The sequence below is a fragment of the Cynocephalus volans genome, chromosome 13 (assembly GCF_027409185.1).
Source record: "Cynocephalus volans isolate mCynVol1 chromosome 13, mCynVol1.pri, whole genome shotgun sequence".
In the NCBI taxonomy this organism is placed as follows: domain Eukaryota; kingdom Metazoa; phylum Chordata; class Mammalia; order Dermoptera; family Cynocephalidae; genus Cynocephalus; species Cynocephalus volans.
Window position 1 is genome coordinate 28,616,160 of NC_084472.1, and position 288,358 is coordinate 28,904,517.

Below are 288,358 nucleotides of genomic sequence, written 5' to 3' on the forward strand. Positions count from 1 at the left end.
CACAAAGAGAATGTCATTGTCTAAGTCTGGTGTGCTGAATCTTGCTGATGCCCATATCTTTCCATGTTTATATATTTTACAAAAATGAGAGCATTCAGGACATGCTGTTCTGCATCCTGCTATATTTTATTTAATAAATTATTGCAACTATCTTTTTATTCAAGTAAATATACTTTTATAAAATTAAAAAAAATTGCCTGGTATTCTATTATATGGAAGAGGCTAAAACTTATAAAAAGACCTCACTAAAAGAGCAAGCAGGAGGAAAAAAAAAAAAAAATATATATATATATAAAAGTGGGAAAAAAATGTAATAGCCATCTGGTTGTAAGCCAAAGTTTCTGGTGCTATTTAGCTTGATTGCTCTGAAGGCTTGTTTTAGGCCTTTCTCCATTTCATTTCACTCAGAATTACCAGAGAGAGGTATCCCTTGCATGGGAGCTTCTTCTGTGGGCCTATCAGTCTAAACATATTTTAAGACAATATAATTATCATAAGATTTGATAACAAAATGGCATACTGCAGTAGCAGGGTTATTGTCTCTTTACAGTTTTGCATTGTAGAGTAGGATTTTGCGAGGGAGATGAAAAGATCAGATTGGGATACTTTGGTGCTAGTATTGGAGCTGGAAGAGAGATAGTTGTTAGATGAGGACTGATAAACTTTACTCTCCCATGCAGTGTTAAGCTGGAGCTGGCTCATGGCAGCTCATGAAAGTCTATTGTGTGTGTCTATTCCCAACTGTATGTTCAATGACATCATATTGGTAGCTTGAAATTGGCCATGGTGAGAGCATTTACATCATGGAAATTTCAAATACTACAAATCAGGACTTTTTTCTTTTTCTCCCAGAGAACCAATTGTTAAATATTCACCAGCACACGCCTATTCCCTTGCCACTTATTCTGACATGTACTGCTCAGGACCAGCAATGGCACAAATAAGAAATTGAGTCTGGTCTGGCTTGGATTGACAGCAGGCAGAGTCTCAGGAAGCTGCAAATAATATACTTGTACTGTATTTCTTGCTGGTTAATTTTAGATATTATCAATAGACTTCTTATTATGTTAGATAAGGACTTAGTTATCTTATGTCCCCATTCCCTCTCCCATATTCTCCCAATGTTCTCAAATCAATTTTTAAAGTTTACATTATTTTGACTATTTACATAGTGTTGTTCCCAGCTAACTGGAGTATAAAAGTTACATTTCCTTACATACACAATTTTTTGTTTTTTCATCAATTAATTATTGACTAAATTTTTTTGCTTAGTTTTCTATGTACATATAATTAATTCTTCCCAAATTTAGCATATTCATAAAATAGCTCCCAACATAATTTTGCATATTTTCAAAGGCAGCAGATGATCTATCAGTTCTATTTATTTTTCCAGGAGCCATTAAGAGAACTTAATTCTCCAGCTCCAATCTAGACTGGTTCCTCTCTAACTCTGCTATTTAACTATTGTTCTGGGACTTTGCCTTATTGCTTTCCAGTGTTGGATTTTTCTGTATTCCACATCCCGTGTCTTATTTCTTGGTATAGTTTCCCCTCCCCCATCTTTAAAGTACATCTTCTGTTGATCCTTTCTCAAGGAAGAATCCATGTGAAATATTCTTGAAACGTCAAAAGTAATAAATATGACATCATTCGGTTTTATCTGATATCTTTAGAAATATGTGTGTTATATACCAGATAATTAATTCAGCAAACATTTACTTTTTATTTCTTCTGTATTTCAGCATATTTGTTGACACTACAAAGCTGAACAAGAAGTGGTACCTGTGTTATGCACATCGTTCTGGCTTAAGCAGGGGTTTTATAGTTACCTATTATAGTACTCCATCGTGAAGTACTTCAACCAAGGATAAAATATTGATTAAAAAAAAGAAATAGAAAAACTAACAGCACATTTACTGAAGATGAACAAAATGCATTTAAACTTGAGGTTAGTGATTTGAGTTAATTCCATTGGCTTTGGTGCTTTTAACAAGTTCAGCTCATTTCGATTTAACAGCCTGTAATATCCCAAGCACTGTGGAAATTGAAGAATGTTCATGGACTCCACTCCCCAGGAGCTCATAGTCTGCTGAACCTGTCTTCCAGAGGCTATCAGGATCCATCATGCTGGATTGATCAGACTGGCCTTGCTGGACTAAGCACAGAACCACCAATTAAAACCCTACACAAAATTACATGTAAACATTTCATAGTGTAATACAGAAATACCAAAAACTGTTTTTTGTTTGAATTGTACTTATGTTAGCTCTGCATAGTACACTATCTCATTCAAAGTGTAATCTTAGATCTGCAATTAAATGTGCATTTTAAACATCTGATAAATTAAAATTAAAAAGCAAATTGGCTAAGACTTAAATGTAGATTTTACTGTACAAATTTTATCTTCTTAATCTATTTAAAAGAAAACTGGTGAAAAATTTTAAGCAAATAACCTAAATGTTTGATATTTAATGATGGGTTATTTTGCTGATTATTGGTTCAACTAGAACCTTTCAATTTGGTAATATGTATTAAGAATGTTCATATACTTCAACTCACCTCTTGAAACCTACCCTGAACAAGTAATCTAAAGTACCTGACAATATTTATGTACATTTTTATAATAATATGTGAAAATAAACTAGACAAATTTTAAACAAGAAAAGAAAAAGAGAAAAAGAAACCAAATTTAGAGTAGTAGTATGCAAATATAAATTATAATTTATCTATCTGAGTATGTATTCATTAAAATAATTTTTACCTAAAGATTGTAACATTATCAAGCATTTTCTATCTCCCCAGACTTCCCATTCTCAGCTTTTGACCAGGAAGGCCTTTCCTTCCCCTCAGCTCGAGTAGACTTTAGACTCCCTCGGTCCTCTGGGCCCCTGACTTCCCTCTTTCCCCTGCTCCTGAGAAATCCTGATGGCCTAAGCACAAAGGCCCCTTCTCTCCCTCTTCTTAGATCATTTACTTTAGAAAACTTATGATTATAAATTCTTTCTCTGTCCCTTTAAGTTATAAATCTTTCTAAAAGCCTCTTGCCGGTTTTACCACCTGAGGCTGCCTTTCTCAAGGACCCAGGAGCCATCCCTTTGAAATGTCATCCTCAAGGGAGATAGACTCCTTGTCTCCCAGTCCCTGTGGGAGGGTAGGAGACTCACTCTGGTGGACACCTTGCTCCAAGTTGTAAAACCACCTCCTGTCATGAAGATATGAACAGGTTTACTTTTCTTTTCAGGAACACCACTTAGCAAACACACATGGCCCTGTGTGACCCCACCCCTCAACCCCAGCTCTTAAAGACTCTCCAGACCTTAGTTTCAGAAGAGTCGAGTTCACGCTGAGTCTGGTCTCACTCCCCTATGGCTATATCCTTAAATAAATTCTTGTCGTATCTGTCTGTTTAACTTTGGCCAGTGTGATTTTTGCTTTGTTAATGTATAAAATTTCTTAATTATTCCCATAATATCTTATCGCTTATCTATATATTTTTTTCAGTTTTGTAAAATTCAAAATAATGAACCTATCTTTGAATTGTTTGTTCTAATTTAGTCACATTCATTCCCTTTTAAGTGGATACCAATATTAGGAAGTTTTTATGCAATGGATTCAAACACATTCACAGATTTTTTTTTTTTTTTTTTTTTTTTTGTCGTTTTTCGTGACCAGCACTCAGCCAGTGAGTGCACCGGTCATTCCTATATAGGATCCGAACCCGCGGCGGGAGCGTTGCCACGCTCCCAGCGCCGCACTCTCCCGAGCACGCCACAGGCTCGGTCCCACATTCACAGATTTTAATACAATTTTAATAAAAATTTCTTCAATTACCTTTTAATTTAATTCTCTAATCATTCTATCCATCAAGTAATACATATGGACTTTTTAAACTTACACAGGAATACCAGCAGATTGTTTTATAGTCATAGTCTTTTATTTAGGTATTTCTATCCATATCATTACCTAAAAACAAAAAAACAAAAAACAGAAACAACAAACAAAAAAATACCCCTTACAGTAGGAATAAATATAACTACAAATTAACAACTAGAAAAAAATAACATTAATGTACAAAATTCCTGATATTAAGGGGTGACTAAACTAGAGATAAAAGATAAAAACCATTCAAGTCATGGGATTTTAATTTTGAAAGAACATGAGATAAAGCTGAAATTTCAGCACATGGCAAAAGCTGAAATTAAGATCATTACTATGACTGTTCCAATGTTGACCTATTAATGATACTCACGGAAAGAAAACCCTGAAGATTATGATCTTTGTACCATATTATTTTTACAGATATTTTACTCCCAAAACACACCTAATGAAGCCACTTTAATAAAAGTAATAAAAATGTACATGCTTCCTAAAACCTTCTCATGAGGAAAATCAGGACCTCATTTAAGACATCAAAACACAATGTGGTTATTATCACTGCTCATTCTCTGTAAGGACCACTGTCATTCTTAGGGCAATTTCAATAAACATAATAAAATATTCATCCATACGTTACCTCCACTGCATTTTTTAGACTGAGACATCTGTAAATCCTCCGCACCCCCCATCTTATCTCTTTAATCCCCTCTCTTTCATCCATTCTTGACATTACATTGAAATGGCTGGTTGTTTCTCCTCTTTTCTCCCGTGTGGATTCCAAATTATTGGTAGTTTGGAAAGAGTAAATTAGATGCAGAGACAGCCCTCATGAACCTGACCATCTCAAAGGACAATCAGTATTTATGCAGATAATTATATAGGTGATTATTTAGTTATAATTATAATAAGGTGTATAAAATAAGAGTGTGGACACAGGTTCGTGTAACTGAAGTGCAGACTATAACTCAGCAGGTGGTGGGAGAAATCCTCTGGGGGAGTGAGAATTTGGAAGTCTTGAAAGCTGACAATAGGATAAAGGAAGCATGTGGGGCAAGTCCACAAAGGACCAGGGGTTCAAGTTCATTGAGAAGGGAAGATGGTCCTTGAAGCACCGGAGAAAGAAGGTCAGCAAAACCAGAATTAAACAGACAGGGAGGCAGGGAGATGCAGTGAGTGAAAGCAGTCAGAAGAGAACAGATGAAACAGCTATTTCATTATGTAAAAGACTTTGGATTTGGTATAAGAGCAGTTGAAAGTTATAATCCAGAATGATGTGGAAAGTGTTGGGCTGAAGGATGCATGCCCGTTCTTTCTTTCTTTCTTTCTTTCTTTCTTTCTTTCTTTCTTTCTTTCTTTCTTTCTTTCTTTCTTTCTTTCTTTCTTTCTTTCTTTCTTTCTTTCTTTCTTTCTTTCTTTCTTTCTCTCTCTCTCTCTCTCTCTCTCTCTCTCTCTTTAAGTATTTCCTTTGTATATTAGAACTGAGCACAAACAAATGGGAGGGAGTGTTGGTGAGGGGAAAACTGTACTCCAGGTAAACTATAATTGTGGCTTTTAAATCACAACGTGTTACATTATAGAAAACAGAAAAAAAAAAAAAAATCACCACTCTAAGAACTCACATTGCTTTGGTGCTTTTTGTCCTAATTTTTATTTGCCACATATCTTTATCATTTTCACATTCTCATAATTTTATCATATTTATTATACTTGTTTAATCAACTGGACTCGATTATGTTTTAAGTATCTTATAACGTGACTCAATAAACACATAATTATTATTTTGATTACTCTATAATCTTGGACTCATACATTCACTACTTACTGAACTTTTGTATTTGGATATCTAAAAAGCCTTTTACAGCCATTATATTCAAAACCAAATTCTTGATTCTCTTTCTAACTTTAGGGCTAATTTTCTCAAATTTTTTCCCATCTCAGGAAATCCCAATTTCATCCTACCCTTTGCTCAAGCTAATTCCCGTGTGATCGTCACCTACAATGAGATCATTTGTCACCATTATTACTACTGCTACCTATACAACTTGTCTTGACTAGTTTATTGCAACATTCTTCTTCATAGTCCTCTCTTGAATGCAGATGGACAAACAGGAAAATTACTGACTGACTGAAAGCAACTATGTAACATTTTTCTCTTTGCTCTCTGAGACACATAACTTATGGTCAGAGGTCAACCAACTTGCTCATCATACATATGAAGTTAATTTCAGAGATACGACTGAAAAGAGACTCGTATTTCTGGTCTTTACTTTTGTGGTCTTTGAGCTTCATAATTTTTCCACTTTTTAAAAAAAGTCTGGCTGCATTAATAGTGATACCTAGACAATGCAGTATTAGATGAGGCCATTGCCCAACATTTATTTTTCAATCTAACAAAATTCAAGACAGGAGAGAGTTATTATCTCCCTCTGTAACTTTTTTTTCTCATCTGGCTGTGCTATTCATTTGCATGAGGTGACCTATTGGGGTTTTACCATCTATGACAGATTTCTATGATTTACAATATTTTTCACCTATGTGTGATCCATTCTGCTTTAAAATTATCAATTAATATAGGCCAAATTAATGTGGCATGCAAATTAATGGAGTAGGACTCAAATTTTATGAAACGTTCCTAGACTTTAAAAAGGTTATTTTTGCTACCAAAAACCTAGATTTATTTAGGATCTAAGGGAATGTAATTATGGAGAAATTAGCAAGGGAGAGTTACAGGTCATATCTTCTATCTACTAACTTACTTCTACCTGATTTTGGATCAAGGTTTTATTTGTTTCTTTGTTTTTAAAGAAGGTTATTATATTTTCCTGTTTCTCTCCAACAAAAAAAGAAAATTACAGGTCAATATCCTTGATGGACACAGATGCAAAAATCCTCAAAATATTAGCAATCAGAATACAGCAACACATGAAATAAATTACACACCATGATGAAGTGGGATTCATCCCAGGGATACAAGGATGGTTCAACATATGGAAGTCAATAAGTGTGATACAATAAATGTAACGGGCATGTGGTCAGTATGAATCTGGCAATCACAGCTTGGGCATGAATCGTGACAATCAGCTTTGTATCCCATGAATATTCATAACCAACAAAATTTAAAAAAAGAATAAATGGGTACAGGAGATCTTACTGGTATGGTGAAAATGTTCTAAAACTGATTTGTAGTGATGGCTGCACAACTTGATAAACTTACTAGAACTCATTGAATTGCATACCTGAAATGGGTGGATTACATGATATATAAAATATTTCTCAAAGTTCTTTTTTAAACAAAAGCATTTCACTGACATTCAGCAGAACTCGAAATACAACACTCTTCTTGCCACTAAATAGCTAAACAACCCTGGACAAGTAGTGTACTTACTGTAGACCTTTGTTTCATTACCTATAAAGAAAGCGTTGGGCCAGGTCAAGCCCAGAGTGTCTCATGCCTCTTCCCATTGCCACATTCTATGGCTATTTTGGCAAAGTTAGTCTCCAAGAAAACACTTTTGTTCCTTGACAGATAACTAAGTAAGGATGCTCTTCTGAAAGAAATTAAAATCACAAAATTTCCTTTAAAAAATTGCCAAAAGAAAAGTTGATCTCCTAGAAGTAGAGAGCAGAATAGTAGTTACTAGAGGCTGGGAAGGGTAGGGGGAGGAGGGGAAAGGCAGAGGTTACAGATACAAAGTTACAGCTGGACAGGAGGAAGTATTTCTAGTGATCTATAGCTTTGTAAGGTGACTAGAGTTAGCACCAATTTATTATATACTTTCAAATAGCTAAAAGAGAGGATTTTGAGTTTTCCCAACACAAAGAAATGACAATATTTGGGTGATGAGTTTGCTACTTACCCACACTTGATCATCACACTAGTTATAAACATGGATTCAAATCCGGCGGTGGCCTGGCCAAAACCGAGCCGAGGTGGGGGGTGGCAAGGACAGGGTGTGTCACAGGCCTGTGGGGGAGGGGGTCTCAGAACCGCGTGGCAGAAGTGATGTCACAAAGGGGCCTGGTTACCATGGTGTGCGTGGGGGACGCCTGAGGCCGGTGGGCGCCACTGCTCCCCGGCTCCCCACATGGCCGGCTGCGCCGTGTCTGCTGCTGTCGCCGGGGTCGGTTAGCATTCCCAACAGAACGCAGAGCTGTCTCAGCTGCTGGTTGTGGCCTGGTCAGGCCGTGGCTACCGCGGCCACAGCCGGAGCAGCCTCGACGCCATGGAGGTGCCCGGGGCTGCCCCTCAGGGACACTTGGGGCTGGTCCTGGGAAAACTGTGCAGGAATGTGGCAGCATTGCCTGAAGACCTGAGACCGGGCCCTGGTTTTCCGTGGGAACCGGTGACATGTGCGGCTCTTACTGGATTTTTGATTCTCTTGTTTTTGTGGAGAAGTGTTCGATCGGTGAGAAGCCGGCTTTATGTCAGAAGAGAGAAAAAGCTTGCTGAAGAGCTTTCTGGACTAATTGAAGAAAAATGTAAACTACTTGACAAACTTAGCGTTGTTCAAGAGGAGTATGAAGGCTTAGAGTCAGCTGTGAAGGATGCCAGCTTTGAGAAGGTCTCAACAGAAGCACAAAGCTTGGAGGCAACCTATGAAAAGCTGAGCAGGTCCAAGTCTAAACTTGAGGATGAAATAGTCTTTCTAGTAAAAGAATTAAAAGAACAGAAATCTAAACATTGTGAGCAAGATGAATTGATGGCAGATATTTCAAAAAGGATACAGTCCCTAGAAGATGAATCAAAACCCATCAAGTCACAAGTAGCTGAAGCCAAAATAATCTCCAAAATACTTCAAATGAATGAAGAACGTCTGAAGGTGGCAATAAAAGATGCTTTGAATGAAAATTCCCAACTTCAGGAAAGCCAGAAACAGCTTTTACAAGAAGCGGAAGTATTGAAAGAACAAGTGAGTGAACTTCATAAACAGAAAATAACATTTGAAGACTCCAAAGTCCAGGCAGAACAAGTTCTGAGTGAGAAAGAAAATCACATCAAGTCTCTGACTGAACGCTTGCTCAAGATGAAAGACTGGGCTGCTGTGCTTGGAGAAGACATGTTGGCTGATGACTTGGAATTGGAGATGAAGAGTGAATCACAAAATGCTGCTCGCTTAGATGATCTGCCAGAAGGAGCTTTGAAGAAACTGATTCACGCTGCTAAGTTACATGCTTCTTTAAAAACCCTAGAAGGAGAAAGAAACCAAATTCACACTTGGTTATCTGAAGTAGATAAAACAAAGGAAGAGCTTACAGAGCATATCAACAATCTCCTGACGGAACAGTCAGAAAATACGCAGTTGGAAAGTGAAAATCAGAATCTTCGGCAGAAACTTCAAGTAATGACTGAACTGTATCAAGAAAATGGAATGAAACTCCACAGGCAATTAATAGTAGAGGAAAATTACCAGTTAGAGAAGGAGGAGAAACTTTCCAAAGTAGAAGAGAAGATGAGTCATGCAGCTGAGGAACTGGAGACCTACAGAAGGCGAGCCGGAGATGTGGAAGGAGAATTGGAGAGAAGCGTTCGTTCTTATCAAGGGCAGTTGACGGCCTATGAGAAAGAAGCGCATGGCAGTTGGGTGGCAGCTGAGACTGCTGAAAGACACCTCAGTTATTTAAGGAAAGGAAATGTTTACAAGAGACAAAAATTAGCTGAAAAAGAGTTTAAGTTTGAACTTCTCAAAAAAGATCCTTTTGCACTCGATGTTCCAAATACAGCATTTGGCGGAGAGCATTCCCCATATGGTGACTCACCAGTGGGTCGACCTTCATCCAAAATGAGAGCTTTTCTCTCTCCACTCAGACTCTCACCTTTGACTCCAGGGCAAGGAGGAGGAAGAGGCTCAAGAGGCCCAGAAAATACTCTGGACCATCAGATGACCAATGAAAGAGGAGAATCGGGCTGTGATAGGTTAACCGATTCTCATGGAGCACCTTCTGGGTTCCTGTCACCTCCGTGGGAACAGCACCAGAGGATGGTGATCCTTCCACCAGGCCAACCATGTTCTGATCCAGCTCTTCTTCCACGAAGGCAAGACAGATTTGATTCTAATCCTGCTGGACCGTCTGGACCAGCAGAATTCAGAAGTTTTAATATGCCTTCTTTGGATAAAGAGGATGGGCCAAAGTCTTCACAAATGGAATCTAGTAGAAATGATACCAAAGACGATCTTGGTAATGTAAATGTGCCTAATTCATCTGGACCTGCTGAAAGTGAAGCAACTGGCCCTGGCTTTGCTCCTCCACCTTTTCCTGCAATCAGAGGTCCATTGTTTCCAGTGGATATGAGGGGTCCATTCATGAGAAGAGAACCTCCCTTTCCTCCACCTCCTCCAGGAAGCATGTATGGAGCTCCTCGAAATTATTTTCTACCGAGGGTTTTCCCTGTCCAGCCACCACCTCCATTTGGGTTCCTGTCACCTCCATGGGAACAGCACCGGAGGATGACGATCCCTCCACCAGGCCAACCATGTTCTGATCCAGCTCTTCTTCCACAAAGGCAAGACAGATTTGATTCTAATCCTGGTGGACCGTCTGGACCAGCAGAACTCAGAAGTTTTAATATGCCTTCTTTGGATAAAGTGGATGGGCCAAAGTCTTCACAAATGGAATCCAGTAGAAATGATACCAAAGACAACCTTGGTAATGAAAATGTGTCTAATTCATCTGGACCTGCTGAAAGTGAAGCAACTGGCCCTGGCTTTGCTCCTCCACCTTTTCCTGCAATCAGAGGTCCATTGTTTCCAGTGGATATGAGGGGTCCATTCATGAGAAGAGAACCTCCTTTTCTCCACCTCCTCGAGGAAGCATGTATGGAGCTCCTCAAAATTATTTTCTACCAAGGGTTTTCCCTGTCCAGCCACCACCTCCATTTGCAATGAGAAATGTCTATTCACCGAGGGGTTTTCCTCCTTATGTTCCTCTAAGAGCTGGATTTTCACCTCCACCCCCACATCCTGAAAGTAGGGGTGAGTTCCCTTCAGGGTCACTTCCGCGCTCAAATGAGCCTGCTCCTGACATCCAGAAGCACAGCAAGAAACCTGATGATATTTTTGGTCTCTCTTCATAAACAGTTTTGACTTATCCCTCATATTCAGTTTAAGTAACTACTTTTTTTGCTCAAATTGAAGCTTAATGGAATTATAATTCTCAGGGTAGTATTTTGTAAATAAAGATGATTTAAATATGAATTTTGTGAGTAAGTGCTAGCAAGTGCTCCATGCATGCTGCAAGGCAGGGGGTGTCTCAGGTCTCTGTTTCCATGGGAACCAATGGCACAGGCTGGCTCCTATGGGCACCAAAAAAGGGAAACTTGGCAGTGGTTTCAGGCCCCTTGCTCCTCCGTGGTTTCCTGGGAGGCTGAGCAAATGCCCATGAGCACCTCTCCCAAAGACACCCAGGGGTCCTCACCCCCTTCCTTCACCACCATCTCCCCCCAGTATATCTGGCGAGGTCCTTTATCTACCCTGTAGTTCCAACCTCCGTCCCAGGCAGGACGATGGCACTTGGAGAGGACTCCCATACTGCAAGGACCTCTGTGGGGTGAAAGGGAGTAGTTAAGGGTGAGGGGACAGATATAAGAAGTGGAAGAAACCCTGCTGATGTGGCCCCAGTGGCTGTCCCTCTCCCTGAAGGCGAGTCCTCATCTGCAAGGCCATTGCAGACTAGCACCTGGGGCAAGGTCCCAAGGGGAGGATGCTCCAGATGCCAGGGACAGGCCCCAGGCCCCTCAGGGAGATCACAACACCTGGTATCATCTGTGAGGAGGGGCGGCCAGAGGGGGCCAGGGCTGCAGGGAGGGGAAGGGTTGGCTGGCTCTGGAAAATGCCTGCAGGAGGCTCTCTGGGCTGACTGCGGCCCCTGCCCCTCCTTGGGGCTGAAACTTCCCCCCCAGGCCTGGCTCCCTGCACCCCCACTATCCCCACCCTTCCGTGGTGACCAAGAAGTGGGGGGAGAAGACAGTTGTGTGTTAGAGAAAGAGAAAGACATCAGGGGAGGCACAGAGAGAGACACCCAGTGACAGGAGCAGGGGAGTCCAGGAGAGCCAGGCAGAGGGACGGGGACAGGCTGAGAGGCCAGGATTGGGAACCATATACACAGAGAGCCTGGGAGGGGACCAAATATATGTAAGACAGATGTGTGTGTGTATGTGTGTGTCAGAGAGAGAGAGAGAGAGAGAGAGAGAGAGAGAGAGAGAGAGGAAGCAGAGAGGGAGGCTGGAGCAGGAGAAGCCGGCAGGGAGAGAAGAGTGGGCAGGGGGCAGGAGAGAATCCACCAGTGACAATCACATCTGGGTCCAGCAAACATGAGGCAGCTGCCAACCGGGCCGAGCAGTCCCATTTGCCTCTGCTGGGCACTGGAGAAGCCAGCAACAGTTTCCTTCTGCACCTAGGATGCAGCGGACCAAGGTAGGTACTGGTGGGGCTGGCAGGGGACAGAGGCTTCTGAGGTTGCCCCAGACCAGGGATCCTTGTCATGACACCATCTTTGACCCCATCCCCTGCTGTCTCCTATAAGGTCTCTTTTGGGAAAGTGAGTGTTGGGGTGTCCTGGCTGGGAGGCTGGACTCCTGGGGCCCCTTTGGATGGGAGAGGTTTTAGGTGTCTGGGAGAGAAGCAGGGTAGAGGAGGAGCTGGGGGTCAGCCCCAGGGTGGGTCCTGCTCAGTTAGGTCCCTGAGGCAGGTGCCAGGGCGGCTGACCCTGAGCCTGGACCCTTAGTTTCGGGGGAGGGGTGAGAACCAGGAGGGGGTGTCTTATGCTTGGAGGCTGGCCAATGAATATATCTCTTAATTAGTCATTTAAGTAATGAATGAATGCTCACTTCTGCTAAAAGAGAAAAAGAAAGAGCTCCGGAATGGGGATTGAAAAGGAAGTTTCTATGTATTTATTTACTTATTTATTTTACTTTCTATTTTTTCCCCTTCTTGCCTTGGTTTTGGCAAATGAAAGGCTCTAGTGGGTGTGGAATTTGAGAGAACTGGAGAGGAGAGGGGGAACAAGATGTGTTAACTGATGTTGTGCTGAGTGCTTAGAAACGGATCGCCTTTCCTGTCTTTACAGAGGTTGAACTAAGAATTGGAATTCCTTTTCAACCCTTTTGCGTGTTTGGACTGTGCAGCTCTGACAGCGGTACTACTCAGGGGCTAAATCTCAGGGTCACAGCTCAGCAGGGTTGGCCTTGATGTCTTCTTCAATTGATGATCTAAAATCATTGTATTAAACAGAAAATATGAAGACACAAATGCCTCTGAGGCGCATTTGTTTCTTACCACACCTTATATCCTTAGGAGAGCTCTTTGTAGTTAAAGCTCTGAAATACCTTCCCCTCTGCTATTTTTTTTTTTTTTTTTTTTGTCTCAAATCCAAAATTTCGTGAATCACATTATAGAAAATTTGGGGAAAAAAAAGAAAAAGAAAAAACACCACTTACAATAGGACCACCCTAGTACAAACTGCTCAAATGAATACAATCTTATTTTGGTTATTTTCTCTCCACTTTTTCTTTTAAAAAGCCTGGTCATAGTTATATCAAATACTTTGGGGCAGGTAAAGCACTCAGGTTCTCCTTCCAAGTGCTCTCAGGGTATTTGGGATCTGAGGGGTACGGTCCTTGGTAGTCATTTTGTGTACTTCAGAGGTTTATATGTCAGGATCAGACTGCCAAATAGCCTAATGTCTGTAGATATCTGTTAATAGGATATCCATTAATGTGATATCTGTTCATATCTGTTAAATTCTGTAAGTTTAGGAACAAACTCTAAATTTTCCTTAGAAAAAAATAAGTGTGACAGTGCTAATAAAATTTCTTAATGAGATGACCTTATAATCATCATATTTAACATTATGACGCTGTGTATTTGCTCCTTACTTTCTTGTCTGTAGAGCAAGATGATGGGCCGAGTCACCTTGTCAAGAGGTTTCTACCTCATGATGTAGGCAAAGACATTGGAGTATGTGGAGAGACCCTCTTATTACCCTTTCTGGGCCAAATGTCCTCATTTGTAATAATGGAACTTAATCAGATGATCTCTAAGGTTCTGTTGTATATTCTGAACAATATGTTCTGTAGAGTTGAAAACTTGTAGTGTTTCCTTCACTTAGCACAGTTATTTTTAGATGGAAATTCTTTCTGTGTTCTTAAGACATATTGTGTATGACAATAGTCTTTTACCATTTTTTTCTTATACACCTGCTTGAGGAATTTTGAAAAACCGTATATGCTCTTGAACATTTAAATGGACATTTAAAATTTCTTATTATAATTATAAACAATTATAAATATAAGGACATTTCATATTTCTCATTATAATTATAAACAATTATCAGTGTAATATAAACATTGACCTTTTAAAATAAAGCTTTTTAAAAGCATTCAGTATGACCTGAAAAATCATAGCAATATGTTAGTAACTATAATCCATTCAAAAATAGGTGACCAAGCTTTTCACATCAGAAATTTCTCTTGTAGTTTTCTTCATACTTTTTATTTCCATTCCAACTTCCTCCACAGAATTGTATCCTAATTTAATATACTTTTATGCTTAAAAATTTTTTATTAATCATTATATTACTCTGCAATAAAAATATGAGCACCCATTTGGGAACGAATTTTTTTTTTAAATTGTGTTTATAGGATTGTGGAGGTTAATTCTAGGTGTCAACTTGGTTAGATGAAGGAATGCTGAGAAACCTGGCAAAGCTATCTTTTTAGGTGTGTCCATGAGGGTGTTTCCAGCAGAAATTAGTATGAGAGTCTGAGTGGCCTGAGTGGGAAAGATCCACCCTCAGTGTGGGTGGGAACCATCCAATCTGCTGGGTTCCGGAGAGAACAAAAGACAGAGGAAAGAGGTGAGGCTCTCTCTCTTGATCCGCTGGAGCTGGGACACACTCTTCTCTCCTGTCTGTGGACATCAGAGCTTGAGACTCTTCAGCTTTTGGTTCCAGGACTTACTCCAAGGACACCATCAGCTTCCCTGGTTTTGAGGCCTTCACACTTGGACTGAGCCACGCTACCGGCATCCAGTTTATAGACGGCCTATCATGGGACTTTTCTTCATAGCCACGTGAGCTAATTCCCCTAATAAATCCCTCTCATATAATTATAATGTATCCTATTGATTCTGTCTCTCTGGAGAACACTGACTAACACAAGTGTCTAGCATTTCTTTTGGATTGAGTTTTACGGCAGTTATTAGTATAAAATTAAACTAAAGGGAATAAACGTATTATAAATTTTGATACATAATTATTAAGCAAATGCATTTTTAGGAGGATAAATGGAAACTTCCTGCCAATTAGCTTATGTAGACATGGATGAAAATTACCTATTGCTAGACAGGTTTGAACATCAATTCTGCTCTATTTTTCATCTTTACAGATGGAACAATTTTGTTCACTTAAGTAAGCAGGTGGAAATGGAAGTTTCGTTATCGCAATGTCACTCTGTTCTTCAGACTCAAGTCACATGCAAAAATTATATATGATCTCTGTGATGATTGTGCATCGACTTGGCTAGGCTATGCTGCCCAATATTTGGTCAAATATGAGTCTAGATCTTGCTGTGATGGTATCTGTGGAGGTGATTAACATTTACAACCAGTAGACCTTGAGTGAAGGAGATTAACCACAATAATGTGGGTGGGCCTCATCCAGTCAGTTGAAGGCCTTAAAAGCAAAGACAGGTTTCCCAAAAAAGAAGCAATTCTGCCTCAAAACTGCAACATAGATATCCTGCCTGAGTTTTCAGCCTGCTGGCCCACTCTACAGATTTTGGACTCAAGACTACAACTCAACTTGTACCTGAATTTCCAGCCTACTAGCCAGCCTTACAAATTTCAGACTTGTCAGCCCTATTGTGTGAGCCAATTCCTTGCAATAGATCTCTCTCTCTCATCTCTATTTCTAATCTCCTATTGGTTCCATTTCTCTGGAGAACCCTGACTAATACACTCTCTTATCAATAGTACAGACGGTTCCCGACTTATAATGGTTTGGCTTATGATTTTTTGACTTCAGGATGGTGCAAAAGTGACATGCATTCAGTAGAAATCGTCTTTGAGTACCTATATAACCAATCTGTTTTTCACTTTCAGTACAGTATTCAGTAAATTACAAAAGATATTCAACACTGTATTATAAAACAGGCTTTGTGTTAGATGTTTTTGCCTACCTGTGGGCTAATGTAAGTGTTCTCAGCAAGTTTAAGGTAGTCTAGGCTAAGCTATGATGTTTGGTAGGTTACTAATATTAAATGCATTTTTGCTTTATAGTATTTTCAATTTACGATGGATTTATCAGGTTGTAACTCCATCGTAAGTCAAAGAGCATCTGTGTTTTTAATAATCTATCATTTGACAATTAGATTAGCTCTTTTTAAATTTTTTTAAGACAAGCAATTGCAAGAAATGATTTGTTACCCAGCCTTTCTCAACACCTACACCAACTTTCAAATCATGTCTTTGGTGCCTGAGAGGTTTTTACATCACTAAGGCAATTTCCTTTCTTTCCAGAAGCAGAAGGAGGGTAATTGTGTGAGGGAACCATTTTAAATGGTCTTCATGTCTGAAAATGTCTATTAGACCCTTCGATTGATTCTGAAGACATTGTTCCAATGTCTTCTAGCTTTCAGTGTTGTGGTTGAGATGTCCAATGCTATTCTGATTTCAGAAACTTTGATTTTTACATTATGAATGGGTCTATTCATTATTACTAATGTTTCAAAATTTTCTAGTAAAGTGCCTTGGTAATGATTTTTCCCTTACAATCATCACACTGAAAAAGGGGTTGGGGGTTTCTTTCAGTCTAGAGATTCGAGATTTCAGTTCTGGGAAATTGTCTCACATTATTTCTTTGATAGTTTTCTCCAGTAGTATATTTTTTCTTCAGGAACTATCAGCAGCATATTGTACTCTCTGGATTCCTTTTTTACTTTTATTATTTTTTGTCATGCCTATTTGTTTGTCTTTTTGTTCTACTTTTTGGGATATTTCCATGATATTACATTAAAACTCCTCCACTGAGTATTAAATTTTGACTCTAAAATTTTAACTCTTTTTAAAATTGTTGCTTTTGATAGCTGTTTAATTTTTCATGGGTATAATTTTTACTCATAATCCTCTGAGCATACTGATAATACTTAGAAGTCTTTTTCCATTCCCCATTTTGTCTATAAATCCTCTATATTCTTTTTTATTCTGTATGATCGTTTGATCCATCATCCACATTATAAGTATCATTACTATACTTTTATGTTTAAGATCAGGGCACCAAAAACTGATTTGATATTCTCTCTACATGGACAAGGCTCTTCTCTGTATGATTTGCAGTAGGGTAATTGGGCAATAAGCTGACTTTTTCAGTGAGAGATTTCCAGTGTCATTATCTGTAGATTTTTCTCAGGAGGCATTTAGTTTTATAGAGAAGAATATTATCATAGGCTGAGGTAAGGGTTAGGGTCTTATCATTCAGTCTGTAGACTTCTATTTGATCTCTGTGCTAGGCATCTTCCATTTATTTGTCTTTCTGAATGCACTTTTCCCCTTTCTTTATCCTGCTGTCTCCCTTTGGAGGCTGTATTTATTACTAGGGGTATGTATTTATTACACTCTTTTTTTTTTTTTTTGTCATTTTTTCGTGACCGGCACTCAGCCAGTGAGTGCACCGGTCAGTCCTATATAGGATCCGAACCCGCGGCAGGAGCGTCGCCGCGCTCCCAGCGCAGCACTCTACCAAGTGCGCCACAGGCTCGGCCCTATTACACTCTTTTACCTGCTGGCTGTGGTTGGGTTGAACCAATGGGAAGCCCAGTGGGAGATCAAAGGGAGAGAAAAGAGCATTTATCTTCTCTGCTTCCTTGCGGCAGGGTCCTCTTGGGCTGGCTGTGTATGTTAGTTGAAGGTCACTACTCCTCTCGAGGCAGCCTCTCTACGTGACTCTTTCTGGGTCCCAGGAACTACTCCCTCTTCTCTTCTCTTTGGGCTCAGAGGTTTGTATCAGTTCTGTGGTTACTATCTCCTGTCGTTTTCCTTAATTTTATCTACACTTTTGTGAAGAGTTCCTTTATTAAATTCTCCTAGAATTCTCCTGATTTTTGTGTGCCATTTGTTTCCTGGTTGGACTTTGACTGATCTGTAACTGACTTCATAACTGATCCAAGAAAACAAACCCTTGAAATAGGATTCTGGGACTGGTTTCTCATATTTGAGGAATGGAGGAATAAACACTTTTCTAGGGAGAAATGGGATGTGGGTAATCAATAGCATGTGGTGCCATTATGATATTCGAATCATCACAGGTGGTAGCAGAGGATGGAGAGCACTGGGGACAAAGGCTGTAGGAAAGCAAATGACTGTGGCATGTAGTTGCTATAGCAACAATAGTAAGTACAAAGATCGTGGAGTCACTTGGCTTCTTATGACCCTAGAGAGCATTCGTAAGAAAAAGGAGAAGTTAAAAGCTTTGAAAATTCAATTAAGAGTATGTATGGAGAACCAGAAATCTACCATGGCATCTTTAAAGCAATCTGTCTTTTTATAGCTGCTTGGCAGATATGATAGAGAACCAAGCCTAGGGTACAATTGTAATAAGGTCACTGTTGGATAAGAAACCCTAAAACAAGGATCATGGACACATTAGCATTGTGGCTGAATCTGAGAACTTTGATCCTCAAGATCTCCCTGAAACTCACAAATGGATGCTGATTCTTCTCAGCATTCTCTCATTCCTTCTAAGCCCATAATGAGAGTTAGCACATGGAGGGAGAAGTAAAATGTCTGTTCAAGGAGGAAACACTGAAAGAGTCACAAGTACTTTCTAAGTAGCAGAAGGTTGGGGGACATATACAGAAGTGCTAGACCAGGAGAGATGAATTCATTTACCCAAGATTTTGGACTTAGCATGTCCTGAGCACCTGGTCTCCTGATTCTGTTTTGTTTTTTGGGGTCTGGCTGGTATGGGGATCCGAAACTGTGACCTCGGTGTTCTGAGGCTGTGCTGTCCTGAGAACCTGGAAGTAGCATTAATTGTTGCCTTAGTGTACACACACACACACACACACACACACACACACACACACACACACACACACACACACACACACACACACACACACACACACACACACACCGGTACTTCAAAGAGTTCGTGGAAAGGTGTATCTTTTCTTTTAATTCTATTTTCTTCACAAACCTTTTGAATATACCCATACACTTATATGTGTCTCCCCACCCCCCTTCTTTCAGAGAATGCTAACTAACACATATGGTGATACCTAGCATAGCTGAGATTCCAGGTGTGGTCTCTTTATTGGAGCAAACCAATAGAGCCCCTGGCACCTTGTATAAAAATGCCTGCTTTTCTATTTCCATCAGTAGGTGAAATCAGAAACAGCTTGCCTTTACATAACAGGGACAGTAGTATGCCATGAGAATTTTGCTCCAGGGACACACAAGTTGTGTTGTTCAAGAAGCACACTCTAAGAAGGAGTTTAGTTTTCAGAAAGTTTATTAGGGATCAATACCTGTGGAAGGTGTATGGTATGGGCTTGCCAGAGGGTGAGAGAGAAACTCTGTGAAAGTTCAAGCACCTACAATGTCACTGGGGTTTATATGGAACCAGTGGTCTGAGACATATCGAGACATCTCTTCTGCAGTGGGAGAGAAGTTGCTGTACCTTGTACCGCTCATAGTGCTTTATGGTTTTCTTTGGGTTGCTGAGGCAGCATATTCCATAATTAGGCATGTAGTACCAACCCATTTACTGGGTAACTCCATAAGTTGACAGTTTTTAGTGGGACCTGAGTAAGAAAGAACTCTGAGACAGTTCAGGCTGCAGATCAGGCAGTCTTGTCACATAAACCCTGTGACCAGGCAAAACCAATGGTCTGCTCTGTCAGTGGTAGACAGAAAAGCTTTACAGAACATCTGGCAAACCCCAATAGAAGAACCACAACACAGACACCCTAGAGTTTTGGAATACAGCTATGTTCTATTCTGCCAACAGCTATTCATTAGAAAAGAGGACCCTGACTGGTTGCTGGTCTTGAAACAGATTGAATTTTTGACCATAGGATATCCAAATTGCCAAACTTGAGTTTTCTGATTCACTGAACCATAAAATTGGATGTGCACAGTGCATCCCATTATAAAATGGAAGTAGTATATGTGAGGGGCCAGCAAATTATCTGTCAAGGGCCAGATAGTAAGTATTTTAGGCTTTGTGGGCCATACGCTTTCTGTTGCAACTATTGAACTCTGCTGCTGTAGTGCAAAAGTGACTAGAATAATATGTAAATGAATGTATGTGGTTGTTTTCTAATATAACTTTGTTTATTGACACTAAAATTTGAATTTCAGATCATTTTTTGTGTCATAAAATATTATTCTAATTTTGATTTTTCCCGACTATTAAACAATGTAAAAACATTCTTCTCTTGCAACAAATGAAAGCTACAGAACAGGTGGCAAGGCTGGATTTGGCCCATGGGTTGTGGTCTGCCATTCCCTGATATATATGTAGCCAGACCGAAGCAGGTCCAGAAGGTACAGCAAACTGCCTGAGCAGAGCTATTGGCTCAGACTCCCATGGTGCCTGCTCCTGCTGCTTTGCCTTCTCTCCTTCAATCCTCTCAATGATGAGTCGACAGAAGAGAAAAAGATGTGGGCTCAGTTTATGTATGGAATAAGTGGAACATGGAATGAATAGTGGAAGGAAGTGGTTGCGATGACCAGCTTAAGCCACACACACACACACACACACACACACACACACACACACACACACACACCAGTAGCAGTTGTGCTTATGTTATGTAATTGCTTTTCTCCCATTTCTCCTTGCTACCTTATTTGAAAAACACTGGTGCTGGCTAACATTTTAGGTTCAGAAGGCAGTAGGACAGAATTGACCACAACCCACTATGATTTAGTAGCTGATGGGACCTCATGTGTCTGGTGGCTTGGGGACACCCATTTTTCAAATGGATGAAGGAGAAGAGGGGATGCGAGGGGCAGAAAAGATGCCTCGTGCTGGCCATCTTCCTTGTGTTCCTGTACTTTCTGCTGTCCTCCACCCTTCTCTGCTCCAGGAGGCAGTCCTGCATGGACCACATTAGAAGTCTCTCTTGCCTTCTTGCCTTCTGGTTTCTGATTGGCCTTGGCCGATGAGCCCAGGGAGAAGGTGGGGAAGGGGGGAGGGAGAAGAGCAGGGAGAAGAGCGAGGCGAAGGTATGAGGGTACTCCAGAGAGTTCATGGGAAAGTAAAATTACAGGATAGTACAAATTTTTCTATGAACTTTGTGTTTTTCCAGCTTTCTTCCTACAGGTTTGCCTTAGGTTGGCTGTGAGCCTTGCCCAAGGTCCCAGCTCCTCTCAAGGTGGTCTGTTTCCCACAGTACTCCCCTTTGGGTTTCCAGCAACTGCTCTGTCCCCTCATCCTTCAGGCCTAGGGGTGGTGACAGATGCACTGTTACTAGGCCCTGTGTGCCAAGTGGTCCTTATATCTTCCTACACCCTGCCTGCAACATTGTAAGTATGAGGGTACTTCAAAGAGCTCATGGAAAGATTCATATTATCTTTTAATTCTATTTTCCCATGAACTTTTTGAAGTACCCATTTAGTACTTTTACTAAACCTGCCTTGAATTATCCTAATTAGTGTGTGCCTTCTGTTTCCCGTTGCAATTCTAATTTATAAAATCCCCCCGTTTTATATTATTCTGAGTCTGGTGTCCTCAAGTCTAAAAACTTACGAGTTATTCCTTAACAGTGACAGTTTAATGGTGAATGTCCCAAGTTGATATCTACAACTATTGTGTATCATTTACTAAGGTGATTCCTGGCTCATCCTCTTCAATGGAGTCTCCATACTACTTCAAGTGACACTTCAGAAAGATGATTGTAGGAAACCCCTCCTCTTACTAAAATTCCTAATGCCTCTCTGTCACCACAGAATGACATTTAAATTCCCAGCATGGTACCTCTATAAGGACCATTCTTCAGACCACGGGACACCGCTTTCTTCTGTACACTCTACCTCCCAGCAGCACTGAACCACGCAAAGTGCCCTGGATGGCAGAGCCTCTCCTCGCCTCCCGGCCTTTGCACAGATACCCCCCTCCACCACAAACAGCTGTCTCTTCTCCCTCTGCTTTGCAAACTACTTCTTGTCTTTAAAAAGTCAGCTCCAGTGTCACCTCTCTGCAAACCTCCTGTCAGCTCTCCCAGCACACTTCTCTTTGTTCCCAAGGTATTATGTACAAATTTCATTTAAAAAATTAACACATACTTTTAAGATTGTTTAATTACTCCTCTCAATAGACTTGATAGTCTTTAAGGAATAGAAATATCCCTTTTGTCTAAAACATAATTAGTATTTTGTAACTGTTAGATAAAGATATTTTAATTTTTAAAAAATGAGCCAGGAGATTTTGAATGTCTAGAATCCGCTTCTTCCTTGGGCTTCAGAGCAGCTGGTTTTTTCCTAAATCATCCTCCTTTTGAAGCAAAATCTTCTTTTCTCCCCTCTGATACAGTCATTTCTCTGAGTTTCAATTCTTACTATTTTTCTCTACGGGAAATCTCCCTCATCTGAAGGAGCAAATCTTCCTTTGAGTTTCTAAATTGTCATTATACACTAGAGACTTCTAGTAATTTAATTATTCCTCTGGTTCCAGCCAAACCCTCAAGAAATCTCTAAGTAAATAAATTATTAGGTTGGTGTTTTAAGGCACACACTTATTTTAATATACAGAAAATAAATTAAAAATCAATTTTATCCAAATCCATAATATAAACAAGCTAAACAAATAGAATTTTGCATATTATCACATATTTCCTATCCTGCTGCTTTTACAACCTTAAAACTGGGTAGAAAATAATAACCGACTTAGGCCAAAATAAAGTTAGTAGCCAGTTTAATTTAGTAATCTTTTAATTTATCAAGCATAATATACCTACAGAAAAATCTATAAATTGGTTTAATTTGTAGTTCAGGTTCTAGTAGCCAAAAGAGCTAGAATTAAGGGTTTAATTCCTATAATTGGTTATTTCGAGCCGTGCTGCTCTGTGGTCCCAAACTGTGCCTGCACTTCAAAAACATCTGCTGCAATTATGAGATGTGTGTTTGGTTGCAAAGAAAATTAGTGTGTTTTCTCTGTTTTCTCACAAAAGACATAAACAGGACCAAGAGGAACAATGGGTACAGTGTATGAGTTCTTTCTAAATTTTTCTTCAAACAAGCTTCTGAGTATGTCTCTGGGATTTCCATGGACAAGGTAGGAAAGAAGCAAAACAAACTAATTATACAAGGGTACTTCAAAAAGTTCATGGAAAAATAGAATTAAAAGATAATACACATCTTTCCATGAACTTTTTGAAGCATCTTCTTATGTGACTTGGAATTTGTAGGCTTCACTGTTTTGGCTTTTAGTGTAAATACCTAATGCATGAACAAATCTGAATAAGGAAATATACTTGCATTAGCATCTTTTCTCTTGTTTCCATGTGATTTGGAATTAAGTGAAGAAGACTGAATTATTTGCTAAAATTCAGGGAAAAAAATATTTCAGTTTAGCTCAGTGCTAAATGTCAGCATGATTTCTGTATGGAGAGAACAACATATCCTACTCTACCTTTCTATTCCAAGTAATATTTAATTGCTTTCTGAACCTCTTCCAACAGCAATTAATGCTAATTTAGTGTGTAACTAAATACATTACCCTAAAATAATTAGGAATGATACAGGGTCCTCCATAACATATGTGATTTGAATTAGCAGTTTTGGTTCAGAAGTCTTAAGCAGGGAAAGAGACTCAGAAGCTACTGTCTCAGTGTGATATTCTCTCAACCATACACACACACCACACACACACACATGCAGAGGAACTTAATTAGCAATAGGTTATTTTGGTCATTGGGAGGCACGGGCTGTTACTGGTTACATAGGATGTGGCATCATATAATAGGCCCTCTATGATCTGACTGCTGCTTCATCTCTGGCCTTGCATCCTACACTAATTCCACTAACGTGTTGTGTTTTTGCCCCACACCTCTGTGTTTCTGTTGTGCTGTCTCCCTACAGTGCCCTCCACCCATCTAATTGAATTACTTACCCTCCACTTCCCCACGCTTTCATCCCTGCTGTTCTGGGGTTTGGTGGTGACTTTGCTCCTCCAACCAACACCATAGTTCCCAAGGCCACAGCTCTCACTTGATACCGGAAACAAACCTTCCCATCCCTTTTGGCCTGGAGGTGTTAACTGATTTCCATTCTTGTTGGTCCTTGGGGGTTTCTCCATCACTATAAGTTTCCTTAACCCTGTCCATGTCTCTGTAAATAGTTTTTCCAGTAAACTCTTGTCATTATGTCTTTGAGTATGCCATCTCTTGCTGGGACACTAACACAGGTTCTTTATGACACCACCTCCTCAGGTAGAATTGAAGTTCTGTCACCGAACCCATTGCAGATTTACATCATACCTCCAGGTATACTTGATTGCACCAGTTATTTAAATGTTTATTTCCCCCTAGAGTCAAAGGGATCCCTCTCAGTACATATTTTTTGAATAAAGTGATAAATATCACGGTCAGTATTATTATTAACAATAACATTGTTTTTTTTTTGGATTTTTTAAATTCTCATTTAATCCTCAGTAGTTCTACAAGGTGGGATTAATATTCCCATTTTATAGATAAATAGACTGAAACCTAGAGAGTATGAATAGTTGATCCAAGTCAAAATAAATGAAAGAGTAAACCTAGGGCTTTTTTATTCCAAAGTCTGTTCTTTTAACCATTATACTGTAATGTCTAAATTGTGCAAATTACACTCACTATACAGGATTTAGCTCAAAAAATTGAGATGTTTTTGAGTAGTTTCCTGATGTTTTCTAAAAAACCCCATTCCCCTTCTTGACCCTTACTCAGGGACAGATATCTGAGTGTTGACATTAACATGGTCATTCACACAACCATGAAATGTTAATTTTGTGGTATTATATGGGAATTCTGAAAAATTCAATTGGAGAAACTTCATATGGTTTATGCATTTGAACTTTGATATGTCAAAATCCTTATTTAACTTTTATTTAGAAATAAATAATTCCTTTGCCACTGGGGTGGGGTGAGGGTGAGATCCAATAAAGAATGGATAGGGTTGGAGGAACAGTAATAATCCAGTTGTAACAGATTTCAATCATGGATTCACAGCAGAAAACCACACATGATAGACCCAGGCCAATATCTATCAAGCCATCAACACACTTAAAAGGGTTGCTCCTTGACCATTTGATAGTCCGCACATAGTTTGTAGGGTTCAGATTATATTCTAATCTCTTTTGTTACCATTTAAATAAAAATCCTTGAGCCTTCTTACTGTGAGCCAGTTCTGCACCTGTTTTGTGTCTCATAATGTTTTCACTCTCTACCAAAAGACTCATCCTAATGTTTAAAATGCCAAGAATAGAAAGTATCACAGTGTCTGCCTTATTAAGGGATCACTTCCAGTTGTAAATTTTTAAAGAAGCAAAGCAAAGAGAAATTAGTCATGTTTCCTGACTTCTAGGACATTTTTTTGAATATACTGGTGATGAAAAACAAGTCTTCATTTTGAATTGAATAGAATAATCATGATATAATCTTTCTAAATACGTTTATTTTTTCTTCAAAATGTGAGGCAATTGGACATTTTTGTTTATTTGTTTAATAGATATTTATTGAGCACCTATGACAGGTTAGCTCATCCTAATGCTTGGGAATTGTTGGTGAACAAATCACAAACCTTTGGGGATCTGTGCATTTTCATGAAAAAGTATTCTGTCCATGTGGACAACTGAAGGGAGGAGTTTTCAGAGTCTTCACCTACCCTAAATTTTATTCTCTATTTCCAAAGAATTTGGTAAAGCACTGAAGAAATCCATAAAAAATCGCTTAACATTTATAGCTAACACACAGTGCATACAAGTTGCCAGGCATACTTTACACCCATTACTTTAATCCTCAGAAAAACCCTATGATGCTTCTTTCAATCTCTTTTTATGGATGAGGAAACGGAAGCAAAGAGAGGTTCAAAAACACACTCAGTGTCAAACTGCTTAGCCTTGAGCAGAGGTGGGACTTGAACCTGGGTCCTTCACCCTTGTTATCTTTGTTCCAACCCACCACATGATACTGATTTGCTGTAATTGGCCTTCAGCCAAAGGCTCAAGGAGCATTTGATATGAATACAGATTTATAAAGTCATTGGATGAAATATCTTGTTCATTTTAGGAATCTTGCAAGTAGGAGACTTCCAGGAGGTCATAACTCACTGCCTCTCAAACAGCTTGAGTAGAAACATGTTTCTGTACAATTTATTTTATCTGGTCCTAGTTTTATCTAGAAAATTATACACAAAAATATTTCCTCCTTCACGTGGCAAACCCCTTTAACTATGGAGAGAGCCATCATAGCCCTACCCCTTCCTCCTACCACAACATTTTTAACAATTTCTTCTTTATTTAAACAACTTCTCATTCCACAATTATCTAGAAGTAAAAAATAAAATAAATTGAATGATGAAAACTTCAGGTCATTCCTTTCAAAGTTATCTCCAGTTCTACATAAAAAAAAAAAAAAAGCAATCCACAACCACAACAAAAAATGAGGTATGTGATTTTATTCTGGATATTACAGGGAGACTTAATGAGACAGAGAAGTGAAGTTCCAAAGAAGGACAGATTAAGTCTTGAAAGGAAGTATGCTTGTCTGGGGATTAAAAAACAAACAACTTTAAAAGGTCAAGGAACATAGAAACCAGGCTCATAAAGGTAATATTTGGACTCCTAAAGTAACTTAAGTTGAAAAAATTTAGCTGAGAAATGGAATTATTTAAGTAAAATATTGCCATAAAAAATCATTTACCGTGAAAAAAAGTTTTCATACTGAGGATCTGAGGACTAATTATTAGAGAAATTGTAGGAGAACCGGAATCTGGTTTGTATTTCAGACTCTCCAGAGAGTAGTTACATCTAATAAAATAATAGGTGTGAAAGCACATTAAAAAGTTAAAAATAACTATATAACACATATTTTTGTTTCAGGTAAAATTTTAATTCAGGTGGAATAAAAACATAACGGGACTAATGAAACGTCCTGTTTGCAACACGTAACAGGACTGATGAAATGTTGAAGCCTTTTGTTTCAAACCCATTCTAATTAGGGGTTGAAAGTTACTTGGATAAGTGTAAAATTATAGGTTAAAATGTTGTATGTATGTGTGACTAAATATGCTTTAAATATAAAAAACACTCAAAACTTAATACAGAAGAAACCCCAAAGAGAAGATAAGAAAATCTAATGGTTATCTTGTTTTCTCAGACCAAATTGTAAATGTATGTTGTGGCTGCAGTGAACTAAGGCGCCATACAATAAGACTTTAATCTTTGATTAGATATTTTAAAAATGATTGAAATTTAATAAGTAGTTACTGTATTGGATGTTTATTCACTAGTCTAGAGATGGGAGGTGGGCAAAGATAACCATTTCAAGTTCAGTTTGTTTGGCAACAGTGTGTGTTTCTGAAATGGGAATTAGCAAAATTAACTCATACGGGAGGATAAATAGAGAAATGGTGTCAGTAAAATGCTGAGTTCTCTATGGTTTATTAATTTTCTGAATATATTAATGCTTTGCACTCCTGAATAACAGAGGCTAAACATAAAGTAAATAATAGAGTTAGAAGCAGCAAGCCCAGAGGAGCCCAGTTTTGTACTTTCACTCCAAGATTTCCTCTTGCTCATTTGGCTACATGCTCTGTCTTGGGAGTGTGCATTGGGAATGATTCTCTCAGATTTTTGTGCAATTTCCTCTTGTCTCTATAATTTAGCACCTCAATCTTTCTTTATAACCCCTTCCATCAAGCTACCATCACTTTTTCTTAAGGTAATGCCCTGTATATTCTACAGTATTGTTTTGCTTATTTTAAAATTTAGCATATCTTTTTAACAGTACAATGTTTTCTTTTTTTCTTTTTTTTTTTCCGTGACCGGCGCTCAGCCAGGGAGTGCACCGGTCATTCTTATATAGGATCCGAACCCGCGGCGGGAGCGTCGCCGCGCTGCTAGCGCAGCACGCTACCGAGTGCGCCACGGGCTCAGCCCATGTACAATGTTTTCTTAAACACTGCTACTTATCCCATTAGTTCTCTCACTACAAAGTTTTGAGTTTTCTGCTCCTAATTCCATTTTTTCATATACCTTGTTATATTTAGTGCACAGTTTTGGAGGATGTAAGATTTTTCAGGAAATGCCTGTAACTTCTAATATTATGATATATCCATGAACATAGAACCTTATTCAGATAGAGTTTGCCATCTATACAGAAAATCTTCCTGAGAAGTTTCAAGTGGCAATTATTCTAACTGGCAATTAAAAATCCCATTGTTTAGAACAGAGGTGCATTAACCAATCCCAACATTTTAATGTTTGCATCATATACTATATATTTTTTTGTGATGACAGAGTGCGACTCCTTTGAATTTTCTCTCTGAAAATGATAACTATTTTATAAAGCCAAAATCAGCAATGCATTGAGTACCCTTTCCAGCGAGGCAATAAGCTAAGTATAATAGTGGGTACAAATAAATGTAAAACATAATCCCTACAATCAAAAGTTTATGATGCAATTTGACAAAGACATAGAAAGTAACAGTTTAGTTTTCCTGCATGCAATAGTTTCTTATTTGCATGTACTTATATGGTATTTAAATTCACTGAGCAGTTTTTACCCTTTTGCCAAGTAAAATTAACCTTCTTTTATAAAAATGTTCTTTATCAAATTTGGCTTAAGTAGGTATGATTGCACATAAGTATTTTACCTACTGCAGAGGCCCCTAAATCTTAATGATTAGCAAGTCCTGGATGAGAAGATAGAAGAAAGTTTAGAAGATAAGGTCTGTCATTACAACATATTAAATACCAAAAACAAAAAGACATAAAGGGCCTCAAACAAATAAGATTTCATAGATGTTCTGGTATCTTTCACCTGCATCACTGCAAAATTCTGTGAGTTAGTCTTACTAATTCTAATTTCTTCTGACTCCAATTCATCTTACAAACAGTTGCTTAGAATTTGTAGTTTTCTATAGCGCATTCTTCCCTGGGGCCCAATAGTCCCGGCATCTTCACATTTCTTAGGCCCCATAGACATCCCACCACACCTACCCAGGGGGCTGCAGTGGTGCAACACTAGCTCAGTCCAGCAATGCACCCAAATCCACACAGTGTCTTGCACCCTAGGGAACAGGTGGTACAGTATAGTAGGAGGCTACCCCCAAGATAAAGCTGATGCGTGGGCTCTCCAGAGCCTGACAGATGACCACTCGAGATACTATGCTGCACTACAACAGAATGCATGAACACCTCTCCCAGGAACCCAAGTTCCTACCGGGGGCCCTGGTAGCCCCACTAAAGATTGCCCACTACAGCTGAGGAGCTGCAGAGCTATCCATCCAGTGCCACTCCTGGGGGCCTGAGTTCCCACCTGCAGTTCCACCATCCCCACCTGTGGTTCCAGTGTCCCCACCCAAAGTTAACCTTCCTAGCTGAGGAGCTGCAAATCAGCCAACTGCCACTCGTGGGGGCCCAAGTTCCCTCCTGTGGCCCTAGCAGCCCTGCCCAAGGTCACTAATTTAAGCTGAGGAAATTCAGTATATCCCCACACCTCTTCTGGTGATTCAAATTCCTGCCTGTGGTCCTGGAAGCTCTACCAAGGATTTCCCACTATAGCTGAGGAACTGCAGAGTGCCCCAGCATCTCTCTCATTGTTTGAGATCCCACCTACAGCCCCAGAGACCCCACCTAGGGTATCCCACTCCAGCAAGAAGCCACTGAGCACTTTAGTGCTTCACCTGGGGGCCCAAGGTCCTACCTACTCTCCTAGTGACCCTGCCCACATCAGAAGAGGAGCAGCCAATTACCCCAGCAATTCTTCTAAGGGCCCAAGTTCCTATTCATAACCCCACCTAGGGTTGCCCACTTCAGTTGGAAAGCTGCTGAGTACTCCAGAACCTTGCCTGGGGGCCTAAGATCCTGTGTGCCCTCACGTGACCCTGCCTACTCCAGTGGAAGAGCCTCTCAGTGCCTGAGCATCCCTCCTGGGGGTCTGAGGTCTGGCCCAGCTGAGGTCTGCCCCTTCCAGTAACCTTACACTGCTAGCCAGACAAGCTGCTACATGCCTGCACACACCCCTCCAGAACCAAAGAAAAGACTTGTCTGGCAGCCATTGACCCCAGCAAAGCTGCACTACAGCCTCCATAAACACCCACAGCCTAGAATACAGAGGCAATTGTAGACATCTCTGACACTGAATAAATCAAAGAAATAAAAAAGTGACTATACTACTGTGCTACCCAAAACCAAAGACAAAACATCCTATCCAACTGACTGACACTATAGGTGAAAGTCTTTCCTAACAAAATTAGAAGAAGTGACTGTTCTACTAGATGTGCATACATCAATGTAGGGATATAAAAAATGCAAAAAAGCAAGAAAACATGACACCTCCAAAGGAATACAATAATTCCCCAGTAACAGATCCCAAAGAAAAAAAATCTATGAAATGACTTGAAAATAATTAAAAATAGTGACTTTAAGAAAACTCAGCAAGATGCAAGAGAATATGGATAGACAATTCAAGGAAACCAGGAAAACAATTCACAATCTGAATGAGAAATTCAACAAAGAGATAGATATGAAAAAGAACCAAGTGGAAATCTTGGAACTGAAGAATTCATTAAACAAAATAAAAAATACAATCAAGAGCTTATGCCACAGCTAGATTAAGCAGAAGAAAGAATTTCTGAACTTGAAGACAATTCTTTTGAAAAACCCAGTTGGACAAAACAAACAAACAAAAGAATAAAAAAGAATGAAGAAAGCCTATGAGACTTATGAGACAACATTAAGTGTACAAATATTCATAATATAGGGGTTCCAGAAGGAGAACAGAATGGAAAAGGCATTAAAAAAAACTTTTAAATGAAATAATAGTTGAAAACTTTCCAAGTTTTTGGAGAGAAATGGACTCCCAAATCCAAGATGCTCAAAGATTCACAAACAGACTTTATCTAAAAATGTCCTCTCCAAGGCATATTATAGAAAAATTTAAAAGACAAAGAGAGAATTCTAAAAATAGCAAGAGAAAAACATCACATCACATATAAGGGGAATCTTCATTAGACTAACAGCAGATTTCTTAGCAGAAACCTTACAGCCCAGGAGAGAATGGAATGAAATATTCAAAGTGCTGAAAGAAAGAAAACCTGCCAGCCATGAATATTATACCCAGCAAAGCTGTCCTAAAGAAATGAAGGAGAAATAGTGTCTTTCCCAGACAAACAAAAACTGAGGGAATTCATCACCACTAGACCAGTCCAACAAGAAATCCTTAGGGAGTCCTACATCTGGAAGCAAAAGAATGAGAACAACCATCATGATAATGCATGAAATAGTAAAACTCACTGGTAGAGCAGATACACAAATGAGAAAGAGAAAGAAATTATATCTTATCACTACGGAAAACCAACAAGCTACAAAGATAAGCAATAAAAGAGGAAGAAGGGAAAAAAGGATATATAAAACAACCATAAACAATTAATAAAATGTTGGAAATAAGACCACAATTTTTAATCACAATCTTGACTGTAAACAAAATATTCCCCATATAAGAGATATAGACTGGCTGAATGGATTAAAAAAGAAGACCCAATTATATGCTGCCTGCAAGAAACTCACTTCACATGTAAATACACATAGATTAAAAGCAAAGGGATAGAAAAAGATATTCCACAAAAATGGAAACCAAAAATGAGTAGGACTAGCTATACTTATATTGGCTAAACAGACTTTAAATAAAAAACTATTAAAGAAACAAAGAAGGTTACTTTACAATGACAAAGGGGTTCATTCAGCAGGAAGATATAATAATTATAAATATATATGTACTCACACCACAGCACCCAGATATATAAAGCAATATTAGTAGAGCTAAAGGGAAAGATAGACCCCCAATACAATAATAGTTGGGGACATCAACTCCCCACTCTCAACAGTGGACAGATCATCTATACAGAAAATCAACAAAGAAACATTGGATTGAAACTGCACTATATACCAAATTGACCAACCAGACATTTACAGAACATTTCATCCAACAGCTGCAGAATATGCATTCTCCTTATCAGTATAATGATCATTCTTCAAGATAGACTGCACATTAGGCCACATATGAAGTCTAAATAAGTTTAACAAAATTGAAATCATACCAATTATCTTTTCATACCAGAACATTATAAAACTAGAAATTAATTACAAGAGAAATTTTGGAAATTGTACAAATACATGAAAATTAAACACGCTCCTGAACAACCACTGGGTCAAAAAAAGAAATTAAAAAGGAAATAGAAAATTCTTTGAAATCCCTTGAAACAAATGAAAATAGACACGTAACATACCAAACCTAGAGATACTGCAAAAGCAGTACTAAGAGGGTAGTTTATTGCAGTAAGTGCTTAAATCAAAAAAGTAGAAAGATTTCAAATAAACAACCTAATGTTGAACCTCAAGGAACTAGAAATGCAAGAACAATCCAATTCCAAAATTAGTAGACCAAAAGAGACAATAAAAATCAGATTAGTACTAAATGAAATGGAGACCAAAAAAGATACAAAAGATCAACAAAACAAAATTTTGGGTTTTTTTTAAATGATAAACAAAATTGACAAGCTATAAGCTAGACTAACTAAGAAAAAGGAGAGAAGACCCAAATAACGTAAATCAGAAATGAAAAAGGAGAGATTGCAACTCATACTACAGAAATACAAAGAATCATGAGAGACTATTATGAAAAACTATACATGACCTAGAGGAAATAGATAAATTTCTGGATACATATAAAGCAACACTGAACCAAGAAGAAATAGCAAACCTGAACAGACCAATAATGAGTAATGAGGTTGAATCAGTAATTAGAATTTTTCCAGCAAAGAAAAGCTCAGGAGCAGATGTGTTTAGTTCCGAATTGTACCAGACTCTTAAAGAAGAACTAACACCAATTCTTCTCAAATTATTCCAAATACCAAAGAGGAGGAATTCTTCCAAACTCATTCTATGAAGCCAGCATCACTATGATACCAAACCAGGCAAGGACACAACAACGACAACAACAACAAAAAACCTCCTGCAGTTTAATATCCCTGAGAAACATAGATCCAAATATTTTTAACAAAAATACAACCAAACCAAATTCAACAGCACATCAAAAAGGTTGTACACCATGATCAAGTGAGACTTATACCAGGGATGAAAGGATAATTCAATATACACAAATCAATAAATGTGATACATTATATCAACAAAGTGAAGAACAAAAACCATATGATCGTCTCAATAGATGCAGGAAAAAACATTTCAAAAATTCAACATTCCTTTATGATAAAAACTGTCAACAAATTAGGTATGGAAGAAATGTATCTTGGCACAATAAAGACTGTATATGACAAACCCAGAGCTAACATTATCCTGAATGGGGAAAAGTTGAAAGCTTTTCTTCTTAGAACAGGAACAATACAAGCATGCCCACTTTCACCACTCTTATTCAGTATAGTATATGAAGTCCTCACCAGAGAAATTAGGCAATAAACAGAAATAAAGAGAATCCAAATTTGAAAAGAGGAAATCAAATTGTCCCTGCTTGCAGACAACATGATCTCATATATAGAAAAATTTAAAGACTCCACCAAAAAATTTTAGAACTGATAAATGAATTCAGTGAAGTTGCAGGATACAAAATCAACATGCAAAAATTAGTAACATTTCTATACAACAACAATGAACCAGCTAAAAAAGAACTCAAGAATGCAGCCCAATTTATAATAGCTTCAAAGATAAAATAAAATACCCAGGAATAAATTGAACAAAGGAAGTGAAAGATCTCTGCAATGAAAACTATGAAACACTGATGAAAGAAATTAAAGAGGACACACACAAAAATGGAAAGATATTTCATGTTCATGAATTAGAAGAGTTAATATTGTCAAAGTGACCATAATACCCAAAGCAATCTAAGGATTCAATGCAATCCCTATCAAAATACCAATGACATTCTTCACAGAAATAGAAAAACATTCTAAAATTCACATGGAACCACAAAAGAGTCCAAATAGCAAAAGCAATCTTGAGCAAAAAGCACAAAGCTGGAGGCATCACATTACCTTACTTCAAAATACACTACAAAGCTATGGTAACAGAAACAGCGTGTATTGCCATAAAAACTGACACATGGACCAAGGGAACAAAATAGAGAACCCAGAAATAAATCCACATATCTACAGCCAACTGATTTTTTTATAAAGGTGTCAAGAACATATATTGGGGAAAAGACAGCCTTTCTTTTTTTTTTCTTTTTCTTTTTTTTTTTATAATGACCTCCCTGGGGAGTATTTTTTATTTTTATTTTAAAATAATTTTAAATTTTAATTTATCAGTATACAATATAGTTGATTTTTGTGTCCCTTTATCAATTCCTCCTTTTCCACCGTCCCTCTCCTCTCATTAACATCATATCTGTTTACATGTCTTAACAAAATCAAGGAGTTGTTGTGATTACTGTCTTCTTTTCTCACCCTGTTCATTTATTCACTTATTTATTTTTATTATATTTCTCTTTCTGTGGCCTGGCTTATTTCACTTAATATAATTTTCTCTAAATCCACCCATGTTGGGGCAAACAGTAGTATTTCATTTTTTTTTTTTTTATAGCAGAGTAGTATTCCATTGTGTAGATATACAACATTTTCCTTATCCACTCATCTGATGATGGGCATTTAGCCTGGTTCCAACTCTTGGCTATTGTAAATAGCACTGCAGTAAACATGGGAGTATAGGTATCCCTTTGACATGATGATTTCCATTCCTCTGGGTATATACTCAGTAGTGGAATAGCTGGGTCATATTGTAGGTCTATCTGTAGTTGTTTGAGGAACCCCCATACCATTTTCCATAAAGGCTGCACCATTTTCCAGTCCAACAAACAGTGTAGGAGGGTTCCTTTTTCTCCACAACGTTGCCAGCATTTATCAGTCTCAGTCTTTTGGATATTAGCCATCCTTACTGGAGTGAGATGATATCTCAAAGTGGTTTTGATTTGCATTTCCTGTATGCTGAGCGATGTTGAGCATTAAAAAATAAACTTTTAATTTTAAAACTATCAAATTTTCAGAAAAATTTTAACAATTGTGCAGAGTTCCCATGTACTCACGCAGTTTCCCCGTCAGAATCTTACATTAGTGTGCTACATTCATTACAGTTAATGAACTGATATTGATACTTTATCAATATCATACTTTATTCACATTTCCTCAGTTTTTACCTAAAGTCTTTTTTCTGTTCCAGGATCTCATCCAGGACACCACATTACATTTAGTTGTCATCTCTCCTTAAACTGCTTTTGGCTGTGATAGTTTCTCAGACTTTTCTTGTTTTTAATTACCGTGACAGTGTTGAGAAGTACTGAGCAGGTATTTAGGAGACTGTCCCTCAGGTGGAGTTTATATGATGTTTTATCGTAATTGGATTTGGGTTATGTATTTTGGGGAGGAGGAGCACAAACATAAAGTGTCCTTTTCATCACATCATATAAAGGGTACATGCTATCAACATGACATCACTGTTAAAGGTGATCTTGATCACCTGGCAGAGGGAGTGTTTGTCAGGTTTCTTGTCTGTACAGTTACTCTTTTTAACCACACTTCCACATTGTACTCTTTGGGAGGAAGTCACTATGCATAGCCAACACTTACGAAGTGGGGAGTTAAGCTCTACCTCTTTGGGGGTGGAATATCTACACAAATTAGTTGGAATTCTTCTGAACAGGAGATTTGTCTCCTCTCCCATTTTTTTTTTTATTCAGTAATTTATTTATATCAGGATGTACTCATGGATTTTTGTTTTATAGTTTGGGGATAATCCTATACTATTTAATTTTTTTGCTCAAATTATTCCAGCTTTGGCCATTGGGAGCTCTTTCCCAAAAGAGAAGAGGAAAGCAGGAGTTGGCTCCTGTCCCCCTTTCGTATATCCCCATCATCGTGTGTGTGTGTGTGTGTGTGTGTGTGTGTGTGTGTGTGTGTGTGTGTGTGTGTGTGTGTATGTTTTAGCACTTCCTTACTTTTTGGCACTACAAGTTGTTGCAGAGCCATCTCGGATATTTCCTGCCCAAGTCTTGGAATCAGCCCTTACTCCAAGTAGCCTTGGTCTTTTTATTGCAAGATGCTATTAGAAACCAAAATTGGTGCAGGGTGTGCTTGTTACTACTGGAGTGTCATTGCATCTAGGTCCGCTCAGCTGACAGGGCAAGGAATATATGTGTGAGTACATAAATGTGCATGTATGCTAATTATGTATATATATATTAGTTTGCTAGGGCTGCCATGACAAAGTACCACAGACTGGGCAACTTAAACAACAGTAATTTATTTTCTCACAATTCTGGAAGCTAGAGGTCTGAAATCAAAGTGTTAGCAAAATTGGTTTCTTCTGAGGACCCTCTGCTTGGCTTGTAGATATCCATCTTTGTGTCTGTGCATGGTCTTTCCTCTCTGTGTGTCTATATTCTAAACCCCTCTTCTCAAAAGGACACTAGCCATATTGCTTTAGTTCCAAAGACCTTATTTTAATTTAATTATCCCTTTAAAAGCCCTATCTCCGTATACAATCACATTATGAGATGCTGGGGATTAGGACTTCAATATATGAATGTATGAATGCGGGGTGGGGGAGGGGGGGATCCAGCCCCAAATAGTATACATATCAATAAATATTTGTATATGTAACCGTCTATCTATATTAAAGTAAACATGAGTTCATGCTGATGTCTCCAACTCAAGGAAATTTTAAAGAAAACTTCTTACATCAAAATAGTTACAGATTCACAGGAAGTTGCAGAAATAGTAGAGGGAGGTCCAGGGTATCCTTTACCTAGTTTCTCCTGAAGGCTACATTTTAGGTAACCATAGTACAATATCAAAATAAAGAAACAGACATTGGTAAAACATGTGTATAGCTCTATGCCATTTTATCAAGAGCTGATTCACATCACCACCACATGATCAATACACAGAACTATTGCACCACTGCGATGCTCTCTCTCCTGCCCCCACTTACAGTCATGTTCACCCCTCTCCACTCCCTTCCTTTCCATGATCCCTAAACACTGGCGACCACTCATCTCCTTTCCATGTTCATAATCTTGCTGTTTTGAGAATATTACATGAATGGAATCATACAATAGGTGACCTTTTGTGACTGGATTTTTCACTCAGAGATCCATCCAAGTTGTTGTGTGTATCAATAATTTGTCTTTCTACATTAAAAAGAAAAGAGCAGCCTAAGGAAATTTTGAAGGGGAAAAAGAGGTTTCATCTTCTATATATTTGTTGTTATTCTACCCTTGGAAACCACAGCACAAACCTTTAATTTACTATTTCTATGAAAAATGGCTTCCTTTTGGTATATGAGTATGTGGCAGGAAGTAGCTAGGTAGGAAACCATTCAAAGTTATACTTTTATTATTATTCCATTAGGGGATGATATTTGGGCAAATGATAAAACACATCAGTTCTCTCTGACCACCCCTACCCAAATACATCTACTTCTGATCCTTTTCAGAGTTGAGCCTAGGCCCTGCTTCAAATAAAATGATGAGGCCTATATTTAAAAACTGTGGATGAAAGTTGTCTTATGTAGTTAATTCCTCTGAATTCTTTCCATATTATTTTTTCTATTAGCCTATTCATTATTACAAATCATACTTTATTCTTTATGCCTTTTATCTAATCTCTCTCCATCCCCCTACCCCTTCTGCCTCTAACAACCATAGATTTGTTCTCTCCTTCAGATAGATTAACTGTTTCTCTGTTGATTTGTTGCCTAGATGATCTGTCCAGTGCTGAGAGAGGTGTGTTCAGGTTCCCCACTATTATCGTAGAGCTGATGCTTCTTCTATTAATCTGGAATTTGCTTTGTGGAGAGAGATGTCCTCTTTTTTTTTTTTTTGGTCTCCACTGGTGACTCTCCTTGTGTCAATGCAGTTGAGTGCCTTGTGGGCCACCTGCACGGTGGCTGTGACTACTGACTGCTACGGTGACTAGCTACTTCTGCAGCAGCTGTGGCAATTGTGGTGGCTATGGTGTTGTTGGTGTGCTCTTTACCTGCTGGTGGCCATATGCTTGGTTGTGGGCGGGTTTGGCTTCCCCCGGCTCCATGACCAGCAGTCACTTCTTTCTTAAACAACATCTCATAAATGTGTCCCAGAAAAGGTTATTATCTGATTATACATCTCCATTTTTTTTTTTAAGGAAGACTGATAAGGGGATCTTAACCCTTGACTTGGTGTTATCAGCACCACATTCTCCCAAGTGAGCCACAGGCCAGCCCTCACATCTCCATTTAAAAATTCATTTATTGTGTTCACATATCACTATTGGAGGTATTATTGATAATTATAAAGAAATGCAAAAATATAGTTCCTACTATTAAAAAACTTATGGTCTAAGGAGATACATGCAATGACCAGAAATAACAGAAATAATGAAAACTAATGATCTCAAACTGTTTATTCTCAGAACTCCTTTACACTCTTAAAATTATTAAGGACCCCCCAAAGCTTTTTTTTATGTGGTGTCTTAGACCGTTCAGTGTTGCTATACCAGAATACTTAAGGCTGGGTAATTTATAAAGAAAAGAAGTTTATTTGGCTCATGATTCTGGTGGCTGCAAAGTCCAAAATCATGGTGCTGGCATCTGCTTTGCTTCTAATGAGGGTCATGTGCTGTGTCACAACATGGCAGAGAAGCAGAAAGGTGAGTAGGTGTGGGCAAAGAGATACACGTGAGAGACTAGGCTTGCTTTATAACAATCTGCTCTCATGGGAAGTAATCCACTCCCAAAAGAATGAGAACTCACTAATTAATTCCTGAGGGTAGTGTCTCCAGATCCAAACACCTCCCACTAGGCTCCACCTCCCAACACTGCCATATTGGAAATCAAATATTCAACATGAATTTTGGAGGGAACACACTCAAACCATAGCACGTGGGTTATATCTAGTGATACATATAGTATGAGAATTAAAACAGAAAATTTTTAATACACAAGCACACATTCCATTAGTGGTGATGTCATCATACATCATGTACCCTCTGGAAAGGATGAGAGTGAAAAGGCCAATAATATCCTTGAATTATTATGAAAATTGTTTTGACTTCACAGACTCCCCAAAAGAGTCTCTGAGACTCTCATGGGTCCCCAGACGCACACTCTGAAAATCTCTAGTGTAAGAATACAAGTGTATTCATCATCAAACATGACTTTGAAAGAGCTGTGAAAGAGAATGACATGAATCTTGTATAAAGTAACTATAACGGAATACCTGAAACTGGGTAATTTATAAAAAACAGAGGTTTATTTAGCTTATGATTCTGGGACAGCTGTATCTGGTGTGAACCTCAGGCTGCTTCTACTCATGGCAGAAAGTGGCAGGCAGCAGAGGGTACAAGCAGATCACATGGGGAGAGGAAGCAAGACAGAGAGAAAGGAGGTGCCTGGGTCTTTTAAACAACCACCTCTCGGGGTGAACTAATAGAGCGAGAACTCACTCACTACCCCCACCCCCAGGGAGAGCATTAATCCATTCATGAGGGATCCGCTCCCATGACTCAAACAGCTCCCAACACTGCCACATTGGGGATCAGATATCCACATGAGTTCTGGGAGGACAATACATCCAAACTCCATCAAGAAATGTACAAAGCCAATGCCATTTGGTGTAAAGCTAGGAGGCTTACGAATATGCCAATCACTTTACTGGTTGCACTGTCATGTGATATAGATTTTCTCCATGGCTTGTTTTGAAATAATAGTACACTGCTTGTAATTTATCCCAGAGAAATGAAAATTTATGTCCAAACAAAAACCTGTACATAAATGTTCACAGGATTTTTATTTGTAAATCTCAAAAGTGGAAACAACCAAAATGTCACTTAATAGGTGAATGGTTAATCAAACTGTGGTAAGTCCATACCATGGAATGTTACCTAGGAATAACAAAGGAATGGACTAGTGAGTTAAGTGGTAATAGAGAGAGAATGATTTATCCATTAAAAAAAATGAAACATTAATTTATCTCTTATCTTGCACTGGGTACTATAGTAGGATTTTGAAGTATAAAGAAAGATAAAAGCTGTGATTTTTACCATAAATAGATTCACAGTTTAATATTAGTTTAATTTTAAAATTCTGGATGAAGCCTTAAGCTCTTACAGATCCTGTGGCTTTACCCTTAAAGGAAGGTTTCTCCTGGGACAATCTTTTTCTAATCTGACTATAAAGTAGGCTCTAGTCCTCTTTTTCTCCAGAACAACCTAATTTGTAAACAACAAAATGCCAGAACAATTCAGAATAAGAGCATTTGGACAAGACTATTCTAGTTATGGAGATCATATTTATACCAACCTAGGATACGTGTACTGATAAGACACTTGGTAGTCTTGGCTTATGTAAAAGTTACAATTTGACAAAGAACTCTGTTTTCCATTATTTATAAGGATATATTTTTCTTCATAAAATAAAGAGAAAAAGACAGTTGTATGAGGTTTTAAAAACACTGCATTTCCAATCTTGTAACTAGGGGCCCAAGTGGAAAAACTAGTTTGACAATGTTCCTTTGACCTTTATGATATAGAATGTCTCCTTTTTATCGTACGACTTATTTCTTTGTATTTCTTTACAATCCTTATATGGCCCATCTCCTTTCTCCTGTTACAGTTCTTGCTTTTTAATTAGGGCTTGTGCATGCTAATACATAGCTGATTGTAGGGGAATATTTTAAGTCTTATTTAACTGCAATAAAATAGTCTTGTGCTAAATATTTGCAAAGGTCAGAATTTTTAAATGAGCAAAACACTTCCACAAAGAATAAAAGGATATAATTGAATAGCTTTTCATATACCTTGCAGTTGGTAGATAATCAATAAATGTGTGTTGAGTGATTGAAACAATGAGCATATGCTAAAGTTCTCTCATAAGGTCTTCACTTAATTCAGCTAAACTTTTATTGCATATATTCTTTATGCCAGGCAGAGTGCAGGGGATTAAAAAAAAAAAAAAAAAAAAGGATGGGTTTTCCCTCAAATATCTGAGTCCAAAGGAAAAGACTACTTCTTCTACACAGATATTTTCAATATGACATGAGGGTAAGAGTGATAGAGGTGTATATAAATATCCTAAGAACAAAAATCTGGGGTTACCTACTCAAACTCAGGGTATCAGGGGTGGTTCAAATAATGAATTAATTCCTACCTGCGTAACAAAGGACTTCATGTTGGTTGATGAAGAGAACAGGCAGGGAAAAGGCAGCATGGGCATAGAAAATGTAAGAGTAAGGGCCCAGAGAGTAAGCAGCAGCAGAAGCAATGAGAAGGGAGAACCAGGAAGGGAAAACCTGGAGGTGGAAAGGCCAGTGAGAAACTCGAAAGTCCATTTCAATTGGTCTAGGATCCCTGAAGGACTGAAAGTCCATTTCATTGGCCTGGGATAGAAATACAGGGTTAATGGCAAGAAAGGGGCAGCAGGGCTTACCTTCTTCTCTGCTATTATTCTACCTTGAGAGATACTTCAACACTGCGGGTGACCTTAGGGCTGGCTGTTAAGTTCATTGGGGTCATGCAGGAAGGAACACTAAAGGAAGTGTTAGTGATACATTTGAATTCCTGGAGGCATAGGCCCTTTCCCTCATCTATTTCATCTACCCTTATGTGAAGCCACACTTACATCAGGATCAAAGATTTAACTGGAACCCTCCTCTTGCACAGGGGAACTCTCTCTCTGGATTGCTTTTGTTTTGAATTGTCTTCCTCTGGTGGCTGCTTTCTGCTGTTTCCCGCTATCAGTCTGATAATTCTCTCATGCTTCTGGTACAGTAAGAAGCACGTGGCAGAAACGTCTCCTCCCAATATAGCAATCTGATGTAGTCTAGGGGAAAAAGGGTGGGATAATCCATTTAAACTTCTTTGAATCTAGACCTACATGTAGATGGACAAACTGATTCTTCAATATGGTTCAGCCAAGATCACCACAAAAGAGAGTCAATGTATGTTTGGGACCTAGCTAGTGATAACATATGCGTAACAGGGCTGTATTCTCCCCGCCTCACTCCAGCAACCATGTTCCAGACAGTCTTAAACAACCAAAGCAACTTTTCCCTCCTTTCCCCATAGGAGGGTACCTTGGATTGAATTGTGTTCCCCAAGGTCCATGTATTAGAAACTTAATCCCCACAGTGACAGTGTTAAGAGGGTGGGAAATCTTATTATGGTAATTGAAAGTTGGGGCCTTGAAGAGGTGATTACATTGCAAGGACCATGCCCAAGTAAATGGATTAATCCATTGATGATTTAATGGTGGTCATAGGTGTGGTTTTGAGGGCATTAAAAGGAGAAGTTTGGAGTCTTCTCTCTGCTTCCACTACCTGTGACACCCTGCTTTGCTGTGAAGAGTCACTACTCACCAACAAGGCTCTTACCACATGTGCTCCCTGGACTTTGGACTTCCCAGCCTCTGAAACTATAAGCAATAAATTTCATTTTCTTACAAATTACCCCATTCCAGGTATTTTATAAGCAGAGACAGACTAACACAGAGGGTCATTATTCAGGTCTTTATTTATCCCCTTCATTAGGAGAACCAGAAAGATGGTAGGAAAGGTCATGCAGTTTGCATGCTGAGAAAGTCTAAGGAATAGTTATGTGATCACGTGGCTGAAGTGAAGAGGTCATTGGGTCTGAGGAGGTCAAGAAACTATATCCAGTAGGATGTTGAATGGGTTTCCCATATATAGCTAATGGAGTGGAGATGAAATCTAAGTTCTAATCACCAAAGTCCTCATTAGATTTGTTAGAATAATCTGGGGAGAATGCCAAGAAGGCTTAGAGGATAGTGAAACAAAGTGGGAACATTAGAAGATGAGGTTTCTTTTGTTGTTGTTTTAATGTGGAAAAAATATTTGGAAGTAGCTTGTATACATTTGTTTACTTACTATTTATGTCTAATGAGATTCTACTCATATTATGTCCTAGGTGTATTAGTTTGCTAGGGCTACTATAACAAAGTATCACAAACTGAGTGGCTTTATTGTCTCATATTTCTGGAGGTTAGAAGGCTAAGATTAAGGTGCTCTGCAGATTGGTTCCTTCTGAGGGTCACGAGGAAAATCCATTCCATGCCTCTTCCTTAGCTTCTGGAGTTTTGCTAGTAATCTTTGGCGTTCCTTCGTTTGGAGAATCATCACCTTGATCTTTACCTTGATTTTCATCTTTTGCTCTCCCTGTATGTGTGTCTGTGTACAAATTTACCCTTTTTATAAGGACACCAGTTCTACTGGATTAGGGCCCACCCTGATGATCTCAACTAATTACATCTGCAATGACCCTATTTCCAAATAAGGTCTCAGTCTGAAGGACTGGGGGTTAGGATTTCAACATGACTTTTTGAAGGACACAATTCAACCATAATACTAAGTAAGTTTTGAAAATCTTGTCTTTATTTTATGTATTTAAAAACTTGAACTATGAGAGCAAAAATACTGTCATTGGAAAATAGTACAGAACTAATGACGTTTTAAAGAAGAAAAATGATCAGTAAATTCAGATTATTTAAAAAAATCTATTTTCAGACTAAACTAGCATCATTCATCCACATTCTAGCCATCCACACACCTATCTCTTCATCATTTATATTTGCCCACCACCATGTAAGCTTGTGATAACTAAGATATGGTTTAGGTTCCTAAGAAAGTCACATTTTCAAGGAGGACACAGATATTAAATAGTCACAGAATACCTTGTGATAAGTGCTGTGGTAGGTTTTATTTCCTCATTAATATGCTTTCATCTTTTAAGTAACTAGTTAAATCTGCAGTGTGAAACTTATGAGTGGGAGTTGCTGCACAATTAAAGCAGCGACCATGGAGGCAATTCTATAAAATTGTTCAAATTTGGTATGACTAATTTTTCCCGTATGTTATTTTAAAACAGGAGAATCTGTTAAAAAAGAGTATTTACTGTGCCTAAATGAGTGGCTGTTTGACTCAGACTTAGACATAATGATTATAAGCTTTCATGTATCTATACCCTGGGTTTCTCAACCTTGGCACTATTTCTATTTTGGGCTGAATACTTTTTTTTTTTTTAGTGTAGGTGGTTGTTTTGTGCATTTGTAGGATATTTTATCAGCATTCCTGGCCTCTACCCATAGATGACAGTAGTACCAGCCCCCCCATTTGTGAAAACTGCCCCCACTTACGACAACTGGACAGCATCGCCCCAGTTGAAAACCACTAATGTATATGCCTGAATGTCAAGCTCCCAATACATCTTATCCTATTTAATGTGTGTAATACTGATCTGGTTTACTGGTCAATCCCACCTTTCATTTAAATTGAAGCAAATAAATCTGCTTGAGTTGTTTGTTAGTTTTTGGGGGAGGGAGGTGTGGGCAGTTAACATTTGTACTCTAAGAGCTTAAGGCATTGTACTAATAACTGGAAACTTGGGCTAGTAACTTTAAGCTCTCTAAATATCAGTATGATGAACTAACATTTATTACAGGGAATGAAAGCAATGGAGGAAACAGAAAAGAAGGAGACAAATTAGACCAGAATGGTTTGAGTGCTCATCATCTTAACTTTAGGGACACATGTTGGGGCTTGTCAGGGATGAATGAAGAGGGAAAGAAGAGCTCAATCCTTTGGCCAGTCCCTCCTGAGGGGCCATCTTTCCTCTCCTTGCACCACTGCCAATATTCCATCAGCTTAGTTCTGAGTTCTTAAAGGAGTGTTCTGATACTGCTGCAGCCTCAGGTTATTCCTGCTTTTTACCATATATTACCATGGTCAGGATATGAATATTAGACTAAAGACCCTCCCCAGGCCTACTTGTGCATTACCTATAAAGACACTAGGCGTTCTGGCTTTCAGGATTGAGAAGACCTAACTTGACTATCAGAACTTGAGTGATTTGCTGACAACAGCCCTGGCGCAAATAGTTTTCACCAGCAGTTATTTTACTGAGCTGAACTTTCTTAACATATCAGATCATTACTCTTAAGTACAAATATGTAGTCTTAGTGAAGTAACGGGGCATAGCCTGTATTGGATTTGGATAGTTCTGGCATTTGGTTCAGCAGAAGCTTGACCTCAAGTTAATTAGTCTGACAATTCCTGCTGGCTGTTTAATCAAAATACTGCAACTTTCAACTTCATCAGTAATTTCGTTCATTTGTCTTTATTATGATTCCATGATTACTTCTGGTTGAAAGACTAGTATTTTTGATAATTTTAATGTTAGTGATGAATGGCAATAATATCTGTGTAAAGAATATGTATTAGTATATCTACAATAATATCATGTGCTTTAAAAATAAATTTCTTTAAAGGAAAGAAGATAGCTTTCTGTTTCTCTAACACTCAAACTATCTTTCCTATGTTTTCATAATTTAACTGACCATCAATGATAAGAAAGCATTCCAACCAAGAGGAGAAAATACAATTTCTTCTGTAAAATAGTTTTAATATTTTTGAAAATGGTACAAATGACATTATAAAATGTATAGGATTTTTTAAAAGGAACTCCTCTAATCTACTTCCTTAACAAATCAGTCACTTATTTTTCATGTTTTTTTTTCCCAATCTTGTTTGCATGCATAACCAATTTTATACAGTTGCAATTACAGTGTAGATTCAATTTTGTATTCTGCTTTTTTCACTTAGCATTATTCTGCCATAATAATTTAAGGAGAATTTTATTTATGATTATTTCAAATGTAGAGAATATAATTTTCTCAACTGTACTTAAGTGCTCAATTTAAATATTTTAATGGCCAACCCAAATCATCAAATGTACTCTAGATAAGGGTGCGTTATAGTTAATGCTTAACATTGCAGGAAGCAACTTGCATATACATTAAAGTCAAATGTTATATGCAAGTGGAAATGAGGACATTAAAGGCTGGTTGTCTATGTATTTTGAAATTTTTCTTCAATCAGATGTATTTCTAGAACTGGTTAGTCTGGCTGCTAAATTTTCACGCCCTGAACTAATTCAGCCAGGTGTAAAATTGTACCTTTCTGCAGATGACTTAACATGTGCACCTCATTTATACTTGAACTTACTATGATTCAGAAAGCATTATCCTAAATGATGTTAAGAAATTGTTCATTTTCCGTGTCAGTGAAAAATGAGCAAAGGCCAACTACATTTTGCCTGAAGAGAGTCATGTCAAAACTGACATCTTGGCAGATACAAAAATGCTAGTAAGACATTTTAACAGGGCATACTAAAACTAATGAACTGAGGACCAATGTATACTTCTACATTATATTAAAGTGGCATCTACTGAATTTACAGATGTTAAAAGACATGCTTTCTTAGTTGCTGTAGGAGTCCTCTTTCATTTAATTTATTAGTTAAAAAATAAATTTGTTTTCTTTTTGTGTAATTTTTAACCCTTATATTAAAATGTGGTTTGGGAAGATGGATTTTACAAATTAATTGTTATAAATAAAATAAGAAAAGTTTACTCTTTACCTATCTCTATATAAATGTTAAAGAAACGGGAAATATGAACAATTAATTTTTCCCTTGACAAACTAGTCTGGTGAGGCCTCTCCTAAGCAATGTTGTGCTTTGATCTAAACAGCTAACATGCTACTTGGCTATTTTAAAATTACTGGGTTATTTGCAAGAGTTGGGGAAGGCTACTTACACTTAATTTACTGACTACTAAGCCCTTATTAACATATGGTGTCCAATTTTAATTTCTTTATCTTCAGAGTTATTTTTTACCCAGGTAATTTAGGGAAGAGCAGTAGAATTGATTAAAAATATAACAGTTGGAAGATTAAATCTGAGTTATTTTTCCTGAGGAGAAACTAAGATGGTTATTACTCTCTTCAGGTGTACTGGTTATTATAATGACCAACAAGAGCAATTTCAATGAAGCACCTCGATTTTATTTTGAACAGTCTCTAAGTATGGGTGCCAAACCAGCAGCATCAGCATCACCTAGGAATTTGTGAGAAATGCAAATACTCACGCTCGCTCCCCAGCCTACTGTATCAGAAACTCTGTGGATGGGCCCAGCAATTGGTTTTAACAAGCCATACAGGTGATTCTGATGAAAACTAACATTTGAGAACTAATGTTTTTGTAAGTAGCTTAGGGAAAAGAATAGATAATAAAACTAGGGATACATTTTTTTAAAAAGGAAAGGATGAATGAGTTTGCTTTGACCTCAGGAAGAACCTTTCAAAGTATTGTGGTTACACTGTACCAGTATATTAAAGGAAGTTTTGGTATTTCTAGGCTTGTACATAGAAGACAAACTAAGAATTGCTTTATTGAGTCAGACTCATGTAGTCAAAAAAGACCGTTTTGTGCTGTATATTTACAGTTATGTGCAGAGAAAGGCAAGCTAGTTCTTGAGGCTGCCTTAATGGAAGGGGACGCATGTCCTGAACAGCTTAATTAGCTCAATCTTTATTGAAACATTAAAAAATTTGCTTATTATTTTGTAGAGTCTACTTAACTCCCTTCCTTAAGATGCCTGAAGATATGTATCATTTGTATCCACTTATTTTAGAAGAATAAGTAGTATTCAGTCTGGAGTTGTAAAGTTGAACCAGCTCTTTAAATTCCTCTTCTCTTTAGATCCTATATGATGACATTGAAGAGAGCTTTAAAAATGAAAAAGATGCTAATATTCAAATGTAAAGTAAAAATGTAAGAAACATTAACCCATTTCTAGCTCAACTTTTTTTTTTTAAGCTTGGTTTATTAGTCCGTTTCTATTGCTTATAACGAAATACTTGAAACTGGGTAGTTTACAAAGAAAACAAAATTTATTGCTTACAGTTTCCAAGGCTGGGAAGTCCAAATTCCATCTGGTGGTGGTGACAGTCACATTGCAAGATAGTCACATTGCAAGATGGTGGAAGCAGAGAGAGCAGAGGGAGAGAGAGACAGACAGAACCTCCTCTTCTTTTAAAGCCCTCAGAACCACACCCCTGACCACCATTTAAAATCCATTCACTGGCATGGTCCCCCAAAGTTTCTTGTATTAGAAACTTAATGCCCACTGTGACAGTGTGAAGAGGGTGGGAAATGCTATTACAGTAATTGAAAAGTGGGGCTTTTAAGAGGTGATTAGATTGTGAAGACCATGCCCTAGAGAATGAATTAATCCATTGATGTTTAATGGTGATCATGGGTGCGGTTATGATGGTTTTATAAGGAGAGGGAGTGAGAAGCTTAGCTCTCTCTTGCTCAAGCCATCCACCATGTGACACCCTGCATTGCTATGAAGAGTCACTACTCACCAACAAGGCCCTCACCAAAGGTGTCCTCTGGACTTTGGACTTACCAGTCTCTGAAACTGTAAGAAATAAATTTTGTTTTCTTAGGATACCTGCAACTTAGTAATTTATAAACAACAGAAATGGACTAATACACCATGCTACTCTCATCTAGAGAGTTCACTTTTATCTCGCACTAAATACAATTTTGCAAATCCATCTTGATTACCATATCTTCTAAAGCCTTTCTTACACTTCCCTCTAGAGAAGTATTTTTTCTCTCTCTCTATCCAATTTCCCTTTTTTTATAAAAAGAGAAAAAAAGAGGGCATATATGTTTTTCTATATTTTTCATATACTATCTTATGTTTGCTTCCATTTAAATCTTGCTTCAAGTGCCACCCCCACAACCCCCATCCCCCAATCCTCCAGATTGTACTTCTACATGCCTTAGGCGAAAGGGAGTCTAAATCTTATTCTCTAATTACTATGTACATAAGTATTCATGAAACAAATGAATCAATGAACATCAGTGAATGAGTCAAGGCAAACTTTGTAAAAAGGGATAAGACCTCAGCTTCCCTTCTTGAATTCTCATACTTGGGGTGGCTTGGGGAACTTATAACTATCATACATATCTTCTAGAATATAGACAGGCCTGTGAGTATCTGGGAAATTTATACAGAGATGAGAGAGTGACAAGTTTTATCAATGATGTAGAGGATTTTGTTTTTGATATTTAAGGTGCAAAGATGGAGCAAGAAATGTCATAGTGTCCTATCCATGTCCTCCTGTTGTTCCCTTTCCTACTCAGGAGACATAATCACCCTGAATCATCTTGACACCTGTTTTTGTGAAAATACTACATGTAAATATAAAAACCAGTGTTCCAGAGGATGATTAAGTCTTTTAATCTGCAGTTATCTAAACAAAGGTCAGAGAACTTGGGTGTCTCCTGAACAAAGTGACTTTGTTCCTTGAGATATAGTGTCCCAGGTTCCAGAAATAAGGTAATAACAAGCTAAATTTAATCTCATAATAAAGCAACATTTTGTATACAAATTGAGATTATGCTTTTAACTTAGTGAAGAATTCTATCCACTCTGATTTTTTTTTCTTTATACATGAGATTGGTCCAAATTTTAAAAGAAATAGTCTACTACTGGCTTATTTTATGACTGTGTTCCTGAAACGCCTAAAATTGTTCTGTTTGAAACTTAGACATGTATAGTACTTGGCATCTGACAAAGGTGAGGTATTGTTTGCTTAAGGAGGCTATGATGATTCATTCTAGGTGTCAACTTGATGAGATTAAGAAATTCTGAGAAACCTGGTGAAGTTATCTTTTTAGGTGTGTCTGTGAGGGTGTTTCCAGGAGAGTCTGAGTGGACTGGGTGGGGAAGACCCGCCCTCAATGTGGGCGAGAACCATCCAATCTGCTGGGGTCCCAGAGAGAACAAAACAACGGGCAAAAAAGAGAAAGCTCTCTCTATCCGCTGGAGCTGGGATACACTCTTCTCTCCTGGCTGTGGACATCAGAGCTGAGACTCTTCAGCTTTTGGGTACCAGGACTTAGACCAAGGACACCATCGGCTTCCCTGGTTTTGAGGCCTTCGAACTTGGACTGAGCCACGCTACAGCATCCAGTTTGCAGACGGCCTATTGTGGGACTTTTCTTCACAACTGCATGATCTAATTCCCCTAATAAATCCCCTCTCATATTTGTAACACTTCCTACTGATTCTGTCTCTCTGGAGAACCCTGACTAATACATAGGCTGAACAGTGTTTTCTTAAACTCTATTTACATGATTAATTTGCCTGCCATTTAAAAAAATAAATGAAAGTTAAATTTTCTTGAGGTTAGATTTTTACCATTTCTTAGTGGGTTCTAACTTAATGGGTTTTCCACCTTCATCTACCATCTTTCTTTTCCAGTTTGGTTTTCCATACTCATATAGCTAACCAGATGAACTGGATAAGATCAGATCTGTATGCAAATAATATATTTGTAAACACCTAATATGATTCCTTTGTCTTTGTCACCAGAGATAGTATTCAAAGAAAAACTGAGAGTGGGTACATAATCAGACCATTTTGCTTTTCTTTGGAATAGGAAAAATTATTTACTTCATCCTCTCCATTAGGACAAAAAAAAAAAAAATAGTTGAGTCATAAGCAATCAAGACTTGCCAGTGTTTTGAAAAATACATCTATCAAAACATTAAATGGAGCAGGTTTCAAAGCATTGAGAAATACTCAAGAGGCCGGCAGGAGGCTGGCTGGATGGCAAGGGATGGGGATTGATATTGTTTTGAACAAACAGGGCATTTTGGACAGAGTTTCTTCTGAGAGAGTCATTTTAGGATTCCAGGTAAGTCAATCTTTGCTGCTTCTCTCTCCCTGGCTCACCACATCACTCTCCTCATTGGACCTTTTTTAGTAAATTATTGTGATAAAGATCTGGGCTGGCTCTTGGCACATGTGTGGTTGTGGGTTTGTTTGCTCCCTGCATTCTCTCCCTACCACTCCCGTCTGCCTCTCCACCCACCACTTCCTGCCCTCACCTCTCTCCTCCCTGGCAATCACAGTCCTTCCAGCTCTTTCCACCTACTCCTCATCTCCCACAGCCTGCCTCTGCTCTAGGGCCTCATGAGCTGGGGAACCTTTAGAGATCATGAAAGTGACAGGTGCTGCTGTGTACATGACCTGGGACCTCATGTGCTGCTCCCTCTTCCCACCCCACCATCTCACCTAAAGGAATTTTTGTTCTTTCAAAAGGATTAGGCATTTTTGAACATATCAACAAAGTGCTTCTATTACCTAAAAGGGAGAATTTCCATCTTAATTCTGATACCATTTTAGGAGTATATTTATCACAGAGAAAAACACGCCTTTTCCCCCCCATCTATTAGTTGACCTCTTTCTTACTCTTCTCACCCCTGACATCTCTTCAAATGTTTTTGTAAGTCTTTAATCCACTTCCTCCAAACTTTGTGATTTGACTTTCAAAGTCTAGTTTTCAATGAGGCAAATAAATAAAGAGCTTGTTTATTATTCTGTCATTATTGCTTTATCATCATGGCATGAAATACTGAATAATGAGGATGCAAACACCCATTTTATGAGCCTATTGCTATCTTCCCTGTATAATTAATATCTATCATTAGATGAAAGTCATATCATTTGCAATTTGATGCCGCTTTCTTTAGAATTTCTTGACGACTCCAAGGTAGTTTATGTGCTAGAGCACCTGTTGCTTGTAATCAGGTTTTATTAGATAAATAAGCACCTACTCCTTCACTACTCATCTTCTCAAAGGGCCACTTGCAGTGGGGAAAAGCAGCCACCTTATAGCTCCTTTACATAATAAGACTGGCTTTCCTTCCTTCTGCCTCCTTGCCTCCCACCAGAAGGAAATATTGCATCTGTCTCACTATAAGGGCATTCATGCTGGATGGCCTTGTTATAAAGCACAGAAATTGGAGGCGTGTAAGTCTAACACATACCCATAAAAAGACTAGGCTTAAGGCACTCTGCTTGAGCTCTCAGTTGTATCCTACTCTTGGTAACAAGAGCCATTGCTGACTTTAAAAACAGAGCTTCTTGTAATAGTTTCTTATCTCTCCCCTAATTGCACAGACAAGCTAGGGAAAAATTGGGTCACTCATTCACAGGGTTTAAGTTTGCATCGGATCTTGCTCTTTGTTTTAGGCTCCAAAGTAGCTAAGGTTGTTGCTAATCTCGTATATCATGACTACACAGCCCCTTGAATCCAGTGCCCTTGGAGGTACTTGCCATTGCTCCAAATCAGCCAGAGGAACTGTGAGCACACAAGGAGACATGCGCACATCCATCATCCCTACTGAACTGGCAGTTCCAATGCCATGCCCTCCTGATGGCGGGTCAATGGCCCTGGTCTCGCCTATGAAGGACGGCCCATTCTTTCATCTGGCAGAGCTCTCCCTGACCTGGAACAGCAAGGGTGAGTAAGCTCATGCTGGAATGCAGAAGGCCCGAGTACTGACTGCCTTTCTACCACCCACACCATTCGTTGCACAAGCTCCTATTGCACAGCTCCAGAGCCCATCTCCTTTTCCTCTGAAGTTGCAAGGTTTCATCAGTGCAATAGTTAAGAGGAATGAGAATGTGCTAATGGGCACTTCTGTGAACATCAATTAATAATTTGTATGATGTATTTGCAGAGGAGCATTCTGTAAGCTAGATTCTGGTGACCAATTCTGCATTAGCAGATAGTTTTTTTTCTTTTTTTCTTTTTTTAAAAGTTACATTTTGTACCTTGTATACTTAAGGAAATTTCTCCCTTGTTTTTGTTAAAACAGAGATTCTTAAAAAGTGATTCTGGAAAGATAGTCCATTAAATGGTTAAGAATATAAAAATCAGACTGCCTGAGTCTTAATCTCCTTTTTAAAAACACACTAAATCAACTTGGGGGCAAGTTACTTCTCTAAACCTGATTTTTTTCATCTATGAAATGGGAATAATAATGGTACCCACCTCATAAAGGAGGCCTCTTGAGTAAATCCATGTAAAACACTACATATCATGCTATAGAAGACAGCAGATCTGGAGACAAACAGACATGGCTTGAATCCTGGATCTGCCTCCTGAAAACTATGTGATATTAGGCACATATTTAACCTGTCCGAGCCCCAGTTCTTTTCATAAAAATGGAAATAACCATTCCTACTAGAATAGGCTTTGGTTAAGGATTAAATGAATTATTATCTTTAAAATATCTGGCATATCACAGGTGACCAATAAATATTAATTTTCTTGTAGTAAATTGTTAGAAAAAACAGGTAAAATTGAAAAGCATGAACTTTGCCTAGAAATAGGCATGAAACTTGACTTTACAATTTAACAGCAGTATGGCCTCTCCTTATACAGTTCACACATATTTTTGAGCTTCAGTGTTCTTATCTGTAAAATTACTGGATTATTGTGAAAATTTTAAAAAAAAGCAAAACATCTTTGACGCTCATGGCTCATCGTCAGCATAAGCTCTCCCCTCCTTCCTGTGGGCTACCAGAAGTCAAATATTTCAAAGAATAATAAAAAAAGAAGCAAAACAAATAATAATACTTAATCTGAGGTAAAGGAATATCAATCAGACCATGTGCCCATAGCTCTTCAGATCTACTATGCAGGTAGAGAGGATTATTTATAAAATGCAGTGGGTGAGTATGAAGGGGTATGATTAGGGACTGAAAGTTGCTTTCTGATAAGTTTTTACTAAAAAGAATCTAGGGACACCTATTTTATTCATACAGATTTCAAAGGTAGAAAACAACCAGCATCTCTTCTCTTGGTTCTGTGATAGTTTTAGAAAAATCTGGCTTACAGGGATAAACAGTATCTTTCTAGGCTTGTAATTAGTCCAAGGGAGTAAGGCAGCCCCATCCTTCCTTGGCGTGTCTTGGTACCAAAAATTGTCCACTTTATGTGGAACTCCAGACCTTATCGTGAAACCCTGCACTGGAGGCCCTATTCTTTTAAAAAACGTTATAAGAAATTACAGGGGGAGCTTGCATAGCTGGTGACGGATAGCAAACAAACCAAACCAAGAAAAGCAGGACAACATAAATTCTCAACAGAAAACAGAGGGTGTGAGTGTCCTTTGGCCAAAAGAAATCCAGAGCAAGGGGGTGTGAAGGGTTGAGATTGGTTTTGTTAAACTCGTATGGTTTCTCACTTCAATTTTATGAATAAAATTTAAACAATAAAGACCATCTACATTAGGTCCTGGATTCTTACCCAAAGGTTCTGAATACTTTTAATGAATATGGTACTCTATTTTCCAGAGTCACAGACCAAAAACACTCTGAAATTAATTTTGCTAGGCTGAATTCCTCATGAAAATAATAGAATCTTCAAGTTGTTCTCATGCAGAGACAAAGGGCAGCTAAAAACATAAGGAACTGCTGAGAATCAAGACACTCAGGCTTTGAAAATGAGGTTAGAACTAGACACAGCTATGCTCTGTGGTATGAGCTGTACTTGTGGTATTTGGGGAGGATAAAATGTTGGTTGGTGATAGGTATGTTTTAAGTAAAAGTGTGATTGTTTACATGATAAAAGTAACCAGCTCATTTTCAAAAATTTAGAATGTGAGGAATGAAAAATTTCCTAAAGTCTCACCAGCCAGATTCAATGATGAACATTTTGATTTACTTTTCTCCAGTATTCTTTTTGGAGGCTGGGGGAGGCCATTTCTTTCTTTCTTCTAATATGATCATACCAATTATACACCTTTGAATTCTGTATTTTATATCTACATTTTACTATGTTATACATTTCTCCATAAACATAATTTTGATGGATTTTTATTTGGATAAGTTCTTAGTCTCCTCTTCCTGTGCCTTCTTCTCTACCTTTCCATCTTTACGATCTCCAGATGGGTTTTATCCAGAATGCCAAGTATTGGGGGAAAAGCAGGCTCTGAAAAGAAAGGTCATGTTTCAGATCAAACTATAAACTGTCATAAAATAAGCACCAACGTTACATTAAATAGACCCATAAGGTGAGTCTACTATTACTATACTATTCTATAGTAGCTAAAATAAAAAATAAAAAATTTAGTTAATTTTTCTCCTTAATAAGTGTATTAGTTCATTTTTGTTGCTTATAACAAAATACCTGGAACTGGGTAATTTACAAAGAAAATGAAATGTATTGCTTACAGTTTCTGAGACTGGGAAGTCCAATATCCATCTGGTGAGGGTGACAGTGACCCAGGGGTCTCACATTGCAAGATGATGGAAGCAGAGAAAACAGAGGGAGAGAGAGATAGAGAGACAGACTCTCCTCTTCTTTTAAAGCCTTCAGAACCACACCCCTGACCACCATTTTTAATCCATTCACTACTGCACGGTCCTACAATCCAATCACCTCTTCAAGGCCCCACCTTTCAATTACCATAATAGGATTTCCCACCCTCTTAACAGTCACAGTGGATGCTAAGTTTCTAATACATAAAACTTGAGGGACACAATTCAAGCTTCAATGAGTTTTGGGGGGATATAATTCAGTCCACTACAATAAGTAATATATGCTCACTATAAGCAGTAGTCAAACTAGAAGTATTTCATATAGAGAATGAAAGCTTCTGTCTATTCCACTACCTAGTGGCAACCTCCTTTAAGTCATTTGCATAGCCTTCTAGGGTCTTTAAAATGCCTATACAAACACATATGTGAACATTTTGTTTTTGAATAATGAGATCATTCTATATACACTGTTCTGCAGCTTAACGTCTTTATTTTCTGTAATATAGACTTCTTTCCGTTCAGTTGATATGTTCTACTTCATTGTCTTTTGACAAGTGCATAATATTCCATTGTACGGATGAGCCAGGATTTATTTAACTGTTCTCTAATTGATGGATATTTGTGTAACGTATTTCTTTATGTTATATTAAACAATGGTGCAACTGACATCCTTATGGATATATCTTTGCCCTCTTTGTATTTCTAAAAGAATGTTCCAGAAGTAAAAGGTCTTGGTCAAAAGTTACGGATACTTTTGTTTTGCTGGAAGGTGGCAGATCATTCTCTTAAAAGGTTCTGTCATCCCACTAAGAATGGATGAGAGTGTTCATTTCCCCACACACTTTCTTCTTAAAAGATGGGGATTACTGTGTCTGAGGCAAATGTGCTCAAGATAAAATTTCCTATTATGTGATATATCTCTATTACTGGAGGACAGGGTCTAGGGTAGTTCAGGTCACTGACCTTTTGACCCTGTCCCCTACCAGGTTCTTGACTCCACCACAGGAAAGAATTCAAGAGCAGAGTCAGAGTAGAAATTGAAAGAAAGTTTAATAGAAAGGGTAAAGAATACACGCTTCACAGGTGAAATGTGGGCAGGCTTGAGAGTGAGCTGCTGCCTCGTTTTGCTCTGGCTTCCAACTTTTATAGCCGGCTAAGTAATGTTTGCATGCTGGCTATGAATATTTAACTAGCAGAGTGGTTGCTGGTTATGTAACTCTTATGTAATTCCTGGCTTGTGCATGCTCGACTGTTGACATTTTCCTCCTGCAGTCTCAATCTCCCCATGGTGGTGCTGAAAATAGGTGCAACATGCAACAGTAACTCAGGACCCCAGGAGGGGCCTGAGACTTGGGAGAGTGGTTTGAGACTCAAGGGAGTGGCTTGAGACCCAGCCTCAGGGAAACTGAGTACCTCCTATCTCATCTCTACACCTTTTCTCTTTTACACACCAAGTAAAAAGACAATTTAGAGACAGGCAGGAGGGAATGAGAGGCAGAGAACAAATAGAGGAGACAGAGTGTCTGATAGCGTTCTGCCTGGTTTGCTATCACTGGCTTGCAGTAAGTAGATTGGATACTTTCTGAACTGCAGCATTGCTGCTTTGGAGAGGCCCAAGTGAGGTCAGCTCAGAGATGCTCACAGTAGTAACACTTCAGCTATCTGGGTTGTAAAGGCTTTAACATGATTGGAGGTGGGTGGGGAATTGGTGAGAGACTGATACTTACTGCACTAACTCAGCTACTCAACTGCACTAACTACTCGATGTGTCGCTGTAGAAGACGGAAAGTGACTGAATGCTAAGGGAAGAGGAATAGTCCTTAAAGTTGCTCCCTGCGAACCACCCTCAGAGCACCTTCTCTGCATTCATCACAGGGAAATTAAATACTTAGTTCGGTGACTTAGTTTAATTTTTTTCCTTCCATTTCCCGAAGGCAGGGGCCTGGTCTGTCTGATAGTTACTATTCCCACAGCACAGTCACAGGCACAAAGTATGTGTTTAATTACGATCCAATAAACATAACCATGAGGGCACACCTCCTGTTTCCTTCTCCACAGATGCTTTAAAGACCTACATCACAGTGTAGAAACTGTCAGACTTTATTTTTTAGAGCAGTTTTGGGTTCTACAGAAAAACTGAGTGGAAAGTAGAGAGAGTTCCCATAGGCCCCCAGACCCCACACATGCACAGCCCTCCCCCTTGTCAACACCCTGTTCCAGAGCGGTGTGTTTGTTACAGTCAGTGAACCTGCACTGACAGCTCGTTATCACCGAGAGTCCACAGTTTACATTAGGGCTCACTCTTGGGGTTGTACATTCTATTGGTTTAGGCAAATGTATATAATGACACATATCCACCATTATAGGATGATGCAGAACAGTTTCACTACCCTAAAAACAATAACCCCTTTTAAAAATTTTTTAAAAACATTCTTTGTTTTAACATTCAAAATTGTTTAAAAATTTAAGAAGAAAAGAACATGCTTGATATCTACAAGCACAGGGCTTAAATGACACAGGATGCCAAGAACTGCAGAACACAAAGCAACCCAAACCTGGCCCTATGTCAGTGTTCAAGAGGAAGCAGAGCTGCCTTGTAGAGTGACTCCTGTCCAAGCACAGAGAATCAGGGCACTCCTGCAGGAGTCAGGGTTACTCTGGGACCCGGGTTTGATCAGAAGTCATTGGTTGCTAGGCTTGGGGAGCTCAGTAAGTGTTTTCTATTTCAGTGTGGATAAAGACAGAAGCATAAAGAAGGCCGAGCTCTGAAATGGCATGTAGAGGCCAAGGTTTCCTTGTAAGTACTGGCTAAAATGGCTTAAGTCTGTTAATTAGGGGATTTAATCCCCCAGCAGGTGAAAAGGACAAAGGGCTTTTTCCATGGAGTGCTTTGCCAAATTCTAAGGTTAAGCACCACCCAGAGACTATTAGCCTTCTGCCAACATAAAAGTGAATTGCAATTAACATGAGGGGATTAAAATCAAGGTTGGATTAAGTTAAGAAACAATTAAAGCCAGTTTAAGGAAATCAGGAAGTTATGTGATGTATAAGTAGTTCTTTTTCATTCAGTCTTATTTCAAATTATATATATATATATTATTAATATGCATGTGGGGGTGGTTTGCATTTAATGTGTAGAGATGGTTGTTTTAGTGAGGTTACAGTATTGTGGAAAGAAGCATACTGGAAATAGAACTTAGTGCTTAGCCCTGAGAAGCTGATTGTATACCCTGATGTGAAGAACCCTCGACCTAAGGTCCCCTAACAGGCACCACCACCACCTGGTGGCTCTTGATGATGTTGCAGGTCCAAAAGCATCAGAGGAAGCCGTTAACTTCTGGGGAGCACTTCTTGCAAATTCAAATTCTTTCAGTGAAACGATTCAGTTGTAATATTGCCAAAGAGGAGAAGGGATCTAAGATTTACTGAGCATCTCCTTTATGCCAGCAATGACTCCAGGGGCTTGTGTATATTATCCTCCCAGCAGCCCTGTCTTGTACGTAATATAATCAATCACCATTTTGCAGTGGAGGAAACTGAGGCCTAGCAAGATGGAATGACTTGCCCAGGGTCAGAGAACTAGGCCTGCTGGACCCGTGGGTTGAAATCAGGTTTGCCCGGCTCCAGAGCCCATGCTCGTTGCAATATTTACTGCTTGAATTTTGTATAACAAAGGGTGGTGAGAGGCTTTATGAATTTTTTAAGAAGGTGATCTAGAGTTTAGACCCATAATTAATATGTTCATTTGGGGAGCAATTAAGAATAAGTATTTTGACATACCAAGCTGAGATACTGTTGATCTTCCATTTTGGAAAACTGGATAAGATCTTTTGCCAGTGTGGTCTGTGCACCCAAGAGAAGCGAGAAAGTTGTCTGTTAGAACATCAGAGTCTATGAAGTAAGAAGATTTATTTGTTTATTTACTGAGGGTCTGTTTTATTCTAGGCATGGTGATAAACAGATATATTGGACACAGTTTTTGCATGCAAAGAACTTATCAGGCTAGTTACAGACATTCAGTGTCACACTTTATACCCCTGTTCTAACACAAAACTCTAAGTGATCTCTTGGAAACAAAGGAAAATATTAAATAATGAAAAAGCGATACCATTCTTACCCGGCCTTCTTTCTCCCTTAGATAGTCATCTCCATTTTTTTCTTCCTCTTCTTCTGATTTTAGATCTCTTCTCTTTTCTACCCATTCTCTCTTGATGACCCCACTTACTGATTCAACTATCCATTTAAATAATTCCCAAATTGTTATTTAGACTTTCCTCTTGAGTTCCAGACCTTACATTTCCAATGACCAATTACATTTTTAACTCAGCATGCCCAAAATTCTTCTATTCTTAATTTCAGTTAAATCACTATCATTCACTCAGTTCCCTAAGCCAAAAACCTGGGCATCATTTTAGATTTCTCTTGCTTTTTTACTTTCACATTCAGTTGGTCAGTAGGCTAGAAAGAATATTTGCTAAATGTCATTCCCTTTTCAAAAGTCCCACTGCTTTGTTTGAGCACATGTCTTTTATCTGAAATCCTCTTTCCAATGTCACCCCCTCCAATTCAGCCTTTTTACCGCTGCAGGAGGACTTATATAAAATGCAAATTAGATGGGTCGGCCTGTGGCTCACTCTGGAGAGTGCGGTGCTGATAACACCAAGGCCACGGGTTCGAATCCCATATAGGGATGGCCGGTTCGCTCACTGAGTGAGCGTGGTGCTGACAACACCAAGTCAAGGGTTAAGATCCTCTTACCGGTCATCTTTTAAAAAAAAAAAAAAAAATGCAAATTAGATGCTATTACTCCAGGTTGAAAATCTAATTGGCTCACCCCTCCTACAGCTTAAGTCCTGATTAAGAGCAGGAGCTTGGGAGTCAGACAGCCTCAGATGGAACCCCAGCTTTATCACTTGGTAGTTTTGGGATTACAGTCGTCCTCCGTATCTGTGAGTTCCACGTGCAAAGATTTAACCAACTATGACAGAAAATATTAGGAAAAAAAAAACCCCAATAAAAAATAACACAATAAAAAAAATACAAATTTAAATAATACAGTATAACAACTATTTATATAGCATTTTCATTGCATTAGGGATAATAAGTAATCTAGAGATGATTTAAAGTATATGGGAAGATGTGCATAGGTTGGAAGCAAATACTATGCCATTTTATATCAGGGACTTGAGCATCCATGGATTTTGGTACCTGCGGGAGGTCCTGGAACCAATCTCCTGTGGATAATGAGGGACAACTCTATACATGGGCTAGTTACTTAACTTTTGTGTCCGTTTCCTCACTGTAAAATGGGGGATGATGGTAATATTTATTGCATAGGGTTTTTGCAAGGATTTAATGAGTTAATATCCATAATGCACTTAAAAAAAACAATCTGGCACATATACAAGCCTCTATGGAAATGTTTGTTAACTGAATAAGGTTTAAAGACATGCTATAATATCTAAGACCTGAAATGACCTCTCTGATCCATGCCCACCTTTCCAGTTGCATCTGTCTCCCTTCCTGCATAGCCATATTGAACTGAAAACTCAGTACTCTCATAAGCCTCCAGGCCTATGCACAGTCTATATCTTTTTCATAAGAGTCCATGAAAGGACTCAAGCTCTTAAAGACTCCTTATGATGTAAAGTTCATTCAGCGGTCACCTTCTTCTCCATGAAGACTCGAGAGCATTAGGTTCTTCTCTGTGCCTCCATAGCAGCGTGTACATCATGGCAGCACTTGCCTTATTGCTGTGACTCTTAGTTTACAAACACGTCTAACCTGCTAGAGTGTTAGGCTTGCAAGGGCAGGAACCGACTTTGTTCTATTCCTTTTTTGCATCTCTAGCCCCTGACATAGTGTTAGGCCCAGATGTGTGCTGTATACGTGTTCGTGATTGTTCTTTTCTCTTATCATAATATTATAGTTGGAAGGGTTTAAAACACCTAATCTGACCTTTTTATATTAAATATGTAGCAGCCAAGGACAGGAAGATCAAGAGATTTGCCTAAGGTTTTCTTTCTAGACAGTAGCAAAGGGAAGACTAGAACCTCGTCTCCTTTTTTTCCTCTATCAATGCTCCCTTCTCTACATTATACCATGGAACTCCCGTTCCTCCATTTTCTATGGGTCTGCAAAGAATTATGAACCAAATGGACTATATGTATGCTAATCTATGTTTGCTGCTTAATTCCTTGCAAGAATTTCAGCAAGTCTGAGAAGAGACTCTTAGTCAGAGACCACACTCCACCTGGTGGCAACTTACCTAAACTGCAAGCCCTTTTCCCCTTGGTGTTGGTGACCCCTCTCCCCTCGGTATTCCTCTGTTTTTTACCAGTTTCTCTTCCTCGGTTTCTTTTGGGAGTTTTTCTTCTTTTGCCTGTTCAGTAAATATCATAGTTTCTTTGGGTTCTTGGCCCTGTTATCATTCTACACTCTCTTTTTCGGGGTGTGGGGGAATTCATTTCTTTGTGTGTGTGTGGCTGGCTGGTATGGGGATCCTCTATTCTTGAGCTTCAAATACTATCTACCTGTTAATGACCCTCAAGTCTTCATCTCCGGTGAGGGTCTCTGTCGTGAGCTCTAGCCAGGGCCACTGTCTAGATCTGAACATTTTGGTCACTGCCCTTCCATGGGAGGTCATTCTCATTGTAGTTCATGCGACTGGCACCTCCTGCGGTTGGGAACTTCGGGCAGGGGTAGGCAGCAGTATGCAGTAGGCTTTCTTTAGGAATCTCAAACATAGTGTGACCCAAACTGAATTCATTACTGTGCCTCTGAAGACTATTTATTTTCCAGGGTTTTCATATCAGCATGTGACACACCCTTCATTCCTGGGTCATTATTGGGTCTTCTCTTCCTGACCACCACCTCAGCACCACCACCTCATCCACTCAGTGACTGAGTCCTGTGGATCCTGCTACCTGATGACGCTCATGACCGTCGGCTCATCTTCACCCCAGCCTTTCTTCTCTTAGCTCAGGTTCTACTGTTGCCGGCCTGTGTTACTGCTGCAGCCTTCTAATGGGCCTCCCTGACTCCAGTTTTGCCCGTCTTTCATCTAATATCCATACTGCTGCCGGGATGAACATTCTAGAATATAAATTCGGTTATGTCATTGTTTTGTTGAAAACCCTACAATGTCTTTCTGTTGCTTCAGGGTTAAGTTTAAGATTTTTAAAGTGGCTTACAAAGTCCTCCAGGACCTGGGCCTCGATTTTCCTCCGAACTCCCTTCTGCCCCTTTTCCTCTTCCATTCACTTTTTATGTTTTGGAGGTGGTTCTCCAAGTGAAACATGATCACTTTCGCCTCAGAGCCTTTGCTTACCTATACTTCTCAGTATATTCTTCTTCCTTTCTTTTTTTTTGCCTGGCTAACCTTGATTGGTCCTTTGGAGCTCAGAGCCATCACCTCCACCAGGAAGTCCTCCTTGACCACCCAACTGGATTAAGTGCTCTTCTTCTGTGTTTCCAGAGGTTACTACTGTCCCCTCTACAAAGCCTTGGCCTTAATATATTGTAATTTAGCTCTTACCTTCCCACCTCTCACATTAGGTTTATTCTCTTTAAGGCCAAGGATTATTTCTCCAGTGAATGAACAAACAAAAAGAAGAAAAGAAAGCCCCATGAATAGTTCCTTTGCAATTCCAAATCTTTAATGTGATGGCAAATGCCATCAGTTTTGTCAGATGGTGCAAAGTATGCAGGCTAGGTCTTCTTCCAGAGAAGTGGAAGGATTCTACATAGGGGGCACTAGCCTGCACCACTGGCTAATGGCCTAAAAAATATAGACTGACTTGAGAGCCTACAGATCCCTACAGTTGGAAATTTTCACACTGAAACATCTTTTTCCATTTGTCTTCTGAAATTCTTATGCAGAAGATTCAATCTTTTAGCTTAAAGCCTTATTTTCAAATGAACTAGAACATGTCTCCACACCCCCATCTCAAAAATAATAATTACACTCCAATGTGAATTTGTCTGAAACATTCTCCCAAAAGGCACTTATAACAAAGAGTTAGCATGAAGTTAGTGGGCACATGGCAGAGAAAAGAAGGAGCATTTTAAAGTTAGGAGAAATGTTTCAAAACTAGGAGGCCAAAGCATAAAGTTTGAATATTTCAAGATAAAGTTTGAATATTCCATAATTTTATGTGATTTCCCTTTGCACATGCACCCTTGAAAATTTATCAGCTCTACTGAATGTCCTTGGATCCTGGACAAACCGATTCTCCTGATCCCCAAAGAGAAACAAATAGATTGAGTTAGCAAGAGTGTTTAAAATCATATAATTCTTAGTATAAAAAATAGACATGGAAATAGAGAAAAAATTTAATGCTCTTAAAAACTGTCACTGTTAAAGTGACATGTTACAACAGTATGTTAAAAAGCAAATTTAAAATTCCATAACTAAAATTATTTTTAATGATATTAAAAATGTAATGTAAATTATAAGACCCCCAATTTTTTTCTTTGTCAAAAGCTAAATTCAGATTACCGTTTTCAATAATCTCCATAAAAGTTACTTTTGAAGTCAAGGTTTTTAAAAACAATATTTAAATCAGCTATATATACATGTATAAATAACGGGATTTCAGGTATTGCAGCTTGACTGCTTCCACATTCTTAAAATAATGCTGAAAATTCCAGAAACCATTTTATAGTATTGGCAAAGGCATGCAAAGCTTTATTCTTTATATATAGGACTTCAGCCTAACTCTAGACTTCATAAAAGATTGACCCACTTAGGATAAAAGTAATCATTTTAAATAATACCTTTCTATTAGTTCTAGTCTAATGCACAGGAAGGTATAACTCAATGGGTAACAATAAGAAAGGGAAAAATATGTGTATGGATGGATGTCACCAGTAAATGCCTTTGGCTGAATAAAGCACAATTGATTTGAAGGATATGCAGCTGAGTGGGCCTGTGGGCGGCCTAAGGAATGCAGGACTGTCAATGTTCATTGTAGATGGCCTTTCTCTCTCTCTCTCTCTCTCCTCCTATCGTTTTTCTTCCTCCCTTCCTCTCCCTCCCTCTTTCAACCTCCTTAAGGGAGATAAGTGATAGAGAAAAATAAATGTGGTGATGGGAGAGGAAAGAAGTTACACTAGATGTTAGAAGATATATAGGTGGAGGTACAGTGAACCAAATTAATGAATTGGAATGAGGAAGCCAAAGCAAAGCATGATCACAGGAAATGGGATGGAAAAGCAGAAAAAGAAAACATTTGAGGCAATGATAGCAAAGGATGAAAAAATTAAATTCTTTTGGAGGAATTTGAAACAAAAAAGAAGCAAAATGATCTTTCTAGTTGCCATGTGCTTAAAGAATTGTAATATTTGGAGTCTGGGAGAGGCAGAGGTTAGCATAGTTTCATTGAGCAATGTTAAATGATTTATACAACAAAGCCAGTAAACACATTATGGCTAGAACCTTAACCTACCGTCGAGTACACAGATTTATGAAGTAGAACTTGCAATGTGGAAAAGTAGGCTATTAAAAGCAGATGAAAATATGTTCCATGATACGTAGTTTTCCTAAAACAGCAACAACAACAACAACAACAGATAACAACATGAAACTATAGGAGCTAAAGTGGCAAAGTTGTACTGGCCAATCTTATTTAATTTTGACATAACTTGCCAAGAAAAATTAAAATGCTATCGTGCCCCTTAAGAGTTTAACAACAAAAAAAGATTTAGAAATTGGTTATAAGCAGATGTCACTGGGGAGAAGAAAAAATGCATCTGAAACGTGGAATATAATTACGCAGAGAAAAGTGCATGTCTATAAAAAATACATTTTGAAGAGCACTAAATTTTTAAAAAGCATCAAGCTCTCAGGTCTGGAGTTGAAGAATGAGTCACTTCTGAAAGCAGGGAAGTGCTTGTGACTTAGCATTTTAACTCTCAGGGAAGGCTTTTATCCAGAATAGCTCGGCAGATTTAGCAAAATTGGCACCTTCTCTTTAGAATGGTGAAGCTGCTGGATTCTGGAGAAAAATGGGTATGGTTAATGCTTAAGCTTTTAGTCAATAAGTGTTGTGAAAGGCAAAAATAAAATCATAATGACTTTTCAACTTAAAATGACGTCAAAGGCCATTAATCATCTAAATACAGAGATGACCATTATGTAGAGATGGAGCCTGGCTTTGAGGCTTGCCTAGCTTGGCCAAAGATTGCTTATGTGTGTGGAGAAAGAATGCAAAGATACCAGATGATTTGAAGCTCGCTCATGCCCTGACTTGACTTCCTGCCTGCCAGCCTCCTCCTGTCCTGCCTTCTTCATTCTTAAGACTGTGTGGAACACTAGTCTTGACCTTCTCTCACAAGCAATTGCTTTTAGCCTCCTAAAAGCAATGACCTAATCATAATCAGGTCACTAAAATCACTATTCTCCCAGTACCCAGACTCAAAATCTCTGAGTCTTCTTTGGTACTTTCCTTGATTTTGTCTCCCATGTCATGTAAGTCATTGTGTGTAGAAATGTCTGACTTTTGTCTCTTTTTTGCTATATCTAAAGCCACACCAGTCTGAGACCTAATCATCTCATGCCTGGATTGCTAAAATTGCTTCCAAGAGGCAGCCGGCTATGACAATAAAAGTATGCCTGTAAAGTTAAATTAAAGTGTTTTTATTACCCTTGATGATAAGTCTGTGCATGCTAACATTTTAATATGTTGAATTGTCTATCAAATTATTTGTACAAAATCAAAGGCATGTAAATGTATTATAAAATTTGATAATTATTAAATATAAAACACAAAGTTTATTGATGGAAAATGATTTTTTATAATTAGATATTTGATAAAACTAGAAAAGATTTGAATCTGCAAAAGAGAAGCCAATTGTTAAAGCTGGTTTTCTAGAATTTAAGGTATTTTCTAGGATACAGTTTGGAAACACTTTGTCTTATACTTGGGTATAAGAGAATGTTCTAAGACTACAGGTACATATTTTTCTAAAAATTGGCATAAAAATCTATATGGCTGTTATTAATTGTAGGGCTTATAAAAGATGTATTCATTTAAAAATGTACTAAATTAGAAGATGAATTGAATATTACTGCTCAGTGCATGATTTATGGTAGAAATCTATAACATAATCCCTTTATTTTAATATTAAACTCAAAAGTACATGGGATATATGAGCTTAGAAGTAATTGGCAAATGCAGGCAAGAAGGAGCTTCATGCCCAAACAACAAAAGAGTGTGTATTTACAGCACCAAAAAATATTTTGGCAAAAGTTAATCAAAATGTTTCTTTTACCTGTGTGAATAATATAAGAAAATATAAGACATGAACTTACCTATTACCATATATTCCTTTTACTCAAAGATATACCTCATTCTATGGAAGTAAACATGGAAATTTTGACCTCTTCTGAGATCATGCAAAATATACAATTGAGACACTCTTTCCTGGGTTCCCCCCAACAGCAGAGCCGAGACAAGGGCTTGCATACAGGTGGCTTATTTTGAGAAGTGCCTCTAAAGGAATGAGTGGGAGACAGAAAGCGTTAAGAGAATGAAGGAGAAAAAGCCCATCCAGGGATGTATTCTTGAGCTGGGTCACCACTGTGGGCAAACACACCTAAATCCTACTAAGCATGCTCTGAGGAACCAGGCATTATGTGCCTCAAAATTGTCCACACAAAAGATATATTAGAGGAGTATTTATTCTCTGGCTCATGTTCCTATTGGTCAAGAGTCACCTCATGGGGTATTAACACCATCTCACTTCCAGGTTTGTGCAGGTGTCAAATGTGGGTGTCCCATGTGGCAGCAACAGAGAAGCCTTGGGTGCAGAGAGCGATATGAGGTGCTGCTCAGGTTACACCAGTGTGCAGCTGGCTGGCCAGAGTGCACAGGTGGGCTTCGAGGGTGGAGATAGGGCGTGAGAAGTGTCTGATTGACAGATCGTGACATCAAATGCTGTGATTACTGAGAATGGTAAAAAGGCAGAGTCTGGCTGTGCAGCAAATTGGTGTTTCCCAGCATACTTTCTGTTTTGTTTTACCTATCCCCCCTATTCTAAGATATATAAGGCCTGGGAATCTTGCCATGTGTTGTCACCTAGGTGGGATAAGGTGACACTCTTTCAATTCTTACCCACATTCTTTGCTTTGCTTTCCCAGGACCCTCCCTCAGAAGTGCTGCATTCTTTGACAGTAATTAGGGGGTGGAAGAGGTGAGGTTAAAAGAAAATAGTCTTCACTTTGGTCTCCCCATTCTACAGTGTAATGAACATGATGATCAAAAGAGGTCTCACCTACACCAGTGGTTGGAATTTTCCCGTTCTTTGGCATCCTGGAAGTTTTTACACCGTGGTTCAATTCATGGTGGGTGAAAGGTGAGCCTTTCATTCCTGAAGTGTGAACTCTGCAGTACAGGGCAGCTGTGGAAGGGGAGGGAGGAAAAGAGGACCAGGGTAATCCTTTTTCAGGTTCTCCTCTCAGCAGATCTCTTTCAGGAAAAAGTACAAATGGAAGTTGAAGATATGAAAATTGAGGTTTTTTTTTTTTTTTTTTTTTTTTTTTTTTTTTTTACAATTATCCATATCTGTGTACACCTCAGGAAGTCTTTCTGTGTTTTCCAGGGATCCTCTCACCTTTGCTGGATATCTGAGGTATGTGATGTTATTACTTGCTTTGATGTTGCTTTCTGCAACCTGGATCAAACCCTGTGGCCAATTCCTAGAGGCACTTTCTCCTTGACAACAGTGAACTTTCAAGGGAAGTGGGGCTGGGGAGAAGAATTCTAAACTGTGAAGGTTATTTTCTTTACAAATCTTAGTGTTCTGGAATTGGTGAGTGAATACAAGCAGGTGTCCTTGTCCTCATGCTCAACAGCATGGCATTTGAATGCTTGTTCAGATTCTTTCCTGGAACTTGTTCCTCAAACAGTCACAGGAGGTTATTCACCAAAGTCAATGAAACTGAAAAGTTCGAAGTCAGCAGGAGAATATGACTAGATGTGCTGTCATTATAACCATTGGAAGCATTTCCCCTGAACCTCAAAATATATTATTACATTTCAAATGGCATTAAGAGATAAGTCTTCAGTCATGGAATTCTAGTAGGAGGGGAAAAAAAAAGTAGTTTTGGTGATTTTCTTTATTATTGTTGTTAAAATGTGACTCATGCCCTTCAGTTGATGAATTCTCATTGAAGCTTCAATGGAAGGGGAAGATGAGATTACATAAATGATAGCTATAATTAATTTTATACTAAGCTTCCTTGATGAAATTAATATTGTCTGATGGAAATGTAATTTAAACAAAATATGCTTATATGCTCATGTAAGCTGAGTTACACATTTGGATTTTAAGAAAAAAATCACCCTTGCATTTCATAGAACCGCTTACAAAATGATTTAGCTTAATTGTTTGTACAGCTTTCTAGACATTATAGCTCTTTAAAGGAAATAAGGGCACTTGTGATGAAAGAGAGAAAGACAAAGGGTCATTTTAAATTTGCCTCTATTATTTTGAGAAGAACCATAATCATGCAGGATAGTTCTAATTCTCAAAGAAACTAGTTTTTAACATATGTGTTAATATACTCTGGCAGTAGTTTTGTTTTGTGAAAAAGAAGATCTGGCCATTTAAAACAGTCTAAATCTAAACTAAATTGTATTGACTTGTTAAGTAAATTTCAAAATGTATTGACCTAACAGGTCAGCAAATGTTAGTGAAAAGTATACCCGTCAATGTCCATTGCATGCCTGAATTCTTTGTCTTTATATGACATTTCAAGCAATTTCAGTAACTGGTTAGGAAAAAGTAAAAAATTAGAAACACCAAGACAGCTCACTGATTTCACATAAAATTTTTCATGTTCTTAAAAAATACCCATCAACATCATAAACTGACATTGATTATTATTTTGAAAAAACATCTGCAACTTGTTTCTTAATATGAAACCACACATTATGTAACATAATGAGAATTTGAAAGATCAATCTTTATATTTCTTCCCTTAAGAATTTACTTCCTGTAGATAGTCAGTAAAGTACTTATTAAATTCACCAATTACAAGAGTTAAAGGCTTACTCACAGGAATACAGAAAGTCCAACTGATATGCTAGAAGAGAGAGGGTGGTTTACTGGTAAAGCCAGCACTCCTCTCCAAACCCACACATGGAAAAACGTGATAATGATCTATCGTTTATTCCTCCAGAATAAATTGAATTTATGTAGTTGTGTTAACGGTACGCATATTTGTGAGGCTGTAAAGACCTCATAGATGAGGTTGTTCTAGTCTTTGTGATTAAACATCTGGGCTCTACATAGGTCTTGTTCTTAGCTACTACACTGTACTTTGCCTCCAAATATAGCAGAGTAGGTATGTCCAAGCAATGCTTGGTCATTATCTCACTCCTATGGCCACATATGTTGGCTGTAAAATCTCAGAGCCAGTAGGAGGAAGGAAAAGTCCTAGCATTTACTGAGGATTTACCTGATGCATTAAGAACTGTAGTTACTTTCCACGTGTAGTCTCATGTTGTTCATTCAACCACTCTGAGAAGTGATATTATTTCCATTTTGCGCATGAGGAAAATAAAGCACAGACAGATTACACAGTTAACGTGGTGAAATTAAGATTTTTAACCCAGGTTTTTATGTTTTTCTCAGCAATTATTTCTTGCATCAGTGATTCTTCTTTATTGTTACTGATCTTTGTTTTCTAGCCTTACTGTATCTCTAACACCTCCAATTCTTTATGGTCCCAAACCATTCATTACTTTTCTTTTCAAACCCATTCTTCTCTTGCAACCACCCTCTCAAGATAGAAATCTTAACTCCCCCTGTCCCTGGCCTTCTGGTCTGTTAGTACAATCACTCTTCAAGTCTACCAGTGTCCTGCTAAATAGATCTCAAGTCAAGTTCTTCGTATCTTGGATGAAGTATCTATTATTACTCATGTGGAAAACTACCATAGACATAGATTCCAAAATACAGCAGCCACATGCTCCTAGTGGTCCTATATTGTGATCTGCCATCCATAGTACATCCAGAATTATCTTTCTAAAGTGCAAATCCAATCATAACATGATTCTTTAAAAATCCTTCAAAGGTGCACCACAGCGTCTCCAGGATGGGAATCTAATTTCCTTAGCTGGTCAGAGCAAAAAAATGTGCACCCTGACTGCCATCTGCCTTTCCAGCTTCTCTCCTGTTTTCATTCTAGGGTCCTATGCACTTCAGCTGCACAGAACTAGTTGTCATTCTCCACCTGAAAATCTTCTACTTGAAGTGCCATGGCTTCATGTCCTTCTGTACTTGGGAAAACCCTACTCTTTCTCTCTGGGGCCCAGGTAAATGTCACCTTCTTTGTGAAGACCTTGCCTAATCCCCAGGCTGATTTAGTTTTTCTCATCCTTGTGCTTCAAGAGCTCTTTTGACTTGTTATAACTGGTCATTGTATTGCACTACAAAACAAACAGAACCTTATCTGCCTCTTCTATAAGAAGATAAGTAAGAGTCATAGGCATCACGCCTTTTTGAATTCTAAATACCAATTATGGAGACATAGTAGGTAGTCAAAAAGGATTTTTTAAAAACAAATAAATAAAACATCTTATAATTTTCAAGGGGGATAGTTATCAGGATTTTTGGTTGTAAGGGAAAGAAACCAAACTCAAACTAGCCTGGTAAAGCCAAGTTGTGTTAAAGGCATAATGTTTTATACTCAGTTAACTTATATGCAAACTGAGGAAATTTGACTATAAATCTTTTATCTATTTATCTATTTATCTATTTATTTATTATGAATATTCATGAGATACAAAGCTGATTGTCCCCCCTCCTGTCCATGATGTGGGGACCAGATTCATACTGAGGGCATACCCATTACCAGAAATTACTTTTGTATCCTTTGTCCCCTCCCAATTATCCCCCAACCTCCCTCCCCTTCCCCCTCTCCCCTCCACTCTAATTTGTAGCCCTAGGATTGTTCCCTCCCTGTGTTGGATCATGGCACTGCTGTGGTCTGTCTTTTCTGCCTTCCTTTCTCTCTTAGCTCCCACATATGAGTGAGCACATGTGGTATTTATCCCTCTGTACTTTGCTTGTTTCACTCAACATAAGTTTCTCCAGGTTCATCCATGTTGTTGCAAATGAGAGTATTTCATTCTTTTTTATGGCAGAGTAGTATTCCATAGTGTATATACCACAGTTTCCCTATCCAGTCATCTCCTGATGGACATTTAGGTTGGTTCCATGTCTTGGCTATTGTAAACAGAGCTGCAATAAACATGGGAGTGCAGGTATCTCTTTGACATGATGATTTCCATTCCTCTGGATACATACCCAGAAGACGGATTGCTGGATCGTATGGAAGATCTATCTGCAGTTGTTTGAGAAACCTCCAAATTGTTTTCCGAAGTGGTTGTACTAATGTACATTCCCACCAACAGTGCAGTAGTGTTCCCTTCTCTCCACACTCTCGCCAGCATTTGTTATTTACCGTCTTTTTGATCACAGCCAGTCTAACTGGAGTGAGGTGGTATCTCAATGTGGTTTTAATTTGCATTTCCCTGATGACTAGTGATGTTGAGCATTTTTTCATGTATCTGTTGGCTATTTGTATGTCTTCCTTTGAAAAATGTCTGTTCAGCTCCTTTGCCCATTTTTTAATTGGGTCATTAATTTTTTTACTGTATAATTGCTTGAGTTCTATGTATATTCTGGATATCAGTCCCTTGTGTGATGCATAGTTGGCAAAAATTTTCTCCCACTCTGTAGGTTGTCTTTTCACTCTGTTGATTGTTTCTTTTGCTGTGCAGAAACTTTTTAGTTTGATATAGTCCCATTTGTTTATTTTTTCTTTTGCTGCTTGTGCTTTCAGGCTCATGTTCATAAAGCCTATGCCCAGACCTAACTGCTGAAGTGTTTCACCTGTATTTTCCCTTAGTAATTTTACAGTTTTGGCTCTTACTCCTAGGTCTTTAGTCCATTTTGAGTTGATTTTAGTGTATGGTGAGAGGTGCATATCTAGTTTCATTCTTCTGCATATGGATATTGTTTTCCCGGCACCACTTGTTGAAGAGGCAATCTTTTATTCTGTCATTGTCAATAAAACCAGGAAATCCTAGGTTATTTTAAAACTGGAAAAGTTATTCTTTAGATGGCAGTTTATTGTAATCTTGTCAACAAAGTAGCTCAAGTAATTCTATGTTGACATCATTCCTTCCAAACCTACAAATTCAACAAGCTCTAATGTAGCTAACTCCAGGCCCTATTATCCAGTCAGGGCATCTTTGTTGATGAGCCTTTGGGCAGCATCCCAAGTCTTGAGGTATTTAGGAAAGGACAACCAAACTATATTACAGATATACTTGGGTGACCTGAGAGTGTCCCTTGCTGTACAGAATCTTTTCAGTTTGATGTAGTCCCACTTGTGTATTTTTGCTTTAGTTGCCTGTGCTTTTGTCATTTCCTTCAAAAAGTACTGCCTGATTCCCATTTTGTGTAGCATTTCCTCTATGTTTTCTTTAGCGGTTTCATAGTTTTGGGTCTTAAATTTAGGTCTTTAATCCATTTTGAGTCGATTTTTGTGTATGGTGAGTGCTGTGGTTGATTGAATTGTGTCCCCCAAATTTCATGTATTAGAAGCTTAAATCCCCTCTGTAACTGTTGAGGGTGGGAAATCCTATTATGGTAATTGAAAGGTGGTGCCTTGAAGAGGCAATGAGATTGTAGGACCATGTTGTAGTGAGTGGATTAAAAATGCTGGTCATGGGCATGTTTTGCTCTCTCTGCTCCACCATTTTCGCAATGTGATACCATGCCATTGCTGTCCTCTCCACCAAGGCCTTCACTAGCTGTGTTCCCTGGACTTTGGACTTCCCAGCCTCAGAAACTGTAGGAAATAAATTTTGTTTTCTTTATAATCACCAAGTTCTGTGTATTTTGTTATAAGCAACAGAAACAGACTAACCCAGTGAGAGACAGGGGTCTCGTTTCAATCTTCTGCATGTGGATATCAGTTTTCCTAGCACCATTTATTGAAGAGGCTGTCCTTTCCCCACCTTATATACTTGGCACCTTTATTAAAAATCAGTCAGCTGTAAATGCACAGGTTTGTTTCTGGTCTCTCTATTCTGTTCCATTGATCTATTTGTCTATTTTTATGCTAGTACCATGCTGTTTTGGTTACTATCTTTATAGTATATTTTGAAGTCAGAAAGTGGGATGCCTCCAACTTTGTTCTTTTTAATCAAGATTGCCTTACATATATGGGGTCTTTTGTGTTCACATTTTAAGATTTGTTTTTTCTATTTCTATGAAGAATGTCATTGATATTTTGCTAGGGATTGCATTGAATGTGTAGATTGCCTTGGGTAATATGGACATTTTGATGAGGTTAATTCTTCCAAACCATGAACACAGATATCTTTCCATTTATTTGTGTCCTTTTCAGTTTTTTCACCAATATTTTATAGTTTTCATTGTAGTGGTCTTTCACCTCCTTGGTAAAATTTACTCCTATGTATTGCATTTTTTTTGGTAGCTATTGTGAATGGGATTACTTTCTCAATTTTTTCTTTAGCTATTTTGTTATTGGCATATAGAAATGCTATTGATTTTTGTGTAGTTGATTTTGCATCCTGCTACTATACTGAATTCATTCATTAGTTCTAGTAACTTTTTGGTTGAGTCTTTAGGGTTTCCGGTGTATATGATCATGTCATCTACAAATAGGGATAATTTGACTTCTTCCTTTCCTATTTGGATGCCCTTTATTACTTTCTCTTGCCTTATTGTGCTGTCTAGAACTTTCAGTAATATTTTGAATAAGAGTGGGGTAAGTGGGCATCTTTGCCTTGTTCCCTATCTTAGAGGAAAAGCCTCAAATTTTTGTCCAGTATGATATCAGCTGTGGGTTTAACATATATGGACTTTATTTTGTTGAGGTACATTCCTTCTATACCAGGTTTGTTAAGTATTTTTATCATGAAGGGGTGTTGGACACTATCAACAAAATGAAGAGACAACCTACAGAATGGGAGAAAGTGTTTGCAAACTACATATCAGACAAAAGGCTAATATCTAGAATATATAAGGAACTCAAACAACTCAATAGCAAAAAAATAAATAAACCAATTAAAAAATGGGCAAAGGACCTGAATAGACATTTCTCAAAAGAAGACATACAAATGGCCAACAAGCACATGGAAAATGCTCACCATCACTAATCCTCAGAGATATGAAAATTAAAATCACATTGAGATATCATCTCACCCCAGTTAGAATGACTATTATCAAAATAACAAAAATAACAAATGCTGGTGAGGATGTAGAGAAAAAGAAACTCCCTTACATTGCTGGTGGGAGTGTAAATTTGTACAGCCACTGTGGAAAACAGTATGGAGTTTCCTCAGGAAACTAAAAATAGATCTATTTTACAACCCAGCTATCTTACTACTGGGTATATACCCAAGGGAAATGAAATCAATATATCAAAAAGACACCTGCACTCCCATGTTCTTGGCAGCACTATTCACAATAGCCAAGAGATGGAATCAACCTTAATTTCTATCAACAGATGAATGGATAAAAAAACTGTGGTATGTATACACAGTAGAATACTATTCAGGTATAAAAAGAAATGATACCCTATCATTTACAGCAACATGGATGGAACTGCAAACCATCACATTAAATGGAGTAAGTCAGGCACAGAAAGACAAATACCACATGGTCTCACTCATATATGGAATCTTAAAAAAAAAAAAAAAAGGAGGGGGTGTTCTTATAGAAGTAGAGAGTAGAATAATGGTTACCAGAGGATGGGAGAGGAGGAGGGAGAGAAGAATAGGGGTGGACTAATGGGCACAAAACTATGCTATCTACCCTAAGTGATTCATTGTACAGTATATGCATGTACTGAAACAGCATACTGTACTCCACAAAAAAATATAAATAAAATTGAAAAAATAAAAACCAGATATATTTGGGTGACTTGAGGCAAGCACTCACTTCCTAAAGCATGGCTTCTCAAAATGGAATTTGGCTGAAATGCTTATCTGAGAATCTCCTAGTGTGTAGATGCCTGGGCCCGTGCACCAATCCCACTAATTCTCACCTAGTAAAGATTCAGTGCAGGAAATAAAAAACTCCCTAGGCATTAAACATAAAGAGGTTTAGTAAAAGGACTATCCTGGTCTGTTTTGTGCTGCTATAACAGAATACTTGAGACTGGGTAATTTATAATAAACAAATTTATTGGCTCACACTTCTAGAGGCTGGGAAGTCCTATATCAAGGTGCCAGCATCTCGTGAGGGTCTTCTTGCTGCGTCAGAACATGCTGGAAGACAACACAAGGTGAAACAGCAAAGAGAGAGCAGGAGAGAGCATGGGGGTTGAAACTGCTTCCACCATAACAAACCCACTTCCATGATAAAGGCATTAATCCAGTTATGAGGGCTGAGGCCACATGACTTAAACACCTCTTCAAAGGCCCTGGCACCCAAAACCATCACAATGAAAATTTAATTTCTTTCTTTCTTTTTTATTGAAACATAATTGATTATACATATTTGTGGGGTAGAGAGTTGACTATCACTAATTGTGTACAATATGTGATGATAAAATCAGGATAATTAGTATATTCATCATTGCAAAATGTAATCATTCTTTGTGTCCAAGTTTTGGAAGGGACCAACATTTAAACCATAGGAGAGACTAATGTGCTTACAAAATCATTGAAAGATGGATAGGAATAGGCTATAGATTGGGACTGCAGAATGATCTAGAACTGACCCACTAGGGAGCTACTGCTTCTGAGGCTGCCACTGGAAATATGAGCTCAACTGCTCATTGCTGTAGATGCGACGCAAGTTCAAGAAGTTGCTGTTGCTGCCATGCGCACTGCTGAAACATCCTCCTGACAACCAGGAAGCTGGAAAGTGAACACCGGAATTCACTACTGTGCCAGCTGCTGCCACAACTGCATGTCAACACCAGGAAGCTGGAATGTTTCTGCAGAGAAACTGTTTCTGTGACCTTGCTTGCCAAAACAAATAGCCAAGACGGGCCAGCAAATTGACTCTGCTTCATTTCTACTTACCAAATGTTATATTAAATCCCTCTCATGAGCTGAGCCTCAATCATAACCAGAATCCTAGTGGTTTTTAGCTTTTCAACCAAAGTGGAAGGAGGCTTGAAGGACAGATGAGAACACCAGTCGGCAGTACGCTCCACACTGTGGTTCAGTTTCAGAGACATCTTTACACAGCTCTTGCTATGTTATGTTATATGTGTAGTATGTAATTTATACATGAAAGTATGTTTAAACATACTGTATTGTGACTTTTTTCCCCCTCAAAGTATGTCTTAGAGAGCTTTCTTCATGAGTGTATTTGGATGGAAGCCATTATTTTTTAATAGTGCCTGGCATGTGAATTGCATATAGGTTGTTTCCAGTCTTTTCTGGAACTAATATTGCTGCAGTAATACACTTGCTCATACACCCTTGTACATATGTGATTTCATAGTACAAATTCCTAGAATTCAAAAGCTATCCACATTTAAAATTTTGTTACATATTGCCAAATTGCAAGAGCAAAAGTATTGTACCAAAGTATCTTCCCCTAACCAGTTCAGGAGGTTCTTGCCTTGCTCACATCCTTGCTGACACTAGATATTTATTTTTTGCCACTCTGAAGAGTAAAAACAATATTTCGTTGCTTAACTTGTAATTTTGGTTTATGAGTGAGAATGTCTCTTTTGGGGTGTGTGTGTGTGTTTTATATTTGTTGTTCATATGCTTCACTTATTTAAAAAAAATAGTTGTTATTTTTCTATTAATTTAAGGAAACTCCTTTCATATTATAAATAATATTTCCTTATAATTGGTTTCAAATATTTCTCATTTTCTGTCACTTATCTTGTAACTTTGTTTTATGATGTCCTTTTTTTTGTATAGTAAGTTTACATATTAAATGATCAAATCTGTCCATATTTTTCTTTATGGTTTCTGTACTTGGAATTGTATTAGGAAGACCCTTGCATATTCCAAGATTATTAAAATATTCTTCTCTGTTTCCTTTCAGATGTTGCAATGAGTTTGTAAAACTCAAATTAAAGGCACAATCCTCCACAAGTCTGCCCTCACTTCAGATGCCAGCTGCAAGTTTGGGAGTCTCTAGGTCACCCTTACTTCTGACCAGCTGGCTACAAATTTGGGGGTTCCTGAATTTAGAACAAACTGTTCTAATTACTATAACTTTATAGTATGCTTTGATAATTAATAGGTCAAATTCCACTTAATTGTACTTTTCCCAAAATGTCTTGGCTCTTCTGGTACATTTTCTTTTCCAGATAAACTATAATTTTTTCAGATCTCACAAATATGTCTCAATGGGATTTTTACTGGGATTATATTGGTTTTTTGAACTGCTTTAAAGAAATTGGTATCATTAGAGTACTGAATTTTTGCATTCAGGATGTTTATATGTTACTCTGTTTACTCAGTTCTTTCAAAAAATATCCTTCAGTAAAATATTATTTCCTGTCTATATTTCTTGCACACTTTTAAAGATTATTTCTAGGCATGTTGCTTCTCGCTATGCAGCTGTGAATAGATTTTTTTTGTTACTGTTTCTATCTTGTTATTGTCTTCAGATAGAAAGGCTATAAATTTATGTATTAAATTTAGTGCATTATTAAATTATATTTGTTAATTCTAATAGTTTTTCAGTTAATTATTTTGGATATTTTTAGATAGATAATTGTATCATCTGCATAATGATACTATTGTCTCCTTATGAATAAATATGAATGTGGGGGTACAGGAAATAATGTGGAATAGAAGTACTATGAGCAGACTCCATTGTTCAGTTGATAATTTTAATGTGAATGCTTTTAATATTTCACATTTAAGTAAGACATTTGTGATGTATTTTTATATTGTATCCATTGTCAATTTTAAAAAGCTGCTTCTATTTCTATCACACTATAAGTTTTAATCAAGAATGAGTGCTTAATTTACAAAGTGCTTTTGGAATTTAGCAAGCTCATTTTATATTATTTCATTTGTAATATTTTATTGTAGTGACTTACATGAATACATTCCTAATTTTGAATCATCTTTCCATTCTTTGATTAATCATTGTCAAATCATATAGAGTACTCTTTAATACACCGAAGAATTTAATTTGCTGAAGTTTTATTTAAGGTTTTTATAAGTCGTTTTGATCAGTAGGATTTTTTTGTAATCTCTTCCTCTGGAACTGGCATCAGACTTATGCTGTCCTCAGGGAGTGAGGTTGGAAAGCTTCCTATAATTTTCTATGCTTTAGAACAACATAAATAATATAGAGATTACAGTTTTTTAAAGTTGATGGAAATTACCAGTAAAGCCACCCAAGATTTAATGCATTTTGCAGAAATAGAAATTTGACCAACTTTTAAATTTCTTCTCTGAATGTTGATCTGTTGACCTTTCTGGTTCTTTTTCAGTTGTTAGTAGTTTGTATTTTCTTTAAAAATGATCTCTTCTACATAAATTTTCAACTTTTTTTGTATATAACTGTGTGTTTCCCTTTGTTATTTTAAGCATTTCTCTGTATCTGTACCTATTTATGCTTTCTCATTCTTTTTTATCATTGCTGTTCTAATTTGTATTTTCCTTCTTTTTAAGTTAATAATGTGATTATATTTGTAAAAGACCTATATATTTGAACTTCTCAAAGAACCATCTTTTGGATTTTCTGATCAAATTTACTCTGAAAAGTTTTCTATATCATTAATTTATCTCTTCACTATAAATTCCTTCATTTTACTTTGTTTAGGGTTATTTTGTGACTCTCTAACTTCTTGGGCTGAATATTTATTTTTTAATTTTTGATTTCTTTTATTTTCTAACAAATTTATTTAAATCTATACATTTTCCTCTTTATCCACATCCTACGTGTTTGGATCTATAGTGCTTCTATTTCATTAATTTCTAAATAAATTGCAGTTCAATCTTGATTTACTCTTTTTCATAAGAATATTTATATCTGGTTTGAAAGCTTACAAGTGATCAAATTTGTTAATTTTTAATTTTATTTCATTGTGATCGGGAAAATGTGGCTCATATGACTTGTAATTTCTATTTGGGGGCATTTATATTTTCTTCATGAACTAACACATTTTAAAGTTTTGTGTTTGTGGGTCTTTTGGAAAACAAATGAATAAATAAAGAACTAGGATGCAGACTGGGGGGAGATGAGGAGTTCAGTTTTTGGATATTTGAGTCTAAGATATCTCTTAAACATTCAGATGGAGCTGTCAAAGAAGCAGTTGGATATACAAGTCTGGAGCATAGTTTTAATATCTGGCCTGAAGACACAAATTTGGGAGCCATCAGCTTATTGATGGCATTTAAATATACAAGATTGAATGAGCTCACTAAGGATGTGGGTGTAGATAGACTGAGAGGGGATGAGGATCAAAGACCACGACTTCAGGGAGTTTCATGTCTCAGGCAATTTCCAAGTCTAATCAAATCTCCAGAATATATTATATCTATATAAACAAATAGACTGTTACAGTGTTAGAGAGGTTACAGTGTTACGCCTCTCATGGATGGGCAATGGAGAAGGGAAGTCTCCCAGGTGACACTGTCTTTCTCTTACCTCAAACTTAAAGCAGTTCATTAGCCTGCTCAGGAAGTATCAATAGGCTGAGGTAGTTGGGGTTTGTCGAACGTGTCCTATAAATGACCATAACGTGATCATCTCACCTCAAGTGCTAGTAACTGGTCCCAATGCTACAAGGTAGGTGTCTGTGTCTGGGTTGGGGTGGCATGGAGGGGAAGAGTTTCTACTACTGCCTGCTGTATATGCTTTAAACTGGTGCCATCTTGTAGTCCTTTCCTTTTTCCCTCTTTATTTATTTTTTTTTGAGTGTCCTATTTTTCCTCAGTTAATGTATACCTTGTATTTGGAGGTAGTGATTAAATCTACTATTTAATCCATAGGCTGAAAAATTGTGAGATGGAACTAGAGGAGGAAGAGACTTCACCTGGAGAAAAATATCTCCATGGTATCACTTCAGGACAGAATACCTGGATGTGACTTTGAATTGTCCCCTGTCGAGTAGAGGAAAAACTGATTATGGCTTTAATGTGGACACTCAGACTATGTTAGGTACATACATACGCCATTAGAACTGCAAATGCTAGACCAGGGAGGTATCCCAGGTAAATTTGATTGACTATGTTACTTTGGCTCTTTCTGGAGAACCTGCTGTGCTCACACCTACTGGTTGGATCAGCCCTACAGAACACATCACTACCCTCAACCACTTGCCACTGTGGCTACCTCAACCAGGCATAAACTCCCAGCCAAGACCAATGGATCCTGTGGCTGATGAGTGACCAACCAGAGTCCCTCCTGAGAACTGGAATTAAGAAAAAGAGAGACTGTTGTTGATGGTTGGTTCTGAACCCTGGAGCTTTAAGTTTGTGCAGACTTGGGGACTGAGGGAGCAAATATTGGGCCATCCACAGGAAAGAAAACCTACCAGGAGAAAGAAGAATGAAGAAGCTAAGAAATGATGGAGATAATAATGGTGCTAAGAGATGGTGAGGCAGGTGCAGAGATCCCACGGACAAAGAGAGAGAATTGAAAAAGGCTAAGGAGAAGGAGAGACTTTCCAGAGAGATCGAAAGTCTCTTTGTGCCTCTCATTCAAATTCCCAATTCTTATCCCCATAAGACACATATTTGACTCTGAAGCCTGTGTAAAATAACAAATATCATCTCTGCTCTCTAGAAGATTGTAATATTAAAGAAACAGCACTCAGATGAACTATCGTGTATAGAAGATCGAGACATTAAATGCAGAAATGTAAGTACAGGTAAAGCATAAAATAGTGGAAATAATATTCTGTTTTCATTGCTGCCCTTAGAAAGTGTGAGATTCCCTCACATCTCTGAACAAGCCCCTCTTACCTTTCTTGATCCAGCACGAGAGAATTTATGTTCCATGTAACAAAAAGAGCCTTGACTACAATGTGTCAACTAATGAGAGATATTTTCCAAAGCTTCGCAGAATAGATCCTTGGGGAGTAAGATCAGAATCTACAGTGACTCTATTAATTTGGAGGAGAGATTGGAAACCCAAACAGTGAAGGGTAGTATTTATTACAAAGGGGCAATTAAAAACAACCTTTCAAAAAACACCAGGAAGATGATGGGTTACATGAAATACGACAGAAAGGGCAGTAATGATGGAGTAGAGATTGGATCTGCGCCAGCCGTGTAGCTAGGTTGTCCAAAAAATAAAATTAGTTCAGTGATAAACACAAGCAGAGCATATTGACACTGGGGGAACTATTTTTTTAAATACTTAACATTGTCAAATTCAGACCAATAAAATCTAGTATTCATTAGCGCATATTTGCCTATGGCACCCTTCTAAAAAATACTTCTGTTCTCCAGCATCTTATAGGCTAAAAGAGACAACATTCAGATTAGCTTCTGCATAAAGGAGACGATTTAATGCAGAAACTTAAGTACAAATAAAGCATTGTAATACTTTCGAAGAAATGTTCTGTTAACTTTTAAAAGCTCTTTCAATTTCTTTCTTTTTTTTTTTTTTTTTTGTCTTTTTCGTGACCGGCACTCAGCCAGTGAGTGCACAGGCCATCATTCCTATATAGGATCCGAACCCGCGGCGGAGCGTCGCCACACTCCCAGTGCTGCACTCTCCCGAGTGCGCCACGGGCTCGGCCCTGAACATGATTTCTAATATCACTTCCAGATGTAAAATTTGATGATTCTCTAAGACCAGGAGCAAATTTAATTTTTCGTTGACACTGAGGGCTCTTACACAAAAGACAACGGCCAGCTTTAATACATCTTCCCTGAGGATAGAATGGAAGATATAGACTGAACAAAGCCTCCCTAGATTTAGGTTAGAGATAAGGAAGACTTTCCAGACTGTGAGAATTATTTATTAGTGTGAATTAACAAGAGAGACTGGGACATTTGAGCAGGATAGGTTGCTATCTCTCTCTGGACCAAGTGGGATCCTGAATTGAAGACTAGGTTTGTAGTGAGTGAGGCGGAGGGGTGTTTGCGGGCTGGGGAGAGGGATAAAGAGATTATCGGCTTTTCTCTCTGAGTCTCATGGTCTTAGGTACAATTTGCCAATTTGTAGGTTTCGTGCGGTTTGTGCTCTTCAAGTGCACAGCCAGCTTGGTGACTCTCAGTGAGTCGCCAGCAGCTCTCAGTGCGCTTTGCATTTTGACCCAACAGGACATTTAAGGAAGGTATGAATCAGCACGCAGAACACAACAGTTCTCAGTATTACAATTTCCAGTTAGTTTTTACCATTGTGGTTGAAAAAATAGTAAAATTCTAGAGAATGGTAATGTTCTAAAAGTGGTAAATATTGGAGTTAACAAAACAAAACAGCCACTCTCCTTCCCCTACCCCCTCCCACTCCCAGGTTTTGAGCAAGCAGCATATCTGGTGGGGTGACACCCCAGGAAGAGAATCGTCCTGCTGACAGTGAGGACCTGGCAAGGCTGGAGCTGGGATCCTCAGCGTGACAGGCTGTGCTGCTGGCCCTTTGTGAAGGGCCCTTGTTCCCTCATTGTGATGGCAGTTTCGTCAGCTGTTTTTAGACTACTGGGCCACTTTGCCAGCTCATGTTGCTCTTTGAATTTTTATTTTGAACCAGTATTCCTGCTGTCTCCACGTTCAGTCTCTCTTAGATTCAGCCTCGTTGTCTGAGCTTCAGTTTTTGTTGCTGTTGTAGTTTGTTTCTATTTTTCTCCCCCGCGATGAGATTTTTATAGAAAAAATTTCATTATATCTCGAAATGTTCTAATATTCATCTACTATGGTTTATTCTTTTATTTGCAATTGTTCTCAGCAATCTTATTTAAACTTGGAACTATTGTAGTCCCACTAGGGGGCTGCATGTGCTGCAGTCAGTGCCTGCTGTTGGCAGCTCTCCCAGCAGAATTCTAGAAAGTTAATACTGACGCAGACTTAGAAAGGACACAGCACAGCCATGACCATATTAAACTACAGATCCCTTTGGTTTGATGGTGGAGTTGATTGTATCTTCAGAAAAAGAGAAGGCATTAAAAAAAAATCCCCACCCAAATCAGGTTTGCTATTCCTACTGATACTGGATACTTGGGAGCATGTCATGGTTTTACTCAGAAGCAAAGAGGAAATGTCAGGAAAAGACAATAGGTATAGGTGACATGAGATGCTTGGGAAAAGTTGTTCAGGGCTTTAGGATTGAATTGTATGATTCTTTCCTGCCTCTGTTTTCTCCCCATTTAAATTCATCTGATCCACTGCTGACAGATGAATCTTCCAAAAACTGCAGCCATCATGTGATTACCTATCTCAGGAATCATCAATGATTCCACATTATCTTGGCCCAGACTTTCAATCTTTCCAGGTAAGAAGGACCCCTCTTAAAGTTAAAAGAAAAGGAACACCGACCTGTCCACATGAAAATTAATTCACTACATTTTTAAGTGAATTTTTATTTAAGTGTTCACTATAGCATCTATGTACTTTAACAATGGTCCAAGTGGGAGAACGTATTCACTTTGTCGTCTTATGATGCTTGGCTCACTTCTGGATTCTTAGACGCCTTGTAATAATTCTTTGGTCTCTCCAGGGTTCTGTGAACTTGGGTCAGAAGTAGTAACCTGGACGACTAAAACTGAAGCATTTCCAGGATTTTTCATCAGGAAATATTGTCTGATTCCATCAATTTTCCTAAGGTAGAGGGGTTTCTAGGTGTGTCCTCTCTCCTGTCCTTTTGTAGCCTTCTGGACTATTCTGTAGCCTTTCTTACCTCTCTCTTCTGTATTTCCAATCATTTTCTCTTTATTGACACTTTTCTTGCAAGCCACGAATATGCTCAAGTATCAGCTAATTAAAACGTCCTGCAATCCTAATTAGCCTCCCTAACTCCTGGTGGGCCAGGGCTCTATTTTCTTTCCTTCATAGCCACGTTCCTCTATGAGCCAGTCAGCTCTTATGTGTTGAATTCTTATCCACGCCAAAGGCTCCCTTGCCTGACTTTAGTCACTGATCATTTTACAACTATTCTCTTCAGTTATGTAAGATTTAAATTGGAGCTTAAGTGATCTAAAAAATAGATGTAAAAGATAAGAACTGTGTTAATGACAAGTTAAAGACAAGCTGGTCTTGAGTCTTAAGCAGTATTAGTCCATTTGTGTTGCTTATAACAAAATACTTGGAACTGGGTGATGTATAATGAAGTGAAATTTACTGCTTACAGTTTCTGAGGCTGGGAAGTCCAAAGTCCATGTGGTGGTGGCAGTAGTGACTCAGGGGTCTCACACTGCAAGATGGTGGAAGCAGAAGAAGCAGAGAGAGAGAGAGACAGAGAGAGACAGAGAGACAGAGAGAGAGAGAGAGACTCTCCTCCTTTTTTAAAGCCCTCAGAACCATCACCTCTTTAAGGCCCCACCTTGCAATTACCATAATAGGATTTCCCACCCTCTTAATAGTCACAGTGGGGGCTAAGTTTCTAATACATAAACCTTTGGGGACACAATTCAAGCCTCAGTGAGTTTTGGGGGGACATAATTGAGTCCACTACAAACAGACACACAGAAAACTTTAATGTTAATATAATTTATAGGGCTAAGAAAAAGAAGAGCTCACTTGGTTTGTGGCTCTTCTCTTCCAGTGTTTCTGGGTAGACTCTCCTGCACGGGGTTGCTACATCTTATTTTGATCTACGGTCTTTCCAAACCCTTTGTCTTCAGCATTCCAAAGATGACCATCTTGGGAAGACTGAAACTGCTTACTATCCACTAACTAGTAAAAAACAGCTTTTTGAATTCTGAAAGCATATTCCTTATAATGTCATCTCATTTTGGTAAAAGAAAAAAGTGATCATCTTCGTCATCCTTTCAATAGTAAATTCAACATTGTCATTGTTCCTGGCACATAGTGGGTGCTCAACATGTATTTATAAATTATTGAATGTCAATTGCGCAGCAACTAGTCTTTCAGTTCCTACCTGTTTATTCATTTGTTTATTTGGTTATTCAACCAATGAGAACGGAGTGCTCACTATGTGACAGATGTTGTACCAAGCATTTAGGGAATAATAATAAACATGCTAAACACAGTTGTGGCCCTCGGGGGCCAGCATTCTGGTGGCTGAGACAGACGAGTGGCAGGCAATCCCCATACGGTGAAGGGAGCCCTATGACAGAGGAAAGGCAGAGGTTATGGGAGCATTTGGGGAAGTTTATTAACTGAGACAGAGGCTAGTGGGAACTCAAGAAAGGCTTCCTGGAAGAAGTGATATCTAAGCTCAAACATGAAAAAGGAGTAGAAAATAGCCATTTGGATTTAATTTGCAACAGTGGTCTCCAAAGAGTTATTATGGTTTTGAATCATAAGGATACCCGTTCAAAGCTTTAGCGATGTTGCTAGCTACAGGAAAGAGAAGATTGTGTTAGAAATTATTCAGGATTGCATGTGATGAGAAATATTGGTTGATGTTAGTACTCTGGAAACAAAGTAAAGTTATGAGCTGCAATTTAAAAGTTTAATTGCCAAGAATACCAAGAAAAAAAATTCACCTTCTTATAAATATCCCTGAAAAAGCTGACCTTCTCTCTTCCTTATTCATTTAATTTGTGAATTAAAAGCATCTTCATCAACTAATTTAAACAGTTCAATAAATGTTTGTTGAATGAGCAAGTCCTGCCTTGTCTATCCCCTTAATATTACTTGAATCTGTAAGTCTTCTCTCTCTCTCCATTTTGTCCTTTGAAATTTTTCTTTAGAACCCTTCGGTGTCTATCAAATGACACTCTCCTCTGGTCACACATGAAAGGAACATAAACAGTCATCGTGAGATGACCCCACTGGTTTTTTGTCTCACTACCCCACACTCCCCTCCAACATATTGTAGCTCACCGAGGAATCCACATTCTTTCTTGTCTCAAGACATTGCATCTGTTTCCTCTGCCTGTAATGCCCATTCTCCACCCTACACCCCACCAAGTCCTCAGACACTGTCCACCTCTTCAAGGCTGGGTTAGTTGTTATGTATACAGCAACCCCAATGGATTCCTGTGCATTTCTTCACAACAGTACTTAATCCACTGCATTGCAACAAGCCACTTGTTTCTTTCCTTTGTTAGACTGTAAGCTCCTTAAAGAGGGGCTGTGTCCTTTTATTATGAGAGTCCCTGTGCATTAGCATAGTGCCTGGCAGATAATAGACAATCAATACATTATTTGTGTAATGGGAATAATAGTTGGGCAACAAGTCACACATTTGTGGGATTTTGTTCACATATATTATCACCTTGGCTTCTTTCTACATCTCTAGTATCTAAATATTATTATCTTTATTTTACTATGGCAATTTGGGCACAGGTATGTTAAGTTTAAGTAAAGGGACTTGGCCAGATTTCCATAGCTACTTTGTAAAGCTTCACTCTAAAATAAGAGGTATTCATAGGTCATTCAGGAAGTAAGTTATTTTCAGATATCTGGAAGTCTTGACCATGGCATCTTATAGAATTCCAGTGTCATTTCTTTTCCTGATTATTCTAAAAATCTCAAGCATATTATAATTTTGATTCTCTTGGGAATGCTTTTAAGCTATGCATACTGTCAAAGTGGGAAGACTAGGAAAATCTTTTAGAGTGAAATTATCCTCTACAGGTCTGTTTAAACCAAGTAGTCCCAGGGCAAGTAAAATAAAACGTCAAGATTTTTCCAGAAGTTGAATATTACTTTATCTCTGAGCCACAGGCCTGTCAGCCATGTTGAAACATAAAGCAACTACCTACCTACCAAAAATAAATAAATGTCTACATGGTAGTAAAACTGAAAAAAATCTGGAAAAAGTCTGGTGCCAAGGGCCTCGACCATGCCTCCTCTCCTTTCTCCTCCCACCCTATTTCCCTCCCCCTGTTCCTTCTCTCCCTACTCTCCAACTGCTCTGCAACAATATCTTAGAATGTGAAAAATAAATAAGTAAATAAGTAAATTTTAAGAGAACTTGGAAAATATCAGGAAAAATATATATAGTTAGCCAATCCTATATTAGGCCCTTGATGTATCTAACAAAAGCAGAAAAATTTGACCATGCTCTAACTAAACATATTTTGTGTCAGAGACAGACCTGTAGATGATGGTTATTTACATAAAGAAAACTGACTTAAAATTTTCCTTCAGAATCTGCCACTTCCCTTCTCATTCCCTTTGCACTCTTTACCACCCCCCACACTCTTCTTTCAAGTAAAATGGACACTTGATATTCCCAGATAGCTCTGGGACACCTCCTATTTCCAAAGATGAGGCTCTGATTATAATATGGTTTAAGCTGCCACAGCCAATCCCCTATGGACATTTCACTTCTTTACCAGAATGTTTCTGGCATTTTTTTTTTTTCACATGCTTGGTTTTCTAAACAAACCTTAGATTCAACTTGAATGGTTTTAAAAACATTATGTTGCTATTTTTATTATAATCGAAATTATAAAAAATAAAATTGATTTTCTCAACAAAGAACAACAACAACAAAACAAAGATGAGGCTGTGATTTGTTGGTTTGTTGCAGATGTAAATGAACCAATCTATCTCATCTTTTGAGGTATTTTAAAGATGATTGCATGGAAAGGCCAATGCTTACCCCAAAGGGATAAATTCCACAAAAGTAGAAAGTGAATTTTCAAGCACTTTGCATTGATGTGTTGGGGTTAGGAGACTCTTTCTGTTGCTCTTTAACTTATATCATGTAAATGATAGTTTCTCCTGAGTATACATAAAATAATACCTTTCTAGGGATAGGAGCAACCGCTACCAAAATTTGGGCTAATCTAAGGTAAATCACAATCTGGAGAGCATCCTGAAAGCTGGAATATTTGAAGAGTACACAGAGTTGCCTGTATTCAGATTAATTTCAGTGTGGCTCAGGTGATCTTGGATTAAATTGGTCAAGATACAATCATTTAAATGGCCATTATATGTGGTAAGCTTTCTAGCTCCTCAAATAAGCTTTGAAGGGGGGGGGGGACCACACTGACCTTTTATTCCAGTACCATTGAGCCCTATAAGCTAAGATTTACTTGTGGGCAAGTAAATGGTTAAGCAGCAAGTCTGCAATCCATTCTCTCAAGTTACAGGGGAAATGAACCTGGGAAAGAAAGAAGGTGACTTGGTCTAACAGCAGACCTCTTGCAAACAAGATAATGGTATATGTTAGCAAGAAAGTCCTTAACTATAATATGTTTCTAGCCAGATGAACCTGGTTTTCTAGGATTCCTTATGGTAAACCAATCTAGAATCTATGAATTTGGGGGCAGGACTTTTGGAAAATGTAATGTAAGCTGTCTTAGTACATTTTGTGCTGCTATGACGGAATACCGCACACTGGGAATTTTACAAATAATACAAGTTTATTTGGATCACTGTTCTGGTGGGTGGGAAATCCAAGATCGAGGGGCCACATCTGGTGAGGGTCTTCTTGCTGCATTGTAGCATGGCAGAAAGCATTGTATGGTAAGACGGCATGCTCAAAAGAGCAAGAGATTGAACTTGCAACCTCAGCCCTTTCATAATTGACTTTAGTTTGTTCACAAGGGTGGATCTCTCATGACCTAAACACCTCTCATGAGGCCCCACCTCCCAACACTGTTGCATTGGTGATTAAGTTTCCAACACATGTTTTTTGGAGAACACATTCAAACTATAGCATAAGGAATGTAACCAACTGAGTATAATATAAAAATGCATCATGATCAAAGTACTCCTTCTGTTTAGACGATGTGATCATACACTTTGCTTAGAGATATCACCTGGTAGATCTGGGCCCAGCATGTATCCAATGTGGCAAAAATGTAATCTGGAGAACTGAGTCAATGCTACCAAACCTCTTTCTGCTTCACTTTGCTTTTACTGTACCTTTGAGATTATTAGTAAAGCTTGATACTGTGGGTTAGATATCTCTTTTGTGTAAGTCTGATTTGGTAATCTGATTTTTGTTTTATCTCATTTTGTCACTTTTGCTGAAGATGTTGTCAGTTGGTGATTTTGGGATTAACTTTAGATTCATTAACTATTTAAACTTACTATATCACTTTAGTATACAATTCAAATTCTGTGTCTCAGTTTATTTCTTTGTGAAATGGGATTGATAAGTACCTGTACCAGATTCATTCAATTTTTTTCCTGGGAAAATCTGTGAAAACTGATCAAATAATTCTTATGATAGGGTTATTTTGGCTGGATCCTTCAGAGGAAGGAATAATATAAAATGAATTGAGTCATATTTGACTAGCATCTCAGTTATCCTCACGAGGAAGTAGTTCCCCGAGACCTACATCTGATTCCATTTCATATTTATTCTTCCATGCCCGAGCTTCATTTTGGGAAATTTATGAAAACTTCCTCTTCTAATTTATTTCTAAGAATCAAATGTCTTTCAACATGTCATAAACTGGTCATTTTTTTCTAGAAAAGTGGGCAATAGAATTAAAGAACTCTGAAGAGAGAATGGCAATAGAGGTAATAGAGGCAATGTTCATCCTTTCCAAATATTGGAACTAAAATTCAGGAAACTTTGGTGCTTTCCCAAGTTTACACAGCTATCAAAGTTATAGCTGGGTCATGACCCCTTCTTCTGATTATAGAACTCACCATTGTCTTTCCTTGTGGGAACTGCCCACCCCTCATTATCATTTTATGTGGTTCCAATAGGAATGACCCCATCCCCAGCTCCAAAGGTGGGTATATGGCCAAATCTAGTCAAAGTACTTCATCCTCCTCTTGGTTCAGGATTGGACTTGTAACCCTCGTTGGGTCAATAAGAGTCACAAGGGACTTTCATTAAAGCCCACAAGGAAGAGGAGTTCTGTTTATGCTGAGGCTACTCAACGGGGAGAACATGAGCCTGGAGGTTCCTGGTACCAGCCCATGGGGAGAACATGCTTGAGAATGGAGCACACATAGAATAAAGAGGGAGGGAGAATGGGAGAGAGAGATAATGACCTTGTTAAGCCAGCTGAACTCTTTGATTTCTCAGTTACATGAGGCAATACATTCTCGTTTTGCTTAAGTGAATTGGATTTGAATTTCTTTTCCATGTAATAAGAAGAGTTCTAACTTACACATCATGTCTTCTGATTCTAAGTCCTATTATAAAAATTTCTAACATTTTTATTGGTGTGAAAAATGTTCATTTTTGCAAGAAGAAGATACAATGCAACAGCACATGTTTAACCCTGTGGATTCAAATATAACTTTGGAGGAACAAAGTATATTCGTTTTCCAATTTCTGCAAGTGAGGAATTCACCTACTAAGTCATGCTTGCATAGCTTTCTATTGTAGGAATTATGTCATTGGTTTTGTCCATTTGTGTATCTGCCTCACACTAGATTGGAAGCTTCCTGAGGTGAGGACAGGAGTTGTATCTTTCCATCTTTATATTTCTGCAACCAGTAAAAACAATATTGATAGTGCCTGACATTTGTTGAGTGTTTTCGATGTGTGGCAGGCACAGATTCAAATGTTTTACTCACTTAGTCCTCACAATAAACCTAGGAGGTGGGTACCTTTTTATAGATGGAGAAATGTGCCCTTGTTCTTAACTACTCAGTGGTAAAGAAAGGATTTAAATCTACACGATCTGTCTCAACGAGTACCCTGTGCTGCTTTTCCTGGTTTAGAGTTGTGGTCAATAAATACCTGTTAAATAAAAGAATAAATATCTCTGACATTGGGATGAGAAACTTTTATAATACCCACTTTACATTTGGGTAAACTGAGTCAAGATTGATAAGAACTAGAGCCTGCATCTTTTGACTCCTACTAGGGCACTCTTTCCATTACAGAATTCTGACCTATAAATCTAAAATATAGGCAAATATTTTAAATTTGAAGTTCCAGGTAAGATTTGGGGTTCATCAGCATAACATATTTTCACTAAAGACTATCTTCTTCATTAAAACATTTAAAAGAACTGTCTTCTTATTTAATACCTTGAAAAATAAAAATAATAATGATAAAACCACCTAAAATTTAAAAGATTTCTAAGCATGATCTCAAAGAAGAGAAGAATTAATGTGGATGAGGGGTGATCAGTTCTACATAAATATAGCAGGTGGCATTGCTTATGTTGCTATATATCATGTTAATAACTTGCAAACAAGCTAAAGAGAATATAAACCATTCCTTTTATTTGTAATTTAGAAAGCCTAGAAAAGGGGCTCTAAGACAAAGATAGGCCATGTTCTCCATGAAAGATTCCTGGAAACTGAAAAATAAGGTCTTTTAACATTTTGTGATATAACTGTTTTTCTTGGCTTAAGCGTAGGTTTTAAAAAATGGTGCTCATTGTTTTGCTTGTAGTTCTTTTATGCATGGACAACCGTGCTGATGATGCATTCAGTTTAGGAGAATTTTCCAATTGAAAAAGTGCTCTAGAGAAGTTTAAGCGCCATGAATCACCCAAACCTCATCTAAGTCTCGTGAAGGCAGAGGCTGTGAAAGGCAGTCACAGAGAGAAGACGTATTGTAGTTGTGCTGCCTGATTCAACTAAATAGAAAAATATTTTGTAAAGACATGAGAATTTCAGGCATCTGGCAGAGTGGTAAGGATAAATGTCACATTCTGTCAGAAAGGCAAAAATGAGTGACCTGCTGCTCACCCTCCCGCCTCCTCCTTTTTCCTTCAGGGGAGGCAGACCCTTGGTTTTCTAAATTCATATGTAAAATACAAACCTAAAATCTCTTGGTTACAGTTAGGAAAGCACTAGAAATGCAATTGGGCATTTTTCCCCCTAATTATTTCCTAATGGCTTTTGGACATCCAAAACAGCGTGGATCAGGTGAATAAGTCAATACATTTTTCCAGTGTGAAGGAAGCAGATTGCTCATAATAATAATAGTTACAGCAGCAGAAGCAGCAGCAGTGGCAAATGTCTGCTATTTAAAAGGATTGCCTGTTTCCAGCCTCGTCTGCCCAGGTGAGACCAGGAGCATAAATGAGCAAAGCTTTCCTGCTTGCCTGTCCTTTAAAGTAGCATTTACTTCTGAATAGAATACATATTTATTGTTTTTCAATGATTAAAACATAGCAAGTGTGTCTGATATCTGGGCCCTCTTCTTTTCAACCTTACTAGCCCCTAATATTTCCTTAAAAAAAAAGATTTTCTTTGGGGTCTTTGAAGTCTTTCCCTTCTCACGTATCCAAGTCCTTGCTCCATTGGGTGGGAATTTTCAGCTCAGGAAAATAAATGACATGGGTGCTCTGATGGCCTCTGGAGTCTGAAATCCCCTCGTCAGCAGTGGGGAATGTATAGGGAGGGGCTTTACTTGTCCTTCCAATATTTTCTGTGTCCACTTTGTTCCTGGTTTAAAGAAGGAAAATGTGGACAACATGGTCTGTTATGCAGGTGACCTGAGGATAGATTTGCAGTAATTCTTTAAAAAATGTTTTCCTTTGGCCTCAACCACCCCCCGCACCCCTTAACTCCCCACCCCCACCCCAGGTAAACAACTCCAGGGGATGCTTTTCCATAGTTCCCCATGCATTCTCCAGAATCTGAAAGGTACCACTCTGCAGAGGTGAGTATGTATGTATGTGTGTGTGTGCAGGACTATTCTGAGCACCAGATCACTGGGCAGGCTGAACTCCGGGTTTTTGAAATCTCCGTGTCCAGTAGATCCTTATTTCCTTAGGGCCACCTTATTTGGGGGCTGAGCAGCAGGTGGAGCTAATGAGTGGAGGCTGTGATACTTTGCCTTTTCCAGTTTCACAAGCACTAGCTCACTTATTTTGTTTATTCCATAAGAGTGCTCCTTTTTGCCATTAATAGCTTATTTTCTTATAGTCTCTTAATTCATAGCCAATAATTTGATTGTTTCCCAAAAGACAAATAAAAATGATGTTGCTTTGTAGGTTCAAGTGCAGATTGCAAGTTTGACTGGTTAGGTAAACATGGCCTCCAGTCTACTTAGACAATCATTGGTTAGGTAAATGTGGCCTCCAGTCTACTTAGGTCCACAAAAGAGCAATTGTAAAGACTACAGAGATATGTAAACATCAGCCAGTAAACCTTTGAGTAGTGATGGTAGGCTGTGGTCACAGACGATAGAACTGATGTTGTGACTGCTTCTCCATTAGGCCTCTGCTGATTCTCTTACCCCCTGTATTTTCTGGAATGTATCTACAGCACTAAATGGGGGTGTGGCTGTACCTATTATATGTGCAGATGTATTCCGAACTGAAAGCTTATTTTTTCTTTGCCAACAAATCATACTTTCTCCAGACTGCATACTACCAGTATGCTCCAAATGTGAGATGATTTAAGAGGTGTTGGTTTGACTACACAGTGCTATTTTCTCTGTTTTGTATATGTCTATTTGTTTCCCCAAACAAAAAAAACTTCCTACTTCCCTGTTCCCGTTGTCTTGAGTTGGGTATATAGCGTGCCCTTCATAGATGATTATTGAACAATGGTATGCTTCTAAGTTGCTGTATGTGCAACCAGGACACACACATTTTCCTTCAAGGGCTTGATTCTCAATAATAATCTAGCTTAATGGATTATAAAATTGAGATTCAAGAGTGATGCACTAATAAAGGGGAGGAGCAAAAAGAGGCAGGAGAACCACAGCTTGCCAGGAAAACCATGGTACAATAGCAAGAGCAACTTGCATTAAAGGGTCTGAATTCAATGCCCAGTTATGACATTGACAAGCTGTGATGCCTGATCAATTTTCTTCCTCTTTTCTCAGTTCCTCATTTGGAAGTAGGGATAACATTGCTCCTTCTCACAGTGTGGGTATAAGCACAAAGCAAATGAAATGATGCTTTTGAAAATACTTCATATAATGTAAATTAGTACACCACAAGTAAAGTGGTTCTTATGATGATTATTATTGGAATACTTTTAGTCTAATTATTCACAGACTCTCAACATGTACTGAGAGAGATTCTTTGTACTTCTTTTTTCTTCCACTTTTTTTTATTATTCAAAACATTTTAACATTTACTTGTACATATTTATGGAGTACAGTGTATTGTTTCAAAACACGTGCATACTGTACAATGATTCACTTAAGGTTGATACTATAGTTTCGTACCCGTTAGTCCACCACTTTTCTTCCTCCACCCCCTCACCCCCCAACACCTGATTCTGCATATTTATAATAAAATTTGGAAAAATTTAAAGGTGATTTCCATCCATAGCTTTCTCCATTCCTCCTCAATAATATACTCCTTTCTCCTTTTATCTCATCTCTAAAAAAGTGAAACCCACATTAACCTGTTTGTTTTCTCGGATAACAGGTGAACAATGTACCAGCATGAACAAATACAGTCGATTCCCACTATTTGAGGTAGTTATATTGTATAAATTTGCTGCCAGCACTGAATCAGCAGATACTGAACCATTGCTCCTAAGGGAAATACAGGGTTAGGTTCCCGAGAGCCTCTGGTCCCAATATTTCTTCAACAAATCAATATGTAACCTTGTTTTATGTGTGTTTTTGTTAGACACCTTGTTTAACATGTTATATTCATTCATTAACATTGAACTCATGGCCAACAGCACTATGACTCATTCTCGAATGAAGCTTACCTAACACACTGTAGAGCTAGGGCTGGGTCTGGAGCTCACAGACCCCTTGAGCCGGTTCACAAACCCTTCACATGCAGGTCTATGAGTTAGGTAATAGGAAAAAGGTCCTTGGAGCCTTAGTTAAAGGAATAATAGTCTTTATTCAGCACACACACCTCTAAGAGCTAGGCAGTCTAAAGAGAAACTCAGAAACTCAACTGCTACCTGCTGAGCAGCTGCCAGCAAAGTAAACATGCTCTATTTTTAGATGTAAGCTCTGCCAACCAGCCCTGCTTCACAAACTGAGGAACACAGAATAGCAACAAACTAAAAAGATACATGGGTGCACATGTGCTCTAACTCCACCCACACACAACTTGTTTACAAGAAATGTGCTGCACCACTCCCAACCAGACCTGAGTCCAGGGGGCCTGACTAGATTATTCTATTTTCCTCACACACAGGTATTTTCTCTGTTAGAAACATCATAGCCTTTTTGTGTTTAGGAACACCAGACAGCACTTCAGCACTATGCTTGGGGGCCATCTTAAACAGTAGAATCACCAACAAAAAGCACAAAAATGCAAAAAAAAGTGGCACTGAATAGACTGTGAAAAGGAAACACATGAGAGCTGAAACAAGGAGGCAGCATTTCCCTTTGTTGGACCTCAGCTGTGAATGTGTGTGGTGCGTGATTCAATTTTTTTGCCACTCTGCACATGGGTACAAATGACCAGGAAGTACTGTGAGTACTAATTTTGAGGTTACAAATAAATCTTAGTGAGTAGGTGAATTTTCAAATGTGGAATCTGCAAATCACAAGGATTGACTGCATAGAACTCTGGAGGGCAGAATTATGACTGATGGGTGGAAATTATAAAAGGCAGTTTTCAGGTCAGTTCAAAAAAAGTATTTCTCTGTAATTATAATCGTCCAGCAAGAAAACAGGCTTGCCAGTGAGCCCCTATCATTGCATGTGGTCTGGTAGAAGGGGAATGATTTAGATTGACTTGGGAAAAGAATATAGGTCCTGAGAGGAGCCACAAGTTACGAGATGAGCGATGACTGAAGAAAGAATAGGAAAACGTCAGAGACATTTACCATCGTTACTGATCATGCTAGAAGATAAATCTTCCTTCTCTTATATCCAAAATGGAATTTCAATCAGACCATCTCTAACACTTTTTTAAAAATAAAAAGCAATGCTTTTAAAAATAGTAATATGTGCATAAGTGTCCTTTATTCTTGCAAGCTGTCAGATGTTAGAAGGCACAAGCAGCACTTAGAATATAGAACAGTGATGAGGAAAACGCTGAGAGATAAGGGAAGGTCACTGAACTGGAAGAATAATTTCTTCATTAAATCATCAGAACATGAGAGACAGAAGTTCTCGGGGAAGAAGTCACTTTCGGAAATGCATACCCAAAGCAGGAAGAGAGGCTGCATCTCTGTGAAGGTTTGAAATATCCATCGTGCTACATTAACGGGCAATCACCTGTGCCCCTTTGCTTCTAAATAGAAAACAAAACAACATCCCCTCCCCCACATAAAACTAGTTGTTTAATAATCAGGTGCTTAATTAAGGCCACACAGAAAAATATGACGCTTAGATTTTAAAATGTATTTTTAGAGACTGGGTTAGGGAGGAGAGGCCATGGCCATTTAAAAAAATCTTTTTCCCTCTAGATCCTGCAAAGAGGAAGGGAAATCCCAGAAACATTCAATTTAGAGCTTTTTTTTTTTTTTTTTTTTTTTTCTTCCTTTCTTCCTCTTAAAGCAGAGCCAAATAAAGTAGCAACAAATTCCTTTTTTTCTGCCCCAGTCTGGCTTATCTTCTTGCACTGGAATGTGGAGGGGCTCCTGTGGGGCTTGTTCCCATTCACTGTCACTGGGATTTTACAGATTCTGGACCAGTGGGAAGTTGACCCACACCCTTTCACAGGGCCAGGCTGGGTTTCGGATTTCCCCCCATCTTTTTCCACTCACGTCTCTGGGCAGACAGCCCACAGCCAAGCAGACTCTGTGAAGCTGAGGTTTTTTTTCTTTTTTGTTTTAATTCCACATACGGGAGAGTTCTTCCTGGGTCTCAGGTGGATAGTACAGATCCTCACTTAGCAGGGGCCTGGGCCTCATCCTCTGCAGCCCCCAGCACCTATTCCTGGTTTGGATGCTCCTGGCCTGTGTGGCTCAGCTTCTGTTCAACACTTTGCCTTTAAATTCTGTCCATTTCTAGAAGGTGAGCTTTCCTTTTCTTTTTCTCGAGCCTAGCCATGTATTAAGGGAAAACATATTTTATCTGGAATTTTTATATACTTACATTAGGGACTGGAATGGTTTTCTGATTCTGCCTGTGGGGAAAATTGGATAATTTAGTCACACTCCCTTGGCTCAGGTCTGGTTGGGGGTCAAGCAGCACATTTCTTGTAAACAAGTTGTGTGTGCATGGAGTTGGTGCGCATGTGCACCCTTGTATCTTTTTAGTTTGTTGCTTTTGTGTGTTCTTCAGTTTGTGAAGCAGAGCTGGCCTGCAGAGCTCGAGTCTAAAAATAGAGCATGTTTACTTTGCTGGCAGCTGCTCAGTTTTTCTTTGGACTTTGCTGGTACCAGTTGAGTTTCTGGGTTTCTCTTTGTACTGCCTAGCTCCTAGATGTATGTGTGCTGAATAAAGACTATCCCTACTTCAGCCAAGGCTCCAAAGACCTTTTTGCTGGTTATCTAGCTCATAGACCTGCATGTGAAGGGTTTTGTGAATGGGCTGGAGGGTTCTGTGAGCACCAGACCCAGCCTTAGCTCTACACTGCCCATTCTGCCTAATGAACAGAAGTCAGCAAACAGTACTCCTCAACCCAAATTGTGAATTTTGGAGAATCTCAAACTTTCAAAAATTGAAGAGATGGTTCAATGACTACCCATATGCCCTTCACCTAGATTCGCTAATTTTTAACATGTTGCCATATTTGTTCTTTCCCTCTTCCTGCTGATATTTTGCTGAACTATTTGAAAGCAAGTTGTAGATATCATGGCAAAACTCAGAAATACTTCAGCATATATCTACTGAGAATAAGGACATTCTCCTTCATAATCACAATACTGTTATCTCAAGAATTGACAATAATCCTATGTAATCTGATATACATCCCATCTTTTAATGCCCCCAAATATCTTTTAATTTTTTTTTTTAAAACCCAGGATTCAATTAAAATTCACATATTTCATTTAGTTTTGTCACTAATCTAAGTCCCTAGAACAATGCCGCCTTCATCTTTTCATATTTTTGTGGTGCTGTTCTTCTGAACAGTCCAGGCTGGTTGTCGTCTAGAATGTTCTACATTCCAACATTTTCTGATTGTTTCTTCATGATGAGATTTTTCTTATTGTCATAAAATGTACATAACATAATATTTACCATTTTAACCATTTTAGAATTTACAGTTCAGTGGCATTAAGTATATTTACACTGTCATGCAACCATCACCAATATCCACTTCCAGAACTTCTTTCCTATTTCAAAGTCTGCACGCATTAAACTATAACTTCCCATTCTGTGTTCCCCCAATCCCTGGTAAAACACCTTTCTACTTTCTGTCTCTATGAATTTGACTATTTTAGGTACCCAGTGGAATCACACAATGTTTGTCCTTTTGTGTCTGACTCATTTCACTTAGCACATCTTTAGGGTTCCTCCAGATGGAAGCATGTATCAGAATTTCATTCTTACTTAGGGCTAAATAATATTCCATTGTATGCATATACCACATTTTGTTTATCCATTCATTCATCAATGGACATTTGTGTTCATTCCAACTTTTGGCTATTGTGAATAATATTGCATGAACATTGGTCTGTAAGTGTCCCTTTGAGTCCCTGAACTTTAATTTTCATGATTAAATGTTTTTTGTCAAAGTAGTACATAGGTGATGTTGTATATTTATTGCATCATGGTCACATTAGGTGGCACATATGTCAGTTTTCCTCTACTAATGATGCTAAATTTGACCACTTGACGAAGGTGGTGACTGCCAAATCTCTCCATTATTAAAGTTTCTTTGCTTTTGTAATTAGTAGTTTATGGGGTGATATTTTGAGGCGTGTACACACTGTTTCTCAAAAATCATTCACTCATTGGTTTTAGCATTTACTAATGATCCTCACCAGAATTAATTCCTATACTGGTGGTTGCAAAATCGTGATTTTTATAATTCAATAATTCCTTTTACATTTATTAGTTGGCTGTTTTCTAGAAATAAGAGCTTTGTTCTCTCTTTAGTATTAGTAAAGGATTTTTTTGGTACTCAATCAGTTATAATCCATTATTCCCAGTTACTTTTTATTTTTCAAATTGTCCCAAGTGTGGCCAGTGAGAACCCCTTGCAATTGGCAAACAGAAACAATGAAAGTCACCTCACAGTGTTCATAAAAGTAATAAATGAGACAATGTACAGTGTCTGGATCATAGTTTATACCTAATAATGGTTATTACTGTTTTAGTAGAGCTTTCATAGCTCAAAGGAGCCCTGCAACTGCCTATACCCAGTGGCATGTTCTTTGAAATACCCCATAGCTCCTTGTGTTGCTTAGACAGCACAGACTTCTGGGGCTGGGAGTCATCCTGGGGACTATTCCAGTTCTAGGGTTTTCTACCATGGCCTCCTAGAGTCCTTTTGCCAATATTCCATGTTTCTGAGTACGTTCTTATTGTGTTTCTTTGTTTTATCTCAGAATATATTAACATTTACTTGTAAATATTTTGGGGGTACGGTATGTTGTTTCAATACATGCATATACTATACAATGATTCACTTAGTGTAGATAGCATAGTTTTGTACTCCATAGTCTATGCCTTCCCTCGATCTTTCTACCCTTCTCCCCTCCCAGCCTCTGGTAACCATTATTCTACTCTCTACTTCTATGAGAACCACTTTTTAAAAATATTCCACATATGAGTAGTCGTATGTGGTATTTGTCTTTTCGTGCCTGACTTACTTCACTTAACATGGTGGGTTCCAGTTCCATCCATGTTGCTGCAAATGATAGGATATCCTTTTTTTTTTTTTTTTTAAACAGCTGAGTAGTATTCCACTGTGTAAATATACCACAGTTTTTTATCCATTCATCCATTGATGGACATTCAGGTTGATCCCATCTCTTGGCTATTGGGAATAGTGCTGTGATGAACATGGGACTAAAGCTGTCTTTTAGATATATTGATTTCATTTCCTTTGGGTATATACCCAGTAGCAGGATATCTGGGTCATAGGATAAATCTATTTTTAGGTCTCTGAGGAAACTCCATATTGTTTTCCACAGTGTCTGTACCAATTTATACTCCCACCATCAATGTAGGAGAGTCCCTTTTCTCTGCATCCTCACCAGCATTTGTTATTTTTTGTCTTGTTGATAATAGCCATTCTAACTGAGGTGAGGTGATATCTCATTGTGGCTTTAAGTTTCATTTCCCTGATGATTAGTAATGTTAAGCATTTTTTTTTATGTGTTTGCTGGCCATTTGTATATCTTCTTTTGAGAAATGTCTGTTCAGGTGCTTTGCCACTTTTTCAATTGGTTTATTCATTTATTTATTTTTCCTGTTGAGTTGTTTAAGTTCCTTATATATTTTGGATATTAGTCCCTTGTCTGATGTGTAGTTTGCAAACACCTTCTCCCTTTCTGTAGGTTGTCTCTTCACTTTGTTGATAGTGTCCCTTGCTGTGCTTCACAGAAATAAAAAACAATCTTAAAATTTGTATAGAATCACAAAAGACCCCATATAGCTAAAGCAACCTTGAATGAAAAGAACAAAGTCAGAGGCATCACACTGCTGACTTCAAAATATACTGTAAAGCTATAGCAACCCAAACATCATAGTACTGGCATAAAAACAGACAAATCGACCAATGGAACAGAATAGAGAGCCCTGAAATAAACCCATGCACTTACAGCCAATGATTTTCAACAAAGGTGCCAAAAATGTATAATGGGGAAAGGACAGTCTATTCAACAAATGGTGCTGAGAAAACTGGATATCACATTCAGAAGATCGAAAATAGACGCCTATCTCTTACCATACACAAAAATCAGCTCAAAATAAATCAAAGACCTAAATTTAAGACCTGAAACTATGAATCTTCCAGAAGGAAAGATGGGAGAAATGCTACATGAAATGAGAGTAGGCAGCATGAGTGAAACTACAAAGGCACAGGCAATAAAGCAAAAATCCATAAATTGAACTACATTAAACACTTTCTTACTTTCTAAGACAAGAAGAATTGTGTTCACCATTTCTTTCTCTGCTCCAGACTTAGAATCAGTCATTTCTCCAAAGAGCCCTTGTTCTTTTAGTGGGAAATAGTATTTTAAGGCTACAAGCTGCCCTTTGCTACCAGGGAGACATTGCCTCTATGCTAGTGGTTCTCAAACTTTAGAGACATTAAACATGGTGTGGGGGGCTTCTAAAAATTTATATTGCAGAGAATTTCACTCTTAAGAATATGGAATAGGTGTACTTTTCCCTAATTCTCCTGCTAAGTACAACTAAAAGCTCTGGAAATTATATACAAAACAAACATAAGATAATTTTGAAAGGTGGAGAGAAGTCAGATTGGGTAGGGATCTCAGGGCACAGGAATGACATGGTAGTGAGTTCCCTGGATTTTATCTTTTCCTCATATATCCAACACTTGCAGCTGAAGAAGCTGGCAATCAGGAAACACCAATGGACTCAAAAATCCCAAAAGACAAAAAAGGCCTTCTTTCTCTAGCCAAGGACCAGGAAAAGGGCAGCCTAATGAGACAGAAATCTTTTAGACGGTAACCTCACTACTCTAGCCAAACATCAAAGAAAAAAATGGTGGCCCTACTTACAGCAAAGCCAGAAAAGGCTGGGTGGGGAATCTAGACTTCCAACTTCACAAGGCTGTAATGAGAAGTCCCAATAACTCTACCAGAATGATGTCGAAGCAAGTTCAGTAGGGAGCCAGGAATTTCATCCTTGCTGGGCAGTAATGAGCCTCTCTTCCTACCACAGTGTTGGTGGAGGCCATGTGGGCAATTAGGACTTTTACTACCGCCCAGCAGTAACAAGTCCACCTCCTCATTCCTGCCATGATGTCAGCAGAGCTTACATGGGAAACAGAAATGGGTCACTCCTACTCCTCCCAGTTAAGAGGGAGGTATCACTGGAGGCCTATAGGAGAGTCTGAATTCCCACTTTCACATAGCAGTGACAGAGAACCGCCACTCTTCAGGAATTAACAAAGAGGGAGTGGGTAACCTGGACTTCTTCTGGTTGAAACAAAGTGGTGCTGCCTCCCTTCCCCTGCCAGAGTAGTGTCAGAAGAAGTCATACAAAACGGAAGGTTAAGTAAGACCCAGAGTCTCATAACATAATACCCAAAATGTCAAGGTTTCAATTAAAATCACTCATCATACCAAGAACGAAGATCTCAAACTAACTAAATATGTAAGTAAATAGAGACAATCAGTAGATGCCAATATTGGCATTATAGAGATGTTAGAATTATATGACAGAGTTCGAACAGCTGTTTTAAAGATGATTCAATAAGCAATTGCAAATACATGTAAAACAAATTTAAAAAACAAAGTCGGTAAAGAAATAGAAACTCTCAGTAAAGAGATAGAAGATATAAAAAGAGCCGAATGGAAATTTTAGGACTGAAAAATACAATAACTGAAATAAAAAACTCAATGAATGGGCTCAATGTCAGAATGAATGGGACAGAGGAAAGAATCAGCAAACTAGAAGAAAGAATAATAGAAATTACTTAGTCTGAACAACAGAGAAAAGCAGACTGAAAAAAATAAACAAGCCTCTGGAACCTAAGGGTGTAAAACAAAAGATCTAACATTCATGACACTGGAATCTCAGAAAGAGGAAGGGGCTGAAAAAGTACCCAAAGAAAATAATGGCTAAAATTCTTCCCAAATCCAGAAAAGGACATAAATGTACATATTCAAAAAGCTGAGCAAAACCCAAATAGGATAAACCTAAGGAAATGCATACCAAGATACATCATAGTCACACTTTTGAAAACTAAAAACAATGAAAAAAAACTTGAAAGCAGCAAGAGAGAAATGATACCTTACCTAGAAGGGAAAAACAATTTGAATAATAGCAACTCTGAAACTATGGAGCTAGACATTTTCAAGCGCTGCTGAAAGAAAAAAACTTAACTCAAAATTCTAAATCCAGTAAACATATCTTTTAGGAACGAAGAGGGGCGCTATCTGGTTAGCTCAGTTGTTTAGATCACAGTGTTGTAACACGAAGGTCAAGGTTTTGGATCCCCATGCTGGCCACATGCCAAAAAAAGGGGGAGGGGAATAAAACTTTCTGATTCTGAGATAAAGGAAAACTTAGAGAATTTGTCACCAACAGATCTACCAAAAAGAATTGCTTAAAGGAAATTCTTCAAGCAGAAGGAAATAATAAAAGAAGGAATCTTGGAACATCAAGAAGCAAAAAAGAACAACTGTAAGAGAAAATATATGGGTTGTAAAATAAACCTTGACGGTTGAAAATAACCAAAAAGAGAAGAACAAAGTGGGAGGAATCCTACACAATTTCAAGACAACAGTAATAAAGACTCTATTGGCTGAGTGACAGACGCTTAGACTGATAGAAGAGAACACAGAACCTAGAAATAGACCCACAAATGTGCCCATCTGATTTTTGACAAAGGTGCAAAAGTAATTCAATGGTGCTAATGCAATTGCACATTCACAGGCAAAAAAATGAACCTTGACTTAAATCTCACACCTGATACAAAAATTAACTTATGGTGCATCATGGACTTAAATATAGAACATAAAACTGCAAAACTTTTAGAAACATCATTTGAGAAAACCTTCAGCAACTAGGGTTAGGAAGAGAGTTTTTAGACTTCAAACTAAAAGCAAAATCCAAAAAAGGAAAAATTGATAAATTAGACTTTATCAAAACTAAAAAGTTTTGCTCTGTGAATGACTCTGTCAAGAGAATGAAAAGACATGATACAAGCTGGTAGAAAATGTTTGCAAACCACACTTCAACAAAGAACTAGTATCTGAAATCCATAGAGAACTCTCAAAGCTCAACAGTTAAATAAATGAAGATGTAAAAAAAGCCAATTCAATAAAATGGGGTAAGACATGAAGAGACATATCACTGAGGAGGATATACAGATGGCAAGTAAGCACAAGAAAGAATATTCAACATCATTAGCCATTAATGGCATGCAAATTAAACCCACAATGAGATATCACTACTCACCTATCAGAATGGCTGAAATAAAACATAATGACAACACCAAATGCTTTCAAGGGTGTGGAGAAACTGGATCATATACATTATATTATATTGGTGACAATATAAAATGATACAGGCTCTTTGGAAAACAGTTAAGCAGTTTCTTAAAAAACTAAACATGCAGCTACCACATGACCTAGTTATTGCAATCCTGGGCATTTATCCCAAGACATAAAAACTTATGTCCATACAAAAACCTGTTCATGGATGTTTATAGTAGCTTTATTCATAATATTCACTCAAACTGGAAACAACCCAGATACCATTCAACAGGGGAATGTTTAAACTCTTTGGTACATCCATGTTGTGGAATGTGACTCAAATAAAAGGGGATGAACTATTGGTATAAATCTCCACTATGCTGAGTGGAAAAAGCCCATCCCAAAAGGTTACATACTGTGTGAATCTGTTTATAAAACATTCTTGAAACAACAAAATTATAGAAATTGAGAACAGATCAGGGGTTGCCAGGGGTTAAGGAAAGCATGAAGGTGGGGGTGGGAGGAATGGGACAGGAGGGATGTTGATGTGACTGCGAGGAGCCACGCAGCGATGGAAATATTCTGCATCTTGACTTCTTTATCAATGTCAAAGTCCTGTGCTATTGTACCACAGTTTTGCAAGAAGTTACCATTGGGGGAAACTGAGTAAAGGGTACAAGGGATTTCTATTTCTATTTTCTATTTCTTACAATTGCATGTGAATATACAATTATCTCAATATAAAAGGTTTAGTTTATTTATATTCTCAGATCCTACTTCCAGAGATTCTGATTAAGTCAGTCTGTCAAAAGACCTAGGAATCTGCATTTCTAATAACATCATGTATGGTTCTGATGTGTGAGACCATTGAGCACACCCTGCAAAACACTATTCTGTGCCATTTCAATGAAAATAGGTAAGAAATATCCTTCTGATAGTTCTGATTCAAACTTAACATCATAGAATTATTTTTCTTACCATCTTTTACTTTGTATTTGTATCTTTTTTTCCTTTGCAGTAGAAATCTGTATCCCTAATAACATTAATGGATTTTCTTATGTGTTTTATCCCACAATACACATACAACAATTTGAAATTATTATACCAATATTGCTCTAACAATAAGTCCACTAAGTAAAGCATACGGCTACTTAGCAATTATTCGTCCTTGAATATATCCCCCCAAACTAAAGGTCAGAATACTATGTTCAGAAGTTACTTGAATTGATTTTTTTCTCCTTAAGGTTACCTTATTTTATTACTTAAAATCAATTTGATGTACAATTAGCTTATTTTGTTTTTGTTTGTATTACAGATTAGCATGTGCTTTTTCCATCCTTTTTGATGTAATTTTAGCTTTTGAATATATAAAATATTTACATAGTTAAAAATTCAATAAATATTAAAATGGATACTCAGAGAAATCTCACTTTAATTCCTCTTCCTGACACCTCTTGCTCCCACCCCCATTACAAGCCACCCCATTGCAAATATTGTAAGATTTATTTACAATAGGTAAAAAAATTATTAGTTTCTGATTTGTAATTCTTATATTTCTTTTTGGCAAAACAACCCAATAATTTTATATATCCTTATTTTCTCTATTTTGTTACATAAAAGGTAGCATACATACATGCATACTCTTTTGCATCTTGCTTTTTGAACTTAAAAATAGATCCTGAAAAATCACTCCATATCAGCTCATAGAAAAGGTGCACTCTTAATAAACATTTGATGATTAAAGTCTGACTGCATATTATCACTCAGGGACCAAAAGAAAAAAATTACAGAAGGAACAAATCCAAACATCTTGCATTTGAAGTCTGAGGCGTATTTGTTTATTCTCTGCTTTTATTCTGTAAAAATTTTAAGGAAGCTAACATGGGCTAAATTTTAAGGGAATGGAAATGCCCTCTTAAATATGCAGTATCCTTTGCTGATAAAAGCTTTCATTTGAAAGCAAATGAGTTTTATATTGTTTGGGTTTCATTATTTTTTTAAAGATCCTAGATTTTTTTTCTTTTATTTCTCCAAAATGTTCAGGCTTTTTCTTTGAAATACTTTTTAGCCTACCGTGGATAGGTTTTGGTTTGGTTTAGCTTGCACCTTTGAGATTATCTATTCCTGAGTAGTGAAATCTTTCCTCTTGTCATGAACTCTAGGCTTATCTCAACACTCTTTTCATGGCTGGCTTGCCTGCTCTGGAGACTGCGGGCAGAATTGCTTCACAGGAGCCTCTACAAGTAGCAGACCTCCTGGGAAAACATGACACTGCTCACAGTTGGGGTAGTTAGAAAAGGAGTGGTAAAACTTGTAAAGAATTAGCTTTGGAAGTGCTTGTTTTGCTTCAGCTTTCAAAGCAAAAGAGCCAGAACTTACCAGTTAGATGCAAAATACGTATCAATTTACAGGAATATACTAATTTATCCCAGTTGCTTAAAAAACCCTATGCAGAGAAAGGAAATGTATCGGAAGTTGTACAATTGCATCTCTAATTAAATTTAGAGAGAGATAATCAAAGAACTTGAAAAGACTGTAAAAATCAGGGATATTACTATATATTAAACATCACTTGGTCAATCAGAGGACCTTGCCATTTATGTAACATGAAGTTTCCCCTATGCCTGCATAGTCCACTTGCAATGCTGTCAAAGTTCTTTGAGTAGATGTCCATAAATATATACAGTAGTTTAACAATTATAATTGGGCACAATTTTGGTAGTAGCTATTTTATATTGATGATCAATACAAACTTCTATTTATTCCATATTTTGATGCTTTGGAGCTAAAATCCACAGCACCACATTTAAGTTCTGCCAGTTTGTCCAACTGCAGTCAGAATAAAGGTATTTATTTGATAGGCACTCAAGTTACCTATAAAGCAGTGGCGTGTGAGAGAGAGAGCATGTGTGTGTGTGTGCACACGTTTAGCCAAGAGCAGAAGGGTTAACAGTAATAACAACATCTATACAACTTTGCATTAAGTGTGTTATATTCAAAATCTTATTTAATCTCAAGTTTACTCTTAGCTGATCAAACAGGTTTAAAGAGGTTAAATAACTTGTGCAAGGAGTTGGACTTGTATGAACATAGCTAATCAGAGGCGGTGCTGAGATTCCAAATGTCTGAAGACAGCACCCTGCGAGCCCCAGACAGATCAGGTTGACATACTCTTCAGAATGGACATTCTCTAGTCTTTACTATGTTCATTACTGTTATACAGTTCAAAGGATAACTGTTACTCAGAAATGCTTGTATGTAGATATGGCTTATTCCAAGGAGCAAGCTGTGGGAGACCAATCTCAATCAACACATCAGTGAAATGAAATAACATGCTTTACAGGAAAGCCAATGGACAAAGAGCAGTGGTGATGCTCCTTCACCTATTTTTTTTTTTTTTACTAGAAAACTTTACTAAAGTTGAATAGATATATGTTCCAGGCAGAATATAGTTATTTCCCTATTACAATGCACTTGTTCCTATTACAATTATAGTTACATCACAATAACTTGTCATTATAATGTAATGGTCAAGTCATCTTCCTTTTCTCTTATGTTGTGACATTATTTGCTAAAGATAAAAAATGGATAAGAACTAAAAACTAGTGCCTTGTATAATATCTGAAACACACATATAAAAACATATCTCCATTGGACTGGAGCATGTGCTTGGGGAATGGAATGATGAACTCAATAATTGATATCAGGAAATCCAGCCAGGCAGATAAAGTTATTCGAGGAGAATGATGACAGGCAGCAGGTAGGGCAGCAGGTAACAGTTCTAGAAGTTGGTCTCCATCAGGTTGGTTTAGAAAGGGATGATAAGCAAGCGGGACAGAGCATGATGGCCACAAGTTCTGAAGCAGGAGGCATCAGGCCTAGAATCGTTTATTTACTCACTCATTAAGCACTAATTACGTGTCTTCTATGGGACACCACTATACTAGGTGTTGTAGATATAGATGAATAGAACATAGCCTCTTCCTTACAACTCAGTGATGGAAGCAATATCTAAACAATTACAATAAAATGGGTTGTGTAGAATAGAGGTAAATACAAAGTTTTATGAGTCCAGGGAAAAGAAATGACCGAATCATACTGGGAATGCTTCACAGATAAGGCGAATTAGGTAAAAGTTACCTGTTCCTTGAAAGGTTCATAGGATTTGGCCAGGGTGAGATGAGGAAAAACCATTACAGATACAGTAACAAGTTGTAAACTAGGATGAAGGAATGAAAAGCATCTTGTATTTGGGGAATGGTAACTAATTCTAAGGGTTTGGAGTGCAGAATGCATAGGAAGAAGGGTGTTTATAAAACACTTTGAATATCATCCCCCTAGCTGTTGGGAAGCCACTGAAAGTTTTCATCATGGGATCAGCATTTGCTGGATATGTATTTGCTGTGAAACTAATAACACTGAAGACCATCACTTTCATGGGCCCTTCCAAGACTCTGAGAAGATTCCAAACAATGTATTCCCATGGTCATATGTCTCTGCAAAATTTGAAAAAGATGTAAAAAATTCTTTATTTTAAAGAAGGTGCTCCAAACTGCATAATATTCAATCTCCACAAGCCTGGATTTTCTCCTGGTGAGATTTGTGTCTATCCTTGACCATGTGATGAAGGATGGGTTGGAGGGGAAAGAGTCTGGTAGGAGGCTCTTGCAAAGGTCTAAGAGATGATGAGAACTGAAGTAAAGCAGTGGCAGAGACGATCATGAGAAAAAGCAGGGTCTTCAGAGGCAGGATCAATATGATTTGTGACAGATGAATATGGGGATGGAGTGGATGAAAGGAATTCTTGGAAGACTCATTTATAATGCATGTTTAGGAAGATGACATTGCCATAACTGTGATATGAAATATATACTTGAGGGCTGGAAAGATGCTGAATTGTTTTTGGTAGGGGAGAGGATCATGAGTGAGAGGTATTCAGCAATGTTAAATACTGACAAAAGATGGACTAAAGTGACAACTAAGGATTGTCTATTGAATTTGTTGGTTAGGAAGTCACTGGTTGTTGCTTTGCCTCCTACGGATTTGTCACCCCACGTCCCCTGGGTGACAGAGCCGCAAAGGATTACTCATAGCCTATCTCTTCTGAGCAGTGAGAAGCCCCGAAGTGGTTAACTTCCCTGGAACCCTCAAACAAGAGGCATTGCTTCCTTAGGAAATTAATCCCAAATTGAGGTTCTCTTCCTGCATTTATTTTCCAGACCAGGAAGTTACAGGAAGAGAACATAGGTGGGGCTATGGTTTAACAACATAGGCTGGTAACTTTCACTGAAACAAGTCAGATGACATTCCATTAGACAATTAAGTGATCTTACAGCAATTTCTCAGTATCTTTACATAACAATCACTAACTAGTCTGTCCTTGTGCCAGCAACCTTGTTGAGCCACAAATCTTTATCTCACACCAGAGACTTTATAGCCTGAGGAAAATTTCTAGCCCTCTGCAAGGTCAATATTTGAAACTGCAAGGCTTTGGAAAACCAGGCCCTGTGAAGTACATTTGCTTTAAAAATCCTCTACAACTGGTTACTGTAAGAAAAAACAAAGTACGACTTATTGGGTGATGTGGGTAGAACTTAGATCATATCAGAAGGCAGGTTATAGAATCCTCCTTGCACCCCTCACCACCTTCATGAGTTCAAGGGTAGTACTTGGTGTGTGGGTGAGGGATGAGCACTCAAAGGAAAGACAGGATCCAGTTTAAGAGGAACCGAGAAGATGGACACACACTCTGAGGAAAGGGATTCAGGTAAAGGGGAACCCACCAGTGACTCTATAGTGGAGCTCAGAGACAAAGGAATTTTGGAATCAAAGCCCCATTACTTGGACACAGGTGCTGGAAAGACAAAGTTAGGCTGTGTTGATGCTAAAGCATTTCAGCATTGCATAAAATGCCCTCAATTCCCCAGATAAAGATAGGGGTGTCTGTAGAGTCCAGGGCATATCCAAGTCTCCAATTTTAGAGTAGGAGAGCTCAGTGATTCAGCAGGCAAGGTGAGGGGATCAGAAAATCAGGAAGAGCAGGATCAGAAGGAAGAATTTATGGTTGTGGAAGGGATGCAAGGCAGCTCCTCACCCCTCCTTGATCTGGAATCTAAAGTCAGCACTTCCTGAACTCAGAGGGGAGATTCAGGCCATTTCCCTTTTTATTTCTAACAATAGTACCGTAGTACTATTTTGAATTTATCATGTGATCATTTTGTAGTATCAGAGAGGAAAAACTGGAGATTTAGCTATAAAGATTCCTAAGGGGAATCAAGGAAGACATAGTATAGGTTTGGGGACTATTAACTTAAAGTACTCCTAGCAGCAAAAACCAAAAGAAACACGGCTGGAATCATTTTACAAATTGCAGGCAAATTGCAAGATTGAATTCAGTCAAGAAAATTGGTTTTTAAGTATGTCCTTTTCTCTTTCTCCTAGTTGATATTACTAACATGAAGTCTTTTTAAATGTCAATAATTTAATGTAATTTAATTTCTCTAATGAAATTGTTTAATAGTTTGCTAATATAGGATAGTTTTTGCACAGCAAAAGCAGCAGGGGAGGTGGTGGAAGCAGAGGAGGAGTTCAGCCTTGGAGGTGATGGAAGGTGCCTTCCAGCTCTCCAGGGTGGCTCTGGTGGGTGCCTGTGGAGTCCCTTCGAAAGGCCTTCTGTTTCAAGTTCCCCCAGCTGAATGCAAGGGGACTGCCTGCCAAATGCATTCGGGAAATATAAACTGTATTAAAATAGGCAGACATCCAACAGAATTGGATACGGTTCCTTTGCCCACAAAACTCTAGGATTTAAGTAAAGTTAGAATCTGGAAAACAGGTTGGATTGTTGTAGACCCATAGCCTGGTATTTAAAGACCTCCACAGTTTGCTTTTTGCAAAACACTGAATCATACTCAATTCTGGTTAAACTTTATTTTATTTTATTTTTTAACACAAGTCTGAGTTTCTCTATCATGTAATTTATGGAGTTAAACTTTTGGAACCTGGAACCAAGTAGAAGACTTTGTATTTATCTCTATTAAAATCTCTGAACTTTGAACTAGGCCAAATTTCCAGGCTGTTCAGAACTTCTGGAATACTAATTCAGCCATTCAATATATTGCCTATTTCCCTCAACTTTCTGCCTTTTGCGAAAATAATAATTATGCCATTGATACTTTCATCTAAATAATTGATTGAAAATGCGGAGAGAACAGGAACAAAACTCTTCAAGCCCTAGAGAATTTCTTCTGAGTTGGCATGGGTTAATTAATGGGGGGAATGGAAGGAAAATAACTTCTATGGAACATCTACCATATACCTGTTATAAATAACTCTTTGCATACATGATCACATTTAATCTTTAATGAGAGTAACACAGCTACCAAGTGCTGGGCTTAAATTTTGATTCTACGTCTCTCTAACTCCACACTCTTACCAGTAAACCGTATCGCCTCTAGTTAATTGAAGTTCTTTAATTGGTTGTTCAACCTCCTGTAAATCTACTGAACTGTGTTTTCTTCCAGCCCACATTTATGCATCTTGTCCATAAGGACACCAAGAGAGGCCCTACTAAATATCTGGCTGAAATTCAAATACACTTTTTGAATTTCTCTCCAAGTCATACTGAGACAAAGATAGTATTGAATTTGGTGGTAAAGGAGATGAAAGAGGACAATCTAAAGTGATAGGGTTTGGTTTTTCCACAATATGGCACTTAATTTTTGTTGGTTTTTAAGTATTAAATATATGTGACACTTAAATATTAGAATAAATAGAAATATGGTTTTTCATAATTCACATAATAAATTTTAGATGCTATCATGTATCATGCTCTACTATTTTTTTCTACAGTTGCATACTTTTTCTTTTAGAGTTTGGGAATTTGAGTGACGTATTATAATGAGGAATCTGTGACATCTGAGGATTTTCCTCTCAATACTCCCTGATGTGGTGATAACAGAAATATAATAATATTTAAATTTATTCTGTGTCAGACATTGCATAAAATGTTTTACATGTTTTATGTGTTATCTCAATTATTTTGCACAACAACCTTCTGAAATACTTTCTATTATTATCCCCATTATATAGAGTAAGAAATAGACTGAGAATTTAAGTAATGTGCCTGAGAGCTGTGATTTGAACACAGGAAGATGGTCTTCTTCAGTGCCTGCGGCTCTAGTCATTGTTGGGATCTCTTACATTTCTGTTTTGTCTTGTGAGCAGAGCAATTGACTGCCTTGTTATGAATGATCTTCTCAAGAAGTTTATATAATGAACAGTTTTAGAAGATATGGTGTCTTCCTTCAAAACAAGGGGCAAGTTTGTTTACTGTTCAGTATAATAAAGAATGTGCCTCTTTCTGGGGCAAAGTTTAGGCAGGCTTACTGTCTATTATAAAAGATTCAGCTTCCCTAAGCTCAAGATTCTTTTCCTGTGATGCAAGGCAGTGTCTGTGCAGGCATCACCTAGCCCTCATTGCATCACCTTGTGGGAATTGGAACTAGAGCAGCTGGTAAAAATGCTGATCTCCTGGCTACTGCTATTACTGTGAGTAATAAAATCTTTTGTCTCTAACCCAAGAGTCTCATGTCTTTTTCTATAAAACTGTGGCAGGCTAACTTTGTTAGCTGCAAGGAGGTTAACATTTCATAGTTCTGTATAGAGAGTATATGATTCTCTCAAATACTGGTCCAGCAATGCTATCCAAAAAGATAGCGTGACATTCTAAGAGAGACCTAGTTGCCTTCCTATGATTCAAATACATTTGAAAAAGTGCTACCAGATATCCCTGTAGTAGTCTCTGTTCTTCTCCCCTCTCTTAGATAATGAATAAAGTATATATAAAAGAGAATATTACTCTCTGGATGTAGCCTAGCAGGTTAGTTCTGGTTAAGAATACCTTGAAGCAGAGCTTCCAACTTAAGCTTGCAAAATAGAAGAGCACCTTGCTGGGTTGCCTTGGTTGGTGCCCTGTAAAGGATGTGGACTCATTTTGATAGATAAGATAAACATAGAAAAAAAAATCACTCAGTTAGGGTTTTCTGTTATTTTAGAGTTGGACATGACATGCATCTATCAGCAGCAGAACCTATCTAGTGTAAAGAGGAAGAGGAATCCAGGGAAGGGGCTGTTCCTGAGTAAATGACACTTTGAGAAAATCTTAGTTTACTGGAGGAAATACATTTTTAGTTAGTTCAGGAAAAAGTGATCGTTAGAGTGTACAAAGGACAATAACTTTATCTTAATAAAATGATTCTGAATACTGTGCATTTTCAGAGTTTGGGGTAGAAGATTTTGGGTTTTCAACAGTTTTTAATGGATTTTAAGAATGGTTCTCTAAGTTGTATGCAAGAGACATATATTAAAAAGTTCAAACTAAAAGGTTTTATTTACACTATTTAAAATTTCAGGCACATATCTAATCTTCCCCTAAATTTTCTGCTTAGTAGCTCAGGTGCAGGGCTTACTCAGGACATTGTGTGAAAAGACAGCCAAAATAGGCAGGATCCGCAGCAGGGTTTGGCCAGTGGCACATTGGAAGTGCAGATTTCAAATATGAGTGCTTGGATTTTCCTTCTTTTTAATTTTGCAATTGGATTAATGGTAATGGATGCAGAGAACTAGTTGGTGGCTGGTTTCAAATGATTACAATATCAGCTGTAGCTAGGTCCATCCTGGCTTCTTCACTGGAGGCTTTCCAAAGTCCAGTAGTTCTCAAACTTCAGAGGGCATGAGAACCCTTGGAGGACTTGCTGCTTCTGTCTCACCCCCACCGCCAGAGTGCCCCATGCATTTGGTTGGGGTGGGCCTGAGAATCTGCATTTCTGGGAACATACTTTGAGAACCACTGCCCTGGACCTTTTCTGTGTGACTAGACAGTGCTTCTGGTTTAAGTCAGGAGCTCGTGGGAAAGATAAATGTTTAGGTTTTTATTCCATACTTCACTAGGGAAGATACAAACTTTTGTTTTCCAGGGGACTCTCCTTCCACTTCATGCTGATTCTTGTTTTTCATTATATGCCTATTTTACATAAGTCATAGTGAAATCCCACCACAACATATACTGAATTGGAGAGCAGTTGGAGCCCTTCATTTCTTCTTTCTGTTTTTCTTCCATCATTCTTTCTTCCTTCACAGGTGAAACAACACGTACTAAATTTTGGGTGATTTTTCTGGCAAAATAAATGCACACTATGCAGGCTTCTTCTAAACTTCAAACATGTGACCAATTAAATTGCTTTTGGAGTGTAAAGGAGCCAGTTTCCTTTTGCTCTTAGTCTGTGTCTATTGAATTTCTGAGTCTTGGACATCAGTGAATTGCATCTCCCTTAAGGCAAAGACCCCACGTGAATTTGTATTTTTGGTAAATGCTTGCTTTTTATGTAACAGTGATCTTTACTTGGCTGTTTTACGTTTTTCTCATTGTATATACCTTTTTCAGGTTATTCATCCCAATGTAACCGTATTTGTCACACTTGAAATTTTTCATATTCAATTTAGTATATTATTAACATAAACATATTAGTGACCATTGTTGGATAGCCTGGAATGATAAATGGAGTCCATTCTTTCAGTAGGCTGATAGGTACATAATGGCTGCCCAGAGCCCTAAGTTGAGAAGAATTTTGATTACATCGGAGCTGGTGGGGGAGAATGCCATCATCAATTAGTTATGTCTATTTTGGGTCTTGTAGGGAACATGGCTTCATGTGAGTTCCACACTGGTGGATTCTGGCCCGTTGTTTCAATACCATATGCAAATAGGAAAGATCAAGTAATTTGGTACTGAAAAGTCAAACAGTACTGAAACGTCAAACAGTACTGAAACATTGATACAGGAATTAGAGGACCTTCTATTTTTCTGAGCCTCAGTTTCTTTAATTGTAAAATAGGGATAATAATAGTAATTTGGTAGATGACATTGTTAAGCTAGAAAAGAGCTTCAAAAAGGGGGGTATTGCAATGAAAAAGAATATTTGGAGAAACTGTGGCTGGAAGGTAGCACGGTGAGGAGGCAAGACAGCCAGCCAGGAGTTCAAACCCCACATTTCCACTTGCCGACCTTGTTTGCTTAATCTTGCTGAGTCTCAATCTCCTAATCTGTAAAATGGTAATATATCTACCTCTCAAGGTTTTGATGATTGAGTTCTATGTAAAGAGCATGGCTCATAACAGGCATTCAATAAAGGAGGCCATTATAAATGAATTGCTGGTATTTTGGATAGAAGAGCTGTTAAAAATATGTGGAGATGGATGAGAGAATAAATATTTCCTGGGTGATAAGTGAATTTGGGCCAAAGGATAAAAATTATACAAGGGAGAATTTCACTGAATATACAGAAGAACCTTCTAAGAAGCAAGAAGCAAACAATGGAATGGGTTTCTATGTGAGGCGGTAAGTTACCCAACCCAGAAAGTATTCAGAGAGAGGCTGCATGGTTTTGGTCAGGCAGAGTAAAAGGATGGGAAGTTGGAATCCATAATATTGAAAAGTCCTCAGATTCAATTATACTGTAAATTTACACCAGAGACTTTTGGAAAATCATCCTCTCTTCTTCTATTTTACATTTTTATCCGCAGTGATAATTCTGGTATTCAAAAGGATTTAGATTTTTATAAAGACTCATGGGACTTAAGAGATTCCCATAAGGAAAACTCAAGCCCAGTATTCAAAACAAACAAACAGAGCAACAGATATCCATTTCTTTTCTTTGTTTTAAGCATAGTAATATGTACTTTGCTTACCCAAGGGCTCAAGCACTGAGTATACCTGTTTAGCCAGTCCAAGGCTGACACTGCTAACAAGAGGACATTCTGAAAAAGCACATCGGGACATGGCAATTGAGTCCAGCAGCCCCAGGAAGAAGCACATTACTGTGGCTGGATGTTTCTGGTACAGTGATCAGCGGTGAAATGATTAAGAGTGTTGGCATTTAAGTGATCATAATTAGGTTTCAAAGTTAACAGCCCATTGAGATAAATAGAGTAAGTTCACACCTCTCTCAGTGCTATTGTTTATCAGACTGTCAAGTTGCAGATTCAGGAAGACAACATTAATGTGGCTTTGGACACTAATTGCCCAAAGCCAAGTTACATCCACCTGGGAGGCTCCTTTGGGTATTTGCTCAGCTAAAATGTCAGGGAATATGCAGTGCTGGGGTTCTGCATTGCCTAATAGTACCAATATTTTGATGCATAGAAGGCAACTGACATAGGAATATGTTGTAATGTTCAGTAGGAATCTCCTGGTTTAATGGTATATTTGCCTCAGTTTCTCCTCTCAAATGACAATGAAACTGCTCACTTGGATGAAATGGTTCCTGAGAGAAATGAAAAATTAAATGATTTAAACAACAGTAACAACAAAAAGCCCTTTGCTCATATGAATTAGATTTCATAACCCATTACTGTCCTAACGGAGTTATATGCATATGCTGTCAGTAAGAAAACACTGAGAATATAATTAAATTAATTTTCATAGAATTCTGATTTATTTCTTCACAATTAAGTTTACATGCATGATTGCATGCTGCCTGATGCTCAATAAGGATGGAGATTGTAGTTTCAATTTGCAAAATATTGATTTTCTTTTTCAAAAGATGTTTAATAATTAAAAGCAGCAAAAACAGGGAGAAAAAACCCCTAAGCCTTAAGAAAGAATATGCAGCTACTTTATTGTAGTGGTTGTCTTTTGATGAAATAAAATTTCCTAAAAGTATAAGATCATTGATAGCTTATTATTATCAACATGCAATAATTATTGAACATCCTTTAAAAAAAAAAATGACTCCATTAAACAAAGAAAACTAAACTTAGAACTTCCCGTTTCTTAGTATTTCGCCTTGAGCAGGGTTTTGCTTTGCTTTGCTTTTTGTTTGCATCCCTCTACACGGCAGGTTAGAAAATGGATCATGACCTTCTCTTTAACTCTGAGTGCTACCATGGGGCTAAATGACCACAGAGACAACAAAGGGGCCGGGCATGAAAAGGTGGGAGAAAAGGAAAAGAGAGTAAGAGAGAGGTACACAAGAAGAGTGGGAAGACCAGCAGGAGCAAGAATGTAGGGGAGGGGATGAAATGCAGCTGAACTGGAGAACAAGGAGCCACTATCAGGTACCTGGACCACTGTTTTCTTACACCTCAGTTAGAAACAGATGTCTCATCCTGCTTCTTTGAAAGTTTGATGTTTTGCATTGGGAAGCTTTTACATGAAAAGAATTATACCAGAAAAAAATGGCCCTAATGTTTCTGAAAGAATGGAAAGTGTTTTAATTTCTTACTGTCGAGTTTTCCAACTGGTGTACCTGGTAGCCTGAGGTTCGGAAACCAGTCAGAAAAGACTGGTTTACACAGACATTTGATCCAGGGCGGATGGAAGGGCAGACCTAGGTGACCAGTGGACTCCATCATCTAGTGATTGGGGGAGGATCATATTTCTTTGCTGTGTAAATAGAAGTCTGTGAACTCCCTGAGGCCAGGTTTTGTGACTTATTAATTTTAATATCCTCAATCTCAGCTCAATACCTGGTACATAGATGTTATTTTTTTTAAGGATAAATACAGAATTTGTGCTAAATATTTTAAAATACATTAGTCATCATCCTTTGTCAGGAGATATTAAAAACCACTGAGTGTTGTTATTACACTCATATTTTTCATATCACACATTGAATAACTTGCATTTTTCAAAATGCCTCCATAGTAATTTTGGACACTACAAGGGTACCTCAAAACGTTCATGAAAAGATTTGTATTATCTTTCAATTCTATTTTTCTACAAACTTTTGGAAGTACACTAATATTGAACTTCTTGCAATTTGAATGAATGTCAGTGTGAAGGACAGGAAAATGTACCCATAACATAAACCATGACGTGGTCATAAGTTTTGTGTGTCAGCTTGACTGGGCTACTGCCAGTTATTCAGTCAAACACTAGTCCAGGTGTTGCTGTGAAGGTATTTTGTAGTATGACTAAAATCCGTAATCAGTTTATTTCAAGTAAGGCAGATCATCCTGTATAATGTGGGTAGGCCTGATCCAATCAGTCGAAAAGCCTTACGAGCAGAACAGACTTCCCTGAGGAGGAAAAAATTTCTCCAATGGACTGTGACTTCGGTCTGTGTCTGAGAGTTCCACCCTGCCCTTCCTGATAGCCTGTGCCAAGGTTTCCAAGTTGTCTAGCTAGCCCCCACAATTGCATAAGCCAATTCCTTGCAGTAAGTCTCTCCTTTTCAATGAACAGCTTTATGCGGGTATAATTCACATACAATAAAATTTACCAATTTAAAGTGTACAAATCAATGGTTCTTGATATATTACATTATTAATTTTTTTTAAATGTGGTAAAATACATATAACAAAGTTTGACCATTTTTAGGCGTATAATTCAGTGGCATTAATTACATCCACAATGTTGTGCAACTATTACCACTATTTCCAAAACTTTTCATCACTCAAAACAGAAACTCTGTAACCATTAATCAACAACTCCTCATTTCCCCTTCCTCCCAGCCCTGGTAGCCTCTAATCTTCTTTCTGTCTCTATGACTTTGACTCTTCTAGATATTTCACATGAGTAGAATCATATAGTATTTGTCCTTTTGCGTCTGGCTTATTTCACTTTGTGTAAGTCTTCAGAGTTGATCCATGTTATAGCATGTATCAGTACTTCATTCCTTTTTATGGTTGAATAGTATGCTATTGTGTGTGTGTATATATATATATGTACCACATTTTATTTATCTTCATCAGTTGATGAACCTTGGGTTGTTTCTGCTTTTTGGCTATTGTGAATAATGCTGCAATGAACATTGACATCAAAATATCTGCTTTTAATTCCTTTGGGTATATACCTAGGAATAATGTTGCTGGGTCATATAATTCTATTCAATAATTCTTTTAATATATATATGTCTTGTACTGATTCTCCTTCTCTGGTTGAACCCTGGCTCACACAAAGGCATGGGACTAGGGAAGGGAGAGAAAGAGAAGACAACGCATCTGTAGAACTGAAAGTAATCCATAGTGCGTGTTTGCTATATTTGCTCCAGTTAAAAATTTTTTTTAAATTTAATATTACTGATATACCTGAAACTCTTACAATCCCAGTCTTCACTTCCCAGTTCCCTACCCCTCCTTTCCTACGACAAGGCATGTTCTACAGCTGGTGTGTACTCTCCTAATCTATGTTTATACACTTTTAATATATGTAAATATATATAAACTACTGAGTGTTAAATTCTGAGTACTGGAAATTTATATAAATGGCATTATATTTTATCTATTTCTTACCTTACTTTTTTCACTACTCTATCATACATTCATACTAATTTATACATGCAAATCTAGTTCATTTATTTTAACTTCTGAATAGCATTACATCATTATTCTGAATGATAATGAATTTATACTTCTGAATAGCATATAATACACCATTATCTTTTATAAACTCCCTTATTGATTCTAATTTTTGAACAGTTCAAACAATGCTACAATGGATCCTTTTGCATGATATCTTATGCAAATGTGCAAAAACTAAGGGTATAATTAAAGTCGGAATCTCTTTTATCTGTGTCTAATCTGATGTTTATGATATCCATTGTTTTTAATTTCAAAGACTACTTATTTATTTATATTATGAATATTCATGAGATACAAAGCTGATTGTCACCCCTCGTGCCCATGATGAGACTGCCAGATTCATACTGGCAGCATACCCATGACCACAAATTGCATTTGTGTCCTGTGTCCCCTACCTAATTATCCCAACATCCCTCCTCCTCCCCCTTTTCCCCCCACTCCATTTTGTAGCCCAAGCAATGTTCTCTCCCGCTGCAAGGACAATGCACTACTGTGGTCTTTCTCTTCTTCCTTCTTTCTCTCTTAGTTCCACATATGAGTGAGTACATTTGGTATTTATCCCTCTGTGCTTTGCTTATTTCACTCAACATAAGTTTCTCCAGGCTCATCCATGTTGTTGCAAATGGGACTATTTAATTCTTTTTTATGGCAGAGTGGTATTCCATGGTGTATATATGCCACAGTTTCCTTATCCAATTATCCATCTATGGACATCTAGGTTGATTCCATACCTTAGCTATTGTAAAGAGAGCTGCGATGAACATGGGAGTGCAGGTATCCCTTTGACATGATGATTTCCATTCCTCTGGGTATATACCCAGAAGTGGTATTGCTGGATCATATGGAAGATCTATCTGTAGTTTTTTGAGAAACCTCCATGCTGTTTTCCATCATGGTTGTACTAATGTACAGTCCCACCAACAGTGCAGGACTGTTCCCTTCTCTCCACACCCTTGCCAGCATTTGTTATTCACTACGGAGACTACTTTTTTTGAGAAGTTTTATTTCACTGTTTTTTTTTTAAATTCACTCATTCTTTTGATATATTTTCAAATTGTTTCATTATATTTGCTCCACCCTATATAAAGGCAGAGGCATAAAAAAAGAGAGAAAAGAGTTAAGAAAAGAAAGAAGGTGGTATTGGCAGGATTTGGTAACTGACTGAATGTAGGAAGTAAAGAATACAAGATGAAAATATTAACAATAACTAACATTTATTGGGCACTTAATACATGTCAGGCACTGTGTTAAACATATTACATGCATGAACTCATTAATCCTCTCTGCTGTAAAGGATTCGGCCCTTGACCAGCTTCTGGGAGGTAACTTCTAGGCCTGATAAGACTGTCTATATTGGGTGGTCGGTTAGATCAGTTGCTTAGAGTGCCATCTTGTAACACCAAGTTCCAAGGGTTTGGACCCCTGTATGGGCCAGCCACCAAAAACAAAACCAAAAAGAATATCTATGTTAATCTGGGGCCTTGGGCCATGCATATAGTCTATGCTAACAATGTGACTCGGTGGGCGCTTTGGGCTATGTAGCTTCAGCTTGACCTCTGGTCTGTGTGACCAACCCCCCTTACAAACTCTGGACACTGAGGCTCAGGTGAGCTTCCCTGGCTGGCAGTACTCCATGCATGTTGTCATGCATTGTTGCTGGGAGAAGCAAGTGCTGTTCATATTACTCTCCTCAGAGAGGACACCTGGAAGCTCTGTGCCTGGTCTCTCCTAGACTCTGCCCTGCGTGCCTCTTCTCTTTGTTGATTTTAGTCTGTATTTTTTTTCTGTAATAAACTGTAATTGTGAGCATAATGGCTTTCTTGAGTTTTGTGAATTCGTCTAGTCAGGTACTGACCCTGAGGGTGGTCTTGGGAGGCTCCTGAATTGCATCCTCACAAAAGCCTCTTCAGGTGGATATTATTTTCATTTTTATGGATGAGGACACTGAAGTTCAAAGAAATTAAGAAGTGATGAAACTTGAATGCAGAAAAGACCTTCATGATTCTCATACCTACAATCACAAACTTCCTAAACCAACATATCCTATGCTTCTGGTTTGGGTGATTGGATGCCTTAGCAAGGATTTCTTAGGCTCTCTTCAAGAGAATGTAACTTCCCAATTATTTGTTTGCTTATTTTACAGGTCTCTTTTTCTTCTCTCAGTTGTTGCAGCAGTTATCCGAATAAAAGGCCTTTAGACAGAATTCCTTCCAGAGGCCTCGATGGACAGCCCAGAAGTGTTGTCTGTCCTCCACAATCGTGACTGTTGTAGTTTCTCCTGTTCTCAGCACAAGAAGATTTTGTTAAGTTTGCTTGTGCAGGATTACTGATGCCTGCTGACTTGCCTGGTGCAAGTTCTCATTTAATAAAAGTTAGGTATGCTGACAAGGGGATCACGGAAGTGGTGGGTGGCTATACAAAGAAGCTCATTCCTGGTGGGGCTCAGAGCATGACTGAGTTGGTAGGGGCTCCTGGGGTGCAGTTGTGTTTGGGAGTTAAGAGCAACTCTGGATTAGAGACCCCGTCTCAGATCTTGATTCTGGTACTTTCTGTGTCACTTTGAGCAACTATTCTAAATCTGTATTTCCTTATCTGTAAAAAGGGTGTATTAGTTTGCTAGGGCTGCCATAACAAAATGCCATAGACTAGGTGGCTTAAACAACAGAAATTTTCTCACAATTCTGGATGCTGTAAGTCAAGATCATGGTGTTGGCAGGGTTGATTTCTTCAGAGGCCTCTGTCCTTGGCTTGCAGATGGCCACCTTCTCCCTGTGTCCTCACATAGTTGTCCTTCTGTGTTGCCTGTGTTCCAATCACCTCTTCTTATAAGGACACCAATCATGTTGGATTATGGCCCATTCTAATGACCCCATTTTAACTTAATTCCTTCCTTAAAGGCCCTATCTCCAAATATCATCACACTCTGAGGTTCTGGGGTGTGGGGCTTTGAAGGGGGACACAATTCAGCCTATTACATATGAAATAGTAAAACCTATTTCATATGATTTGGGGATAAACAATTGAGAAAATATGTATAATGCATTTAGTATAGTACCTGGGACCTAGTACCTACTAAATAAATAACCTAGATGAGAAGACAACCTGCAGACCTAGAAAGGAAGTGTTTGCCTAGACTGAAAAGGAAGTAGAGAGGCAAACCCAAGGTTCATTTCCAGAGTCGTTATGTTATAGGGGCCATTTAGCTCCTGGCTGAGGCTCCCTCAAATTTGATATCAAACTCACAGGTGCAGTTGCCTGCCCCAGGCAAAAGCAAACCACTCAAAAGCCGAATGTTGGGGAAAATGGAAGTCAGCTTTTTTTCAGGAACACCAGTGACTTGAGGAGAGATGTTGGGCTAACCCAACTCTCTGGTAAACCTGAAGGAGAATGACCAGGCTGAAGCCATCTCAAAGACTCAGATTTACTGAGGGGTTTTTAAAGAGGAGGATGAGGGAACGGAATGTGGGAAATGAAAAGCAGGAGAGAAGGGCACGTGAACTAAGAGGGGTCCGTACCTATGAATCAGGTACAAGGTCTCTCCAAGGCCTCGTCTAGTTCCTGCTCCCATCTTCATTGTCACCTTAGGACCCTGCAAGATTTTGATTTGCTCTGGAGTAGAATCATCCTTTCTGCAAAGTCTTCTGCATAGTTTCACTTTGCAGAGCTCTGGTTGACTTGACTGGTGCCCAAGGTCACTTCCAGTACCTGGCCTTGATCACTTCTCAAAACTCTACAAGTTTCAAAGAAAGAATTGTTAGCTTTGCAAAGTACTTATTAGCTTCTCAGCCTTGTTTTCCTATTAGCAAGCAAGATAAAAAGTCAGGGGATGGGAAGAAAGAGTGGAGAGAATAAAAAAACTGTCCTTTAAAAAATTCACTCCCCCCACCATAGCCCAGGTGATTTTAGGTCCCAACATGGCTTCAGTTCTGCTCACTCCAACAATATCTTCTGGAACACATTCCCTGACCAACCCTCTTGCCTGCAGGTGGGTGTCCTCTTGGCTCTGGTCATGTCTGTCTACTTCTGTTATGTAACTCCTCTTCCGATTGTCTTCCCCCTTAATGGTGAATTTTTAATGTCACAAATAAAGTCATTTTTCTTTAGATCATCAGCATACAAGCAGGACAAACTGCACAAATGTACTTGTTCAATGAATAAATGGCTCTCAATGTTTTTCTGAGATAATGCAGTACCTCATTTTTTTCTCACATTTTTACAGCAAAGGTGTACATAAAATAAATTAGATATTCAGAATACTAAAAACATTGCTTTGATTCATGGCTAACTTGAATCTTTTTTTTTTCAATGAAGTTACTGTTTACATTTTCTACTTTGAGTAAAGGAAACCTGATAAAAGTTTACATGGCATGCAATCCACATACTGCTATGCTTTTTAATATTTAGCTAGCTTTCTCTTTCTCCCCACTGTCCTAGAGCAAATGCTGAATTTTAATTTTGTAATTGTATATCTAAATTTTAGCTACATCTCTTTCACCGTTATGACTATATAGTAGATTCTGCTCCCATACTCCAAAAGAAACATCCAAACTTAAAACAAGGTTTATGTAAATTTGCCTTCTCAACTTTATCTACCTGAGTTAAATGAGGCTCCTAAGAATGCTTGCAATTCAATGAATGTTTTCCTCCTGACACAGAATTTTAATTTGGAACTGTATTTTTGGAAAGATGGTACAGTTTAGGAATTTGACAGTTTAGGAGGTCATTTAAAATAATGACTTCTCTATTAAGAGAAGAGGGCTGCTGGGGTATTAAACAGGCCTAAAGTTCACCAAGGGCAGGAAACAACAAATGTCCTTGACACTGGAAAGGTCTGTTTGGAAATCCTAGAAGTATTTAGAGCTCCAGTTGTTGTTTTTAATGCTGTTAATGGGCAACAGAATGCTAATTACTCAGATTAACTAAGTGGCTGAGTCATGCTGTAACCCTTCTCAGAAAAGGAGTGCCCATTTTGAGGTGCTAAATGAGGACATAAAGGTAGTCAACCACAGCATTCTTGAAAGATAGGAGAGTACCAATGAGGCTGTTAATATAGCAAGTGAATTGTTTCATATATGTGCATGTGTGCATATGCATATATACATACAATATATTTATATATACATATACACACATATGCATATATACACATATATGCACATATACATATATATGCATGCACATATACGTATATCATACATATGCATTGTGTATGTATGTACATATGTGTGCATATATGCCAGGTTTCATATCTATTTTTTTTCTTTATCAGTTCATTCAGTTTTATGTAAGTAACTTTTGTTCTGTTTGATCTTGGTTAGCAGTTTCATAGCTGCTGGCAAGGCCAGGAATCTTCCATTTCAAGAAATGCAACAATGGCCTTTATGAACATTGATGCACAATTTCTAAACAAATCATAAACAAAATATAGCATGGCAAAGATAAAAGGATTTGTGATGCTAAATAAATCCATACTTTTTTTCAGATCCAGTGACAATCCATACCATTTGCTGTTTATAAATGACTAAAAATGAGTGAAGATAGTATGATATTTTCTTCCAAAGGGTACATTAACAATGAAGGTTAAAAATTTTTATTTGGTGTCATATTAATAAATGGCTGATAGTTCTTTTTAGTTTTTCTTTCCTCTCACCTTAGTCCCATGTGGTCATGCTAGGCATATTTTAGTGCCCTATATCTTATTGGCTTATTGGAAGACCATCTTTATGCTATAAGGAACAATCAGGCCAAAATTGTGTTGAGCTGTGTGGTATAAAGAACACAGGACTAAGAATCAAGGGACTGTGTACTAGGGCTACTTCTGCCAAAAACTAGACATATGACCTTGGGCAAGTCACCTAGCTGGGACAGGGAAGGTTTTGCCCTCCTGCCAGAGCCACGAGCTCACTCGATCTCTCCTGTCCCGTGCCTGAGTGACAAGGGCTGCATCTGTGAGTGGGGGTGAAGGGTGGGGTAAAGGACCAGTACTGCTTGGATCTGGAGGAGGGACTTCCAGGCCCAACTGTGCACATGCTGTTTAGCTTTGCTAAGCTCTTTGACATGACCCTGTCCTTTCTCCCCCCGAGGGCAGCTGTGAGGACCATGGGGTACAGGACATGGAAGCACTTTGTAAATGACAAAGTGCTGCCTGTTATGCACCTTGCTGTCACTACTGGGGATCATGTGGCCTTGGCTACTGATGCTAAGGGGTCTAATACCATCACATGTTCTCCCCTAAAGGTACATTCCACGTAGCCTCCAGTGAGATCCCCAGGCCCCTCCCTCCACCATAACCCAGTCTCCTGATTTCAGCCTGTAGAGATGGCCTGGGGGAACCGAAGGAGGCTCGGGGCCTGACCTCACTTCTGCAAAGGTGAAGAACTTTCCCCTTCTCTCCTGTATCCTCTTTCCTACCAGGGCCCATGATGTGACCCCAGGGCCGGGGGCTTACCTGAGTGGAGGAGACTGCAGGGCTGGGGGATGTGACTAAAGCCCTGGGGCAGGGGTGGCAGGAGCTTTGTGAAGTTAACTGGCTGAGGCTGTCTGCTCCTGGCTGCAGCATGTGCCTCCTGTCCCTTGCAGCCACCTGGGGGAGCTCCCGACAAGGGCAGCTTTCAACAGCTCTTGTGTCAGGACACCCCAGGTGAGGTGTGCAAACTAGCACCTGCCAGAGCCCACCAGCCGCATGGAGAGCATGTGGATGCTGTTGCTCCTGCCACCTCATCCCCACTGGCTGTCCTAGCTCCTCTGGCTGAGCACCCTCTGCCTCTAGCATCCATCCTGTCAGCAGAAGCTCAAGACCAGTCTGACTGGAAGAGAATCCCACCAGGCATCTCAGGCCTTGACTGCACCAGGTCATTCTTTTCCTGGGGGTGGGTGACTGCCAAGCCTTGTTCTTCCCCACCTCGTCACACAGCCAATCCCAGAAAGAGCATCTTTCCCACCACCCACCAGAGGCCTTGTTCTGGGGAGATCCCACACACAGCAGGTAGAGGCTGAGGGTCCCTCTTTTATCAACCCGATGTTCAGAAGCTGCTGGAGATACTAATCACCAAGAGAGCAGAACTGAGGATGTGGAAGGAAAGAGAATAATAAGATGGGTCATTTCTGAAACGAATGATCCCAGACTACCACCTGATTTCTCTGTGAATATGTTAAAGTCGTGGGATGACAAGCGGGACACCATAACTCCACACTCCTTTTGGAGCACAAAAGACAAGTCAGAACAGATGCCCGGTCCTCAGCAGCTCTCTTATCCCAAGGAATTAGAGGACCATTGACAGCAGAAATGCAGCCTGCTCTTCTGGGGCCTCCCTCCTCTGCACAGCTAGTCCTTGGTAGCTACTGTATGGGTCTCTCAAAAGCTTCCTCACGATGATCTCCCTCTGCTTTATTCAATGGAGTTTGTAATTCCCATCCAGCTCAAACTCAGGCTATGGTACCTTCTCAGCTTTCCCAGGCCCAGCCCTGGCCCCACTGTGTGGCCCAACTCCAACTTTTGTCTCAAAACTGGTCCTCACCTCTGATTTAGGTCCAGATGCAGGCCCACCCCCCACCCTCTCTCCCACATCCTTTATGTTGTTCTCCACCCTGACTAGGGCCTGTAGAATATCTTGTCCCACATCCAAGAAGGAGTCACCATCTTTCATCGCAACTCAAAATCAACATCTGGAATGGCCCTTATTGAAGCAACTGGAACAGAGTAGTTCAAAAAAATCTATGTTCAAAAAATCTCAGGAAGTCTTTAGCTGACCCACTCCCAACCTCCCCCAGACCCACAAGTCAGCCTCCATCCTTCCTGGGGATTCTACCAGCCCTGATCTCCAGGAGCCACTGCAGCGACAAGGCACGTTCATCAAAGATGAACACTCCTTCATCCCTGGGCAACTGAGGAGGGCTCAAGGTGAATTCGCATTGATGACATGCCAGTGTCAGGCAAAAATCAAGTATGGGTCCTCCAAGCCTTCTGAATTTGCAGGTGAAAGCAGCAAGAATGCACAGAAAATAGAGTTCAGGAGCTCTAGAAGATTCTGTAGAAGAGGCTCAGTAAAGTTCAAACTAGAGAAAGACCCACGCAAGGATCTAGGGCAAGATCAGAAAAGTGTCCTAGAAAACCTTTCTGAGGATTCAGGAAGCATCTTAGTGAAAGTTCTGGAGGATGACAAGGAGTCTTCAGAAAGTGACTTGATGAGGCACCAAGAGTGTGACCAGGGAAATCACTTACCCAGGGGCCCAGACAAGAAGCATCTAGAAAAAACCCTGGAAGTCCATTTGGACAAGAAATTGGATGAGATCAATGAGGGCATGATCCCTGAGAGTGTGCATCAACCCAGGCTTGCTGCCAGCCATGCTTTCCCCAAGTCTCACCCTGCACACAACCCAGAAACCTAGCTTCCTCACAGGGTGAGGTATCCTGTGTGAGCTCTTCCAGGAGCTTTTCTTCCTCAACCCAGGCACTCAGCAGGTGTTACAAACACATATTACAAGGTTTCCGGTGAGGAACAGCTGGGGTCCAGATCTCCAGGCCCCTGAGCTCAAATGTGGCTCAGCTCTTGTCCCTTCCACAGTCTACCACTTCCTTCTTGGCCACCAGTGAATCTCGGGCCAGGTCAGACGTGGAGGTTGCCAATTTCCTGGGAGAACCTCCTCAGAAAGTTCCAGGAGAGAAGGTGATAGCAAAGATGTCAGTTTCCACCCTGAATAGTCCTCTCCCTGCTTCCCACCTATGTGTAAGGAAGGCCAGAGGTCTTCATACAAGACAGAGACCCCATCTAGTGACAAGTGTGGGCCCCCAGAGGCCCCTCTGACTGGATGGGAGGCCAGGTGGCCTTCCCTGCCCCTCACATGCAAAGTCATGGGCACAACCTGGCACAGTGCAAATATGCTGGGGGCTGGGAGAGGCAGCCTAGAGCCGAGTCCAAGTCCAGCAATGTCCAGGAATGAGCTAGAGGAGAGTGTGAGTGGGGCATCAGGAGACATCAGCCATAGTGTAGCAACGCTGGAGAGCAACGTAGGATTCCAGTGTTCAAGGGCTGAAGAGACCAGAAAGACAGTGGAGGCCAAGCCCCATGCTTGGGAAATCACCTTGGGAGACGGTGTGATGGCAAACCCCCAAACTGATAATGTGAATCTGAGGAGTTCAGAGTCTCTGGGGACCAGTAAAAGTCCCCCACCCTCTAGAATGTGTTGCTTGGGATCACATTAGAATGTGATGCCTTAATACTGATAACAGGTTGCTAGTGAGTTTTGAGCTCAAAGTGGAGGCAAAGTCAGAAAAGCAGACTCAAGACCATGCCACTGGGGTGCTCCTCTCTACAGACATCTTGTCTTCTCAGGCCTCTCTGTTTGGCTTCCAGAGCATGTCCAGCAGTGTCCTCTTATTTGGGGGATGGAGCAGCAGGGGGTAACAGGAGCCCAGGAGCCCCAAATTCCAGAACAAAACTTGGGGCTCCATGGGTAAGACAGAGGACCTCAAAAGGGGTCAGCAGCACATCTCTTGCATTCTTCAAGGAGTTTTGAGAGTTGTTAGCAAGGTCATTCGGGTCCCTTCATCACTGCCAGCACTTGAGTGAGGCTAGTGGATGTTCTGGACCAAATAAGCTCTAATGAAAGGAAGCCAGATCTTCGTCAGGGAGAATGTGATTTCTTAACAGAGCAGCAAAAATAGGAAGACGGTTTGGATTCAGGTCCAATTGCTTGGCAACTTCATGCATCAGAACCTGGCTTGTCCTGAGAGTTGTCCCCTTCTGGCTTAGTTTTAGGGTACCGGCACTGAAATAGTAGGGGCTGTTGCACAGTGCGTAATCAGAGTCATACTCAACCAAGCCATGGAAACCGTGCCCTCTGCAGAAAACAGTCACTTCTTGATGGTTATCCTCAATGCTCTGTGCAACCTTGATGTGGAAGTGGATGAGTGCCAGGCGGAGGCAGCGGGCCAGGCAGATAGGTCAGTAACCAGACCTTGGGCAGCAGGGTGCCCTTGTGCTGGACATGGCTGATGATGTGCTGCACCGTCCGGTACTCATTGTCCTGCCGCTTGACCCACTCGTGCAGCTGGGCCTTCTGGAGCCTGCTGCCCACAAAGAGCTCGATGATGCCCCCGAAGCAGGCCCTGGACAGCACCGCCAGGCAGCCGAGCATGCGGTTCCACTGGCCGCCACTGACCCAGTCGGTGGAGAAGCCGCAGCAGAGGTGGCGCAGACAGCTGTCCGCGTGTCGGCGTCCACCAGCAAGCCCAGCGGGGTCTGCGGGACCTCTGCCACCCACCTCCCACCAGGCTCCTCCAGGCCCACGTCTGTCTGCAGCTCCACCCACACCAGGAGCCCGGGCAGTGCTGCTCCATGTAGTCCTGGAAGCCTTGCACACCCACGGCGGCCTCTAGGGGGCGCTGGGGCGGGGCTCCTTGTGCTGCCCCCTTCCAAGGCCACGTCTGGGAGGGACCTACAGTTGTCGCTGCTAGGTTTCATATCCTACAATTAACCTACATTTCCAAGGTAATTTGATCAGATCAGTTTGTTCTTTAAAAAAAAAATCAATTCACAATTTTTGTTTGGAATAAAAATTCTAAAGTTTAAGAATTAAATGAGTTCCTGAACCTAGTGGGTTTTGGATTCTAAGTAGAGGGGCCAAATGGTGGAGCAGGTTCTGAGGAAGGGCTGGATCCAGGATATGGAAACCGAGATTCAGCCACATTTTCTTGGGAAGAGGGTCTTAGCAAGGATTTGTTAGGCTTTCTTCAAGAGAATCTAATTTCCGAATTATTTATTTGCTTATTCTACAGGTTTTTTCTCCTTCTCTCAGTTGTTACAGCAGTTACCCAAATAAAAAGCCTTTAGACATAGACATAATTCCTTCCAAAGGCCTTGGTGGATGCCCCGAAGTGTGGTTTGTCCTCCATAATTGTGACTGTGTTTCAGTTTCTCTTATTCTGAGTACAGCAGGACTGTTAACAGGATAACCAGTGCAGGATTACTGATGCCTACTGACTTGGGGCGGGGAGGGGGGGAGAGCTTGTACAGACATATAGCTATTATTTGAAGACCAAGTCATCAAATGCTCTCAGTTCTCAGAGCACACTGCCAAGCGGTGTTGAGAAACAAATGGCCTTTGCTCAGGAGGACCTGGACTAAGACTATGATTGAGAAACACTTTTATTTCTCTCTTCCTCTATATCTTTAATACCCCCTTGGAAAAAGAAATACTTTCATTTTATCAAAAGCACATAAGAGAAGATAAAACCATGGAGCTGGGACCTCCTAGTTTTGGTGAGATAAGGTGGCAGCATGTGCTCCGGGCAGGTTTCTTAATGAAGGTGAACCCAGGAGAAAGCGTGTGGTTGGTGTCACCTCACTCACCTCTTGGTATGACATGGCATGGTCATGAGCATTTTCAGGTGTCCTCTGACAGCAGGAAAAAGAATGTGTGGAGAGGCCGTGTATATCCCTCGCTAGCAAGTTGGGGACAGTACACAAAACAAAGCAAAACAAAACAAATTTGGCCTATGGTACTATATACTTGATGGTGCCGTGTTAAGCCATTTGGATTCTATTGCAAAATCAACTGGGGACCACAGTCAACATTATTCTGAGCAAGATAATGATAAACTCAGATTTTAGAAAGATCATTCTAGTAGCCAGCAAGTTAGAGAGGAGGAAGCAGGGAATTGTGAAGGAGAGAGATCACTGAAGAGGCTGCTGATGGAACACTGGTCTGGGGTCTCTGACCAGGGTGCTTGATGTAAAGCTGTGTCACTTAAAGGGTGATCGCCACTCCAGCAGCACAGACACCGTCTGTGAGCCTGCTAGAAATGCATGTTCATGGGCCCTGCCCTGACCCGTGAATCCAAATCTCCAGAGATAGAGTCCAGGAAACTATTCTCACATTCTCTCCAGGACATTCTTACGCACATTCAAGTTTGAGGATGCTGCTATAAGGGACATCCCAGGGAACTGTCTCATTCTTCTTTGGTCACCTGCATGTATTCATCCCTGAGCTCCTGCTCTGGAGATGTGTCCTCTTTAGGGTTAACTGCCATCTTAATACAATGAGGGAATGCTTTTCAGTGATCAGAGTTCCACTTGGAAAACCACAACTTCCAGGGAATAAATCAGGCCACCTTGGAATAGTACAGTCTCTTTACTTGAGAGGAGTGTGTCATCAGCTTCGATTTGTCAGAGGACCTGGCCTGCATCATCATAATAATCATCTGATGACAATCAGCATTTGTTTAAGGGGGGATGGGTGACAGCAGGGTATGAAGGTCTTAAGTGTTGAGCAGTAATAAATCCTCTCTCTTTGTCTTTGCAGACTAGGATAATACTAATCATTCTCCTCCTTCCTTCCTCTCAGGCCTATGCCTCGGCAGAGAGAGAGCAGACAGTCGCCTAGTGGGGGTGGTTTCAGGGATACCACAAAGACCTCCAGGAAGGCCCCAAATCTCTCCTGTCTGCCAGTGTTCCCTTATGTACTGAACACTCTGAAATTCTATTACCTTTTTTTTTTTAACTACTTAAGCCTTAGTCACTTAAAATATTAATTTCTTCTAAATGGGTAATAATTTGATAGTACCCTTTAGTGAATTTGAGGATGACCCCAAATATGTATATCTTAACCTTAAAATGCATATGTATTACAACACCAATACTATAGACATTATACAAATGCAAGAATAACAATGAAGATATAAATGTAGATAAATTATACATACCTTCCGATTCCCAGTGCATTGGGTAGCAAATTCTGCTTCATAGATTTCTGCTTCAAACTGAAGATCTTGATCTGGGAAAATCCATGATGAGCTCCCCCTGAAATGGTGTGCAAAACTGATGAACAGTTTTCTGGAAAGAAGGTACACCTATAGCTTTCTTGAAGGGCTTTTTAAAAGGTTAAGAATCACAGGTAAGTGAAGGAAGGATCTTCAAATAGGACATTGCAGGGGGTGGTGCTATCTCTATTTTATAAATAGGCAAACTGTGACTCTGAAATAAGATGATTTCCTTAGGTTTACTGAGCAAGAATGGGATGAATCTGGGATTCAAGGAGGGAGGGCAATGGGCTGCTGGAGCCTGGAAATTAAAGGACTTAGATCAGAGGGATTAGGAACATCAAAGAGACACAACCCTTCTTTTGGTCTCTGAGAAAGATGAAGCGCTCCCCTTTATCCAGGGCTAACCCCTCCAGTTATGCCATTGCTTCCTGCCCCCCCCTGCCTCTTCTGGGACCATCACTGTTAATTACTCAGTCTTTTGTACCTTCTCAATGGGGGTGGGGGTGGGGTAAGTGGAGGCCAGGTAGTGTATAATGAAAACAAACCCCAGACTTCTCTAGGTAATTCTACTGTCTCTGCTTCCTTCTCCCCACCCCAACTGAGAACTATTCTTCTGTGCTTATTGTCTACCTTCTTGCCTGTGGACACATTCAGCATTTCCTATTATAAAAAACATTTCCTTGAAATTGACATGCTTTTTGTTCTCAATTTCCCCTAATTCTTCTGAAGCACAGCGCTGTTCCTATAAATCGGGTGTGCAAACACCTTCTATTAAAGTACAGGTAGCACAATAAGATAATCTGTTGTCTGCCTATCTCTCTTCTCCTTCGGTTGACACTGAAGGCTGGAGTAGTACGTCATCTTTGTCTCCCCCGGTCTCACTCGGTGCTGGAACAAAGCACCGTAACCCATGTATGTTGACGTGGCTTGATTCCATTGTCTAAGATCACAAATCAAACTGTGTACTTTATAGGATGGACAACCATCCTGGTTGACCCAGTGCTGAGAGGTTTCCCAGGATGTGGAAGTTTTAGTGCTAAAACCAGGAAAGTTGGTGGCTCTACTCCTTAATGTGATATTCCAGACCCTCTGGGGTCTGGCCCCAAGAAGCATATCCAGGCTCAACTTGTATTACATCCTCTCAGGCATCTTATGCTCCAAGAAAGAGAAAGAAACAAAATATGTCCTTGAAGTTCCCTGAAGATGGGTCATTTGCTAAACCAACGATGAGAATACAGGGCCTGGAGCTGAGTGACCTCAGAGGATGGAATGCTATTTGAGGCATATTTGTTCCAGTTTGCAGCTGGAGGTCATGGAAGTGGAGCTGACCCAGATTATACAGGAGTGGGTGTGTCTGGATGGAGGGGCAGGATGGTGAAGAAGCAGGAAAGGAGATGGCTCAGTGCAGGTGTTCTCAAAGTGTGCTCCTTGGACCAGCCGCATTCACTTCGCCTGGAGAGTTGTTAAAAATGTAACATCTCATGCCCTTCTACCCCCACCTACTGAATCAGATGCTCCAGAGTTGGGCCCAGCAATCTGTGTTTTAATAAGCCATCCAGAGCATTGTGGTACATGCACAAGTTTGAGAGACACTGTATGGTAAGATGGAAACCTGGATTGTCATGCCAGTCAGCACAGAGTCTTGGCGAGACTGTGATCAAGCAGCTAAAGATCTCTGGGCATCACCTTCTCTGTCTGTTAGCTGAGGGGGTTGGAATGGACATTCTCTAAAGTGTCCTCTCTATGCAAACTCTTTCACTCTTTTTAAAATGTGAAGGCCAGAATGTAATTTCATAGTGTTGTACCATGTCAGGCTGGGATTCATTCTGATTATGGTACCAGAGACTTCTCAGAGAAGAAACTGGCTGTTCTCTCTGATATTTACTTAGAAAGTACCTTCCCCCAAATATCTCTAATTTCCTTTTATTAGCCTATATGCACTTATAATCCCATAATCTCAGCCCGTGTCAAACCCTTAATTGACAATTTAATTGTCTACGTACTGCATGACCATTGCTGTGCTAGAGGGATGTTGAGAACTGACCTAAGCCAATTTGATTATCCACATTAGGTTTTTTTTTGGAAAAATATTGGTAGCCTCCAATAACCAAAAGTTGGTGAAGGTGATAGATCTCTTTTGGGACAACCTTAGCACCAGGTTTTAATGACAGCAAGGCTCAGATCGAATTCTGCCACACATACAAACATTTTTTAGTCAAGAGGCACAAAAAGAGTCATATAGCCTATTCTATAAGCTTGATAAAGTCCTAGCCCTAGGTCCCTTTGAGTGCTCCAACAGCTCCTTGCATGAATGGTTCACTAGAGACAGAGGCAATAATTTAGCAGCAGGATTCAGCTAACATCCCAGCCAGATTCAGACACGGAGAATCTTCTGAGTCAGCAGCTGGACCCAGGACAATTTCTGAATCAAGCCTCAGGCACTGCTCCTAATTGCGTAGGCCATCGGGCTTGCTGGATTCCCGTTCATGCACGAGTGGGGGATGCCTGCATGATATTTTGGTCAATACACACATTTTGATCACCACTCATTTCACCAGTGAAAAATCATCTCTCACATCCCTGATGCTAACAAAGAGAGTCTCTGGGGTTGATCAGCTGTAAAGATAGCTGAAGTGTTGGTAGAGCTTCATGTGGAGGGTGAGGTTTCCATTAGAATCTTTCAAGATCTGTTTAGCCACCCTGGGAGTGGGTATCCTCAATTATGGCAGCGCACCTCTCTCCCTCCAGCTAGATGAAAACTGCCTAACAAACTCTATGGGGAAGTATTTGAAAGGAAATCATAGGTAGCATGATTGAGAAATAACATATTATTGCCACTTTCATTGTGTATATAAATGCTGTATTTTGGATCAGAAATTTCTAGTTGAAGGTTGGTAGTTTCATGTGAGTCGACCTAAACACTCAGCCCTGTGAGTCTCTGAACACATTGAGCTGGCTCTTTGGTTTTCTGGCCCTGTGTCGCTGCTCTCCTGAGTCCCCGCTCTCAGCTCCCCACAGACTTTGACCTTTGTTCTCTGCCTGAGATTGTTTCATCCCAATCCTTCTCCTGCTCACTCATCCTTTTGATCCAACCTCAGACATCCCCTTACACAGAGAACTTTGGACTCCCCAAATATAGGAGTCTTCCTAGGACACAAACCTCCTGTGCTAACTCCCTTATGAGCACTGTATTATAAATTCTTTTAACTTGTCTTGGCCAATGGGTTTTGAGCTACCTGAGAGTTGGGGCTGGACCTTCCTAATTGTCTAGACAGAGCAGAAGGCAGCAAACAGTGCCTCGTGCCCCAAACATGCATCCTTGAAAAGCTTCCTTGAGAGGGTGAATGAGCTTAACCTATGTGACAATAATGTCCCCAGTGGACAATACAGGGCACATCACAGTTAGGTGTTAAATTTTGAGATATGGTCTGTAAATTCCATAAGTGGTTAGGATAAAACACCTAAGGTAAGACTGATAGAAAGCCAATTAAAGACATTTTAGAGATGGGCTATGAGCCCTCGTTCTAACTCTCCTAGTCGTAAGCGACCATGGAGAACAAAGGCCACTCTGATTCACCCACCATGGAGCAGTGAGACTCTGATTAACCTCAGAGAGAGCTCTGGGCACCACCAGGTCTGTGCAAGGGCGACAAACAGAGGGACGGAGGAGGAATAACAATGGCAGTTACACCAATTAAAATAGAAATGATATCATCTGGGATCATTCAGCCAATTAGCATACAAGTTAGGGTAATAAGAAATCAGAGAGAGGGAGAAAGAGAGAGGATGAGAACCAAAACACACGTGCATTCCACGAATGGGAGAGGAGGCAAAAGACCGAGAGTTCTGGATTTCAGCGTTGGGTAGATGTTTTTCATTTGCTGGGAAGAATTGCACCCAAGAAGGAAGATAACTGTGTCCCTGCCATTTTGGAGTCCAGAATATTATCTGTTGTAGATTTTGATGTCTTACTTAGCCCCGTGACAGTCCGATTTTAGGAAGAGTGTACATTATTTACATGAAAACAAATATGAGCATTAGGAAGCATTTTTCCCCTGCGTGCAATTCCTACTAAAGAATTTACATTCTTCTAATTTGCTGCTTTACTGCATCACTTAGTATCCTTCTGAGAGTGCACAATGTCCTCACAGGAAGGCGCTGCGGAGATTCATCCTTTTTGCACTGAATCACTTGCTCTCCTCTTTGAAGCCACCAAACTCTTATTCATTTGAAATTGTCTTTTCTAAGCATCTGTTTGGCTTGGCAGGTATTAGCTGATCCCAAATCACGATAGAGGCTTGGGAGGACATTTGATTTTAACATTTATTTCTGTGTATACTGTTGCAGTATTTCTACTGAGATTGAAAATTTTTTCAATAACAAAAGCAGAGGCATGTGTTTTATTTACATTGCAATTGATGAATTCTTTAGAATCGAGATTCTCAATGTATTTCAGCAACACACAAACATGAATACCATATGGTGGACTGCTTCCTGCGGAGAGTTAGGATAAGCATCATGAATAGCATTAATGTAAAGCACATATATTAGTGGTACTCACCCTACTAGCTCAATAGGCTTGCAGACTGAAACTGAACGAGGGTGTCTTAGGAAACCAAACAGTGAACTTTTGTGATGTCAGGAAGCCTTTAGTGTTTTTTCCTCTAAGAAAGGGAAGGCGAATTTAGAATCTTTTCTTAAACACATAGGAATGATTTTGCTTATTGCATTAAAATTTTTAGCACTAACAGTGTCCCAAGAGGCCAACTTTGAAGACAGCTTTTGATGTGATTGTGGACTTCTGTTACTCACAGATTTCTTTTAAAACTGAAAGAAATAAAGAACACCACTGAAGGCCTTTGAGGAATAATAGGATCATACATTTGCAACTATTCCCATGTAACCTGAAAGAGTGTCAGTGGTTCATGGAGAATTTTCGTGCTTATTGAGGGCAAATCACACAGGTGAGACTGATCTTCGGGACAAAGCAAAGGGCGATGGAGGGCTAGCAGGAGTCCCATTAATAAAGATGCATCTTTGTAGCATGTTTTATTTTCAAATATCAGCAGGGAGCAAACGTTTCTGCTGCATTGTTTCTGCTCAACATTTTATTGATATAATGTGACTTGGCTGGATTACTATTATTATAATCTATTGAGGCTGTATCCATTACTGCAGCCTAGATTTAAAAAATTTTCCAAAGCTTTCTTCCTTCACTGTGTCTTTCTCAAGCTGCTTAAATCCCCCACAGATGTAGGGAGATGGGAACAGGACATTCTTCGCTCTCCATCTTTCCCTCTCTGCCTTCTTTTTTCTCGAGTCTACCACATGCCCGATGTTCTGGTGGCTTTCCATTGTCCCTGCATTAGCATTGCTCCTCTTTCGAATCCTACCTCTTTTCTTTATGTGCCACTGTTGCCTGTGGGACAAGGATCTCTTTTTCTGTATTTGCCACCTGCTCCCACTTACCTTTCTCTACACCAAGACTTTCCAATGTCTTTAATGGTGACATTAAAATCTATGTTGGTAAATTACAAATTGTTGATGCTAGGTGATGGGTATACCAGGGTTCATCATACTATTTTTCTACTTTTATATAATATTGAAGTTTTTCATAATAAGAAGTTAAAACCATCTACGTGATGACTCTTCCAAACTCCTGGTCTTCCAGTTCTTGAATGCAATCTTCACTTCCATTTCAGCTACCATGGCCAGTTGGATTTCGACATCACTCTCACTATTTCTCCCCTAGGATCTCAGATCACGAAATTTCCTTATCTGGACTCACTGTCCACTTTATCCACTCCTATCCCCTGCTCCTCCACATTCATTCCTGACCAGTACCCTGGTTTCTCAGTCCTCTACCACTCTCAGTTTTCAGAATCCATTTGTTTTAATTTTGGCTTCAATTAACTAAATCCCTTGCATCAGGCAATGAAATGATTCTCATGCCAGCACCCCAATTTCCTGCTTGCTTGTCCTTTTAAAAAATTTTTTATTTGATCAAAATTGATTATACATATTTTTGGGGTTCAACATTGAGATATGTTGATCAAATCAATATTATTAGCATATGTATTGTTACAAATCGTCATTATTCTTTATGCCCCTTGTCCAATCTCTACCCATCCCCTTCTTCCTTCTCCTTCCCCCTCCAATTACCCTAGATTTCTTCTCTCCTTCTGAAAGAATAATGGTTACTCTCTTTATTTGTTGCCTAGATGCTCTGTCCAATGCTGAGAGATGTGATCAGGTCCCCCAATATTATCATAGAGCAGATGCTTCTTCTGTCACTCTGAAATAGGCTTTGTGGAGAGAGACATCCTCTTCTTTTCTTTATCTCTGTTGGTGACTCTCCTTGTGTCAATGCACTCTATGGCTGGTGGACCATCTGCATGGTGGTTGTGGTATCTAGCCACTTTCGTGGCAGCCATGATGGTTGTGGTGGCTGTGGTGGGCCACCCGCATGGAGGTGATGTTTTTGGCATGTTTCTTGGTGCTGGTGGTATGCCTGGTTGTGGGGAGTGTCTGGTCCCTGGCTCCATGCTGCCTCAGGTCCTTGGATGGGCCCCAAGGCACTGGCACAGTGTGCCTGGTTGTGGGAGGGGGGTCTGGTCTCTGGCTCCATACCTTGGGTCACTGGGAGGGCCCTGAGGTGCTGGTGCAGTGTGCCTGGTTGTGGGAGGGGGGTCCAGTCCCTGGCTCCATGACTCAGTTCACCAGGCTGGCTCTGAGGCCCTGGTGTGGTTTGCCTGTTTGTGGGAAGGGGGTCCAGTCCACTTCTCCATGACTCAGTTCCCCCGGTGGGCCCCGAGGCACTGGCACAGTTTGCCTGGTTGTGGGAGGGGAGTCTGGTCCCCAGATCCATACTTTGGGTCTCCAGGTGGGCCCTGAGGTGCTGGCATGGTGTGCCTGTTGTGGGAGGGAGGTACGGTGCCCTTCTCCATGCCTTAGGGCCTTGGGTGAGCCTGAGGTGCTGGCACTGTGTGCCTGGTTGAGGGAGGGGGTCCAGTCTCTGGCTGCATGCCCTGGGCCCCCAGATGGGCCCCGAGGTGCTGGTGGTGTGAGTGTTGTGAGCAGGGGTCCTGTCCCCGGTTCCAAGTCTCATGTCCCCTGGCAGGCCCCAAGGCACTGGTGGTATGCCTGGGCCAGAACTAATTTTTTGTCCTTTGTTTACTTCTACAATGAGGGAACTTCCTGTGGGAGCCAGTACTTGAGCTGTGTGGTTGAGCTAAATTGCTTCTTTGATGCTGTTTCCCTAGGGAAGACTTTTTGTGCAGCTCAGGGTTTAATGGTTGACCTTATAGGTACTTTTGGCTCTCGAGACTGGGTGCACCTGGATTGTGTAGAATCTCCGATCTCGGCCTGAGTTTTTTCATCAAACTGCACCCCATGCAATTCTACATTCTCAACCAGTCTCCTCTGAGTGGTCCTGTGTTGATTGGGGGGCAGATCAGCTGTCCTTGTTGTGTTCCAGCGTTCTCCCAGTGGGCCTATTTCCCCCACCACCCATGCTCCAAACACTTCCCATGGAATGGGCCCTGCTTCGGTCCCTTGCGATGATTCACTGGCCTCTGAATGGCTCCCCTTTTTCAGCTGTTCTGGCTCCTTGCTCCTGCGTGGGTCTTCGGGAACCCTATTAGTGGTCTTGCTGTCCTGGGGGTCACCAAGGCTCTCTTTCCCCCTGCCACCTCCAAGTAATTCCATCTGAAGGGCACAGCTGTGGCTCCTGCTCCATGCACTCAGCAGCTCGAGCCTTAAAGCAGCTGCAGCCCAAAACGCTCAGAGAAGTTTTTTCTTTTTCTCATCGTGGTTTCTCCCACCTTCATGTACTCCATAAGTCTCTCCTCCTCTTCCCTTGAGCTCCAGCAGTCCTAGCTTGGCTGATATTACATTTTTCTTTTTCTTTTCTTTTCTTTCCTTTTCAAGCCCTCAGAATCATGTCCCGGACCACCATTTTGAATCCATTCACTACTTATTATTATTATTATTATTATTATTTTTGTATAAGACAGGGATTCAAACTTTATTTTTTTAATTTTATTTTTAATTTTAATTTTAATTTTAATTTTTTTAAATTTTAATTTTGTCGATATACAATGTGGTTGATTATTGTGGCCAATCACCGAAACCTCCCTCCCACCTCCCTCTCCTCCCTCCCCCCCAACAATGTCCTTTCTGTTTGCTTGTCGTATCAACTTCAAGTAATTGTGGTTGTTATATCTTCTTCCCCCCCCCCCCCGGTTTTGTGTGTGTGTGTGTGTGTGTGTGTGTGTGTGTGTGTGTGTGTGTGAATTTATATATTAATTTTTAGCTCCCACCAGTAAGTGAGAACATGTGCTATTTCTCTTTCTGTGCCTGACTTGTTTCACTTAATATAATTCTCTCGAGGTCCATCCATGTTGTTGCAAATGGCAGTATTTCATTCGTTTTTATAGCTGAGTAGTATTCCATTGTGTAGATGTACCACATTTTCCGTATCCACTCATCTGATGATGGACATTTGGGCTGGTTCCAACTCTTGGCTATTGTAAAGAGTGCTGCGATGAACATTGGGGAACAGGTATACCTTCGACTTGATGATTTCCATTCCTCTGGGTATATTCCCAGCAGTGGGATAGCTGGGTCATATGGCGGATCTATCTGCAATTGTTTGAGGAACCTCCATACCATTTTCCATAGAGGCTGCACCATTTTGCAGTCCCACCAACAATGTATGAGAGCTCCTTTTTCTCCGCAGCCTCGCCAGCATTTATCGTTCATAGTCTTTTGGATTTTAGCCATCCTAACTGGGGTTAGATGGTATCTCAATGTGGTTTGATTTGCATTTCCCGGATGCTGAGTGATGTTGAGCATTTTTTCATATGTCTGTTGGCCATTTGTATATCTTCCTTAGAGAAATGCCTGCTTAGCTCTTTTGCCCATTTTTTAATTGGGTTGCTTGTTTTTTTCTTGTAAAGTTGTTTGAGTTCCTTGTATATTCTGGATATTAATCCTTTGTCAGATGTATATTTTGCAAATATTTTCTCCCACTCTGTGGGTTGTCTTTTAACTCTGTTAATTGTTTCTTTTGCTGTGCAGAAGCTTTTTAGTTTGATAAAATCACATTTGTTTATTTTTCCTTTGGTTGCCCATGCTTTTGGGGTCGTATTCATGAAGTCTGTGTCCAGTCCTATTTCCTGAAGTGTTTCTCCTATGTTTTCTTTAAGAAGTTTTATTGTTTCAGGGTGTATATTTAAATCCTTAATCCATTTTGAGTTGATTTTCGTATACGGTGAGAGGTATGGGTCTAGTTTCATTCTCCTGCATATGGATATCCAGTTATCCCAGCACCATTTGCTGAAGAGGCAGTCCCTTCCCCAGTGAATAGGCTTGGTGCCTTTGTCAAAGATCAGATGGCAGTAAGTGTGTGGGTTGATTTCTGGATTCTCTATTCTATTCCATTGATCAGTGTGTCTGTTTTTATGCCAGTACCATACTGTTTTGGTTATTATAGCTTTGTAGTACAGCTTAAAGTCAGGTAGTGTTATGCCTCCAGCTTTATTTTTTTTGCTGAGCATTGCTTTGGCTATGCGTGGTCTTTTATTATTCCATATAAATGTCTGGATAGTTCTTTCCATTTCTGAGAAAAATGTCATTGGAATTTTGATGGGGATTGCATTGAATTTGTATATCACTTTGGGTAGTATGGACATTTTCACTATGTTGATTCTTCCAATCCAAGAGCATGGGATATCTTTCCATCTTCTTGTATCCTCTCTAATTTCTCTCAGCAGTGGTTTGTAGTTCTCATTATAGAGATTTTTCACCTCCTTGGTTAACTCAATTCCTAAGAATTTTATTTTTTTGGTGGCTATTGTAAATGGGCAGGCTTTCTTGATTTCTCTTTCTGCATGTTCACTATTGGAGAAAAGAAATGCTACTGACTTTTGTGTGTTGATTTTGTATCCTGCTACTGTGCTGAAATCATTTATCAACTCCAAGAGTTTTTTTGTAGAGGCTTTAGGCTGTTTGATAAATAGGATCATGTCATCTGCAAACAGGGACAGTTTGACTTCTTCTTTTCCAATCTGGATGCCCTTTATTTCCTTCTCTTCTCTGATTGCTCTGGCTAGTACTTCCAACACTATGTTGAATAGGAGTGGTGAGAGTGGGCATCCTTGTTTAGTTCCTGTTCTTAAAGGAAAAGCTTTCAGCTTTTCCCCATTCAGGATGATATTGGCAGTGGGTTTGTCATGTATGGCTTTAATTATGTTGAGATACTTTCCGTCTATGCCTAACTTATAGAGGGTCTTTGTCATGAATGAATGCTGAATTTTATCAAATGCTTTTTCAGCATCTATAGAGATGATCATATGGTCCTTGTGTTTGAGTTTATTAATATGGTGTATCACATGTATTGATTTGCGTATGTTGAACCAAGCTTGTATCCCTGGGATCAATCCCACTTAATCGTGGTGAATAATTTTACGTATGTGTTGCTGTATTCTGTTTGCTAGTATTTTAGTGAGGATTTTTGCATCTATATTCATCAAGGATATCGGCCTGTAGTTTTCCTTTTTGGTTATATCCTTGCCTGGTTTTGGTATCAGGATGATGTTTGCTTCATAGAATGAGTTTGGGAGATTTGCATCTGTTTCAATCTTTTGGAATAGTTTGTAAAGAATCGGTGTCAATTCCTCTTTGAATGTTTGGTAAAATTCTGCTGTGAATCCATCTGGTCCTGGGCTTTTCTTTGTTGGGAGCCTTCTGATAACAGCTTCAATCTCCTTTATTGTTATTGGTCTGTTCAAATTTTCTACGTCTTCATGGTTCAGTTTTGGGAGCTTGTGTGTGTCCAGAAATTTATCCATTTCCTCCAGATTTTCAAATTTGTTGGTGTATAGTTATTTATAGTAGTCTCGAATGATTCCTTGTATTTCAGATGAATCAGTTGTAATATCGCCTTTTTCATTTCTAATTTTTGTTATTTGAATCTTCTCTCTTCTTTTTTTTGTTAGCCATGCTAATGGTTTGTCAATTTTATTTATCTTTTCAAAAAAACAACTTTTTGATTCATTGATCTTCTGTATTGTTTTTTTGGTTTCAATTTCATTCAGTTCTGCTCTGATCTTAATGATTTCTTTCCGTCTGCTAACTTTAGGTTTGGATTGTTCTTGTTTTTCTAGTTCTTTAAGGTGAAGTGTTAGGTTGTTCACTTGCTATCTTTCCATTCTTCTGAGGTGAGCATTTAATGCAATCAATTTCCCCCTTAATACTGCTTTTGCAGTATCCCACAGGTTTTGGTATGATGTATCATTATTTTCATTAGCTTCAATAAATTTTTTGATTTCCTGCTTGATTTCTTCTTGGACCCATATGTCATTAAGTAGAATGCTGTTTAATTTCCATGTGTTTGTATGGTTTCCAGAGTTTCGTTTGTTATTGATTTCTAGTTTTAATCCATCGTGGTCTGAGAAAATACATGGGACAATTCCAATTTTTTTGAATTTGTTGAGACTTGATTTGTGACCTAATATGTGATCTATCCTGGAGAATGATCCATGTGCTGATGAGAAGAATGAATATTCTGAGGTTGTTGGATGGAATGTTGTATAGATATCTGCCAAGTCCAATTGGTCTAGAGTATTCTTTAGATCTTGTGTTTCTCTGCTGATTCTTTGCCTAGATGATCTGTCCAATATTGACAGTGGGGTGTTCAGGTCCCCTGCTATTATGGTATTAGTGTCTATTTCCTTCTTTAGGTCTAATAGAGTTTGTTTTATACATCTGGCTGCTCCAACATTGGGTGCGTACATATTTATGATTGTTATGTCTTCTTGATGCATCAGTCCTATTATCATTACGTAGTGTCCCTCATTGTCTCTTTTTATGGTTTTTAGTTTAAAGTCTATTTTGTCAGATATAAGAATAGCTACTCCAGCTCGTTTTTCTTTTCTGTTTGCATGGTAAATCTTTTTCCATCCTTTCACTCTTAGTCTATGTGAGTCTTTATGGGTGAGGTGGGTCTCTTGTAGGCAGCATATTGTTGGGTCCTCCTTTTTGATCCAGTCAGCCAGTCTGTGTCTTTTGATTGGGGAATTTAAGCCTTTTACATTAAGAGTTGTTATTGAAAGGTGCTGATTTATTCCTAGCATTTTATTGGTTGTTTGGTTGTCTTAGGTGTCTTTTGTTCCTTGCTTTCTGATTTACTGTTTGGTTTCTGTGTTTGTTGGTTCCTTAGGTTGTAGATAGCCTTTTTGTTTGTTTGTTTTCTCTTCATGAATGCCATTTTTATTATACTAGTGGGTTTAGATTTTTCTTGGGTTTTTATGGCAGTGGTAGTTATTTTTCAGGAACCAAACCCAGTACTCCCTTGAGAATTTCTTGTAAGGGTGGTCATGTGGTGGTGAACTCCCACAGTTTTTGTTTGTCTGAGAAATATACTATTTGCCCTTCATTTCAGAAGGATAGCCTTGCAGGGTAGAATATTCTTGGCTGGCAATCTTTGTCTTTTAGTATTTTGAATATATCATCCCATTTCTTTCTAACTTTTAGGGTTTGTGATGAAAAGTCTGGTGTTAGCTGGATTGGGGCTCCCTTATAGGTGATTTTATGCTTCTCTCTTGCAGCTTTTAAGATTCTGTCTTTGTCTTTGAGTTTTGCCAATTTGACTATAACATGTCTTGGAGAAGACCTTTTTGGGTTGAATACATTTGGAGATCATTGAGCTTCCTGGATCTGAAGATCTGTGATTTTTCCTATACCTGGGAAGTTTTCTGCCACTATTTTGTTGAATATGTTTTCAATGCAATCTCCTTTTTCTTCCCCTTCTGGAATACCTATGACTCGGATATTTGAGCGCTTAAGGTTGTCTGATATCTCTCTCAGATTTTCTTCAATGTCTTTGATTCTTTTTTCTTTCTTTTTGTCTGCTTGTGTTATTTCAAACAGCCCATCTTCAAGTTCAGAGGTTCTCACTTCAACTTCGACAAGCCTGTTGGTTAAACTCTCCATTGTGTTTTTTATTTCGCTGAATAACTTCTTCAGTTCGGCAAGTTCTACTACATTTTTTTTTCAGGACATTGATTTCCTTGTACATTTCCTCTTTCAGTTCCTGTATACTTTTCCTCATTTCATCATGATGTCTAGCTGAGTTTTCTTGTATCTCATTGTTTCCTTAGAATTATCACTCGAAATTCCTTGTCAGTCATTTCAAGGGCTTCTTGTTCTATAGGATCTAGAGTTTGAGACTTATTAACTTTTGGTGGTGTACTTTCTTGATTTTTTGTATTTCTGGTATCTTTTTTTTGATGTTTATTCATTGTGGCAGGGGGTTTCACAGTCCACCGGTTTGAGACTATTGACTAACTAAGACGTTGCTGTGGTTGCCAATTTGGTATGGCTACCTCCGTGACTGCTCAGTTGGCCTCTAGTGCCTTGTGTGTGTGGTTGCCTCAGGTCTTGGGCCTCTCCGGGGAGCCACCTCTCTGGTCAGCTTGGACTCTGCTGGGCTGCTGGATCACGGGGCGGTACCGCAGGGTGTTTGGTCTCTGCTGAGCTTCCACTTCCTGTGCCGGACTTCTCCCTGTTCTGTGCACTCTGGCCCAGGCTGCTGGGATGCACCGAGGCACTGCAGAGCGTGTGGTCTCTGCAGAGCTCCCCCTTCCCCTACAGGATGTCTCCCTGCTCTGTGTGCGCTAGGCCAGGCTTGGGATGGAACCGGGTGGCGGCAGTGAAGCCTACCTGCAGCTAGATCTCATGGCGGCGGCCCCCCCACAGGGTGTGTGGACTCTACGGAGCTTCTAACTCCCTTGCTGGATGTCTCTGTGCTCCTTACACATTGGGCCGGGCTGCTGGTTCACATGGCAGCAGTGTAGTCCCCATGGAGTTCCTGCCTCCCCTGCCGGAAGTCTCCCTTCTCCCCTGATATTACATTTTTATAGTTGTAAATTGGTTGATTTGTGGGAGAGAGTGATGCTGGGGACCGTCCATTCTGCCATCTTGACTGGATCTCTCACTTGTCTTTTTATGCTGCTGTTCTTCCCATCTTCATCCCATGGAAGCCCCAGCACACGTTTTGCTCCTGCTAACTTGCATAGCATCCCCTAAGCCACATTAGCTTCAGGTACAATTCATGTGCTGGAAAGTATTCCATTAGGGATTATCTCATGAACTGCCATTTTCCCTTCTTTTAACTCGTATCTTAGCCATCTAGAGCAGCACTTTCCAATAGCACTTTCTGCAACGATTGAAATGTTTTATGAAACTGTACTGTTCAATATGGTAGCCAAAAGCCACATGTGCTATTGAGCCCTTGAAATGTGACTAGTGAGACTGAGAAACTAAAATTTAATTTTAATTTAAAAATTTAATTTTATTAAATTTTCATTGATTTAAATTTAAATAACCAGATGTGGCTGTAGTGGCTATCACTCTGCACAGTGCAGCTCTGGAGCTTTGGGGCATTGTCTTAGTTTTAGCATCGTTGCTGCTACCTGAAGAGTCTTCCTGCCAAGGTTATATATTTCCTCCTCCCCATAAAGGCAGCCGTTCTTTATTGAGGATATTTTCTCTCTTTGTTGTACCTTTGGTATTGTGTCTGGGGCAGACTGGCTTGATGCTAGTACAGAGATAGAAAATTCTGGGTTGTTTGCCCCTGCCTGAACCTCTTCTGCTAGGCCATCTTTCATTCTTTATTTTAGCACCAAACACCTGAAATTTCATCACCCCTTTAACTCTCACAATGGCTTCTGGCTAGTGTCCTTACTGCCATCTTTGCTCCCTTATAACCAATTCGACAGGTAGAATAAATGCACTGAAATGAAATTCAGACTTCCTTTTCTCCTCTTTTGCCATTTCAGGGACATTAACATGCTTCAGCCTAGAATGTTCTTCTGCTTTTCATGTAGCTAGCTTCTTGTCTTTCAAATCTCAGCTTAAATGACCTTCTCAGAGAGGCCTTCTTTAGCCCGTCTAAAGAATGTCCTCATCTCACTGTAGGTCTCAGGCCCCGTTTTCCCCCCTCTGTAGCACTTGTTGTAATTTGTAACTATTTTATTTTATGGTTTAATTGTCTTCCCTTATAGAATGTACATTCCATGAAAGTAGGGACCGTAGTAGTTTCTGCCCCCTCCACACTGGGTTTCTAGTACTTAGTATGCGATAGAGACGCAATAGAGAATTGTCGAATGAATTATTCAGTCATTTCCATCTTCCTCCGAATATCTGAAACCCATTTGAGAAGGGTCAACTTCTCAGCTCCAGAAGCAGAGAAAACCATTCGCAGCTGGTATCTTGCTACATCTGGTAGTGAACTCAGTCCTCTTCCTTTTTATCTTTCAGTGCTGTGCAGTGATGGGGACACTTGGCTTGTAAGTTTCTTCTTTTATCCCCTCTGTCCCCCCAAAATTTTGATTTATTTTCCTTTCCAGCTAGCTCCCTCCTCCACCCCTTGGTCAGACTCCTCCCAGCGGAAGTGAGTTCACTCATGCGTTTTCTTTTGAAGCTTTTGTTACCGTGGAGAAAGCCACATTTGAGCTTTGAAATACAGCTGTGGTCTTTAACTGCTCCTCACAGTGGTGGGCAGCCCTTCCGGTTCTCTGGCATTGACTCCTTGGTAAATTTCCCACGTTGTCCTTCCATGGATTCAGGAGTCATTTTCATTCAGTAAAGGACTATTTGTAGCCATCTCTGTATTTCCATCTCTGCCCTCTGTCTTGCTAGACAGGGAGTGTGAGAGGATAGCCCTGTTTTTTCTCAGTTTGGTCTGGGGACAAGCAGCCTGACCCCACCTGGAATTTTGTTAGAAATGCAGAATTTTAGGCCCCACCCCAGACCCACTGTATCAAAGTGCGGGTTGGAGTGGCATTGCTCTGGAGGACTGACTGAGAGAAGGAGAACGGGGATCTTCTTGCGACTCCCTCAGTGTTCCCCTACAGGCCGTAGACCCATCCCTCTGTGGCTGCAGGGAATAAAAATTTCTCTCCAACAACGGAAATGTTCAAAGTCTACTTGCCATTCCCTGGAAGTGGGGCTTGCATTTTCACATCTTAATGAATTTGCCAGCTGCATGGACCCATCTGAGGCTGCTCTGCTGTGGCAGGTTAAAGTCCTGACTGATTGCTTACTGGCTGTATGAGCTGGGGTGTTGTATTAGGGTTCTCCAGAGAAACAGAGCCAACCGGATGGATATAGATATGCAAGAGGAGATTTATTAGGAAATTAGTTCATGTGATTATGGAGGCTAAGAAGTCCTACAATCTGCCATCTACAAGCTGGAGAACCATGAAAGCCCCTGGTGTAATTTGGTCCGAGGCTGATGACATAAGAGTCAGGATGCTGGTGTAAGATCCAGAGTCTGAAGGCCTGAGAACCAGGAGCTCTGATGTCTGAAGGCAGGATGAGATGGATGTCCCAATTCAAAAAGAAAATAAGCTCTTCTGCCTTTTGTTCTATCTGGGCCTCCAATGGATTGGGTGATGCCTGCCCACATTGGTTGAGGGTGGATCTTCTTTACTCAGTCTGCTGACTCAAATGCTAATCTCTTCCAGAAATGCCCTCACAGAAGCACCCAGAAATAATGTTTTACCAGCTATCTGGTCATCCCTTAGCCCAGTCAAGTTGACATGTAAAATTAACCATCACAAGAATATCACATAATCTTCCTGTGTCTAACAAGTACATTGAAAAACATAGCCAGCATTTATGGAGTGCTTACAATGAGCCAGACACTACACTAAGTGTCTTATTTAATTTCATACTTATTATTCAGAACTCCCTATTAGGTCCCTTTCTGTGATCCTTATATTGCAGATAAACATTTGAGGCTTAGAGACATGGAGCACTTTGCACAAAGCCATACAGCTGGTGAATAGCTAAGATGGAATTTAAAGCCAGGTCTGCCTATCTCCAGACTGATTCCCCCATGCTACACAGCACTGCTCTTGGAATTCTTGTGACAATTCAGTGAAATAATACAGTGTTGATAAATCGCTAAGCCCTGTGTAAATGCTAGTTAATGTAATTTGGAGCAGAGATAAATGGTCAGGTCCTTCCACACATGACTACCTTGTACATATGGTCCCAGAGTGGCTCAGCTGGCTACACTGTATTTGCTAATATTCACAGACCTTGGCCTCTCCTATGGAAGGTGCAGCATGACAAAGCTGTGGAGATGTTAGTCCTCTCCCTGGGCTACTGAGATGATCTAGCTTAGAAGCAAAGGGGGAATTGCTTTCTTCTATGTGCTGCATGCAAGTTGGAAACTTGAGCCCTTACAGGATTATGGCTACTCTGTTGATCTGCTCCTTTTAAGTGGGAGAAGGACTAGTTTCAATGATCACAAAGTGCTCAGGCCCCTTCAACCAAGAATCTCAAAATGCTCTCTGTGTATCTTATTCTATGTACTTTTCACCATCTCTGGAAGAAGAACAGAACAGAAATTTATCTCCTTTTTACATTTGGGGATACAGAAGTACAAAGAGGTGAAGTCATTTGCCTAAGTTCACAGATTTCATCATTGTTAAAGCAAGGACCAGCAACTTAAACATTTGTTTACTCCACATTCAGAGTTTTATCTAGTAGACGTTTCTGCCTAAAAAGCTGGTGTTCCATTTTTTTTATACTAAGCTCTATTTCAGCATTTCTTCTGATATATGGCCACAATTCTGCTTCAGTGGGTCTTGCTCAAACCTCATTTCTTTGGTGAACCATCCTCTAATCTCATATGACCACAGGCTCTCCTTAGACAGAAGCTCCCAGACATGGTCTTTGAAAAATGACATCATAATTCTAAAAAGAAATGAAGGAAATTGAAACCAATCTTTGCAACATGCTATTTTTATTTGGTTGCTTGTGCTATTTAGATGGAAAGGGCACTGAATAGAGACTATATATTTTCCATGTTTAATACCATGCTTAATAAGTTCTCAGGGTATAATAAATGTTTCACAGGCCAGTGAAAAATTTCAAAGCATATAACCTACTGGGGAGGTTGTAAAATTATTCATAGCTGACACTGATGAGAGGATCAGAGTTTTGTTCCACAGGGAGAAGACGTTGTGACACCCAGAAAAGCTCAGAGTTATTCTTGGGAAAACCATTTATATGAAGTATTTCAATAAAACCTGTTTCCAGAGTGCATATTAATAGTGTTTACAAATGCACTTAATAACAATGTGCTAATTTATACTACTCTATGATAAAATTAATAATTGGTACTGGTTATTTATCCCACGATACACTAATTTTAATATGGATCTTAAGAGAGGACCTTTAAAATGACATATTGCTGATCAAGTAAAATACTACATGTATAAGAAATCATATGTATATTAAGTATTATATATACATAAATTATTATTTTTAAATGTCTGAACAAGTGAATGGGCTTTATGGAATTCTTGGAAAATAAAAGTGAAAATATGTTGAACAAATAAATTCAAAACCAAACTATCCTATTGTAACTGTATAACATTTACATGGGCTGTCAGAGAAAAGATGACCTGGAACAAGAAGTAGGAGAAAAGATTATCTGGGAAAAGAGGGAAGAGAAGGTACAGTCAAGTGCAGCATGTTGACGTTTTGGTCAATGGATTACATATATGACAGTGGTCCCATAAGATTATAATGAAGCTGGAGATGTGTAGTAGGCTATACCATATAGGTTTGTGTGAGTACGCTATGTTTGCACAATGACAAAATTGCCTAATGATACATTTCTCAGAACCTATCCCAGTTGTTAAGCAATGCATGACTATGCATTAGTAATGTGCATAGGAGCTGATAGCAACCATTTTTGGACATTTGCTTCTTTAATTTATCTGTTGTAATGTCCTGATATCAATTTTCATTGCAAATGAAATCACTCACTAATGTGTGTACGTGTTATTGAAGGCTTAGCTCTTATATTTGTATATTCTAATGAACAGTCCAAGCACACCTACAGAACAAGGCTAATACAAAGAAATTTTGGGTTCAGTGAGAGTGGTTACACGAAACCACTGGGAAGCAGACGCTATGAGGTGCTGAAGTCTAGTCAATGGTCACGGCTGGTATGTGACAGGGAATAGGGTGTGTCCTCAAGTAGAGTCACTGGGAATAAGGTGTGTCTTCAAGCAAGAAAAAGGCAGCAGGGTTGGGAGTGTATCTGAGTGAAACTCAATCATCTTGGCTGGTAACTACTGTCCCTAGCAGCTGAGAGGCCTGAATAAAGAGCACCAGCAAGGGACCTATCTACACGGGTCCCTTTGGGATTTCCTCATTGCCAGAGATTGGATTTGAGCATGGCTTCCATGACACGACCACAATGTAAAAGTTTAAGAGTTTTAGTACTTACAGACTCTGGGGGGGGGGGGGGGGGGCGTACAGGGCAGGCCCAGAGCAGGCAACACGGAGGTCAGGGAGGTCAGGCAGGGAGAGAGAGAGTGGACCTATGGGCCAATGCCTTTACTGGGTTCAGGGCGTTATCCAGACAGGCTTCCCATAGGAGCTTTAACTGGTGGGTTTAGAGCAAGCGCGTATTAGTTCCAGGAGGTCATGCTGAGACTGAGTGGTGCTCCCTTTAAGTTCAAAGGCAAATGTCTGAACGGTCCATTTAAAGGATGCAGCAGGAAAGCAGGGAACCCAGTCTGTTAGCTGGAAGAGACATAGGTCTTTATCTCCAGCCACCAGCTAGAGATATTTGAGTGGGGTATAGTACTGAAAACTGTGTCTAGGGTGACTAAGCCCTGCTTCTGGTATGAGAAAGTTAAACATATTTTAAAATGAATGCCAAGGCAACATAAAATTATAAGCACTTACTACAGGGTGATGTTTCTAAGATGGCTTGTGAATGAAATATAAATTCCTCAGTAGTCAGAGGGAGCCTAGTTCATTATTTTAAAAGGCTAGGAAAATGGAAGGGTTCTATGATTTATTCATTCATTCAATTCAAATATCCGTTGTGTTCCTAACATGTGACAGCCTTTATGCTAGACATTGACTATGCAGTAGTCCTCTCTTATTCTTGGGGGATATGTTTCTTGGGAAACTGCAGATAGTACTGGACCCTGTATATATTGTACCATGTTTTTTTGATCTGATAACTGAGAAGGCTAGTAAGTGACTGATGGGCAGGTAGCATGGATGTGCTGGGCAAAGGGATGATTCATGTCCTGGGCTGGATGGAGCAGGACAGTGCAAGATTTTGTAATGCTACTCAGAACAGTGTACAATTTGAAACTTAAGAAGTATGTATTTCTGAAATTTTCCATTTTATATTTTGTACTTCAGTTGACAGCTGGTAACTGAAACATGCATTAAGTGGGGAACATTGTACAGTGGTGAATTAGTCACAGATCCTGAGAACTCACAATCTTGTGAGAAAGACTGTTAAATTAACAGCTGCAAGTGCGAGGTGCTATGACAATGATGATGATGAGATGAAGATGATGACATTTTTTGAACATTTACTAGGTGTCAAGTACATATTTTACTTGCATTTATCGGTATCAAAACATTTTGTCTTTATTTGAACACTCTGGTAGATAAGAGTAACCACAGGTTGCTATAAAATCACAGAAAAGGAGTATCTAATCCAGTCTACGAGGATTCTTTTAGGTTTCCAGAAGGTGAATATCTTAAATAAAATTGGAGGCGGGTTGGAAGTGTGAGAGGGGAGCAGGGTGGAGAAAGAGCATTCAGGTGGCACACGAGGATGGCCAAGAGGGCAGGTGCTTCCCTCTCCATCATGCTGTAGTCCTGCTCAGCAGGGTGATGTAGGGGTGATGTAATCCCGGGCAGGAGAGTCATCCTAGACACAATAGGGTTCCCCCCTACAACGTGTTTTTACTGTTTGTGGGAGATATTGCTCTTGTTCACTGATATATCTGGGCCCCTCTCCACTCACAGAGAAGATTAAATTTTCCTTATCCCCAAAGACATAGCCATGGAATTTACTATGACTGGTGACGTGCACGGAAGTGACTTGGGTGGGGCACAAGGATACTGGTCTGCATTCTCCATACTTCTCTTTGTTCTACTAAACCAGGAGACCATGTGTTCCAGATGGTATGTCTGTAGGAGGGTGGAGTCTCTGTCAGGCTGGATCAGTGAATTGCTTCACTGAATGTCCTTACTCAGTGTTTTAGTGAGACTCTGGAGGGTCACCCTGACCTACGGCAAATTTTGAGTGAGAAGCAAATCTCCATTCTGTGAAGCCACTAAAATTTGAAGGGTGGTGTTTGCAACTGCAACGTAACATCGCCTACTTTTAGATTTCCATCTTGATTTTGTATCCTTTAACTCATATCTACCATAAATATTGTCCATGGGCCCTTAATGACATCTACATATGTGCTGGAATGAAATGACTTTTGAAAATAACATACTATCATTTACAAATCTTGTGGTGAATTTCAGATGAGAGTTTGAGTTAAAAACATAAAAAATGATTCTATTAAAATGCTATATGGGTAATACTCTGCAAGACATACTCAATACTATATTTCTTTCGGTGGCTTGATATTGTTCTTTTCTTTTTACTGGCATGATATGCTCTACAGTTTTTTTATTATCACTGATTAAAGTGACCTTAATTTTCAGGTAACATGACATTTCTATATTCATATAAAAATATGAATAAGCTCCTTAAAAATTATAGGTGTGAGTTAAATTCATATATCCTTCTGGAACTATTTCTCTTTTTAAAGAGAATGTTTCCACTACATTGCTAGACCTCACAGTTTGCATTAATTGAAATATGCATTAATACACTTCACTGAACCCGGAATTTCAATATTAGACACTTTTGGATGGTATGAAAAGGTTGGACCAAAACTTGCAGATTTGTATCAGTTTGTTGCTTAAAATCTGCTGTTGGTTTTGTTTCCCAAAGTAATTCACAACTAAGGTAAATGCAGATTAATATAAATTCAGGTGCAAATACATCATCAGTAGACAGAATGACTAAAATGAGAGGCTGACCTGAAAGAAGGGCAAAAGTTCCAGTGAGATTCTGTTTATTACATAATTTACAAAGGATAAGCATAACGGAGTTTTTTGGGAGGTTTTTTAATTTGCAGACTCAGAGAAAGAGGGTAGGAGGTTATAAGATTTTTCCTGCAGAAGAACTCCCCTCCCGCCAAACAGTGAAAATGTTGGTCATAGATTGGCATTTCAACAAGTCTTTGTTTTGTGTTAGCACCTGTCATGTGATTAAGCACGATGCTAGGCTCTGCAGGAAACAGTGAAAGTAAATGTTGAGATTACCAGAAAGGCAAAGAAATTGGTTACATCTCATAGTCATGATGAGTGAAAGAATGGCCTTTGTCCTGATCTGTACGCAATTTCTTCTTTCAGCTTCTGTCACTTTTCTGCACTTGGAATTCCTGCTTATGTCTCCCTCCTGTTACCCTGTCTCCTCCTGCCCCCCTTTCCTCCCCCTCTTGGTGAAAGTCTGCCTGACTTCCACTATCACACTCTCGCTACCTCTTAGGTTTTGGGGGGGGAAATGGGATGAGATGTTTTAAACTTCTCTTGGCAGAAAGAAGCATACATTTGGATCATCCTTCCCCAACCCTTTGACTAAGCAACCTATTAGGGGCTTGTTTTCATATTTTCACAACCATTATTATGCAGGCTTCATCATCCCACTGCTCAGAGGTATAAACAAGTGGGAATGATTAGACCTACCCTGGCAAAACATATTAGTAGCACCAGACTATTTTGTGTAATGCATATCTTACTGCTATTATATACAAAGGTCTAAATCATGTGGTAAGATAATTATAGATTAAGCATTGTGCCTTAGAGATAATAAGTGCAAAATAAAGTGGAGTAAAGATTGAATCACTTGAGAGCAGAATTATGCCATTACCAGAAAAAATTAAATTCTAAACCTCAGATTTAGGTTTCCCTTGTGGGGTTCATCCTGAGTGCACCTGTTTCTCTTTCAGTCAATTTCTCTTCCTATTCAGTGTCCTCTGAGAAATCAGCATCTGCAGGTAGTTTGCTAGCAGAAGCATTGGTGCTCTAAGGCAGGAAGTCAAAGTCAAGCACAGAAATTGGATTGTCAAAGATGGACCTGGTGGGTGGTCTCCCAGATTCCCCTCCAGTGTTCTTTCCAGTATATCACATGGTCTATAATATCCAGTTGGCTTTGAACTATAATAAAAAACATTTGGCTTCTCCAAAGATGTGAGAGTGCACACACACACACACGGATAGCAATCTAAGTACAAATGCGCATATTTCATTACTTTGGGTAATTATACATTTACCGTTCTGATTCTTTCATATATATGTATACTACACTCTGCTACCAGACTTCTGTGTACAGGGACATGGTTGAATTAGGCAGAACGGAAGGTCCTACATGATCATAAACACTACTTCTAAAACGTGGGCAACCTATTTACTATTCAACAGGTGATGACAGAAATTACGCAAGCATTGGGTGAACTCCCAAATGAGAATACCTTCTGTGTTCTCCTTTTGTTTTTGCCTTGCAGATTTGTTTCATTAATGAACTGTTCTATCCATTTAATATGCACCAGGATAAACAGAGCCAAGAATTCTCTCAAACAACTTATACTTGGGTAAAGAATGTACTATAAAATGGTACTTATTTTTTAAAACCTGCATAGTGTATTTCCTATTCTAGTTATACTTCATTTTAGCTGATGGTGGTAATTAATTTATATTTCCTGAGCACAAATACTAGATGAATTTGGAGGAAGGTGGTCCAGGGTGCAATGGGAGAAAGGGACAGATAAAAAATTTGGCTCGGGTAGAATCTTCTCTCTTTTTGTGGTTGTGGAAAGGAGTCCAAGGAGGACTATGGGAACATTGATAACTTTCTGTTTTTAATTACAAAAAACAAGAACTTATTTACCTGATTTTTATTATAGGAATATTGACAATGTCTTTTTCACATTTAAACCACAGAAGTAACACACACTTTATAGGAAAAAAATATATAAATAAGCACATCTGAAAATTCACCCCAGTTTAATAATATACTGAGATTAGATCTGCACTAAAGGATCTGCACCATATTAAGTGTAGTTATCCTTGGGGGAGGGATTACTAGTACAGTCATTTTATTTTTATGTTTCCTTTGAAGAGAACCAGAGAGTTGCTTTAAAAAATGCTGCGGAACTATACCTGTGTGACAGATAACTGTAAAATACTAGAGAAAGAAAAAAAAAAAAAAGAAAACAAAACCAGAAATCTAGAAACTCTGATTGTATCCCAAGTTCTTTTTAAAGTTTTTTTTTTTCCCCTTTAAGAATCAAACTGGAAAAGTTAGGCAGGACAATATGGTTGTGTGCAACCACACACAGGTCTATCAACCTTTGATTATCAAAGACAGCCTGTGGCTCTAGAACAGCAAATAATCAAATAAATGTACATTTGTATATTTTAAATTACAATAAAATGCTCACGGTACTTTGTATCTTTTCTTTCTTTCTTTTTTAAAAAAATTTACTTGACTGTTTTTGACAGCACATCCTTATCTTTCTTTCCAACTCTCATTCTGTAAAATGGTAGATAACATAATCTAGTTAATTCCAAGTAAACTTCATCACCTCTGGGCTTTTCTTAGACTTTCAATCTTTTTTTTTTTTAAATTAAGTATTTTATTGTGAGGACATTGTAGATTCACTCCCAGTTGTAAGAAATAGCGGGGAGAGATCTTATGTACCCTTTACCTAGTCTCCCACAATATTAATATCTTGCAAAATGGTAGTAAAATATCACAACCTGGATATTGACAATGATCCAGTCAAGGGATGTGGAACATTTTCATCATGGCAATATTCCTTATGTTGCTCTTTTATAATTATATTCACTTTCCCCCTGCTCCCACATCCTCCTTAACATTTGATAATCACTAATCTATCCACCATTCTTTAATTTTGTTATTTTAAGAAAGTCCTATAAATAGAATCATATGATATTTTGAGATTGGCTTTTTTCACTCAGCATAATTCATTGGAGATTCATCCAGGTTACTGTGTGCATCAACAGTTCATTCCTTTTTATTGCTGAGCAGTATTTCATAGTATAGATGTACCCTGTGTGTTTAACATTCACCCATTGAGGGAAATTTTCACTGTTTTCAGTACTGGGCTATTATGAATAAAGCTGCCATAAACATTTGTATACAGGTTTTTGTGTGAATGTAAGTTTTCATTTCTCTGAGATAAATGACCAGGAGAGTAATTGTTCAATCTTATGGTAGTTGTATATGTAGATTTTTAGAGGCTGCTAAACTTTCTTAGAGTGGCTGTACCATTTTACATTCCCACCAGCAATGTATGAGTAACCTACGCCTTGCCAGCAGTTAACGATGTCTTTATATTTTTATCTTAGCTATTCTAATAGTTGTGTTGCACTATCTCAATGTGATTTTAATTTTCATCTCTCTAACAGCTAATGATGTTGTGGATCTTTTCATCAGCTTTTTTTCCATGTGTATATCCTCTTTGGTGAAATATCTATTCAAGTCTTTTGCCCATTTTCTAATTAGATTTTCTGTGTTTTTGCTGTTGAGTTTTGAAAAAAGCTCTTTATTTATTCCAGATACCAGTTCTTTGGCAGTTGTGAGGTTTGTAAATATTTATCCCAGTCTGTAGCTGTCTTGTCATCTCCTTGACAGGGTCTTTTGCAAAAACGAAGTTTTAAAATTTTACAAAGTCCATAAAATTAAATTTCCTATTCAGATGTCATGCTTTTGGTGTCAAATCTATGAACACTTTAACTAATCCTAGAACCCAAAATTTATCTTCTATTTTTTTCTTGTAAGGCCACCACAATCCATTTTGAGTTAATTTTTAATAGAAGCTGTAAGAATTTGGTCAAAGTTTTTTATTTGCACCTATGAATGTTCAATTACTCCAGCACCACTTGTTGAAAAATCTGTCTTTCCTCTATTGAATTTCTTTGCACCATTGTCAAAAATCAATTATGCATATTTGGGTCTATTTCTGGGCTCACCATTCTGTGCCACTGATCTAGGGGTCTTTTCTCTGCCAACACTTCACAGTCTTTATGACTGTAACTAAATAATGTCTTGAAATTGGGCAGATTGATTCCTTTCACTTTATTATTTTTTCAAAATAGTTTTAGCTATTCTAGTTCCTTTGCCTTTCAATATAAACTTTAGAATGATCTTGTCTATATCTGGGATTTTGATAGGAATTGTGATAAATAGGTACTTTAATTTGGGGGAGTTGACATCTTTTCTATCCTGACTCTACTGACACATGAACACAGTCGGTCTCCCCAAGTATTTAGATCTTTAATTTCTTTCATCTATGTTTTTTATTTTTCAGGAAATAGATTTCAGGTCTGTACATGTTTTATTAGATTTACACCTAAGTATTATATTTTTCGAGTGATTGCGAATGGTATTGTAATTTTAGCTTTAGTGTTTACATGTTCCTTGGTGGTATAGAGAAAAACAATTGATTTTTTTGTATATAGCTTGTGTCTTGCAACCTTGCTGAGCATACTTATTCTGGAATTTTTTTGTAGGTTTTTGGAATTTTCTACATAAATATCATGTCATGTGGAAATAAAGACAGATTTCTTCCTTTCTGATTTGTATGCTTTTTTTTTCTTGCCTTATTGCCCTGGCTAGAACTTACAGCAGTGTATTGAATAACAGCACTGAGAACAGACATCTTTGCATTTTTTCCCAATACTGGTAGGAAAGTATTAAGTTTTTCACTATCAACTATAATGTTGACTGTAGTTTTATTTAGCTTTTTCCTAGGTGCTCTTCTTAAAGTGAAGAAGTTCTAGTATTTCTCTTTTTCTGAGAATTTTCATCATTAATGGATGTTAAATTGTGTCAGATGATTTTCAGTCTCAGTTGATATAATCCTGTGATTTATCTTTGTTAACCTGATAATATGGTGGATTACACTGATTAATTTCCAGTCTTGAACCAGCCTTACATCCCTAGAACAAGCCACACTTATTCTGTGATACATAATTATTGTCATGATAAATGATTATTTTTATATATTGCTGAATTCCATTTGCTAATATTTTGTTAAGGATTTTTGTGTCCATATTCGTGAGAAATATTGGTGTGAACTTTTCTTTTTTTGTATTTTCTTGTCTGGTTCTGGTATCAGGGTAATACTAGTTTTATAAAATGAATTGATAAATGTTCCCTATTCTTAATTTTTCTAGAATAGATTGTGTAGAATTGAAGAATCTCTTATTCAAATATTTGGTAAAATTCTCCAGTGAAACTCTGGGCTTGGAGATTTCTTTATTGGGATTTTTAAACTTACGAATTCAATTTCCTTAATAGTTATCGGGTTATTCAATTTATCTATTTCATATTGGCTTAGTTGTATCAGTTCATATGTTTCCAGGAATTAGTTCATTTTATCTGTTCAAATTTACCTTTGTAGCGTTCATAGTATTCCATTATCTATTTAGATGTCCACAGGTGCGTAGTGACATCCCTTGTTTAATTCCTGACATTGGTACATTGTGTTTTCTCTCTTCTTTTCTTTATCAATAGTGTTAGAAGATGGTCAAAATTTTATTGATCTTTTTGAAGATGCAACTTTTTTGTTTATTGATTTTCTCTATTGTTTTTTGTTTTTAATTTTAATGATTTTTGCTCTTTATTATTTCCTTTCTTATAATTTCTGTGGGTTTATTTTGCTCTTATTTCTCTAGTCTTGAGATGGGAACTTAAATTATTGGTTTGAGACATCTACTATTTTTCGATGTATATAGTGCTATAAATTTCCCTCTTTGCATTGCTTTAGCTGTATTCCACAAGTGTTATGTTGTATTTTCATTTTCATTCAGTTAGATATATTTTTTTATTTCCCTTGAGACTTCTTTTTTATTTTATTTTATTTTGTCGATAAAAATTGTGGTTGATTATTGAGACTTCCTCTTTTATTTAATTGTATATCTCAATCAATGACTGATGAATTGTGGGATATACATACAATGAAATATTATTCAGCCTTAAAAAGGAAGGAGGTCCTGTCATTTGTGACAATGTGAATGAAACTGAAGGATACTATGTCAAGTAAAATAAGCCAGACACAGAAAAAAATAATACTGCACGATTTCACTTATGTGTGGAATCTAAAAAAATAAATTGAAACTTCCTCTTTTATCATGGATTATTTGGAAGAGTGTCATTTAGTTGTCAAGTGTTTGGAGTTTTTCCTGTTATCTCTCTGATATTGATTTCCAGTTTGATTACAGGCATTGGAGAATATACCTTGTATGATTTCAGTTCTTTAATTTTGTTGAGGTTTGTGTTATGGCCCAGGATATGTTATATCTTAGTATAGTTCTGTGAGCACTTTAAAAGAGCATGTAAATGAATGTACAGTATTCTGATGTCATTTGGTGGAGTATTCTATAAATGTTAATTAGATCCTATTAGTTGATTGTACTATTAATTTTTCCTATTTTCTTGCTGATTTTCTTTCTGGTTATTCTCTCAGTTATTGAGAGAAGGGTGTTAAAATCTCAGCTATCATTGTGCATTTATCTTTTTGTTTTCAGCTATATCAGTTTTTGCTTCATATATTTTGCAGATCTGTTCCTAGTTACATACACATTTATGTTTGCTATGTCTTCTTGGTGGATTTACTTTTTGTAATTATAAAATGTGCCTCTCTGCATCTCTGGTAATTATTTTTGCTGTAACCATAACACAAAAACTTAGAAGAGACATACTAAAAATAAGTAGCAAGAAAGCAAAATGTAAAGCTAGAGAAAACTACTCAACCACAAACGAAGACAGTAAGACCAGAAAGAAGGTAAAAAGGATCCACAAAATAACCAGAAAAAAAATAGCAAAATGGCAGTAATGAGTCCCTATATACCAATAATAACCCTAAATGTAAACAGATTAAATGCCCCAATTAAAAGACACAAAGTGGCGAATGGGTTATAAAAGAAGAACTGACAATATGCTGCCTATAAGAAATTTGTTTAAACTTTGTTTAAACAGTAAAGACACACACTGACTGAAAGTGAAGGGATGGAAAAAGATATTTCATTCAAACAGAAACCAAAAAAGAGCAGGAGTAGCTGTACTTATATCAGACGAAATACACTTCATGCCAAAAAATAAAAATAAAAAAAGATAAGGAATGTCTTTATGTAATGACAAAGGGTCAACTCAACAAGAGGATATAGTAATTCTAAATACATATGCACTCAATTCTGGAGCACCAAGTTATATAACGCAATTACTATTGGAACTAATGGGAGAGATAGACTCCAACACAATAATAGCTGAGGACTTTAATACCCCACTTTCAGCAAAGGACAGATCATCCAGACAGAAAATTAGCTAGAAAACATCAAAATTAATCTCTACTATAGGCTGACTTGACCTATATGGACATTTACGTAATATTTCATCTAACAACTGCAGAATACAGTCTTCACAACAGCACATGGAACAGTCTCTAGAATAGACCATATCTTAGGACACAAAACAAGCCTCAACAAATTAAGAAAAAAATCGTTACAACTACCTTTTCTAATTACAATGGAATAAACCAGAAGTTGACAGCAAAAGGTACACTGGAAACTGTATGAATGCATGGAAATGAAACAATAAGCTTCTAAATGACAAATGAGTCAAAGAAGAAATCAAGAAGGAAATTAAAAACTTTCTGGAGACAAATGAAAATGAAAATACAACATACCAAAACCTATGGAATACAGTGAAAGTGGTTCTAAGGGGGAAGTTTATAGCAATAAATGCCTACTTCAAAAAACAAGGAGGACTCCAAATAACCTAACATTACACATCAAGAGCTGGAAAAACAAGAGCAAACCAAATCCCAAATCAGTAGAAGGAGAGAAATAACAAAGATTAGAGCAGAAATGAATGAATTAGAGATTAAAAAAACAATACAAAAGATTGATGAAATGAAGAGTTGGGTTTTGAGGAAGATACACAAAATCAACAAAACTTTAGCTAAACTAATGAAGAAAAAAAGAAAGAAGACTCAAATAAAATCAGAAATGAAAAAGGGGACATTACAACAGATAACACAACAATATAAAGATCATCAGCAATTACTATGGACAACTATATGTGAACAAACTGGAGAACCTAGAAGATATTGATAAATTCCTGGATATATGCAACTTACCAAAGCTGGATCATAAAGAAGTAGAAAACCTAAATGGACCAGTAAGGAGTAATGAGACTGAAGCAGTAATAAAATGCCTGCCAACAAGGAAATTCCAGGACTGGATGGCTTCACAATAAAATTCTACCAAACATTCAAAGATGAACTAACACTAATTCTTCTGAAACTCTTTCAAAAAATTGAAGAGGAGAGAATACTTCCAAACTCATTCTGTGAGGCCAGTATTATTCTCATACCAAAACTGGAAAAATACACGACAAAAAAAGAAAATTTCAGACCAGTGTCTCTAATGAACACAGACATGAAGATCCTCAACAAAATACCAGTAAACAGGGTCCAGCAACACCTTTAAAAGATCATACACCATGATCAATCAGGATTCATCCTGGGGATTTGAGGATAGTTCTACACAGATCTGTAAATGTGATACATCATGTCAAAAGAATGAAGGAAAAAAATATGATCATTTCATAGACACAGAAAAAGCATTTGATAAAACCCAACAACACCCTGTCATGATAAAAACACTCAACAAATTAGATAAAGAAGGATTGTACCTCAATACAATAAAGGCCATATACAACAAACCCACAGCTAATATCGCACTGAATGGACAAAATTTGGAGGTTTTTCCTCTAAGATCTAGAAAAAGACAAGGATGCCCATTTTCCCCACTCTTGTTCAACATAGTACTAGAAGTTCTAGCCTGTGCAATAAGGCAAGAGAAAGCAATACAGGGTATTCAAGACAGAAAGAAGCAAGTTATATGTAGAGCTAGGGCTAGGTCTCATAGACCCCCCATGAGTCTGTTGTCCAGACTGGGCCACAAACCCTTCACACACAGGACTATGAGCTAGGTAACAGGGAAATGTCCTTGGAGCCATGGGTGAAGAAACAGTAAGCTTTATTTTTAGATGTGAGCTCTACTGATCAGCAGTTCAGAGCCACTGCCTCACACATGGAAGAGCACACAAAAAATAGTAACAAGCTAAAAATACACAGGTGCTCATGTGCACTAACTCTACTCCCACACAACTTGTTTACAAAGGATGTACTGCACCACACCCAACCAGACCTGAGGTGAGGGGGCCCGGCCAAACTACTTCATTTTCCTCACATTATACTATCCCTATTTGCAGATGACATGCTCATACAGATAATATTATTTACAGAACCATACCCCTGACGTTGGGGCTATAAGGTTGTGCTCTAACCAACTGAGCTAACTGACCAGCCCTGATCCTACAGATAGAAAACCCTAAAGAATCCACCAAAAAATTCAGTAAAGTGGCAGGATACAAAATCAACACACAAAAATCAAAGGCTTTCCTATGTCAATAATGAAATAGCTAAATAAGAAATCAAGAAAGTAATCCCATTCACAATAGCTACCAAAAAAAAAAAGAAAGAAAGAAAGAAAGAAAAGAAATACCTATGAGTAAATTTAATGGAGGAGGTGAAAGAACTCTACGAAGAAAACTATAAAACATTGGTGACAAAATTGAATAGGACACAAATAAATGGAAAGATATCCCATGTTCATGGGTTGGAAGAATGACATAATCAAAATGTCCTATTACCAAAATCAATCTACACATTCAACACAAACCCTATGAAAATACCAAAGACATTCTTCACAGAAATATAAAAAACAATCTTAAAATTTGTATAGAACCACAAAAGACCCCTGCATAGGTAAAGCAGTCTTGAACAAAAAGAACAAAGTTGGAGGCATCACACTCTGTGACTTCAAAATATACTATAACCCTATAGTAAACAAAACAGCTTGGTACTGGCATAAAAACAGAAAAATTGACCAACAGAATAGAATATTGATTTCCCCCCCCAAACACATACACTTACAGTCAACTGATTTTCCACAAAGATGCCAAAAATATACAATGGGGAAAAGACTGCCTCTTCAACAAATGGTGCTGGGAAAACTGGATATCCACATGCAGAAAATTGAAAATAGATTTCTGACTCTCACCACACACAAAAATCAGCTCAAAATGGATTAAAGACCTAAATTTAAGATCCCAAACCATGAAACTACTAGAAGAAAACATAAGGGAAATGCTGCATGAAATGGGAGTGGGTAGCACTTTTCTTTGAGTGAAACTACACAGGCACAGGTAACAAAAGTGAAAATACATAAACGGGGGCTGGTTGGTTAGCTCAGTTGGTTAGACCTTCATGTTCATAACACCAAGGTCCAGGAGTTGAGACCTGTACCAGCCAGCTGCAACAAGAACAACAAGAGCAGCAACAACAAAACATAAATGGGACTACATCAGACTAAAAAGCTTAAGCACAGCAAGGGACACTATTAACAAAATGAAAACACAACCTGCAGAATGGGAGAAAGTGTTTGCAAGCTACACATGAGATGAGCAGATGTTATCAATGTATCAGAAAGACACCTGCACTCCCATGTTCTTCGTAGCTCTATTCCCAATAGCCAAGAGATGGAATCAATGTAAATGTCCATCAGCAGATGAATAAAAAAAACCCTGTAGTCTATATATAAAATGGAATAATATTCAGCTATTAAAAAAATGATATCCTATTATTTGCAACAACATGGATGAAACTGGAAACCAGCATGTTAAGTGAAGTAAGTCAGTCACAAAAAGACAAGTAATACATGATCTCACTCATATGTGGAATCATAGAAAAAAAAAAGGTGGTTTTCACAGAAGTAGAGAATAGGATAATGGTTACCAGAGGTGAGGGGTCGGGGTAGGAGGAAAAGTGGTAGAACTAATGGGTACAAGCATATGCTATTTACCTTTAAGTGAATCATTGTGCAGTATATGAATGTATTGAAATAACGTACTGTACCCCACAAATATGTACAATAAATGTTGATAAAATATATTAAGCATATTTTTAAAAAGTCAGTATTATCAAATATTAGTATAGCAACTCGTACTTTCCTTTGGTTGATATTCACATGGTATATATCCTTTCACTTTTAAACTGCTTATATCATTGTATTTGAAGTGGCTTCTTATAGACAGCATATAGGTGGGCCATGTGTTTTGATCCAGTCTATAAATCTCTCTTTAATGGTTTATTTAGACCACTTATATTTACTGTAATTATTGATATGTTAGGATTTAAATTTGACATTTTATTTTACTTTTTCTGTTCTCTGATTTTTAAAAATTCTTTGCCTTTTTTTGTTTACTTGAGCATTTTTTTGTTTGGTTTTAATTTCATTTTGATTTATCTATACTGTTTTTGAGTCCAACTGCACGTAGCCTTTTTAGTTGTCGTTCTAGGTATTACATGATATATACATGACTGATTACAGTTTATTTATGCTTACGTTTTACTAGTTTGAGGAATGTAGAAACCTTACCACCCTTTTATCCCTTTATGCTCTTTGTTTATAATATAGTTGACTTAAATAGTTCTGCTACAAACATTTAAAGCCACATCAGACAGTATTATATAATTTTAGCTTCAACAATAAAACATAATTTAAAAAATTCTAATGTATTTACCCATTTACCTGTACTTTTGCTTACTGTGTTCTTGTTTTTTTCCTGATATTTGGATGTACCATCTTTTATCATTTCCTTTCTGTTTAGAGAACTTCCTTTTGCCACATTCTTTTAGAATAGGTCTGCTGGTGATAAATTTTCTTAATTTTTTCTTGTTTCATAATATCTTGCTTTCCCTTTCATTCCTGAAAAATATTTTCACTGGTTATGGAATAATTTATATATGTTTATATATAAAACTTTATGGATTTCAATGAAGATTGCTATGGGTCAAATGTGTTCCCCAAATGTTCATGTGTTGGAAACTTATTATGCACTGTAACAGTGCTAAGAAGGTGGAAAATACAAGTATAATATTTGAAAGGTAGGGCCCTTGAAAAGTAATTGGATCATGAGGACTGTGCTGTCATGAGTGGGTTAATCCATTCATGGAGTAATGAGTTATCTTGGGTGTGGACTGGTGACTTTATAAGGAGCATGTGAGAAAGCTCTTGTGGCTCTCGCCATGTGATACCCTGGGTTGCTGTAGAGAGTCACCACCGAGAAGAAGGTCCTCACCAGATGTATTTCCTGGACCTTGGACTTCCCAGTCTGCAAAACTTTAAGAAATAAGTTTTATTTCTTTATAAATTACCCAGTTTTGGGTATCCTGTTATAAGCAACAGAAACAGACCAGTACAAAGATCTTCTTTTAAAAAATTGCAGGTTTCCCGTATTGATTTGCCATTGGTTTCAATTAAGCAAATTCATTCCACTTGTAAAGTTCAATGGCAATGCATTGAATGTTCTAGGAGCTTCTCATGTAGTTGACCCCATTTCCTGATTTGCTTGGGACTGAAGAGCTTTCTGGGGTGCAAGACTTTTAGTGGTAAAACTGGAAAGATTCCAGGCAAACTGGACCATTGGTTACCCTATCACATATCAAATGCATTGACTTCAGGCAATCTGTAGGCTAATTAGAGCCATTAAATAATCACACATTGGGACTTATTAAAATATTGTCCTCAAATAATAAGAGTACTGAAAACATTCATTAACTGTCCTCAGTACCACTGAGTCCCAGTTCTTTAATAAATTCCTTACAGGCAGAAAATTCCTTAAAGATGATATTTAAATTACAAAGTCTGTGTTTCTTCAAAATGTACCATAGGACAGGATTATATAGCACTATATTTACTTCTTTACTTGGGAATACAGCTACTATTTGTTGAAGTTTCTTGGGTCTCTACACATATTATGTCATGTAATTCTGACAACAACCTTTGGGGTAGAAATTATAATTCTCATTTATATTTGAAGAAGTAATTTACTTCAATTCATAGATGAGTGTGGCAAGGGAATGAACAGTGCAATTGCAACACCTTTGCCCCTTCTGAGGCTGTACAAACCTGCATCCCAAATAACAGGGATCTGATGTGAAGAGGTTATGTCTACTATGCACATACCAGTGGTTCTGCAGAGAGAATCACACCTCCAGGCTTCTCCAGGTGAAGAGAAGACACTGTTCTCTGTGGTTTCTAACTCAGTGGAGGTGGGTACATATGAGGTTCTCCCAAGGATGCTCATGCTCTCTGCTCTAGAAACAGGACTGGGTGGGGACAATGTCCTGCAGCTTAGAATAGGAGCTTGGAATAGGAGGTGGAGATGCCAGCTTCCACTCAATCAGATGGCTCCAATTTCTATGAGTGTCTGGGGGGAGGTGAAATGCCCCAGGCCTTTCTACTCCTACAAATTCCCTTGGAGATCTTCCTCTGATTAATTTACTATCTTTTTATTTCAGAAGTGCTTGAAGGTTGCAGTCACTGGATCTGTTTGCCTACTTCTTAGCAATTCCTCTGGGGATATGACTCTCATATATAGAAAATGTGGTGTGGTAGCCATGAAAATGTGCCGCTCAGATCTCCGGCAGGGAGCATGCTTGACTGACAGCACAAGCTACTTGCTCTGAATCCATCGTTGTGTTTTTGTTAACGTCCCGCTTCCCATGGACTGTTCCCAGCCAATGATTGAGTGTGTCAGGGATGACAGGCCTGTTCCTACCAGCTGGATAACTTCTTTGAAGCATAATTTGGCTCAAGAAGTTTCCATTGGTCTGTCTCAAACCTTAGAGCCTTGCTGTAGGCTGAAATATTCCTAATTAACTCTCCTTTCTTCTCTTTCTCCTACACAGGGTCAGAGTTGAATTGCATTCTCAAGGTTCTCCCTGTTTCCTCTGGTGCCCACCTCTTTTCCCTAATAGGAGTGTTCTCCAGTACATCTTTGGCACTTCTACAATTGTCTTCTCAGAAAACCTAAACTAACTCATATTGGCGCTTAATATCCACTGTCTTTGGTTTTGAGGACTTAGCAGAAATTCTAATTTCAAACAATAGCAAAAATCCCATTTAGCATCCTGCCACATAAACCGTGGGTTCAAATTTTAGAGTATTCAATTCAATGCCAGATGCCTGAGATCGGAACATTTTTGGGTGGACAAGGGAGGGGGGAGTAAACTTGAATCAACAGAACATTTGAAGAAAAATTATTCTATATTACTGGGATAATTCCCCAGGTTTCTAGCTCAGTTTACTTGTATAAATGGAAAGCCAACTGTAAAGGAAATGGCACAATAATAGAAGAGGATTGACATGGGGCTGTGAGGCCAGCTATGTGGTGCCAGGATCTATCTTTCCCTTCCTGATGATGGTCTTGAGTACATCTCTTCACCTTTCTGCATTATGCTTTCTTCATTTGAAAAGTATAAAATTCCATTATACTCAAGAGAGAAGTAGTATTACTCCCATACTGCAGATGATAAAATTAAGGCTGAGAAGAAAATTTAACTTGCCCAAGAATCAAAATTGGGATAGAAGTGTTGGTAGCTATGTAGTCTTTGGTCTTTTTGTCTACTTAACACTGCACCCAGTAATCTTTAAGGTGTTTCCAATTATTAATTTTATGGATATATACACTTGGAATTAAAAAAAAATTGTACTTTGTCTAAACTCATATTTTAACTGTGCATGGATTTTCTGTTAGTGAAGTGAACCACCTTATTGGACAATTTTAGTTTATTTTTCATTGGCTGCTTTACTAAGCCTCATCAAATGTATTTGCTTTGTAGAGGTACAGTGGATTAATCCTGAATAAGTAATTTGGAAATGTTTTTATTCATTTCTATGGAAACCATCTTTTGGATTTTCATATATCAAGATCACAGAGATTTGTCCCAATTCAATTGCAGTCTTAGTCACAGCAGTGTCAGCTTACATATTAAGAGCATAGTTTTGCTCTGATGGCCTTTCAGAAATCTGTAACTGGGGTGGAACACTGACACTAGCAGAATGTGTCTTATGAGGTTCTGTGAGTTAGGCTTCTGCATATTAGTGGAATCTTTCTTCATGGAACAAGCCATTTGGAATTTATTAATGCTATCTGCCTCTCCCATTAACCATTCACTTCTCACACAATCCATTTGATCTGCCTTTTCTGCATTTTTTAAACTTTATGTTAGTTTTTTTCTTTTAAAATTGAAACATAGTTGATTGTACATATCCGTGGGGTACAGAGTTAAAAATACCTGTGTGCAATATGTGATGCTGGAATCAGGATAATTAGTATATTCAGCATTATACAATGTAATTGTTTTTTGTGGCCCTTTACCAATTCCTCCCTTACCTCCCTCCTTTTCCCCATTTCCCACCTCTAATGGCCTCAGTTCTCTTCTCTCCTGTTCCCCCTGCACACCCCAGGTTTAGGGCTCCTGGGACTACGATGTCTCTTGTCTCCTGAAGATTATTGAGAGGGGTGTATGTTTGTGGAAGGGTAGGTGTTGCAGTGCAGACCTTCTGGAGACTATGAATTACATTTAAAGAAAAAATACTGTGGGGCATGGCCTAAAGATTTAAAAATCATGTTATAAATCTAAACCACACATGTAAATCCTAGAGAATTTACAATAAATATCCAAGATTCCTTGTTTTTTAGTTAAATTATTATTTTTTGTACAAAATTATTTCTTAAAACACTGATTAGCTACAACTGATTTTAATATATAAAATAGCATCTAATCTTGAGTATGCCAAAGTATTATATCATGTTCTTATCTATTCAGTGTCATGAGGTAGTTGAAAAGTCAATCCAGAGGTCATAGGCTTTTAACGTAGAAGGAAGTCATGCCCACTTTGATAAGCTTTGTTTATTCTTCCTTCATGCTATGCCCAGTGGTATTATAACTATACCAGCTCTCTTTTGGTCTATATTATATTTAAATTTTGTCTCCTATAAGCATCATGTAATGAGTTTTTTCGAACCAGTCTAACACAATTATTCTTTTACTTGGAGTATTTAGTCCATTTTTCTTTAGCAAAATTATTGGTATATTTGGTTTATCTTATTATTTGCTTTCTATTTGGGCTGTTTTATATTCTCTCTCTCCTTGCTTTTTCTTGAACCCGTTCTGTGTTCTGCTGTGTCTAACCTGTTGTTAATGTTATTCATTGAGTTCTTAATTTAAGGTATCACATATTTTAGTTCTAGAATAACTATTTGATTCTTCTCAAAAAATAGATTCTAATTCTGTGATGTGGTGAAATTCTTCATTTTTTCATTTGTTTTGTCTACTTTTTAAATATTTTATTAACATATTGATCATATTTATTTGTTTGAGAACTCAAAAATCTGAATCAGCAGTGGGTCTATTTCTATTCTCTGTTTTATATGTTGATTATAGGTCATATGACATAATTCCTAATGTCTAATAATTTTTGGCTGGATGCAATACTTTTGTATGAAAGAACTATTGACTCCATATGATTTTATATTCTATCAGAGAAGGCTGCCCTTTTCTCTGTTATGCAGTAGAGTAAGGACGTGATCATCTCAGTTCAATCAGGGATTGAGCTTTACTGGTGCTCATTTCAGTAAGACTCAATCTAACTTTGCTTTTTTCCTGTTTCTAGGGGAGGCATTCCCTGGCTTTTGGCTGAGTCTGGTCATTCTCTCCTCAGCCCTGAAGTCTGCAGGAGATTCAGATTTTCTCTTCAGAGGTTATCAGCTTAACTCTTTATCCTCCCAGCTCATACAATTTAAAATTTGCAAATACCTTGAGGGGGTAGGCAGTCATGAATTTGAAACAGTTTTCTTCATCACCTGGCAAATCTTTAATTACTAACCACTATGAGATAGTGGTAGCTTTTTAAATGCATTCTGTGCAACATCAGAACTCCAAAAATTCCCTCTGGGAAAACTAGCTGTGTGTTGAGGCTCCTCAAGTTTTCATTTTTGTCACTTCGGTTCTGCGTGACAGCTAAAAGTTTGGCTTGTTTCTCTTTCCCGTAGCATAGGTCCTCTGCTTGAGTCAAAATTGATCAACTTGTGCTTAGAACTAAAAAATGTCCCCAGAGAAAAGAAACTGCTAGCCATCATTAGCTCACCTCAGAACACTGTTCCCCTCTGGAATTTAATTTATCTAGTCCTGATTGCTTTCATAGCTCTCTAATGTCTTAAACTATTAAAAAAAAATAATGCGGAAAAAAATAACGTGTTCATCTTTTGCTATTTGTCACGGTGTAAATCTTGGTCTTCTGTGGGCTATTTCATTCTATCTGGACAAGAAAGTTCTTGCCCTTATACTTTCTTCATCATTTATACCACTGTTCAATACACTAATCTGGAGATGATTGTAATAATATCTTTTATCTAGCACTATTCCATATGAAAATGGCTATTGTTTTACTGTATTTTCAAGAATTACCTTATAAACATTAATTGCAGAACAAATTTCCATTTATTTTTTACCTATTCTTTTGGACTGAATTTGTGTACTCCCTTTGCCTCAGTCTTCCTTGATTCCCCTAGTTATACATAAACTCTTCCTTTCTGGAACTCCCACAGCACCTTAATTGTATGTTTTTATTGCATATATACCTTGCATAGTAATTAATGTAAATTTATATTCTCAAAGGGCACATGAAAGAGCTTTGTACAGGAGAAGAGATAAATGAATAAAAGCCTGACAGCATAATACAGTCGATACTTTCTGGGGATACCAAAAGAGTTATTACCTAACTCATCCTCATTGTTTGTGAAGATACCATCAAGAAAGCAATATTTGTGAATATTTTTCTGAGCTGGAGACCAGAATTATATCAATATTATCCCATTTGTGTAATTGGAGCAAAGATTTTTATAATAGTAAGGTCAAAATTTTGACTATCACAGCCATTAAATGGAAAAAACACGGTTAATATGACAGGGTCAACCAACTTGCAAATACTTATAGACCTTTGTATCAAAGGCTATTTTTTATACTGGTGTTATATTGTTATATGGGTTTGTTATATTGGTGGAAGAATTGAGAGAATCCATGTACAACTTACATTTTCAAGATTATGGACATAAAATTTCTGAGTCTGAAATGATTCTACTACTCTAAGGATTCTAATACTTCTAAAATCAACCATTACCTAATTATTATTTTTTTAAGATAGGCACATTTGCTCAAATAACAAATACATAAACTGGATAACAGATGAATAACAAAATACTCTGTGGAAAGTAGGGCTTCAAAATTTCACAAAAATTGAAGATGTAAAACTTATTAAAATTTACATATTTCATTTTATAATCTCTACAAATATTTGAGATAACTCTCTAAAGTCTTCCAAAAGTATGCAAATATCAAATTAATTTCAACAGAGGAAAATGAATAAACTTTTCAAAGGCAAATTAATTTCTAAGCAAATCAATGAGTCCACTTAATAAAAAGAAATGACTAACAAAAATTAAATATCTAAGTTTAGAAACATAAATTGCATAAGAAATCAATGAAACAGAATACAAACAAAAGGGCACTTCAAAAAGTTCATGGAAATCTTTCCATGAACATTTTTTTGGTTTAAAATTTCCCTTTTTTTAAAAAAGACTAAAATCATAGAAAATATGTTCTCTGACCACAATAACAGAAAGAAATTCAGAAAACTGAAATGTGTGGAAATTAAACACTCTCATAAATAAACAATGGGTAAAAAGAAAAATCACAGGGAAATTAGAGAGTACTTCAAGAATAAAGATCAAAGCATAACATATCAAAATTTATAGAATGCAGCACTCATGCAGTGCTTAGATGAAAATTTATACTTGTAAACACATATATTAAAAATAAGAAAAATCTCAAATCAGTAATATAAACTTCTATCTTAAGAAAATAGAAAAAGTAGAGCAAAGATAACCAAAAGGAAATAAAGATTACAATAGAAATACATGAAATAAGGACTTAAAAAACAGTAGAAAAAATCAACAAAATCAAAAGCTGATTCTTTAAAAAGATCAATAAAATTTGCAAACCTTTATCTAGATTGACAAAGAAAAAAGAGAGAAGACCAAAATTACTAAAAACAGAAATAATTTTTAAAAAATCAGAAATAATCAGCAGGGGCATTATTACATTGTCACTATGGCTTTTTGTGGTGGTAAAATTTAGTTTCTCTTATTTGCATTTTTGTTCTACCAGTGGGTTTTGTTTTTTCTTGTGCATTCATGGAGGTGATTATTGTTTTTCAGATTCCAGATTCAGGACTTCCTTGAGGATTTCTTGTAGGGCTGGTTGTGTGGTGGTGAATTCCCACAGCTTTTGTTTGTCTGGAAAATATACTATTTTGCCCTCATTTCTGGAGGAAAGCCATGCTGGGTATTGTATTCTTGGCTGGCAGTTTTTTCCTTTTAGAATTTTGAATATATCATCCCATTTTCTTCTTGTCTGTAGAATTTCTGTTGATAAGTCTGTTGTCAGTCTGATGGGGTTCCCTTATAGGTGACTTGATGCTTTCCTTTTGCTTCTTTTAAGAGTCTCTCTTTGTCTTTGAGCTTTACCAGTTTGACTATAATGTGTCTCGGAGAGGATATTTTTGGATTAAACCTGTTTGGGGATCTTTGGGCATCCTAGATCTGAAGGTCTATGTCTCTCCCTAAACCTGGAAAGTTTTCCATTATTATTTTGTTGAATAGGTTTTCCATGCTTTTTCCTTTCTTCTCCCATTCTGGAACACCCATGATTCAAATGTTTGTGTGCTTAAGGTTGTGTGCTAGCTGTCTTAGATTTTCTTCATTTTTAAAAATTCTTTCCCCCCCCTTTTTTTTATCTGCCTGGGTTATTTTGAAAAGACTGTCTTCAAGATCAGAAATTCTTTCTTCAGCTGGTTCTAGCCTGCTGCTTAAGCTCTCGGCTGTGTTTTTTATTTTGTTGAGTGAATCTTTCAGTTCCATGAGTTCTGCATATTCTTTTTTGAGGTATATAATCTCTTTGCAAATTTTCTCCTTCATATCTTGGATTTTTTTTCTTGTTTCTTTATGTTGTCTAACTGACAACGTATCTCAGTGAGTTTCCTTAAGATTGTTGCTCTGAATTCCTTTTCAGTCATTTCAAGGATTTCCTGCTCTGTAGGGTTTGGTACTTGAGAATTACTGTATTCTTTTGCTGGTGTCATATTTTCTTGGGTTTTTATATTTCTAGTATCCCTATATTGATGTCTGGTTATCTGGTAGAGCAGTTGCTTCTTCTATTACTCTGGAGTAAGCTATGAGGAGAGAGACATCCTTTTCTTTTTCCGGTCTCTGCTGGTGGCTCTCCTTGAGTCAATGCAGTCAAGTGTCTGCTGGGCACCTGCGTGATGGCTGTGGCTGTTATTGTGACATTGAACTGCATTTTTGGCAGCTGTGGCTATGATGATGGCTATGGTGGTCACCAATGTGTATGTGGTGTTTTCAGCATGCTCTCTTGCCTGCTTCCAGGTAGAGGGGGCTGCAGCCCATGGCTCCTTGCCTAGGACCCTGGGCATGCTCTCTCGCCTGCTTCTGGGCAGAGGGGGCTTCAAACCACATACAGTTCTGAAGGTTGCCAGCATGGTCAGTTTCTGGTGAGAGCTCTCTTCCTGGCATGTAGATGGTTGCCTTCTTTGTGATGCTGCTGTGATTAGCTGAGCAAACTTGAAGCCAGGAGATCTTTGATTTCTTCCCCAAAATACATCTAAACTGGATGAAAACAAGAATATAGAACCTCAAAATTTATGAGGAAATACAACATTGGCCATGGCTAATGGCTCAAATGAGTATTTGGAGACAGTTTCAGAGGCTGGAAAGTCCAAAGTACAGAGAAGATACCTGATAAAGGGCCTTGGTGGTAGCAACTCTTCACAGCAACACAAGATGTCACATGGCTGACACCTTGAGCAGCCACTACCCAATTATTGAATAACATTATGAATAACATATTTCACTATGGGAAAATACACTTTAGGCATTGCTCACTCTACACCATAGGGCTTAGTTGAAACAAGACATAAATCTAAAATACCATCAATAAGAAAACATATGATAGGAGCTATATGAATAGTACAGATAGTAAATACCCTAAGGATTTAGAGGAGATGATGTGCTATGGATCAAACGTGTCCCATAAAATTCGCGTGTTTGAAACTTGATCCCCATTGTAACAGTGTAAAGAGTAGGAAATCCAATCATGATATTTGAAAGGTGGGCCTTTAAGAGGTGATTGGCTTGTGAGGACTGTGCCTTCATGAATGGATTAATCCAATCATGAAGTAATGAGTTATCATGGGTGTGGACTGGTGGCTTTATGAGGAGCACATGAAAGAGCTCTTGTGATTCTCTCACCATGTGATATCCTGTACCACCATGGGACCCTGTAGAGAGTTTCCACCTAGAAGAAGACCCTCACCAGATGTGTCCCCTGGACTAGGAACTTCCCAGCCTCCAAAATTGTAAGAAATAAATTTCATTTCTCTATAATTACCCAGTTTCAGGTATTCTGTTATAAGCAACAGAAAACGGGTTTATCCAGGGTGGTCCAGCCAGAGACCTGGATAATAACTTCTCATGGGACCTCATGTAGCCTCAGGGACTTTGAATTTTAAATTTTTCTTTTCTTTTCTTTTTTCTTCCTTTTCTTTCTTTCCTGTGAATTGGATTAACATGTTGGAAGAGAAATGAATAAATTTAGTATGGCATCTCATCCCAGCTGGCTTTAATAGTCTGAATTGCTTTTAAGAACAACTTGTAAAGTAAGTAAAAAAAACCTTCCTGCCAAACTGTACAAATTACATCTGGCCTGAAGTGGGATCTTGGTGGTCTAAGTCCATTCTCAAGGAAAATATAATTGACCACAACTATTCTGGAAGAGCCTGGAGGTGGGAGGACTTGCAGTATTTCTCATCAGAATTGTTGAATGAGTAAAAGTACCAGAGATGAAATGAATAAGCAATATCTCTAAAGAGCCATAACTTTTATATATTTCAAAGCACCATGGTAAAATAATACTAGTTGGGTAGAACATGAACTACAAAGTGAAATTGGTGGGATGGAATCAGAAAGAACACATAAGAATGCTGTTTGAGGACTATTTGTGACACCAGTACATAAATCAAAATTTTCCAATGTTTGAATGTTTATTCAGAATATTATGCAATTATTAAAAATTACAGAGAAGACCACCTTGTCACATGGAAACATGCTGTAAAATGCTAAAAATTTAAGATGTCAAGATATAAATTCAGTTGTACAAAATGCAAAAAGTGCAAATGAAAAAGACTGTGAAGAGTTCAGACCCCAAAAGATAAAAGTTGTGTTGGATGGGAACTCAAGGTACTTTTCTTTTTTCCCCTTGTGTTTCCCAAATTTTCCATAATTTTATTATATTATGTTAATTATTAAAAAAATATATAGTACTTTAGTACTTTTGTTTAACACGTATTTCATAGTTTTATGGTGGATTCAAAGATACATCACATATTCTCTCTACCCTCACAGAACTCTGAGTACCCTAAAAAGATAAGACATATAAAATCTCACAATAGTATGGAATAGATAAAGTAAGAAAGCCATAGAAAGTCAGATAAAAAATATTCACATAAGACTGCTGTGAAAATCAGGAAGACTTAATGAAAGCAGTAGAGTTTGAATTGGATGTTGAAGGAAAGGATTTTAATAGTGTTGAGCAAGAAGAGGCATTATTTTCTGTGGAGAAAACACACAAGCAAAATGGAAAAGAGGAAAAGCGTAGCTGTACCTGTGGAACAGCAAAGATTCACATTGCTCAATGAACAGAGCAGCAAAGAAAAATGACTTGAAAGTGAGTTGAGGCCAGATTTTAATGCGTCTTGCATGCCAAGCTAAAGGTTAGACTTAGTCATTGCATCATAATAGTTGATGTATTTTACAAGTTTAGAGTGTTTTCATATACTTTACATCTCTCTTCATAATGAAGAGATATTTACCCCATATACAGTTGTCAAAACGGAAATTGGGGAAAGTAAATGATGCTCCAAGGTCACAGAGAAAGTGTCTTCTCCTTCCGCCCCTATTGTTCTTCCGGTTGTTTATTCACACCAAGAGTAGTATAGCATTTGCTATAATGCATCACAATTTTTCACTTTTCCTCCAGTGCATCCTACTTACATATGGACAAAGCAGCCACCAGGAAATTCTGTGTGACTTCAAATGATCGGTTTAAGAAATTTCTTTGTAAGCAGCTGAGTATGGTGGTCAGAGAACGGCCTTAGATGAAAGCCTTGGTACAAATCCTAGCTCCGCTGTCTATCAGCTGTTTAAACTTATCAGATAGTTTTACCCTTTCTGAGCATAAGTGTCTTTACCTTCAATGTATGGATAATAATCACCTCACAGAGTTGCTCAGAGGACTACATGAGAAAACTTGCAAAAAAAAAAAAAAAAAAAAAATGCCCAGCACAGGGCCTGACTCATAATAAGCATTAAGTTAATGGGCATTTAATGTCGTTATTGAAGATAATATTATGGATATAATAATTTTGAGTTAACTACTAAATCCTTTTCCTTTTATTCCTTTTTCCCAATTTAGTTCAGTCAGTTCCCAATATCCCAGATTTGAGCAATGTGACTGGAAGCAAAGAGCCTGCCATTTCCGTAAATGCAGTATGACTTCATCCTGCAGCTAAATGTTCGACTTCTCCTCTGCCTACCTCCCTCCAACCACATCATTTTTGTTGTACATAAGGCATTTAGAAGGTCACAGAGTAAGGGTCAGATTAATAAGTAAAAAGGGAAGGAGAAGTTGCAATCAAGGATCACTTTACCTGAAGTGATGCAACTTTTCTGCACTTTGGGAGTGGAGAGTCCTACACATTAACTTACTTTGGCTATCTTGTTTTTAGCATCATTAGTGAATTAAAAAAACAGTAAGATAATACTAATCTTGCTAACATTAAGGATTAATATTTACTGAGTCCTTAATATATGCTAGGCAATAGTCCAGAGGAGAATAAACCACTCAAGCTTCAATTTAGAGATTTCTTATTTCTACACCATTGTGTTGCAATCTTAAAACATTTTTAGTATGCATATCTAGAACTGAACCTTTTGTTATTGTACCAAGCCTATAGAGTCAACAAATGTAGAATATCTCCTCTGTGGCTTGAATTATTTGTCCCCTCCAAAACTTATGTCGAAATTTAATTGCCATTGTAATAGTATTAAAAGGTGGGATCTTTAAGAGGTGATTAGACCATGAGGGCTCCATCCTCACTGGTGTTGTTATAAAAGGGCAAGTTTGGCCTTGTTTTATCTCTCATTCTCTTGCCTTCTACCATGGGATGATGCAACAAGATGGACCTTGCCAGATGTCTTGATATTGGACTTCCCAGCCTCCAGACTGTGAGCCAGTAAATTCTGTTCATTATAAATTACACAGTCTCAGGTATTTTGTTATAGCAGCAAAAAATAGACAAAAATAACCTCCATTAAGGAACCCCACCCAAAACTTGGTGTATGTTTATTGTGCTATCCAGAGCAGCGCTATATACAGTTACAGCTACACAAAGTGAACATTCTGTGTATTTGGATACTTCCTTCTTACATTGACCTTTCTGCTGCTTCTCATTGCCTTTTTATTTTCCAGCAAAGTTTCAGTATCCTCTAGGTCAGGTGCTTTCAGGAAGTCAGGCTTGATCAGTTATGATCAGTCCCTTGTATTGGAACTCAGTTTACCTAGATATTCATTAATGAGTATTAGTTGGCTTTGGTGTGCTTTACTAATCCTATTTTAGCTTGTTTGTGTGTTCATTTTTAAACTATTTTGACCTAAAGAACTAAGTTTAATCAGAAGTTTGACATTTATAATGATGCCTTTTGAGATAAATACTTGGTACTTACCATGTTGATAATGATGACAATTTGCTAAGTGATGTTAAGTGTCAAACAGCTGGGAAAATATAAATTCAGCCAAATAGAGGAGAACAAATGCAGACACAAATTTTAAGTCCACAGACACAACTTAATTTATTCAAAACTCTGCTCCCTATGCCCATTTCCCCAGTTTTAGCCAGTTTTAAGGCCTATTCTTAGAATATATTTTTTTCCTCCTCAGTATAGTTCCACTTCCTACCCCAAATTCTTTCAAGTCTTAACTAACTAAATATAAAATATGAAATATACAGTCTAGTTATGAACTTAAAGTAGGTGATTTGTTGAGATGAGGAAAAAGACAAGCATATTTTCTTAAGTACTCATAAAATCTGATCAGCACTAGAGCTTTTGAGGATGTCACGGTATTTGAAAGAAGCCCTGCAGCAACCAGCCAGTAGCAGTGGCTATTGGCTCAGGAGAAGACGGCAATGGAGGCTGCCTTCCAGAGGAGTCTCTTTCTGGTGTGTTGCACTAGCATGGAGAGAAGATCCAGTGGAAGAAGAAAGAAACTCCATTACTCTCGCTTTTGTAGAATTCTAGGGAGGATCAAAAGATCCTTTAATTGTAAGTGTTTTTTTTTTTTTTTTCTTTTTCGTGACCGGCACTCAGCCAGTGAGTGTACCGGCCATTCCTATATAGGATCCGAACCCGCGGCCGCTGGGAGCGTCACTGCGCTCCCAGTGCAGCACCCTCCCGAGTAATTGTAAGTGTGATCATCAGTAATGATAGAGTTGGCTGGGAAGCATGAAAGGAAATTCTTCCTAGTTTGCAGGCTTCAGGAACTAGCTCCTGATCCTGAATAGCTCTTTGCTTGAAGGGCTGCCCGACTGCTACTGTCAGCTACTGCCTCAGTTTCCCCTGTCTCCCATCATCCCTCTAATTGGCCTGCATAATTCCTTTGTCAGATTTTTAAACAGAGAATAAAATTAAATACTATGTATTTAGATAATTGATTTAATTAAGTGTGTTTAATTAATTCACTTATTCTTTAGAAAGTAGGCAGATATTTTTAATACATATAGTGCTAAAAATGTCTATAAATATTTAGTTTTTAGATCATGGATAAGTTATAACTTATTGTATGTGGAAAAATTACTTACTCTTGTAGTGGAAAAATCAGGTTCAACTCAGATGATTTTCAACTAACAACATATTTCCAGAAACATTCCATAATTTTTAGCATTGTCCATACTGTATATTACATATTGTGAGGAAGCTAAACAAGCTTGTAAAGCTTATTTGCAGAATAAAAATATTTAGGCTTTACATATTACAAACCTTCAAACAATTCAATGTAGAGATTTATATATATGCTTGGTAAATAGGATATGAGAGACAGTTGAATTAGTACATAAAGTTTTTATTTAAAGTTTTCCCTTTCCAAGCAAGCTTCATTTACATATTCTAATATTGTACAAAATTTACATTCTCTGTGACTTATTTACTCACTTTCTGCTTTCTAGTAGTTTGTGTCTTTCTGAAATACAAGAAGCTTTACTTATAGTTCTCATAAATGCTTTTATTTATTTTGGCTAGAAATAAAAAATAAAATGAAGAACAAGTCTAAGGAAAGCAAATCTTCTGGTATAAACTGTGAGTTTTGGAAGAAATGGTGATAGCTGACAACAAGTTTCTGGAGTAGACCTCCTCTTCATGACGTCATCTGGAATCTTCCCACAAAGTACTGACTTTTCTTTCTTTCTGTATATTCATATGTTTCCAAGGAAAAAGAAATGAAAGTTAATTGCACTGGTTATATATATTTATATATATATATTTTTACAATAGGTCCTTTGGATCTGAACATACAAATAAATACAAAAACAATGAAGATTGCACTTTACTGTAGAAACGGCATTGGATTTCAGTATACACCCATCCATCTTGACGTGCTCGGCACTGAAAGCTTATCACCAAGCATTTTTAATCTGGGGCTTCTTCTTGTTTTGAAGGAAACATCTGTTGAGGGATTTAACATCTCCGGGTGACTAAAAATATTTCAAGCTTTTGTTTACTCCTAACAGTTGCTGTTCAAACTCGGAAGAGCTTGAAAATCAAATTCACGTTCCTGCCGGTTTTGCTCTTTTGATTGGCCACACTGAGACCATCTCGTGCTTTCCTGACCTTCTGCTCCTAAATTCCTCATGCTCCTAAAGACAACCAGCAGTTGCTTGCTTGAGTGAGTTCAGGCATCTCTGGTGATAACAAACCAAATATGATGAGTTGGGGGAATAATGAAGGAGAGTCAGGTGTCCAGAGTGAGCCACAGGTGAGGAAATGCAGAAGTATCTTGTCAGGTGCTGTGATTGGCTCTTGTATGGTGTGTGCTTTAGGAACAGAGAGACAACTGGGATTGTACTTGAAATTATTTTTTCTTTTCATCCCTGAATTCCTGAAAGCAATCTCCCAGTTTTCATTATGGGTTAAGTTTGGGTCGGATGTGTTATCCAACAGAATCTCTAAAATATCATATGACTGAATTTGTCAGTCCTATCTTTTGAAGCCAATAACACACATGTTCACTATTTATATATTGCAAAAAATGAGAAAGCACAAGCCTGTGTGAACTCAATAGTGACAAGGTGTATTTTGTCTTCATCTTTTAGATGAAGTTGAGGAAACAGAAGTTATGACTTTGGCTAGTCTAGAACCTATAGGGCAGAAAGCAATTGCTACAAGAGCCAATATCTTACTCTTCCCTAATCCCATGAGGTGCTATGAGGGTAGAAGGTTTGTATAGAAGTGAAAATGCCCCTCTTTAATTTTATGGGATTTTCAATGACTGTGTTGCCTATGGAGTCTGTGAAGTAGCCAAAAAGGTTAGGAATACAGAATCAAGTGACAATTTCTATAATGCAGTGTATTTTGGTGGGCCAAATTTTGAATCATTCATGAGCACAACATCCCCAAAACTTCAACATAGATCACATGCAGGTAGACTACAATGCACAATACTGATCTTAGGTCTCTCTGGGGCCAGTCTTCTGTATTTCATCTCTCTCCTTTTGAAAGTTAAGATCCACATGAGGAATTTTTGTAAAGCTGGAACAAGTTAAACCCAGTCCGAGGAAGAGTCTGTCACCACAAGAAGTTTGGTGTGATCTGAGTTACAGACACAGTGTCTGTTCAAGAACAGGTGTCTTTTCTGGTTACTTGTAAATCATCAGAAACCAAGGGTGGGTTTGGGCAGTTGTACCATTAGAATGCATTGTTCCTATTGTGATAGTGACGACACCTGTCATTGCTTCCTAGAATGTGATGATACTGTCCAATCCAGGTTTCCTGGTGTTATTTGTTGTACGGTACACAGGCAGGCAGGATAACTGTTGCACAGGCAGGGCCTGCCAGTGGTTCTGCTACATCTCCTTCGAGTTCTGTCCAGGTTCCTTTTTCTGGACAATAGCATATTGTGGACGACTTGTAGGCCCCCTGGAATGGCAGAGCATTTAGAGAAGGATATTCAGAGAAATGCAGTGGCAAAGTTATCACAACTTTGGAAAAAATGTCTATTCTCTGCTCTTGCTAAAAATGTTCAAATGAAAGCAATGGATTTTAAACTGTTTTATTCCAGGGAAAAATTTAAGACTGACAAGATTTCAAAATCTTTTCTTGTGTGTGACTAGTAATAAAAGTCAAGTGCCTAGAATATCCTAAATACTCAACAAATCCTTTAAAATAATCGACCAAAAGTTAAAGTTATCCAGCTGGTTTATGTTAAAAAAAGACACATTCACCTTAAATATTCAAATAATTGAAGTAAATTGGATTTTAGATTGTTGTCTGACTTCTCCATTTTTATTTTGCTACTGTGGAGAATCAGAGCTGGGATTGAAAACCAGTTTAAAGCAAACTGGAAATAAAGGCTTGCCAACTTATTCACACATTGATTTATTTATTTTCAAGAGGCCACATGAGAAATAAATAGTGTCTTTAATCTTGTATCCTTTTTCAACTTTCAGGGCTAGTGCTTGTGTGACATTCCCCTCCCCAAACCGAATCAGCTTTGCTTTTCTTACGGGCAATGAATAAAAAACCCAACTAACCTAAAAATCATTTTCTGAAAGTGTACTCCTGGTATGCCTGCTTCCAAACATGTGTACTCTTACAGCTAACAATTTTGTACCAGCAAACAAGCACATGTATGACTATCTAGTTATATATGTCAATACATAGTTGCCTCCACGTAACTAATAATTTTTTAAAGCTCCCTAAAACTTGATTTCATAATCTTGTCAGATGTAAAAAAAATACAACTAACTAGTATTATTACATTCCCAAATTAGGGCTGGCTGGTTAGCTCAGTTGGTTAGAGTGCAGTGCTGCTAACACCAAGGTCAGGGGCTCGGACCCCCTTACTGGCCAGCTGCCAAAAAACAGAATAAAACCAAAAAACAAAACAAAAAACCTCCCACATAAAACCCCAAAATAAACTTATAAAACTAACACAGGAAAATAGGAAAATATAATAAAGACCGTCATTTAAAAGGTGAATATTGTAGACTACTAGATTTGATGTTTTTCCTGAGGTGATGAAACTTGAATTACACAGCCACCTCCTCAGGTGGTCTTGCCAAAAAAGAAAAAGACACAAACAAGAAAGAAAAAGGCTGAACTTAATTAACTCCTTATCTCTAACTTCCAGCTTATAGAAAATATGGAGATGGAGGACTATTTTAAATGACACTACAAGGAAGTCATTAGCCAATTCCAGAATGTAGGGTATTCTATGTGATAACCAATTCTGTTTTGTGAACATGTCGATGCCATGGAACAAAAAGTGGGGCAGAGTAATGTACATTTCAAAAGATGTATGAGATGAACAAGTTATAACCAAAGACAAGTGAGATTTGTTGGCTCCTGATTTGAACATGTCAATTTGAAAAATGCATCTTTTTTCCAAGTCAGTAGGGGAAATTTGAATATGGACTGGATACAAAGGAATTATTGTTAGTTTTGTTGGATATGATGGTAGTATGTTTACATAAGTGAATGATTTTTTTTAAACGATAAATACTAAAGCCTGTAGGCTTTATATGATATGATGTCTGAGATTTGCTGCAAATTGCTTCAGCCAACATTTTTAAAAGGTTGCACAGATGAAGTAAGGATGGCAAAATTTTGATGTTTGCTGTGGGTTGATTGAATTGTGTCCCCCAAAGTTCATATATTAGAAGCTTAATTCCCACTGGAACTGTTGAGGGTGGGAAATCCTGTTATGGTAATTGAAAGGTGGGGCCTTGAAGAGGAGATTAGATTGTAGGACCATGCAGTAGTGAATAGATTAATAATGATGGTCAGGGGCATGGTTCTGAGGGCTTTAAAAGGAGCACACATGAAAGCCTCCCCTCCCTGCTCTGCCATTTTCTGTCATATGAGACCCCCTACGTTGCTATAAAGCCATCACCAAAGAAGATCCTCACCAGGTGTGTCCCCTGGACTTTGGACTTCCTGCCTCTGGAACTGTAAGCAATAAATTTCATTTTCTTACAAAGTATGCAGTTCCAAGTATTTTATTATAAGCAACAGAAATGGACTAATACAATGTTGAAGCTGGATTATGAGTTAAAGAGGGCCTGTTGTAATCCCAATTTTTGTTTATGTTTGAAAACTTTCATGATAAATATGTAAAAAAGTGAAAACCAATGGCCAATTACACATCCTAAGTAAAATTTATGGATTTTGAAAAATTAATTTCCATTTTTCATGTCTTACTATTCAGAAACTTTTCACTTTCTTATTCAATGTTAGCAGAACATTTGTAAAATCACTTCAGTTTGACTTGTAATTGGAAAGCCAAAATCACAAAAACATGGGGAGAAGAGAGAACCAGAGACCTACTGCATCTTGAGATACAGTTGATCAGATCACAAGCCAGTTCAACAGGAACCATGCTGATTCTATTTTACTACTTAAAGTAACACTTTCATATAAGCATGATACTCTTAAAAGGTACATGTGTGGATGATAACACACTTGGAGGAAAATGAACAGAAAATGGAAGCATGAAAAGGAGGAGGAGGAGGTAAAAGTGGCCACATACCATGCTCCAGCTGTAGCCTCCCACCAGGTAGATGCTGTCCTCAAGCACTGCACAGCCAGGACCACTTCTACCCTCCAAAATGGGAGTTTGGAGAATATTCCACTGGTCGCCTTTTGGGTCATAGCATTCCACAAGCATTACATCAAGGTGGGAAAAACCTAAGTGACATAACAAAATAGAACCACAAAAGAATAAACTCTTAGTGTCCCAATTAAGTCTAAGACTTTTTAAAAAATAGATCTAGAGCCAAGCAATAGATAATTGTGTCTCTGAAGACACAAATGTATAAATTCATTGATGAAATTGGGAGACATATTAGAAAGACCTAAAAAAGCCCAGACAGACTTGGCGTGTTTTGGATTAATTCAAAGCAGGAATACCTGAGCAAATGTCATTAGTAAAGGCTGATTATATGTGGGTAGATCTTATTAAAAATCTTTTATTAAAACCTTATTAAAAAGTTTAAAATAATAATTGCTAAAGTAAGCATTTTATAGAGTGCTTACAATATGCTAGTTTTGTTTTCTAAGTGTTTTATTTAAATGAACTCAATCTCCTCCATCACCCTTCAAGTTAGTTACTATCATTATATTCCTTTTATCGCTAAGATAAGTGAAGGACAGAGAAAGCCAATGAGTTGAGTAACTCACAAGCCAATAAGTAGATAGGATGAGATTTGAACCCAGGTGAACAGGTTTCAGAGCTCACATTCTTACAGACTAAACTACATCACTTTCCTTAAATGAATATTTAACTCTCTTAAAATATTTCAATTAATTAAAAATACATCATTCATCATCTTTTACTTTTTATTTTTTTACAATAGGACTACAATTATAAACAGCTATGAAGATGTGAATGATTTCCAATATTTACCAAGGATCAGGGTTTAAAGTAGGGGGCTGAGTGCCCTCCCCTGAAGGGCTTCTCCCACTACTGACAAGGCTTCTCAGGGGCTGGGGTAGTAACTAGGTAGTGGAGAACAACTTAGGTTCCTGGACTCTACTGGAGTCCTCTCTTTAATTTAGGATGTGAAAAACCCCTAGTGGAAACTTTATTGTCACTGAGCAGACCGAATCTTTAAGGACTATTTTTTTTTCTCTAGTTAAATGCACGCCATGGATATTTGCTAGGTGACAATCACAGTGTGTAAACTAAATTAACCAACATACTGAATTCCTTAAAATAATTGAGAAGATGAAACAAAAAGTAGAATAATTTTCATTCTTGAAGAGGTAGATAGGTTATTTCAGGCCACTAATTTTTTACATAAATCACACAGATATTGGAGCAACAGAGCAATGTAGTCACTGCAACTTTGTCGTATATTTCTTTACCATTAACACTACTGATGATTTTTTTGAAGCATATACACTTAGAACGGTCACTGGGGAAAATTCCAGGTTCTGAAGTTCTAGAGACGTCACTTGAGGATATGTGTGCCTTCTTGGTGCCAATTACATATATTATGTATGTTGACTATAACCCTCACAAAGACCATCAAGGAAAGGATAATTATCCCTCTTTTACAGACATGAGGTTAAGTGTCTTGAGTAAGAGCACATAACTATTCACTGCATAACTAGGATTCCAACCTAGGCTTAGATGCAAAGTCCATGCCCTTTCCTTGACATGATGTCTCTCAGAACTAAACTAATTTTGAGGTGTGTGAGCTATTTCTCATTTAGGTTGTCATTACCTGAGTCTCTTGGTCCAAACATAACCTTAAATATCAGAAGTTCCTGAAACATTAACGCAATATCTTGTGCAAAAGAAACCAGAAGAAATCACATTTTAATGTAGAAAGCTACAAAGTTAATATAAAACATGTTGAGGTAAAGTAACGGTGTATGGATTGAATGAAGGTGTATCAGTGAAAGAGATAAAGAATAAAAAGGGAAGAGCTGTAGTAATAAAGATAGTTTTCTTCCACTGGAGAAAGCACTAAGGTGAGCAGCAGACATACACTAGGGTATTGGCATTTCCTATTGGACATGAACCTGGAAAATCCACATAAATATTATACCTGTGTGGCCTTCATTACATTTAGGGGTAAACATGTATTAGGAAAAATAGAAAAAAAAATTTTATGTCTAACCGACTTTTAAAGATGTATACAACACTGTAAAGTAAATGCACAGATGCCCCTTATCTACTATACTTGGTGAGACTGTTTTTCATTTAGTTCAGTTTCTAGGATCATGGAATGCCACAACTAGACCAGTTTCTTCATTTTCAGATGAGGAAACTGAAGCCCAAAGCATTTCAGTAACGTTCTTAATGTTACAGGAATCTTTGCTTACCAGCCAAATTCAGTGTTATGTACATGCACGTATACATACACATAAACTACAAAAACTTGCGGTCATGTACATATCTGGGGGAGGAAAGGAGCCAAAACGTGACTCTAAAAATGCTATGCTTCAGGTTTTTTTATTAAAAAAATCAATAGAATCTGAGAATCATAGATTGATATACAATTCTAAATTTAGATCTGAAATACTATTAAATCATTTCTTTAAGAAAAATCACATATTAGCTTTGTGCAACTATGACGAAAGTTCCTTATGAATTACTGCAAAAAAAAAAAAAATTTTCCGGAAAAAAATTCATTACTACAACTTTGATGAAGAATAATTTATTTCTCTGAATTCATTGTTAGGATAAATTGTTTGTGTTTTTCAGTTATTAATGCTCCCGTTTTTTATTTTATTTTCTGTAGACATCATTATTCATCTCTTTAATGTGTATATGGTAACTTAAAAATAATCCTATCTGCAGAAAAGCCAAAATAAATGCTTGCTCGAGGGTGCTGCTGATTTACACAGAGTAGATTTTATTTGGTCAACATGTTTTTTACTTGGTTAACTATGATTAGCTAACAAGAAACTCCCTTAGCAAGAAACATGAGATGCAAATGTTATTCTAAGTTAAAAAAAAAAAAAAAAAAAAGACCTTTCAAATGATTTCCTCCAATTGCATACAAGCGATCATTCATTACAGCCAAAGTGTGGATTGCACGTTTTGTGTTCATATCTTGTTTTCGAGCCCAGACATCCATTACGGGGTCATAGCAATACAGCCATGGAACATATTCTCCATTGTGTACACCCCCTGTGAATTAAACATATACATACAAGTCAAGAAAGTGCCTTGGAACTGAACTTGGTGGCAGAAAGTGGAGAAATGACTTGCCTGAAATGTATATTTTCCCATTGTGCACTGCTCCTGCGTGAGCTGCCAGAGGTTGTGGCAGAGAGGACACATAACGCCATTCATTTGTTTCTAGGTTATAGCACTCGACGCTGGACAGGTAGCCGGTTTCATTCCTTCCACCAATAACGTATAAATGTTTATCCAACCGACATGCATAGAAACTGGCTCTTCTACAATGAAAACAAGCCACAGTAAATCACAAAGTAGCTGTAAAATGTTACCTTTTGAAAGGATAAGGAATACTCATGTTAGGGAAAGAGGTACATTCTGCTTCTGAAAGGGCTGCAAACTTTAAAAAATTATACATATACCTTCTAAATCTGAGCACTTAAACAGTAATCATACGTATTGACCATTCTGGTTAACATTTTTGATATTAACATAATAGCAGAGGAAAAATTCACCAACTCCTTGTTGCAGCTCTTTTTATTTTGCTTTTAATACCTGTTAAAGTGTTCATTAATGTTTGGGATATTTGGTACCTTGTAAGGATATCACAGCTCAGTAAGACAAAATGAAAAATGAGGTAGATAATGTAACAATAATAAATTATCTTGACATTCACTTTCTTTATGGTCCTTCAAGGGTCATTGTTCCCAATTTATAAGAGAACTACATCATCAAAATTTTTCTTCAATTATCATTTTTCCTTTTTTTCCCCTTAGTACTACTGCAAATAGAAAAACTTTTGTGAACTTTATATAATGTTCAAATTTTCTCTTTATAGCCAGTTACAGGAATTTAATCTAAGTAGCTTTAGTGTTGATTCTTACAAAGCTATAGAATATTTCTTAGTCCCTTTTCAAGAGAGGCTGTTGCCTATATTATCCTGCTACATCATCAAAGGCAAATGAAGCAAGCTGTGTGGAAGGATTAAAGACAGGGAGACCAATTCTGAGGTAGACCATAATACTGAGGGCCTGAATTAGAGTTTTAGGAGAAGAAATGGAAAGGGATGATGCAAAAGATATTTTAAAGGAAGAAGATGTAAGACTTGGTAACTAATAAGATATGAGGGCTGAGGATGAGTCAAAGGTTCAAAGAGCACTCAAAAACTGGGAGTTAGGATGACTAGGTTGTAAACGTAAGCAAGTTTTTGACCCTCTGTTTCTTTTTTCTCATTGATGCTCCTGGAAGGATAACATGGTATTAAACAAGTTTAATTGTTTAATACCAAGCTCCTCAGAGAACATGATTTATCCTTGATGAATTAGTGTCTATAAAAATTGATGCCAAGATTCTCATGCAATGTCAGTTGCAAGATGAGGAATGCTAGAGGGTTTTTTATCAAGTAAACTTATATTGTTTGGAGATTCTCTGGGTGGTGTTTATGAAGTATCAAAACGTGTGGGGAGTAGCATATAGCATCTTGATCAACAGTTTGGTTTCTGGAGTCAGACTGCCTGGCTGCATGATTTAGCAGGTGTGTGACTTTCGACATGTTACTTAACCCCTCGTGGCCTCAGGTAGCTCATCTGTAACATAAGATGATCATGTGGACTCTCTCATAGGGTTATTTGCAAATACTTATAGGTGTTTGTCACAGTGTTCAGCATTTTGTTCAGGATCAGGAATTGTCAATTGGTATTACCTGGATAAAACGGTAACTGATATTAACAATTAAAAATTTAGCCATCAAGATGTTTTTATGTGAACTTTAAAAAAATCATATTTAAATGATTTTACTAAATTCTTTAATGTTTGTTTAGATTATTTATTACCACACAGGTACGATATTTGTCATAGATGGTGATCTATTCAATTTTTTTTGGTAGTCCTGGAATTGTCCTGATAGCTATCATTAATAATTTTAGAGTAACATTTTGGCTGTTTGATTTTTCTAGATTTTCTTGATGTTTTTGAAAGAAATATGTGCTATGGAAAGTTCACAAGGATGATGAGGAACAACAATAATGAAAAAGGGGGGAGGAAGAAAAGTGGGAAGGAAAATGAAGAGAAAGTGAGCCAGATTTTATAAAGTAAGGGTTGTTATCCTGGGTCCATGTCTTCTGAGGGGTCCACGAAGCTCTGAAATTGTAATAAAATGTTGTATGTATGTGTTTTTCCACATGTGCATTTGTTTGGAAGAAGATGTTTCATTGCTTTTTATTAGATCATCAAAAAGATCTCTGATCTAAAACATTTGGGATTTGGGGGTAAATATAAAATTAGGTTTAAAACAGTGGTAAAATTAAATGCACAGAGATGGACCACTGGTTCCTTCCGTTTCTCTAAACAGATTTCAATTGCTCTTTCATTGAATGTGATAGCTCAAAGTTATTTTACCTTGAGTGCTTTCACCTTTTCAAGTTAAAATGTTTCATTGTAAAGACTGACAAATGACTACAAAAATCTGGTTTAGAGTAACAGATATTTACTTCGCACCCTTGACACAAGGGTAGGTCAGTACATCTCTTCCGTATGATTCTCTGATAGGTTTTGGGGCTCCTGAAATAATAAATGTACTTATTTCAGTAATGGGCCATCTTTAAACAATTTGAACTATGTGGGTTGTAAGGTGGCAATGGTGAGTTCTATGGAGTACAGTCTAGAAGGGAAAACACCAGTTACTCATGACCAGTATGAAAAACCCCTATTGAATTGGGTTTAGATTGTGAAGAATAAGAGAAAGATCTCCCTGTAGTGAACTCCTTTTATCTAGTCTAAATTTCAATTTTCTCGCTTTTTCTGATCTGGTTCCTTCCTCACTGTGACACTGAGTCAGCCTGTCACAACTCACTCTCTTTTTAGCGGTGGCGTTCTTAATGCGATGCTCCATGTGTACTCCTAGTTTTATCCACACAGTGTCACTGTTAGGATCTAAATGGGAAAAAAAATCAGCAGGTTTCACTTCCTGACTGAAAGTGCATTTTTATGTAGAAGTTAAAGTAGTGAAGATTCTGGGTCTTTGACTTACTCCTTTGTGTGCCCAAAGTGAGAGTTCCTGAAAGGCATTGTAGAAACACTGGGTTGTCAGTGGTTTGTCAGCAATTGCAAACATTTGCTCCAGGGTAAAATTTTACCACACCAGGTCTCTCTTGGAAAGAATGCTCCCTGCCCCACCTCCACACATGAAGAGCATACCTGGTGTAGGCTACTTTATTTTTTTGGAAAAAGTAAGTTTAAGATTATTAAAGATTCCTTAATGGGATTCCACTGTTTATATTTCAAATTGTTCATCTCTCCTTTAGCCTCCCCCTCTCCCAGCGCCAGAGGTGATAGTCAATGTTTCTGAGAAAAGTTAAAAAAGGCTAATAACGTCTACAAATATACTTTGAACCCTTCTTATTTTAAAGATCTTTAAAGTCCCTTTCTGACCTTTTAGGTGGCCAGTTTATATCTCAAAGCATGAGATTAAATTACTATACCTTTATCCCACGTTCAATTTTTGACTTGTTATGAGGTTAAAAACAACAGATTTTTCAAACAGAATATCATCTCTTATAGTGTCTTGTAATACTGCTAGAAACACAATATTTGAATTTGGAGACATTTTTGATGTGTTAACTTCTAGGCTTTCATTTTACTCTGTGAAACAGAGGCTTTGATGTTGCTCTCCAAACTGCTTTTTCCTTTTCTGTTGTTTTAGTCTAGCTAGGGGGTAAGATCTCCATAAGGATAATACTTAAAATGTCTATTTTTGCTGGAAAAAAATTAAAGTTACCAAAGCATTTCTATTGATCCAACTTTTCAATTTTGCCCTGTCCTTTTTTACTGAAGAATCAAATTCTAAATCTGAAGCCAAAACAATTGATCAGCACTACATTTACATTTATATTTTTGTCTAATCATTTCTGTCTGTAACTTCATAGCTGGCAGGCATGCAGTTCATGAACTGACCCATGGCTGAGTAAGCCTAGAGGCCATGTGCCCATCTCCCTGCAGAACTGGGAGGGTATTCAGCACTTTTACCGCACTCCTTTGGAAGCCTTGACTAGGTAAGATATCCCAAGAATCTGGCCTGCCAGCTCTGTAAGAGAGGGTCACCCCAAAGGTGGCTTACAATGTGTTTCTGTTATTCTCAATCAGTTTGGTGACTTCTCAGCATAATAATTTCTCAGCAGTTTGGTCAGCATAATGGAAATGAGTAGGTGGGGACCTCTGGTTTGATTCATGATCTACACAATGTAAAATGGGCTCAATTAAATGTATCAAGAAACTTTTCTGATCTGGAGTGTCTTGTATATTTAAGGTTTTTTTTCTTTCTTTTTTTAACCATCAATTAATCCACACTAGTACCTGATGATATTTGCTATTTTGAATGGAAGCCTGGCAATGACAGAAAAATTCGATTTTAAGATATGGATGGCTGTCTGAGTCAACCAACCCATAGGAGAGATGCAGCTAGAAGATTGACTGGGCATTTGTAAGATCTGCCTTTTCCCACTCAGCTCTGTAAGGAGCTCTTTATTTGGTCTATCGAGTTGATTGTTCTAAATCTAAAAAAAAAAAAAAAGAAAAAAAACTTCTTTTACTAGGGACCTGACATGATATACCATAATGACTTAGAAAGAAACGTTAAACAGTCCATCCTGTCAACATTGGCTGCCGGGTGCCAACAGACCATGGCAGGTCTTTTTATCAGGTCAATGAGCTGCTAAAAATTGTCTAAGTAGGACCCTGCCATGATAGGCCATAGTGCCTCAGAGGAAGTCATTATAGACTATCAAGTAAACAATACACATTTAAAAAAAAATTACTAATTAGGTTTTGCAGCAATACTTCGCATCCTTAGGGGCTCTACAGTGAGATAATTGACCGCAACGTGAGTTATGCCTCCCAAGCCGAAGGCGTGAAGGTTAATTATCATGGTGAACAGCCCCCAGCAAAGGGGATCGTGGTGATGAGAGGATGACATTTCAAACATGTATTGATATTTTTTTAAATAAAACTTTTAGAAATGGTTTGATTAAAGGGCAAAGTGATGCAGCTACAATAACAGCAACCAGGAAATAACTCCCCAGAGAGAGAAACAGGATGCACTGGAGAAAGACATCAGGAAGCTTCTGATGTACTGAGGAGTTTGTCAGGATATTAATTGACTGAGAATTACTTCTTGAGGTATCTCTCAACTAGACATTCCTAAAATTACCTGTGATTCTTACAATATATCATGTCTCATCATTTTCATTGTATAGCTTTTAGTCTTCTAAGAGAGTTGTAATATGTTAATTTATATGGAATAGAAAGTTAGATATTGAGTTTCTTTAGAGCATAGATTCATACTGTCCTGCTGCAAAAATGTAGTGTACATTTTTGAATAAATGGTATTGTCTGAAAGTTTCCTTTTAACTTGGAATTTATGATTAAAGATCTAATTGATCTCAGTGTAATCTACTTGAATGTTAAAAAAGACGTTAAGGTGAGAGGTTATGTACAGAGATAAGAAAGAGAAAAAATCCTCTGGATTCCTTCTTAAATAACTCAATGGAGAAGAGGAAATAAGTTTCAGCTTATTGTTACTATCATATTGGAGAATTTGCTCAAGAGAATGTCCAGATATTACTTGAAAAGAGCCAAGTGTTTAAAATCTATCCTATGAATTTGCATATGCATATAAAGATATGGCATCATGCCAGAGTAACAGCCAGGGGAGACAAAACATGTAAAAAGATAGTAGCCATTTTGTCCTTTGGTAGCTAAGAGACTTGGGTGATACAAACACTCTGCAAAAAATGAGATAACACTTTGCAAGACTAGTTTTTTTAAAAAAGCTAAAAAATGACCTGTTCTTAAATGTATGCTGGGAAGACATCTGGGGAGGCAAATGTAAATGATGTGAAATTTGCAATTTACTACTGAAATATTAAATTTAAATAAGTATTTAAACATAAAATATTTAAATATTAAAATTCAATATTGAATTTTGAATACAATATTGAATAAGCTAATATTTAATATTAAAATTTCTGCATCAAAATGCATATCACTGTGAGAATGGTGTTTTATATTTCGATTTTGGGATTTAAATATATTATCACCAAGAAGAGTGATATATACCTAGTGGAATTTTAGCTTTGTTTGCAAAATACCAATCAATGTAGAAGAAGACAAATCACACAACTTTTTTCTTCCTAAATTAGGACAAATAATTGACTTATTTGATTATTTTCTCTATTGAGTCAACAAGGCAGATGATCTGAATTGGCCAGGCCAAGTTTTGTATTTTGCCAATTACATCTTTCATTGACTCAGTTTAGCATTCTTTACCATGGAAAACCATCTAGCACCATGCTTCCTGTAAAGCAGTCACAAATGGTTCCGACACAAGAAATAAGCACTTACCTTTCTTGCATTGGTGGAAGTTGAATCCAGCTGTTAAATCGGGGATCATATCGGCTGACAAAATTTGTACTGTGTTTTCCTGTAGAAATAGATTTGAGACACTTAAAACTTAGGTTCCTTTGTTGTTTTGCACATTTTATAGTATTTTATAAGATGTCTCTATCCTTAGGTTTAACAAACAGATGAATTACGTAGGGAATTTCTAACACAGCATGAGAAGTGACCAGTCAGTAGAAGAATAAATGTGCCATCTCAAATGTTTTTCCTTTTTTCCTTTTTCACTAGTTTTTGGAATGAGTTGGGATAAAACTAAAGCAACCATAATTATAAAAGCAAGTAAGTTTACCAAACTGGTTTTTATCACAGTATTAGGGTAAAATTTCTGGGCTTAGTGTTTTAATGCTTTAACGCAAGAAATTACTTTCTATAAATTATCAGTTCCAGAGACTACCTCTGGTTAGAGCTGTTTTTTTCTTTTTTTTTTTTTAACTTCTTACATTTTTTTTTCTTTTCTTCTCTGAAAAAATTTTTAAAAGACAATTTTTTTTAGAGAAGTTTTAGGTTCACAGCAAAATTGAGAGGAAGATACAGAGATTTCCAATACACGTTCTGCCTCCACACATGCAGAGACTCCCCCATTATTAGAGACTTTTTTTTAATGATCCCCCCCATGGAAATAATAGCAATCATTACAATAAGAGCTTGAGTTGCAAAATCAGTTTTGTTCCACGCATGGCATGTTATATCTGCAAGTGTATTTGGGGAAGCACAGTTGCTGTGAAGTATTCACAAGCACATTTGCTGAAATGGGAAGCACGTGTCCTCCAAAGTGCATAACCAGCTTATTCCCTCTGCCAAGCCTAAGAAGCACAGGAATGCCTCTAAGATATTAAAGTGAGTCTTATATACATATTGACACCAAAGCAAGAAATGGAAGCAAGAGTGTATTATATTTTCTGTCTAGCACCTGAGATGATAATTACCTAAAGCATTCAAGGCCTTGACTCTAAAAGTCTGCCTTTGTTCATGTGTGTAACTAAACACTGAGATTCAGCAGGTTTCACCACAGGAGTAAACAGATAGGGGCATGAGTGTGTGCACGTGCACACTCAAACGGGCATGTACACATGACAGTTATTAATTGCACAAATATATATTTAGCACCTACTATGTGTCTTATGTATTACAGGCTCTGAAAATATATTGGTATACAAAAGAGACATGGTCCTTGCCTTTGTAAATGAATGAACGTATAACATCAAGGATAGATGAATGCCATAAAGAAAAATAAAGCTGGGAGTGATAGAGGGTAGGCCAGTTGAAGTAGGAAGTTCACCTGTTCACAGATGTCTCCTGCAAGCCATGTAAATATCTGCAGAATGAGCCTCTCAGGCAGTAGGGCAGGCAAAAGTAAAGTTTCTGGGCTGGCGATGAGTTCTAAACAGCAAGAATCCTGGGGCAACTGGACAGAAGTCAGAAAGGTGTCAAGGTTTAGAACACAGTGTGCCTCGTGGACCAATATAGGATTTTGCGTTTTGTTACAAGAAAAATAAGAAGCTATTGGAGGGGTTTGAGCAGGTGAGGACCATGGTCTGATTTATCACACTGGCTGCTGTATGAAGAACAGACTCTAAGAGGCCACTGTGGAAGCCGAGGAACTGTCTGAAGGCTGTTGCAATGGTCAAGGCAAGAGCTGCTGGTGGTTTGGATGAAGGTAAAGGAGGTGAGATGTGTTTGGGTTTGGGAACTACTGGACGGTCACAGCTGATACAATTTCCTGAGGGACTGAATATTGGTATGAGAAGAAAAAGTGAGTCAGTAAGGATGGCTGCCAGGTTTTTAGCCTGAGTAATTTGATGGAAAGTCATGCAATTTGCTGAGGTGGGGAAGACAAGAGCGGAGTAAGTTGGAGGTTAGAGAGAGAAGTTACGTGCTCTGTTTTGGACTCAGCCTTTAGAGACCTATAGGATCTCAAACTGGAAGTGTCTGATAGGCTACCAGCTAAATGAGGCTTCAGGTGCAAATTTTGGAGACATTATTCCAGAGTTGTTATTTAAAACTATAGCACTGAATGAAACCACTTAGGGAGAGGCTACAAAAATGGAAGATAATGGGTCCTGAGAATGAGCCCTGGAGTAGAAAAAGAAAAACCAGCAAAAGAAAGAAACTTTCATGAATATTCTTAATAAATAAATAAATAAATAAATAAATTAATTAATTAATTTAAAAAAAAACAAGCTAGCAAACAAACAAAACAAACAAATAATAATAATAAGTTGAACTGTTAAATGGAGAGAAAATAATGATGGTTACTAGAGGCAGGAAAGAGGAGAGGGAGAGGGAGGGTAGTGAAAGGCTGATTAACGGACACAAAAGTTCAGCAAGATAAGAAAAATAAGCCCTATTGGTGTACAGCTGACCCAGAAATCTATAATCAATAATGTTTTACTGCATGTAACCAAACAACTAGAAGAGAGGAGATAAAAATATGCACATCACAAAGAATGATTTTTTTGCAATGATGACTATGAAAATTATCCTGAATAAACACACATTGTATACATGTAAAAAAAAGAAAAAAAGAAAGAAAGAAACTTTCAGAGATAAGAGGAAAGTGTGGTATTTTGGAAGCCAAGTCAAATACTGTTTCAAAAAGAAGGGGATGAGCAACTGAGAATTGGCCATAGGATTTGGCCACATGGAGACTGTAGGTTGTCTTGGCAAGTGTTGCTTCATTGAACTGGAGGAAATGAAAGCCTGAGAAGGGACTACTCAGGAGTGACCAAGATGTAAGAAAGCAGAGGTAGGAGGACAGGCAGTGCTTCTTAGGAGTACTGCAATAAAAAGATGACAGCTGTAGGATGCAGCACTGAGGGAAGTTTTGTTTGGTTGTTAAGTTCAGAAATACTGGAAAGTACTTGAGCAGGCAAGAGGGCATGAGGAATAGACCTTAGATTAAAACGGAAACAATAATAGCAGAAGACAGAATATATGGGTAGCGATGGAGGTAAGTGAATAGATTTGGTAGTAGCAAGATGATGAGTTTATCTTCTGATTGCTTCCATTCTCAAACTAAGAAGCAAGGCCATTAAAATAGAGTAAAGATGAAGATTTTGGAGAAGGAGGCATTTGGAGGAGAGAGGGAGAAAAGGTGGGGAATAGTTATATTGGAGGGTAGGAGAGTGCATTAACCACAGAAATTAAGTGGTGTTGACTTGTAGTCAGTGTGGTTGTGTAGTTTTCTATCCATGTTTAGCTGCTCGGGGGCAGGGGAGAGGTGGAAGAGAGCTGGGTTTAACCAGGACGAGTATTACCAGGCAAGTGTTGTGGAAGGAGAGAGAGACAGAGGGCTGCAGGTGTATGCGCTAGTGTGATTATAGGAATGGGCCATAGACTCCAAGCTCAGTAAGGAGGAAAGGACATGAGGGGATGATGGACAGTGAAAAACTGGTATTGTCCAGTGAAGGAGGTGGCATTACCAGGAAAGACAGTGGACAGCTGCTACATAAAAGGGAAGCAGGTGACATAATCTGAAGCTATTCTTTAAAGGGACTGGGGTTTTAAGGGTGTGGAGTGGCAATGAAGAAGGAGAAAAGCTATTTGCCCTAATAATACAAAGTACCCAGGGAATGGGGGAACCCAGCCCCCATTAGGAATGGTGGCTAGGAAAGGAGTTCTCTCAGACAGCCAGGTTTTGAGTAGAAAAGGAGGATAAGTTAGGTATAGAGGGAAAGTATCTCAACATAATTAAAGCCATATATGACAAACCCACTGCCAATATCATCCCGAATGGGGAAAAGCTGAAAGCTTTTCCTTTAAGAACAGGAACTAGACAAGGATGCCCACTCTCACCACTCCTATTCAACATAGTGTTGGAAGTACTAGCCAGAGCAATCAGAGAAGAGAAGGAAATAAAGGGCATCCAGATTGGAAAAGATGAAGTCAAACTGTCCCTGTTTGCAGATGACATGATCCTATATATCGAACAGCCTAAAACCTCAACAAAAAACTCTTGGAATTGATAAATGATTTCAGCACAGTAGCAGGATACAAAATCAACACACAAAAATCAGTAGCATTTCTTTTCTCCAACAGTGAACATGCAGAAAGAGAAATCAAGAAAGCCTGCCCATTTACAATAGCCACCAAAAAAATAAAATACTTAGGAATTGAGTTAACCAAGGAGGTGAAAAATCTCTATAATGAGAACTACAAACCACTGCTGAGAGAAATTAGAGAAGATACATGAAGATGGAAAGATATCCCATGCTCTTGGGTTGGAAGAATCAACATAGTGGAAATGTCCATACTACCCAAAGTGATATACAAATTCAATGCAATCCCCATCAAAATTCCAAAGACATTTTTCTCAGAAATGGAAAGAACTATCCAGACATTTTTATGGGATAATAAAAGACCATGCATAGCCAAAGCAATGCTGAGCAAAAAAAAAATAAAGCTGGAGGCATAACACTACCTGACTTTAAGCTATACTACAAAGCTATAATAACCAAAAGAGGATGGTACTGGCATAAAAACAGACACACTGACCAATGGAATAGAATAGAGAATCCAGAAATCAACCCACACACTTACTGCCATCTGATCTTTGACAAAGGCACCAAGCCTATTCACTGGGGAAGGAACTGCCTCTTCAGCAAATGGTGCTGGGATAACTGGATATCCATATGCAGGAATTTGAAACTAGATCCATGCCTCTCACCATATACTAAAATCAACTCAAAATGGATTAAGGATTTAAATATACACCCTGAAACAATAAAACTTCTTAAAGAAAACATAGGAGAAACACTTCAGGAAATAGGACTGGACATAGACTTCATGAATACGACCCCAAAAGCACGGGCAACCAAAGGAAAAATAAACAAATGGGATTATATCAAACTGAAAAGCTTCTGCACAGCAAAAGAAACAATTAACAGAGTTAAAAGACAACCAACAGAGTGGGAGAAAATATTTGCAAAATATACATCTGACAAAGGATTAATATCCAGAAGATATAAGGAACTCAAACAACTGTACAAGAAGAAAACAAGCAACCCAATTAAAAAATGGGCAAAAGAGCTAAGTAGGCATTTCTCTAAGGAAGATATACAAATGGCCAACAGACATATGAAAAAATGCTCAACATCACTCAGCATCCGGGAAATGCAAATCAAAACCACACTGAGATACCATCTCACCCCAGTTAGGATGGCTAAAATTCAAAAGACCCTGAACGATAAATGCTGGCGAGGTTGCGGAGAAAAAGGAACTCTCATACATTGTTGGTGGGACTGCAAAATGGTGCAGCCTCTATGGAAAATGGTATGGAGGTTCCTCAAACAATTGCAGATAGATCTACCATACGACCCAGCTATCCCACTGCTGGGAATATACCCAGAGGAATGGAAATCATCAAGTCGAAGGTATACCTGTTCCGCAATGTTCATCGCAGCACTCTTTACAATAGCCAAGAGTTGGAACCAGTCCAAATGTCCATCATCAGATGAGTGGATACAGAAAATGTGGTATATCTACACAATGGAATACTACTCAGCTATAAAAACGAATGAAATACTGCCATTTGCAACAACATGAATGGACCTTGAGAGAATTATATTAAGTGAAACAAGTCAGGCACAGAAAGAGAAATAGCACATGTTCTCACTTATTGGTGGGAGCTAAAAATTAATATATAAATTCACACACACACACACACACACACACACACACACACACACACACACACACACAAAACGGGGGGGGGGAAGAAGATATAACAACCACAATTACTTGAAGTTGATACGACAAGCAAACAGAAAGGACATTGTTGGGGGGGGGCGGGGGGAGGGAGGGAGGTTTTGGTGATGGGGAAACAATAATCAATCACAATGTATATCGACAAAATAAAATTTAAAAAAATAAAAAGAAAAGAAATCTTTCAGAGCAGAGTTTAAGGATTATAGGGATTTTGCTGGTATGAGACCATGAGTTCCAAGCATCATGTGGGAGGGTTTGGATGGTCATGCTGGGTGGTAAATTAAGTTTTATCTGTGGATTTACAGATAGAGATAAGAGTGTCAGGGTCTGAGGATGACCCAGAAGGCTTGGATTTCACATAGGAGGGCTCTAACTCAAGGAAGGATTATGTCTATAGTTGGGTTATTAGTGGGTTTTTATGGAATTTGCAATCATTTTCCTGTAAACAAGAATATCATCCTTGATAATCAAGTTCCAAGGTTAATTCCCAAATGCATCTGAAGATTAATGATGTTCATGAGGAATGTAGAACCTACCCAATAGTCTAAAATGTTTCTGTATGAAGTTTGGTTTAGATGTTCCATTTGGAAGAAGATGACTGCCTTCTCCTGGCAATTGGGCAGAGAGTGCATTTACATGCTGAGCAGTGGTGGTAGCAACTAGCAATGTTCACTTCTGGTCGCAATGGCCTTGGATCAGAGAAAAGGTTAAATAGGGACTGGTATGATATAGATATGAGATGAGGAAAGGGTTTCCAGAGGCAGGGTCAATGGTGCGAAAGAGGGGTAAGGGTGCAGGACTGGGAAAGTAAAAGAAAGAAGGGGTTCTGGAGGTGGCAAAGGAGATGCAGAGGGGATAGAGAACATTAGAAGAAATGAGCAGATGGAGTGAGGAAGGTGAGATAAAATGGGGTTATTCCCTCCTTCCTGTGGCTACTGTTGAGACTATCAGCACGTTGAGAGTGGTGGTCATACGCAATGGAATTTTGGATCACCATACATTTTGCTTCTTCCCATTGTTTTCATTGTCTTTCTGACTCTTCGTGTCACCAGACACCATTGTTGACCAGCACTTGGGTGATGTGATAAATGGGGCAAGGAGTGGCGTTTCCAGGCAATGGAGGAGGGAAAGAAAGTGGGAAGGGAAGGAAGTCCTCCATGAACAGTTGTTTAGGTAGTCTGTCATCAGTAGGTGACAAATTGGGTCTCTGAAAGTTGGGGCACTGACAGAATACATGCATATCTATTAGAATATTATAATGCATTCCTATCACTAATGATATGAAGGGAATTGATAGGAGTTAATATTTATATCTGAATAGAAAAACTTATATATGCATCCTGCTTGTATTTCTAGCAACTAATATATTTTCTGACTTTGAATTTTGATCTTGTAAACAAGATTATCAATACATAAGATTATATTTGTGTTCAATGAGCACATATTTGTATTTTACAAGCATGTATTAAAATTTGCAATTTTGTATTTCATTCAAGGACACACCTTAGGTTCCATTTTGGTAAGAACTGAAGTTTAACTTAAGATTTCATGTTCGGAACTGACATATACATAACATTTGAACCCATGGATTTGAAATTTTTCTCCTTGCCAGCAATAATACTAAAGCATGTTATATATTATTATAGAACTGTTATTCTTTATAAGTTTTGGTATTAATTGCTTGAGGTGTTATAATACAAAGATCCCATATTTTTTGAGATGGTTGAGTCCCGTCATGGTTTTCTAAATGGGGAATGAAAAGTTCTTTGTGAGTGAGTGGGAGCCACTTTCGATTGTATTATAATACTGATTTAATTTCACAAGATCAATGGCAAAAACATGACTGTTGTCAAATCTCTAACCAATACTGCATATGTTTATGCAAAAAGCAGTGTAGTATAGTGATTAAAGACTAAGACTCTGGAGTCAGATGGACATGGGTTGGAATCAGCTCAGCTTCTTATAAGCTGTGTGTCCCAGAAAGGTATTTAACCTCTTCAAGCTTAGTCTCCTCATAATAAAACTAGACCTATCATGGAACGTGGCTCACAGGATGGATGTGAGGATTAAGTGAAATGATGCAGGTGAATGCTTGGCAAAGTTCCTAGCAAATAATGAGTACTCAGTAAATACCACTACCAATACTAAAGAAGTCAACCATGGTCAACCAGATGGATGGAATATGAAGCTGCATGGAAAATGTTTAAGGAATTGTGGTGGATGCTCTTGGTACTTAGCCTAGATCCCTTTACTCATTCTCTAGCTGCTGTGAATGTTGGCTGTGCGTCATGGCTGCTCCCTCAGCTGAACAAGCAACCTCACATTGCCCACCCTCATCCCCCACCTGGGGGAAGGCTTTAGCCAGTGACTCTCTGATGGCTGTGGGGGTACAAAAGGCTGGCCTGCTTGCCCCCACATGTGACCAATTCTCCTCTGTTTAGGAAACCCAAGCCAGTCGTTCATCAGTATTTACCCAGATCTATGTGAAATGATTTCATGTACCAAATAAGTCAGGGACAGAATGACTCAGCCTTCCATGTGGAAGCTTCCAAAATTCTAAAAAGGGAACTTATAGAAAGAGACAGCTGCCAGGCCCATACTGAGACTAAAACTTATATTAATATGTAGTAATTAAAGTGTTACTAAAATTTAATTCCAAGTTTCCTAGTGGCTAAAACAAAGAGAAGAGACACATTCAGACACATGATCAGCATTTGTAATAATTTTTGAAAGTACGCAATGCCTCAGTACTTTGGTCTGATAAGAATTTGTCATGTGAGTCTTCATATGAAGTACACTGACTGGTAATAGTGACTGACATGTACAATTGTATGTGTTTTTTAAATAGTCTTTTGTTATAGCATATTCACTGAGGGCTTTAAACTCAATTGCTGTTCCTTTCAGAAGTGGTAGAAGGAAAATGACTGTAGTCCAAAGGCACATTTTTATGGGAATCTGAACTAGTTCAAAGATATATCTTTATTCTCCAGACTAGAGGAAGGAATATGTTCACTAAAAACTCCCATTACCCACTCACCCACTTCTCCCAGATGTTTTGATTGGAAGTTGAACAGCAAGCAGTTAACATTCATTGTTTTTTTTGGCATAAACTTGGGGAACAGTTTTTCTGTCGCCGATTAAGGTCTGACTCATAGAAATGGGAGGTTCATAGTGTCTTGTGAAAACTGAGTTGTGCTACCAAGACTGTATTTTATCAGAAGTCTGTTCTACCTGGGAAGAAAGATGGGCTGAGAGAGCACTGTGGCCTGAAACGGGGCTTCCTAGCCTTTTCTTGTCACATTTTAGTTTTTATCTGGTCTTCAAATAGAATGTTCTGCATATACTCTGCTTAGATGAACCCCGTGGCTGTGTACTGTGTGTTTACTTACAAACACTCCATACAGTTCAAATCATTTCTAAGGAAGGATAAATTAAAAAGTGAATGTGCAGTTTACAGTGGATTTTATGTCAGTGTGTTCTGGTAACATATCAAGCCTGTCATTACAAAGGTAAGTTAGAGGAGAGATATTAAATATCATTCATGCTCCTGTTCCAAATCTTTTTCTCTCAAAGTCTAAAAACTTTTTCCAGTACTGGAAGATGTGACCCAGTAAAGCTGAAGTCTTGGGAATGTCCCCCTCTCTTCAAAGAAATGTTCTTGGAGGGTGGCCTGGATTGTTTTCTTTAAGATTTTCTAGAGTGAACAGATGTAACAATTTTCTTTAATTTGCCTTGGTGCAGATGCTGAAAGAGAGCATTCACAATAAAATATATGCAGTATATGTAATTTCAGCTGGATGTTCTGGGGTTTTAACATAAAAATGTGTACCTGCAAGCTGTTTTATGGCTTCTCAGTAATAATTATCTCTGTTACACAAAAGGCTACAACTGCAACTCCTCCTTCATGTGCAAGCTTTCCAAAAATATCTTGATAATTCTGCATATTCTGCAAGGCACTGCTTTCTTGCGTTTGGCTTGGGAAGTGTGTTAAAATGTTTAATTTCTCTTTGCAATAAATTTATGATGTAATCACATCAACAGGAAGGATGGTGGATAATCTTTGGAAGAAGCAGGTGCAAAAGGTATAGCAGTTAGAGTGGATCTCAAGAAATACTGGCTGCAAAACAGCCTCAGCTAAAGTTATATACAGCATGACTGGAGATAGCACTTATTGATCACAATCTCGTTACTGGTAAAATGGGAGAAAGTAGTGGAGAAAGTGTTGAGGATTTTTAACAGCTGAAGCTTTCTCCCTTCTGCTAGGGAGCTTGTGCTTGTGGTGTTCCTTAGGGGATGAATAAGGAGAGGGGCTGGGGCATCACCGAGAAGCTATATCCCCAGACAGCTGATGAGTGAATGCTCTGTTACATATGTCCTCAGCCCAGTGACTGACCCTCCTTCCAATTATCAGCCCAATTTCCTGACTACATTGTTTCTGCTGCACAGAGATGCGTTTTCCACCATAACGACAACATGGACTGCTACTAATGCCCTTCGTTACACAATACTTGTTGAGCACCTACAGCAAGTCGTTCAATACTTACCATTCGGATTCCACTGGTCCTCTCCACCTAACACGAACAAGAAGTTTTCTACCTCCACAACGCAGTGGTGGGCACTGTTGTATGGCATAACTGGAATTAAGAAAAAAAGACACATGAAATTTTCCTTCTTAGGACTTGATACCTTGTCTCACTAGTTACCTGCATCACCAAAGTATATAAAATGTGAGACTAAGTCGGAAGGAAGAAGAAAGCATGATCCCTGCGCAGTGGCTCAGAGGTGCGTTCCCAGTGGTTTCAAACCCCAACCCCTTCTGATGAATTTTACATAATGTTATTCCACGAGCTAGTCAAGAACAACCTGTCGTGCTGCTTTCCATTCTTAAATTCTTCTCGCCTGCCTGATGATGGGGATGGCGTTCTGGAACAGTGCCTGACACTCCCAAATGGTCAGGGCTGGGGGTTACTTCTCGGAAGAAGTAACCCTGAATACGCTTAGAGCCTTTAAGATGCTCTGCCCAAACTTGGTTTGCTGGCAATCTTTCCATAAACAGACTCAGGGTGCTTGGTAGCTTTCTATTCCACAGTGATGAGCAAGCTGCATTTCCATACAGTTTTAAGTTTTTAAATTAAGGTCCTGCTGATTTAATGCCTCCTCCAAATGTATACGCTTAATTTCCTGTACAATGTCATTAGCAGCACAATCACACATTTTCTATCTGCTTAGGAGCTCTTCTGTAACAAAGATGAAAACTGCCAGGAACATCACAAATACACATTCTCTTCTCCCTTCTCCCAGCCCAAATGTGGTGCCTCTTTTTGTGTGTGTGCGTGTGTGCGTGTGCGTGTGTGCTTGTGTGCGTGCGCGTGTGTGCTTGTGTGCGTGTGTGTGCTTATGTGTGCGTGTGTGCGTGTGCGTGCGTGCGCGTGTGTGTGCGCGTGTGCGCGCGCGAGTGTGTGCTTGTGTGTGTGTGTGTGTGTGTGTGTGTGCGCGCGCTTGTGTGTGTGGTGGGAGGTCATTATTCAGAAGCAGAAGCCCACTAAAGCCAGTTTTTTCTGTATTTGTTCTCATTTATGTTTCCTTTGGGGAGACACAAAGTACCAGAACAGGCTACCCCGTCACCTTTTGTGCTGTGCAGTGTTAGTCTCTGCTATTACAATATCATATGGTAAACATAAACGTACACAGCATTAGTTATCATATCACATGCGGTGGTTTGGGTCCAATGACACCAGTAGGAAAAATGATGTCCTTGTACAGCTCATCATATGGGCACCTTAAATCTAGGTGAGGACAAATGGGGAGGTGATGTGCATGTTCAGGCAGGGAACTTATTGCTTGACACGGATCAACAGAGCACTTAAGAAACCAGTGCAGTGGGAAATCAATATGAGTCAGGGCCAACTCTTACTTTGTGCTCTTTTGCCAATGCAGAGAGAGAGAGAGAGAACCTATCTCACACCTCACTTATTTTGGGTGATATATATCTCCCATTTCATTTTGTTTTTATTATCTTTTATTTTTCTCAGAATGCACTTATGCTGGCTAAGATATGTAAATAAAAATAATAAAAAATAGGCATAGCTTCGAGACCTTTAACACAGCTTCTAAAAGAGCAAATCAGCTCACTTAAACTTCTTAGCCAAGGATTTTAGGAGTTTTGATTTTATTTATTTTTACTGTGAATATTCATTGTTTTTGAATCTATATCCACGTGGGAGAAGGCATTGGTAAGAAAATCCCAGTTTGGAGGATAATGTAGAAATCGGGTGTTCAGAGGTTTGTGTGGTCCATGAGCTAGGGCCAATTGACTTAGAGAGTCATCTCAGGAATGTTCTTGAGCCCCTCAACCCTCAGTTTATGTCTTTGGAAAATGCTTTTAACCGTATAGATCCTGCAGACTTCACCACGCAGAATTCATTGGGGCAGACAGAGTAGATGTTAGGTTCATTGAACAACTAAGGTTGAATTAATTTTGAGTGTCTTTTTTTTTTTTAAGTAACTCATAATTGTTTAGATTATGATGCTGATTCCAAAATAACAAAAACAAAACTGGTTGCCGCATGTTTTACCTGTATAGTGAATGGCCTGTATTGTGCTACTCCAGACCATCGCAATGTCCTCTGATCGGTGTAAACTTATGCAGCATTGACTGTCACCTGTATGCATCAATTCACATGAGCCATAGTGTAGGAAGAGAGGCCATCAACTACGACCAGCTTACTCTTATGACTGCTGCTCTTCAAATATTTATTTTCAACTCTCGGTCAGTTCTATGCCTAAATCTTATAAATAATGAAAAATTATATAATCTTTTTTAAACCAGAAGTCCAGCTTTATAATGAAGTACAATCTTTGAAAATTTAACATTTGTGTTTTGTTCTTGCCATTCATCTGCTCCCATTCAGGCAAGCAGAAATTAAGTGAAGGAAATAATACATGATTTATTTTTAAGCCTCTTTCTCGTTTGATTACTCCTATTGTTATGCTTTATGCAAACAAATGAAGCCATTGCACTAAGCTAACTATTAAACTCTTCAAAATACCAGAAAAGAAGGGCTTTGAGATATTAATGTAAAGACTACTTGAAGATATTCTCATTTATTTACGCATTTTTACCCTTGTTTTAAAACCTTGTATGCTACATTTCTTGGCTGAACATTTCAGTATTCTCATTCCTGAATTATTGTCTTTTCTAAATTATTAGTATGAATTGAGAGGTTATAAATACACACAAATAACTCTTTGAAATTATTCTGAATGTAAAATGCTTCCAAATTTATTAGAAAATAAGTTATGTTCAAACAGTGTTTGAATTTTGCAAAATACTTAATTTCTTTGACTTCTGATTAAACCTGAAGGAAAGCAAAATAAATAGGGCAGTGGGCAAGGGCAAATGATCTGTTTAAAAATGTACTGGGAACTGCACTGTACTGGGAACTGCACTTATCGATTCTCTGTTAAATAACAACAAATACATGCCTGCTCCTTTCCAGATTTCTCCAGAGGGGAACACCTGCCTCGGCCTCACAAGCAGGTAGTGCAGGAGGTTTGTACCCCACATTCACATACAGCCCAGTGTGAGTTTTTAGCGTGTCAGTCAGTGAGTTAGAGGGAAAGGGGAAAGAGAAGCTAATCAGGATGAAATGAGATTAAAGGCTGTCTAATTTTACAGCAACTGTGATCCATCAGCCACTGTGAAAGTGACAGTGGAAATGAATGATGGAGACAGACAGGTGGGGCTGTACATTTCACTGATTTATCCTCAAATGCACTGGGCCTTATTTTATTGAGTGAACATGACCGCATTCATCATGACTGTCATCTAAACCCACTTCCCTCCATTTAAAAAGGTCACTTTACTCAGAGGAAGTAGGAGAGAGGCACTTTCAAATCAGATTTAAAATCTAATAACATGTGTTTATGAGGCCCTTTGCAAGAATTCTCAAATTTATTAGACAAACTAGTAGTGCTAGAAGGAAAGGGAAAAAAAGGCAAGAAACTGAAAAAGAAGAAACTTTTGGTCATCTAAGGGAGCACCTTTTAGTCTCTCAATTTGAAGCAATTTGTACCGTTTTTGCCTTTCCGACTCTAAACACCCAAAATTCTATTCTGGAAAATTAAATAAAATATTTACATTTAATATTTTTAATTAAGAAAATAGAAAGCAGGTAATACTATAAAATAAACTTGGAGAAGATGTTAAGTCACAGTATTTACTCTGCAGAATGACTAATCATCACACACGAAATAGCTGTTAGCAATTGTGACAAGCTGAATCTCTGTCACAATTAACTCATATACCTGTTAATTGTTTTCCCATAATTTTAAGGCCATAAAAATCTCAGTTACAAAGTCTTTTACCCATCCCTGCACCAGTGCAATAAAATGTCCCGGAATGTTATGTACAAAATGGTCTTTGTGGATGTAAAAACGGAGAGTCAAACCCTCAGTATTTTGTGTTACTTCTCACAAGAGTAACCACAATTTACCAAACACTTACTATATGCCCTAGATATGTAAATTAGATTATCTAATTATATTTATATATTTACTTATATCACTGAAAATACAAAAACACTTGTGTTTTGTTCTTGCCCTTTATTCGCTCTAATTTAGGCAAGCAGAAATTAAGAAAATAATACATGATATTATAACTCATGATGAAATATATGATGAAGTATACCGATATTATGTTGACCTGCATTTACTTACATTGAATAATATACATTTAATACAATAATTATAAAGGAGGCATTACTCATCCATTTTATTTCTAAAAGAAATACTGAGGCCTTGAGAGGTTAGTCACTTGTTGAAGGTCATACCCGGCTAATGAATGTCAGAGATAGATCCAAACACGGGGATATCTGGACCCCAACCCACGCTCTTATCCATTTCACTCTACTGATTTTCAATAGGTATGTTCATCCAACCAGCAAGTAATTACTGAGTACCTGAGTGTTCAGTGATGGTGTTCCTGAAATTTGTGTATAATTTTTACATTGAATCATATTTTAAATGGGTTTATTAGTTTGATTTAAAGGAATACTTAAATTAAGCAAGTAGACACTCCTTTAAAATTTTTTTTCCTACATATCTGGGTATTCAAATAGTTAGTTTTTCTTAAAGTAGGGTACATGGAGTTTGATGGAGCCAGGAAAACACTGAGAAAATCAGCCAGTTAAGGATGGTAGAGTCTATTGGCAGAGTTTTCATTTTTCTTGACCTTGCAGGCTGATTCAAAATATCTTGAGCACAGAAGCCCTTTTCTTGGCAAATGAAATGTCCAGGGGGCTTGTTTGTATTTATGAAGACTTTATTCTACTAGAGATCCCCACTATTCTGTCTTCCCCCACATTTCATCTCTAAGGAATGTAAATCTCTTCCAGTACGGATATTCTTTGCAACTCACAAATTTTCATGAACATCCAAACAAGAGATTGCATAGGGTTGTGCCAAGAATGTGGTATTTCTACATAGATGGTTATTGAATGATAATTGTTTAGATGTAACCTTTATGAGGGCCTTGATTTCCTTTTGGCCTCAAATATATAAACTTTCAAAACTGTCAAAATATGACAAATTTCTTAGTTGTTTTGAAAAAGTAATTAATGCCCATGGTGAAAGCACAATCTTTTAAAACAAAAGGTTATACAGGACGAGTAAGTTTCCCTCCCACCCCTGACCACCACCCACAGGAGCTATCATTGCTGTGTTGTTGGGTTTTCCTTCCAGAGAGGTTATGAGTCATCTTCTTTAATACAATGGGGGCAGCATACTATAGACACTCTAGTATCTTGCTTTTTTTGCACTAAAGAATACATTCATTAATTTATTCATTCATTCCCCACCAATCAGATATTTGTTCTGCTGCTACTTCATGCTAGGCAATATTGTACCTGCTGGGCAGATCATGGTGAAAAGCATCTAGGAATGTTCTAGTCAGGAGAAGCACATAAAAAACATGTACATGAATAAATAGGCCCATTTTTTCAAGTGACAAGCGCAATGAAGTAAAGTCAAGCAGGGTCAGGGTAGAGGGAGTGACAAGGGTGGTGAGTTTTGATAATGCTCAGGAAAGGCCTTTCTGAGTGGATGACTTTTGAGTAGACAAGTGACTGAAGTGAGCTGTGCAGGGCGTAGGTGCAGGACTAGCAGGTGCAGAGGCCTTGAGGCATAGGTTTGAAATGTCTTAACAGCAAGAAGACCAGGAACAGAGGGATCTGAGTTGAGGTCTAGGAGAGAAACTGAGTGCAGATCAGTGTGATTTTGCAGGGCATGGTCAGAAGATATCAATGGGATTGTCTTCCACTGCATTATTTTAAATGGTTGCACAGTATTCCATTTGATGGGTGTCCTAAAATTTATTCCATTCCCTTCTGATGGTCATTTATTAATTCATTCAACAAACTATGTGCAGACATTGTTTTGGTTGCTGATAATGCAGCAGTGAAGGAAGCAGGCAGCAGTCCCTGCTCTCATAGAGCTCACATTACAGGGAGAAAGAAGAACACAGCCAGATTATGGCAGATGATATAAAGAGAGATAAGATGAGATGATGTGCTAGAGAATGAATATCTTTGTCGTTACTAGTTGAGGTGGTCAAGGAAAATATTGCTAGGGAGTGACATTTATGGTTGAATTTGAAGGGTGAGAAGAAGGCATTTGTTAGAAAATAAGGGGAAAAAATCCATGCAGAGGTCCTGAAGTCAGAATGAGTTGGCTGTGCCTGGGAAGCAGAGAGAAAGCCTGTTTGTTGGAAGCACTAAGGGGTAAGGGCCAAAGAGGCATGGACAAAGTCAGAAGGCAAGCAGAGGCTGGTCTGTGAGGTCTTTATGAGCCAGGATAGCGTTGTGGATTTTATTCTGAGCATGATGGAAAGGCACTGGAGGGGTGTAAGTGGCAGAATGACATAATCTGATTTTTGTTTTAAAAACATCACTCTGGCTACTATTGATGTTGGAAAAGTAAAAGAGGGAAAACAGGGAGGACGGGTAGGAGGCTCCTTCCATGGTCTAGAAGAGAGATGATGGAGGCTTGACCAGGAGGGGACAAAGGGAACAGAGAGAAGAGACATATGTTGAAGGTTCCTGCTATTATAAATAGTGCTGTGTTGAGTGTCTTTGTAGATATACAACACATACACAGAAGTTTATCTATAGGATTAATTCCCACAAGTGAAATTTCTGGGCCAAAGATGGGTGCATTTTACATTTTGATGGATAGTGTCACCTGATATCCCTTTTTACATTGTATCTTTGCCAGTATGGGTAGGTCAACAATTGGATCTAGTTGAAATTTAAATCTGCATTTATTTAATTATGATAGAGGTTGAGCATTTTTTTTTTGATATGTTTAAACTTCATTTGTATTTTACACATTTTTCTGTTGGGTTTTGATTTCCTGATATAATGTTTCCTATAATTACACGATTTCTGTTTTTAAGGTATTCTTTTCTAGGGAGTTATCTAAATAGGCAAAATAAATGATATTTTGGAAGCATGGTATTGCTAGAATACTCATGTATTTGTGAAATATTTCTTCATTGAAGCAAATTCAAATAGCAATTACAGGCTGTTGAAAACAAATATAACCTGAAAGAAAAACGCCTCACTTTAATAATATTGAATTAATATTCCTTGCCATGGGATCTTAGAATATTTTTTGAAAACAATTTCTTCAATTTTGTAGTAGATGAAATTGAGAAACATAAATGTTTAAAAATTTATTAGTTAGTATAATTTTACCATTCAGTCTTTCTGCAAAAATCTAGCAACTTGGCCAACATGTACCTGGAGATAAAAACAGACACGTAGTAGAATATCTGACACATTAGCAGATGCCTGATAGATATTATTGAATAAATAATCCATAGAAAAGTCTCTGTTACTTTTTCTCTTTTGTATTTGGGCCACACTATGCCTACAAACACAAAAGATGGAAACACTTTGTGTATTTGGGGATGATTTGATCATTATGGACAGTCTGGAAAATTAAGCCCTCTAAGAGATTCACATGGTCTGAATCCTGTGATGAGTTGGCAGAGGTTCTGAATCAACCCAAAGGTTGCCAGCACTTTCTCTCTCTCTCCATCTTGTTCTGCACACACTAAGGTAGGTTGTCCTAGCCACTGGAGACAAAATTATTTAAGTGAGTTCAACATGTACAAATCTGAAAAAGAAGTGCACATGTGTTAGGTTTGGGAGGCTGTGCAAAAACCAAGAAAGTGTGTGTCTCTTCCGTAGTTCAAATGTGTATCTAAGGGAGAGTTTTCCTGACAGTGAGACTTGCTTCACCATGCCCTCCTGTGTGCAACTATTAAGCTAGATGTACACCTTTACTGTATCACTTGCCGCATGGTGATTCAGTATATTAAAACTGCCTGTCCTTTGCTTGTCACCCCCAAAGGATCTATGAGCTCCTTGAGGCCCAGACAGTGTTATCTCTATAGCTTTATGCCTAGCACAGAGTCCAGCACATAGTACTGGGCCAGACTCTAACAACCTTATAGCAATTATGCCTAACACAGTTTGTAATTACAAATATTAATGAATCCATAAGTGTTAATAGGATGAATGAGTGAATTCTAGCTAAGAGAGACTGTGAAATTTACTTCTTTGGAAGGTTTTAAAAAATGTGATGAATATCAGGAGATGTGAAGGAGGAAGATAGTGAAGGAAAAAAAGAGGAGAAAAAGAGAGGACGACATACCTGAGGCGAGGACTATATGGCTTCTAGGACAGATGTAACACATATGTCAGTTTTAAGCAAAGGAGGTTTCTAAGCTCTTCAAGGACCGGCCATATATTTCTTTCAGAAACTATTATAGCACCTCATTGTGGCAAGGTCAAAGGTTTTCAATAAACCCTTGTCGATTTACAGTTTTAGCTCTGAGCACTTAACTTGGAGAAGTACTAATCACCAGTGAGACCGAGGTGATTTAAAAGAAGACTTCTATTAGCTATTTAAGCAAAACTGACTTTCAAAGTCTTCTTTTTATTTTAATTATAATATTTTCACTAATATGTCCCTAAATTATGATTGTGATAATATCAACTATTTTATCTTGGATACTTCCTGGCATGTTAGAACTTAAATATACTTTATTCTGGAAAGTAAAAAATCTTTGGAATAAAAGCTACAATCTCTTTCAAAGATGAGTTTTATTTTTCCTGCTTTATAAAGTGTTGTGTATCTCTTACAGGTATTTTCATGGACATGTTGATGAAACTTGCTAACTTGCTAGCTCTTGGATGATGGCTCTTTCCCAAGTGCCAACACAATGTCTCTGGATTCTGTCTTTCTGGGAGACTCAGAAATGGCACTTTTTATTGTTCTGCATCCAAAAAGTCTCATTTATAAAACAGTAGACCCTCTAAACAAATTAAAGTAGTAGAGCAACACATAGTTAAACATTTAAAAATAAATTCCTTGACAAAGGTCGAGGGAGTCATAGCTATTTATAATGTGGGTGATGTGGTCAAAAGATAGCAAAAATGATTGTTAAATAGTTCAAATTCCCTTAGATGATGACCCTCTAGTTGCCCAAATTATTGAGGGAAGAGGAAAGAAAATGGGTGTGGTCTATATAATGAGGATTTATAAGCAGCTTTTTCTGATGCAGATCACGCATACTCAATATTGGAAAGTGAACTCTAGTGGCTCACTTTAAAACCTATGAAGAGTCAAAAGGTACATTTAAGAATCATCTGTTTATTAGCTCATTCATTCATTCATTTAATTCAAAAATATGTATTGAAGAACTTTTAGTTATTGTGCTAAACTCTGAGTATATAAAGCTTAATTGGGCACCATTTATGTATTCCAGAGGTTTTTGAAGTACCCTCGTATATCTTTACATTAGAGGGAAAACAGGTGAACAGATCAATAGGACACAGAGTGCTCTAGGAGAAGAGCAGGAGATGTGCCAGGGAGGAAATGACTAAGGGCTTCAGGGAGAAAGGGAGACTTAAGCTAAATCATAAGGCTGAATAGAGATTTTTTCCAGGTGTCACAGCAGCAAAAGTCATTATCAGTAAAGAGAACATTGGTTCAACAAATATTTATTGAGCTCCTACTATGTTCTGGGCCTTGGGTGTGATGTTATTTCTATTTTAATTAACTTATTTTCTAAAAATGGATTATTAGAATTAGATTAATTCCTAAAGTCTTCTCATACTATGATTGTGTTATTACAACATCAACTATTTAATTGAGATCCGAGAAGATGTGTTTGGGGAAAGTGGAGCAAATAAAAAGAATGGACAGTTACTTGCACTGTCCTTCTAGGCAGGTAGCCTACTCCCCTCTTCAAGTTCCCTTCTGGATCACTCTCTTCTCAGACAATCTAGCATCATGACTGTTGCTCTAACTAAATCTCTCCCAACATGTGGAACCACCAGATCATTCTGGAAGCAGTTGGTAGCATTGCCAGAATTGTGAGCAATGATTTTGCTCCTTTTAGATCACCCCTCAAAGCCTTTGCTCTAGCTGATTCAGTGTGTTATTGGTGCTACTGCACTTATTTGGCTGTAAGGGATATTTCACTGCAAAGATTTAGAAGGATTTGTTGTACGGTCCTCCTGTGGCCATTTGATGAGGTATGCACGTGCATGTATTATGCCCAATAAGTACTTGAGCAGCTGGGCTGGGTGATGAAGATTATACTGAATCAACACACAAGGGAAATGAAAGTGTAGGAGATGATCCTAGGAGATGAGCCCAAGGTGGTGGTCACGGCCATGAAGAGTCATCTAAAGCCACCTTTTGAGAAAGTTCTGCCATCTGTATTGCTGAGAAAAAGTGAAGAACCAAAGCTATGCAGGTCAGAAGAGAGAAATATGCAAGGTAATATGATAAATCTTTTTTCTTCTTTTTAGGCACAGTTTTTACTGACAAAACTACACATTCACTGAATATTAAGTAATATTTACGGGTATACTTATGAATATGTATGAATATTTAGCACTAAGAATTTAGACTGAGGCCCTAATGCTGAAGCTAATCTAAAGATATATGAGGGTACTTCAAAAAGTTCATAGAAAAGTAGAATTAAGAGGTAGTATGATCTAGGCTGGCCCCGTGGCTCACTTGGGAGAGTGCGGTGCTAGTGACGCCGAGGCTGCGGGTTCGGATCCTATCTAGGGATGGCCGGTGCGCTCACTGGCTGAGCGTGGTCTGGACGACACCATGCCGAGGGTTGCGATCCCCTTACTGGTCAAAACAAAAAAAAGGAAAAAAAAGATAGTGATAATGATCTTTCCATGAACATTTTGAAATGTCCTCACATACCAGGCTATACATGCAGGACTTGTAAAAGTGGCCTCTAACTTGGTTTGGACTGGTTGTGTACACACACACACACACACACACACGTATTCAGCTTGTATATACAATAATGTAAGACAATTACTGTGTAGGCCTTTTAAAAATTTTTTATTTATTTTTATACAGAGCATGGCTGTGCATTTTCTATTGACAAGAGGAGAAGAGAATGCTCCTTCTACCCTCCACTCCAAAGACAAAGCACAGAGTGGTGGAAGAATTCTTAGGTGAGATGCATCCATCCTTTTGGCAGGCACAGGGAGACATCTGAAGGCAAGAGACTGGCAGTAGCTGTCTGTGATGGGAGTGTGAGGCAGAGTTCTGGATTTGCTGGGGTGATGCTACCCAATCTTCCTGTGGGCTAAGCTGGTGCCCTGGAAGCTTGCTTGGCAAGAACTGTCTTGAAAGGACCTCCCCCTCCCCCACCCCACCCTGCCCCACACTTACACCCAAGAAGATTAATCACCAGGGTGAGGTGACCCTAATAGACACTATGTGGTAGATAGTTCATGGTGCAATGGGAGGTCTTCAGAAAGAGGCTCACAACCCAACCCCCAAAGGCAGTTCACCACAAAACAAAGTCAGCTTTATAGCAGTTGCCTCCTGAAGAGCGGGAAAGCCAGGTTCTAACAGTACCAGGCAAATAAGAGCTTTTCTGCCTTTGCTGCCCTCTCCCCAGCTCTATTGCTGGTAGACCCAGAATACCCAGCAGGCGGTTTCCTCCAGGGCAGGTCAGCCCTGCTCACCCTCATGTCAACACAGGTGTGCAGGAAAGAGTTAACACAGCAGGCCCGAGAATGCTTCCTGAGAAAGGACTGCTTGCATAGCTGGGCTTTGGCTGGTATCTGAGAACTTGGGTTTCAGGAGTGTTCCTACTACCCTAACTGATAAGAGTGGCTCTCAGTACCTAAATTGTTTCTACAAACAATATGATTTATGCTGAACACCTGCTTTTCTCCTGGGAGTCTGGCATTTTGGTGTGTTCTAGAAGATGCCTATCTGATCAGCTCCCAATAAAAACCCAGTCTCTAATGAGTTTCCCTGGTAGACAGCATTTCACACAAGTCTCAGTTTGACTCTGGAGGAAGTAAGTGAGTCCTGTGTGACTTCACAGGGACAGGACTCTTAGAAGCTTGAGTGGAGTTTCCTCCAGTCTTTGCTCTGTGCACCTTTTCCCTTTTCTGATTTTGCTTTGTATCCTTTTGCTGTAATAAATGACAGCTGTAAGTATGACTATGAATGATCCTGTTAGTTCTCCTGGTGAATCACTGAACCTGGTGTGGTCTTGGGGATCCCTGATACAATAGGAGACAGAGAAACTTCAAATGTATTTAGAGAATAAGGTTTGGATTAACACACCAAAATGACTGGGGCCGCTGCTTTAAGGACTTCCTGAGGTACAACCCACAGGGAGAGATGGGACATACAACAGAGAGGGTCTTAAAAATCAGTAGTTGGAAAAAATCAAGTTGTTTTCATTTGGTCCCATATATGAGGCTCCTTCAATAAGCTGATTATGGATGTATGTATTTCTGACAGAACTGCTTCTGGACTCCCAAGGAACACTTTTAGCTGGAGAAGCATGGGCTCGAGGCTTCCTCTGGTTGGAATCTATGTGCATAACTCTCCTGAGGATCCACTACTGCCCAACACTGTCCCACTAGAGGTGTTAGAGGATTTATCAGAGAAGTTGACACTATGACCCTTTTTAGTTTCCTTGGGGAGTTTGCAATCGGGTTGAAACACTAATACAGACATATATTCGATCATTTGGAAGGAATAATACAATGGTGTAGGAGATTTGTATAATGGAATCTAGAGAAAAGAGAAGTCATTGGGGGCTTGGCTTAGTCAGAAAGTGATGTGCCATCTTCTATTCCTCCCCAGCCATTAAATTTTTCTGCTATCTTCACAGGATCCTTTGCTTTATCTTTTAAAAACAATTTAAAAAAATGCAAACTTCTTGCATCCTGCTTTCTCTTCTAGCTACCATTAGCTAGATCCTTTGCCTTATCTTTAAAAAACAAAAGAAAATGCAAACATCTTGCCTTCCGGCTACCATTAGAACATCCCATTAACTGGGCCACAAAGCTGCACCCATAGGCACAGCAGTGACCACAGTGAGTGATTGGTCCAGAAATAGTTCCATGACCCAGCCAAGCCCTTCCAAGGGGTTTTCATACCGGAGCTGCAAGGAGAATCTTTTCTGATCACGGATCCTGGAGCTGCTTGCAGCAATGGAGAGAGGAACTGGTCTGAGAAGGTCCGTTAGGCCTCCTGACAAGTCTCCTTGCTTTCACTCTAGTCTCCTTTTGGCTTATTTTTCACAAAGCACTCAGAATGGCCCTTCTAAAACCTGGGTCAGATGATGACATTCACTTCTATTCATTCCTTCCCTTACTTCACATTGCCCTTGGGATAAATTTTCAAGTTTTCAGAATGGCCTGCAAGGACCGTATAGCCTGGCCCTTGGTCCTTTCCAACATCCTTTCCTACCACCCTGCCCTCACTAACGGGCTCCAGCCATGCTGGATTCTTTGCTATCTCCCCAACACTCCAAACAGGTTCCTGTTGCAGGGACTCTGCACTTGCTCTTTTCTCTTTCTCGTATGTTCTTCCTTCTTATGTTCTCATGGTTTGTGCCATCACATAATAAGGGTGTCAGCTAGAAAGAGAGAGCTTCCCATTTCACAAGGCCTGCCTCTCCACTCTCTTACCCTGCTTTAGTGTTCTCAATAGCACTTGACAATGCCTATCATTATATAGTTTGTTTATAACGTATTTCTATACTAGTATTTTAGCTGTATAGGTAAGACAAGGGCTATCCTGCTCCGCACTAAATCTCTAGTGTATACGAAAATGCTTTGCATGTAGTAGATGACCAATAAAAATGTGCTAAATTAATAAAAAAATAGTTTAAATTATATTGAATTGGTGTTCTGTTACTTACAAATAGGACTTTTACATTTCAAGTAGAGAAAGTAAAGCAATTTGGCTAAGGTGAAACAGTAATTCAGTAAGTATGTAGCTTTAGTGAGTTCTATATTGGAGATTTATGTACAATTTGCTTCTTTAAAGTGGTAGACAGGACACTGTCATACAGACCAGGTTTGATATCATTTAAGAGTCTTGATTTTCTTCACCAGTAAAATGTTGATTATAATATCTACCTCACAGGGCTATTGTGAGAATTCAACTAAATGGGATAACTTATGTAAAGCACAAGGCTCATTACAGACAAACTATAAAAGGGAATTCTTATATTGTCTCCTTTCTCTAGTTCTTCCACCAAATATTCTTACATCGTTTAATTTTACAAAAAACAAAACATCTCCAAAGTTCCTTCACTTGAGATATTAACCACTTGATAAAAATAGGCAATTGTTCAAGCAGATTTGATATAGAACTGAATCAAAATACAGTTTTGATTTACTGGGGCAGGAATGTATGGTTCTCAGAGGATAATCACATCTGGACATGTGGATAGGATGAAGTGACACGGGTCCCCAAATTTTCAAGAGTTATGTTGATGACACCTAAAGTGGTTTAGACTCACTTCCTAACAACATGTGTTGCATGAGAAGGATGAGGGATTTCATTTAATTTTTAACTAATACATATCAGACATCTATGTGTTGAACACGAAACAGAAAAGAATATAGGAATAATTCCTGACTATCATGGACTTATATCCAATGAAGGAAAAATTTACTTTCGCATATACATTTAACACAAAGTAGACTGTAGTTAATGATGTGATAGAGGTCCAACATACAGAGAAAGATGAGGCATGAGAAGAGTGGTATTTTTAGTTGTCTTGGAAAATAATAGCTACAGGTAGATTTGTGTAGGGCCCTTGAAGGAAAGGTGGGAAATGGACAGACATAGCAGGGGGCTCGGGGAACTCCCGTCAGTGCCATCTGTGTGCATGGGGGCTGGGGAACTGTTGGGCAGCTTTGTGGGGCAGAGTGTAAAGAAGGTATGAGGAGCAATGGGATTTAAAGCAGAAAAGTAGTGAGAGAGAAAGTGGGTGGAGGTCCCTGAATAACAAAGACGTAACTACTCTCCGTAGAAAGACCTGGAAGGGTTTAGGGAGGGGAGGAAAGCCAGAACCATGTGAACAGGAAATGGAATCTGTTACTTACAAACAGCACTTTTAAATTTCAAACAGAAATTTTAGATTTTCCTCTCTTTAGATCTTGCTAACATTCTTTCATCATCTAGGTATGCTTCTGCTAAAGTAAAGAAAGCCATCATCCTAAAGTTTAGAAATCTAATGGAAGAAAGGTCTCTAGGGGGAAAAAATACAAAGAACATAAACATCTTCAAGTGTCAGCACAGAAAAAGTAAAACAGAGCTGCATGTAAAGACTAAGAGAAAGTAGGAGAGTGGGGCAGCATAAGAAAAAAAACCAAACAAAACCATGAATCATCATGTAACAATGGCTATATGTAGTGTTTGGATAGAGGAAGTAGGCAAGAGAAATTTTTATTAGATAAATTTTATTTTTAATTTTATTAGATAAAAAATTTATTTTTATCTAATAAAGAGAAGAAGAAAAGGAGTAATCCTAATAGATAAGAACCTAGATATTATTGTAAACAAGACTGTCATTCAAACATCACTCCCAACTCAGTTTGGATAGTCCTTTCATTCACACTGATTAATGGGAGAAACATTACATCTACCCCCAAAATGATGGCTGCTCCATGCCTTGTCACCCAACAAAGTTTGAATCACTGTTTAGTTCTTACTCTTCAATAAAATAGCAAATGTATTGTCCTGTTTTCTCAGGAAAAGTATCTGAGCACCAAAAGCTAGTAGCAAGGCCCCAATCTACTAGGCCTGCCACCTTTTCACTGTGCCTCAGTCCTTGTTTTGCTCTTATTTACCTCCTGAATCAGCTTAAATTTCACAGCTCATCTTTGTAATAATTCCTGGTTTACACACTCAACTCTCTTGTGTCTCTCTCCCACAGAGCCTCATAGCTAAACCAAACCTTGGCGATACTCAGCCCATGCCAGCACCCACCAGGCTGAATGTGGCTGGAGAAGTTTATACCACTATGTGAACAGGCCTCATTTTCAATTCATGTTATTGCTGCCTGAAATTCCTCCCATGATTTTCTAGGTCATTCATTACACCACTCTTCTAGATCAAAGGTTAACAAAATGGGGCATGTTTTTGTAAGTAAAGTTTTGTTGGAACACAGTCACACCCAACAATGTGTGTACAGTCTATGGCTGCTTTCATGCTATAACACCATAAAGTTGAATAGCTGCAAAAGAGACCGAATGGCCTGCAAAGCCTAAAATATCCACTATTTTGCTCTTTACAAAAAACGTTTGCTCACCTCTGTCTTAAATGACTGTTCCACACCTTGTTCTTTCTCTTCACCTCTCTAACATCTGCTCCCTGATTTACTTTTAGCTGATAACCTTGTCTTCTATTTCACTAAGAAAACAGAAACATTTAGAAAAGAACTCCCACAAGATCCCAGCCTTGTACCTACCAAATCACCTGCATCGGTATACATGTACTCTGCTTTTCTTTCTGTTACTACAGATGGGGCGTCCACGGTCATTTCTAAAGTCAAGCCCTCTATTTGTGTACTAGGTCCCATCCCTCTCAACTACTCAAGGATATTTTTTCCCGCATTTTATCATGTCTTGCGTCATTAATTTCCCCCTCTTGATCAGATCTCTCCTATCAGCAGAGAAACATGCTGTTATGTTGCTCACCTTAAAAAACAAGGCATTTCTTGAATCAATATCCTCTTTTTCCCTTTACGTAAATAATTCTCAAAAAAGTTGTATTTAATCAAGGTTTCCAACTTTTCTCCTTCCATTTTCCCTTTAGTCCATTCTGATTAGGCTTCTAGCTTTATCATTCCACTGAAGCAGTTGTTAAATTAATGTCCACGTTGCTAAATCTAATGCTACTTCTCAGTGCTCATTTCATGTGAGCTATCTGCAGCATTTGACATGGTAGATCGCTCCTTCACACATGTCCTTCCAAGAGACCATTCTCTCTGGATTCTCCTACCTGAATGGCTGGTTACTCACTCTTCGCTGGTTACTCCTCATCTCCTCAGTCTGTAAACTTTGGCATGCCCGAGAGCTTGTCCTTTAAATCTTTTCTCACCTACATCCACACTCATTACTTTGGTGACTGTCCAGCCACATGACCTTAAAAACATCAATACAGCTCCACTTGGGTATCAAAAAGGGTCTCCAACTTACCATGCCCCCAGATGAACCCCTGGTTTTCCCCTCCAGGCACTCTCCTTTTCACCTAAGTCAGTGTCAACTCTGTACTTCAACTTGCTCAGGACAAAAACCTTGGGGTCATTCTTGACTCTCTCTCTTATAGCATGCTTAGTAAAATAAATTTCCTATTCCTCTTGGGATAAAATATATCCTTTTAGACTTTTTTCTTTGCCTATTCACAAATAAATATAAGGGGATTATGGTATATATGCTTTTATAATCTGCTCTTTTCACCTATAAATACATGGTAAGCCATTTTCATTTTAATAAATATACATCCTCATTAACAGTTTTAAATAATGGTATGCTATTTTTTGGTATAGCTAGACTAATACTTATTCAACAATCTCTAATTATCAAACACTTAAGTTTGGTTCCGATTTTTTGCTGTTATAAACAAGGCTGAAATGAATACCTTTGAACATGTGAATAATTATTTCCTTAGAATAAATTCCTAGAAGTGGGACTTTGGAAATCAAGACCATTATATTTCTTAAAAATCTATCTTTGATATAATTTACATATGAATGTGCAGATATAAATAAATACATTTTTTGCAGATTCCCGAATGAGCATGATATTTATACTGATGAAAATTACATGAATAAATTATTGATAATTTGGTAAAGCTCTTTTACTAATTATATGTGAACTGCAGTGCTGAATCCAGTGTATGTAGAAAATATCACATATATAACTTATAGAGAATGTGCCCTGTGACTGTGGATTCAAGGACCCCCTTGTTCTAGCTTCATGGCTTTCCAGGAGTTTATAGACTGGCAACCACAGCTTTAGTGATGATGATTTAAAGATGCAATTCACTTAGCAATATGATCACAAATGGAACCTATTTCCTCTGTCATCCAAGTCGCTCACTTCATGATATTGCAAAGTGTTACAGTAGTAATATTAATTCTGGTACTAAGCAGGCAAGTACAAAGTTCTCATCAAAGCAGAGTAATTATAGACGCATAGCAGAAGTAAAGTAGGATTTTAACTGTGGGCTATTTAAATTAACTTCTTAGACTGAATTTTTTTATGTGCTGTGGGCTTCCCCCTGGAATGGCAACCACTTCAGCGTTTCTCAGGCTCTTGAAGAAATGCTGAAGGAAGAACTAAGTCTGTTAACAGCCCTGACTGCAGGTGCCCATTGCGCCTCCCTGATCAAACTCGCCTTTCTTTAACTGCTGCAATTTTGAACTGAGCCACTAGATGGTGCACACTGTTCTTTGCTTACCCCCCAGGAAAAGCATCAAGAACCCTGCTCAGACATGGGGCTCCAAGGCCAACAAAAACAAAGAGGAAAACCACGACAGTAAGGCAAAAAATAAAGGGATCTCTTTTAAAACGCTGTTCATTTCATTTTTTGGTACAGATTATACTGAGTTGGAGAATAACATCAATATACATACTTTTTGCTCCACTCTTCTTAAGTAATTCCAAATATTTGAGCAGGACCAGAATCTATCTGTGATTCTCTAGCTATTCACAGCAACCTACTTTTGAACTTCATACTTTATTTCTGAAGGCAATATAAGATAGTTTTCTCTTTTAGAAACTGATATGAACAGACACTTAGCAGGAACATCCTATACAAATATTGTTAAACATAGATTTTAAAAATAGGCCAGACTGTACAATAACTTGAAAGATCTGCAGGTAAGTCCTGTGCTGTTTATGTGGCAAACGTATAAAGAACTAGAATTTACCACTGTCCTTTAGTCTATAAGCCACTTTGATACATGTTTCAATCTAAACTTGTATTTCTATATATGGTATATATGTGGTTGGGAAAATGATATGGTTTTCTTTGCTTTTTAAGGAAAAATTCCACAAAAGAGTCAAACATCATTAAATTCACTTTTTGAAATGGTAAATTGCTTTAAATTAAGAAGCAAACATTTGATTTTTATTTTTGAGGTTCAGAACTTTTTAAAAATTGAAACATAATTGATTGTACATATCTGCGGGGTACAGCATTGAATATCAATACCTGTGTGCAAATGTGATGCTCAAATCAGGATAATTAATATATTAAACATGATACAATGTAATCATTTTTTGTGGCCTTTTACCAATTTCTTGCTTACCCCCCCCTCCCCTTCTCCCTTTCCCACCCCTGGTGGCCTCAGTTCTGTTCTATATTTTTGAAAGTTCAATGAATTATTGTTTCTTTCTTTCCTTTTCTATTTGTTTATTTTTTTAGTTCCCACTTATGAGTGAGGACATGTGGTATTTCTCTTTCTGTGCCTGGTTTATTTCACTTAACATGATTTTCTCTAACTTCATCCATGCTGCTGCAAATGGCAGAATTTCATTCTTTTTTATGGCAGAGTAGTATTCCATTGTGTAATATAACACATTTTTTCCTTATCCAGTCATCCGTTGATGGACATTTAGTTTGGTTCCAACTCTTGGTTATTGTAAATAGAGCTGTGATAAACATGGGAGTGCAGATGTCCCTTTGACATGATGATTTTCATTCCTTTGGGTAAATACCCAGAAGTGGGATTGCTGGATCATATGGCAGTTCTATCTGCAGTTGTTTGAGGAAACTCCATACTGTTTTCCATAATGGCTGCACTAATTTGGAGTGTAAAGTCTTTTTATTTATTTATTTATTTATTTATTTATTTATTTTGGTGACTGGCTGGTACTGGGATCTGAACCCTTGACCTTGGTGTTCCAAGGTGGCTCTCTAACCAACTGAGCTAATCGGCCAGCCCAAGAAGCAAACATTCTACAGAAGAAATTGGCAGAATAAAAAAAGTCTTCTTCCTTACCTTCAAGTGGTCTGCTAGGTTTTTAAAACCACAGAGACATTTACCTATGGATGATGTTTTTTTAAAGTAGGTTCAACACATCTTTTACTTTTTATTGAATTCACTTTTTTATATAGCTTATTTTAAGAAGCAAACATTTTAATGACAAAGTTGAAAGGATAAAATAGTCTCTTTCCTTACCTTAAAGTGCCCCCTCAGATGTTTTACAAATAGACATACATTTAAGTATAGTAGGTCAACTTATCTTCTACTATTTCTTGTCATTTCAACCTAGGTCTTTTATGAATTATAGCTCCTCCTCTGAAGTAGCAGTTAACTCTCTGAATCCTTGATAGTCAAAGATGACTGTACTATTCAAACCAATCAGGGCCTTTGAGCTGACAGCAACTGCTCAGAGTCCATTTCCACTACACAATAATGAGGTGAAATAAATGCCTATTGGTGGATCTTCAATTGGAAAATCTAAAAAGTCAGTGAGATTACTGAAAAGGCCTTAATGGTGCTTCTGAAAACAGACACTAATTTTATGTTCTCATTCCTTGAATTACATTCATCTGACATTTAGAAGTAATTTTAAGGGGAAAATTTTTATTAACTGAGAAACAGGATTTCTCGGATTATAATGACAAATGATGACTATATTTTAAAAATATAGTCAACTCATGATTATTCAATGACCAGTAGTCCAGCTCATATATTATCTCGGTACTATTATTTATTCTGTTACCTCCTTTCAGCCTGTCCTTTAGTTATTTAATTCTTCAGAGAGTGAATAAAACCCAAGGGCAGTGGCAAATGCAAATAAATTGATCATGTATCGCTATGAAAAACTTTAATTTTTTTTTTGTGGTGAGTGAACAGGATGATTAAGGTTAACATTATTATAAATTGTGAGGTTTTTAACTTGCTTGAATTTTAACAATCAATTTTGACCCTTTGCTTTACATAATTGATATTGAAAAATTGATTTTTTTTCACATTCTGTTTTGTACCTAGTTTATATTTTTAATGTTTTTCAAATATTACTTTTGTAGATGTAAGCCTTTTACATTGTGATTTCTAAAAGCTTTAGGTTTAATTTTAATTTCTTATTCCTTACAAGTTCTTATTTGTCTTGCCGTCCTCATCCACTGGTCTAGGTTGAGCCTAAGAGAGCAAGGCCAACCCGGACTGAGATGGAAATGCCTTATCTCTGCAAATTGCAGGGCTTTCCCAGTGATGTTCAAGGTATTGGACCAATAGCTCCCAAACCTCTCATCGACATGGTTATATATATGGCTCACAGTAAATGAGGTGAATAAACTGAATATTTTGCTTCTATTCGGCTCACTTTTTGTACATTAGAAAGTGTTATAAATTCCTGTCATCGCTGTACTATGGGCAGTTTTCAGGAAAGGATAGTCTGTTGCAAGTGCAATTTGATGATAGATTTAAGTAAATAAGCTGAACCAGAAAGAAAGCATGTGGAGTCTGGACAAGAGGAAGAAATTCCTCACATTTTAGACTACGTGTCTGCAATTTAGACAATCCCATTCATATTTTTCTCATGGGAGCCAGACTTTGAGTAGCAGAATTAGTCTATGATTCAGACAAAATATTTCAGAAAACACAAAGGTCTATTACAAGACTCTCAGCTGCTCGTTCCACCTCTACCACTGAAAAGCTGGTATTCATTTATTCCTTCATGTATTCAACAAATAATCATTTATTGAGTCCTAGTCTACGCCAGGCATTGGATATAAATAATCCTGCTTATTTAGAGTTGAGTCATTAGTCTTCCTTTCACTCCATCTCTTCTCCCTTGCGGATCTCAATGATGCTATTTACTTACATGTTAACTTCTGAATTCGTATTTCTAGCCTTTTCTCCTTTGCCATATAGACCAATATTTTCTTGTCCTTTTCTGGATAACATCCCTTGAATATCTCTTAGTCTTTAATTCTTCCTTCATCAATACATTCTTCAAGTATACACTGAACACCTGCAATGAGCCAGGCACAAGGCTGGGTATGATGGAAATAGACACCCAGATTCAACGCGTTCAAGACTAAACTCATTCCATTTTCCTCTAAACGTACATCTTCTTGGTTTCCTTTTTTGATCAAAGGCATCAGCTCAATTTCTTCAACAAAGTCAGACAGTCTCTCACCTCCTACTGCCCACCAGTTACCAAGTGATGTTTAACTGCATTTATGAAGTGAGTTTCACATTTGCTATTCTTCCATCATTTTCATAGCATTGCTGTAAATCAGACCCTCATTATCCCCTGCCTGGGTTATGTAATAAATGGTTACCCTGTCTCCAATCTCTCCTTTTCCAATTCATCCTAAATTAGCTTTTTAAACACAGATTTAATTATGTTTTTTCCCTGCTCAAAGATTTTTAGTGACTCCCCACTGACTATAGAATAAGATCCAAATGGTTTTCACATAATTCTTTACACCTGATCTCAACCCAGCTTTGGGCAGTTCCCAACTCCTTGCAATTTCCTAAACATAAAATGCAATGTTCTACCTTTGCTCATGTTGTTCTCTCTCTGTCTAGTACAAAAAAAAAAATGTATCACATTAGTTTGTCACTTTCTAGTTTACAAGGGACTTTCCCACATACCTTCTGTGAGGTAGGCAGGGATTTCCCCCCAGAATTTAAAGCTGAAGGAACAATTTAAACATGTAAATGATGTACCGAGCAAGCTAATCTTGCTTGTGATTAAGAAAGATCAGATAGTAAACATCAGTGGGCAGTAGCACCAAAAATCAGATTAGGATGAGATGTAGAATGTATTTGGAATATAGGTTTCCATTAATATCTGGTGCTATATATTTTAACCTAAAGGCTTCTTTTACACAGAAAGACAATTTTAAAATTCCACATATCTTTTGGTTTATAATACTAATCAGAGTTTAAACATTTTATAGCCACTATTCTCATTTTACTCTTTGTGTATCTTTACAGTGATAGGGATACACTCACAATATTGGCACAGCCTAGCTTTTATGAACATTGTATAAAATTAGCACCTGCTAGTTTCATCAAAATTTACAACATACTGTGCTGTAATTTGATGGAAACACATACTTTGAAAAGGTACTTAGCTAATGCCTGTTTTGTGCAGTGATGGTAAGTACTTATAAACAGTCCATAGGAAAGAATACATTTTTAAAGCTTGCCCACAATTTTTGAACTTGAGCTATAAATAAGATATGTCTGTATCTCATAAGTTTGCTTATGAGTCAAACATCAGGATGAATTTATGAATGGATATTTCTTTCATTATTAACAACTATAAGCATTTTGAGGCCTCACTACATATCATTTTATATATATCAAACAATTTCATGTAATGCTCATCCAAACTGATCCCCATGTAAATAAGATGTGAAGGTAAACTGACTTTGATGTCTGTCAGTTTATTGGTTGCTAGGGTTGCTTAAGTTGCTCTCATTGTTTAGGAACTATTCACTCATTTCCTCAATAATTACTGCATGTGCTTACTACAGTGGCAATAAGATAAAAAGGCACAATATCCGTGTTTTCAGTCTAGGAAGGGAGACAGTTAAACAACTATGACACGAAACAGTAAGCTCTCTAAGATAAGTATGGGCAGGGTACTGTGGCAACACAGATGAGGTGGCAATAATTTGTTAGATGCGGGTCAAGAGTTACCCTGGTGCTTGGTTGGAAGGACCCTGTCCATGGCCGGGTGGGTATAATGCCATGTGTTCCCCTAGCACTCTTTACCTACTTTCATCTTGACCTATGGCATTAAATAGAATGGATTCACTTATGTTTCCCATGAAAATTGTGGACATCTTACTAATATGGACCATGTCTTATTTGTATCCCAAATTCCTAGCACAAAGCATGCTCATGTGTGGAATTAAACAGAACGGGGAAGAACATTCCACACGGAAGAAAGGGCACGAGCATGGGCCTAGGCGTCCGAAGGACTACATTTCAGGGATCTGCATGTAGTTTGGAAAAAATGGAGGAAACTATGTGGGAGGAGAGAAAGAGCAGAAAGTGAGTCTTGGAGGCAGGCTTTAGAAGCTGTGCTGAGGAATTGGATTTCATCTTGTGTGTTCTGGGAGATCAATGAAAGATTTTAGGTCAGGGCTCAGCAATCCTTTAGAATGGATACAGAAGATAATAGTGACAACCCTCGGTGATGGGCTGAGGAAGGGGTTGGAGGAGAAGGAAGGGTCAGGGACAACACTTAGGTTTTCAGATTGGGGAGATGAAGATGTCATTTCCCCAAAAGAGAACAACAAAGACAGAATGGGTTTGAAGGCAAGGTAATAATTTTAAGACCAAGCGGAGATGTTCAGGAGGCAGACAAAAATACAGTAGTCTGTGTCTAGAGAGAGGTCAGGGAAAGAAACACAGATGAGCAGCCGACTGCCCACTATTGTGGAGGTCACGGCCTAGGACGAGCGTGCCGGGTGAAAAGAGGGCTCAGGATGACATCCTGACAAACACCAGTACTGTAAGAGTGACTAGAAAAAGAGGCAGCCATTTTTCATGACCGGCACTCAGCCAGTGAGTGCACCGGCCATTCCTATATAGGATCCGAACCCGGGGCAGGATCGTCGCCGCGCTCCCAGCGCTGCACTCTCCCGAGTGCACCACGGGCTCGGCTGGGAGCGCGGCGACGCTCCTGCCGCGGGTTCGGATCCTATATAGGAATGGCTGGTGCACTCACTGGCTGAGTGCCCGTCACGAAAAAGACAAAAAAAAAAAAAAAAGAAAAAAAGAAAAAGAAAAAGAAAAAGCAGCCAGAAGGTACCCGAGGAAGCACATTTTTCACAAAGCTGTATTTTTGGAAGAAGAAAATGACTTAGCCAGATAGATACTCTTCATTGACATGACGGACATATTACCAGCACTTCAAGTACAAAATGGGTTCTCTCAATTTTGGTTACACATACCCCACTTATGTATGTAAAAAATGAACTAGTGTCAACTTATTTTGATTATTAGTAATGCATTTCAATTTATAGATCATAAAATATAGTTAGAATATTTCCTTTTGTCAAAAAAAAAAAAAATGGGTTCTCTCTGGATCAGGAGTCATTGCCAGATAAAACTGTCCTCTGCGATCTTCATGGTTTCAGCACCGGGCCCACCAAGCTTCCTCATGTAGGTTACAATAGTCACCACTCGCCTTTCCCTCAAGTCCTTCCTCTTTACCCCCGGAAGCACATGTATGAACCTCATCCTCTTTCCATTGGTTTTCTCAAGTGGAAAAAGTGGTGAGATGGCAGAGTGGCAGGATGAAAGGTGCGACTGCAAACAGAGCGTGTTCTCTAAGGAGAAGGCTCCTTCCTCCCGCATGGGCCAGGAGTGTGCTAGTGCTCTGGGGACAATTATGCTCTCAATTCTGTGCCTCTGGACACTCAGGTAACAATAGCAGGCCAGGGCCTCCTGATGATCACTAAGTGAAGTAAAAGCCATGGCCAGGAGGGTGATAAAGGAGAGTCATGGTGTCAACTTTTTTAGGTCAGAGGGGTGTTTGTGGATTTAAATGGGTGAGTCAAATGAGTGCGTTCACAACTGTGGTTGTGATTTGAAGACAGAGAGATGATTGGTGAAGATTTCCTTAAACTTGTTTACACTGGAGAATGAAATGTACCAACCTGTTTCAGCACATAAAGACTTTCAGATTGGTACCTTTGGCAGCAAAGGGTCAAAAACACACAAGTGAAATCTTAACGAGAGGAAACGTCGACATTTATTAATGGGCTGCAGGGTAACGTTCGCCCTTGTGCAGTTTTAGAGAGGTTGGGGTGTGCCTCGCACCACAAGAGTGTGTAGGGTAAGAGGTAAGTTCCTCCTAATGAGAGCCACCTATTTAAGGATAAAAGAAAGGAAAAAATGCCTTTCAAACTAGATTTTTATTAAAGTTCATAGTACTCATTATAAAATGATTCATTATTGACATCTACGTACACTGAGCACTTGTTCAGACTTGATTCACATGAAAGTTACATTTCTACCCGTTTTCTGTTTACTTGGGGGAAAGGTTCCTCTCCCCCAACCTTGATACACTCTTTTTAGATGGCTAATTAATCAAACTCCTCTTCAATCTCTTTCTCACATGACTGGCTTTCCTCAGGTACCAATCTGAAAATCTTTATGTGGTGAAACAGGTTAGAACATTTCATTCTCCAGTGTAAACAAGCTTGAGGAAACCTTTACCAATTGTCTCTGTCTTCAGATCACAACCACAGTGAGCCCACTCACCTGACTCACCCATTTAAATTCACAAATGCCTGTCTGACCTAAAAAAGTAGGCACCGTGACTCTCCCATAGAACCCTCCTGGCCATGGCTTTTCCTTGAGCATTTAGTCATCAGGAGGCCTCAGCACAAACCTATGCCATTTCTTAGATACACAGTGCCTTTTCTTGATCAGAAACAGCCTCAAGTCCAGTTTGATATCAGCATAATGATCAAAAAAATAAAATAAAATAAAAGAGAGACAAATTGAACAAAAAGGAACCTGGGAAAATAGACATTGAACTATGAACACTAACTTCAGTTGGCAAAGGAAATCATGGGGGAAGAGAAAAAATAATTCATCTTTTAAAAATCGAACAAACATTCATGGTCATTCGTACTGTGGGGGATAGGCCTGGATAGCACTGGTCAGTCCTCTGCTCATAGACAGGCTTGTGTGGTGTATCGTGTTATACCCACTTGATACCTGCTTCCACTCCAACTTGTTTACTTGCTACTGGATCAGTTAGACCCAATAGAAAATATAAAGCAGCTCTCAGGTGTTAAGGAGCTTGAGCAAGCCAAACTATATACTTCAGTTCAAAGAACTGAAAATGTATTTGTATTTTGACATTTTCAATCATTGATTTTGGTCTCTAATAAAAGGTAGTATTTACAAATAGTGAATACAAATGTGCTGGGAATCTTCTAGTTGCCCCTACAGATTTACTCTCCACGCCTTCGTCTTCCTCTGTTCTTCCAGATGCTGATGGTACTGACCATATTTAGGGGCTCCCTTAACTCTGGCTTCTGGCTGGGTTTGTTTTCAGAAGACTGAGGGAGAGTGGGGGGAGACCAGGGTATTTACTCTCCTGGCTTTAGGTGTTCTTACCTCTTGCCCACACATCTCTTAGGGGCCCTCTTATTATTAAACAATGTCATCTGTTTCCCGTTGGAACCCTGTGTCACACACCAAGTGTGCCTCAGTTTTAATATGGTGCTGTGTGTGTTCTCACCTCTGCATTTTTTGTAAACAAGGAGTTAATTATTTTCCATTCAAAATGGCTAGAGTGATTTAATAGCTTCTGATATATAAATACTTTTCTAAATAATCCAGTTGGGAAAAAAAAAAAAGTCATGTTAAAAAGAGATCAAATAATGTCAGTCACAGGTCAAAGAACTCCTAATAAGGTTTCATAGGACATGGCTTAATAAAAAGAACACTGAACTAAATTAGGTCAGAAGCTAGGGGTTTGAGTCACAAATTCATCAGTTATTTCGTGACCTTGACAAGTCACTTAACCACTCTGAACCTTAGTTTCTTCATATGTCAATCAGTGATAATAAACGGTGACCTGTTTATCTCACAGGGTTATGATGGGGGATCCAGTGAATGACAGACTTTCCAACTGCAAAGATTACACAAGGATATTACCCAGAGTGGTTATGAGGATAAAATTTATCCAATAAATAAACACGCAAACCTCCATTATCCTGGAGAGCCCTCAATACACGTCCATTCTTATGCTTAAAATCATAGTGACAAGATAAAAGCAGTGCAGCGTCAAGTTTGAGAGGCAAGCTCTGAAGCCAGCTGCCTGGGCTCATAATCTGCCTCCACCATGAACTAGCATGGACACATTCCTTGACCTTGGTTTCCTCATCAATCAACTGGAGATTATAATGATACCATTACTCACATTGTTACCCTGAGTATTTAAGAGATAATCCATGCAAGGCACACAGCCCAATGTCTTGCACATGGAAGTTCTATGCCAGCCTCAAGCCATTAGAGATAGACAGAGAACACCTCAATGGAGAGTGTCACACAGTGGTTAAGCATCCAGCTTCTGGAGTAAAAAATTCATACTTTGCAGCATTAACTTATATATTTACCAACTGAGTACATCTGTAGAAGTCATTGAGTCTAAGTGTTAGTTTTTTACATCCTCATCAGGGTAGTTACATATGCCTTACGAGGACTAAATAAGAAGATGTTTGTAATTTGTTTAACACAATGCTGGACACATTAAAATGTTCATTTAGTAACTTTAGAGTTACTAGAATAAAAATTAAAAATTCCCCTTCTTACCTTTTTATTCCTTACTTCTTTTGCATATGTTGTACTCAAACAGGCTCAGTTTCCATAACAGATATTTGTAAGTTCAAAGATAGTGTTAAGATGAGCAGAAAAGTCTAACTGTACATATTTAAGAGCTGGACATATCTTTGGAAGGCTGATGTTGTCTCAGCACAACTAGTCTATGCCCTACTTGAGGACCCTGTGGCTAATGAACCAGTGTTTGGCTCTTGTTGGTACTTGACTATGGCCCTGGCACAGTGTGGGAGTTAATCCCCTGATTCAACATTGCCCAGTGTCTGTGGAGTATGTACTGTGAGCTAGGCATGGGGAGTTAAATTAGTCAACAAAGTAGACATGATATCTGCCCTCATGGTGCTGACAGAGAAAATGTTTTAATAGTCAGAACAGCATCTGCCTCTGAAGTTAAAGATGAAGGTCACAAAATATTTCCTGAGAGTTGTACAGGTTGTGACTTAAGGGTGTGATCTCTGGAGCCAGGCTACCTTAGTTCAAGTCTTGGCTTTTCTTCTTCCTCACTGTGTTGGACACATTATTTTACCTCTTTGTGCCTTGGTTTCTCCTCTATAAAAAGGGAGTCATAGTCGAACTCGCCTCATATGATTGATGTGAGGATTTAATAAATGCATTAATACATGAAAAGGGCTTAGTCAGTCTAATAAATGTTCATTATTATTACCATAAGTATTGTTTCACTACCAAGTGGTGTGACTTGTGAATATTTATAGATATGTCCTCAGATTAGAGTGCAAGGCTTGGCAAACTATGGCTCGCTGGCCAAATTCAGCTCTCCGCCTACTTTTATAAAGTTTTATTAGAACACAGCCAAGCTTATTCATTTATATATTGCTTATGGCTGCTTTCGTGCAATAATGATAGAGCTGCGTAGTTGTGACAGAGGCCTTACGGTCCAGAATATTTACCCTCCGGCTAGTCACAGAAAAACTTTGCTGACCCATGGACAGACAACTACTACTAACATATTTTTTTCAAAAGGAAAAGTTGGCCTAGAAATTATTTATGCTGAGAAATATGTTTATACTCATACATTTGCATTCTTTCAAGTGACAAATGATACTCTGAAAACAAGTGACACAGAAAGGACCTCAGATGGTGCTGCTATGTGCTCTCTCTGCCCCCATCAGTTCTGCTTAAGGAAACAACATGCATGACGATGATGCTCCTGACCCACTTTCAGCAGAATAAACGTCCTGTGATTTTCCAGTAGTGTTAATGGATTTGCACTGTTCCGTCCTCTCTTTCAATGGACTTCCATTATCAACAGTCACATATACTTATAAGGAGCAGGGCAGGTGCAGACTGTGGCTTGAAAAAAAGAATTTCTCTCTATATGAAGCCAGCTGAGCTGTAAAGGGAATTGAACTCTCATCTTTGGCATTGGCTATCATATTTGTAAATGACTGAATTTTATTTGGTAAAAGAAACAAAAGCTGATGCTTGAAAAGATATGTATTATATTTTTCTTTCTTTTTTTTTTTAAACAAAGTATGAGAACCTTAAGAGTTTTCCAAAGGCCAAGAAAAGTTATTCTGTTTAGCAAAGATGCTCAGTAGTGCCAGCCTCCTGGTTTCAGATTGTATCATGTCTGCTCAAACTTTCAGTTCAGGGTTGAAACCAGCTGGAGTAATGTATGGAAGACGAAGTCCAGTGCTGAGATTAGCAAACTAACTGGACATTAGAGATACATCTAAATTATAAAAACCATCATGGATTGTTTTCTGAATTAGATCTAGAAATCTACTTACATGTATTTGTGACAAACAATATAGCATATCAAAGCTTTGCAAATTTAATGATAGGATTGAAAGCAAATAACAATTATACTTCCCCTTAATTCATCTGCATACACGTCTTTTTGTTTCTGCTGAGGTGGAGAAAATGACTTGGGTCTTTGACAAGAATAAAGACAAAAAAAAAAAAAAGTCTGCTTTATAATCTTTCAAAAAACGAAAGCTCTAAAGTGGCAGAAGTAAGTCAATCCCACAAAGTGTTTATGCACGCATAAGAGCAGCTGCTGATATCTGGTAAACTTAGATTAGGGTAATGAAAAACTTCAAACAAGTTTATGAATGGATGGAAAACAAATACCTGAGATTTACCAATACAGGGGAGTACCTCTGTGTCATTAATACGAGATGAAACAGACAACTGGGAGCATAAATGCACAGGTTTTTCATCTTTAGCAAATTGTATCTTGGCACACAGACCTGACAATTACAATTTTTGCACGTGAGGAAGAACACACAGAAAGCAGTGGTAGGATTTGCAAGTCCCCTAGAAATGAAAATCATCTTATTCCAAAGTAATTTTCACCTAGAAAATAATCCAATACTATATTCTTTCTTCAATCTTCAATTAACAAAGGGGATAGTGGAAGGTTCAACAAATAAATATGTATATTTAGGATATTCTATGTGTGCAGAGGATATTCAATTTTATTCTGCATAAAATGCGGTGGTCTGTCTAGTCTTGCTTCACCTTTGAGTCTTTTTACAGCACGCACTCTGTTGTTATTACAGTAATGAGAAACAGCAAAGAGCACAGGCTCTGGAGTTTTATTTGGGTACACATTTTGGCTCTGCCATTTACCATCTGTGTGACCTTGAGCAAATGACTTAATGACTTTGTGCTTCCATTTCTTCATCTGAAGTAGAAATAATAATGGCACCCACTGTCGTAGAGGGCTGTTATAAGAATTAAATGAATAAATGCAAATGAAGTGCCTAAATTTTGTTATATTTTTATTCCTCTTTCTGTCATTCTTTAGGTGTAGTGAGATGAATTGTGTCCCCGAGAAAACATGTCAAATCCTTACCCCTGAGTACCTGTTAAAATGACCTTATTTAAAAATAGGTCTTCGCAGATAAAATCAAGTTAAGCTGAGTTCATACTGGAAGAGGGTGGGCCCTAAAACCAATGACAGCTGTCTTTATAGGAGAAAGGAGAGGAAGATCTAGATTCAGAGACACAGCTGAGTGGCACAGGGCAGAAGCCCATGTGAAGATGGAGACAGACAGTGGAGTGATGAAGCTGTGAGCCTAGGACCCCCAGAAGCTGGGAAAAAGCAAAGAAGGATTCTTTCCTAGAGTCTTAGGAAGAAACATGGCCCTGCTGACACTTTGGTCTAGAATTCCTAGTCTCCAGGACTGTGAGAGAATAAATTTTCATTGTTTTAAGCCTCCCAGTGTATGGTTTTTTTTTCATAGCAGCCCTGAGAAATGAATCCACCAGGTAACCTAGCTGAAAAAGTGGGGCTTTGTGGAAGGGGAAAATGAGAAGCCAAAAGGGGAAATCCCAGTACCTAGAACAAGGCTCACATATAGTTCATCGGGTGTTCTTTGAGTTTAGTTACTCCATGGAGTCACCTGTTTTTTCCTCGCTTATAGGAGAATAGGTTTGGCTCATCAGGGCTGGGATGGCAGACAGCACCTGTGTGTGGATGTGAACACATCACAGAGCTTCCTACTACCTAGAGCTGTGTTGTTGATACAGAAGCCACTTGCCATAGGGAGTTATTTAAATTCAAATTGATTAAAATGAAATAAAATTAGAAATTCAGTTGCTTAGTTGTACTAAGTCTCTTTTAAAGTGCTTAATAGGCACATGTGGCTAGTGGCTGCCATGTTGGACTACACAGATACAACATTTTTGTCACTGTGTGAAATGCACTAGGACAGCACTAGGTGACATTTTTATTGTAATAGGATTTATTTAGGAAGCAAGCAAGCAAGCAGTCAGGTTGTGTAGAAAAAAGGAAGGTGTCATACTCTTATAATACAGATAAGCAACTCCATAATTTATTATGGGAAAAAAAAGGTGAATATGGTAGAAATGATACTTCAGCAGCTGCTCATAAGGCAGGCCTCACTTATTGAATGGTCTATTGTTTTCTTCGTAAAGTCATCTACATCACTGCTTTTCTGTGATTTGGACAAAGGATATTTATTGTGTTCAATTCTTTTAGACTGAAAATCAGTACAGCTGGAAAGTAGCCTATATCCAATGCCAAGCATTGCCATGGAAAAGTATAGCCTGCTTTACCTTGATCTGGTTGAGACATACCTCATGTAGAATTGGTTAATATTTTGGTCCCTTAACACTGTGAAGGAGGTAAATGCTGCAGAGCAACAAATGAGACTAAGAAATCCGGGAGCTGCGATCTTTCTCCTCCTCTTCAGATCTAATCATACAGATGAATAAATTGGTATAAAAAATACCCAAAATAAAACTAAAAACAATGACTGAGTCATTTTTTAAAAGATCTCATGTACTCTGTGTTCAGGTAGCAAGAAATTTAATTCCAGTCGGACCAGTCTCCTGTGATTTTTTTTCCTTTCATCTAAGATATTTTTAATGCTCAGAGGCATTATAATAGAAAAGCATGTATTTTTGCCTGGTTTATACCCATCATCCTTACCATTACAACAAGACAAAAGCATTAAAGTAAAATTAATCATGTCACAAGATTTTAGCAAAAACAAGTGAGACCATGCATAAAGCATCGCTTTGTCTAGTGTGAAGTCACGCTCTGATTAAAAACATATAATGAAAGTGAAAGTGATACATCATTGCCTTAGCAGTAGGGTTTTCTGAAAGTGCTTTGCGGTTCTCAACAGAAAAATGTGGGAACATTTTGGTCTTTGAAACTCACAATGATGATTGTTCTAGCTGAATAACTGGAATTCAATCTTAAATTTTTAAAAATAAATTAAGACTTAATGACTAAACAAGGCAATCAGTCGATTAATAATTAGAACACACTGTAAGAAGCAGTAGTGTCGGAAGCACTGTGACATCCAGACACAGGGGCAAGAAAGAATCTGCTCAGCACTCCTCTTTCTCAACACCATCGTGAATGCCAGGCCCTTAAGGCATCTTCTGTGAAGCCCAGCTGTTTACTCAGTCAAAAGCGCTCAATGAATATAAAGGTGTGATTATGGAGTGACCATACACCCCCACGCCACCCCCACTACTGGAGTCATTCTGTGTACAATACACAAAACCAAAAATTCCAACTGGCCAGCTATTCATGAAACGTAGGTTTGGCTAGTGACATTGCCATAGAACCATCTCAGGGATAAGAAAAGAAACAGTTTCTTTTCTTGCATTTTGTCTTCATTACTCCTTTATTTTGGTGGAGATATTTGGGTGTCATAATCACTCACCGAAATTATCTTTTCATTATTATGTTGCTGTTGTCACGTTGAAAGTCATTTTAGTTTTTTTTAATGAGGTCTCTCTAAATGATAAAAACCATTCCGTCCTATGAGAATTATGTGTACCTGTATAATATATATCTCTGTATATTTGATATCTATATTATAGATGTAGAATAGTTTACATATAAATAGTAGAAAATTGACAATTATATAAATTCAGACATATTTAAACTATCTGAGGGGAGTCAAGGTTTTAAAATTTCCACCCCATTGCATTATAATAATATTTGAAATATACTTCTAAACTTTTCCTTTGCTACAGAGGCATCTGATCTCTGGGAATGAATATCAGTCTCTACGATAAAGTCATACTGATGCAGAAAGTGATAGGAATATACATGGAATGACGACCTATTCTGACTAGATTTCTTATAGGAGAAGCAAGAATAGTTTGCATGTGACAAGAAGAGTGAACCAAATATTTGTTAAACTTATGTTCAATAAGAGTGCACTGTTGTAATCATTAGAACTATTAAAGAAACATTTTGATTATCCTTCCTCTGAGACCTTGGGAGGATTGCATTTTCCCATCCACTTCAAAGTTAGGTGTGGCTAAGTGATTTGTTTTGTTAACACAACGTGTTAATTCAGGGCAGAAGTTTCAAGAGTCAGTGTGAAATTTTCTTCTCCTTTGCCATGGCAATGGTGTTATGTTAGATAGCAGAGTTTCTATCAACCTGAGTACCAGAACGAGAAGATGTGGAACCGACCCCCCAGTCAACCTGCCATAGACATGTGATGTGAAAAGAAATAAATCTTTACTTATATAAGCCACTAAGATTTTGGGATTGCTGTGACTGCTCAACCTGACTGATACAGGCATTGGTACCAAGAAGGTCTGGTGGCAGATGACCAAGAAACTGATATGGGAGGGTGAAAGATGGAAATGCATGTTATGGTGTGGAAAATAACTTGGTAAAATTGTTATTTGCTCTTACATGAAAGGCTAATAGTTATTAATGAACTTCCACCTCCAAAGAAAAAGGTTGGAAAACAGAATGTTCATAGTGTGTATTGGTTGCTGTTGACTGCACTCAGCAATATGAGCAAAAAAATAGGTGATCTCAGGAAAAAATTGGCCCACTTAAAAGTGGGATTGAATATCCCATGCTCTTGGATTGGAAGAATCAACATAGTGAAAATGTCCATACTACCCAAAGTGATATACAAATTCAATGCAATCCCCATCAAAATTCCAAAGACATTTTTCTCAGAAATGGAAAATACTATCCAGACATTTATATGGAACAATAAAAGACCACGCATAGCCAAAGCAATGCTGAGCAAAAAAAATAAAGCTGGAGGCATAACACTACCTGACTTTAAGCTATACTACAAAGCTATAATAACCAAAACAGTATGGTACTGGCATAAAAACAGACACACTGACCAATGGAATAGAATAGAGAATCCAGAAATCAACCCACACACTTACTGCCATCTGATCTTTGACAAAGGCACCAAGCCTATTCAGTGGCGAAGGGACTGCCTCTTCAGCAAATGGTGCTGGGATAACTGGATATCCATATGCAGGAGAATGAAACTAGATCCATACCTCTCACCGTATACTAAAATCAACTCAAAATGGATTAAGGATTTAAATATACACCCTGAAACAATAAAACTTCTTAAAGAAAACATAGGAGAAACACTTCAGGAAATAGGACTGGGCACAGACTTCATGAATACGACCCCAAAAGCACGGGCAACCAAAGGAAAAATAAACAAATGGGATTATATCAAACTAAAAAGCTTCTGCACAGCAAAAGATACAATTAAAAGAGTTAAAAGACAACCAACAGAGTGGGAGAAAATATTTGCAAAATATATATCTGACAAAGGATTAATATCCAGAATATATAAGGAACTCAAACAACTGTACAAGAAGAAAACAAGCAACCCGATTAAAAAATGGGCAAAAGAGCTAAGTAGGCATTTCTCTAAGGAAGATACACAAATGGCCAACAGACATATGAAAAAATGCTCAACATCACTCAGCATCTGGGAAATGCAAATCAAAACCACATTGAGATACCATCTAACCCCAGTTAGGATGGCTAAAATCCAAAAGACTCTGAACGATAAATGCTGGCGAGGTTGCGGAGAAAAAGGAACTCTCATACATTGTTGGTGGGACTGCAAAATGGTGCAGCCTCTATGGAAAATGGTATGGAGGTTCCTCAAACAATTGCAGATAGATCTACCATACGACCCAGCTATCCCACTGTTGGGAATATACCCAGAGGAATGGAAATCATCAAGTCGAAGGTATACCTGTTCCCCAATGTTTATCGCAGCACTCTTTACAATAGCCAAGAGTTGGAACCAGCCCAAATGCCCATCATCGGATGAGTGGATACGGAAAATGTGGTACATCTACACAATGGAATACTACTCAGCTATAAAAACGAATGAAATTCTGCCATTTGCAACAACATGGATGGACCTTGAGAGAATTATATTAAGTGAAACAAGTCAGGCACAGAAAGAGAAATACCACATGTTCTCACTTATTGGTGGGAGCTAAAAATTAATATATAAATTCACACACACACACACACACACACACACACACACACACACACACACACACACACACACACACACAAACCGGGAGGGGGGGAGAAGATATAACAACCACAATTATTTGAAGTTGATACGACAAGCAAACAGAAAGGACATTGTTGGGGGAGAGGGGGGGAGGGAGAAGGGAGGGAGGTTTTGGTGATGGGGAACAATAATCAGCCACAATGTATATCGACAAAATAAAATTAAAAAAAAAAAAAAAAATAAATAAAAGTAGGATTGAAAGGAAACAGAGTCCACAAATCTGGGGGTGTCCAGCCATGGAAGTAGTGATATTTTCCAATCATGTCTGGTAATAGATAAAATTGAGAAAAATTTTGAGAAAAAGGATGAGTTAATACTCAGCTTAGTGACAAAGACAAAATTAAAGGTAATTTCCCTGAGTTAGGATGTCTTAGAAGAAAGTTTCAGTTAAGGATGAGACATCCAGTAAGTTTTTCTAGCTTAGGAAAAAGAGTGAAAAAGGAGCTTTCCTACTGAAACTTGATAGATACATAAATATATAGAGAGTGTTAAAGGGTGTGTGTGTGTGTGTGTGTGTGTGTGTGTGTGTGTGTGTGTGTGTGAGAGAGAGAGAGAGAGAGAGAGAGAGAAATGGAGGCAAGAAAACAAAGGAAAAATCAATCTAAGAAGTTTGTTAGAAAAGAAACATGGGCATGTTCACTGGCCATGGAGTGGGTGGAAACATAAAAAACAGCTCAGTTTTCTAGAAAGTTAATTGCCAAAGATCTACCAGCCTGGACTAAAGAGGCTGTTGACAGATGCTTAAACCCACCATCATCCCCTAAATGTTTAGGACATGAAAAGTACTTAGAAAACTCTTCCATGCCCAGGAGCATATTCCTCAGGCTCACCTCAGATATTGTGTAAGAAGACAATGCAAGGAGGAGGATTTCCCTTAGGGTGGATCCAGGAGCTCTGAGGACAAAGGAGAATGATCAGGACTGGGTAGAGCCCTAATAGAGGAATACAACCCACTCTTTGGACAGGTACCCTTCTAAATGTCTGTTTGATGGTACTGCTAGTTGCTTTGCTCTTCCCAAATGAAAGTGTTCGCTCCGGCGATCCTGGCCCTATTCCATCTTGGCATTATGTGTGAGGGACCAAATAATTTGTCTTTTTAGTTTGTTTCCAGGTCAAGAGGAGTTTCAAATAGTTCTGATGTTGAGATGATTGTTCATCATCCAGAGATCCTTGACAACAAGCATGATGACTTTGGGTGATCTCCCTTTGAGGAAGGGGTGAGAATTGAGCATAGTAAGAAGAGTACAGTGAATATTGATGTCTGTTTATAGGACAGAAGATGGTAGTCACAGGGCGCTGTTTGCCAAATTCTCTGGTTCTCCTCCTCCTGAGCCCTGGTAATATTGCACTTCTATGTCCCCTTGAAATGGGATGTGATCCTGTGACTGAGCAGAAATGATAAATGTCACATTGAATTGCCAGTGCAAGACACTGTAGCACATTTTCCTCCCTGCTGCATCGATGGAAATACATGGCAGGATGGAGCCCCATGTGCCTGGACCCCTGAATGACTCTGCTGAGCAGATGCCCTCTGCCAAACTGTGTTGGACGTGTAGCGTGAGTGAGAGATACATTTTTTGTTGGATTAAGCCCCTGAGATTTTGGAGTTGTTACCACACCATAATCTAGCCCATCTTGACTGATACACATAAACTTCATGCTAGAAATAGCGATTTCATTCCGAATTGCAGTGTGTCTTCTTTCTCAGATCTTAGATGGGCAGAAGATAAGATTTCATCTTTTAGTTTTCTCTGGTTATAAAAGAATGCAAAGTAAACCAAAATAGAATAAAAATTTATTTAACAACAACTATATTGCAGATATTGAGCCTATAGATTTATTTGTATCATCTTGTTTAATTCTCACAACAACCCTATGAGATGAGTATAATTATCCTCAATTTGCAGATGAGAAAAAAATATCAGAGAGTAGGCAGCTTGGCCAAAGTCACACAGTCAGCAAATATCTGAGGATGTATTTCAATTTAGATCTGTCTGTCTCTACAGTTGTTACTGTGTGTGTGTGTATAGTTTATTTTTAAAAATTAATTTTTAATTGACATGTAATAATTGTACGTATTTATACGTTACAGTGTGATACCATTTTTGACACTACGTTACTTCCAAGACAGAATTAAAATGTCAAGAAAATTGCATTGAATTATGGTCTGTCAGTAATCTTAAATGCAAATTTTATCACATAGACATCATAATTTGCAGTTTAGTCTGTAAACCAAGATTATATTCTTGACCTCTAGGAGTAGGTTATTCATTCAATTAACCTATTTTGGTTGTATTCTATGAACATGATACTATGCCAAGTACATTGGACCCATTTAGATTTTCATGGGTGAAATGGGTCAGCACAGATTAAATCCCATCCATCTGCTTGGACTGTTGACTAATGGCACTTTTCGGTCAGACGGATTGGTATAGTATCTGAGGCAGCACTGTTTGATGGAAATAGAGACCAGTGTTCTATTCATTGCTCTGCCATTAAGTCATCATGTGACTCTGGGTATGACACCTCCTCTCTTTGCATCATTTAAAGTAAAAACTAAAACTGTGAGCCTGCCACAGAAAATTCCTGTATGGCCTGGTTTCTGCCAACACCTTGAGCCACATCTCATGTCTGTCCCTTCACTGTTCGGGTTTAGCCATGTGCCTTCTTCCTTTTGCAGGGTCTTTGCACTCACTGTCAACTAACCTGGAGCAATCTTATCTCACATCTTCACTGGGCACCTGCCTAACTCCTTTTCATCCTTCATTTCTTAGCTTCAAATGCCACTTCTTTGGTGATATTCTCCATGACTCCTAAGCTAGATCAGGTCTCTCCATTACAAGATCGTATATATTTATACCCTTCCTTCAGAGCACTATCACATTTTGTTATTATATATTGCTATTTGGAATTATTTGTTAATGCTCGTTTCCCCCACTAAACTCTAAACTCAGTAAGGGCGTGGCGATGTTTGTTGTGGCTCAGCATTGTATTCTCTGTGCTTAGCAGAATCTCTGTTACGCAGGAGATATCAGTTATATTTATTGAATTAATAAAATGAGTGTGTAAAATGAAAGGGTTGGGCAAGGAGATCACTTAATCTTTCAGTACTTACATTCAGTGGTTTGCCAGACTTAGTCTGCAGTTTGCCTAAGAAAGATGTACAGCAAATTTAAGCAGCCCATATGACTCATACCTCCTTCATGCCAGACTCAGTAGCAGATACCACAGCTTGTGTAAAGAATGCATCAGAATTATGTGCACACATGCTGCTCTCTGGAGAAAAAGCAATTGCTGTATTCAAGGGAGGTATAAACCAGAAATAAATGAGAGATGGCCAAATAAGGTTAACCAGTTTTTCTAGGCACCCAACTTGCTTGAAATAGAGTACTTGGAGTGACCACCACACATATTTTTAAAAAAATCTATGAAAAATCCACTAAAGCACTGATGCATGGATGCACGGTAGCAAATAATTCAAGATATATAGCAATGTGCAGCCATGTGCCTCAAATTAGAATTGAGCTCATTGAAGGTAAAATTAGATGTTAACATATTTAAAAAGTCCAAACACAATTCTCTCTCCTTCGTCTTTGTCAAAAATCATGGAAACAATTGTTCTTTGAACAGAAATAAAAAGTTCCAAGCTAAGAGAGATCAACTGCCATGTTATTGTTCAAAATATTTAGATCATTGTGTTTTCACTAACACTGAAAACAAAAATTAAAGTTGTATTCCTCCTTGCAGTTCTTAATTCTTAAACCTATCTTGTTGGTTCCTTGAAATAGTCTCCATGTGATATGGTTCTTGGTTAACTCTTCACCCCCATCACTTAATACCTTAACCTCAGACTCTCCTACAAATACACAAGTTTATTTCAGTTTCTAGAAGGCACTATATGCTTTTGGCAATGCCAGTACTTGGTCCTCTTACTAACATACGTTCCCATCCACCTCTTTGCCTAGATAATTCCTACCTAGTTTTTCAGAATTACAGAAGGACACTTCTAGGAAAGCTTCTCTAACCTCGCAGGTTGAGATTAGAGGTCCCTTTTTGTGCTCCCATAGTACCTTAGGATTACCTTATCTATCCCTTAGCACACTGTATTATAATGCCTCTCCACGTTATTGAGAAGAGAGATTACCTTATTCATATTCTAACCTACCATCCAACACAGAGTGGGTACTCAATGATTGCTTGCTACATGAAGAAATGAGGTCTAAATGCTTCCCAACCATCTTCAGAGTCACTCTGGAAGTACTTCATTATTTTCTGAGATTCTCCTGCAATGAGAAACGCACCATCTACAAACTCTACCTACTTGTCTAGAAAATAAATTAAACAATTTGTGGGTTTTGATTATTGGTAATAAAGATAATGTGAATGAAGAAAACCCACAGGTACAAAACCTTCAATTGAACGTGTTTTTTATTTCCTTCAAAACGAATAACCATAAGACATGATTTTACCTTTTGACTAACTTGATTTTCCTCTCAATATATCCTCAAAGAACAGAAATGAACCAAAATCAAGAAACACAATGGCCAAGAAAAGAAATACAATTGAATGTATCAACATGCAGTTTGATTATTCCTGAACAATCAGCAATTAAACCATTCTATATTGCTTAGATATCAAATATAATCAATACAATCAAATCTATATTTATCTTTTGGAACCAAAGTTCAATAACTTATATAAGATTTGTCTTATTATTCTTCAATATTTATGGAAAGCATATGTTTTTTAGAAAGTATGAAAAGTCCTCCAGCTTTCTGATTTTTGGGATTGTTCTAAAAGAAATCTGTGACATCAGCCACAGGACCCTTTCTGTGTGGACGGGATCAGGTTAAGCATCCTCCATGGGCCAGAGGAGACAACCTAGAAAATGATTATACTACAGTTTCCTTTATTTTCAATGACTGAAAAGTAGAAGGCCCCAGATCTTTGCACTACAAAGTAGAGAAAGAGTTGCAAACCAGCTGAAGGAAAGAGGAACAAAGGCATTTCCCTTCCCCCTAACAAAGGGAACTTAGGGGGGTCATAGGAAGGAAGAAGCCTTTCTAACTGAGCTCCATAATTTCCATTCTTACGCTAAAGGAAGTCATCAATGGCACATGGAAGGATAAATCTATATTTTGAAGTCCTCTTTCCTGTCTCTGCTCACTGAAAGCAGCAAAGAAGCACCTAATAAGTAGAATTTCTTATCTGAAATGGAGGAAAAAGGAAGCTAGTTCCTGGGAAATACCTTCACCCATCAGTAAAGAAACTGGTCAATGCGAAGTCCCAGTGGAACAGAGAGCTCTTTAATGTCGTCCCTTGGGGAGAAATGTAAGGAGCTTCCAAATACGGACTTTATGAAAACTCTGGTACGTGAGGAAGCTGTTACAAAAGGACACAGGAGCCATGGGAATCGTTTTGTTTGATCTTTGCACTGAGGATTTGGGGCCTGCGAAGAGCAGGAGGCATGTGTTTCACATTGGCCATTTTAGTATCCATGTCTCCTGTACTGCTTTCTAATAAATTAAGAATGGAACAGGAGACTGTGTGCAGGAGTGAGAAATGCAAGAAAAGCAGTACTGTAAAACATGAACGGAAGCACATCTCAGCTGCTTTTTGTCATTAACAGGCAGGAGAACGAGGATACCAATTTCATTGTTATTACTTAACATCTCACAGTTACAAAAGGACTCTACAGTCGATTTTTACATGTTATTTCTCAATGCTCTTCTGATAGAGGCTGGGGAGCTCAGTCACTATTCTTACCAACAATTTTATAATGTTGCATGAAATGATTTTTCCAGAAAGATAGATAGAAATGCAGTCTGTGCCAACATATTACCAAAACAGTCTTTCCATTGAGAATAATTGTTTCCTTAGCTGTTTGGGGAGACCAAACCAGTGATTGGCTGACTCTTTTAATTTAGTTTTCCTTATGTTATATAGGTACACTTTTTCACTCCTGCTCACCTCTACTCCATTTAATTTTTTATTACTTAAGTGTACTCTTTATACAGTGTTTCCAGCATATAAATAACCTAACAGGATAAGATCTAAAGAAAATTATGACTGAGCTTCCTTGTCCTTCCTCTCTGTTGTATAATGTGTAAATAGCGCTGCTCCCATAAGCAGGCGTCTGTGCCTCTGCCTATGGATGGCATCTTTCTATGAGGAGCATGTCTGTCAGAGAAATATTTGCTCGTGCCAAATGGTCGAAGTATGCTAAGATTAAGAAACTCTAGCTAATCTCAGGTTTTAGATTTTTGTTAGCCTGTTTGTTAGTTTGCATGGAGACAGTCATTCAATAAATAAGAGACCCCCAAACCAGGAGACTGACTTCTACCATTAATTATTATCCTCACCTCCCTGTCAAATTAGCTTAACACTTCTTTTAGGGCAAAAGAATGGCAGTGGGAAGTTGTGCAATCCCTAATGTTTCATCAGATTTGGGAGAATTTGGATATTTTCTAATTCTGATGAGAAACATTTCTTCATTTATTACTACATGGTCCAAATAGTATGGAAATCTGTCAGTTACCTGACTTATTTATTGAATTTTGCCAAATAAGAAGCCTTAATTGAAAAATACAAACTAACAGCAGAAATCATTCAGATAAATTATCTACATTTCTTCAACAAACGGAAAATATACACCTTCACTTGGGGCCAAGTAGTGACAGCGTAGCAGATAATAAACTGTTTCTTAGAGTACAAGTCCTGTGAAATGAAGAGCGTAAGTAGACATTTATTTCAAAGCTATGAGCATGTCTGAGTGTAAAAAAGGGGTTCAAGATGTTTAAATGTGTTCCCATTACAAGATCTATTCCATAATTATACATTAAATTCTTTATTTTTTTCCATTTCAAATCTGGTGAATTGAGTCAATAGATACCTACTTATCTTTACTTCTTAGTCTGTGGATTATTAAATCTATAGCATATGAAAGCTACGGAAAATAGGCTCCCTTCTCCACAGCAGAGGGTTGAAGTGTCATGTCCGCTGCAGTGTTATATGTCTCCCCTCTGCAAGAAGAGTTTGCATTGACTGATGCCTTTAAGATGTAAAGATACAGTCCTTGTACTAATATTGATAGTGGTGCTACAGTAACAGCAATAGTACCCACTATTTATTGAGTGCCTGTTAGATGATTTACAAACACAATTTTATTTTAAAAAAAATATTGCAATGACCCTGACAAAATGAAGAAACCATGACTCGGAGTATTTATGACTTGCTCAAGGTCGTAGATCTGGATTTGAACTCAGGTCTATCTGATTTGAAGTTCATGATTTCTTACTACATCTCTCCAAATAGTTAAATCAGGCAATGCAAAAACTTTGAGTGACCATATGTATGTTCCAGTCTATCCCTGTTGCCCTGGCAAAATTAATAGATGCCCCTTTCATGCTCAAAAATGCTTCAGTTTGGACAATGAGTTTGATGATCACCCTATCTCTGAGTACGTTTTAAAATGAACATAAGACTTTTCTTGGGCATTGTTTATAATGCCTTAAGTAATTTGTTTTGCCTTTACTGAGGGGCTTCAAACAAGTAGCAAATTGGACCTGGCTTGGGGTATTTGGGAAAACAGATTTGTGAATGAATATCATGTAATCTCTCTGTTCCTTATCCTCTATTTTTTCCCCGTCTCTCCCTTTGGGAATCTTTTGTCCTTACTCTTTTCTCTCTCCTCCTCCTGCCCTCCACGTCTCATTCTATGTGAGCTTTCTCTATTGATCAAATGTCAAAAAATTGATTCTTTGGTCTTACTTCAGCTTTAGTTTCCAATGAATCTTTAAAATACAGCTTGGTCATTCACTCAGATGTTTAAACCACTATTAGTGGTATTTTTGTCAAAAAAGAGAAGAAAGACAGTTTAAAGACATCTCTAACTTATTTTGCTCTCTTCCTTCTTAGTCTCCCTGCTACTGTTCCACCACTCCTTTACTACAACCGTGCTGTACTGGTGTCCAGGGAGCTTTCCTTTTGCAGGTCCTGGACAATGCTACTGCAGGCTTTGCTGGGGTAAGCCAGCTCCAAAATGTATCATTTCAAGCACCGCCTCACATGTCTCTGCTCTTCTCCTACTCTTATGGGCAAACTGTTGTCCTGTTTTTATTATTTTAAAAAGCTTTCAGGAAAAGGAAAGAAAATTATTTTTATAAAATCTGATGAAATATATAACTGCTTAAAAGATACATACAATAAGAACTTCTAACTTTCACTTTTGTCAGTTTTAAATGTATGGCTTTGATTTATGGATCAAAATTGCTCATTTATTATTTTATCTATACGGCTCTGGGCAATTTTGACAGTTAAAATTTAGTTTTATTGACCAGTGCAGCCACTGTGCCCACGAGGGGACTGGTGCTCACAGCCTGCTGCACTCAAGAAACGATGATTTTTGATTCTATGACCGAGTCAGATTGGGAATCATAACCGATATAACAGTAAGTTCCAGATCTCAGTGCCCAAGGCAAGAGGTTTGCTGTAAAACACAATCACCCTTTAAGGAGGGGAGGAGGAGAATCCTGGGTAGAAGTTTGCAAGCACAATTTAATGCAGCTGGGATAGGCCACGAATATATATGTCCATCCAAACTGGGTAGTAATATAAGGGGGCATTTCTCTAAACACCCAGTTCCACAGACTAAAGACTAGTGAGCAAAAATGTCTATAAAGTAAAATGAATGTTAGTTACAGAGAAAACAAACCAAAAGACCATTTTGATGTGAGAAAATTTACTACTGCTATTAACCAACCTTTAACTTCTCAATCAACAGCAACAACAGCAAAAAAAAATGAAGAATTTTGGGGAGAAGTCTCCCTGTGCCAGCACACACAGAAACATAAACCAGCACAGTGATTTCAGGCCACTTTTAATTTAGGCCTATTCAAGTCCCAAATTGGCCACCTCTGCAATGTTAATTTACTCTAAATCCCCTGTGATACGTAAACAAACCTCCAAAGGTTAACAAATCAATAAAATGTCTAATTTGATTAACCATGTTTTCGAATTCGTCAAGACAGCTCTAACCTGAAATAAATAGGTGAGTAAATAAATAAGTGCACTCACTTGTGAGTATCTTCCACGTCTTCTTTTCATCATCGTAATATTGAACCAAATTGCTGGGGAGCCGGTCCGGTCCAGGGGGCAACCCTCCAACCAATAACAGCATTTTCTTGTTAGAGCGAATTCTTCACCCAAAATAAAAGAAGAGATGAATAACCACATTATTGCACAGTCTTTTTAGAGGCAACAAAATCATAACCATCAAAAGAATGTTCCTTGCTTGCAGATTTTCATTTTTTCCTGTTTCTTCTCCTATTCATGTCTCGACAATTTTTTTGAACCAAGCAGAAAAATGATCAGAAGAGCTGCACATCCCCATACTCATGGAATAATAAGCTTCCTTTATGCAATTTGTTAGAGGTTCCTTCTAGAACGACCTTTTTCTTATATTATCCCTTTAAATCATCACTCTTTACAGCTGAGTACACATGAAATGCTCTGGAGTTGTACTAAGGTTAAGCATTAAAGTTGCATGTCAAAAATCGTATTAGTCAAAATCATTATTATAAGCCATTCTCCACTCAAAGAACCTTGAAAAAATTAAGGTTATGCAGAGAGTTTGTGAGCCAACTCTTTAATCATCCAGGGAACTTCAAATACCAGTTTGGTACAATTAGTAGCACAGGGCTAACTGGGGTGGGTTAACCAGTTTGAGCATGAATTTTTTTTGTTTGTTTGTTCAATTTAGCTTAGACTTCTGCCTTCATCCCCTTTCCCTGTTCCCAGCTCACCCTCCCCTCTACTCCCCCCTGTGCACCACTGGCAATATAGCAGCACCAATTGGTAAAAATGAGACTGTGATGTTGTTGTGAGCCTCCCCAGAGTGGAGCCCTGCCAACGCTTGCCACTGATCCAGCGGCATGAACCTGCTCAACTGTGCAAAGTCACTCTAATTCCCTCCCTCTGTTTTTCTACCTTCTCCCCCAGGGGGCAACCACTGAAAGGAGTGACTACCCACCCATCAAGAGCTGGCAATTCGCTGCTATTAACCGTGACTGTGATTCCCAGTCTGCCTGGCAGTTCCTGAGAACAGGCCTGCAACGTTTCATATGCAGTAAAAGCTATAAGATGCACCCTGGCCAGCACACTCGATCTGATGGATGTACAATCCTCAGGAACAGTAATGGATTGAGCACGCTTGAGATTGAAGCAGAGAGAGGAAGCCCAGACCCCCACAAAGGCCTGCTGATTTAACAGTCGCTTTACATATAATTGAACTGTTCATTTACCTGTAAAGGCTCAAGGTGGTGGTGGAAGAAACAGAACAACCATGATTGAAGGAAAAAGTCAACAAATACAAAAGGCTTCCTCTTAAATATGTACACAATCCACAGTGTGGCTCTGAATCTATTATTACATATTCAGCCCATTCCGATTCAAGGATGCTTGGCAAAATATGTCCTTGTGGAGAAGCATTGTTTGTTGGTTAAGAACCTAACATTTGGAGAGTTAACTCAGTACAGTTAATGCCATTTCCATGTGAAGGAAGGGAACAAGAGAATTCCTTTAATGAAATTCTGGTGCCATGGAATGCATTGTACTTGCATGTGCCCGGGGAGGAAAAATACCTTCTGGAGAAACTTCTATATTAGAGACTCATCAATAGAGGGAGCTGTACTTATAGAAGAATGACTAATGTAATAGCAGCTTGCAATGTTAATTTTGCCACCCTGTGGCTGTAGTTGAGCTAAAAGAAAAACAAAACAAGCAAACAAACCCAACTTCTTTGAATTTAATGTACTTTTGAACTATACTGATATACTTTATAGACCACTAGCTGGCAAACAAAAACAGAATACAACGACAAAGAGCTCCAGTGCAGTAAGAACCTATTTTTTATTTGGAAATAATATATACATAATCCACATGCCATATAATTTCCTAAAAACACACAGAAATGATATATGACCATTTTTTTACTATAGTTTTTAGTCCAAATAATTATTCTGTGTGTGTGTAAGAGAAGTCAAGACGAAAGCAAATACTCTTTTTAGTTTGCTGTAAGTTACTATGTGTAGATAGACCTATTCAACTAGAAGTCACAATTTTGTGGCTGTCCTGATGTGACAGGTCGACTTACTGCCAGACTGCAGGTGGGAGCAAGTAGATCAATATCAAGAAGATTGACATGTTGGAAAGGATTCATTGAAGTGGTAGTTGTGACAAATGCAATAGAATTAAATCTCTGTTTTAATACATAAATAAATGCACTGCTTTAAAATGTATTTAATGAATGACAAGGGGAGATAAATGCATGGCTCAAATATATTTGTAAGGTCATTTCATTCATTGATAAGGCCAGCTACCCTGGACCAATCTCACTGCTGATTTTTGACACTGACTTAGATGGACCATCTCTATTAATGAGGAGAGGCTCTAGAGTCTTTGTCCTCTCTATGCAAAGAGCCAGCCACTGCCATCTGTCTTCTAAGAACTGGACTGAGACTACCAATTCATAAGCCACTGAACAGTTGGCAAATGGTGACAGCCTCCACCCCTGCCAACAATGACATGATTCCAAGGCCTAGCTAGCATAGCAGCCATAGAAGACTCCACATAACTAAGACAAAACCCTAAGCCATCCAGCCCTCTGCAAGGAATGTAATGAAGAGTTACGTGGAAGTGAAGGAAATCTCTACCCGCATTGGCTGTGTGTATTTTATGAAGGGACAGCGCTTTGAGTCCATTATGTATGGCTTTCTCGGTGAATGAAGACACATTCCAAATCTTTTGCATTATTATGTTTACATCACCATTCATTCAATTTTTTGTGACATTTTACTTGGAGTATTTCGTTTCTAAATCTTTTGTTACTCAATTTTCCAACTCAATATCAATATTATTCAATTTGAAATAAAGCTTAAAGCTCTACTTTGTGAAAGTGAACCACATAGAAAACAAAAATAGGATAAAGCATGTGAAAAGTTGCATGGCACAAAGGAAAATACACATAAAATAACAAAACACATTTGAGGGGTTTTCTCACCATTTTCTTCATGGACTCTCAAAACAGCCCAATGTGGTAGGCGTAACTCAATTTTGCCGAGGTGTGAGAAAGTCCCCATAACTATTATAAGAAAATATACATTTGACATTACATAAAACTATGAAACTATCTGGATCTAAACAAAGGGACCTAACTGAGATTCCTCTACATTTCTTATGCTTAAGAATGATACAAATGAGAAAAAACCATCACATATTTTACTTTGATACAAATGCAATGTCAACTATTCAATTACTCCTAGAAAGTAATACACGTGAATAATTCCTGTGGAAAAGCTTCCATTCTTTTTACGACATGCAATTATAATAGTGACAATGACAATAATGACAGATAATAATGAATGTGTATTGGATATTGAACCCCTGATTATCATGCTGTTTATTTGATGTGTGTGAACTTCAATTTGAAAACACCATGAAAAAAAAAATACCTTGTGAACTAGAAAAGTAAGATTAGGAGAATCTGAGCTAACTGTGTTGAAAGGGGTTTCAATTTTTCTTTTCTAGATAATTCCAGTAGAGCTTTCCAGGTTTAATTTCAGACTAGGCAAAATCTACAAATGTAGCCTTATTGCAATAATTAGAGATTCTTTATATGGCAACATGGTATGCTTTTTAGAAGCTCTTTAGATGAGGAACCAGTTTAGCCAAAATTAATATGTTCACTTCAGAGATTTTATTATTTTAAAAATACCCCTTTTCCTCCTCATTTTAGCACCATTTAGACCAAAGTAAGGTATTTTAAAGGAATTAGAGAAATTTAAACAAAAAGCTGAGTATGTCATGATTAATAATATTATTTGGATGCCTTTGATTTGAGTTCCTGGATTCCTGCATAGAAAAATATAAGGTTAGAAAGGTGATGGAATTTGAAGGTCTCCTTTGTTCCATCTCAGTAATTGCCCAACATTTGCCATGTGTCACATCTGGGCATGTGTGTGCGTGTGTGTATGCGTGTGTGCTGGCGCGCATACGTACTTTGGTTCCAGGGATGAATGATTGAAGGATGACCTAAAAGCTCCTGGTGTAAACAAATTTTTCATCATACTGGTGTTCTAAGTATGGTAAAGTCTCATTTATATTTCAGTGATTTGGAACTTTAATAATTGGGAAACGAGCCAGAGAAAGTTTTCCTTTCCACGATGCATGAAAAAAGTTTTCATTAACTTGATTGCAAGAAGAGTTTTAATCTATTTAGGAAATCAGCTGGTTTGCTGGCACTTTAGAGCTAGCCATGTGAATTTAGACGAAATTCATTTTACAGATTACAAATAATTCTCATTTATTTATGAAAGAAGGCATTCTGCAGTGTTCTAAGATTCATTAAGTCATAGAGTTAGTAGAGAACTTTAAGACAATCTAGTTCAGTGATTCTCAAGTTACCAGGATTACCTGAGGAGATCAAAAATTTGAGATTCTTGATTTAGATTCTCAGTTCTCAGCTCCTAGACATTATGAATTAGTGGAATGAGGCCTTCAAATCAATAATGTTTGACAGCCTCCTAGTTGATTCTAATACACGGCCAGACTTAGGCACTGAATTTGGTCCAGTTCACTACAAAATGTAGAGATCCGTTTAATAGTTTTTTCATAAGTAATTATTCTTATCTGTTTGGAAATTTATAATGAAATGGACTTTAGTTTTTCAGATCCACTGTATTGTTGAAAGTTGTTGGACAGCTGTGTTAGATATATTTTTTCTCCTTATGCTGAGCTGAAAAATCTACCTCAGTCTTCTAGAGAAAAAGCAGGTACCTGCCTCTGTAGCAGGCAGCACTTCAAATAGTGGAAGATAGTTGCCAAACGTCTTCTCTTCTCCATATTGTCAATACCCATTTCTTTTTGAAAAATTTCCATTTTTCTTACTATCCTGATCACCTACTTTGAGTATACTCTAGGCTGTTACTATTCCTTTTAAAATATGAAGATCAGAATTGCACACAGTATAACAAATGTGATATGCAATATGATGAACACTATTTTTCTTTTAAGGCTTTCTAAAATCACAATAGTCTTTTAGCTGTCACAGTGCAGTGTTGAGTCCCTGTCCAGCTTCCAGTGGACTACAAATATAGATTTTTTTTTAAAGCAAGTGTTTTCAAGCCAAGTGTTTCCTTATCCGATGTTTCTTCTAATTAACATTATGTCCTCTAGAGATTTAGACATTTTGCTTCAATTGATTTATTACTTAGCAATTGTATTTTGTTTATTTTTGGTTTTGTGGTTGCTGGCAGGTACAGGGATCCAAACCCTTAACTTTGGTATTATAACACCACGTTCTAACCAACTGAGCTAACTGGCCAGCCCTAGCAATTGTTATTTGAGTTCCTACTATGTTCCAGGTACTGTTCCAAGGACTGGAGATAACAGTGGTAACAAGAGAAGTAAATTCCTTGTACCTCATGGTACGTAATTCCACCCTATTGTGGACATCAATTGAAGCATCCGTGATTCTTGCACTAAAATAGCCTAGTTAACAGTGTAGGCCTCACAGCTAAGGTGAGATGCCTGGTTTTGGCTCTTCTGAGATGAGTGAGGTTGGGCTGGCCTCTCTGCCCTTCTTTAATCTTATTTGTAAAAATAAGAATAACAATAGACCTAAAGCATAGGATTCTTTAATTTTCAGGATTATAAGAATTATTATATGTCAAGCATTTAAAACAGTGTTAAATAAATTCTATCATCATCATCGTTAGCTATTCCTTCATATAATTTCCAGGTCTGACAAGAGGGTGGCCTATGTCCCCATGTAAGTTTTATTGCTTAAAAATAATAAAGAGTTGATTTCCATTGTTTAGGTATTTTAATATTATCCTAACTCATTCTCCCTGAAATGATAAATCACTGGGATTTTTACTCTGTAATTCCCTGCATATCGTCATCTTAAGAGTGTGTGGCCATTTTTTGAAACATAAACATTTGATGGAAAAACTAAACAGTTTTGAAGTGGCAAAGTAAACCAGAGTAGATAATTATCTCATCTTTCAAAAGCCAAGTTTACTTCAAGAGTCGGTCACACTTGAATTTAAATCCTCTTTCTACCATTTCTTATGTTTATATCCTTGAGCTGACTCTAAGCCTCAGTTGTCTCATCTGTAAAGTGGGAGTAATCATGTCTTCTCACAAGAATGTTGTCAGTGTTAAATGAAGTCATCTAGGTGTAATGGGCAAGTAAACGGCTGCTACTTGTAACCAAAACCACCTTAGAAACCACCAGAGCCAGTCTCCCCAGCAAACGAAAGGCCCTCTGTGTTGCTGACACCTGAGAGATGAATGCCTCTGCACAGAGAAGGGAGAATAAAACGGATGCTCCTAATGTAATCTGGTAGGAAGAGGCCAGGGAAGATTGAAAGAAGTTATGACTCTTCCCCATGACCTTCCAATTTCAGTGAATTTCACTAAACCCATAAAGCCTCATATTTTATAAAGCGATAAATGGGAAGTTTCACATCTGATGGTATGGCAGCAATGTATGGGAGTGATCTGAGAGGCAGGAAAGGCCAGGAAAAGGCAAGCTGCCAGGGATTCGCAGACACAAGGATGTGTGTCTGAGTCAGCTCAAGCTGCTATAATGAAAGCACCATAGACCAAATGGCTTCAACAACAGAAATTTATTTCTCACAGTTTCGGAGGCTGGGAAGTGCAAGATCCCAGGTGCGGGGTGCTGGCAGATTCGGTTCCTGGTTAGGGCTGGCTTCCTGTTTATATCCTCACACGGGGTGAAGGAGGGCAGAGAGAGAGAGCACTATGTCTCTTCTCATACGGGCACAAATCCCATCATGAGGGCTCCAACCTCATGAACAAATTGCCTCCCAAAGGCCCCATATCCAAATACTACCACATTGGAGATTAGGATTTCAGCATATGAATTCAGAGGGAAGCGGAAAGACGCAAACACTGAGTCCATAGCAATGGGTTTTAGATTTCCACAGGCCATGGAATTGGACGAGTATGGAGGAATTCCACCAGATCTTTACCAGCTCTGGGAAGCTCCCAGCTGCCATCTGGGTTACATGTGAAAAATATTTATGTAGTTCCCCTTGCAGTAATCAATTGAAAAATAACAGCTATTATTATTATGCATAATATCAACCTTAGAAGCACTCATTTGAAAATTAATCTTTGAAATTTTGGGAATTTTTATTACTTAGCCTTTCAGATACTATATATTACTCTGTTTATAAATAGTATATTTACTGCATGACCAAGTTGAATAAAAAATATAAAACCATTGGTCTTCTTACAATGGTATCAATTCAGACCTCATTAATAAACTCAACCTACTCACTCTCTTGGGGGCCAACTCTGTTAAAGCAGTCACTAAATTTTATGATATCCAAGTCACCAAATTTTACAATATCATTGACTCTTCTCCCATTTTCTTACTATATTCCATAGATTCTACAGTTGTAATGTTTCTTAAATCTCTCTGTTTATTCCAGCCAAGCTGCCATCAGCTCAGTCCAGCTTCAGCTAGGTTGGTTCTCTCTTGAGCTGGTAATAGTGGGCCCCTGCTTTCCATACCCGTGACCCCATCTAGTCTATCCTACACATTTATGTCAAATGAGTTTTAGCAAAACCTGGCATTAATAATCAAGTACCTCAATCTTCTTCTTAAAAACCATCAAAGAATTCCCCATTACCTATCATCTATAAAATGCATGTTTTCCCCACATAATAAGCTGTCTTTTCTCTTTGTGTCTCTTTTTTGCTCTCGTAGGTAAAAGCCTTGCTTGAAATTCATTTCGGGGATAAAAGAGTTTGTGAGTCAAGATCTGAAAAAATTTGAAAGAGGAATCTCAGATGGAAATTGCTTAGACCACGGGGAAAAAGTAAGCAGAGAATGATCCCCAGTCTTTGGCCAGGAGGAAGCTCTGCAAGTCAGCTAGCCTTCCCTAAACTTCCAGCCAGAATGGTACTTAAAGTTCCCCAAAGGAGAGTTGCTACCCTTTTCTTAAAATTTTCCAGAGAAGTAAACTCCCCTGAGAATTTGTTCCAGCTGATTTGCTGTTGTATTTAGGTTTCTTTATCATAGCTGTTTTGGTAATTACACTGCAGCTTTCATTGGAAGAGCCTTTAAATAGACCTGATAATGCCTCTCTGAGGTAGGTAAACACAGAGCGTCATTATCCCCATTTAACAGATGAAAGAATAGAGGAAAAGGGGCTTGGGCACCTTTTCCAGTGCCTCAGGATGGGTTTTATTTCCTCCATTTCACACATGAAACGTCTCTAGGGTTTTCTCACACAACTCTTCTGTCACTCAGGAGTGGCTGAAACGCTTTGGCTTCCCATCTTCTGACTTTGAAGCCACCTTCTTCCTCCCACAACGAGTCCAGCTATGTGGTGACTGGAGAAGGGTCAGTCACATGCGTGGTTGAGTTCTCTTAAGACGAAGTAACTTGAAGATTTGTTCGATCATATCATAAAGGCAATATATGCTCACTGAGAAAAATACTGACTATACTTAATAGAAGAACTTAGTAAACAGTAAGTGCTCAATAAGTGCTTGTTTATGAATGAAGATAGGATAAATAAAAGAACAAATGAGTGAAAAGAGTAAAAGCCACTTGTAATCCCACTATCTTTAGAAATATGTTATAGATTCTTTACATCCTTTTTTATTCCTTGCCTGTTTTAAGGTTGAGTCGGGGGGAGTGGTAGGAGTGGGGGTGTCAAAAGGCAGATGGAAAAGAGGAAAAATCACATTTCTGAGCCACAAGGTAGAGGAGTCAGAGGACGAACTATTGGGGAAAGCACAGTCATATTGACTAACCCCCACATCTAACCTGATACCTCTGCTGTGTACTATCCCATCCCTCCTTGAACATGCCCAAATAATTAGTCCTGCCCTTGTGACACCATCACATTCACTGCTTTTACTGGCTCTCTCTGCTTTTCTCTTTCTTCTTTAGGATCAGTGTCATCTCACAGAATGGGAGCCACCCATGAGAGAGTTCAACGTTTACCAAACCTCAGTTCTAGGCACAACACAGGATCTTCATGATTTTCACCATATCCATATACTGTGATATTATTTACTTAATATTTATTTTAAATTGCTCACTAGAAAACATGCTTTTAAAAAAAACTGCAGCCTATCCTTGTGGTTCCCAATGAGAGCTGGAAGAGCTTTTATAAAATGTCAGAACCTCTCAAAGATTCTGGTTTAATGATCTAGAGTGGAATCCAACATCTGGGTTTCTTTTCCAAAGCTTTCTGGATGATCCTAGTGTGTAACCGGTATTGAGAACCATGGTTCTAAGCAATTATATTTATGAAATCATTTTCTTCATGTGTTAATTGTGTTTTATTCCTAACACACATTAAAATACAGTGATACTTAACCTGACTGTTAAAATAAATTTAAAAATGGTTTCTCCATCTAAATAGATAAACAAATACATACATAAAAATAAAAACATGAAAAATGGTTTCTCAGGTACCCTCTGAAATTGTCTCAGTGGTAGGTAAACCATACTTGGGGACACTACAACAAATGGAAGGAAAGAGGACTTTAAAATCCAAAGCTCTGAAAATCTGAGCTACATCCCACCTCTGCCTGCCGCTTCCTGTATGTGCCACATGAGAAGATGAACATCTTCACGGCTGTCGTTTTACACATTGCAATCGACCATCTTCCCCCCGTCACTCCTCCTCCCTGCCCCTGGAGCTCGCAGGGGTCCTCCACAACGCTTCCTTCACAGGTGCTCTTTCCCTAATGTTACCGTGTCCTCCAGCATGTGGATGGGGTAGTTTGCTTATGCTTTTGCCCCGTTCCTCTAGGCACCAAACCTACAGACTGGCTAATGACAGCAGAGGCAGATATGATAAAAAAGCCTTACAGTCTTCATCTGAATCCTGGACAGGTAGCTCCTACACCCAAGGCTTAGATCATAAGCCTCAAGGGCCAGGATGGGTCTGCCTTTACATTGCATGTAGCACTTCGCACTCCATTTTTGATCCTTCGCTTCGTGAGGGACGATGGCCTCTAGCAGCCGACTTTATACCCACTGCATTTTCCCCTTTTCCCCACCTCCCAAATTAAAGCTTCCTTCAGTAACTAGAAGCAGCTGAATATCCTCTTTGCTTGATTACCTACATAATCCCTAATTCTAATACCTGCTACTTAGCACCTTTCTTCTGGAGAGCATAAATCGCAATGGAAATAGCATCTCATTAATCCTCCTGCATCCCTGTGAGGAAGCTGCGTGGTGAGCGTTACCTCTCATGTTAATCCTCGTCCCTGCCAGTGGGGTGCAGGGTCCCCCTGCTCACTAGCACAGATGCTTGCTACTCAACAAGTTGGTGGGGACAGCCAGTATTTGTGTGACAGGGGAAAGCTCTTGTCCTTGTTCAAGAGAGAAGCTATTCTGTGCAGCCTGTCACAGAGCAGCCACTCAGGCTCTGTGCAGCCTCGTGACAAAAGGAGATAAAGCATCATTCTCATGCCAGTGATGGACTCGTAAGTAATACCTGCATTTAAACTCCTAATAAAGCCTGATTATTAGACTATGCATTGCTGAGACTTCTCTTTCTTTCTCCTGCCCATCTGGCTGCCTTTTGGAAGAGATAGGAATGTCTTCCTGACCTGAGGAAACTTTGGTACCTACAGCACAAGAAAAAGTGCAAAAAGAGGCAAGATCACAGAATCATAATGAAAATTCAAATTCAAAGGCTACAACATATCCCACTCAAATTATGTCTTCAGAGTCTGAGACATAAAGGTAAAAATGAGAATCTTAAAAAAAGACATTCTGAAGAAAGGTGTTCAGCCACTCAAGGTGACGTTGAGAGGAACAATGGCCGGATCTCCCCTCATGGAGCCAGTTTCATCCATTACTCTAACTCCAGGGAGACACTTCTCACGGGGAAACTATGAAGCTTGTTTGGAGGAACTGGAGCCAGCCTCTCGCCAAGCAGGCTCTTTCCAGTTGGAGAGCCACTGCGGGAGTAGCCATGCAGGGAGACAGCGAGAAAAGTTAGTTAGTAACTAGATCTATTACCCCAGGCTTCTGGAATATTCATGGCAATAAATAGGTGCCCATCTCCAAGAAAAGGAGTTTCTGCTGGTACCTCCTAAAAGGACTCAGAATTTATTTTTAGGAGAAGAGTAATTCTATGAAACCATCCTGGGGCTAAGATAAAGGAAGAAGGCTATCCTTATGTATGGGTAGGTCTTGCCATAAGGAAGTGAGACAGGCATAGGGTGTGTGCTGTGGAGATGATGAGGTGTGGCTGTGGGATCCAGCTTAGGGCACCCTGCTGCTCTGAGTAAAATAGGAATCTCCTCTCTTCCTCTGCTTTTCCTCTCCCTGCCTGTAGGGAGCCAATTCTTTCTGTTCTTTGCTGGTTTGCCAACCCTGGAGGGGCGATGCTGCCAAAGTGGACCCTAGCTGGGGGCACGTGGTGTCTAGGAAGCCCTCCATGATCCCCGCTGGAAAAGGCATTTGCAGAAGCTCTGAGACCCACTCAGTCAGCCAGCTCATGGCAATATATACATATTTTTAATTGTCAGATCTTTGACATGCAAAAACAAATTATTCTGTGAAAGTTTACCACATTCTCCAAAGCTGAATTGTGGACGAGTATACTGGGAGATTTAAATTATTCTAGCAAATTCTCTAGTGTAGTAGGTACTCAAATTTCATCATCAGGAAATAAATGCCCTAGAGTCTGGTAATTCTGATAGCTTTCTCTATGACTCATGTCCCTTTTTCTCATGTCAATTAATCAGATTTCTTTTAATTTTGCAACAAATTTTCCCTAAACTTATCTTCCAATAAATCACTATTAGTGTTTTTCTCCTATCTTCTACAGATATGTAGCAAATTGGAAAACAGAAGCAACTATTTGTTTAGTCCTGTGACTTCCAAAGTGTGATACAAAAGCCACTGGTACCCAAACCACATGGGGTTCTTGCTAAATATGCAGGTTCCTGGGACCACATTGCAGACCAACCTACGCAGAATCGCTGGAATGGAGCTGGAGAAGATATATTTATTAAAAAGGTCTGTGATCGATTCTTAAGAGAAATGCTGGTCTAGGCAAGATTTTCTGAGATTGAGGAGAGAGGATCTACCTTTTTTTCTCTTCTAGTTTTGCATTACTGGAAGCGCTATTAATACATTGTTAACTTGGATAATTGCTCAACTGTCTATATAACTGCCTGTAAAGATCTAGCTGAAAAAGTAACATTTTAGTTAGTTTCCCTAACTCCTTATGTTTTACTCTTGGTCCTTGCTATGACTAAATTGTGTCACCCCCCCCTCCCACTTCCCACCCCCTCAAATTCATATGTTGAAGCCCTAACCCCCAATGTGTCTATATTTGGACATAGGAGCTTTAAGGAGGTAGTTAAGGTTAAATGAGGTCATAAAGGTGGGACCCTAATCCAACAGGACCAGTGCCCTTGTCAACAGAGGAACAGCCACCAGATCTCTCTCTCTCTCTATGTGCGAGCATACAGGAAAGGCCATGTGAAGACACAGTAAGAAGGCAGTTGTTTGCAAGCTGGGAAGAGTGGCCCCACCAGAAAACAAGCCTCCTGGCACCTTGGTCTTGAACTTCCAGTCTCTTGAAATGTAAGACATTAAATTTCTGTTAAGCCACACAATCTGTGATATTCTGTATGGCAGCCCACGCAGACTAATAATACAGCCCTCTTTATAGAACTGTCTAGCCAACAGGAATGTAGGGCAGAAAAAGACTAAGTCTCACACTCAGTTTTGCAAATTGGCACTTGAGGAGCCCTTATGATCCTTGGGAAAAGATTTTCTAAATTTCACCATACAATTGCTACACTTTATAGCAACCCATCAACTACACCCTGTATGGAGAATGTGGAATTCACAGAGGAAGGTGCTCTGTTTGGTGCTCATGGCACTGTACATACTCAGTAAATGTTAATGGATAACAGTGTTGCAATGGAGGAAGGGGCAGGGAGGAGGGATAAAAACAGTTATAGCTGAAGAGATTCTTGTCAGCTAACTTGGCAGACTCTAACTAGCATCTATACATTTCTTTGGGCTTTTCTTTTTCTTTGAAATTTTATATGTTTCTCATGCTGTGGGACTTTAGAGTTTTCTCACCATACACATACAATATGAAGCACTCTTCAGACAAATTTTTCTGAGGCGAGATCATTCTTTCTAGGTCAAAAAGACTACTGTTTTCTGGTACTTGGGCTGAGTTTGACTACACTGATGAAAGGCTAGGCTTGAGGGGCTCTTTCCTGGACAGGGAACGCCCCTTCCTTGGGATGCATTTCTACCTAGACTAATTGCTGCTGGTTCAGTTTATTATCTCCTAACTCTGGAGAAATCTCATGACTTGACTTTATTTGAGTGCATTAAAAGTGTTGTTTAAATACTTGCATTTCATTTTTGTATTGCCTACTTTCTGTCTTTCCAAATTTTCAATATGAGAATGTCTGAGTGACAGTTGAAGTTTGTCAGGATTCTTGGTGTTCTGAAGTGACTGTCTAGAACTAAGTACCTTCTCTATGTGACTAAGACCCTTGCCGAGAGAAGATGCCTTCTAATGACAGAAACAGTCACTAATTTAGAGAGGTTGTCTGCTCTCTCAGGATCCGTTGGTCACACATTCTAAAATCTATAAAGTTATCATATACTTTTGATAATACCTTCTCCTTTGAATATCCAGATGAAGAAATCCACGTTAAAATTCCTACCACCTTGTGCTCAGAGCTAAGATGGTGGTCCAGAGTTGCATTTGTTGTATAATAGAGATAGAAATCTTTTAACAGAAAGCAAGAATTTGATTGTTCATAATACTCACAGAAATTGTTCCATCCATAAACATAAACATAAACATTAAGCCTAGGAAAAGATTTACTGATCACTGTCTCATCTCTATACAATTGAAGTGACAGTTAGTGAAGTAACAGTACCTAACCTACTAAGTGTAGTAAAATTAATTTTTTGTCCCTAAGGAAAATTGCAAGGAGACTGTAGCAAAGGAAAGATCAAACCAGACAAGTTATTTTCATGATAAATTTAGCTCTTTTGTGTCAGAATCTGCCTTGGTGATATGTGTGGGGAAACCTTTAATTGAATCTCAGCTGTGACTGAAAATCTTGTGCTTTGCTCTTTCTGCAGATCCCCACAAGGAATCCTTTGCATCACCATTAAACTGAGAGCTTGTTTTTTAGTTTTCCTTTCTTTTGACATATTTTTTCTTTTTCTACAGTGGTTCTTGTGAGTTATCACTGTCTTGGCAAATAATTCCATCTTATTTCCCTCAAATAATTATTACATAAACATTATTTGAAAAAAAATTTATGTGACTTTAGGAAAATTTAAGTAAATAACTTGAGTAATAAATATTTTTTTCTTTGAATGAAAGATTTGCTTATCCAAGTCCATACTATTATTGAGAAATACAATGCCTATGTCAACCAAACCTAGATAATCACATGAAGAAGAAAACAAGCAACACCAAAATTAATCCCAGGTATTTTTCTTTGCCACACCAGACACCAAGATTTTTTAATAATAGTCATTATGTGTCATATAAAAGTATCTGGAGAATTTTTCACTGTACATCTGCATGCATTTTCTTTTCTTTTTTGTGAAATAGAACACCCACTTCCTGCAGAATATAGCCCCAGCTGTGATCTAGGTACCATAAGAAACCCTACTAAAAATGCTTAAATGACTCTTATAGCTCAATAACAAAAAGACAACACAACTAAAAAAATGGCCAAAGTATATAAGAAGACATTTCTCAAAAAATATACATACACTCATATGTATACAAGTGGCTAGTAAGCACATGAAAAGATGCTCAACATGATTAGCCATTTGCAAAATGCAGACCACAATGAGATAGCACTTCACACCTTCTAGAATGGCTGTTAATGAAAAAGACAGATAATAAGTGTTGGCAAAGATGTGGAGAAATTGAAGTTGTTATAAACTGCTAGTAGGAATGCAAAATGGTACAGCTGCTTTGGAAAACCATGTGGCAATTCCCCAAAAGGTTAAACATTTTTTAAATGTTAACTGAAATACCATATGAGCCAGCAATTCCACCCCTAGGTGAAAAATATATGTCCATGCAAAACCTGTGTATAAATGCTCATGGTAGCATTATTCATAATGGAAAAAAGTGGAAACAACCCAAAAGTCTTTCAACTGGTAGATAAACAAAATATGGTATATCTATACAATGAAATATTATTCAGCTGTAAAATGGAATGAAGTACTGGTACATGCTGCAACATGGATGAACCCTGGAAACATTGTGCTATGCGAAAGAAACCAGTCAAAAGATACCAGATGTTGTATGATTCCATTTATATGAAATGTCCAGAATAGGCAAATCTATGGATGTAAAGTAGATTAGTTATTGCCTCGTGCTGGGGATGGATAGGATAGCAGTGGTGATGGTGGTGGGAAGGAGGAATGGTTGCTGATTGCTAGCAGGGATGGGTTTTTTTGGAGGGGATGATCAAAACGCTCTAAAACTGATTGGGGTAATGGCTGCACAGCTATGAAAATACAGTCGTCTCTCAGTATCCATGGGGGATTGGTTCCAGGACTCCCACCGATACCAAAATCCTCAGATGCTCAAGTATCTTATATAAAATGGTACAGTATTTGCATGTAACCTATGCATGTCCTCCCATATACTTTATTATTTTTAAATTTTTATTATGAATATTGATGAGATACAAAGCTAATCGACACCCCTTGTGCCCACGATGTGAAGGCCAGATCCACACTGGGAGCATACCCATCACCAAAAATTACTTTTGTACCCCATGTCCCCCACCCAACCATCCCCCAACTTCCCTTCCCCTCCCCCCCCCACTCCACTTTGTAGCCTTAGGAATGTTCCCTCCCTCTGCAAGACCAACACACTACTGTGGTCTTTCCTTCCTTCTTTCTCTCTTAGCTCCCACATGAGTGAGCACATGTGGTATTTATCCTTCTGTGCTTTGCTTATTTCACTCAACATAAGTTTCTCCAGGTTCATCCATGTTGTGGCAAATGAGAGAATTTCATTCTTTTTTATGGCAGAGTAGTATTGCATGGTGTATATATACCACAGTTTCCTTATCCAATCATCCATCGATGGACGTTTAGGTTGGTTCTATATCTTGGCTATTGTAAACAGAGCTGTGATGAACATGGGAGTGCAGTTATCTCTTTGACATGATGGTTTCCATTTCTCTGGGTATATACCCTGAAGAGGGACTGCTGGATCATATGGAAGATCTATCTGTAGTTGTTTGAGAAACCTCCATACTGTTTTCCATAGTGGTTGTACTAATTTACAGTCCCACCAACAGTGTAGGAGTGTTCCCTTCTCTCCACACCCTCACCAGCATTTGTTATTCTCCTCTCATATACTTTAAATCATTTCCAGATTACTTATAATACCTAATACTATGTAATGCTATGTAAATAGCTATTATACCATATTGTTTTTTTATTTGTATAATTATTTATTGTTGTATTGTTATTCTTTATTTTTTTATTTTCCCCACGTATTCCCAATTTGCAGTTGGTTGAATCCTTGAATGCAGAACCCAAGGACATGGAGGGCCAGTGGTACTAAAAACCATTGAATGATAGACTTTAAATAGGTGAATTGTATGATATGTAAATTACATCTCAATAAAGCTGTTCAACATGAATCTACCATGGTTTTTCTGATTGTTGACATGGATAGATCAAGAGGATGGAAGATTCCAGGACTGACCTGAGCTCTGACGGTTACTCAAAGGCAGATACAATCAACATAAACTTAAAACACAAAATGTCAGATAAAATGGATAATGCTTCAGCATTATCACTATCAGAAAAGCATCAGGACTCAGGCTTAGGAATCTGATTCTAGAATGGACGTATTGTACGGAATTAGGAGTCCTAACAAGTGAACAAAAAGGCAAATTAGATATAAATAGAAATACTCCTATGAAAATGAAAGTTGTTGATTATTAAGTATTCACAGCCAGGCACTATAGTAAGTGTACAACACTTAGTATAACATTCAGAATTGCCCTAAGGAGGTGGGCATTGTTATGTGCATTTTATAGGTAAGGAATTTGAAAATAGGTTAAGTACATTACCCAAGGAGAGGCAGCTTATAAGTGGTGAAGGTGGGATTTGAACCCACATTTGCCTGACTTTTAGATCTAAATTACTATGCAATTAAGATATTTGCACTATATCCTTAACCTTTTTATTTGTACCTCCTATTACGGGTTTCTCTCTCTCTCTGTGTGTCTCTCTCTAATCATTTTGGAGTCAACGCTTGTGAAAACCTTAAGAGAGGGAGATTACAAGAATTGCCACTGACAGTAGTGGTATGGTTGCTATAGTAACCAATCCACCAAATTGGTCTGTGCTACTAGGTGCACACTTCTTCCTCTGTAATGCACCCATACTGCTGGGATCCCCCACAGTGTCAATGAACCCCTGTTAATGTATATGAAACAGAAAGTGCCGAGGGCCTAGTCTATATCTTACAGCAGTAAAGTGTTTCCTTTAAAGTTTCCCTCTCTAACTCACAGATTCTACATTTCCTCGTTATCCCTTCCTTTTTATACAGGATGCTCTTGTGTGCTTGGTTTTGAGAGGTGCTAAAAATCAGGGCTAAACAGTTGTCTGCTGCTTTGTTCTAAGCAGGATTTACAAATATAATTATTTTCTTTTTAGTGACAAATTGACCCTCCCCATCCAGTAACTCCCCACTCAGTGCCAGACTATGAATTGTTGACCATCCCACTCCCACCCCTACATACAAAACAGACCTTTATCTGATAAAAATACATCTCAGAAGTCACTGTACAGAAAATTTGAAGCTAACAGCCAAAAATATGCAGTTTGACTGTGTACACACACAGACACACGTACACATGACCATCTATCTGCATTTTTCAACAATGCCTCTATATTTACAAGGGCTCTTTCTTCTCAGATATTGATGCTTTCTCTCTGCCTCCTCCTCTCCATTTCACTGGCCTCGCCTGTCTTCAGAGGCACCTGAAGGCACATAAGGCAGGGAAGTGAAACCGACTGTAATTCTTCAGTTCACTTCTCTGCAGCCTCCAGTGAGCCAGTCTCCATACGGTGGCCCAGCTGAGCTCTGAGGAAGTTCAGAGTCCCTGTGCAGGTGCAATTTACCAGCACACTCACAGGCGCTCTGGGAGCAAAGAAGCCAGACGTGTATGTGAAAAGCTCTGGGAGTAGCAGGAAAGGAAGTCTCTAAGCTTGAGTGTATGAGATTAAAAAGAAGGACTCTTCTCTATAAAAGAAAGAAATGACTTTTTTTTTTACCTAAAAAGGCCATCATTTCCCCTTTAAAGAATTATATATAAATGGCTGAGAGCCATCAGAAATTCTAATTTTCCCACTTCCTTCTGATGCCCTTGGTTTCACCTTCAGATCCCTTCAACTTCATTCTTCTGGCTTTAAAAGGCTCTGACCATGTTTGTGCTATCAGTGAAATCACAAATATGTTCTACAGTTTTCCTGATGGGCAAAAATGTTTTCAGGTAAAATTTGCTTAATGGATCTTTAAAAATTAATAATAAGTGAATTTTAAACAGCATTTTGTGTCTAGATTTTCCATTATTTTAGCTGGTCCTTACCCAAAGCTCAGGAAGTAGTTAGAGCTGTAATTATTAACTCATTGTACTGATGTGGGACTCCACTAAAGTGGAGCTAGGACACTCATTTAGATTTATGATTCAAAGGCAGCAGCGTTTCCACAACAGTATTGCTTCTTTTCTTGGTTCAACTGAAAAAACATGCTGATTTTTCCACCCCAGATTTTATCTATGAGTGGACAATCTTTAGCAGGGCCTACAACTTCCTGTATGGTTTGGACAATCCCTCCTGCCACATCTCCAGCCACACACACCTCTTTCCAGTTCCTGGAAGTTACCAACAGCTTTTCTGCCTGGGGCTTTATACATGCTCTCTTCCTTTGCTTCCTCCAATTGCATACTCTGCCTCCTCCTCCCCCCCCAGACCCATTATTCTGGATATCTCATCTTTCAAGGCTCATCTCAAACGTTTCCTGGAAAGAAAGTCTTCTTTGGCTGTTCAGACAAGGTTACAGCACTCTCTCATATGGTGTTGCAACATATGGCACTTTTCTGATCTATAGCATGTATTGCCATTGTGATTAATTTACATAATTATTTACTGTCTCTTTTTTTTACTGTAAGTTACATGAAGGCAGGGCTACATCTGTGTTGTTTAACTCTGTATCTCAGAACCTAGTACAGAGCTTGGTGCATTACATATGTTCAATACAAATTTGGGGGCTATTCCACAGAACAACTTCTCATTAGTGGTAAAGCAATGCACCACCCCACGTTCCCACTGGAGGTGTGACACGGGCATGGGCATGGGTTTAGAAAAGCTGCCCGAGGTAGTGAAGGTCTCCTTGCTTCTCAGGTCTACTGCCAGCTCAAATTACACTGGGAGTTAAGACGATTTTGCAAGGGATGCAGTTATATTTTCAATCTCCTCCTATTGGTATAACCAGCAGTCCCTTTGAACTCTGACACTTCTGAAACTCCTGCCTTACCTAGAAGAAGAACAAAGTTTTTTTTTTTTTTAAGTAAAACATTTTATTAACTCTGACTGTACACTTACAATTATTGAAATGAATCGACTTATAGGGGATGAGGTACCACGATTGGCTTTTTTTTGTGTGTGTGGAAACATTTTTCTTTTGAGGACTTCTTTTTTTTTCTTTTTAATGGAACTCTGTATATACCTCTGTAAATTATATAAGGCTGGGTACGTAGTGATTTAAATGCTTCTTGATTTGTTATTATCTGTCCAACGAACATTGAACAGCTAATCTTTAATTTCTAGAATTTCCTTGCTCATCTTCCTCTACTGCTAGTTCTTTCTTTCTTACTTTTCAGAGAGTTTACCTTTTCATTAATTTGTTTGATTCCCCATATTTCCTTGCATTTTTCTTCTTTTTTCACTTTCCATGATTTATTTTCTCTCTTTTCATTTCCCCACTATTGTAGGCTTTCTCTAGTAACTTTCTGCTTTACTTCTAATGTTGTAAATAGTTCTAACCCAATTTCCATTAATATTATTTGTGAGTAAACAAGCCCCCCCCCCGATATTTACAGAGAAATAGGCATACCCACTGTACCGTCTATGTCATAACTAATAGTTCCTCCTTTGGTTAATTTACCCTTTTGCCCATAGAAAAATAGCAGTTTTTTGTTTTGTTTTGTTTTTAAGGAAATCATTATTAGTAATTCATAAATCATGAATTACTTTGGAAGTTAATCGAAAGGACATGGAAAATTAACATATTTTTTGAAATTCTAAATGCATGACAGAAAGCATAAACATTTGTGGCATAATTTTAAAAATGGTTTTCTTGAATCAAAAAATAAATGGAATAAAGTTCCAATTAGAGTAATCATATTTATGTTATTAAGAGATACAAGGCATTTTTATAATTCTGGCTTCTATCTGTTGTATTTATCACTTGGAAGTATCACCAACATGAATAGTGTTCTATTGTTACAGAAACAATGCTGATGCCCCTCGAGTACTCCAATGCACAGGAATCTATGAAAAGCAACTTTTGGTTCAAATTCCAGCTTTAAGGTTTTGTTTGGTTTTGCTTTCATAATTATTTTTCATAGTTAAATTGAAATTTTTAAAATAAATTTTATTTGTTTATTTAAAGTGTATTGGTTCATTCTATTTTTAATAAGTCAATATTACAGTGACAAATCTCAGCCATCTCATTATTTAGTACCTTAATCTCAGAACTAATAATTAATTGCTGTAGACCAGTAGGATAGAATCCTGCCTTTCTAACGTAGTCCCTTCACTCTTCTTCATTGGTCAAGTGAAACTTTTAATCATTTCTGTGGTGTAGTAAAAAAAAAAATCTATGGAAGGTATAGACTAGAGTTTGCCTCTTGTGGAAGCCATGTCTACAGAATACATTCACAACTCCAGGTCATAAGGACCTCCACCTCAATGCTATTAAGACAATTGGGAAAATTACTTATCTTCTCTGAGCTTCAGTATTTTAATCTTTAAAAGGCTGAAAGGGTGCTGTAAGGATTAGAAACAATGTTAAGTAATATGTCAAGCTATTGGTAGATGCTCTGTTAGTGATATCTACTATTATTGTTGGTAAACAACAGGTGTGTGTGTGTGTGTGTGTGTGTGTGTGTGTGTGTGTGTAATCATCTGAAATTACCTCAATTTTTATTTCTTATTGGCAATGTTAATTCACACTAAACTGAACCAGTTCCTAAGTGTCTATCTCAATTATACTTAAGACCAATAGCAATTCATAGTGAACTCACATTTTTGGATTAAGATCTGGCACTGTGTTATAAGTGCCTTGGTTACAAATATTCAGAGAAGTCACTGTCTAGTGGGGGAGACAGACACGTAAGACACACCTGGAATGGGATGAGCTCTCCTCTAGAGGTTATTCACTTTGGAGGAGGCAGGGAGGGTCTATGGATATACTCAATCCAGTTGATTCACTCTGAAGTCAAGAATCCTGACAACACATGCCTTTTGATCAAAGCAGTTGGAGATACAGAATGGCATTTAGAAAAATAATTGTTCACATGTTCATTTATATGCCTAAATTAGTTTGCCGAGTATATGCCCGTCAATCTCAGAAAGCAGTGTGTTAAACTTATTTGTCTACTCTGATTTCCTACTGGAAATCATTAAAATACCATATAAACAACATTTAAGCTTCTTCTGAATAATGACCATTCTACATAAGGAGGTTCTATATCCAGTATTCTTGAAAAAATGAGCGACTCATTCATTGCTTTTAATTAATCATTATTCAGCTTCCTGGGATCACTAATAAAATTCCTTAATCTTATTCTGGAAATTTGGCATTCTAACTTGGCATGGTAGAATTATTTAACCCTGAATTCTTCCTAAATGGAAAGAAGGAGACTAATGAAGATCCTTTCCACTGGAATAAGGGCAGTTTTTTTTTTTTTTTTTTGTCTGTTTCGTTCACTGATCTGTCTCATGTGCCTAGAAGAGGGGTTGGTAAACTGTGGCCCACAGAATAAATCCAGCCTACCTCCTATTTTTGTACAGCCCCAAAACTAAGAATGGTTTTTACATTTGTTAATGGCTGAAAAAATCCAAAAGAAGAAGAATATTTCATGACATGTAAAAATCGTATGAAATTTCAGTGCTCACAAATGCAGTTTTATTGTAACATAGCCATGCCCATTCATTTATGTATTGTCCATGGCTGGTTTTGCACAACAAGGGAAGAGTGGAGTAGTTGCAACAGAGACCTTGTGACCTCAAAGCCAAACATAGTTACTATTTGGCTTTTTATAGAAAAAAAATTGCTGACCCCTGACCTACAATGACACCTCTTCTTAACTTCTTTTAATGTCAGATACATTAATATTTAACTCTCATAAGTTACTTTCCAAAAGGAAAGTCTTAAGTCTACATGCAACTCTAAGGTCAATCATCAGGCTATAGCCTGACACAGAGGGGGGTCATAGTAAGAATCAGGACATTGCGGGTGAGAACATAGACTCAAGTGCCACACTGCCTGGGCTCAGCTGTGTGATCATGGGCACAAAGCTTAACTTGTTTGTGCATCAGTTTTTCTGTCTATAAAATGAGGCCAGTGATGGCACCCACCCCTTATGGCTGTTACGAGAATTAAATAAGAGAATGTTTGAAAAGTGCTTAGGATATGACTTGCTATGTAGTAGCTGTTGTGAATGAGGTAATACACTTTGACAGTGTTTTTAAGGTAAGAAAATTGAGATATTTAGAAATTAGTTTAAGCAATGAATGAGCCTCGACACGTTCATAAAAATGGGGAAAAAATCCAGCATGAATTAAAATTTGAAAATGTCCACTTTTGTCAGTAAGTCCTCTATGCCATTATGATGCATTAATATCTACTCTAATTGCCTTTTGATTGAAGAATATAACTATTTGGCTCCCATACCTGTGATATAATTTTGTAATCAATGGTCCTGTTTCAGATGATAAACAAATTGTATTCTGAATAGTTGAGTAACTTCTGATACAAAATCTAACTACCTAACAACTTCTAATCTGAGGATATCAAATTGATAAAGGAGGTAACAATTTAGAGAATGCATGAATACAAGATTAGTTTGCTTTATTAAGGTCGTTATTCAGTTCTTAAGAAGAAAAACAATAGAAAATATTATCCTATGTTTAAAGAAACACTTTCTAAGTGCCAAAGCCAAGAATCAATGCTGTGTATTTGAAAATCTAATGGGTTTTTAATCATTGCGAGTAATTTTAGCAGAAAGATAATTAGCACTCCTGATGTTTAAATAGAATTTTACATTAATTTATGTGAAATCTTCAAATAGACTATGTTTTGTAGAAAGTGAAATCTTTGTAAGGTAGCCTCCTATTGTCTATAAAATCTAATTTCTTGAAAACTACACTTCAGTGTCAGACTCTACACAGGACTTAATAGCTGGTGATTAGATGTTTAAAAAAATATAATCATTTTCATGAATGCTTTTCTATTACAGGTGTTTTCCTGGAGAAGGTTCAATTGATCTCTGTTATGTGCAACAGACTTTCTTATTTCATAATCTTAATTTATTCAACTTTTTAAAAAAATGTATTTTAACATTTACTTATACATATTTGTGGGGTACAGCTTGTTTTTTCAATTTCACTCAACTTTCAATAAGCATTTGTTTAACTATTATATTGTGTAAGGTGCAATGAAAATGTAAAAAAGTTAGTAAGTCCAATCTGACTTACTTGGTATAATTACTGCATTATGCATTAAAATTTAAAAATACAAATAAAAAAGAAACTTTTTGGGTTACTTAAGTTAAACTTAGACTATAAATCTTCTGATATTTACTTTTTAATCTACTAAACATTGTATATCATGTTGCTTTATTAAATTAAGTTTTCATGCTTTAGAAGACTTTAATATTGACTTTTCCAGAAACTTTTTAATGTATGTATTTCTTAAGGGTCATATTTCCTCCAATAAAACAAAAAGAAAATAACCAAGAAATAGACTTCAAAATATTTTAAGTTCTTTCTACTCAAATCCTGTCATCTTTTTTAAAATTAAAAAAAATTAATTGACAAAAAAATTGTGTATGTTTTTAGAGTACAGCATGATGTTTTGGTAGTGTATATGTTGCAGAAAGATTAAATCAAGCTAATTAATATATCCATCACCTGATCTACTTAATTTTTTGTGGTGAGATTTTTAAAAATCTACTCTTTTAGCAATTTTGAAATACATAATACATTATTATTATTAACTATGGTCATCATGGTGTGCAATAATAGATCACTAAAACTTATTCCACTTTCTAACTGAAACTTTATATCCTCTGTCAAGCCCTGTCATCTTAAATTACTTATGTATGTATTTGAATTCAAGTAACACATTTCTTATTTTATTTTATTTATTGTCCTAATGTTTAGTTTGTTAAAATAGAAAATGAATCTGAGTGCAAATGACATACTCAGGAAAACTAATCAACTACATCAAAAATTTAAAATTAATTTGAGTATTTATGTAAAGACTTTATGCTTTATTTTTAGCTTATGAGAAGTTCAAAATTATTTAATAATCTTTAAAATAGTGTTTAAATTATTAATATGTTAATATACCTACTTTTTATAGATAACATACATTATTAAACAAGTAAATTCTCTTTTGAAGTTATTCTATTTGCTTTTATTTTGTACTTATTCCAATAGACTGGTTAATTTTAATTTTTCCATATTCCTCTTTAAAATTTGAGAAACTCTTCCATATTTAGACTTTAAAAACTCCAGGTGAATAAAAAGCAATAAATTAATGTCCTTCCACTCAATTGTCTTCAATAAAAGTGATGTAACTTCAAAAACAATTGTTTAACACATTTACCCCCGTTAAACTACATAAAAGTCTGAGAGAACATTTTCATATTACGTGGATGCTATCTATAATAAATGGGCTGATTTAATATTATTGGTGGCAACTCACAGCATTTTTGTCTATGTTAAAGTTAAGATCTTGATGGTTAATTTTGCATTCTTTCTGCAAATTAAAATTAGAATAATGTGATTATTTCCTAAAATTTAAAATGCTACAGTTTCTAATAATGGTACAAAGTCTAAATTATATTACTCTGAAATCAACAATAGATCAACAATAGGTTTACATAAACTATTTTCTTTTCTATATCTTCCTCTTTTAAAGGAAAATAGTTTTCTTCCTACTGTAGAAGTATCAGATTCTTGCAGCATCCATGACACTTGTAAGCATTCAGTGGTCAGACACCAGTACATATCCTTCAAATGATATGGCCCAGTGAAGCTGGAAGGTGTCGTCACGGAGCCAGGCAGCCTGGTATCTAAGCCATCCGCCAGGACAGCCAGCAGGCCCCAGCTGGTATGCTGAATCCAGACTAAGGTAGGAAATGATTTTGCATTTTGAAAGTCAACTCTTCTAACATTGAATCTTAGGACATACTTATTAAACGAAAGTGCAGTGAGGGCTTCAAAAATTATTTATTGGATCAAGTTTATAAAGCTCATCTGCCAAAATTACTCTTAGAACAAGACAAATCTTGATTTTATTACCCATCTGGGTTTCTGAATTTATACTAGATTATACATATTTTTAAAAATATAATAAATGCATGTCCAGGGCTATCACTGTGTTGTCTGAATTTTTGATTATGTATGATATACGTTAAATGAAGTATACTTCTAGGTCATTTAAAAGTGATAAAAATTAAAATAACAATATTAATGACCAATGCCCATTGGTGTGGTAATATGTGCCTATCACACTGAGCTTGCCATTTTGATCTTTAGAAAAATGAAAAACCCTTACAAAATAAAAATACATTTCATGGTCTTGTTCTCACTTGACTCCCGTGCTCACTATTCAAACACATGGGGGGTTGGATTCTTGTCTGTGCTTTTTTTTCCTGCTGTCATCTTTTGACACCACAATTCATTAACTCATCTCCTTCAGATATTAGAAAAATCAACTTACAGGATTTCTCGTGCCTCCTGTTGGCCTCACATGAACTCTAGTGCTGCCCAAACAACTGTAGAGAATATCTTCCATTTCTTAAGATGTTAGTTACTTAGGTCTGGTGGAAAGAAAATTTTTTAAAACCCAAAACATTTAATCCCGTTAGGCTGCACAAAGTGGGCCCTATCCTATAGACACCATTCTGAATGGGAAAATGCCAGGATAGATTTTCAAACCATGTACTCTCCTAATGTAACACTTTGGTGGTTTAGGCTGGAGTAGCCTGGCATCTGGAATCATGATGTTTTATCATGAGAAACTGAGAAGATACTGTTTCTCTTTTCTAAAAAGAGAAAGAAACCCTCTGCTAGGGCTCATTAAAAAAGGTTTTAAAATTGGAGCCAATAAAACAGGATTGGCAATTCCTACAGCCTTTTTATTTCAGTAGCATTTGAAAAAGACATCATTTCTCTCTCCCTTTTGACATGACATCCTATTTGCAGCACACAGGCACATTCTAAATAGCAACAGCAGCAACAACAACTTCCCAACTTCTCTGTGAGCAGACACACGACCGACTGGAGCTAGAAGACCACCCTCACTCCCAACTGCATTCCTCTTTGAGACAGGAGTTATTAGCCAGGATTCACCCCGCCACCCTGAAATCTCTTGCTTTGCTCTCTTTTAAAAGTGATAAAAGAAAGGCTTTCCAGTAGATAGAAAAGTTTGCCTGGGTTCATGACTCACGTTTCCAATAGCGACCCTAAAAGACAATGCATTTTGCAGCTCTAACCTCCAAAGGCAGCAGACCTCCGTCACGAAATAACAAAAAACAACTTGAGCGTGTGACAAAAAGACTATGAAAGCTCTCTGCTAACACGCCCTGGGCACTTCTGCTGGCCCAAGGCAGGAAAGAGGAGGAGTGGATTGGTGGGGACTTCTCATCAGAGAATGCTTTTCCTTGAGCAAGTCCATCTTGAGATTTGGAGGGAGGGCTGGCTGAGAGAGGCATCCTAAGCCGCACTTCTGACTGCTCCGGCCTTTGGCCACACCTGCCTGTCAATTTCAGTCGCTGAGTCCACAATTCCCACGTTTCTCGTTCTCAGGATATGCAGAACCTGGGCTTTGTAGCGCTCAGGGATGCTGCTAGGCCAGTTCCCTATGGACCTTTCGGAGACCCTGAAATCAACTTTGTCCAAACAGTCTGAACTGTTTGCGTTTGTTTTCGGCCTGCAGGAGCCTCCCGCCCAGCCCCCCCGCCTTCTCCCCCCTCCTCCCTGCCCTCTCCCCTCCCTCCGGCCTCTCGGCTCTCCCCTACCCCCGCTCTCGTCTTTGTTGTCTCCTACCTGCTGGCCAGGCTCTGCCTGCAGTGCTGCCTGAAGGGCATCAGGTGGTAGTTCATGGCGTCCAGCAGCAGCTTCTGGCAGACCGGGTCGGTGCGCATGAAATCCACTGACTGGACCCTCTCCACGAGCTCCGGGGCCGGGATGAGCGCGAAGCGGAGGCGCTTCATGAGGTCGGGCGCGTACTGCATGCGGGTCTCGCGGTCATGCTCCAGCCACAGCACGGACATCTGGAAGAGCGCCAGCTCCGACTCCACGGGGGGCGGCAGCGAGTCCAGCAGGGCGCGCATCTCCTCGAAGTTGAGCAGCAGCACATCCTCCACCAGGTACTTGTTGGCCAGCTTCTTGGTCTCCTCCAGGCCGTGCAGCGCGGCGATCTTGCACACCTGCTTGTAGTTCTGCACCGAGATCTGGTCGTTGAGGAACTGCACGCAGAGCTTGGTGACCTGGGGGATGTGCAGGATCTTGCTGACCGACAGCACCTCCTCCACCGTGTCTAGGGAGAGGGTCACGTTGGCCGTGTAGAGGTACTCGAGCACCAGGCGCAGCCCGATGGACGAGCAGCCCTGCAGCACCAGGTTGTTGATGGTCCGGGGGCTGGTCAGCAGCTTGTCGTCGGGGGAGGAGGAAGGAGTCCCGGGCTCCTCCTGCGGCTGCTGCTGCTGCTGCTGTGGTGGCTGCTGCTGCGGCGGCTGCTGCTGGTGGTCCTTGGGGGCCCCCAGGCCGTCCTGGCCGCCGACCCCTCCCCCGAGAGGGGGGTGGCTGGAGAACAGCGATCGGAAGTACTGCGAGCAGGAGGCCAGCACGGCCTTGTGGCAATGGAACTGCTGGCCCTGGGCCGTCAGGGTCACGTCGCAAAACAGCTGCTTCCTCCACAGCAGGTTGAGGCCGTGCAGCAGGTTGTCGCTGTGGCTGGGGTCGAAGGTGGAGGTCCTGTCCCCGGATCTGGACATGGCGAGCTGACTCGGCGCACCTGGCTTTAAACCCTCCTCCAACCTGGCAGACAAGGGTGGGGGATGGGAGAGAGGGGAAAAGGGTGGTGGTGGGGGGCGGGGTGTGGCCGGGGTGGGGAAGGGTGTGGAGGGGAGGGGAGGGCGAAGAACAACAATCAATGCTCAGCCAGGCTCCCTCCCGGCGCGCTCCGGACCCTGACCCTAGGAGGAAGGTCTGAAGGCGCTGGATGGATCTGTGAGCGCCCCCAGAAGGGCCCTGTCTGGGGTCCTGGCTCTTGTTCTCCTCCCTGCTACTCCTCTAGCCACCTCCCACACACTTCGTCCCTCACTTTCCTAAAACCACCCCGGCTCGGCTCTTGGCAGCGACAGCGGTGGCAGCAGCGACGGCAGAGTGGCAACTGAGGCCGAGACACCTATTGGGCTCGTGTCCATGCCGGGCCAGATGAAGCGAAAGGCCGGGGAGTAGGGAGCCGAGGGTGCCCCCAAAGCGCAGAGGCGACCGACGTCGGAGGTTCCAGGTCAACTTGTGCCCGAAGCTTTGCTTTTCGCAGTTGGCCCAGTTTTTTTTTTTTGGGGGGGGGGTAGGAAAGGGGACTGGACAAGCGTGCGGGTGGGCGAATGTTAGCTCTCCAAAAGCTGGGAGCCCTTTCGATGATCTGTGCTGCCCCGAGAAACTCCTAGTCTAATAGTCTGAGGGAGGAGATAAAGCCCTTTCTTCTCCCGGGCAAGTGCAGCGGAGCGCGGTGAGGACCAGCTCAGTGGACTCGGCAGAGGCGGGAGCTGTCCTTATCAATTCTAGCTCATTTCCCTCACCCCGGCCCTGCTCGCTTCCCTGCTTCGCAAACTGTTGGCTTCCTCGTCACCACTCAGTTTTGCTAATTTTCCAGGGAAGCCTTTAAACCTGGCAGGAGAATGCTTCCCCCCCCCCCGCGCCCCCCGTCCCCTGTCCCCCGCCTGCCGCATTTCAAAGCACGGAAGTTGAGACATCTATCCCCCCTTGCAGCGCGGGGAGGCACCGAGCAGGACGAGGGAGGATTTAGAGCGCGAGCCCGGAGGCCGGGAGGGCTTCCTGGGGACGGTTCTTCCTCCCGGACACCAGGCGCAGTCGCTTTAACTCCAGTAACTCTCAGAAGTTCAAGTTAGAAGACAGATGTTGGGGGAGGGGTGGGGGGGTGTCCCATGGGGGTCGGGGGGTGTGCGCAGTCCGGTGCGGGGTCTCTGCGTCCCGCCCGGCATCGTCCTTCCGACCCCCTGGGTACAGCCCCCGGCGGCCCCTACTCGGGCACCCCCACTCTCCCGGCCCTGGAACTACTTCTGTAAAAAGTCTGAGCCGCCCGCATCTAGGCGGAGAAGGGCAGGGTGGGGGAGGCGAGGCGAAATCTAGACGCCCGGACCTTAACCTGTAATTGCACCTTCCAGGGCTGAGCTGAAAGGGACCCTCTGCCCACATCCCGCCCGCCCGCGCGCCCGCCGGCCCGGGAGAGCCGCCGCCGCCGCCCCCGCCGCCCGGCACGGAGGATCCCGCCGGACCTGCCCCTTCACTGCGGCTCACTCTACCCTGCCTGGCGCCAGTCCTGGATCGCCGGCTTCCTCTTTCTACCGGACTGGGCTCCTCTCGACTCACTTTGCCATCCCGTTCCAGGTGGACCCTAACCTCCCTCGCGCTCCCTCCCCCGCAGCACCCCCACCTCCGCCCCCAAAGCTCTGGCTTGCCTGAAACCTCTCAGTCTCTCCCTTTAAGTGGACCCGGTCATACCTCTCTCTCGCTCTCCCCGCTTCGTTGTCTCGCCACCTCCCGCCACCTCCCGCCACCCCCCCCATCTTTTCCTGTTCCCCTTCCTTCTTTTCTCCTCCTTTGCCTTTCCCCCTCATTCGCTTATTTCTTGCAATAGGAGTTTTATTCTTATGAGCGTGTACCACACAACTCCCCCCACCCCTCTGAAAGACTCCCTCCCCGTCCCTTCCCCCTCCAACAACCCAAAAGACAGAACAAAATACACACAAGGCAGACACAAGGCCAGAAACTTACCTGCTCTCAACCAGCTGCAAAGTCAAGGCTCACTTAAGCTCCCCCCCAAAATCAATTGTCCTTCCTTTTTAAAGGTTTGCTCTCTCCTTGGGAGGGGGAAACACCTTCTGGTTCCCAACTCCAGGCAGTCACTCTTTACAATTTATTTTGTCGTACATCATTTGATGACCATGAATTAGCAACAGCAAGAAAATGTAGGAGAGGGAGAAAAGACAGAAAGAGAGAGGGAGAGAGAGGAGAGAGAGAGGGAGAGAGGGAGAGAGAGAGGGAGCAGAGCTTTCTGCAAGAGAAGAAGAAGAAAAAATGTACGTGTGACAAATTATGCTACCAAGAAACAACACATCATTATCCTTGGGCCTGGGGCTCAGTGAGTCGTAACGAGAGTAATAGGAAATCCACGGTTGGGGAGAGAAACGGTCGTGCTTGGCCAGTAGAGAGAGACCATACAGGGGGATGGATGCTGGAGAGACTCGCAAAATTATGGCTCAAGGCTATTGTAAAAATTGTCGAGCGTAAATGACTGCGATTTCAAACATCTTTGGAAGAAAGAAGGGGAAAAAGCGAGCCCCCCCTCCCTCCCTCTCCCTCTCTCTCCCTCTCTCTTCTCTCTCTCTATAAAGAACCGTCAAGTTTTAGTGCGCATTGCTAATTAGTCAATTTCTCTCTGCCTTCACAGGCTGGCGACTTCGCTGCTGAGCTGAAACTGCTAATTTCTGTGACCAGCTTTTTTCTTAGCTGTGATCTGGATGAATGAGTAGCTGTCTCACAGAGATGACAAAAATAAACTCTAATCCCCCCAAAAATTTCCACTACATCTTTCTCATGCATAGATTTATGATCTTCAAGAGCTCTGTGCAATATGCAAACTTTTTTGTGTGTGTGTGTGTGTGTGTATATGCTGTTGTTTCCAGATTTCACTACATCGGTATGCTGCTTTCCCTTCTACACCCCCCCCCCAACACTATGAAATGCAGAAATTGTCTGATCCCAAAGTATGCTAAGATGCCACTTTATAGTGTCTTGGTATTTGGGTTTTGGGTCTGACATGGAAGACACTAGCCCTTGCCTAAGAGATGAGTGGCTGAGTATACAAATTGGGGGTGGGGGAGGTGCTGGTAGACAGAATAGAGGACAGCCCTTTGCTTTACATTTGTTTCCCTGCACTATTCAAGCTTTATGATCTTGTTTGAAAACATATTTTCTCTATCATTTTGTCTGGTTAAAGAATTGCCTCTGAAGTCCTCTGTCAGCTCTTCAACATATAAAGGTTCAGAAGTCACAATTTTTTTTATTGGAAGATTATCATATTGTCAAATTGGTATTTCAATTAAGATTCCTTGATTTGCAGGAGCTAGAGTCAAGTGCTAGGAAACCCAGCTGCAATTTCACAAATGTAATCTTTCAACTTTGGAGCTCATCGATACATAAGGGCAACCACATAGTGCTCACATTTTTGACCCTGTTTAGCATGCAAAGCAAACCCCAGCATGTTTCTGAAATTTTAGCTGTACCAGAGATTCATGTGCATTTTGGTAGAGGACATGTTCTCCAGACTTATCTCATGATGTATTGCGCCCTTACATTTATAGCCCTGCATTTCTGTTGTCAATAGGGGTTGGAGGTGTCCAAGAAAGAAAGAAAAAAAGAAGAAAAAGGAAGGTATGCCCTTGAATAAAATGAACATGAAAGAAAGCTGGACATGAGTTAAATTGACTTTTGTATGCTATTAAGTATATGGATATGATTCATTCAAATTTATATGTGCTTTGATTGTTAAACTTATTAAAATACACATCAGGGCAACACTAAAGGCTGTCTTTTTAGCTTCCCTTTGATTTGTGAGAGATGGAAAGACACCTGCTTAAGGGAGGGAGAGAAAACTGAAAATTCTGAGGTTCAGAAATAGGGAATTCCCTATTTAGAATGATAAACATTAACATGCATATGAGATATTTATACTTCAGTAAATTAAGAAAGATCAAACTGAAGCATATACTCCCCACAAAGACTCTTTTCGGTCAAGGTCCTAGATGATCTGAGAGTAAGACTTCTTTCTTCAGATCCTGCTGAGATGCTGCATTCTCATATTCATATTTATAATAGAAAAGCCCAAATACATGATAAAATAATAGAAAAGGATTTTTTTTTTTTGGTCTAGGGCAGGAGAAAGAAAATGAACAAATTATCCAAATCTTGTCTCTCTACTATTTGTTTTGATTTTTTTTTTTTTTTCTTTTTTGAATTTCCCTTATTTGGGTCTTCAATGGGAAGATTGTCTGACTGTATGATAGCACCTTTTTGGGGTTCTGTATCAATTACAATTAAAGCTATCAAGTATGTGTAGTGTCACCAAACTCTCATACATACAAAGTGCAATTTTTATATTATGCTTTGATGTTGATCTTCTATGAACTTCCAATGAAGTATTTGGAACTGAACCTAAAGGTGAATAATTGCATTGATCAATTAAATTATTGCTATCATCTCGTTTTATCATACAGGAATAAAAGCATGTTTTGTAGGCCTCAAAATACCTTAGTTTCAAATTTCTATTTTTATTTTTTTACTGATAGGATACGTTGGTCACTAATTGTGATTACTAGACTCTTTATTGCTTCCAAACAATACAAAAGCCACATTTCAAAGATTTTAACGAGGTATAATTTTAATGCTGATTTAACAACTAGGTTGAAAAGGGAAGAGAATGGGGTTGGAGCCTTGCAATTTTAAAATAGCTGTTGAAATGAAGTGGATAAGGCTGTTTTCTTTTGCACTTTAAAGTTACCCTATTTGATAATGTTTAAAATTTCAGAGAGAAAAATTACCATTATGGTTATTTTGTGAGCAATTAAAAAAAGAATATTAATAACAAAAAAATCCCTTCGTAATCTGTGCATAAGCTAGCATGTATATGTCATGTAAATCTCACACTTCCAATATCTTGTACCGTCTTTGACTGAAATTATTGTAGAACTCACAAATAATATGGTACTATTTACAATAAATCCTGTTATGAAAGATTCAATTTGCAGCAATCAGATGCTAGCTACTAAGCGATTGTAAGTATTTGAATTTTATCCTACTTCACTGTTCAATGTACAGAAATTGCATCTGTGTGTTTGATCTGTCCTGCTGAGCACTATCAGCAGCTTGCATCTCTGCCACTATTGTTTTTAAAATGGCAGGAAGGACGTGACTAGTCAAGAGCACTCAGCAGGATGGATTTCACATGGCATAAGAGAAACCAGAATTGTCTTTTAGAAAAAATTAAACACAATCATGTAGTCATCTAATTCAAGCAGTCTTCATACTTCGACAGAATTATCAAAATTATTCATCAGTGAATCTGCATTTAAACTATGTACAGTGGAAAGATTCTGTAACTATTGCCACCGAGCAGTCTACTAGAGCTGCCATGAGCTCTGAGAGGTCTGATCCACCTTCAAGATAGCAGATATCCGGGTTTGTCAGTGGCTCCAGTTGCTCAGGACCATCTTGCTGGACTGGATGAACCAAAGATTGTCTTTGGAGCAGTTCTAGAAGTGTTTTGCTGCTTAACATGAAGGGGCAGCCACACTGAAACTTTATTCTTGACTTTTCTGCTTTAAGATTTATATGTTATCACCAAATTGTATAAACATCAGAGCCTGGACTCCCTGTGACGCTTTTGGTTAGGAAATACTACTTCCATGTGGCCTGACCTTTAAGATTACCATTGTGGGACGGATGAATAAAGAGAGGAATTATTTCATTTTACAGATAGAATAAAATTGAGTAAAGAAAAAACCCACATAACTCCCTCAAAGCCAGGGAATAGAAAAATCCAGACACAACTCATAGGTTTCTAGTTTTTAATTTTAAGTCTGTACTAGACATGGCCAGAGATATCACAAAAACCATCAAAATGGAGAAACTGGTTGAGCCAAAAAAATCTGAAATAACAATAAAAGACAAGAAATGGTGCTATTTATTGGTTAACATTTAGTCAAAAGCCAATGGTTTGCTATTGCTGTAGGGTCAAGCCCAACTCTTTGGTCAGCAATCCAGGTTCCTAGTATTTAGATGGGCAGTCTGTTCTCTTAGTTGTTTTCTGGACATGCCCCACTTTTGCAGCAGAGTGTCTGTGCTTAGCTTGTGACCTTATAAGAATCCTTCCTTAGTTCTCTACACATAGAAATCCCACCTACCTCTCGATTGAACTCAGATTTTTTTCTGCTATGTATTTTCCTGGCAACTTCAAATAGAATAATAATTGCTATTACTTACTATGTTCATTATTTCCGTGGCGGACACTATTCTAAATGTTTTATTTTCTTAATCCTCTTGCTAATCCTCTGAGAGAGTGTGGTAGATTGCAAAAATGGCTCCAACTCTCCACCCTTGCTGGTTTACACCCCATTATTTTGTGGCTTTGCTGCTCTTCCCATCAACAGTGGACTCTATTTCTCAACTCCTTGTTTTGACCACTAGAATGTGCCAATCACTAGAAGTGAATTTGTGCCAATTCTGAGTCTAAAACTCAAGAGGTCTTGCATGTTGCAACTCTCCCTCTTGGAACTGGCTACCATGAGAAAAAGCCCAGGCTAGCTGGGTGGAGGACGAGATACCACATGAACTAGGCATTTCCCAGCTCACCTGGTAACTGAACTCAGATGCATAAATGAACCCAGTTAAGACAGGAGGACCAGCATAGTCCAAATTACTGATCCACAGAACCCTGAGCTAAATAAATAGCGGCTGTTTCAAGTCAGTAGTTTTTGGGGTGATTTGTTCCTTAGTAAAATTAGCAGATAAAGAGAGATACTATTATTATCATTTTACCAATGAACAAAATGAAGAGCAGAGAAATCAGGTAAATTTTTCAAGCACATAACTTTTCAAAGGTAGAGCTGAGATTCAAACCAACGAAGCCTGACTCCAGAGATTAACCATTCTACTACACTAGACACAAAAGAAATGCCTGCCTCCCGTGAACTTTCATTCACTCATTCACTCACAAATGTACAGTAAATATTTATTATATACCATGCAAGATGCTAACATTAAGGATACAGTGATGAATAAAACTGTCTCCTTGCCCTCAAGGGGTTTACTTTCTAGTGGAGCAGACAGCAGGTAAATTAGACACAGCAAGTGAAAAATTGCAATTGGTAATTGCTCTAATAAGGGTATGTATAAGGAACTATTGGAGCAGAATAAAGCAGGTCCCTAACTTCCTCAGAGTTTTTATTATCTGTAATACTCACTTGACATTTATTATTTACTGCTTTGTTAGTTGCTTATTTGGGGAAATCTATATTGTCATCTCAAGTAGATTGTAAGATTCGGGAGAGAAAGAAACTTCTGCTTGGTAAAAATCTCTCCTGATGCACAGTTCCATGCCTTGTCTATAGGAGTTATTCAGTAAATATGTTGATGGACTATTAAAGGTGAGTTTTCAAATTTATCAGAGAAACAGCAGATAGAACAAGGGGGACATTTCACAATCAGACTGTGTTGGACATTTGACTAAAGTGTTAGTCAATCTTCTGATTATACTGATCTACAGTCTTAAAATTAGTAAAACTTTCATAAGATTGTGAAATTATTGCTCACAGTACATCGAAAAGAGTTTGATAGACCTTAGTGAGTGCTTCCACCAGATCTTTTGCCTATTGCAACCATCACCTAGCAAAGTTCTTTAAAAATTTCAAGACGGTAGTTACTCTCCTGGAAATACTAATTAACCCTCTAAACAAAGGTACCACAGCGATTCTGAGCATGGATTCTGAGCACTGGATTCTGGAAGCAAAACCACTGGGTTTGAATCATAGCTCTGCCACTTTCCATGTGTGTGACCATGGGAAAGTAGCCTCTCTCTGTCCAGTATCCTCAGCTGAGAATAAGGAAATTATAGCACTACCTCAAAGGATTTTATGATGTTTAAATTTTTGAAAATATTTGTAAAGTTCTTAGGACAGTGCCAGACACATAGTGAGTGCTATGTGAACATTTGTTAAATAAACAATAAACAGATGTAGCTAGAGAATTCTCTTTAGTTTTCCATTTAATTTTCTTTTCTACAGATTATGTCTAGTATTCAACTAATATTGTGTGGAGAGAAGAAAAAAAATCTACTTTTCCTAGGGTTGCAATGATTCATGATGCTATTCAAGAGGCAACTAGTAGCTTTAACAAAAGCACCTCTATTTTAAACTTTGTTCTGTAGATATTGCATGTTTCATTTTTACCTGTAGTTTTTAAAAACCATCACCCTTTTACCTTTGGGGACATCGGTGATTCATGTACATATCTTGGATAATTAAGACGAAAGAAATCAAGTATATTTGTTATTAATGACAGTTTAATTATAGGTTGCTGAATACATTCCTGACTCTGAAAAGTAGTCTTTCGGCAATAGGCCTTCATGCCAATGACTAAGATGAGAGAGGGTGTTGTTGTACTTTGGCTTCTGTCTTTGACATTTCCTGTGATTCCAGACAAATTACTTTTCTTTTCAGGTCTCAGTTTTCCCATATTTGGAGAGAGGTAGCATTTTCTTCACTTAACTACTGTTTAGGGCTGCATTGAGGATAAGTCACTAGAGTGAATGTTCCCCAAAGTAGAATTGGGAATTTTCTTAGTGACTTGTGGCATAAGCCTAAGGTTTAAACAGCAGAAGAAGGAAACACATATTCTTCTCCCCCTGAAAACTGCCCAGAGATTGGAGGCCAGAGGTATTTACCCGATCATCTTTGTAGAAGTAGTCAGATACAAACAACAAATCAAAAATGTGGAAGTATTTTGAGTGCATTGATGAAAATTATATATATTCACCAATTACTTTATACGCATCAAAAGTTTTCAAAGGATTGGCAATTAAGGGAAAGTATTTGTTGTACAGTAGAAACGCTGTATTCTGAATGCTCATTAAAGTAAGGTATGAAAGTCTTTCCGTATAAGCAAGACAATGCATCTTTATCATAAAGAGTTATCATCCAAATTTGCAAATTATTCTCAACACCTTCTTCATCCTCAAATTTTTGTTCTGTTTATAGCAATATTTTTTCTTTCTCTTACTAATTTTTAAAAATGAGGATATGTATTGCCACGTTGGTATATACGTCAGTCCACTGAAATCTTTTATAGTTAATGGAAAGAAACGATCTAAACTTTTTAGTTAAATACCTGTATGCCTAATAATCAAATATTATTTATTGTACCATTGCAAGGATATATCTCCTTGATGAGGTGCCAGATTCCCTCACAGGAGATCTGTTTATACCTTGAAGTATTTATTTATTACTATTTTTACCTTCTTTGACATTAGGGCAAATATCTCTAACTTCCTTATTTCAGAATAATCTTTCTCTGTTGCTTTCTCTTATCCCTTTCACCATATCCTCATTCCTCTATTGTTCCCCCATACCCTATCCTATTTTTATTTCTATTGTTTGTTTTATAATAACATATTTCACAGTATTTCAGTAAAGTTGTTCCAATTGTTCAAATGCTATGAATTAATATTGTTATGTTGTTGAAGTATTGTCTGAAAATTTGGATAAATTATCAGAGTCGATTGGCTGAGGTGACAAATAATTAAAGATAATTGGGTATTTCATTTTATTTTTTTTATAGGCAACCCACTAACTGAAGGATACATAGCCATGGCTAACATAACATGATCAACCTGAATCTGAATTGAAATCTTTTCATTTTGTCTTTTCGTCTTATTGAGCTCAATAATAGAGCAAAATATAGGTTAAGATGAAGGACTGGTTTTTTACTATGCAGGGATTAACTCCATCTACAAGAATATTTCATCTTGTTGAATCTCATTTTATGTGTATTAATTTCCTTCATTTTCTAACAGTAGTCAAAGAAACCAAATGCTTCCACAGAGAAAGTCAGGTACACACTCTTATTGTGTAAGATGAAGATCTTTAGAGTTTTCATCTCTAAGACATGCTTTCAATTGTAACTGTCTTCGTAAACCTGAAATGTACATACTATTGACTCAAAATTCTATAGCATGTCTAAAGAGGGTAAAACTTGTCAGTTGAATCTTCTATGTAAATGCTTATTTGTCCATTTAATGAACATGCGCTGTAGATGT

General features: G+C 38.5%; 2 protein-coding genes across 2 annotated transcripts; one reads left to right on the forward strand and one right to left on the reverse strand.

Moving 5' to 3' along the window:
- The first annotated feature begins 8,099 nt into the window (after positions 1 to 8,099).
- On the forward strand, positions 8,100 to 127,739 carry LOC134361615 (cTAGE family member 2-like). The gene is made up of 3 exons (XM_063076636.1): positions 8,100 to 10,265; positions 10,739 to 10,792; positions 127,122 to 127,739. The coding sequence occupies exons 1-3, from the start codon at positions 8,100 to 8,102 to the stop codon at positions 127,737 to 127,739; spliced, it is 2,838 nt and encodes a 945-aa protein (XP_062932706.1).
- A 54,521-nt stretch (positions 127,740 to 182,260) lies between these two features.
- On the reverse strand, positions 182,261 to 278,234 carry KLHL14 (kelch like family member 14). The gene is made up of 8 exons (XM_063077557.1): positions 277,285 to 278,234; positions 249,903 to 250,024; positions 204,821 to 204,910; positions 194,514 to 194,592; positions 188,208 to 188,398; positions 187,968 to 188,126; positions 185,013 to 185,170; positions 182,261 to 182,401 (listed from the first exon to the last, which is right to left on the reverse strand). The coding sequence occupies exons 1-8, from the start codon at positions 278,232 to 278,234 to the stop codon at positions 182,261 to 182,263; spliced, it is 1,890 nt and encodes a 629-aa protein (XP_062933627.1).
- Positions 278,235 to 288,358: the final 10,124 nt, after the last annotated feature.

Coding starts and splice junctions, on each gene's coding strand:
- KLHL14 (XM_063077557.1), bottom strand. CDS start 278,234: ATGTCCAGATCCGGGGACAGGACCTCCACCTTCGACCCCAGCCACAGC. Junction 194,593..204,820: donor GGACCAGTGGAATCCGAATG/GTAAGTATTGAA, acceptor CTATTTCTACAG/GAAAACACAGTACAAATTTT. Junction 182,402..185,012: donor GAGGCTACAGCTGGAGCATG/GTATGTGGCCAC, acceptor CTGCCATTCCAG/GGGGCCTACAAGTCGTCCAC.
- LOC134361615 (XM_063076636.1), top strand. CDS start 8,100: ATGGAGGTGCCCGGGGCTGCCCCTCAGGGACACTTGGGGCTGGTCCTG. Junction 10,266..10,738: donor TTCTACCGAGGGTTTTCCCT/GTCCAGCCACCA, acceptor TTCCCTGTCCAG/CCACCACCTCCATTTGCAAT. Junction 10,793..127,121: donor CACCGAGGGGTTTTCCTCCT/TATGTTCCTCTA, acceptor AACCTCCCCCAG/ACCCACAAGTCAGCCTCCAT.